The sequence below is a fragment of the Anabrus simplex genome, chromosome 1 (assembly GCF_040414725.1).
Source record: "Anabrus simplex isolate iqAnaSimp1 chromosome 1, ASM4041472v1, whole genome shotgun sequence".
Taxonomy (NCBI): Eukaryota; Metazoa; Arthropoda; class Insecta; order Orthoptera; family Tettigoniidae; genus Anabrus; species Anabrus simplex.
This window is the reverse complement of record NC_090265.1, coordinates 63,324,847-63,613,204: the sequence shown is the minus strand read 5'-3', so window position 1 is coordinate 63,613,204 and position 288,358 is coordinate 63,324,847. Positions and strand designations below refer to the sequence as shown.

The following is a 288,358-nucleotide window of genomic DNA, read 5'->3' as shown; positions in this document are numbered from 1 at the left end:
TATCTCCAAACAGATGACGACGTCTTCCGCCTCCTGAACAACGGCGTCTATATCCATCACATCTTCCATAGTGTGGAAGTCACTCCTGCGTACCTCATGGATCAGCTCATAGCCACTGATTTCACCCCGCCTGCAACTGTCACGCCACTACAGGAGACTTCCGACCATCCGTCCTCGCACTAAGTGGAGTCAACGGGAATCAGCGTCTAATCATTTAAGTGGAGTCTACGCTGTCCATCCAGCAAACATCACACCTCGTTTCTACATCGCCGATAACTACTACTTCCACCACCACCTCCACTACAACTTCAACCTTCACGTCCTCCACTATTCCCATCACTATAGTTACAACCAGTCATCCTGCATCTATAATGATTTCTTCCCTCCCTCACCCCCCAACACCCGAAGAACGTCAATCCCTGTACTTGCCTCCCGCCACATCCGCAGCACCGTCTTCGACACCATCGTCTTCCAACACCACCGAAGAAGCACCACCCTCATCGTAGTCATCACCGTCGCGCCACACCATGTATAGCTGTATGATCCGTTGAGTGGATCCTGCTCACTCTGAACAAGCCATCCTCCAAGAACTTCGAGCAGAAGGTGTACCCGTCCATCGAGTCTTCAGGATCAAGAACACCTCTGGTCCGACGTACATGGTCCGTACCCACGTTCCTACTGCCGCCGATGTTCAGTATCTCATCACCAATGGAGTCTACATCTTTGGCCATCGCTACAAAGTCGAGCCATCTCTTTCTCCACCCCAACCTGTTCTACATACCTCTAACAATGCCCGTCGTTGCACCCGGCCTCCCCCGCCTTATCGACCCCCTCCACCCGTCTACCCAACCCTCCCTCCAAACGGTTTCTTCCCCCCATCAGCCCCAACACTCGACATCTTGTGATTCCTAACTTCTTCCCTCTGTAACATCACTGCGACTCTGCACCTCCTCACCTTTCATTTGCAGCTTGGCACCCTTCTCTAAACATTTCACTCATCCCGCACATCCTCAAAACTGAGCCTCGTACCCCTCATTCAGTTTGCTAAATCGTTTCCCCCTCTTCTTCATCTAACACATCTGTCAGTTCTCCTCACCTCTCTAGGCCCGAGAGATCGCGTAACGATCTAGGGGGCCACCCCGCCCTTCAGGCGGGGAATGAAAACTTAGGGGGAAAAAAAACTCCATGGTATGCACTAGCCCACTAGCCATGCGTCTTAGTAGGTGTGCTAATTACCAAATGATGAGCAAAAGTTGGCATATTGGAGCAAAACACTGGCAACCAAGAATGACTTAGCTGGAAAATTTATAATGTCCAATGAAAATCCACAGCCTGTTTCCAGTTATTCGATTGAGTCAGGAATGAGATAAATGAAGCCCCATCTAGCAGCAAGTATAGGAAATGTGCCAGCTGCCGAAGCCTGTCGCACTCCTCTGGGCAATGATTAATGACTGACAGACGAAATGAAATTATATTGGGGAGCGTTGCTGCAATGAAAGATGACAGGGAAAACCAGAGTACCCGGAGAAAAACCTGTCCCGCCTCCGCTTTGTCCAGCAAAAATCTTACACAGAGTGACCGGGATTTGAAACACAGAACCCAGCGGTGAGATGTCGCCTAAGCCACGGAGGCATAATGTCCAATAACAGACCAATTACATTGGAATTATGAATTTTTCATTCAGGACAAACATTTCAGGTTTCCTATGGAAATCAATATGTATATAATTTACATCTCTGTCAAAATTCACTCAAAGATCATCAAAAGCTTACTATGATGTACTATTTTTTTTTTCTTTTTAATTTTGTTGTCCTCTCTCCCCACTATATCCTGCCCACCCCCAATACTTTGTTTTCTATAATTTTTTGCCCCCTCTTCTCCACTTCTAATTCACAAACACTGCTCTTGCAAGAAAAGAAACATAAAATAGGACAAACCTGAAGGCAGGTTAGTGTATGAAAATGGAGGGGGGGGAAATAAAAATAAGGGGTGATGAGGACTTGCCCAGCCAGTCTATGTAGTATAATAGAGGTCGTTACCCCTAGCGCTTGCCAGGAACACAATTCTAGGAGGAGACCTCAACTCTAAACACGAAGTTCGAATATCTATGTTAAATTTTTATAGTATAGTATAGTAGCATTCACTAACATGTTTTTCAGCATTGATATAGACTGAGAATAAGCTATGTATCTGTTAACAGGTTACTGAACCTCTTATTCTAATGAATACGATATTCCCACATATTTGCTGCCTAACAGAGCACTTTGAAACATCTCATAAAACCGTTGGACATAGTGCTGGAATTTAACATAGATATTCGAACTTGACACCAGAATGTCAGTGATTCTTGATAAACTCTTAGAATTGTATCCAATTTCAACCTCAGCAAATATAATTTTTGAAATATGTAGAAATCATGGGGCCAGGGAAAAAGCCCTCTAACCCCCAAAACTGTACCATATGTATATATCTTAACATTAAGTATTTTTAGAATAGTGGCATTCACGTTTATTTTAACGGCATTCTTGTTTAATTTTAATTTTAGTAGTATTTATTCTGTACAGTCGCTATTAAGCAGGTTCTTTAACAGCTGAAGATGACCTATTTACAGGTTGAAACTGGCACTGTCCTTTAATGTAAATAATATTGACACTAAGTAAAATAAAGTATTGATTAGGTGGAGAACTCATCCTTCGTACTTGTGTGCAACACAAAAATTTTCTCCAAATTCTTTGCCGTGTCAATGTGAATTTCAAAATGATTAGCGTGCTGGCCTTTGGTCACAGGGGTCTCTGGTTCGATTCTCGGCAGGGTCGGGAATTTTAACCATAATTGGTTAACTTCGCTGGCATCACGATGCGCAGGTCGCCTATGGGAGTCAAATTGAAAGAGTTACACCTGGCAAATCGAACATATCCTCCGACACTCCTGGCCATTTGATTTCAGAAAATATTTAGTGAGAAAAGGATCTGTTATCCTGTTTAGCATCTTCAGGGAAAGGACCCTCAGGGTGATCTGGATCTTGTCTATCAAAAAAACATTTTAATATCATTATCTGCATCTTACTCATAACCTGCACACTTGTTTGAATACTCCCTGATACTGACAGGCGATATGGGTCCGACTCGTTGGCTGAATGGTAGATTTACTGGCACGTAAATAAAGAGGGACCCGGGATCGATTCCCGGCCGGGTCGGGGATTTTAATCGCTTCTCATTACTTTTCCTGGCTCGGGGACTGGGTGTTTGTGATCGTCCCAACACTTTCCCCTTCATATTCACACAACACACTATACTACCAACCACCACACAAGCACGCAATAGTGATTACATCCCCCATATAGGGTTGGCGTCAGGAAGGGCATCCAGCCTTAAATAGGGCCAAATCCACATGTGCTACGCAGTTTTCACCCGCGATCCCACAGGTGTAGGAAAAGAAGAAGATTGACAGGCGATACGGCGATATTAATTTACGTCGATTTTTGTCACAGCCTTCTTCTTCTTCACTGTCACAAATGCTGTCAGTACTGTTATCTATTTCTATATCAATTTTCACTGTTTCACCAACACTAGAACTAGGAAGAGAAAAAATACTTATTTTCACTCATTTGTTCATTGCTTTTCCTAACTCTCGTTTCTTCTTTCTTTTTCGTGCGCCACTTAGATGTTCGCACTTCATTAACTGCCGGGCTGAGTGGCTCAGACGGTTGAGACGCTGGCCTTCTAAACCCAACTTAGTAGATTTGATCCTACCCCAGTCCGGTGGTATTTGAAGATGCTCAAATAAGCGGGACTAAATTCCGGCACCTCGGCGACACCGAAAACCGAAAAAGTAGTTAATGGGACGTAAAGCCAATACAGTTATTATTGTTATTATTATTATTATTATTATTATTATTATTATTATTATTATTATTATTATTATTATTATTATTATTATTATTATTATTATTATTATTATTATTGTACCGGGCGGTACACCTCCACGCCGCTAATTTAAAAGTTGCGCCAGTTGAAACTCCTCTGCTGGAGGAAGTCTGAACTTTATTGAGTGTATTAATTTTCAAGTTTCTCAGAAGATGTCACTACCTGGAAATTTTAGAGTTTTTGAACTGTGTCATTTTCGACGTATTTTGTTTTGCTTGTAGTAAGAAGTGTGAACTTTCTCTTCTAGAGGACACTACTGAAGATCAACAATAGTGCACCATAGTGCGGAGTGAAAGAACTGTGGGTTTTTTTTGGAGAAATTTTTATTTCAAAAGTTTGTTTCTTGTTAAATTTCTTTCTGTTACTGTTTAAGTTGGCTGTATACCCCTCTCCTTCCCCTTGTTTTGTACTTAACCAATCCCGAATTTCTTTTATTAATTTCTGACCAATCCGAGGTATCTTCCCCCAACTTGAATATGTTGCTGTATCCTACCCAATAAAGAGTTTGTGGGAGGGTGTTTTCATTCCCCTAACGCCTCGAACCTTCCGCGAGAGGATATAAACTGCTGATTTTAGGGTCTCCGGGCCACTTCTGTTCCATCTTTCAGTGTGTAAAGTACATAGCAGGGGGCGGGAAGCGCCTCTTTCTTCGGCGACAGTCAACAACCAGGTAATGGCCGATTAATTACTTCTTTTCTTGCTTGCTCAGCAGTTTAACTCTCGGGGCGGGTCCGAAGTTTTTCCGTTATGTAACCTTCCTTAAAAATGTAAAGAAACTGGTATCTATTCTATCTTTTAAACTACATATTGGGATAGAGAGTGCTTAACCCTCTCGAGCTCCCACTCATATTGTTTTGAGGTGAACTTATTTTCTCAACCGATTCTTCCTTAACATTATGTAAATTTGTTTCTTTTCTAAAGTCACCTCCGTAGTATGGGATTAGCCCTTGCATCAGTGGCCTAGAGCCAAATTAGGTTTTTAAAAACAAAGTGTATTAGGAGTGCAGATCGCCTCCTCTCAAATTGTTATTTTGGAGGTCATGTAATTACCCCTCTTCATTTAATAGACCTCAGTAGGTTGGGTATTTTACCCCTGTGTCTATGTCCAGTGAGGACAACTTGAAAGTGGAGTTTGGTGTGGCCTTTGAGAGGCTTAGAGTTGAGAGCGAGTGGCTCTTTTTTTTTGAAAATTGAGTGTTGTATGCCTCGTGGAGGCTTTTCAGTGTAATTTGGAGCAAATGTTCCTGAACATGAATGGGGTTTTCTGCCCCTCTGGTAAAACTTATTTTGAAGTAAGGTTGGGCTGATTGCCCACGAATTGTGAAGCAAGGGCGCTGAGCCCAAATCTAGTAAATATTGTACATACATTTTGTTGACTTGCTACTCTGTACCTGCAATGCTTGTTATTTCGTCATTTTAAAAAGAAAATATAACCTTGTTAAATTTTACATTAACTTTGATTCCGTAGTTTGAGACCCGTTCACGCCCGCACCTTCTTTCACCTCTACCTACCGCTAAAACACGGTAACAAGTGGTAGCAGAGCGTGGTTGAATGGGTCTCAATTCAGCCCCTTTTGACGGATAAACATTGTTTTGTTCCGAACTCTAACAATTTTCTCAGTTGCTGGAATTTTTTTTTGATATTTTCGAAATTGTTCTGTCATCATGCCCGGCCCTCGCGATGTTCTCCATCTTAACTATTTGCGCAAAGAGGAGTTAATCTATGAATTAACTATTAGAAATGTGCAATCTGGAGGCACGGTTGCAGTAGACACAAATAAGCTTAGAGAGTCCCTTGATTTGCCCATTTCCATCCCCACCTTGGGAGAGAAAGAAGTTGACGACTCTCTTTCCACGATCGTCGAGAATATTACTGGGCTAGCTTCTGTAGTTAGTTTTTTTGATGAAAATGATCCTTCTCCTAATCAAATTAAGCGTGTGCAAGCCAGGCTATATCATTTCTCAAATAGAGTTAACGATCTGTTGTCTCTAAAGTTGAATGACGTTCAGAAGAAGGAAGCTAGTACACTACTTGAAAATATTTCTGAATTATCTAGCAAGGTCACTCAATTGTTAACTGGGGAAGTTCCTCCCAAAATTGATCAACCCACCACGATGAATGTAGGTAGCGAGGAAGAGCCTCCTAAGGGAGAAGCAAATAGGAAAACCATTGCTGCTCAAACAATCTCTGCCCCATTGGACAACGAGTCTGAACGCCGTGCATCACTGAATAATGTACGTTCTGAATTAACTTCCTTGTCATTGAAACCTTTACCTACTATGTCACCAGGGTTTAGCAGCTTGCCTCATCCATTGGCAATGTTGCTCAGAGGTATCTGTAAGTTTTCCGTTAATACCACCAGTGACGTAATTTCATTTTTAAGATTTCTAGTTGAATTTCAGGATAATGCCCTTGTGTTTTCTCTTGCTCCATGTCAAATTTTGCAAATCATCTATCCTTATGCAATTGGTATTCTCTCTGACAAAATAGTAAGAGCCATAGCTGAACAGTCATCTATTGAAGATTTTCATGCACACTTGCTTGCAAATTTTATTCCCGCCCGCGCGAGGTCATCTCTGATTCAGAAGTACTATTATCGTGTACAGCGCTTGGATGAAAACTTGGCTGATTTCATACAGGACATTAAGTTTTATACTAGGGCGTTTGCCCTTCATTTTCCTGAAGATCAGATTGTACAGGCTATTGTAGAGGGAATTTCACCTTCCTATAGGTCATATTTGTGTTTCGCGGCGTGCCCGCAAACTTTCTCTGAACTTGAAGCATTGGCCGTCTCAGCGGAAGGAGTGAGATACGCAGATTCCTTGCGTGTCGCGAAAGAACCCCCACCTTCTTTTAGTAATACTCGGCCTCCACCTCGCCGACCTGTCAATTCCCGTAAATGTTATGCTTGCGGGTCGCCTGACCATCTTCGCAATAAGTGTCCACTGATCAAGTCGACTGGGACAAGGAATGGGGCTGGTTCAGCACAAGGCTGTTTTAAATGTGGGGCTTTCTCACATATCGCCAAGAATTGCCCGAACTCAAAAAGCACCCCCTCCTGCTCAACTTCTGGTGCAAATTCCACCAATGCCAATAGTAAAATGTGACTAGCGGCTTCGGCTGAGTCGACTAATTCTGCTTCCCAAGGCTCAGCCCCTGACAAAAAGGTTGTGAATTCAGGGAACGATCAGTCTTCAAATTCGTCTTTTGAATGCCCCAAAGAATGCCTTAGGATTGCGGCGGATACCCCCACACCTGTTCCTTTTCTTAAGATTGAGTTAAATAACGAGCCTATAACCGCTCTATTAGATTCAGGCAGTGTTTGTTCTATTATTTCGGACCTATGGTATTCAAAATTGAAGTCTGTTTGTAAATTACCTGACTATGATTCATCTCCTGTTCTATATGTTTCGGCTAATTCATCCCCATTAGAAATTCTAGGTTCTGTAAATGCCAAAATTCGTATTTTTAAATTTACATGGAAAATCAAACTGTTTGTGGCTAAGCACTTGTCTTGCCCCATCATTCTGGGAGCGGACTTCATTTCTCACACTGGTCTCGTGCTCGATCTCCAGAGTAAGTCGTGCACATTCAAGTTTGCGTCCAATTGTAAAATTCCCTTGTTAAAGTGTAATTCTGTATCATGTTCATCTATTTCGCCTACCCAGGATGAGATGTTGTTAGACCTTAGACATCTACCTGAGGAGCAGGCTGATAGTATTCGTAAATTATGTCAGTCGTTTCCAGAGGTGTTCTCTGATACTCTTGGTGTTACTGACCTTATTGAATACAAAATTGATGTCACGGATTCGATTCCTGTCCGTTTTCCACCATATAGGCTATCTCCACCTAAAATGAAGGCATTGAAAGAAATCATTGATCAGATGTTGAAGGATGGTATTATTAGGCCCTCTAAGTCGGCGTATTCGTCACCTATTTTTCTAGTCCCGAAACCCCAAGGAGGCTTCAGGCCTGTCATTGATTATAGGGCTCTCAATCGGAAGGTGGTGTTACAATCTGTGCCCCTTCCTGACCTTCATTCTTGTTTATCATGGTTTCGTAAGGCCAAGTTCTTTACTATCTTGGACTTGAATCAGGCCTATAATCAAATTCCCCTTGCCGAAGAGTCTAAACACCTTACAGCGTTTGCCACGGACTGGAACTTATACGAATACAACCGCGTGCCTTTCGGGCTCCCCACGGGAGCAGCTGTACTCACCAGGCTACTAGATAGGGTCTTCTCCGACATCAAATTTGAGTACTTATATCACTACTTGGATGATGTCGTCGTATTTTCAGAGACTTTTGAAGAACATCTAGATCATCTGCGAGAAGTTCTCGATCGCCTTCGTAAGGCTGGGTTAACTGTCAAGTTGTCCAAGGTCGCCTTTGCTAAGCCCTCTATGTCGTTCCTAGGGCATATTGTGTCACCTGATGGTGTAGCAGTCGATCATTCTAGAACACAGGCCATCCGTGATTTTAAACCTCCCAAGGACATTAAAGGTATCGCCAGGTTCATAGGTATGGTGAATTTCTTCAGGAAGTTTATTCCTAACTTCGCTAATAGAGCGGCGCCCTTCAACCTTCTTCGTAGGAAAGGCATCAAATTCGAGTGGGGACCTTCTCAACAAGCCGCTTTTGAAGACCTTAAATTAGCTCTCTGTAATGCCCCTGTACTTGCTATGCCTGATTTCTCGAAGAAATTCATCGTCCAAACCGACGCGTCGTCGTCAGCACTAGCTGCAGTCCTTCTTCAAGAGACTGAACTAGGGAGGCGACCCATCGCCTATGCATCTAGGACCTTGTCGGCTCAAGAAGCCAAGTATTCTATCTATGAGCTCGAAGGGTTGGCAGTCTTATTTGCCTTAGAGAAGTTCCGTCTCTATCTGGAACATGTCAAATTCGACCTGGAGACAGATAATCAAGCCTTAAGCTGGGTCTTAGGTAGGCCGCGTCGTACTGGTCGTATAGCCCGTTGGGCCATCCGTATTTCTGCCTTCCAATTCGATGTCAGGCATATCAGAGGTACCGAAAATGTTGTCGGTGATGGACTCAGCCGTATGTTTTCCAACGACGTCGAGGCCCATGAACCGGTCGATAGTTCATCACCTTCCGAGTCCATACTATCTGATGTTAATGCCATCTTAACAGATGTTCCCATGCTCTTTAGGGATATCGATAAATAGCAACGTGAAGATCCGACGCTGGCTCCGATAATGGAAACCCTTTCTTCTGGGGAACATGTCGTCCCTTATGTTCTGAGGAATGGTGTTCTATGTTGCCCCTCGAGGCATGATAAGATGATGAAAGTTGTCGTTGCAGCTGTTCTTGTACCTATGATCTTCAAGTATTATCATGAGACCCCATTAGGAGGGCATCTTGGAATCTTTAAAACTCGTGAAAAGATTCGTGAAATGTTCATCTGGAAAGGTATGGACGGTGAAATCCGTGAACTAGTGAAGGCTTGCAAACCCTGTTTGCTTAGTAAACCAACCATGTCCACCAAGGTAGGCCTTTTGTCTTCTCATCAAGCGTCGCGCCCCATGGAACGCCTGTATATTGATTATGTAGGACCCTTCCCCCAGTCTAAGGGAAATGCTAACAAGTTTATCTTTGTATGCGTAGATGGCTTTACTAGATTTTCCTGGTTATTTCCGACTAAGCTGGCTACCGCTCAGTCTACCATTACTTGCTTAAATTCTATTTTTGCCTCTTTTGGTCCGTGCCAATATATTGTGTCTGATAATGCTAAGGCGTTCACATCAAATCTTTTTCGTAAATTCTGTTTCGACTTGTCCATCTCTCATGTAACTACTTCTGCTTATTACCCTCAACCATCTCTGGCTGAACGGGTTAACCGTAATCTCAGGTCCGCGCTTAATGCCTATCATCATGAAGATCATTCCAGGTGGGATACGTCCCTGCATTGGTTAGCTTTTGCTTTGAATTCGGCGGTTCATGAATCACATAAATTTACTCCAGCCTCTTTGATGTTCAAGTTTGTTCCCAACACGCCGCTCTCTAACCTCTGGTCTCTGAGTGACATTCTACCCGAGATAATAGATCCGGACATCATTAAAGATCTTTGGAAGAAGGCTAAAGCCAATCTTAAAGTGTCTCATGAAAAGGTTAGGGAAAGGTATGATCGTGGACGGAGACCCACCCCTTTGAAGGTAGGTGACCAAGTGATGGTCAAGAACTTTGTTCCCGCGGGCAAGCTTGCCCCCAGATTTCATGGGCCTTGTATCATTCTCGATTTTCTTACGCCGGTTACGTTGTTATTAAGTAATCCAGCCACCGAGAGGATATTTAGGGTTCACCTGTCACAGGTGAAACCAGTGTAAATTTTGTGTCAACTTGCTTCATATAATTTGAAAGGAATATGAAGGTTATATTTTTTGAGTTTCATTTTTAAGGCTTTCTGCCCCTTCTATAAAATTTAGTTTCATATGTAAGTATTTTTGTAAACCCTCCCCGCACCGTTAAACTGCCATTCTGTCCTTACCACGGCCATTACCACGCTCCCGTCTCCTGCTATACACACTGTGGCTTGCTTATATTATATGCCATGGATATCTGCACGCCGCTGGCCCCTCAACCTCTCCACCAAGCCTGTGCCCTCAAAAAATGATGATGGTCCAACAATTCTGCCGCCTAGTTTTAATGTTTCAGTGCCCCCGCTGCCGCGTGGCGCCGTGCCGCGACTGGGCTAGAGGAAGGGCCCCCTCGACCCCAGCGAGGACGACATGTGCACGGCGAGCCGGAGCTCTCCTCCCGGCCAAGGCTGATGTGCGGCGCACGACCTGCTACTTGCCCGCAGCCTGTATATGTTCACCGCGGGCGCGGCGTGTTTCAACACCACTGCTCCCCTCATAGTGCGGGCGAGCGGTATCTCAGGGTACTTGAGGGGTCCGAGCGGCCTCCTTTGGACGCAAGCTGCAACGGCCGGTCTGGCCATCCAACTTAATCAACATCAACTACATGAACAGTTACTATAAGCAATGACTACACTTGGGAATTCAACAGCAATATTTGGTGGACATTGCAAAATTTTTCTTCACTTTCAAGTATTAAAAGTTTATCTTCTGAAATCCACTTCTACAACCATAAAGACTTTACTTCACCTGCAACAACAGAATTTTGAAACTGAATCAAACCACATTAAGAGAATCTTATAAATTTTTCGGCAATTAATCTCCATATCTACATCAAAACTTGGACCTTGTTTTTAAACAAATTTCATGTGTCACCCCTGGAGGAACTTTTGGGGGGGGAGGTCTGTACCGGGCGGTACACCTCCACGCCGCTAATTTAAAAGTTGCGCCAGTTGAAACTCCTCTGCTGGAGGAAGTCTGAACTTTATTGACGGTATTAATTTTCAAGTTTCTCAGAAGATGTCACTACCTGGAAATTTTAGAGTTTTTGAACTGTGTCATTTTCGACGTATTTTGTTTTGCTTGTAGTAAGAAGTGTGAACTTTCTCTTCTAGAGGACACTACTGAAGATCAACAATAGTGCACCATAGTGCGGAGTGAAAGAACTGTGGTTTTTTTTGGAGAAATTTTTATTTCAAAAGTTTGTTTCTTGTTAAATTTCTTTCTGTTACTGTTTAAGTTGGCTGTATACCCCTCTCCTTCCCCTTGTTTTGTACTTAACCAATCCCGAATTTCTTTTATTAATTTCTGACCAATCCGAGGTATCTTCCCCCAACTTGAATATGTTGCTGTATCCTACCCAATAAAGAGTTTGTGGGAGGGTGTTTTCATTCCCCTAACGCCTCGAACCTTCCGCGAGAGGATATAAACTGCTGATTTTAGGGTCTTCGGGCCACTTCTGTTCCATCTTTCAGTGTGTAAAGTACATAGCAGGGGGCGGGAAGCGCCTCTTTCTTCGGCGACAGTCAACAACCAGGTAATGGCCGATTAATTACTTCTTTTCTTGCTTGCTCAGCAGTTTAACTCTCGGGGCGGGTCCGAAGTTTTTCCGTTATGTAACCTTCCTTAAAAATGTAAAGAAACTGGTATCTATTCTATCTTTTAAACTACATATTGGGATAGAGAGTGCTCAACCCTCTCGAGCTCCCACTCATATTGTTTTGAGGTGAACTTATTTTCTCAACCGATTCTTCCTTAACATTATGTAAATTTGTTTCTTTTCTAAAGTCACCTCCGTAGTATGGGATTAGCCCTTGCATCAGTGGCCTAGAGCCAAATTAGGTTTTTAAAAACAAAGTGTATTAGGAGTGCAGATCGCCTCCTCTCAAATTGTTATTTTGGAGGTCATGTAATTACCCCTCTTCATTTAATAGACCTCAGTAGGTTGGGTATTTTACCCCTGTGTCTATGTCCAGTGAGGACAACTTGAAAGTGGAGTTTGGTGTGGCCTTTGAGAGGCTTAGAGTTGAGAGCGAGTGGCTCTTTTTTTTGAAAATTGAGTGTTGTATGCCTCGTGGAGGCTTTTCAGTGTAATTTGGAGCAAATGTTCCTGAACATGAATGGGGTTTTCTGCCCCTCTGGTAAAACTTATTTTGAAGTAAGGTTGGGCTGATTGCCCACGAATTGTGAAGCAAGGGCGCTGAGCCCAAATCTAGTAAATATTGTACATACATTTTGTTGACTTGCTACTCTGTACCTGCAATGCTTGTTATTTCGTCATTTTAAAAAGAAAATATAACCTTGTTAAATTTTACATTAACTTTGATTCCGTAGTTTGAGACCCGTTCACGCCCGCACCTTCTTTCACCTCTACCTACCGCTAAAACACGGTAACAATTATTATTATTAATACGGGGTTACCCGTGGAATGCAGAGGTGAAAGAAGGTGCGGGCTGGAATGGGTCTATCCACAATATGAAACCAAACTTAAAATTTAACCTAAGATTATATTTTCAATAGGCAACAAGATTTTACAAATTTTCACTAGGTGAAATAACAATGAAAAATCAGGTACAAGGCATAATTTTTTGCAAACTAAAGCACAAGTTCAAGGATCTTTACAAGTTCTGGGCTTCGAGCCCCAATTTTACAATCGTTTACCCAGGCACACATTCGTTCAAAGGACAGAAAACCCCTTCATACAAGGAGCATTAGTTCCAAAAACCATATCAGGCCTCCTAGAGGCACTTTTACCACATATAAAAGAGCTGACCCGCTCTCAATTTTTCACGCCTATTACAAGGCCATATCAAATTTTTACACTTAATTGCCCACAAGGCACAACTTACATCAAATGAAACGGGGGCATCTTGTACCCAACCTACTGGGTCTTAGTCGAAAAATAATAGGCTAAGTAAATGGCCCAAAACACAAGATGAACGGAGGCGTGTACTTGCACTCCTAAATGAAACCTTTTTAAAACCTAAGAGATACTAGGCCGAAGAAACAGGGGCTAATCCCAAACTATGTAGGCGACTCGTACACAGAATAAAACAAATATTTGAGAACTAAACTTTAGGCCTTGCCCTAAACTACCATTTCACTCAGCGTGAGTAAAATTATTTATGGCCTAGATTACAGAGATTTATTCCCCGACTTTGTATACCGATGTACGTTAAGATACCACTAATAACATAAATATTTGAGAATTAAATTTTAGACCTTCTCCTAAACTACCATTTCAGTCAGCGTGAATAAAATTATTTATGGCCTAGATTGTAGCGATTTATTTCCCAACTTTGCATACCGATTTTTATTAAATTCTCTTCAGCCGTTTTCTCGTGATACGTGTACATTCATTTCATCTCATTAACTCTTCTGTTGAGGTTGATGCCTGTAACGGCATCCGGTTGTAAAAACTCGCTACAGATGCATCTCACTTCAGTCTCGAACCCTTCGAGAAACGGCACAAGGGTTGGACATACATAAAAAAATACATCATATTTATCACCATTGAGTTTGGAGCTCTTCTGTATACTATCCTTCATCGTAACCGTCCACCTCTTTCTGGGCCTATATTATTATTATTATTATTATTATTATTATTATTATTATTATTATTATTATTATTATTCTCTTTCTCCAAATTATGTGTACCAACGTTGCTAGATGCTTCTATGTTAAAGTTTAACTGCGCATTTTCCCCATTCAGAAAATACATGAACATGAACCATGCTAAAGAAGAAAGTTATGCAATTCCCCAGCTATTTCCCGCCAATATTTAGTCAGGCTGTTATACTCGCTACGTAGCAGTAACAAATACAGTAGAGACAATAAGCGACACTTACAGATTTAACCTTGTTAAACTGGGAGACAATTCGACGGTGGCGCTCCTAGTGACTTGACCCGAAAAGTCGCGCTAAATTCAAATATCAATGGAAATGCATATACGAAAATGGATAAATAAATTACGTCTAGAAGGAAAGTATTATTGAGATATTAACTTCGAAGTTGCTAAAGCAATTATGGATAAATGAATGAAGAATTATTTAAAATGTTATTATTTAAAAACTGAAATTAGACATATAAACAAGATGTGAAATGGCTTGATCTTTCATTTATGCATTACTTTTTCGCTTTAGCATTCCTGCCTGAACTTTTACGGTTAGATTTGTCTTTTTTCTCATTTAAAAACATTGTATCGTCACATTAAGACACTTGCCAGTAAAAATATCGGCACATTCCTTACACACATGATGCAATGAATTAACATTGAAAAGCAACCCTTTAGAAAAACACCAACTCTCCAAAGTAGTCATAAGATACCCAGGTTCAACACTCTGCGACTGCACGATGAGGATTGTGATTTTCAGGATACCCTCAGGAAGAATACAGAGAAAGAAGGATGGCCTGCCTTACAAAAGGCCTTGCTGGATGCCGCTCAAGAAACTATGTCTGCCTAATCAACCATAGGCAAACACCCATGGTGGAGTTCAAAGTGTGATGAGGTTATAGAAGAAAGGCGTAAAGCCTGGACTAGGTGGAACCAACATAAAATTGAAGCCAATTATGAAGCCTTCCTCATACAAAGAAAAGCTACAGCTAACATCATCCGCATTGCCAAGAGAAATTACCTCAGGAGCCTAATGCAACAGGCTGAAAATAATTTTCAGAGAAACAACTCAAGAGACCTGTACAAAGGACTTGAGAAGCAAACGACCCAGTACACAACTCCTACCCTCATCCTCCACGGGCCAGATGGAAAACTTCAACTGAACAATAAAGACTGCACCAAAACTCTTGCAGATTATTTCCAGAAGCTACTAAACGCAGAGGAACCTAAAGAAAAGCTTATTTTCCACGAGCCTTCACACAGGAACCCTGATTCTCAACCACCTACGAGAGAAGAAATAAAGGACATCATTGCCAGTCTCAAGAACAACAAGGCTGCAGGTGAAGACGGCATAGTTGCCGAGATGTGGAAACATGCAGATGACCAGTCTTTGCAGAGCATCCATCAAATCATAAAGGACATATGGACAACAGAATCCCTACCCGAAGGATGGACGTCTGGCGTGATTCATCCCCTCCACAAGAAGGGAAGTAAGATAGACCTCAACAATTATAGAGGTATTTCCTTGTTACAAATTACCTACAAGATCCTCTCTGTAGCCCTGCTCAATAGAGTCACCACACAGCTAGACTCACAGTTAGGTGAATACCAAGCTGGTTTCCGTAAGATTAGATCTTGTCCAGAACAGATACACAATCTTAAGACAGTTCTCAATTACAAAAGCCGAGGTGGACATTCCTGGGTGGTGGTCCTAGTAGATTTTCAGAAAGCTTATGACTCTGTGGACAGAGACACCCTTTTCTCCATACTATGGGAACTTGGTCTTGGGAAGACCCTACGGTTGGTTCAAGCCACTCTGAGGAACACGACGTCCAAGGTCAGGTTCAGAGGTGAACTATCTGAAAGCTTTCCAATCAGAACAGGAGTTAGACAGGGTGATGGTCTCTCCTGCATTCTCTTCAACTGTGTCCTGGAAAAGATCATTAGAGAATGGAGAACGATGCTACCACCGGGAGCTGGACTGAAGCTGGGGTACAAGAGAGACAACCTCATTGTCCCGTGCCTAGCCTTTGCCGATGACCTCATTCTACTGTCAAACAACATAGAGGAGGCTACCTACAACTTACAGAGTCTTTATTGTGTAGCGGTTATGACTGGTCTGAAAATCAGCATCCAGAAGACTGAATTTATGACCAATTCAAGGAGGCCCCTTCTACAATTCCTCTCACAGACGCAACCATACGAAAAGTACTTGGGAGAATAGATCTCTGCAAATCAGAGCGAGAACCCAGCCATAGATGCCAGATGTACCAAGTTTGAAAGGGCTTATCACTCGTGTCGTAGTATCTATTCATATAAGTGCCTCCAAGTACCTCAAACTCAGACACTACAACTCGGTAGTCAAACCATCTGTTCTGTATGCTTCTGAGTGCCTTGTAATGGCTAGGAAGGGCTCACTCAGAAAGCTGGAGTTAAAAGAGAGGAAGATCCTGAGGAGGATATTAGGACCAATCAGAGAGGAAGGAGGCATTTACAGAATCCGCCATAATGATGAACTGTATGAACACCAGGAGGACATCGTCACGTGTATAAGGAAAAGGCGCCTGACCTTTTATGAACACTTGGCCCGTCTGGATTCCAAAAGACTCACCAACAGGATATTCACAGTAACAGGAAGAGGCAAGGCTTCTAAGAACAAATGGATCATGTCAGTGAAGTCAGATATGGAACAACTAGATATCCCACTGGGACAAACTCATGACCGACTACTGTTCCGTCAAGCCATCCGACACGGAGTTTTCCCAACGTCCCTTACAAGTAAGAAGACTACAGGAACTAAGTGGACCAAGGAGAGAAAGCTGGCTCATAGTCAGCAAATGAAGGTGTATTGGAAGAAGAAGAAAGCAACACCTTTACCCAAGAGTAGATACGAGCCCCGTGGTCCTCAGTAGGCCTAAACGACAAAGAAAGAAAAATTTAAAAGCCGGACAATTTTCCTCTTAACATGAAGCCTACTAACAGAAAAAAAATCTATAATCTATAAAATCCCGGCTATAATCTGAGAAGAGGGATAAAAGAAAGAAAAGTATGAAAATGTTGTCGATAGTGATGCTTTGAGGAATATTTACGTACAATTAGAGTAAAAATGTAACATACCCTTGGCCGTATAGTCGAGGATTTCTAAAGTCGCTGGCCTGGAAATGATCTGAACAGATCTTACAATTCTTATATAAGCGTAACGTTCCTTCTTTCTTGTACACCTTATCCAAATCACTTCTGTGACATTTCAAAACCCACAGATCACACCTACAACACATCGGTATTGAAGGTTAACTGCTGCACTATACAATAAAATATGCGTATTATATTTTAAGCCAGTTAAAATATGGGTCGAGCAGGTCAGAAAATTATGAAGTACTATAAAAATCTCTTTGTCAGTGGAAGAATATATATACAAACACAATATTACTTACATTTTCTTTGTCACGACGGAAGCGGAAAAAAAAGACGGCGTGTTCTTCTCTACTTCATAGTTACTGCAGCCAAACACAGCACATACCTTTCCCCTCATGTTGAGAGGAGATATCAAGGAATGACACACGCTACTATTTAATTACGTCAACTCACTGTAAACGCACAAATAACACCAAAAACTTCACACACAAATACACGTGTTCTTATGACAGAATCAGTAGTTCTCAGGTCTACCCGCTAGAGAGAGCTCTAATAGCTGTCCCTCGATATCTCGCTGAGTGTCGCGTATTGTCTCTACTGTATTTGGCAGTAATCGGAGATGAGTGGCAGCACGTCACAACAAACAATGGACAATATAATGTTATTGTTGATCAATGTTATGCGCTTTCGATATTGTTGGCCTTCACATTATTTTTCTTCCGACTCTGAAATACCACTCTTATCATAGTCGGTACGGTAAAACTGAATAAAACATAAATGATCGGAAATTGCATTCTCTATAACTTTTATGTAGTACTTTTCGATAGGACCAATAAGATAGGTATATAAAAATTAAATTTTAGGCGCCTTCCCCAAAACTACCATATCATCCCGGGTGAATAAAATTGTTTATAGCTTAGACTCTAGTTGCTTATTCCCTGGCTCTATATACCGATTTCTTTACATTCTGTTTACCTATTTTCTCGTGGCTCGGCGTTGATATGGACTAAGCAACAAAAATACAAATTCATGAATATCTGTGTTATCATAGCCGGTACGGTAAAAGTGTATCAGACATAAATGAACAGAAATTTAATTCTATAATAATATAAATATTTGAGAATTAAATTTTACGCCTTCCCCTAAACTATCATATCACTCAGCGTGAATAAAATGATTTATAGCCTAGATTGTAGTGGTTCATCCCCCGACTTCACATACCGATTTTCATTCAATTCTCTTCAGCCGTTTTCTTGTGATGCGTGTACATACATACAGACAGACAGACAAAAATTACGGAAAGGTAATAAGTGCATTTCCTTGTTACTGTGGACATGACCAGTACAGAAATACCATTCTTTTTACATTCTGAGCAATGTACAGACAAAACTCTTATTTTATATATATAGATTATTATTTTGCTATTTGCTTTACGTCGCACCGACACAGATAGTCTTATGGCGATGATGGGATAGGAAAGGCCTAGGAGTGACAAGGAAGCGGCCGTGGACTTCATTAAGGTATAGCCCAAGCATTCCCCTGGTGTGAAAATGGGAAACCACGGAAAACCATCCCCGGGGCTGCCAACAGTAGGGTTCGAACTCACTATCTCCCGGATGCAAGCTCACAGCTGCGCGACCCTAATCGCACGGCCAACTCGCCCAGTATTATAATTGTTATTATTATTATTATTATTATTATTATTATTATTATTATTATTATTATTATTAACTCTGATTTATTTCATTTTTCAATAACTGCAGAACTATAATGTGCAATTGATGCCGAAGTCTCAGTTATAATAATTTATTCGATTACAACACAGAAATATATACGAACAAAATTCAATCAAAAATTTCAAATCAAGTTCGAAAAATATCACACCGCACAACTGATAAGCAGATTTTCGTCATAATCTCGCGCAAAGAGAGCTCGGTTAAAACTGAGTTGGCTCGTTGACTGTCATTTAAATCAATCAATCAATCAATCAATCAATCAATCAATCAATCAATCAATCAATCAATCAATCAATCAATCAAAAGTGGTAATTTCATTCCCACCCCTCAGACGAGGAGCGGGCGGGCTTACAGCTATACTAGTAGCTCTTTGGCCATAGAGAGAAGAAAAGAGCGTTGTAAAAAAACAAAAAAAACAGAGGGGGTATGTCTTGTACATACCATGAGAGGACGAAAAATAGTGGACTGGCGCAGAGGCACCGCGACAATAAGCCGTGTCCCAGGGAAGACACACAAAGCACCCCGCGCAAGCAAAACCCCTACAAACATCAGAAGGATAGGGACAATAATTTATTTACGTATCTCGGGCGCGCATACGGAAAGTGAAGTGGTACATAGAATAAGATACAGAGTTGTATAATAGTAAGCTAGTACAGTGGGTTGTAGAGACAGTTTTCTTTCGGTGGGAAGGTTTAGTAAGGAGGACGAGGGTAATGTTGTAACAGGAGATAGTAGAGGGTGGTTGTGATGCTGGTAATGGAGGTGGCGGGGAGGCGAAGAAGGTCTAGTATTGGGAGGGGTGGGGGATAATGTATGGGTGGAGGAGCAGGGACGTAAACTGGTTGCGGGGGTGGGGTGGGTGGCGGGTCTGGTCGGGAGCGACGAGGTGAGGTGATGGGAGGGGGACGCACATTACGGGGTGGGGAGCGAGAATGTTCCACGCGGTGGTGCCGACGACGGAGGCGGACACCTGAGTTGATCAGTTGGTTGACGTCTTCATCTGAAGGGAGTTGGAGGCGAACCATGAACGTTGGGCCAGTATGGTTGTATATGCGGAACGCTCGCAGTGCCGGGACGCCCGTCTGGTGGAGTTCCTCCAGTAGATCTCGTTCTGTGATGGTGGGGTCGATGCCTCGAAGGACACAGCTCGGAGTTTGAAGCTGAGGAGGTGGTGTTGCAGCGGCGGTTGTCCCTTGTGTGGCAGGCTGTGCAGCGGGGCTGACCTCTATGTCATTGATGGGGGGTTGTTGGGAACTAGAGGAGATGGGTGTGGACGTAATGGGTGAAGAGAGGGTAGATGTGGTAATAAGCGTAGAAGAAAAGAAAGGATTGTGAGTCGATGTTGTGAGGGTAGCAGTAGTAATAGTAGGGGACGTAGGCGATAGAGAGATGGAAGGCAAAAGGAGCTGGTGGGATGTACGAGATAGTGGAGTGTGAACATAGGGAACACTGGAAGGATAAGAGGACAGTTGGTTTAAGATGTACGCGGGAGTAGGTACCACATCATAGAGTCGGCCGTTGATGGTTGCGCCGCGTTCTTCACAGGCACACATGTCGGAGCCATCTCGGAAGGTGACTACGATCTGCGGTGCAGGCCCAGAGGTGGAGTAATCCCGGAGGCCGATGACGTCGAGGATGGGAGAGCCGGTCTTGCGGAGTTGTATGAGTAGGTAGGACTCCTCGAGCGTGACGTCCACATCGGAGATGAGACAGGTGAGCATGATGGAGGGAGGCGACAGCCAACTAGGCGTCTGCCGATTTGATTATTATTGGGCCGACTGAGTTGCAGCAAAGGAGAGAGCCACCCAGCCGAAAAAATTATGAGGAGTCGGATCTGGATGACTGTCATTTACTGCTTAGTGAGATTTGATGTGAGAGAGTGACTGTTGATGAGGTAGTGGTGGTGGTGGTGGTGGTAGAAGTGATTATTGTTTTAAAAGGAAGTACAGCTGGGAAACCATCCTCTATTAACACTAATCAGAAAGAAAAAGTTGAAGGGATCCGACACTTCGAAACATGAAGGTATCGGCCAAAGAAAGACAAGAGCCACGAAGGGCGTGCAAGTGAAAGACTCCCTAGCCCTCGCAAACCTAATAGCGTCGGAGTCGGAAAAGAACAAGAGTTGACCAAGGAGGTCAGATAGGATAGATGAAAGTGAGGACGCCGGGACAAGTAAGTGGAAGCAATGCTAGGGTTCAGCTAAGGACCCCGTAGTCGGCAACCCACTAGTGATGGGATATTTGATTCCAGTCACGTTACTGAATCGATACGGTGATCCGATTCACGGCACATTAGACTATTAGAGTCACCGTTCCCATTACATCTGTGTAGTGTGTACTGATACGACAGTAACAACAGTATTCAGTGCTCGCTGCTGCTAGTTTTCATTCTATAAACTCCTTCCCTATACGTCATAAAGCTTTCAGATTCTGGTTTCTCCTGCAGCTACCTCTTCGCATCAAGTTTTGGTGTTACAAAGCCTTTCTGCCACAGTAACAACTCCATTAAACAAGTAGGCTATATAGAATTAGATGAAAAAATATCTGTACACATAATCATCAATGATCTGTCGCCAAGGGGGCAAATTCCTTATCAACTGTTCGCCTAGTCTTTCTTAAATTATTTCAAAGAACTGTATTCACGGTTTTCTGATTCAACGTCATTTTAGTTAAGTCATTGCGTCAGACGGTTCACTTATGGCTGGTTTCCACGTGGACAGTGTTTAGTACAGTAGTAAGTGGTAAGTTAGTACTTAACTCACGTAGGCTTGTTTAAACGTAAGACAGCGTTTAGTACAGTGGTGCATGACAGTATGTCACTCAAGACACGTGATTCAGTGGTTCCTGTGCCGTCAACTAGATCAGAGATAAGATGGACGGCCATCAACAACGTGTAAAACTTGTCAATGACATTCGCTGCGTGTTAGATAACATTTTAGAGGAAGTTGAGGATGGGGTGACCAACGTTAGGAGAAAGAGAATGGGAGCGAAAATGGATTACCAGAAGGAATAATGTCGGGGCAAGTACAATTCTCTTTAACCCTGGAACCGGCAATCGTCGCGATCGCGACTCATTTCCCTGTTACTCAACCGGCAGAGTCGCTATCGAGATGCATTACGCCAGCGCTGACTAATTTCGAGATAGCGCCCTGACATTCAACATCCTTATGTCATATCTTGCATCATGTTGAAGAGGAAACTCTACTCTATAAAACAGCACAATTCTGAAGTAGTTTAGTGTGACAGTGTGTGCGGTATACACGTGGAAAAACGAGGACGCTTTGCAGATTGTCATTCTGTTGTGCTTGCTGTGGTTGTCCGATGTGCATTTCCTTTCGTGGCGCAAAATTATTGAATTGTCAGGAAGTAGTTAAATTCGTAAATGTTTGTTTGATTTGGACGGCGAAAGTGATAGTGACGTATTTTTAGAAGGAATTGACGATGATTTTGACAATAATTCGTCAGGTAGTGGCGAGTTATATGAGCCTAGGCTAAGTGATTTTGACACTGATATTGACGATGATGTGGAACCCCATGAACCAGCTACTGATGATAATGATAATGACGGTAATGCAGTTGACCAAACAGAACTGAAGTGGACAAGAGTTTATCGTCCAGAGCCAGAAATAAAGTGGAAGGAAAGTTCAAGGTTCGAAACGCGGGTGTACGAATTTGCCCTCCGGGAAGCAGTCCTCCTCAAACATATTTCTATTTGTTTTTCTCCAATGCTATCTGGAATCATTAACTGACTGAAACTAACAAATACGCACAGGGATTCATTCCAAATAAAACGAATTCCGGAAATATGGGTCCGTATTCTCGTCTGCAAAGATGGGTTTAGGTTACACGATAAAAAAATCAAAAAAATCATTTCTCTAGTTATAAATATGGGTCTGAACCCTAATAACAATATTGAAAAATAGTGGTGCACTTCAAAATCACAAATATTTTCATATTTTTCTAAAGTCATGTCACTAAAACGTTTCGACTGGAAAGAAGTATTCTATAACCTGTTGGTAATGGTAATTTTTGATGCCTACATACTCTATAGTTTGAACAACGACAAACCCCTTGAACATGAGGAATTTATGGTTAGTATTGTCGAAGGTCTTGTAGATGAAGAAACTCTTCAAAACATTCCACCTGGACCTTCAGGAGAAATGGGACATCTACTGGTACGCCTCCCAGGGACGAAACTGCGGTTGTACCCTGTCTGTTCGACTGCAGAGAAAAGTCACGTACCCACATCTGGTGCCTAGGATGTAATTGTGGTGTCCATAAACAGTACTACCATAAATTAAAATATTTTTGGAGGCCTATGAAAGCAGGGAGAAAGAGGAGCCACCCCGAAGGTAGCGAGGATGAATCTGACTAAGTAGACTCACGTTTTGGTGCGATGTGCCTGTGTTATTTCAGTTCTATTTCACTTTACAATAATTCAATGCAGTGAAACCTTTCTACATATTTTTAATCAGCATAAAATTGTGCAAATTTTGTACATAATAAAATCTCCATATAATGTTACTTTTTACGTACACGCTGCCCAGAACTTTCGGATGATTTTGGAATACTTAGCGTGTGTTGAATACTTCGCCCATACTGGTTCAGGATACTAAATTAGTAAGTTATATTTCCTACTACAGTAATCTTCGTCCTTTTCTGAATGAAATGATATGTTATACATGAAAATAAATTGGAAACCAACATGTTTATGAATTTTTAAAACGTTGCTTGCAAAACTCGCCTAAATGCTTGCCGCTTGAAGGCAAACCGCTTGCCGGTTCCAGGGTTAAAGAATTAGGCGAGGAGGATCGACAGGAATATATGTTATCCTTGCGAATGTCAGAAATAACATTTAATGAGTTACTGCATAAAGTTGAACCAATGATACAAAAGACTGATACCATAATGGTAGTGCATTATCAGCAAAGCTGAAACTGCATATCGTGCTGTACATGCTCGCGACGGGAAATAATGTCCGAAACGTTAATCATTTCTTCAGAGTTTCCAAAGCCAGTATATCTTTAATGATTACGGAAGTATATTAAGCTATATATAGGCCTATACTGCTCTGAAAGATTTCATACAGGTGAGGAAAAATACAAATACATATTGGTTACAATATTATATATAAGCAATTGTTTAGCAAAACGACTATTATCAAAGACTTATTGCTTTTAAATTTCAGTGAATAGACATCAAAAACCTATCACAATAATTAGTATTGTTTCAATTCTGCAGTGACTTAAAAGCTTCTGTTCATCTAGCCATTGTTCTTGGCAATTAGAATGTACGATCAAAAGAAAAAAGGAGCTCACAACGATGATCAGTTCCGTAGCTTTACCCACAACTTATGGACTAGTGATGGGTAGCTCGTGAATGAGTCGTTCATAATGAACGCTTCACTCTTATGAAGTGTGAACTGACCACTCAATTTCAATGAACTGGTAGTTCAAACACTTGACAGTTATCACACTTCACGTCATTCACAGTTCAAAAACTTCATATCATTCACAACTCATTCGATTTGTCTGTCGCTCGCTCACTCTCTCTCTTCTCTACCTACGTCATTCATTTCCTCCTTAAATACTCCCAGTCCCATCCTACCTGTCAATTGTGTTATTACACCATTAAAGATATATAGCCTACAAAGACAATGACAATCCGACAGAGTGAGCACAGCAGACATGCAAATAAAATGCTTGCCTTGAGAATCTGGAAGTAAAAAGTGCGCTGAATCCACAACCGAAAGAGTATCTTCCTTGCAGTAGTGTTCATATCATACACAACACTTAATTAATTAAACAAAACTGCACTTGGGGAATAGACTAATTAAATAATAAATCAAAATGAACGGACTTCTAGGTAACCATCCTCTATTAAAACTAATCAGAGAGAAAAAAAAACTGAAGGGATCCGACACTTCGAAAAATGAAGGTATCGGCCAAAGGAAGACAAAGGCCACGAAGGGCGTGAAATGAAGGACTCCCTAGGCCTCGAGTGCTCTAATAAAGTCGGGGTCGGAAAAGAATACGAGTTGACCAAGCAAGGTCGGATAGGGTAGATGAAAGTGAGGAGCCTGGCACAAGTAAGTGGAAGCAATGCCAGGACTAAGCTAAGGGCCCCGTAGTCGCCAACCCACGCTACAAAATTCAGAGCCCCTGGGGCCCCTTCTAGTCGCCTCTTACGACAGACAGGCGGATACCGTGGGTGTTATTCTACCACCCCCGCTCACAGGAGGATGACTATATGAAAGATTCATCAAGGTAGATAAATAGATATTTGTGGCAGTGGTAGTCATATTCATTCTATTTCGGATTGAATTTTAAGAGGAAAAAATATTATGATATGTGGAATAACGCTGGTAACCCTGGTGTTTTTCACGTGGCAGATAAAGACACTGTTGAGTGCATCATGCGAATAAGATGACCCCAGATTAAATGTATTTCCTTCGTTATATCTTTATCTTTTCCCTGTCCTTATCAACCATCATCTAGATGTTGTAAGCTTCATCAGGCTTGATTACTTCATGAACTACTTCATGAACGAACTACTTCATTTGAACGGTTCACAGTAAAGAGTGTGAATGAGTGAAGTAGTTCATAGGAATGAACTGGTTCGACCCATCGCTATATGAACTTGACTAAATTGCGCCTGTTCGCACGTGGTAAGTTGCAAGTACAGTGCTCTCCCACTACTCCGATGGGTGCGCGCGCAGCTGGTGAGAAGTCTACTGGAAAGGAAAAATAGACTGGATTCTATTCCACTTGACTAAATTGTTACTTAATTGTTTACTTACTACTTACCACTAAAGTCACAGTTCACACGCTGCAAGCCCACGTACACCAGTGATCTCGATTATTCGATTATTGAAATCTTGTGCAATGATGTGACGTACGAACTGAGAAAATACTGAGCGGTCCTTCCCAATATCAAACAGATAATTTTTTGAGTGATCATGAGCATTACTCATAGTTATAGGGTGGGCTAGAGAGCTGAGTTGAATTAATGGTCGAATATCAATTAAGTTATAACACTAACATTTATTAAACTAATAAATAGAATAACCTAATAGCCTACCTACTTACTAGCTACTTTGGAATTGGGTTTTGAATACCTTTCTAACACTGCAAATAAATCCAACTATTATTTAAACCTCCCTGTAAGAAGAGGACAGTGAACGCAAGTGGATTATATTTTCAAATGAGCTGAGAGCGGGAGTCTGTTTTTTGCGTACGATTCTTTCTCGCTGCAACGGAAGTTAGGCTCCCCGCCGATGTCCAGTATGCCGCCCGATTCACCGTTTCAATCAATCAATCAATCAATCAATCAATCAATCAATCAATCAATCAATACTGATCTGCATTTAGGGCAGTCGCCCAGGTGGCAGATTCCCTATCTGTTGCTTTCCTAGCCTTTTCCGAAATGATTTCAAAGAAATTGGAAATTTATTGAACATCTCCCTTGGTAAGTTATTCCAATCCCTAACTCCCCTTCCTATAAATGAATATTTGCCCCAGTTTGTCCTCTTGAATTCCAACTTTATCTTCATATTGTGATCTTTCCTACTTTTATAAACGCCTTTCAAACTTATTCGTTTAGCAGCAGTTATTCTGTAAATGAAGGTGAACATGCATATACTTCCGTATGTCGATCGATATGTGTTCATTGAAGGCGATTTGTAACGATCTAGAAACGGTGTGTCTGCCATTGTAATTATTACTTTACAAATCGATAGTGACTGTCAGCATGAGGCCGTCTGCTATTGTAATCAGTACTCCCCAAATCGACTTCGACTGGCGGTAGGAATGGGGTCTTCCTCCAACTCCTGTGTACTATTGTAATGAATAATTTTCTTCTCGATTTGACTAGCAGAAGGCAAGGGAGTGTGCATTTTTTTCTAAACACCTTTACCCGATTCTGTTTGTCAGTAGGCAAGGGTGCCCCCTATTATAAACAAATTTGCCCATCTAAAATGTGACTGACGTTACGCATAGTGACCTATTATTATAATGGAAACTCGCCATCTAGGTGTGACTGGCAGTAAGCTGACTGGCATTAGGAAAATTGAACTGCCATTATAATGATAACAAGATACCTCAATTTCGACTGGCAGTATGGAAGGTGCCTGCCATTATAATAACAATTCCTCAACTCAGTTGTAATCTGTCTGAAAGTAGGAAATGGGGCCTGCCGCTAAATGAAAATTCTCAACTCTTTTGTGAACTGCAGTAGACGAGTGGACCTGCCGTTTTCATCACCACTCCGCAACTCGCACTTTACATTGGAAACATCGTCTGTGGAGCTCCCTATGCTGTTTCTCGGATAACGCCAAGAGACATGCACTTTAAAAAATCTTATTCACTTCATGTACAGTAATTTACTTCGATATCCGTATACAGTGTAGAATACCGTAGCGAAGCACGGGTACATTTGCTAGTCTATATAAATAAAATAACATGTCCTGACTGACTGACTGACTGGCTGACTGACTGACTGACTGATTCATCATCGCCAAGCCAAAACTGCTGGACATGAAGTAGTAAAATTTTGGGGATACATTTATATTACTTTTTTTTTTGCTAGTTGCTTTACGTCGCACCGACACAGATAGGTCTTATGGCGACGATGGGACAGGGAAGAGCAAGGAGTGGGAAGGAAGAGGCCGTGGCCTTAATGAAGGTACAGTCCCAGCATTTGCCTGGTGTGAAAATGGGAAACCACGGAAAACCACTTTCAGGGCTGCCGACAGTGGGGTTCGAACCTACTATCTCCCGAATACTGGATACTGGCCGCACTTAAGCGACTGCAGCTATCGAGCTAGGTCATTTATATTACAATGTACAGTAGGTGCTAACTAAGGGATAATTTTTGGATATTCCGTCACTAAGGGAGTGAAAAAGGGGGGATGAGTTTTTAAAATGAGTGTATCTATATCTTAAAAACTTAACCATTTAAAGACGTGAAAATTGGTATTTGGAATCTCCTTTAAAAATAAGAAAACACGTATTTATTTGTTTTCGTAAAATCCTCTTACGCAGTGGCGTATACTGAGGGCTACCAAGGCCATCGGTGAAACCCAACCCTCAATTGAGAACGATGGAAGTCTAAAGCACATTATAATGCAAGCATCTGACACATTGTTCCATTTTTCAAAACTTGAAAGCAGTGAGAAAACAAGTCGCACATATTTCTGAGAGCTAAGCATCGGAGACTGATATCGCAGGCCAGACTCTCGTCTCTCTCCCCTGGGCGAGCTGACTGTCGTAGCGGAAGGACGTACGTGCCTCCCGCTCCGTATCTCTCTCCTTGCCAGGTGCTCAGTACTTCTTAAGTGCTAACCAAACAGCTGTACTTATTAGTACGACTTCAAAGAGCTTTGTCTGAGCTGAGCACTTCTAAGTGCTCGCTTTTCACTTTCAGAAGTTTATTTTCAGGAGGACCAGGATGAAGAAGCTATTCATCACCGGGGTGCCGGACAACTACGACTACGAGGGAGCTCTAGAGGGAGTACTGGCTGCGCTCAGAAGAGTAACTGCCCCCGACCTTAGACTCCCGGCGCTGGTTGTGTTCAATCGGTGGGGGAAGCCCACCTACCAAGAGACGCTCTGCATTATCGAGACCCTCGAGAACATCGCGGAGTCCATCGGAGAGACTATCTACGAGGTCATCGGCGAGGTGATCCCTTTCCGGGCGGTCATCATCCGCCCTATGGACGCAAGCCGCTTCAAGGTCTACGAGGAGCAGGCGTCCCAACATTTCCAGATAGCCCGGCTACCAGGACTCAGGGAGCACCTGGACGTTTCAGGCTACCAGGAGGCAGTCACGCAGACGGAGCCGGGGACCGAGGACGACGACGGCGCTCCCGAGCGCCGCGACGGCGCAACCCCAGTTGGAAAGCTGTACTTTACGAAGTACACGCAGACCAACAAGGCCGCCAACCAGGATCGTCGACCACCCACCAAGGCGAAGTGGTAGCAGACGCAGGCCTACCAGGAAGGGCCTGTTACCCGGGCGCAAACGAGGAAAGCGCCCGTGATGGTGGAGAGCAGCACAGCAGTGGAGAGAGACGCCCCCTGGCGTTCTGAGGGTGCTGCCCAGGCCCAGCCTGCCTGCATGTCCGTCGAGTTGCAGACCTCGATGTGCGCCCCCCAGGACAGGGAACGCAGTCGGGTGTTAGCACCGACTGACGCCGCCGCCGCCAAGCAGGAGAAGGAAGAAGACGGCGACGCAGCGGAGCCACCAGCTACCCCAGGGTCACCAGGACGAGGCCTCTTCCCCCGCCGAGAAGCAACCCGCGGGAAGAAGAAGAAGACGACGCCGGACCAGGAAACAAAAGACGACGCCGGCCCACCAGGAGAGGGCCGCCCAGCCGCAACCCAGGACTGCTCCCAGGACAGCAGTCTACCGAGGAGCCAACCAGGAGAGGACCTCAGCGTGTAGCGGCAGTCAGGTGAGAGTAAAACGTCCCCCTCAGCAGCTCTTGCAGTGTTTCCGCTGCCTGAGGTGGGGCCACCGTCAGGTCAGCTGTGGGCTCCAAGTGAAGTCCAACCGCTGTGGTGGTAATCACCACTACACGGCCTGCGCAACACTTAAGGAGGCGCCGGTGTGCGCCAACTGCTCGGGGGCCACCCAGCCACCCATCGCAGTTGCCCCGTCTACCGGGCCATGGCGCGGGCAGAGAGGAAGGAGGCCCGGCGCCATGATCCACCCCCTTCCAGGAGGCCCCCGCCTCGGCGGGCTTGGCCTCATTCTCAGGGATCGGAGACTGGGTATGAGGGACCCCAAGGAGGTGGCACTGTTCGGCAGGCCCTAATGGTACTCGGCGAATGGCTCCGCAGCCGGCAAGGCCCGCGCTAGTCACAGCAGTGCCCAGACGGACTGATCCCCTGGCAGACGGAATGGCGAGGAATGGGTTTATGACTTGTACATGTTACCTGTTCCTAACTAACACTACCTCTGGACTTTTCCAGCCCACATCCTTGCATATGCTATCACAAGATGTCAGGTTTTACATGTAGGCTATTTCTCTTTTCTGCCTATGTGGTTTTTCCCTGACCCTTCAGTACCATACTTTAACACTATCCAACCAATACAAACCTTGCCTGGTAGCGTATCTGACATGGAAACAGGCAGATACTCATTGTATCACTTCGCACTCTTCCCTGCTATATCTTTCTTCTTAGAAATAATAGCATGTCGGAGGCCATGTAGATTGAGTCGATGGTCACGCGGGGGAGCGGGCTTCGGGGGCCCCCCAAAAAAATGGCTTGCTGCTGTACTGTATATCGGATAGGAGCCAGCACCTGGTGGGGGAAGGGGGCTAGGTGTGCTAGGCTTCGGTCCGTCAGTTCGCCACTATCAACCATGCGTATATATTTCCTCATCTCATACTTCCGACTTAATCATATCGATAACAGAGTGCTGGCATTTCACTCCCGTTTCCTTCTACATCCTTGTAGGAAGACACTGCAAGGCTGCTGTTGCAGGAGCATTATAGTTTTATTTTTATAGATACAAGTGCTAAAATGAAATGCAATCTTCCAGGTTCTCTTTTGTTGGTTGGAATCGAACCCGTGAGCATGGGTCAGACACCACCACTGATCTCCCTAGGAAGCTAATGAACCAGTGAACGATGGGTACGACCGCTGTAATAATAATAATTTATTTATTTATTTATTATCGTTCCGGCCTTCTATTGTGACCGTTCACCATCATGCCATGGAGATGTTAGGAGGTCTGGCTAATTATATATGCCGTTTTCCGCAACATCCTGTGACATGTAATGCAGTAGTTAGCATTCTGTATATCAAACCGGGGTATGATCCGCGACGCGCCAGTCCGGAAGGAGCATTTTTCCTACGCTGTTATGAGAAGAGGGCAACGCAGTATTGCTAACCTTGAAACCGCGCTCTCTTTCCGAGCGAGCGAGAAGAGAAAATAACGCTACGCACGGAGATGGAGATTTTTGGAGACCGGGCCGAATTAAGGTGTGTTAACTTTTCAAAAAATAAATGCCCACTAAAAATTCAACACCGCATTCATTAGTACCACTTCACCATAAATTACGAAAAAGAGGAAGAAGAAGAATACTTCTATATGAGATAATTTTTCTAAATTTATAAAACGGGCCCCATTCGAACCAATGTATTTTATGCTGACTGTCTATGCATATAAATACAATACTTTATTAATGGATCAATAATGACGCCTGTCATACAGTAGTACGCAAATCAAAGGCGACTACTGAAATCTGACAACATGTGGAAAAAAGTGGGAGATATTGCATGATGAAACATGACGCGTAATCTTCCAAAAGGACGCTTTGGAAATTATGAATAACCTACTGATCGCTTTGGTTTCATATATCTTCAGTAGAAAGTAGAGGTTATAAGCTTTAATTCGATTGTTATCACGTCGTTCAAAGACGTCGATTACCGGACTGTCATTTCCAACAGGGACATAATTCACCTCCCCCCTGACCATTTTGCCCGTAGGCTATAAATATATCCAGGACCCAGACACTGTATCTCATTCTCATCCGTGTACCGGCAGTGGTAACACGTTACCTCATTATCGTCTGTGTAGTGGCAACCCAACATATTAGAAGTGGAACTTGGATATCAGTTACTTGGATATCAGTGTACCAAGTGTTGTGCCATTGAAGAAATACATCAATGTGATTTAATATTTTTACGGAATAAGTCGTGTGTACGAGTTAATGTACATAATTGCCGAATAGAAGCCTTAATTTGGCATTTTAACATCACAATCGTCGAAGATAGTTAATTATGACTTATGGTGCAATCATCAACGGAGGGCAAACGCTTCAGGTTATTTAGCGTGGTGAGACAGTTAATTAATATATGCAGGGGCTAATTATTACCGCTCCCAAGCATTTAAGAACGAGTGACATTTAGCAAAAATTAAATAACTGTTCTTGACAAATTTAATATTCGCATCCTCCAGGGACATTCGTTGTGGTAGTCTGTGTGACGGTCAGGGAATGAACAGTGATTTTACAACTTATCACTACTTGCGTTAATCTGTTTGAACTTAAGAGTGGATCTTGTTACAAGTAGGCCCCCCTTTGAAAGTGCATAAAACAGTATTTGATAACTCATTCTCCATTTTTCTGTATGTTCGTGAGTGGTCGTCGAACCCAAGACTCGGAACCTACAAGAGTCGCGCCTGAGTGCCTGCAATCAGCTTTACAAGGATCGTCCCGAAATTCAACTGAGAAAACATCAGTTCGAGTCATGGATCGTCGTTTGAAGAAGAACCAAGGACTACTAGGAACAAGAATATTCATCATGTTCGTGTAAAGATCTAAGATGTACCCTAGATGACAGCAAGCCTTACTCACCAAGTGTTAAGTACATACTTTTATATACCCTAAACACGAGAGATGCATGCCAGTAATAATAATATTTGTAAATAGTAATAATAATATTTGTAAATATTATAATGTCATAATTAAATATTAAATATGTAGGGAACATTATGCGCGTATGACTGGGAAAGATTTATTACTATTAGTTAGGATTATCAAGTGATTTTTAAGATAATCATTGATATTTAACAAAAATTCATTTGCATGAATTATTATATAGACTTCAAAGTTCTTAGCTTATATGAACTATCTTTGGGAAGAACGGCAAGTTAGCTAGATTTATATTTCTTCGTCTGGTAAAGATCTTCAGAGTAGTTTGGATATAAATGATACGTTTGAGATTCGGGTATTTGTAATCCCGGATAATATTAGATAATCATTGGAGTTGATCCAAACCGAGGTGTAATTAATTTATAATATTATATATGAAATTGTGAGAATAAAATAACCTGAAATAATGGGGTTTTCTCTGTGAATTAAATGAACGGATTGAGATACGATGCCAAGTCATGAGAGGGCGAAGCTGTAACATGTTTTGTTGTTGGAGTGATAAGGAATAATAAATAATTATAGCTGTTGTGAGATATTAAATTGGGCTGAATATATAGCCAGATAACGAGTAATAAGAAATAATGGCTTTCAAGTGAGTGCATACTTGACAATAAGCCGAGATGATATGTAAGGAAAATGAAAGGAAGGGGTGACGGACGATTTATGGTATCCACAACCCAGGACTAGTCACAGCTGTTATTGTGATTGACAGGTATATGCTGGTCGACCGTAGGCCGAGCAAACTTTGCAGTCTCCAGCAAAACAATGTTAGTGGGCCAAGCTCTTTTCATTCACCAAAGTAGTCTCAATCCTATTCTAATTATACGTTGCGAGTAACACGGATAATTTCCGGATTTTTGTGAAGGATAGATCCCTTCTCATGCTAAGCATTAATTTAGCCTCTGATTGGAGTCCAAAAATTTTTACCTTGGAAGCCGAAGCCTGTTGGTTCGAATGATGCTGGAGCGAAGATTTAACCAGATATTATGGCTTGGTTAAGCCATATCTTCAAGATGTGTTGTGTAAATATATTTGATATTTTTATATATATGTTTCTGTGTGTTTTATTATTTCCCAAAGTGATATGGTGATGGGTTTGATTCCAGCTTTGACTGATTTTCTTAAAATATATAATATGTTAGGTAAACCCAGGATACGCACATATATGTTCAGCGTGTATGTTCATTGTAAGTGTTCAATGTAAATATACATTTGTCGTGGTCAAATGGATCACATGTTCGATACTCGGCAATGCAATCTCGTGTGTATAACAGATGTGCTTAAATTGTGTTAATTTTTTTTCTCTCTATCCAAATCATGACTAACAAATAGAGGATACCGGGTTCTTACCCAGGAGGCTCGAGTTCGATCTCCGGTACCGGAACCATATTTAATATCCATTTGTGACGAGAGTTTAACAAATAAAGGATACCATTTAATATCCATGTTTTTAAACAAATAAATAGACTCACACATCAGTGCATGTTGATCGAATGAATTGGTGTACGTCAAGAATTAATTATGCCTGTATAAATCTCAAGAAAGGAAGGCACGCAATGTATATAATTGTAATAGTTAACTGTTTCTTTTGTTCACATGTTGAGATAGAACATTATTTGTGTGGTTCACATCAGTATAAATAAAAATGTTTAGAATATATACTTGAACGGAGATTCTTCTCATTTAACAAATATTAGCATATTCCTCTCATATTATAGAACCCTACTTTCATTATTTTAGATAGTGCCTATTTTATTTCTTTATCGAACATTCCATTACCCATATTGCTCTACGAATTCAGCCGGTGATCTTATGAAAGTAGTTAGGATGAGACTTCAAGCCTGGTAAGTGACTTCTGGCGGTTCTCATCCAAATGTTCCATCTGTACATCTGTTTGTGAAACCAAGTTAAATAATACTGCCCTAATTGTACCCAGAGTAAGCCTCATTTGTTGCCCAACTAACGGGGCCAGTTTCATTTTCTTTCGCCCGATGTGCTCAAGGCTGGTTCATACTTAGTCTAGGTGACGATTAAAGCCCTAACGGTTGCACTATGGACCACGTTTTACAGTCTTTACGTTATTTTTCACCAGTCCTGACTTCACATTCTACCAGTACTTCTTCATCCTTGCACTGACTTCTTTCTTCTGTTCTTCTGTGTATGATCTCTTCTTCTTCTTCTTCTTCTTCACAAGTTCTTCCCCAGTCTCCTGGAAACCCTTGAACTCCTTCACTTTTTGTCTAAATTTGTTTCTGTCCAGTACGTCCTCTTTTTCTACTCCGATCCTGGCCAGGTCGGTCCTTATTTCCCGAAACCATTTTGGTTCCGTCTTCCTTAGGCTGAAGAAGCTGAAAATCCTTTTTGTCAGTTGGTTGGTGTCCATTCTCTGTAGATGTCCATAAAATTGAAGCCTTCGCTTTTTCATCAATACGACGACTTCCTCTGTCTTCTGGTATATTTCTTTGTTGGGTCTAAATCTCCTCTCCCCACCTTTCATTTTCGGGCCCAAGATCTTCCGGAGCATTTTCCTCTCTTTCTTTCTGATGTTCTCTAGATCTCCCTTACCAATCATGTCCAATGTTTCTGCTGCGTATAAGCATTCAGGTCTGATGACTGTGTCCAGATGTCTTAATTTGGCTCCATATGACAAAGCTTTCTTGTTGTAGGTGTCTCTAGTGAGCTGATACGCTGTTTCCATTTTTCTCGCTCGTTCTATCAGAGCTAGCTTCTCTGATCCATTCTCTTGAACTATTTCTCCAAGATACTTGAAGCTCTTTACTCTTTTGACTTTCCCCTCTTTCAACTTTAACATTTGGGGAGCCTCTTTGATGTTGGTCATAAATTCAGTCTTACTGTATGATATTTGCAGTCCAGTCATTTCTGCTATGCTATGGCGCTGTTCCACTCTTTTCTTTGCTATTTCTATGTCACTGGCAAAGACTGCGATATCATCAGCATATGCCAGGCAGTCTATCCGTATAGCACCTGCCCCTCTTCCAATACGGAATGCTTCTTTGTCTGGGATTCCTTCTTTCCACTTCCTTATCACCTTTTCCAAGACACAGTTAAAGAGAATTGGTGAGAGTCCATCCCCTTGTCTCACACCAGTCTTGACTTCAAAGGACTCCGATATTTCACCCATGAACTTGACCTTTGACTTGGTGTTGGTAAGTGTCTGTTTGATGATATTCCTTGTTTTACTGCCCACACCAAATTCTTCCAGTATTCCGAATAACGTCTCTCTATCTACCGAATCGTAGGCCTTCTTAAAATCCACGAAGACTACAACATATTTGCTTCGTCCCATCATCTTGTACTTTATGATGTTCTTGAGATTAAAAATCTGCTCAGCGCATGATCTGCCTTTCCGGAATCCAGCTTGGTACTCGCCCAATTCTTCATCGAGTCTTTCTTCAACCCTGGTTTGAAGGGCTTTAGACAGCATTTTATATGGGACCGAAAGCAGTGAAATTCCTCTATAATTATTGACATCCTTCTTGTTCCCTTTTTTGTGTAATGGATGTATTAAAGCAGTTAGCCAGTCTTCTGGAATTCTTTCCGTTTCCCAAATAATTTTAAATAAATGGGTCAATGATGAGATTAATTCTGCATTTCCCATTTTGAGCAGTTCTGCCACAATACCGTCTTCACCTGCTGCCTTGTTATTTTTTAGCTCCTGGATGATTTTGAATACCTCACGTTCGTGAGGTGGCTTTGAATCTGGCATTGTTACCTGCGGTCGTTTAATTGCCAGTCTTTCTTGTTGACCGTCGCAATTCAGTAATCTTTTGAAATATCTGGCGAGAATTTCACAGTTTTCCTTATTGTTCATTCCTAGTTTACCCTCTTCATCCTCAAAACATAGACCAGGTGATTGATATCCTTTTAACCGTGACTTAAAGGTCTGATAGAAATTTCTGGTGTTATTTTTCTGGAAATCTTCTGAGGTCTTCTTCAGCTGATCTGTTTCATATTGTCTTTTCGCTTGCCTGAAAGTTTGTGCTGTCAATTTTCTTTGATCTCTGAAGGCAATCAAGTCACAGTTCCTTCTGGTGGAACTCCATTTCTTCCATGCCTCAATTCTGAGCAAGAGTGCATCTTCACATGTTTCATTCCACCATTCACGTTTCTTTCGTTTCGCCAAGAGAATTGTTTTACTTGCAGCATGTTTAATATTGTCTCGAATGTCATCCCAGTTTACTGAATTAATTTTTTCCAGCTCTTTTTGGTATTGATGCTTCATTTCCTCACTAAGTTTTAATCTTCCCACATCGTATCTTGGTACTCTTTTCCCCTTTCGTCTTTTCCTGACTGGGAGAATTCTCATCTTTATTTTGGTTAAATAATGATCAGAATCAACTTGGGCACCTCGTAATACTTTCACGTTCATGATTTCTTTTTGCGTTTGTTTAGAGATCGCCACATGGTCAATTTGGAATTCACCCAGAATCGGATTGGGAGATCTCCACGTTTTTTGTTTTCTTGGCAAGTGTCTGAATTTAGTTGACATGAGTTGTAGATTAAAGGCTCGGCACAACTCAATAAGCCTCTCTCAATTCCTGTTTGTCCGCCTGTGTGCCGGATATTCCCCTACTATTTTTCTGAACTTTTCCTCTCTTCATATCTGAGCATTGAAGTCTCCCATTAATACCTTCGCATTTCTTTCGGGAATCCGGGAGATCTGATCTTCCAATTTCTCCCAAAAACTATCAACTTTGTCTGCTTTTTTGCGGTTGTCTTCATTGGTCGGGGCGTGGGCAATGATTAATGTGTACGTTTTGTTTCCACATCCTAAATGCAGAAATGATAGGCGTTCAGAGAAACTCTCGAAACCTACAACGGAGTCTATTAAACATTTGTCTACAATGAATGCTGTTCCGAATAGTGGGAGAGATTTAGTGTGGTCCACTATGATGGCTGGTTTTCCTTTAAATATCCTAAACTTTCCAGTATCGAGTAAGTCCTCGTCTCTGTATCTTGTTTCTTGAACAGCTAAAACTCTTATTTCCCTTTCTTCCATTGTCTTTGTTACTTCTTTCAATTTTCCGACCTTAAGTAGTGAGTTTACATTCAGAGTTCCTAGCCAGAACTTGCGTTTCATCTTGAGTCTGTGGTTCCCAGGGGACTCCGACTTCCCCTCGCGTTGTGGTGCAGGCTCTCCAGAACCCTTTGGCCTGCTTGCGCCACTTATCGTGGCGGTGGATTTCCCTTTTGGGCTACCACCTGGAGTAGTTTCATCAATGCACTGGTAGTCCATAACGCGTTAACTGTCTAATCATTAGACGTGGCGAAGCAAGAATTGCTTCGCAGATATAGAACTGAGATTGTAAGTCCCAGAGCTTCCATTAACAGCCGCCCCTAACATGGGATAACAGACGCTGACCAGCAAGCCGCCCGATGCGGGAAATAATAATAATAATAATAATAATAATAATAATAATAATAATAATAATAATAATAATAATAATGGTGAATGGCATCGGTGTAGGGTTGGTGGTGTCCTATTGAGGATAAAATGAATGTCGAAGTCGTCATAAACATTCAGTCCCCAAGCCAGGGGAATTAACAGTATGAGGACGTTGATTCTGAAAATTGATCCGGGTCCATCGGACCAAAGGCAAGCATTCTATCCATTTAGCCACGAAGCCGGACTTTAATTTGCTAAACCTTCGGCTACCATGTACACTGATCAGGGGTTGAGCATTGACAGCAGCAGAGGCTAGGGTAGCTTGTGAAACAGATTTCACAACACAACAGGCTTATACGTTGGCTATTGGCTGCAGCTCAAAACGCTGAAGGCTTGGTGTTCACTAAACCTACCATCGAAAAGGGGTAACCTAAGTCTACTGGTAGCCTACGTCTTGATCCCAGCATAAGCTACTGGTCAATCAATCAATCAATCAATCAATCAATCAATCAATCAATTGATCGATCTCCTAGGTGGGTGCAGTAAAATAACACCCACGATATCTCCTGTCTGTCAATCAATCAATCAATCAATCAATCATTCACCACTGATCTGCATTTAGGGTAGTCGTCCAGGTGGCACATCCCCTAGTCGTTTCTTAAATTAATTGCAAAGAGCTTGGAAATTTATTGAACATCTCCCTTAGTAAATTATTCCAATTCCTAACTCCTATTCCTGTAGACGAATATTTGCCCCAATTTCCTACTTTTAAACACACAACTCAAGCTTATTCTTCTACTTATATCATTCCACGCGAACTCTCCACTGACAGTTCGAAACATGCCGCTTATTCGAACATCTCGTCCCCTTACTTCCAAGTCTTCCCAGCCCGAAGTTTATGACATTTTCGTAATACTACTCCTTTGTCCGAAAACAACCAAAACAAATCGTGCTGCTTTCCTTTGAATCACTTCCAGTTCTCGTATCAAGTAATCCTGGTGAGGATCCCATACACTGGGGTCTTGCCAGAGACGTACACGGCCTGTCCTTACATCCTTACTATACCCCCTAAATACTCTCATAACCATGTAGAGAGATCTGTAACCTTTCTTGACAACTTCCTTAATATGATTTCCGCAATTTACCTTGCCCTGTACTATTCGTTAGTTTCTAGTCTAACAACCAGTAGTAACAACGTTAATATTACGGGGAATTACCTCCAGAAGACCAGAGATGAATGCTAGTTGAGATGTGATGCTCGCCATACCAGTTATTTCTCTTCTACCAGACGTAAAGTTTGTGGGAGAGCTTTAATATACTTTAACTTGCCTCGTGGGTGGGGGCAGTAGAATAACACCCACGATATCTCCTGCCTGCCGTAAGAGGTGACTAAAAGGGGCTCCAGGGACTCTTAACTAGGGAGCGTGGGTTGGCGACCACGGGGTCTTTAGCTGATCCCTGACATTGCTTGTGTTAGGCTCCTCAATTTCATCTGTCCTGCCCGACCTCAGTTGATCAACTCTTGTTTATTTCAGATCCCGACAGCATTAGGTTACGAGGCCTAGGGAGTCTTTCATTTTCCTGCCCGTAATGGACTTTGTTTTTCTTTGGCTGATACCTTCATTTTTCTAATTGTCGGATCCCCTCTACTCCCCCCTCCCCACTGATTAGTGTTATCAAAGGATGATTGCCCAGTTGTACGTGCACTTAAAACAATATTCATCACCACCCCTATGACAACAGTGGTGCGGCACCACATTCTCTATGCGGTCCGTCCTTAATGTTATAAGTGGTGGCTGCAGTAATTTCCTAATTTGAAGGGGGTATGCGAAGTAGCTCCTTTGGGAAGAGCTTTCGCATTACTGGCCATCCGCATGGTCGTTTGCAAGACTACCTTTTTTATTTATTTATTCTCTCTCGACCGCGCGTCAAAATTTCTTTTCTATTTTTATATCGTCTCCATTTTCTACCTTGAAAGCCTTGCAGGCGGCCATGGACCGGGGGTGACAGTGGCTCTTGAGCGGCGGTGGTCTAACGCCGGGGATGTCTTGGTATGACCGCGACAGAGTAACCAGTGCCGAAAGGAGATATGGGATTGCCTGGTGGGTTTAGGAAGGTTTCTCATAACTTCTCCTTTACGGAGGGGTGGAAGTAGCTGGCAGAAGACTAGCCTTTGCACCTCAAGTTATTCTGTACTCTTGTACTAAGCTATGTTCCTGCGTTAGTACTCGCTTGTCGGTCATTTGTCCAAACAGGTAGGTCACCACGGGCTGTGAGGCGGGGCGGAGCCTCACGGCACCCCCCCCCCCCAAAGACACATACTAGCACAGCTCTATTCTCTTTATCTCACCTAGAAAAAGGCAAACCTTGTTGAGCTGGGCTGATGAAACACGAGGATGAACGTCATGAAGTGGCTTCAGAAACTGGAAGCAGATTTCTGTCTTGCCAACATCGATGTTTTGATATAGAGGAACAAGAGCTTGGATAAGAATAGTGAGTATGTTGAATAGCAATGTGTACTACTAAGTATTATTTTTTGTGCCTGTAAAAATAAAGTTTCTCCGTGCAAGATATTGTTTCCTTATTTTTTTTAAAGGTACATTGTACTTATAACACATGGTACCTGCCATCGTTGAAGGGTCTGCCTTACAAAGGCTGCACCACTCTTAGTAATAAGCTGTACAAAATACACCCTGGGGTGTACAAAATTCCCTGTACTTGCGGGCAAGGTATACATTGACCAAACATTCCGGTTCCATTGGTACTCCTATCAAGGAACACCAACATAATATCCGTCTCAACCAGCCAGACAAATCAGCAATAGCTGAACACGCCCTATCTATGTCGCGTTCCAAGATGTTCGACTACTACTAACATGTCTTCATTCCTTCCTTGAAGAAGGAGGTGAGCCTCTTTGACGGTTCGCCGTCTCTCAGACCAGGAGATGCTTGGAGAAAGTGAGGGGGTAGGCGTTCGTTGCCTATACTAGGAACTGTCTCGGCATTCACCTTAGTGCAGGAGAATGGAAAACCACGGAAAACTGTTTTCAAGACAGCCGAAGGTGGGAACCAGTCCCTCTCCGTCTCCCGAATTCAGGGAGCCACGGTAGAGCCGTGGCCATCCTTCCTCGGCTCGGTTGGCCGGTCAGAGTGCAGAGCTGTCGGACCAAGGACTAGCGGTGGCCACGTGTGGCCCCAGACTCACCCTGCATCCGCCGACCCGATGTCGATGTTCGAGCTCTTACCCACACTAAACACTACAGGTCTGGGATTATTATGCGGGAAGCTGTGGAAATACGTATTTCAACAGAGACACTGTCACTTACGTAATACGTGGTTGCCAGCCATTAAGGATTTATATTATTACTATTATTATTTCTTTCCGATTATTTTTCAAATTCGTATTCTCCTCATCACGAGGTGGTTCACACTGCGCACAGGGAGCCATCTAGTGGCGAACGAGATTAACACTTACTATAGACAAGGTAAAGCATTCTTAAATTCAAGTGATTCAAACCTTCATTCATTTTTAGAGAAGGCTTGCTCGTGAACAGACGAGGTTATATTTTCAAGACGCAGAGCAAAGTTCTCTGTGAAAAAAAGAAAGCCCAAAAGCGTATTACGTATCTACATACAAACTACTATCATCTATGTAATATCATCATTCATTCTGCAAAATTTGAATCACCAGTATACTGTATTTCAAGGAAAATTGTGTTCGGTGGTTACTTACACTAATGCGTTTATTTCGTGTACATCACCCTTTAATTGGTCAGTTTCATTTGCAAATGGTCTGAAGGAATGCAGTTTATCAAGTTTCTATTGACTCACGGAAAAGTATAACTAGGCAACCATGATAAGCAAAATATGAAAAGTTCTAACAATGCTTAGAATGAATGTATTGTCCAAAGAAATACAAGCATCATAAAGGGCTTGAAAATGAAAGACTCCCCAGGCCTCGGAAACCTAATACCGTCGGGACAGAAAAAGAACAACAATTAACCAAGGGAGGTCGGATAAGAAATATGAAAGCGAGTAGCCTGACACAAATAACTGGAATCAATGTCAGGCTCAAAAGTGGTACAAAAATGAAAGCCTCTGGGACCCCTTTTAGTCGCCTTTTACGGCAGGGTAGAGATACCGTGAGTGTATTCTACCGGCCCCACCCACAGGGGGAAAGTAACATTATTATTGCTATTATTATTTCTGTTCTATTACTAAATTCATTAGTCAGCCCGTACCGTAGTTAGGTCTAGTTTTACGGCTGAATATCCTTCCTTACACCAGCGCTGTGTGGTTGGACGTTATCAGTATTACGTGTTTCTGTGGTGGATGGTAGTGTGATGTTTTTAGTGTGTATGAAGTGTTTGAAGATAATAATAATACCAGCGGTTCTCCGGCTATTTAAACTGCGCGCCTTCTCTACGACCATCTATGCCAACAGACTTGAACTTGGCAATTCCCAAAGAATTTCGTTTTCTACAGTTGGATGGCTCTAACATCGATTTGCTAGCTCACGCTCATGCACTAAAAATGAACCTAGAACTTATGAAATTTCATTTTTGTTATTAATAAACCTTTTTCTGAAGACTGTTCTTTTAATGTACCGAAGTTGTCAACACTTCAGCTGGTTCTTCCTCTACTGTAATCTAACTATCAGATGCTTGTAAATACGTTCTCTAGCCAATCAAAACCGGGGTTGTGTACAGGAATCCAGCCTATAAGCAAAGTGTGGTTCAATTTAATCGGGAAGCTTCCCCTTACGGAACTACATAAGCAGGGCATTTTAGGGCCGTCTTTTCTCAATTGCTCCAGTGCCTGGGAGTGTGATTTGACAGAGCCCTAGGAGGCAGGGGCGCGGCCTGCTTGAAGAATATCCAGCGATAACAAGGTGATGGCAGAATTTTCCTAAACATGTGATAGTGCCTGCGGGTAGTTTGAGGGAAAGGTTTTAGCCGTTTTCTTTTAATGTAATTTTGTAAACTGATGGTTTAAATGTAGGATTTTCGGCGAAGTCTGAGGACTCTGTTTCTATTCCCTACCGGGAAATATGTAATGTAAGGGAAAGAAGCGTGGTGAGCCTCTGCCGCCTCCCATTCAACCTTGCAATTGGGTGACTAATGTTTTCAAACTGTAAATTTTGTAAATTTCGTTTTGGCTTTAAAGGTTCCTCCTTTAGTCACCCTCTTGTAGTATGGGATTAGCCTCTGTATCTTTGGGCCGTAAGCCCACTTAGGTTTTTAGTAATTTCTATAAGGAGTGTTGGAGTTTCGCCTCATTGCCTTTTGTTAATGGCAAGTTATGTGCAACATTTTCTCTTTTACTCTTAAAGCCAAGTAGTATGGGTAAATATGCCCCTGTTTATCCTGTATTATCCATAAGGCAACTGTTCTTCGTTGCAGCTCAAAACGCTTAATAGTTTTGTCATTCACTAAACCAACCATAGTAAAGGGGTAACCTAAGTCTAGTGGTAGCCCACGTCTTGGACTCAGTATACGCCACTGCTCTTAAGGGGGGTGAAAAAAGATGAACAAGGGGTTGAATAACTTTTATGAGGATACTTATATCTCAAAAACTGAAAATGTTACAGTCATGAAAATTGGTATATGGAATCTCCTTTAAAAATAAAGAAACACGTGTTTTTTTTTTTGTGCGGAAAATCTACTTAAGGGGGCGTGAACAAGAGTGACAAAGGGGTGAATTTTTAAAATTAGTATATCTACAGTATATCTCAAAAACGTAACATGTTACAGACTTAAAACTGGTATTGGAATCTCCTATACAAGCAAAGGAACACGTATAATTTGTTTTCTGAAAATCCACTCAAGGGGTGAATTTTTAAAATGAGCATATCTACAGTATATCTCAAAAACTTAACATATTACAGACATGAAAATTGGTATTCTTAATATTCTTATTATGACTGAAAAAGGGGTTGATTTATTTTTATGAGGATACTTATATCTTCAAAACTGAATATGTTACATATATGAAACACGTGTTTTTTGTTTTCAAAAAATCCACTTAGAGGGGTGGGGTGGATGAAAAGGAGTGAAGGAAGTGTTGTTATGAGGATACTTATATATCATATGCTTCACACATGAAAATTTATATTTGGAATCTCCTTTAAAAGTAAAGAAGCGTGTATTCTTTTGTTTTCGGAAAATCCAATTTAGTGGGGGGAGGATTAAATGAATTGAGAAACGTGTTGAATTATTTGTGTGATGATACTAATATCTCAAAAACGAAGGATGTTAGGACGTGAAAATTGGCATTTCCTTCAAAATAAAGAAACACGTATTCTGTGTGTGTGTTGGGCGGGGGGGGGGGGAGGAAGGAATCAACTTAAGGGTGTGTAAAAGGAGTTGAATTATTTTTATGAGGATACAAATAAGTGGACTTAAAACAATACACTCCTGAGGGATTTTGACTTAGATGTGAGGAATGATGACATAAATATACATGTAACGTATATGAAATCGTTTGAATTACGAAGTTAAAATTTCAAATGATATCCTAGGTGTTAAATAACAGAAGGTTTGAAACAAATTTAACCCCTCAGAGAGTTAAATGGGGGTTAAGATCCGAAAACAAATATATTCATTCCTTTCTCCTGAACGGTTTAACGTACGAAGACAAAATTCCAAATAACGGTATATATTTTAAATCCTTGGTGTGAAATAGGAAATGTTTAAACGTTCCACCACTAAATTGTGAAATGACGTTAGCTCCGTGAAGGAAATTATTCATCCCTCAATAATCGTTTGACGTACAAAGTTGTAATTTTACGAGAAGGGTCTTCTTTTATGTCCTAGGTGTAAAATAAGTTATCGTGTACTTCAAAATATTTCTCCCCTAAGGGGTTTAGATGGTTGTTGACTCTCAAAAACACAACATACATTCTTCTGAAACCGTTTTAGGCACAAACTTATTTTTTATGAAGGGTGGCCTTCTATGTCCACGATGTTAATAAATATTTAAAAACATTCACCCCTTAAAAAAGTATTCCTTCCTCCATTAATGTTCGACGTACAAAATCAAAATTTCACAGACTGATCGTTTTTACATCCTAGATGTTAAATAAAACAGGGTTTAAAACATTCACATCCTTCCGAATGAGTTTCAAATGAGTGTTAGATCAGAAAAAAAAAATCATTTCCCCAAATCCGCTTGATGTACGAATTGAGGGCGTATTTTACAGGCTCAGCTGACAGTGGACTCTCCAAAATGTAAAACTGTGGATAATAACTTTCATTTAAAACCGTAACGAAGCACGGGTATCTTGCTAGTTCAATATATGAAACCCAGGCTTGTAATTGCATGGAGCTTAGAATTGATGCTGATGTGGTCAGAACATCTTAATGTTGTCAACAACTCATCAATAATATCGCAGGGAAATTAAAATTACCAATCTCCATTCCCTTACAGGGCGTGTGTGCTTGGGACCATCTGTCTCTGATAAGCCCTCCAAATATAATATAAACTCATACTCCACTTGTGTGAATGAGTCATCTACTCAAACGCCATTACGTAGCAAATGTATAGATTAATATATTGCATCACGCGCCCACACGATTACGCGAAGCGCTGTGTTAGTATTCACTTGACCCACCAAATTTATCAAGTCATAAATTAAACTACACCAGAATTATATATGTTTTGCAAGTAGTCTACGGGGCCCCCTTAAGCCCCGGGTCCTCCTGCATGGCAGGCCCTGCAGGCCCTAACGTTACGCCGCTGATGATATCTAATGTTGACGACATAAACATCCAGTCCCCGAGCAAGAGGAATTAACTATACGCAGCTCAAATCCTCAACCCGGTCTGGAAGCAAACCAGGCGTCCTCTGTACCGAAGGGCAGCTCGCTGTTCAGCCAAGGGACCGAATAATAATAATAATAATAATAATAATAATAATAATAATAATAATAATAATAATAATAATGTTATTTGCTTTACGTCCCACTAATTACTTTTACGGTTTTCGGAGACGCCGAGGTACCGGAATTTAGTCCCTCGGGAGTACTTTTACGTGCCGGTAAATCTGCCGACACGAGGCTGACGTACTTGAGCACCTTCAAATACCACCGGACTGAGCCAGTCAGCCCGGCAGTAATAATAATAATAATAATAATAATAATAATAATAATAATAATAATAATTGTTACGGAATTTTGGTGGACCAGGAGAGGTGAAAGAAGGTGCTGGGTGGAATAGGTCTCAATTACGAAATTAAAGTTAATTTAAAATTGAATAAAGGTTATATTTTCTTTTCAAGATCAAGAAATAACAAGTACAACAGGCACCCAGTACCATATCAACAAATTAAGAAAGTACAATTACAGTTTGTTACTGGATTTGGGCTTCGAGCCCCAGACTCACAATCCTTGAGCAATGAGCCCAACTTAACCTATATACAAGGTTCAACAGAGGGGCAGAAAACCCCAATCATGCCAAGGAGCACTTGCTCCCAATTACCCAGTAAAGCCTCCTCGAGGCACACAGAAAATCCACTTTTAAGAAAGAGCAAACCCGCTCTCAAAGTTCAAGCCTATTCAAAGGCCACACCAAACTCCACCTTCAATCTGCCCTCCAGGCAAACAAGAACAGGGGTAATAATACCCAACCTACTGAGGCCTAATCAGTAAAGAAACAGGTCAATTACATGGCCCAAAATTCTGAGTTGAATGGAGGCGTAACTTGCACTCCTAATACATTTTTAAAACCTATTTGGCACTAGACCTCTTATGCAAGGGCTAATCCCATACTACGCCGGTGACACGATAAGAAACTTATTTACATTACGAAGGAAGGAAAAATGTAAATGAAAACGTAGTCACCTCAGAACAATATGAGTGGGAGCTCGAGAGGGTTAGGCACTCTCTATCCCAATTTATAGTTAAAAAGCCAAAATTTACCAAGTGTCTATTACATTTTAAAGATAGGTTACATTAGAAAGGTTTCGAACCTGCCCCGCGGGTTAAACTGCTCAGCTAGCAAGAAATGAAGTTATAAAATGGCCATTACCTTATAGATGAACAGCTGCCCGAAGAAAGATGCGCTTCCCGCCCCCTGCTACATAATCACACAAGGGGAGATGTTACTGAAGTGGCCCCGAGACCAAAAAATCAGCAGTTTATATACCCTCGTGGAACATTCGAGACCTTTCATGAATGATAACAACCCGCCCATAAATTTTTATTGGTCGGCTAAAGATAACAAGCCAAAACTGAAGAAGACATCTAGGATTGGTGGAAAATTAGTTACAGAAATTACTCATTGGTCAAATTCAAAACTGGCGGAAAGAGAAGGGTTATACTGCCAACCCAAAAAATGACTGAAAGAAATTTAACAAAGAACAAACTTATGAATACCAAATTTCTTCAAAAAAAACGTTCCTTCACTTCGCACTAGGGTGCACAATTGTAGTTCTTATAAGTAGTGCCATCTAGAAGAGAATGTTCACACTCCTTACTACAGAGCAAACAAATACAAATCGAAACAGACATAGTTCAGAACACTTCAAAATTTACAGTAGAGACATCTTCTGAGAAACCTTAGAATTAATGTGGTTGTTAAAGTTCAGGCTTTCTCCAATAGAGGAGTTTCAACTGGCGCAATGTTTGAATTAGCGGCGTGGAGGTGTACCGCCCGGTATAATAATAATAATAATAATAATAATAATAATAATAATAATAATAATAATAATAATAATAATAATAATAATAATAGTTTACAGAAAATATGTATTTTAGAGCCGCGGAGGAAAAGGTTTTAGGTGAACAATACTGTAATAAAATATACCACAATAACAATGAGAACAAGAAGTTGTAGGGTAAACCGTTCGAATAATTGTTTTAAGACAGGACCAGTCCTCCTGGCGTTAATGATGTTAAATATCATATTTACCAGAATTACTCAGTTCCATATTTTTGGACGAATATTCTGGTAGTGTCAATTCTTTTTATTTGCCTTACGTCACACCGAATCAGACAAGTCTTAATTTATAGTGACGAAGGCATAGGCTAGGGCTAGGACTGGGAAGGAAGCGACTATGGCCTTAATTAAGGTGCAGCAGCCTGATGTGAAAATGGGAAATCACGGAAAAACCCTCTGTCGGGGCTGTCGACTGTGGGATTCGAACGCACTATCTCCTGAATGCAATCTAACAGCTACACGCCTCGAACCGCGTAGCGAACTCGCTCGCTGGTAGTGGTGATGTAGGACTGAAAGTCCTCGTATTACTCCGTATCGTTCGTTGGCAGAGGTGATGAGCTATGGCGCTGTCCAGCAATCGTCTTCAGTAATAGTTGTTCAATTTTATACCGTATAGCAGGGATTTCCAATTTGTAAGGGCTCGAGAGCCATTAGGCATGATCGCGGGCCCCACTTTAATAATAGGCCAATTTTCGTAAAATTCTTCAAATAGAACAGAGGTACTAGTATGGAATAATATATATAATAAAAATCTTCAGGACTATTCTGCCGTGATCCACTCCTCTCATTCCTGCCAGACGTTTCGACTACTGCTCAGTAGACTGAGCCACGGCTGAATAGCCTGGAAGATTTTTATTATATTAACTCCGGCCGTGAAAGCCTTCATACTTTGATGGAATAATACGCTTAAAACACTGTTTTACATTTCCACAAAAGAGTGAAATTAAAAATAAACACTTACACCCAGGACGATTGAATTTTGAATAAGAGCACCCAACGATGTCAATTCATTTGAATTAATATTTGACAAATGGCAAAAAGGAAAAAAATACAGATACACAGATACGTCTTATGGCGACGAGGGGACAGGAAAGGACTAGGAATGGGAAGTAAGCGGCCATGTCCTTAATTAAGGTACAGCCCCAGCATTTGCCTGGTGTGAAAATGGGAAACCACGGTAAACCATATTCAGGGCTGCCGACAGTGAGCTTCGAACCCACTATCTCCCGGATGCGAGCTCACAATTGTTCGCTCCTAACAGCACGGCCAACTCGCCCGGTGAAAAAACCTAAAGACACACTGAAATTAATAATGTAGTCAAAACAAAACTTAAAGAAGGACTATTTAGTGGGAGTAGTGTGGTCGATCAGCTGAATCTACCAATGACCGAACGTCTACCTCCAGCTCTGTTGTTGCTAATCTCAAAAGATGCGACAGGCAGACTTTTAATTAATTTCACAGAAGAAAAAAACACTTTAACATGTGTACGTGTTCCCAAATATTGAGGTACTTTTAGTCCAAATTGATTTAACTTGGGTATTTCTCGCTGCATAACAGTTTTTTAAAATGTGATCATTTTTCTTATCTGGTCTGTAGGAACGTATTGGCTTGCGATCCCTTTTCTTGTCTGGTCTGTAGGGACGTATTGACTTGTGATCCCTTTCCTTGTCTGGTCTGTAGGAACGTACTGACTTGTGATCCCTTTTCTTGTCTGGTCTGTAGGGACGTATTGGCTTGTGATCCCTTTTCTTGTCTGGTCTGTAGGAACGTACTGACTTGTGATCCCTTTTCTTGTCTGGTCTGTAGGGACGTATTGACTTGTGATCCCTTTCCTTGTCTGGTCTGTAGGAACGTATTGACTTGTGATCCCTTTCCTTGTCTGGTCTGTAGGAACGTATTGGCTTGTGATCCCTTTTCTTGTCTGGTCTGTAGGAACGTATTGACTTGTGATCTCTTTCCTTGTCTGGTATGTAGGAACGTATTGGCTTGTGATCCCTTTTCTTGTCTGGTCTGTAGGAACGTATTGGCTTGTGATCCCTTTTCTTGTCTGGTCTGTAGGAACGTATTGACTTGTGATCCCTTTCCTTGTCTGGTCTGTAGGAACGTATTGGCTTGTGATCCCTATTCTTGTCTGGTCTGTAGGAACGTATTGACTTGTGATCCCTTTCCTTGTCTGGTCTGTAGGAACGTATTGGCTTGTGATCCCTATTCTTGTCTGGTCTGTAGGGACGTATTGACTTGTGATCTCTTTCCTTGTCTGGTCTGTAGGAACGTACTGACTTGTGATCCCTTTTCTTGTCTGGTCTGTAGGGACGTATTGGCTTGCGATCCCTTTTCTTGTCTGGTCTGTAGGGACGTATTGACTTGTGATCCCTTTCCTTGTCTGGTCTGTAGGAACGTATTGACTTGTGATCCCTTTCCTTGTCTGGTCTGTAGGAACGTATTGGCTTGTGATCCCTTTTCTTGTCTGGTCTGTAGGAACGTATTGACTTGTGATCCCTTTCCTTGTCTGGTCTGTAGGAACGTATTGACTTGTGATCCCTTTCCTTGTCTGGTCTGTAGGAACGTATTGACTTGTGATCCCTTTCCTTGTCTGGTCTGTAGGAACGTATTGGCTTGTGATCCCTTTTCTTGTCTGGTCTGTAGGAACGTATTGACTTGTGATCCCTTTCCTTGTCTGGTCTGTAGGAACGTATTGGCTTGTGATCCCTATTCTTGTCTGGTCTGTAGGGACGTATTGACTTGTGATCCCTTTCCTTGTCTGGTCTGTAGGAACGTATTGACTTGTGATCCCTTTCCTTGTCTGGTCTGTAGGAACGTATTGGCTTGTGATCCCTATTCTTGTCTGGTCTGTAGGGACGTATTGACTTGTGATCCCTTTCCTTGTCTGGTCTGTAGGGACGTATTGACTTGTGATCCCTTTCCTTGTCTGGTCTGTAGGAACGTATTGGCTTGTGATCCCTTTTCTTGTCTGGTCTGTAGGAACGTATTGACTTGTGATCTCTTTCCTTGTCTGGTATGTAGGAACGTATTGGCTTGTGATCCCTTTTCTTGTCTGGTCTGTAGGAACGTATTGGCTTGTGATCCCTTTTCTTGTCTGCTCTGTAGGAACGTATTGACTTGTGATCCCTTTCCTTGTCTGGTCTGTAGGAACGTATTGGCTTGTACAATGGTCGTCTGACGAGCAGTCGCGTGGTTGCGAGGGGTAAACATGGCTGCCGCGCATGCGCCTATCTCAAGTCTCAAGGCTTGACAATAAACATCTGTTCCGTCCGCGGTTATTCTTGCAAAATGATGTGCTGTTCTGGTGCTTGAAAGTGGTAGTGCAGTTGTTCTTTAGTTACACATTTACTGTAAGCACTGCATATGACACAAGTTAATAGTGAACATGCATCTGTTTCAGAGTTCGCATTGTCTGTCACGACGAATGTTTGTAGCTTAGAGCAGTAGCGGCGACAAAGGGGGGTCTGTAGGAACGTATTGGCTTGTGATCCCTTTTCTTGTCTGGTCTGTAGGAACGTATTGGCTTGTGATCCCAACTGCCCCCCCCCCCACTTTGTAGATAAAACATTACATTTTTATTCCATTTTAGCCGGGTGAAACTAGTAATAATTATAGGATTATTATTCAAAAGCAATTTGTGCAAATTTTTAATTAACAAAATTATTGTCAAAAATACGCACAAAATGTCATTCGTAGTGGCTAACCGATTTGTACAGCGCCACAGCAAGTAGTGGAGACTCCGCAAATACTATGAGGAAGGGTAACAGGGATATATTTTTTGCCAAGGTCGTGGATACAGGTATGATTCACCTGCTTGCCGCGTGCATTCGTCAGTCTGGCTGTCTCTTTAACTTTGTGTGTTTGTTTCTTAGTGTGTAGTCAAATACTAAATTATTGTTTAGTTTTTTAATCACGCCGTACTTCTATTTAATTGTAATACGTGTGCAATATTGTTTCTTTGGTGAAAGTACAGTATTGAATCAAAATCTCAAAAAACTATTACTGCCGCACTTAAAGTTAGTAAACTATCAATCTTTCTGTCGAAATTCGCTCAAAGAGCATAAAATCTTACCATTTTGTAGCTTTTTCTGTTCAGTTTTGATGTGTATACCCCCCCCCCCCCGATATATCCCTCAACCCGGCTATTTTCTGTTGTCTGTATATTTTTGCCTCCCCCCCCCCCACTTCTAATCCCCAATCACCGCTACAGGCTTAGAATGTAGTATCTGTTACTCCTGCTGTACCTACAAGCTGCCGCGACTTCTCTAGAGACGCAGATGAGTAGATCGCACAGATCAGGTTGTTGATCTGGTTCTTGCTCCTCGATCGTAGCACCAAGATGACCCAAGTAAAGTTGTATATTGCTTTCCAGAATTTCAATTTCCTTGAATCGTGCGTTGAATTCTCCCATGATCTCTTGAATCTGTGAACTGAAATGTGAAAAATCTGTAGTTTCCTGGTCTTTCCCCATCACTACCTTGTAGACAGCAAGGACTGCTTAACATGGCAGACGACAGCGTGGAATTCCAGTCCGCTTTTATCTCCATTTTAAAGGAACATACAACTGTTTTCAAACTCACAGTTACCGGATAAGAAGCACAAGAAAACAAGTGCAATAAATGCAGTTCAGTGTGAACTACTCGCTAAATTTAACTTAAACACTTCCATCCAACAACTGTCTGATTGGCAGAATGGTCAGCACTGAGGCCTTCGGTTCAGAGGGTCCCGGCTGAGTCGGGGATTTTAATCGCCTCTGATTAATTCTTCTGGCTCGGAGACTGGGTGTTTGTGTTTGTCCCAACACTTTCCTCTTCATGTTCGCACAACACACTACGCTACCAACCATCACAGAAACACGCAATAGCGTTAGCTGATTACATCCTTCCATCTAGGGTTGCGTCAGAAAGAGTATCCGGCCGTAAAACAGGGCCAAATCCACATATGTGTGACACAATTCGCACCCGAGACCCCACAGAGGTGGGAAAAGCGGTACAAGGATAAGAAGAATTTCCATCCAACAACTGTTGGTAAAAAATTACAAAACATGAAAACAAGACTGAAATATAAAGTAGAATTAAGGCGTACGGGAAACAAATGCATATCGTTAAAATAATGGGAGAAGCGGCTGATGAATCTGATGCAGGGGGAGAATATCCCAACCATCGGCCGTCTGAAAGGTAAGAAATCATAGCCTGAATATTACATTAATACATTGAGGAAAATGGTAGGCCTATAACGTAAATAACAAACACAAATTATGTTGAAAATAATATATTGACAATTGAATGAAATTTTTAAGGAGCCAGATCTGCAGAACCGGATAAGTTGGCCGTGCGGTTGAGGGCGCGCAACAGTGAGCTTGCATTCGGGAAATAGTGGGTTCGATCCCCACTGTCAGCAGCCTTGGAGATGGTTTTCATTGGTTTCCCATTTTCACACTAGGCATATGCTGGGGTTGTACCTTAATTAAGGCCACGACCACTCCCTTCCTACTCCTACGCCATTCCTATCCCACCGTCGCCATAAGACCTATCTGTGTCGGCGTGACGTAAGCAGGTTGTAACATCTGCAGAAGTTATCATCCCTTCGACTTCCTACAGAGTCGTTATAACTCTGCAACTCCTCCAAATTCGGGAGTCATAGGAGTCAGGCCGTGATACATCTACACTGGTTGAATTCTTCCTTTCCATTGCAAGTGGCCTGTACATTAATGCTAGGGTCGCCTTTTCTGTAAATGTAGTCATTCCCATGAACATGTAGCTTCTGAATTTGTACATGAGTACAGTCTACAGTTGCGACAGCATAAGTGAAGCTCAAACGTTCTTGCCACTTAGCCCGTGCTTCCTGCATCCAAGCAACATTTGTTGGAATTTTATCTAATAATCTGCTTTCATTTCTGTTCATGTCAAAACCTGCGAAAATGTTTTTGACACAGTTCTCCGAGATGTCTTCACCATCTCCACTCTGAAACCCAGGGTCACCAACATAACGCAAGATGTTTTACATTTTTGCTTCATTTGTTAGTGCACCACCTCTTGTTTCTTTGGAGTGCCCAAGGAAATGCTCCGCTAACAATTCAGCATGCTCCTTGAAAATCCATAGCCTGTTTCCAGTCATCTGACCGGGTCAGAAATGGAATGAATGAAGCGGTGAGGATAGGAATCGTGCCGGCTGCCAAAGCCTGTCACACTCCCGTGGGGCAATGATTAATGCTTGACAGATGGAATGTAATGATATTGGAGAGTGTTGCTGGAATGAAAGATGACAGGAAAAACTGGAGTACCCGGAGAAAAACCTGTCCCACCTCCGCTTTGTCCAGCACAAATCACACATGGAGTGGCCGAGATTTGAACCACGGAGCCCAAAGGTGAAAGGCCTGCGCGCTGCCGTCTGAGCCATGGAGGCTCTTCAGCATCTCCTTGCTGGACCTTTATAACACTCTGTAATCAAGTTGAGATGATTCTCTGCGAAGTTTTTATAATTTTCTTTTCCGATTAACCACCACCATTACCTCTGCCATGCAATCGAACTTGACACTATCATTTGGAGTCACCTACTGAGTTAGCTCAAGGAAACATGAGCAGGCGCTTACCAGAAAGAGTGCCTGCTTTATCTTTATTCACCAGAAATCTGGAGCGCCCACTCTGTGACTCGAGCGACTGGAGTGTGTGCTCAAGGTCACAGGTCTGCTGTGAGTGACTGCTTCCGACAGGCGGTTTTTATTCACCTCATTGCGAGTGCCTGCTCTACATTCGCCAGTAAAGAGTGCGTGCTCATTTTTATTCACACCACCCAATGTGTCAAATCACTGGCACTGACGTTTGTGAGAGCTCATTTCCCTCAAAGTTTGCATTTAATTTTTTACATCAAAAATGATCTATTCAGATGAAGTGAATACTTAAAAAGAGGAAATGATATTAAAGAATTAATTAGTTCTGACTTGGGTCTATAAATGGTAGTGTATAAAAATTAACACATTTTTGAACGAGCTATGAAATATGTGCCGGCCCCGTGGTGTAGGGGTAGCGTGCCTACCTCTCGCCCGGAGAACCCGGGTTCGATTCCCGGCCAGGTCAGGGATTTTTCTCTCGACCTGAGGGCTGGTTCGAGGTCCACTCAGCCTACGTGATTAGAATTGAGGAGCTATCTGACGGTGAGATGGTGGCCCCGGTTTCGAAAGCCCAGAATAACGGCCGAGAGGATGCGTCGTGCTGACCACACGACCCCTCGTAATCTGCAGGCCTTCGGGCTGAGCAGCGGTCTTTGGGCAGCCAAAGGCCCTTTCAAGGGCGTTAAGTGCCGTGGGGTTTGGTTTTTTTTTATGAAATATGTGTTGTACATTTTCTTCACATTTCTTAAATATATAGATTTTTAAAGCTCTCGTGGGTCGCAAAATATGATTTCGCATGCGGCCCGCGATTTTTAAACCTCTGGCGTATAGCCTAGCTTCAAAATGCCGTGATTCAGGGAAACCGTGCTCCGTAGGATTAATAGTAAATAATGTTATGATTTCTTCGTCCTACCAACTACTTTTACTGTTTTCGAAGACGCCGATATGCCGCTGTTTTATCCCACGGTAGTTCTTTTATGTGCCGATAAATCTACCGACACAGCGCTGATGTATCTGAGCACCAAAGAGAATGGGTAAGAGGCGACTCTCAAGGTTACTTTTCACTTCTGTACACAACGGCTGCCGCAAAGACTGCCGGGAGCTGCCGCATGTTAGCGCTTCTGGCCGTCGTAGGGTAAACTAAAATAACCGGGCGGGCGATTTAAATCGTTTAGCGAGTAGAGTCCCCAGGTTCTAATCCTCCCTCCACTCTTAAATATATATTAATTTCTTTCTCTTACCTTTTTCCAAAATACTTCATTCTGAACAATGATACACCTGGAGGTTGGCCTGTGCTTTATTATTATTATTATTATTATTATTATTATTATTATTATTATTATTATTATTATTATTATTATTATTATTATTATTATTATTATTATTATTATTATTATTTATGTTTGCTGGAGAAAAGAAGATTACCAGCCTGTGTTGCTTATTATAATTTTATTTTTACTAATTCACAAAGCCATGGAAGGAAGGAAGGAAGGAAGGAAGGAAGGGATTAACCAGAAGAAGAAATCGACACTAACATCACCTCGTACCTCAGTCCCCTTTAACACTATCTAAGCCAACTTCAACAGTCAACAGTATCAATATATGCCACTTATGCAGGAAATGAAATATAAATACAATGTAAGAACGCCATACACAGGAATCAAAATTATTTAAGGAGGGAATTTGTAGGATTCAAAGGTAAATTGAAATTAAACATGATATTTTGATTTATGGAGCTATATTCTACCTACAGTACTATCCACAGTATTACAGGTATAAAAATTGCGTAGAAATTAGCAATTTTTTTGTGATCATAGTACAGTATATCATATTTTTTCTTTTCTTTTTTCTTTCCTTGCTATTTGCTTTACGTCGCATGGACACAGATAGGTCTTATGGCGACGATCGGACAGGAAAGGCCTAGGAATGGGAAGGAAGCGGCCGTGGCCTTAATTAAGGTACAGCCCCAGCATTTGCCTGGTGTGAAAATGGGAAACCACGGAAAGCCATCTTCAGGGCTGCCGACAGTGGGATTCGAACCCACTATCTCCCGGATACGAGCTCACAGCTGCGCGCCCCTAACCGCACGGCCAACTCGCCCGGTATATCGTAATTTCATTAAGTTACATTCAGTAGTGTGATCATGGTATATCATAATTTCATTAAGTTACATTCAGTAGTATTAATCATCAGTTAATATTCATCAGCCAGAAAACAATACATACAACACAAAATCATTCATTTATGAAAGAAAGACTGAAACTGACAAGTTACAACATAATAAATAAATACTTTTCTCTCTTTTGCAGTCTAAGGTTGCACTGACACGTCAAAAGCTTTTGGCAACACCATTTGTATTTTCTCAAGGAACTTACTGTATGGCACATCTTTCAGTCTGTCAAATGAGGCACGTAGGGCCACACACTGAGGAATATTGAGATTTGTACTTCTTTTTTATCTGCTAGAGGATGGCAAGTCTCTGGCAGAGTAGTATTTGAAGAAACCAAGACATGATAGCACGTACTCTGTTCCTACATATTGCATCAAAACACAATATATCATTCAATCAATCATCTGCATTTAGATGATAAACAATGTCAAGCTACTAAATTCCTTGTATTTACAGTACTTAAAAATGTTCTATTTCATGTGACAGTAAGATTTATCTAAATGCCTCTGCTATGCGGAAAAGGATAGTAACATGAATGTTTGTGGGCTTAAAAGACAAGAGAGCGTTAAGTTACAAATTCTGTGATTGTTGCCCTCTTACAACATGCAGAAAGTACAGTACAAATAATGCTTCCTTTCAGTCCATCCGCAGGGGAGGAGTTCCAATAAATTGAAAGAAATATGTAGCATCAGGATCTACGTACAACAATATGGCAGCTGATCCAGCACAAAACAATCCCAAACCACGTCACAAGATAGCTCAACCTATTAAGATCTTTGTCCAAGGAATTGGTCGTTAATTTATGAACAGTACTAGCAAATGTACCCGTGCTTCGCTACGGTATTCTGCATTGTATACGAATATTGAATTAAATACTGTACATGCAGTAAATAAGATTGTTTTAAAATAGCATGTCTCTTAGCGTTATCCGAGAAACAGCATGGAGAGGTCCCCATACGTTGTTTCCAATGTAAAGTGCGTGTTACGGATTTGTGATGATAACGGCAGGCTCACTTGCCTACTGCCATTCACAATCGAGTTGGGAAATTTACATTATAATTGCAGGCCTCATTGCCTACTGCGCGGTCACAATCGATTTGGGGAGTTTCCGTTACAATGGCAGCCCCCCTTTCCTACTTCCAGACATATTACAAATTGAGGAGTTTTTATTATGATGGCAGGAAACTTCCCTACAACCAGTCAAAATTGAGTTGTGCAGTTATCATTATAATGACAGGCCCCTTTTCCAACTGCCAGCCAGCTTACTGCCAGTCACACCAAGTTGGTGAGTTTCCATCAAAATAGCAGGCCAGTATGCCTAATGCCTGTCACATTTTAGATGGGTACATCTGTTTATAACTGCGGGAACGCTTGCCTACAGCCAAACACAATCGGGTAAGGGGGGTTTTGAACAAAACTGCATGCTCCCTTGCCTTCTGCAAGTCAAATAGAGAAGTGAATTATTCATTACAATGGTAGGCCTGCCTTATTAATGCCAGTTACACAGGAATTGGAGAAGGACCCCATTCCTACTGTAACGGTTCAAATCCCGTTACAAGATGATATCTGTATTATTATTATTATTATTATTATTATTATTATTATTATTATTATTATTATGTCCTTATTATTATTATTTTATCTGTGAGATTACTATTATTGTAATTATCATTCTGATTCAGTTTAATTTTGCAATGCTTGTCGCTTGCAGGATTGTACTTAGATGTATGCATATATACGTATGTGTAGAATAACACTCAAGTCATGTACAGTGAGAATTGTTTTATATATATATATATATATATATATATATATATATATATATATATATATATATATCAGATGTTGAGTGTGACATCCTTACATTGTGCAATATTGCTGGCATTTCTGCCAAGTCATCGCCACGTCATGGCTACGTCATCGTATTTAGTTAGCACTGAGCTCACTTTCTTTGAGAAACCCAGCGAGCTGGCGGCGGTTTCACAACTGTATGTAATATTTGCCGCGTTGTGGGAGTATGTCATTGTTATTTCTGGAGATTACGTAGCTGTGTCAACAAACGTCTATAAAAGGTGGATGCATATTGTAGCGTCAGTCATTAGTTAAACGGAAGCTGAACAGTGAAGAAGTCTACGAGATGAAGAGGCCTCAGTCGGTCAGTCAACGAGTGAGAACGAGAGATGGAGAAGACTCAGTGAGCCATTAATCATTGGTCATTGAGAGAGTGAGGCCAAAGGTTGGTCGGTCACTTAGTTGAAGACACGGACGCAAGGGCTTACCATGGAGTCAGAGAGGGCAACCCTGGACCTGCCATGAGGAGATACCACATTGACTTACAAAGAAGTCAGATGATATGGAGAAGAAGCAGTTACAAGGATGTATCACTAAGTTAGGCGTGACACGTCTACAGTAAACACCAGATCAAAGGATTACGTCGTAATTACACTCAAAGTGTTGAAGGTACAGTCAAGTGAATCAGTGAGGGAAATATTCCGTATAAATTGTTAAATGTCCGGTCAAGAAGAATTCAAATTCATGCCTAGTTTCTTTCAGTTGCAATGTCATAATTTCATATTCTCATCTGTTTTATCGCAACAAGACTCACTATTTTTTATATATTATTTAAAGAATATATTTTGTTCTATCAAACGAATTCATAGTTTTATTTCAATGACAGTAAAATATCTTAACCTCAAAATTAATGGGGAAACCGAACGCCAATCTCCTTTTCCCAGAACTTATATGGTATGTTGTCAAAAGTAAGCTTATTACCCCAGACCCTAGAGACAGTCAAGATTCTCATTCTATTATTGCTGCACTGAGAGGTAGCTGGCGCCCTTCAAATAACGTATGTGTAAGTAAGCAGGTAACAAGTAAGTGTGAGTACAAGGTTCGACGATTGTGTATTTTATTTAATGAATGTTAATTTTCATAATTTTCATTTTAAATGCAGATATTCTGATTTTTAATATAAATTCAGATTAATATGTTTCAAAAGTTAGTCAGAGAGTTAGGAGCATATTACACTACTGCCAGTCAAAGTCGGTGTAGGGAGTACTGATTACAATAGCAGACACACCCTTTCTCGATCCCTACAAAATCGACATCAGTGAATATATATAGTTCGACATACGAAAGTATCTGCTTGTTTACAATATTGCAGACCTTCATTTACAGATTAACTGCTGCTAAACGGTACATCATATCGAGAAAGGATTGTACCATAAGACGCCGGATTTAGCGGCCTAAATTGCTGGTCTTATGATCATCTATTCATGGGTCAGATTGAGTTAGAAACGTGGAATAGGGTAAAATGTATGTAAGATTATCTCACATTGCATTGCTTTTCGGATAATTAAGTGACAGCTACATACATAGCATTTGGCTCACATATGGCTACTGGGTGGACCAATTTTCGTGTAGAGTTTGATGATTCTATCTTTCCTATAAATGATGGAAGGTACGAATTATGTATGTGAAAAGTCCAAATTTACGTAACATCGAGAAATAGAGAAAAATCAAACGTAAAAGGGATAGAAATACGACAAAAAGTCGTAAGACCAAGGTTGTAGATCACTCCAAATTGAACGGGGATTGTGCCATCCGTTATGTGATAATACTTCCCGAAGGTCTGCACCATCATTAAAATTGCCTCCATATTTCGATATTCTTCGGGATAAAAAGGGAAAAATTTAACCCTCCGTTACACGCGCCGCGGAGTGAGAGTCCGCACTTTATTATTCTTTGGTATCATAGGCCGAAAATGCAAGGCAGAACGGGCTACCTTCTTGTAGCTTCCTTCTGCAACAATACAAAGCCCGTGACGGTGTGAGAATGTCTGAGTAATCGCCGAGCTGTCGATTATATTGTCAACTGCAGAATTGCGGAGTCTGAGTCCGCAGGCGTGTATTGGTGAGTTGTTAATCTTACTCACTCTTTTGGTAAGTCATTCATTCTTCCGTTACTATTTATTATAAACTTATATAATTTTACTACTACACATGTAGTAGTGGGCTCATTTTGATATATTTCCTACTTGTGATTATTTACAGTGGGATAAACACAATATTACAAAATGAGCTATGAATAATTATTTTGCATCCTATTTCCAAGGAGTTGGTGCGATTTATTCCGAGAGTTACGGATCAAATCGAGCAGTGGTTGGACGACTAAAAGTTGGTGCAATCGATGATAGTGATCGAGACGTCGTAAACAATAGTGATCGTAATTCTCAGAGCAAACAGTCCACGTGTGAAGAGGACGTGACTGAAAGTGAGCAGCATGAAATGTATGTTGGAAAGGACGGGACCCAGTGGAATCATCGGCCTGTAATGAACCGTAATGGAAGGGTCAGGCGACCTGAACGTAATCTTATAAAACACTTGCCTGAAGTAGTAGGAGTTGCCATAAATACTGAGACGCCAGTTGAAGCTCTGCAATCGTTCTTTACTGACGAAATGCTACAAGAAATCGTAACATGCACAAATCGCTATATATACCCTTGTGTCATACAAGTCAAGAAAAGACAAAGTTGTATTGGTTCCATCTACTTTCCATGAAAACCATTCTATTGATGGCGATTAAGGTGGATCAAAACCCTCAATGATTACCTTCTATAATGACATGAAGTGAAGATAAGGTGGATGAAATGAAATGCATTTACTCCGTGGCAAGAACATCACGACGTCGTGACGTCTTCCGTGCGATAAACATCAATTAATAGGATGTAACGATTACAATTTTATTCCAAGAAGTAAATTAATAACCAATTATTGTTAATTTAAAATTAGTTTTGCTAAGTCCTGTGATTTGCAGTTGATAACTTCTAATTTATCCTAAAGGACTGAAATGTTCTTGTAAATGTAGGCTATATATAAATTTATCAATATAAATAAAATCGAAATAAAGTAATTATGATGTAAGACAGATTTACAGATGAGAGAAATCAGGAATTCTTGGAAAAAGAATTGAAATGAAAAGAATGGAAGCTTACAAACAATCGCGGACTGTCAGTCCGCGCGCGTGTATTGGTGTTACAACAGAGCGCGCGTTTAAAGGAGGGTTAAAGATCTTGGAAGTTTTCCGTTCGTTACAGGCTAAAACGTATAATTTTGCCAAATTTCAATATCCTTCTTCGACTGGCAGATTATGCCGCAATCTGGGTTTTCGGTGAGGAGTGTAAAAAAAAGGACTTTCAAGAAACTAAACCAAAAAATATGCAGATGGTCGTTATTACCCCTTCAACGTGTAGCTGTACGAAAATTTCGCCAAAATAGTCAATGTACAGGCACACAGTAGTTACGATTTTATTTACATAGATAGATAAGGAACCTGCTCCACGTACAACACCTTTTGGGCTATATCCGCTGGACTTAACCTGAAAAACGGACCGTTCATGATATCTCCCTTATTAACCCTCCTGTCGAAAAAATGCACATGAAAAAAGTTTTAGAGATGGAATTCCATCACATTTGGTCAATTTCCAGTCAGATTGTTCTTGTACTGTATATATTGTGTAAGAGTAAAATCACCATTTCGGTTCCCTATAAACCGCCAGTCTACTCCGGGAACATGAAATGTTATTGACGATTAACACTTACCGTTGGACAGGTGGATGTTAATGTAAAGTTTGACTCAAATATCTTCAGTAGTTTTCAAGTTGTAAAAAATACGCTTTACACGCACCCGCTCTTGAGTTAAGTCCGGTGGGACTTGTACCGGAAAACGGTCCGTTAATGGTATCTCCCTTATTAATCCTCGTATTGAAATGATGCACATGAGGAAAAAGGCTTAGAAATTAATTTCCATTAAGGCAGGTAAATTTACATTAAGTTTGGTTGTGTATATTTTGTGGGAATGCAAAATCACGGTTTCGGTTTCGTATAATCCCCCAGTCAATTCAGGGATTTAGAAACAATATTTGCCCTAAAACCTACCAAAGGACAGGTGGATTCTAAATATCAAGTTTGGTGGAAATATATCCGGTTGTTTCCATGTTATAGACAAACAGACAAACAAACAAACAGACAGACACCAAAACTGAATATATGCAGATGGTCATTATTACACCTGAAACGGATAACTGTACGGAAATTTCGCTAAAATTGTCAATGTACAGACACACTCTAGAAGTGCAGACCTTTATTTCGATAGTTACTGCTTTGAAACTGTACGACGTATCTGCAAACGGACTTCACCATCAGACGCCCCTTTCAGTTCTCTACATGGTTGGTCCTATGACATCTTCTCGTATCTTCTATATTTATGGGTTAGATTGAGAGTCATTGAATGGGGTGAAATTTTGTACAGTTTTCACATACTACTTTATATCTTTGATACTCATGTGACAGCTAGAATCATAAAATTTGGCTAAACCAGGGCTATGGTCATGTCAATGTGCGTGCCGAATGTCATGATTCTACCTTTCCTATAAGTGTGCCAAATGATAACATATACGTGTAAAAGTACAAAATCAACTTGAAATCGAGAAATACAGCTGTATTTAACGTATTAGGGATAGAAATACGACGAAAAGTCTTAGGACAAAAGTTGTAGATCTCTCCAAAATGAAACGCCATTTGCTTTCCGACTCGTGATACGACTTACTGATTAGCCACAAATTACCCCGAAGCGAAGGTCTGCACCGTCGTTAAAACTGCATCCATATTTCGGAATTTTCCTGGGCTAAAAGTTATACATTTGCATAGCTTAGAATATTTCCTCAAAGAAAAGAGTGTCCAGCATTCGGGATTAGCACTCGCATACATACGTGGTAATTAAGGAAGAAAATAATACAGTTTAGTAAGTTGAAATTAATAGAAAATGGATTATAACTGAGGATATCCGGATGACGACAAATATGTAAATACCAAGTGAATGTATTGGAAAATCAAATGCTCCTCAATAAATTATGCCGGTGTGAGTTATGGATATAAGAAAGCGGTAATCGGAGAGAAATTTAAGCGTAGGGATTCTTAGGTAATCAGATAAGAAGATGAATATTTGTGTTATTACTTAAGCTATTCGAGGACGGTTATAACCTCCAATGATATTCCGCCAATATCCCGCAGAATGGCCGATTGACGACTTTCTTGCTTTCTGCACAAGGAACAACCACGAATTTAAAGGGATGATGAGGAAAATGGCAACACGTTACTTCCCTGCTGGCAAGCAGTCAGAGACGTTGCCATGGTAACCCATATATTCGTTGTCGGTCTGTCGGTCACTCAATGCAGAGCATGGTATCGACAGAAAATAGTAAATTTCTCCGTCATTTGAAGAGTAAGGTAAATTATGAACATAACGAAACTTGTTTATAATGAAGAGACCTTTCACATACGGTCCACAGAGTTTACAGAAAATCAATATTATAAGAGAAAATGGAGGAAAACCGTTGTGGTTTTCCTGTAAAACCCCCGTCTTTTCAAAGATTTTAAAATGATATGCATATCAAAACCTTCCCCGGGATGAGTATACTCTAAATATGAAGTTTGGTTGAGATCTATCCAGCCGTTTCGACGTGATGGTGGAACAGACAAACAAACAAACAGACACGAAAAGTAAAAACCACCGATTCGGTCTTGAGTTGACCTAAAACGGATAAATATTTGAAAATTTGGCAAAACAAAAGTAATTACAGACAGCGGACCCCCTACAACTTTATTTATAAGACTAGCAAATGTACCCGTGCTTCGCTACGGTATTCTACATTGTATACGGATATCGACGTAAATACTGTGCGTGCAGTAAATAAGATTGTTTTAAAATTGCATGTCTCTTAGCCTTATCCGAGAAATAGCATGGGGAGGTCCCCATACGTTGTTTCCAATGTAAAGTGAGGGTTGCGGAGTTGTGATGATAACGGCAGGCTCACTTGCCAACCGCCATTCACAATCGAGTTGACAAGTTTACATTATAATTGCAGGCCCCATTGCCTACTGCGCGGTCACAATCTATTTGGGAAGTTTTAGATACAATGGCAGACCAATTTCCTATTTTCAGACAGATTACAGTTGAGGAGGTTTTATTATAATAGCAGGCAACTTCCCTACCAACAGTCAAAATTGAGTTGTGCAGTTATCATTATAATGACAGGGCCTTTTTACTGCTGCCAGCCAGCTTACTGCCAGTCACACAGAATTAGTGAGTTTCCATGAAAATAGCAGGCCACTATGCCTAATGCTAGTCAAATTTTAGATTGGAACATTTGTTTATAATGGCGGGCAAACACAATAGGGTAGGGGACTTTCGAACAAAACTGCATGATCCCTTGCCTTCTGCAAGACAAATCATTAAAATGAAGGCCCTCCTTACTAATGCCAGTTACACAGGAGTTGGAGAAGGACCCCATTCCTACTGCCAGCAGTCAAAGTGGGTGTAGGGAGTACTGATTACAATAGCAGACACACCCTTTCTCGATCGCTACAAATCGACATCAATGAATATAATTATATAGATGGACATACGAAAGTATATGCATGTTTACAATATTGCAGACCTTCATTTACAGATTAACTGCTGCTAAACAGTACGTCATATTGACAAAGGATTGTACCGTAAGGCGCAGTATTTAGCGATCTAAATGGTTGGTCCTATGATATTTTCTCGCATAACATCTATTCATGGGTCAGATTGAGTCAGAAACGTTGAATAGGTTGAAATTTGAGTAAGATTATCTTACATTGCATTACTTTTCGGATAATTATGTGGCATAGCATTTGGCTCACATATGGGTACTGGGTGGGCCAATGTTCGTGTAGAGTTTGATCATACTATCTTCCTGTAAGTGATTGAAAGTATGAATTATATAGGTAAAGAGTCCAAATTTACTTAAAATCGAGAAATAGAGACGAATCTAACGTAATCTAACGTAATCTAACGTATAAGCGATACAGATACGACAAAAAGTCACAAGACCAAGGTTGAAGACCACTCCTAATTCAACGAAGATTGTGCCATCCATTATGTGATAGGACTTCCCGTTTATCCCACGAAATACCTCGAAACGAAGGTCTGTACCATCATTAAAATTGCTACCATTTTTCGATATTCTTCGGGGATAAGAAATGAAAAAATTAAAGATCTGTGAATTTTTTCGTTCGTTACAGGCTGAAACGTATAATTTTGCCAAATTTCAATTTTCTTGCTTGTCTGGCAGATTACGCTGCAATCTGGATTTTGGGTGAGGGGGTAAAAATTATGACTTTCAGGAAATTAAACCCAAAAATATGCAGACGATTATTATTACCCCTCAAACGGGTATCTGTACGAAAATTTCACCAAAATAGTCAATGTACAGGCACACACAGTCGTTACGATTTAATTTATATAGATAGATAAGGAATCTGCTCCACGTACAACACATTTTGGCTACGTCCGCTGGACTTAACCTGCAAAACCAACCGTTCATGATATCTCACTTATTAATCCTCCTGTCGAAAAATTCACATGAGAACAAAAGTTTTAGAAATGGATTTCCATTAAGGATTGTAGATTTCGATTAATTTCGGATGTGCATATTTTGAGGAAGTGCAAAATCATGGTTCCGGTTTCGGATAAACCCCCAGTAAATTTAGGTACCTGGCCCTAAAACCTACACAAGGACAGGTGGATTCTAAATATCAAGTTTGGTAGAAATATATTCAGTAGTTTTCAAGTTATAAAAACTCATACAATCAAACCGACAAACAGACACCAAAGTTAAGAAATATGCAGATGGTCATTATTACAACTGAAACGGATAACTGTACGGAAATTCCGCCAAAATAGCCAATGTATAGACAGACGGTCATTGCGATTATATTTATATAGATGACAGACAAGCATGGGCACGTTTGAAAGTGCAAACCTTTATTTCGAGATTTACTGCTCCTAAACGGTACATCATACCAACAAACGGTTTGCACCCTCAGACGTCCCTTTTATCGCTCTACATGTCTGGTGTCAAAACATTTTCTCGTACCTCACATATTTATGGGTTCGATTGAGTTACGATATTTGAATGGGATGAAATTTGGGTACATTTTCATCATTTTACATTATTTTTCACATACTTATGTGGAGGCTAGAATCATGAAATTGGGTTCGCATATAGCCATTGGTCGTGTCAATGTGCGTGCCAAATTCGATGACTCTACCTTTCCTATAAGTGTGTCAAACTAAGTAATACACGTGAAAAAAGCACAAAATTTACGAACCATCGAATTATCCAGCCAAATCTACCCTATAAGGGAGAGATAGAGAGAGAGAGACGACAAAATATCACAGCACCAAAGTTGTGGATCACTCGAAATTGAACGGAGATCGTGCCGTCCGTTTTGTGATAGGACTTACCGTTTAGCCGCGAAATACTTCGAAACGAAGGTCTGCACCGTCATTAAATTGCCTATATTTCGATATTATTCGGCATAAAAAAGTGAAATATTTAAAGATCTTGGAAGTTTTCCATAGGTTACCGGCTAAAACGTATAAATTTGCTTAATTTCAATTTTTCAGCTCGTGTGGCAGATTGTGAGGCAATCTTGATTTTGGGCGAGGGGGGGGGGGGAATTTGGGACTTCCAGGAAACTATAGCTAAAAAATATGCAGGTGGTCATTATTACCACTTAAACGGAAAGCTGTACGAAAATTTCGCCAAAATAGTCAATGCACAGACACATGGGGGTTACGATATGATTTATCTAGATAGATAAGGAATCTGCTCCACGTATAACACCTTTTGGGCTATGTCCGCTAGACTTAGCCTGAAAACCGACCTTTCATGTTATCTCCCTTATTACCGGGCGAGTTGGCCGTGCGCGTAGAGGCGCGCGGCTGTGAGCTTGTATCCGGGAGATAGTAGGTTCGAATCCCACTATCGGCAGCCCTGAAGATGGTTTTCCGTGGTTTCCCATTTTCACACCAGGCAAATGCTGGGGCTGTACCTTAATTAAGGCCACGGCCGCTTCCTTCCAACTCCTTGGCCTTTCCTATCCCATCGTCGCCATAAGACCTATCTGAGTCGGTGCGACGTAAAGCCCCTAGCAAAAAAAAACCTCCCTTATTAATCCTCCCGTTGAAAAATGCACATGAGAAAAAGAAATTAGAATTGGATTTCTAAACAGTTTGATCGATTTCCAGTCAGGTTGGTCTTGTACTTTATATATTGTGGGAGAGTAAAAATCACCATTTCGGTCCCCTATAAAACCCCAGTCCATTCCGGGAATTTGAAATGGTATAAACCTTAAAACCTACCCTTGGAGGGGTGGATGCTAAATATAAAGTTTAGTTCAAATATCTCAGTAGTTTTCAAGTTGTAAGAAATACGCTTTACGCGCACCCGCTCTTGCATTAAGTCCGGTGGGACTTGTACCGAAAAACGATCCGTTAATGATATCTCCCTTATTAAATCCTGTTATCGAAATGATGCACATGAGAAAATAGGTTTAGAAATTAATTTCCATTAAGGCAGGTAGATTTCCATTAAGTTTGGTTGTGTAGCCCATATTTTGAGGGAGTGCAAAATCACGGCTTCGGTTTCGTATAAACCCCCAATTAGTTCAGGGATTTAGAAACAATTTTTGCCCTAAAACATACCCAAGGACAGGTGGATTCTAAATATGAAGTTTGGTGGAAATATATCCAGTAGTTTTCAAGTTATAGAAAGACAAACAGACAGACAAACAAACAAACAAACTAACTAACTAACTAACTGACACCAAGGAAACCTACCCTTGGACAGATGGATGCTATATATAAAGTTTGGTTCAAATATCTTCGGTAGTTTTCAAGTTGTAAGAAAAACGCTTTACACGCACCCGCTCTTGCGTTAAGTCCGCTGGGATTTGTACCGAAAAACGGTCCGTTAATGATATCTCCCTTATTAAATCCTGTTATCGAAATGATGCACATGAGAAAAAAAGGTTTAGAAATTAATTTTCCTTAAGTCAGGTAGATTTCCATTAAGTTCGGTTGTGTACACTTTGAGGGAGTGCAAAATCACTGTTTCGATTTCGTAAAAATCCCCACTCAGTTCAGGGATTTAGAAACGATATTTGCGCTAAAACCTACCCAAGGACAGGTGGATTCTAAATATGAAGTTTGGTGGAAATATATTCAGTAGTTTTCAAGTTATAGAAGGACAGACAAACAGACAAACAGACACCAAAGCTAAAAATTATGCAGATGGTCATTATCACACCTGAAACGGATAACTGTACGGAAATTTCGCCAAAATAATCAATGTACAGACACACGGTCGTTACGATTTTATTTATATAGATAGATATAGATTATATAGATTATGAACAATATGCTGCTACCTTCCGTCATTACCGTGTGCAAGGGGCTTTGCTGTGACCGAGACGAAACGCCAATCAAAGGCAGTGGAAACTCGCTTCAAATACCGTGCCATTTGCACCTAATGTATATCGAAGGCAGAAATCTGTGTCAGTGATTGTAGAGTAGGCTGATCCGTGGTCCGACAGCACTGGACTCCGACCGGCCAACCGAGCAGAGGAGGGGTGGCCATGGCTCTATACCTCTGCATTTGGGACACAGAAAGGGGCTGTTCCCCTACCACTGGCTGTCCTGAGAATGGTTTTCCTTTCGCCCGCAGTAAGGCAAATGATGGGACAGTTCCTAGTATATGCCATGGCCACCAAACGTCTCGCCTTCACTACACATCTCCTTGCCTAAGATGATGATGCTTGTTGTTTATAGGGGCCTAATATCTAGCTCATCGGCCCCTAATGGTATGAAATGAGACGAAGTGTAATGACAATTTAAAAGTCCAAAATCATCCACTGATCAGGATTCAATACACAATGACGAAGAATGAATGGATGGATGTGAATTTAGAACAATCAGTGGATCCGACCCGTAATGCCCCACATTCCCAGAAACTAGCGTTAAGCAGTAATATTACTGATCAAGGGACTGCTTCTAAAGCACAATCCTGAATCGATGATGCTTGTAGTATAAAGGGGGTCCAAAAAACAGGTCATCGGCCCCTCATAATGGTACTTATCGCTAGGAGAGTAGAACCATGGTATTTGTCATGTTGCGATACTAATCAAAAGTAGCGTAGACTCACGGTATTCCACACATTATGGTACGACTCACAGGTAATGTAATTCGCACATGTAACACGCACCTATTTCGTTTCTCACATTGCGACACCATTTACAGGCAACGCAAACCTATCGTGTTCCTCACCTAGGTGTACAGGGACTCGTCCTATCCCGTGGTGTTAATTTTTCGTCATTTCTGTCAGGAGACAATGGCTAAACAGAATTCAATGACAATTGGTATTTTACGTCGGAGAATGAACCACTACAATGAAAGCTATACATAATTTTATTCACCCTGAATGACATGGTAGTTTAGAGGAAGGAGCCTGTAATTTAATTTTTAAACATCTATGTTATTGGTCTTATCGAAAAGTACTACATAACAAAAGTTATAAAGAATGCAATTTCTGATCATTTATGTCTTATTCAGTTTTATCGTACCAACTATGATAAGAGTGGCGGTGGTGGTGATTATTTGTTTCAAGAAGAAGTAAAACTAGGTAACCATCCTCTATATATTAGTAATCGGAGAGAAGAAATGGAAAGGAGTCGACACTACGAAAATGAAGGTATCGGCCTAAGAAATACCAGAGCTATGAAGGGCGTGAAAATAAGACTCCCTAGGCCTCCATACGTAATAGAGTCGGGGTCAGAAAAGAACAGGTGGTGACCGGGGTATATTGTATAGGATAGATGAAAGGATTTTTTTTTTGCTAGCGGCTTTACGTCGCACCGACACAGATAGGTCTTATAGCGACGATGGGATAGGAAAGGCCTAGGAGCTGGAAGGAAGCGGCCGTGGCCTTAATTAAGGTACAGCCCCAGCATTTGCCTGGTGTGAAAATGGGAAACCACGGAAAACCATCGTCATGGCTGCCGATAGTGGGATTCGAACCTACTATCTCCCGGATGCAAGCTCATAGCCGCGCGCTAGATGAAAGTGAGAAGCCTGGCACAAGTAAGCGGAAACAATGCCAGGATTCGCCTAATGGCTCCGTGGTCGCCTACCCAAGCTCCCAAGTTCAGAGCCCCCATAGGACCCTTTCTAGTCGCCTCTTACATCAGGCTGGATATGCCGTGGGTGTTATTCTACTGCCCCCACCCACAAGGCAAGATAACTATGACAAGGAAAGTTTGTACAACTGTTACATCACATCAAATGAATGAGTTATCAAAATCACAAAATTCACAAATATTAATTTAGATACTTGGATATTGAATACATACCAGTACATACATCTGTAGAGGACGTGCATGCAAACTGCAAATAAGAGAGGAGAGAGCATAACATATCTCCTGTGTTCTGGTGAGAAATTGTTTCCAAAATACAAAATTTTCAGTGAAACCTTCTTTGGTAGAAACGGATGCTTAACCAAAACTATGACTTCTTTAAAAAATTCATCCACACAATTGGGTGGTGTGAATAAAAATGAGCACGCACTCTTTACTCGCGAATTTAGAGCAGGCACTCGCAATGAGGTGAATAAAAACCGCCTGTCGGAAGCAATCACTCACAGCAGACCTGTGACCTTGAGCACACACTCCAGTCGCTCGAGTAGCAGAGTGGGCGCTCCAGATTTCTGGTGAATAAAGATAAAGCAGGCACTCTTTCCGGTAAGCGTCTGCTCATGTTTCCTTGAGCTAACTCAGTAGGTGACTCCAAATTATAGTGTCAAGTTCAATAGCATGGCAGAGGTAATGCTGGTGATTAATCGGAAAAGAACATTATATAAACTTCGCAGATAATCATCTCAAATTGATTACAGTGTTATAAAGGTTCAGTAAGAAGCATGCTGAACAGCCTCCGTGGCTCAGACGGCAGAGCTCCGGCGTTTCACCTTTGGGTTCCGTGGTTCAAATCTCGACCACTCCATGTGGGATTTGTGCTGGGCAAAGCGGAGGCGGGACAGGTTTTTCTCCTGGTACTCGAGTTTTTCCTGTCATATTTCATTCCAGCAGCACTCTCCAATATCATTATATTTAATTTGTCAGTCATTAATCATTGCCCCAGAGGAGTGCGACAGTCTTTGGCAGCCGGCACAATTCCTACCCTCACCGCTTCATTCATTCCATTTCTGACCCGGTCAGATGACTGGAAAAAGGCTGTGGATTTTCAAGGAGCATACTAAATGATTAGCGGAGCATCTTATGTTGATGACTCTGGGTTTCAGAGTGGAGTTGGTGAAGACATCTCGGAGAACTGTGTCAATAACATTTTCGCAGGTTTTGACATGAACAGAAATGAAAGCAGATTATTAGATAAAATTCCAACAAATGTTGCTTAGATGCAGGAAGCACGGGCTAAGTGGCAAGAACGTTTGAGTTTCACTTATGCTGTCGCAACTGTAGACTGTACTCATGTACAAATTCAGAAGCCACACGTTCATGGGAATGACTACATTTACAGAAAAGGTGTCCCTAGCATTAATGTACAGGCCACTTGCAATGGAAAGGAAGAATTCAACCAGTGTAGATGTATCACGACCTGACTGTCTATGACTCCCGAATTTGGAGAAACTCCGATGTTTGCAGAGTTATGACGCCTCTGTAGGAAGTCGAAGGGAAGACAACTTCTGCAGAACTTGCAACTTGCTTACGTCACGCCGACACAGATAGGTCTTATGGCGTCGATGGGATATGAATGGCGTAGGAGTAGGAAGGGAGCGGACGTGGCCTTAATTAAGGTACAACCCCAGCATTTGCCTAGTGTGAAAATGGGAAACCAATGAAAACCATCTTCAAGGCTGCTGACAGTGGGGAATCGAACCCACTATCTCCCGGATGCAAGCTCACAGCTACGCGCCCTTAACCGCACGGCCAACTCATCTGGTCCTGCAGATCTGGCTCCTTAAAAATTTCATTCAATTGTCAATATATTATTTTCAACATAATTTACGTTTGTTATTTACGTTATAGGCCTACCATTTTCCTCAATGTAATAATGTCGTAATATTCATGCTACCTTTCAGACGGCCGATGGTTGGGATATTCTCCCGCTGCATCAGATTCATCAGCCGCTTCTCCCATTATTTTAACGATATGCATTTGTTTCCCGTACGCCTTAATTCTACTTTATATTTCAGTCTTGTTTTTATGTTTTGTAATTTTTTACCAACAGTTGGACGGAAAATCTTCTTCTCCTTCTACCGCTTTTTCCACCTCTGTGGGGTCCTGGGTCGAATTGTGTCGCACATGTGCATTTGGCCCTGTTTTATGACCGGATGCTCTTCCTGACGCCAACCTTAGATGGAGGGATGTAATCAGTAATCACTATTGCGTGTTTCTGTGATGGTTGGTAGCGTAGTGTGTTGTGCGAATATGAAGAGGAAAGTCTTGGGACAAACACAAACACCCAGTCTCCGGGCCAGAAGAATTAATCAGAGGCAATTGAAATCCCCGACCCAGCCGGGACCCTCTGAACCGAAGACCTCAATGCTGACCATTTAGCCAATCAGACAGTTGTTGGACGGAAATGTTTAAGTTAAATTTAGCGAGTAGTTCACACTGAACTGCATTTATGACACTTGTTTTCTTGTGCTTCTTATCCGGTAACTGTGACCTGAAAACATAATTGTATATTCCTTTAAAATGGAGATCAAAGCGGACTGGAATTCCACACCGTCGTCTGACATGTTAAGCATTGAACTACCCGGAAGTCATCGAAGTGTGATCACAGTCGAAGGTGTTATATAACATGGCACGTGCACGACCTTGATCAGTGACACTGAGTGGCAGACACTCGAGTGTACGCTGTGCTTCCGCTCTATATTTTTATTCACCGCAAATGCGGAGTGGAAGCTTATCAGCAGGGAGACACTCAGGCACTCAGCGAGCACACGCTCACTCGCTTAGACTCATTTTTATTCACACCACCCTATAATATAACACTACACTTCCAGTTCAGTATGTATGTATGTATGTATGTATGTATGTATGTATGTATGTATGTATGTATGTATGTATGTATGTATGTTGGGTATTCAGCCCAAAGGCTGGTTTGATCCTCTACAGCTCCACCAACAGCTGTCATAGATGGCCTAGGTGTCACTGAAGAGGCATACTAGGGAAATGAGGAGTGAGGTAGTTTCCCGTTGCTTTCCTCACCGAGTCAGAAGTTGCTATTACATATCAGTCTGCCATGCCCACTGAAATGAATGCACCAACTCACCCTATGAGCGATATTTTCACACCATTCATAACAGGGACTGGCTGCATAAGGAGCGGTGTTACTAGTATCACTCATAAATCGGTCACTTTCATATTGTCAAAGCCAAGGATGAGACTGAGACAGGTCAATGAAAGTAACAAATTTATTCTAGCCCATACCAGAAGACATAGTGCACTGTAAACACTACATCTTGCCAGCAAAGGCATTCCAGTTCAGTATTTGATCATTATCACACAATTCTACAGAAATGATAACCTCATATAACGGAACAGACCATGAGGACAGTAAACCACATTTTTTTTTTTTTTTTTTTTTTGCTTTACGTCGCACCGACACAGATAGGTCTTATGGTGACAATAGGACACGGAAGGGTTAGGAGTGGGAAGGAAGCGGCCTTGGCCTTAATTAAGGTACAGCCCCAGCATTTGCCTGGTGTGAAAATGGGAAACCACGGAAAACCATTTTCAGGGCTGCCGACAGTGGGGTTCGAACCTACTATCTCCCGAATACTGGATACTGGCCGCACTTAAGCGACTGCAGCTATCGAGCTCGGTACCACATGTTTTAAAGGTTCATTACAGTTTTTCACTTCCCGTTTAGCAGATATGCTTAATACTGTACTTAATCTCCTTATAATAACCTTAATAGTAATAATTGTTACGGATTTTTCCGTGGTAGGTAGAGGTGAAAGAAGGTGCGGGTGTGAATAGGTCTCCAGCTACGAAAGCAAAATTAATTTAAAATTTAACAAGGTTATATTTTCTTTTCAAAAACAAAGAAATAACAAGCATGGCAGGTACAAAGTAGCAAATCAAAAAGGGTAGTTACAATATTTACAGGGATTGGGCTTCGCGCCCTGATTTTACACTGCTTGGGCAATCAGCTCAGTTTTACCCCAAACACGAGTTTTAACAGAGGGGCAGAAAACCCCATTCATACCTAGGAGCCCTTGCTCCAAATTACACAGAAAAGCCTCCACGAGGCATACAACACTCACTTTTCAAAAGAGCCACTCGCTCTCAAAATTTAAGCCTCTCCCAGGCCACACCAAACTCCACCTTCAAGTTGTCCTCACTGGACATAGACACAGGGGTAAAATACCCAACCTACTGAGGTCTATTAAAAAAAGGGCAATTACATGACCTCTAAAATAACAATGTGAGAGGAGGCGATCTTGCACTCCTAATACACTTGTTTTTAAAAACCTAATCTGGCCCTAGGCCACTAATGCAAGGGCTAATCCCATACTACCGAGGTGACTTTAGAAAAGAGCAATTTGTTTTACATTAACGAAGGATAGGTTGAGAAAATAAGTTCACCTCAAGACAATGTGAGTGGGAGCTCGAGAGGGTTAGCACTCTCTATCCCAATATGCAGCTTAAAAGAGAATAGAAGAAAAGATCGTTACATTTTAGGAAAAGGTTACATGGAGGAACGCTTCGCACCCGCCCCGAGAGTTAAACTGCTGAGCTAGCAAAGAAAGAATTTATTAATCGGCCATTACCTTATTGATGACCGCTGCCGAAGAAAGAGGCGCTTCCCGCCTCCTGCTATGTACTTTATACACTGAAAGATGGAACAGAAGTGGCCCGGAGACCCTAAAATCAGCAGTTTATATCCTCTCGCGGAAGGTTCTAGGCGTTAGGGGAATGAAAACACCCTCCCACAAACTTTTTATTGGCTCGGGTACAGAAACATATCCAAGTTGGGGGAAGATACATCGGATTGGTCGGAAATAACTCAAAGAAATTCAGGATTGGTTAAATGCAAACAAGGGGAAAGAGAGGGGTATACAGCCAACTTAAACAATAACTGAAAAAAAATTTAGCAAAGACCAAACATTTGAAATAAAAATTTCTCCAACAAAATAGTTCTTTGACTCCGCACTAGGTTGCACTATTGTTGATCTTCAGTAGTGTCCTCTAGAAGAGAAAGTTCACACTTCTTACTTCAAGCGAAACAAAACCACATCAAAAATGACACAGTTCAAAAACTCAAAATTTTCCACGTGGTGACATCTTCTGAGAAAGTAGAGAATTAATAGCGTAGATAAAGTTCAGACTTCCTCCAGCAGAGGAGTTTCAACTGGCGCACATTTTAAATTAGCGGAGTGGAGGTGTACCGCCCGGTACAGACCTCCCCCCACCCCCAAAAGTTCCTCCCGGGGTGACACATGAAATTGTTTGAAAACAAGGTCCAAGTTTTGATGTAGATATGGAGATTAATTGCCAAAAAAAATTTATAAGATTTTCTTAGTTTGGTTTGATTTGGTTTCAAAATTTTGTTGTTGCAGATGAAGAATAGTTTTTAAGTTTGTAGAAGTAGAATTCTGAGGATAAACTTTTAATACTTAAAAGTGATGAAAAATTTTGCAATGTCCACCAAATATTGCTGTTGAATTCCCGAGTGTAGTCATTGCTTATCGTAACTGTCCATGTAGTTGAGGTTGATGAAGTTGGATGGCCAGACCGGCCGTTGCAGCTTGCGTCCAAAGGAGGCCGCTCGGACCCCTCAAGTACCCTGAGATACCGCTCGCCCGCACTATGAGGGGAGCAGAGGTGTTGAAACACGCCGCGCCCGCGGTGAACATATACAGGCTGCGGGCAAGTAGCAGGTCGTGCGCCGCACATCAGCCTTGGCCGGGAGGAGAGCTCCGGCTCGCCGTGCACATGTCGTCCTCGCTGGGGCCGAGGGGGCCCGTCCTCGAACCCAGCCGCGGCACAGCGCCGCGCGGCTGCGGGGGCACTGAAACATTAAAGCTAGGCGGCAGAATTGTGTTGTACCATCATGTTTCTTTTGAGGGCACAGGCATGTAGAGAGATTGAGGGGCCAGCGGCGTGCAGATATCCATGGCATTTCATCTAAGCCAGCCACTGTGCGTAGTGGAGCAGGAGACGGGAGCGTGGTAATGGCCGTGGCAAGGGCAGGATGGCAGTTTAACAACTCGGGGGAGGTTTCACAGAAATGCTTACATATAAAATAAAATAGAAGGAGCAGAATGCCTTAAGAGTGGAACTCAAAAAAAAAATATAACCTTCATATTCCTATCAAATTATATGAAGCAAGATGACACAAAATTTACACCGATTTCACCTGGGACAGGTGAACCCTAAATATCCTCTCGGTGGCTGGATTGCTTACTAACAATGTAACCGGCGTAAGAAAATCGAGAATGATGCATGGCCCATGAAATCTGGGGGCAAGCTTGCCCGCGGGAACAAAATTCTTGACCATCACCTGGTCACCTACCTTCAAAGTGGTGGGTCTCCGTCCACGATCATACTTTTCCCTAACCTTTTCATGAGATACCTTAAGATTGGCTTTAGCCTTCTTCCAAAGATCTTTAATATTATCCGGATCTATTGTCTCGGGTAGAATGTCACTCAGAGACCAGAGGTTAGAGAGTGGCGAGTTGGGAACAAACTTGAACATCAAAGAAGCTGGAGTGAACTTATGAGATTCATGAACCGCCGAATTCAAGGCAAAAGCTAACCAATGCAGGGACGTGTCCCACCTGGAATGATCTTCATGATGATAGGCAATAAGTGCGGACCTGAGATTACGATTAACCCGTTCAGCCAGAGATGGTTGAGGGTAATAAGCAGAAGTAGTTACATGAGAGATGGATAAGTCAAAACAGAATTTACGAAATAAGTTAGATGTAAAAGCCTTAGCATTATCAGATACAATATATTGGCACGGACCAAAAGAAACAAAAATAGAATTTAGGCAAGTAATGGTAGACTGAGCGGTAGCCAGCTTAGTCGGAAATAACCAAGAAAATCTGGTAAAACCATCTACACATACAAAGATGAACTTGTTGCCATTACCCTTTGACTGGGGGAAGGGTCCTACATAATCAATGTACAGGCGTTCCATGGGGCGCGACGCTTGATGGGAAGACAAAAGGCCTACCTTGGTGGACATGGTCGGTTTACTAAGCAAACAGGATTTACAAGCCTTTACTAGTTCACGGATTTCACCGTCCATACCTTTCCAGATGAACATTTCACGAATCTTTTCACGGGTTTTAAAGATTCCAAGATGCCCTCCTAATGGGGTCTCATGATAATACTTGAAGATCATAGGTACAAGAACCGCTGGAACAACAACTTTCATCATCTTATCATGCCTCGAAGGGCAACATAGAACACCATTCCTCAGAACATAAGGGACAACATGTTCCCCAGAAGAAAGGGTTTCCATTATCGGAGCCAGCGTCGGATCTTCACGTTGGTATTTCTCGATATCCCTAAAGAGCATGGGAGCATCTGTTAGGATGGCATTAACCTTAGATAGTATGGACTCGGAAGGTGATGAACTGTCGACCGGTTCGTGGGTCTCGACGTCGTTAGAAAACATACGGCTGAGTCCATCAGCAACAACATTTTCGGTACCTCTGATATGTCTAACATCAAACTGGAAGGCAGAAATACGGATGGCCCAGCGGGCTATACGACCAGTACGACGCGGCCTACCTAAGACCCAGCTTAAGGCTTGATTATCTGTCTCCAGGTCGAATTTGACATGTTCCAGATAGAGACGGAACTTCTCTAAGGCGAATAAGACTGCCAAACCTTCGAGCTCATAGATGGAATACTTGGCTTCTTGAGCCGACAATGTCCTAGACGCATAGGCGATGGGTCGCCTCCCTAGTTCAGTCTCTTGAAGAAGGACTGCAGCTACCGCTGACGACGATGCGTCGGTTTGGACAATGAATTTCTTCGAGAAATCAGGCATAGCAAGTACAGGGGCATTACAAAGAGCTAATTTAAGGTCTTCAAAAGCGGCTTGTTGAGAAGGTCCCCACTCGAATTTGATGCCTTTCCTACGAAGAAGGTTTAAGGGCGCCGCTCTATTAGCGAAGTTAGGAATAAACTTCCTGAAGAAATTCACCATACCAATGAACCTGGCGATACCTTTAATGTCCTTGGGAGGTTTGAAATCGCGGATGGCCTGTGTTCTAGAATGATCGACTGCTACACCATCAGGTGACACAATATGCCCTAGGAAAGACATAGAGGGCTTAGCAAAGGCAACCTTGGACAACTTAACAGTTAACCCAGCCTTACGAAGGCGATCGAGAACCTCTCGCAGATGATCTAGATGTTCTTCAAAAGTCTCTGAAAATACGACGACATCATCCAAGTAGGGATATAAGTACTCAAATTTGATGTCGGAGAAGACCCTATCTAGTAGCCTAGTGAGTACAGCTGCTCCGGTGGGGAGCCCGAAAGGCACGCGGTTGTATTCGTATAAATTCCAGTCCGTGGCAAACGCTGTAAGATGTTTAGACTCTTCGGCAAGGGGAATTTGATTATAGGCCTGATTCAAGTCCAAGATAGTAAAGAACTTGGCCTTACGAAACCATGAAAAACAAGAATGAAGGTCGGGAAGGGGCACAGATTGTAACACCACCTTCCGATTGAGAGCCCTGTAATCAATGACAGGCCTGAAGCCTCCTTGGGGTTTCGGGACTAAAAAAATAGGCGAAGAATACGCTGACTTAGAGGGCCTAATAATACCGTCCTTAAACATCTGATCGATGATTTCTTTTAGAGCCTTCATTTTAGGTGGAGATAGCCTATAAGGTGGAAAACGGACAGGAATCGAATCCGTGACCTCAATTTTGTATTCAATAAGGTCAGTAACACCAAGAGTATCAGAGAACACCTCGGGAAACGACTGACACAATTTGCGAATACTATCAGCCTGCTCCTCAGGTAGATGTCTAAGGTCTAACAACATCTCATCCTGGGTAGGCGAAATAGAAGAACATGATGCAGAATTACACTTTAATAGAGGGATATTACAATTAGAGGCAAATTTGAAAGTGCAAGACCTACTCTGAAGATCGAGCACAAGACCAGTGTGGGAAATAAAGTCCGCTCCCAATATAATGGGGCAAGACAAGTGCTTGGCCACAAACAATTTAACTTTCCAAGTGAATTTAAAAATACGAATTTTGACATATAAGGAACCGAGAATTTCTAATGGAGAGGAATTAGCCGCAACGTATTGGATCGCCGACAAACAATAGTTAGGAAGCTTGCAAACAGATTTCAATTTTGAATACCAATCAGCCGAAATAATAGAACAAACACTACCTGAATCTAAGAGAGCTGTTATAGGCTCGTTATTTAACTCAATTTTGAGAAAGGGGACCGATGCGGGGGAATCCGCCGCAATCCTAAGACACTCTTTGGGACCTCCAAAAGATGAATTTGAAAATTGCTCGTTCCCTGAATTTACAACCTGTTTACCCGGGGCTGAGTCTCGGGAAGATGGATTAGTCGACTCAGCCGAAGCCACTAGTCACTTTTTGTTATTGGCATAGGTGGAATTTGCACCAGAAGTTGAGCAGGAGGGGGTGCTATTCGAATTGGGACAATTCTTGGCGATATGTGAGAAAGCCCCACATTTAAAACAGCCTTGTGATGACCCGGCTCCATTCCTTGTCCCACTTGACTTGATCAGTGGACACTTGTTGCGCAGATGGTCAGGCGACCCGCAAGCATAACATTTACGGGGATTGACTGGTCGGCGAGGTGGAGGCCGAGTATTACTAAAGGAAGGCGGGGGTTCTTTCGCGACACGCAAAGAATCGGCGTATCTAACTCCTTCCGCTGAGACGGCCAATGCTTCAAGTTCAGAGAAAGTTTGCGGGCACGCCGCGAAACACAAATATGACCTGTAGGGTGGTGAAATCCCTTCCACAATAGCTTGTACAATCTGATCCTCAGGGAAATGAAGAGCAAACACCCTAGTATAAAACTTAATGTCCTGTATGAAATAAGCCAAGTTTTCATCCAAGCGTTGTACACGGTAATAGTACTTCTGAATAAGGGAGGACCTGGCCCTAGCCGGGATGAAGTTAGCTAGCAAATGGGCATGGAAATCCTCAATAGATGATTGCTCGGCAATGGCTCTTACGATTTTATCTGAGAGAATACCAATAGCATACGGATAGATAATTTGCAAAATTTGACATGGAGAAAGAGAAAACACAAGGGCATGATCCTGAAATTCAACAAGAAATCTTAAAAAAGAAATTACATCACTGGTGGTATTAACGGAAAACTTAGAGATTCCTCTTAGCAACATTGCCAATGGATGAGGCAAGCTGCTAAACCCGGGTGACATAGTAGGTAAAGGTTTCAATGGCAAAGAAGTTAATTCAGAACGGATGTTACTCAATGATGCACGACGTTCAGATTCGTTGTCCAATGGGGCAGGGATAGTTTGAGCAGCAACGGTTATCCTATTCACTTCTCCCTTGGGGGGCGCTTCCTCACTACCTGCATTCACTGTGGTGGGTAGATCGCTTTTGGGAGGAACCTCCCCGGTTAACAATTGAGTGACCTTGCTAGATAATTCAGACATATTTTCAAGCAGCGTACTAGCTTCCTTCTTCTGAACGTCATTCAACTTTAGAGACAACAGATCGTTAACCCTATTCGAAAAATGATATAGCCTAGCTTGCACACGCTTAATTTGATTAGGAGAAGGATCATTTTCATCAAAAAAACTAACTACAGAAGCTAGCCCAGTGATATTCTCCGTGATCGTGGAAAGAGAGTCGTCAATTTCTTTCTCTCCCAAATTGGGGATGGAAATGGGCAAATCTAGGGACTCTCTAAGCTTGTTTGTGTCTACTGCAACCGTGCCTCCAGATTGTACATTTCTAATAGTCAATTCATAGATCAACTCCTCCTTGCGCAAATAGTTAAGATGGAGAACATCGCGAGGGCCGGGCATGGTGACAGAACAATTTTGAAAAACTCAAAAGATTCCAGCAACTGGGAAAATAGTTAGAGTTCGGAACAAAACAATGTTTAGCCGTCAAAAGGGGCTAAATTGAGACCCATTCAACCACACTCTGCTACCACTTGTTACGGATTTTTCCGTGGTAGGTAGAGGTGAAAGAAGGTGCGGGTGTGAATAGGTCTCCAGCTACGAAAGCAAAATTAATTTAAAATTTAACAAGGTTATATTTTCTTTTCAAAAACAAAGAAATAACAAGCATGGCAGGTACAAAGTAGCAAATCAAAAAGGGTAGTTACAATATTTACAGGGATTGGGCTTCGCGCCCTGATTTTACACTGCTTGGGCAATCAGCTCAGTTTTGCCCCAAACACGAGTTTTAACAGAGGGGCAGAAAACCCCATTCATACCTAGGAGCCCTTGCTCCAAATTACACAGAAAAGCCTCCACGAGGCATACAACACTCACTTTTCAAAAGAGCCACTCGCTCTCAAAATTTAAGCCTCTCCCAGGCCACACCAAACTCCACCTTCAAGTTGTCCTCACTGGACATAGACACAGGGGTAAAATACCCAACCTACTGAGGTCTATTAAAAAAAGGGCAATTACATGACCTCTAAAATAACAATGTGAGAGGAGGCGATCTTGCACTCCTAATACACTTGTTTTTAAAAACCTAATCTGGCCCTAGGCCACTAATGCAAGGGCTAATCCCATACTACCGAGGTGACTTTAGAAAAGAGCAATTTGTTTTACATTAACGAAGGATAGGTTGAGAAAATAAGTTCACCTCAAGACAATGTGAGTGGGAGCTCGAGAGGGTTAGCACTCTCTATCCCAATATGCAGCTTAAAAGAGAATAGAAGAAAAGATCGTTACATTTTAGGAAAAGGTTACATGGAGGAACGCTTCGCACCCGCCCCGAGAGTTAAACTGCTGAGCTAGCAAAGAAAGAATTTATTAATCGGCCATTACCTTATTGATGACCGCTGCCGAAGAAAGAGGCGCTTCCCGCCTCCTGCTATGTACTTTATACACTGAAAGATGGAACAGAAGTGGCCCGGAGACCCTAAAATCAGCAGTTTATATCCTCTCGCGGAAGGTTCTAGGCGTTAGGGGAATGAAAACACCCTCCCACAAACTTTTTATTGGCTCGGGTACAGAAACATATCCAAGTTGAGGGAAGATACATCGGATTGGTCGGAAATAACTCAAAGAAATTCAGGATTGGTTAAATGCAAACAAGGGGAAAGAGAGGGGTATACAGCCAACTTAAACAATAACTGAAAAATTTTTTAGCAAAGACCAAACATTTGAAATAAAAATTTCTCCAACAAAATAGTTCTTTGACTCCGCACTAGGTTGCACTATTGTTGATCTTCAGTAGTGTCCTCTAGAAGAGAAAGTTCACACTTCTTACTTCAAGCGAAACAAAACCACATCAAAAATGACACAGTTCAAAAACTCAAAATTTTCCACGTGGTGACATCTTCTGAGAAAGTAGAGAATTAATAGCGTAGATAAAGTTCAGACTTCCTCCAGCAGAGGAGTTTCAACTGGCGCACATTTTAAATTAGCGGAGTGGAGGTGTACCGCCCGGCACAATAATAATATTAATGATGATAATAATAATACAAGTCCCATGAAGTTTAAATAAATTGTTCGATTATACAACAACTGTACGGCAGGAATTTATAACAGTCATTATGAATGCAACTAAGACAAATGGAGTCTGAAACATACAGATGTTTGGCATATTTTGAATTACAAAACTCAACATGAACTGAATATACAGTACTTGTTTTCCACCTTTATGAACAGTTATAATGATGTTATGGGCTTCGTTATGATGTCTATGAGTTTTATAGAGCACTGTTTCACGGCAACGATGGAATAGGCCTGAGAACGAAGCAACTGTGGTCTTAATTAAGGCACGGTCTTAGTATCTGCCTGCCTATTGTGAAGAAGGGAAACCACCTTCAAGATTGCTGACAGAGGGGTTCGAACCCACCACTGCCCAAGCGCAACTTCATACAAACACAGTAGCGGCGATGGGGAATTAGAAGTGCGGGGGCAAAAAAGAACACCATACAGACAACAAACAGCACCCGGCTTTGTGGGATATAGCGGGGGGGGGGGGGGGGAGGGAGGGGGAGGATGCCGTATATAGGCCCTACATCAAAACTAACATAAAGGCTACAAAAACGGTAAGTTTTTTAATGCTCTCTCAGCGAACTTCGACAGAGAGGTAACGATTGACAGCTTACCAACTTAAGTGCGGTAATAATAGTTTTCTGACATGTTGATTGAGTACTGTACTGTACAATAAAACTTTCACGAAAGGAACAATATTTCACATTTGTTACAATTAAAAAGAAATACGGCGTGATTATACAATTAAAATAATTTATTTGTCTACACATTAAAAAACTGTCGGACACTAAAGAGACTGCCAGAATGACGAATGTGCGCGGCAAGTGGGTAAACCATACCTCAGTGTCCATGACTCTATTAAAAAAATATATACCCCCGCTACCCTTCCTCACAGCACAAGCTAAGTCTCCACTACTTGCTGTGGTGCTATACAAATCGGTAAATGAAATGAAATGTCGTATGGCTTTTAGTGCCGGGATATCCCAGGACGGGTTCGGCTCGCCAGGTGCAGGTCTTTCTATTTGACTCCCGTAGGCGACCTGCGCGTCGTGATGAGGATTAAATGATGATGAAGACAACACATACACCCAGCCCCCGTGCCATTGGAATTAACCAATTGTTAAAATCCCCGACCCGGCCGGGAATCGAATCGACGGTCAACCGTCTGAGCCGTCTGAGCCACTTAGCCTGGATGAAAAAAAAAATCACCATCAGAATGTTGGCCGGCAGGGTAGGAAAGTTGGTGGTAGACAGTTTCTAATCACTAGATTGCATGCCAAAAGTTGGGATTCAAATCCAAACCTTTTCGCAGTGTTCAAATGGAGTGAGGGGATATGATGCTGTTGATGGTGATTCGGCCGTCCGATAGAGACGTAAAGCATTGAGCAGACCCCTTGGTATTATTCGAGAGAAGTAGGCTACGTGCCGAAACCTGGTTTCATCTCTCCCTACTTCATTATCATAATCCCACATCCAGACGCGCAGGCCGCCAAGGGCGTCAGGTAGAAAGACCTGCACCAGGAAAGCCGAACACGTCCTCGGACACTCCTGATATTAATAGGACACGATAAATAAGTAGGCCTAAGTCGTAAATAGGCCTAATTTCAGAGAATTAGGATCCTTTTTATTGCTAGTGGCATTAGGTCACACAGACACAGACAGGTCTTAAGGCGCCGATGGGTTAGGAAAGGGCTAGGAATGGGAAGGAAGTGGCCCTGGTCTTAATTAAAGTACAGCCCCAGCATTTGCCTGGTGTGAAAATGGGAAAACACGGAAAACCATCTTCAGGGCTGCCGACAGTGGGATTCGAACCCACTATCTCCTGGATGCAAGCTCAGGGTCGCGCGCCTCTAACCGCATGGCCAACTCGCCCGGTAAAAACGTAAACGCATCACCATGTTTCGTGTTGTAAAACGAGTTTCCCCCAGAAGTGTTATGTAAAGTAGGGGCAGTAGCTGCTTATAGGGTTACGTGCCAGATGCGACCGTGCCGGATGCGACCCGGCCATTATCGTGCCAATAGCGACCGAGCGGATATGCGTCGTGCCGCATGCGACCCATCAATCACTTACAACTTATCTGCATTAAGGGCTGTCACCAAGTGGCAGATTGTTTATCAGTAGCTAACTTGGTCTTTTCTAAAATAAAGGTCTGACACCGTTGTAGCAGGTTCGAGTGCCGTTGGACGAAAGAAAAATATAATAATGTTGCTGGATTTACGTCCCAGTAACTACTTTTATGGCTTAAGGAGACGCCGAGGTGCCGGAGTTTAGTCCCGCAGGACTTATTTAACGTGCCAGTAAATCCATCGACACAAAGCTGACGTATTTGAGCACCTTCAAATACCACCAGACTGAGCCAGTATCGAACCTGCCAAGTTGGAGTCGGAAGACCAGCATCTCAACCGTCTGAGCCGTCGAGCCACTTAGCCAGGATGAAAAAAAAAAAAGCTGGTGTATACAATTTGTAATCACTAGATTGCGTACCAAAAGCCTGGATTCAAATCCAAACCTCTTCGCAGTGTTCAAATGAAGTGAGGGAATATGATGCTGTTGATGGTGATTCGGCCGTCGGATGGGGACGTAAAGCATTGAGCAGACCCCTTGGTATTATTCGAAAGGAGTAGGCTACGTGCCGACACCGGGTTTCATCTTTCCCTACTTCATTATCCTAATCTCACATCCAGACGCGCAGGCCTCCCATGTGCGTCAGGTAGAAAGACCCGCACCAGGCAAGCCGGACACGTCCTCGGACACTCCCGGCACTAATAGGACACGATAAATAAGTAGGCCTAAGTCGTAAATAATTTCAGAGAATTAGGATCCTTTTTATAGCTAGTGGCATTACGTCGCATCGACACAGACAGGTCTTAAGGCGACGATGGGATAGGAAAGGGCTAGGAGTGGGAAGGAAGCGGCCGTGGCCTTAATTAAGGTACAGCCCCAGCATTTGCCTGATGTGAAAATGGTAAACCACGGAAAACCATCTTCAGGGCTGCCGACAGTGGGATTCGAACCCACTATCTCCCGGATGGAAGCTCACAGCCGCGCGCCTCTAACCGCATGGCCAACTCGCCCGGTGGGGAAAGACGTAAACGCATCACTATATTTCGTGTTGTAAAACGAGTTTCCCCCAGAAGTGTTATGTAAAGTAGGGGCAGTAGCTGCTTATAAGACTTTTTAAATTACATTGCACTTCGTTTAGCTTACCTTATCTTGGGTGATGACACAACTTATCAAATGACAATTTGCTTGTCAACGCCGGTCGCATCCTGTCAACGCCGGTCGCGTCCGGCACGGTTACAGATTATGCGGTCGCTAGTGGCACGGGTCGCATGCGGCACGGTCGCATCTGGCACGCCACCGCTTATAGGACTTATTGAAATGGCATTGCACCTTATCTTGGGTGATGACACAACTTATCAAATGACAATTTGCTTGTCAACGCCGGTCGCATCCGGCACGGTTACAGATTATGCGGTCGCTAGTGGCACGGGTCGCATGAGGCACGGTCGCATCTGGCACGCCACCGTCTAAGTAGCCGGAGCTTACACCACTCCCATACTTCTTGTGGAGGGTATGTTTCCGACAGGTGGCCAATAGTGTAATATTCAAACGGAATTACTCAATCAGTCACTACTGATCTGCATTTAGGGCAGTCGCCCAGTGGCAGATTCCCTATCTGTTGTTTTCCTAGCCTTTTCTTAAATGATTTCAAAGAAATTGGAAATTTATTGAACATCTCCCTTGGTAAGTTATTCCAATCCCTAACTGCCCTTCCTATAAACGAATATTTGCCCCAATTTGAGGCAACTTTATCTTCATATTGTGATCTTTCCTACTTTTAAAAACACCACTCAAACGTTCCCATGTTCGGTTTATCATTCTTTTTATAACAACGGAATTTAAACAAAAATATCTGGGGGCGGGGGTAATTTACTTACTGGGGAAAATATAATGGCGAATGGCTTTTAGTGCCGGGAGTGTCCAAGGACAAGTTCGGCTCACCAGGTGCAGGTCTTTCGATTTGACTTCCGTAGGTGACCTGCGCGTCGTGATAAGGATGAAATGATGATGAAGACGACACATACACCCAGCCCCCGTGCCAGCGAAATTAACCAGTGTTGGTTAAAATTCCCGACCCTGTCGGGAATCGAACCCGGGACCCCTGTGACTAAAGGCCAGCACGCTAACCATTTAGCCATGGAACTTACTGGGGAATGATTGTCTCACTCCTCCGCCGGGTACTGCGTAAAATAAACACTAGTAGTTAAACCCTATGATCCTACTCCCACCCCCCATTTATTTCTAATTTCGCACACCCACCCTACTTGCGTTGCTTAGTCCATATCAATGCCGAACATCGCTAGCACGAAAATAATGTTCAACCGTGTTAACAGGCGATGGTGGTGGTTTTTGTTGTGATTGTATTAAGGTGAAAACCGCGTGGTCAACAGCCCATATCGACAAGGGAAATTGTGATGATGACTACCGTATCAAAATGAGAACAAAATCGTGAAGGAACGAACTCTTGAAAAGTAAGACAAGAGAGAGTCATAAAAGGAGGAAGAAATGAAAACCTACATCCTGTTTTCCAGTCAATGATCGGGTCAGGAATGGAATGAATGAAGCCCCATCTAGCGGCGAGGATAGGACTTGTGCCGGCTGCCGAGGCCTGTCGCACTCCTCTGGGGCAATGATGAATGACTGACAGATGAAATGAAATGATATTGAAGAGTGTTACTGGAATGAAAGATGACAGGGAAAATCGGAGTACCCGGAGAAAAAACTGTCCCGCCTCCGCTTTGTTTAGCAAAAGTCTTACATAGAGTGACCGGAATTTGAACCACGGAACCCAGCGATGACAGCCCGACGCGCTGCCGCCTGAGCCACGGATGCTACGATAGTAGGAACAATGGTCCCCAAATACCTATGCTATAAGTGGTCCTATTGATAAATGTTACTAATGAATATAATTATGAATTGCCGATAATTTATGTCTAACCGGCTATGATAACAGAGATGAGATGTCCTAATACAGTATCACAGAGTCGGGAGACAACATTGTCCTTCCTGAAGTCCGACGAGACACTGCATGGCAATGTGCGGTCATTTGCACTTCGCAGTTTCACTGTGGCCAAGAGTAAAATCTTAGTGGAAAGGCTGGATATCGTTGGGTGGCGTTCTTGTTCTAGATATTTCACAACCATTCAGACCTTACACAGAGAACTCCCGTCTGGAATTAAAGAAAAGAACAAAATAAACAGAAACTGGCAATAAACAATAAACTAAACGTTCAGAGACATAATTGTAGAATTAACATATCTGTAATTCACTCGTATCAGTGTCCATGTAATAACAAGTCATTCATGCACCTCTATTGTGTTTTGAAACTACAACCCCACCATCGGCCGATCCTGGCTACTCTACTGCGTCTGAAAATGTCTGATTAGGCCTACATGCTTAATATCTGGAAAAATATGAATGGAGGACTGTATCTCCATTCCGTTATAGGAAGTATGTGGGTGGGGCGTTCAGTATCTGGTAAGCCTTCCGAAAATAAATATGAACTCATGCTCCACACGTGTGAATGAGTCATACAATCAAATACCATTGCTGAGCAACGTTGTTGCCAACGGCTTGAGTTAAAAATCTCGCCAAAATAAATCAGTCAAATGCCTTTCCAGAAACCGATAGAAAATTCGCCAAAATATACAATTATATTTATAGTTCTCCATCATCATCATCATCATCATCTGTTTACCCTCCAGGTTCGGCTTTTCCCTCGGACTCGGCGAGGGATCCTACCTCTACCGCCTCAAGGGCAGTGTCCTGGAGCTTCAGACTCTTGGTCGGGGGATACAACTGGGGAGAATTACCAGTACCTCGCCCAGGCGGCCTCACCTGCTAAGCTGAACAGGGGCCTTGTGGAGGGATGGGAAGATTGGAAGGGATAGGCAAGGAGGAGGGAAGGAAGCGGCCGTGGCCTTAAGTTAGGTACCATCCCGGCATTCGCCTGGAGGAGAAGTGGGAAACCACGGAAAACCACTTCCAGGATGGCTGAGGTGGGAATCGAACCCACCTCTACTCAGTTGACCTCACGAGGCTGAGTGGACCCCGTTCCAGCCCTCGTACCACTTTTCAAATTTCGTGGCAGAGCCGGGAATCGAACCCGGACCTCCGGGGGTGGCAGCTAATCACGCTAACCACTACACCACAGAGGCGGACTATAGTTCTCCAACTGAAGCAAAAAGTGCTGTGAGATAAAGACACATAGTTAATCACACACCAACACTATAACCGAAATAAATCGTAGCAAATAAATAGCCTACTACCGACGCAAAGCATACAGATAGGCTACATCATACGTATCGGTATCATAAACTATTATTTTCTCTCTCAGTCCAAATCATCTTCACTATAACTTATTGAATCACCTTCCTTTATTGAAAATAATACATCAACACACCCACACGCAATAAAAATGATGACAATCTGAATATTATTATAATTCATTTTATATGCCGTACCGGTATATTTATATATCAATTATAAAATATCAACTGAACACTAAAAAAGTCTAGATTTCCCGCTTACCGCTGATGGATACATTTTTAGTCACTATCTTTGAAATTATGTTGCTAAAGAATCCAAAAAGACTCCAGATCTAGAGTTGGCAACACTGTTAAAGAGACTCCAATTTCTTCAGGGTTTTCAAAATACTGCCCCATATATTGAAGATGTCTCTCTCTCCTCTAAACTTATTAACTTTCCAGCGTTAATGCATTTCTTAAATAACTTCCGCAATCTTATTTTATGTGCGTAATCTAAGTATTAGATAATTGTGAAAAAGTTATCACGTGTCATGCTTGCTAGCGTGTGAATCCCCGAGTTCTATCAGCGGCACTCACTGCAACGCCCGCCTTCATTGGCCGATAGATACACAATACACACATACATACATTCACAGTTTACTCTTCTTAGTCATTGGTCGCTTAGCATCATTCGCCACTGGTACTCTGTGTTTTACAGTTCATTCTGGTGAGTATGAATGAGTGCAGTTCTTTGTTTAATTTAGTTAAGTATATGTCACAATCAGTGGCGAATATAGAATATATTTGGGGGGGGGGGGGGCCAAGATTGACGTAAGGTTAGATTAAGTAATTTTTAAGAGGTCAGACGATTTAAAACACTTTAGAACGGAAAAAGGAAACATTGATTTGGGTTGATACATACAGTACATACATACATACATACATACATACATACATACATACATACATACATACATACATATATACATACATACATACATACATACATACATACATACATACATACATACATACATACATACATACATACATACATACATACATACAGTACACCAATGGTTACAAAACGAAGTCCAGGTTTCTTGGGACACTTGCAAACTTATCAAGAACTTCTTCATCACTAACTATAATGTCTCTGTGGATAGAGAGTAAAGCAAGCCCGTTAAGCCTACTTTCAGATGTGCTGTTCCTTAAGTAAGTCTTCAGTCTCCTTAGGCTAGAGAAAGTTCTTTCTACGGTTGCGATAGAAACAGGAAGAACGGCGAGTAATTTGAGAAGGGTATAAATGTTGGGGAAGAAAGTCTTGTCACATTTTTCTAGAGAACTTACAGCAATTTTGGGAAGATTTGAAGGATTTTCCTGACTCCACTTTTCTTTCCACAACATAAACTCACTTTGCACAATCTCTTTATGTGACAGATCTTCTTCGTAGAAGCTAAAAGCAGCCTCCAGTGAACCGAAATCTGTTACGATACACAATTGTGGAAGGATGTTTTGTAAGGATGCAACTATTTCCTTGTGAGATTCAAAGCATTATTTTAGTGAGTTACAAAAATCGTCCAGGTATGGCACATAAACTGCTAACTGTTGGCTCGGAATCTCAACAACGATCGAAAATTCCCATCATTTTGGTCCGGTTCTTCAAGGCTTATACACTTTTTCGGGGGGGGGCCAGGCCCCCTGGGCCCCCCCCTTATATACGCCCCTGTGTCACATGAAGAATAGTACGGCCCGTCGACACCTTAAAAGGTATGTAAAAGTAACGGGGAACTTTTAAACTTAACAATCACGGAGAAAATGAGCATTTTCAAATAAACGGTTGGAAGAAATTGACGTTTAACGCTTACCGGAATCGCATGTACGGTATACTGTGACAGAATATTAAATGCCAGCAGAGTGAAATTTTGAGGCACAAGAACACTGTAGGGCATATTCAAAATGAAAAGAAACGGAAAGGTATGACTACGGTATGTTAACTCGACTATCCCCTCCTCCCCCAATGGCACTACAACCCTTGAAGGGCCTTGGGCTACCAAGCGACCGCTGCTCAGCCCGAAGGCCTGCAGACTACGAAGTGTCATGAGGTCAGCATGACGAATTATCTCGGCCGTTATTCTTGGCTTTCTAGACCGGGACCGCTATCTCACCGTCAGACAGCTCCTCAGTTCTAATCACGTAGGCTGAGTGGACCTCGAACCAGCCTTCAGGTCCAGGTAAAAATCCCTGACCTGGCCGGGAATCGAACCCGGGGCCTCCGGGTAAGAAGCAGACATGTTACCCCTACACCACGGGGCCGGCAACTCGACTATTTCCTTCAATTAAATTATGATCAGTGAGCCGTTGCTGAGAACCCATTTAGGCCCAATGTTATGTTAGCGCAACATTTTATTTTAAGGTCTCAGTGAAATTTAATTTTAAGCATCGATATAATGAAGGAACATCCTAGAAATATTGTTGATCCAGTTGTCCACGCTAAATACATGTAATGGCGTTTTTCTGAATTTTTTAAGATTGAAAAAATCACAACATGTAACCAGATTGAGTTATGAATTCTTTTTTTCAGAAATAGAATACATTAGTTATTTTGTGTCTGTTTTTATAAATTCTAATTTTATAGACATACTTGTAAGACAATAGGTCTTTTTCACACAATGAATCTATCACGTGAAGCCTATTTTTGAAATTTACTGTAATGTTGCATTTACGCAACTTTGGGATTAACAAGGATGTATTCCTGATTCATAGACTGCTTACTTGACTGTACTTGCAACTCTGTTCCTTCATTGTTGAAGTGTGCGTTTGTAGTGCAGTGAGGAGCATGAAACTGTAATTGTAATAATAATAATAATGTTATTTGTTTTACGTCCCACTAACTACTTTTACGGTCTTCGGAGACGCCGAGGTGCCGGAATTTAGTCCCGCAGGAGTTCTTTTACGTGCCAGTAAATCTACCGACACGAGTTTGTCGTATTTGAGCACCTTCAAATACCACCGGACTCAGCTAGGATCGAACCTGCCAAATTGGGGTTAGAAGGCCAGCGCCTTAACCGTCTGAGCCACTCAGCCCGGCAAACTGTAATTGTGTGCTGATAAAAGAAACAATATCGCAAGAAAAGTACCGTATGCTAAACTATATTAAAAATGAATGATTTTAAGTAGGACTTTTCCTGTTTGCTGTGGAATTATAAATAAATAAACAAAATTCTTATGAGCAATCATCTGTTCAGAATTTTGTTAAGGATTATATTCTGAGGTTACACTTTAGTACGTGATAGCATTCACAAAGTTCGCCGCATCTTTTGCACCTGCAGTCTGGACTTGGCTCATGGGAACTCGCTTTAACCCTCGAAGTGGCGGTCATTTATCCTGTAGTGGCAGCGATATTTTACCGGTGTTGCAGACTCTTATAAATTGTGTTAAAAATCGTTGACGTGTTATACATACATAAACAGCACACCCTTTTATCCTCAAAAATGCAAGGAATAAGATGATGATGATACTAAAGCTGTTATTTATCATCCAAAAAGTGTAAGACTAAAAAAATATTGAATTTGTTTACATTATATATTTCTGCAAAAGTTTTGCTATATATAATATGTTTATATTTAGGTAAATTAAAAAAATGACATATACAAAAGGAGTACCAGCTCATAGTAAATAGTTGCATACCGGTATATAGTTTATAATACGGTACTGTTCCTAGCTGGAAAAAATATACAGCAATGTATACGGTACAACAATTGTATTCTACCACTTGTAAATTTCACTCAATCACTTGGGTGGGTCTTTCTTTTTACTCCACGATTGTCAGGCCTCCAGAAGTGCACAAGTTTATGATAACACACCTGGTGAAAACCATCGTTACATCCTGGGCACCAGAATGTAGACTTCTTCTTCTTTTCTTGCAAGCACACAACACATAGGCGATTGTTATACTGTGGCAATTTTTCGAGAGCATGAGAGGGGCCTCCTGCATGACCTGTTGGCCTTACAACTGGAATAGGGAACTGTTCATTTAACAATCCCCTAACTATACTGACCATGAAGTCTCGTCGTGCTAAAGGCTTATCAGTGTTCTTTATGTACAGGATGTATGCATCAAATAATGTCATACGGTATCTAGAAAATTTGAGAAAATTTGCCTCCAGTACATTCTGGTCGGTCTGGAACAGGTGGCATGGTAAATGCAATTATCTTTATTATTTACACCTCCCATGAAGATATTGTACTTGTGAATCAGTAGTGGTTTCAACCCTTCGAATTCTTACAACATTGTCCTCAGCATGACATCCAGTTGTAAGACAATAAACTGGTTTTCTTCTCTTTATAAGCAACCAGTAGAACGTCACCTTGCCTAAAGTAGACGGTTTGCCTAGGTTCAAGTTTTGTACCTAAAACAATGTGAGACATCCCTTTGAAGATTTATTCACTGTTCCTGTGAGGAAATGATTCAGTATTGCTGACATGAGTGCATATGACACTTCAGATTGATATCAGAAGGAAAACTGGCGACTAAATATAGCTGGCTCAGCTGAGACATACGTGTCAACGTGTGGCCGGCCGCTGAGTATGTAGCAACTAGCACAAGACAGCGGGATTTTGACGCTACTTTGGCAACGATTTACACTAGATTAGTGCAACATGCTATTTTACAAACTATTTCATTATTATGACCGAACATTTCCCCTTCGATTGATTTGTAATAAGCACATTTCGATAAATAATAATTCGATTACTGAAATAAAATAAAGAGCATGTCAAAACGCCTGATATCAGGCGTTGTCACTGGGCAAACGGATAAAACGCCTGATATCAGGTGTTTGCCACTTGGAGGGTTAATACACAGACGTTGGTGAAACCCATGGACTGAGAGTCTGGTCACAACGTGTCTCAACTCAGCCTCCCTGAGTCCAGTTGCGGTTGATCATTGCATCACATTGGTAAAAGTCCCACCATATGCTGTCACTTTTTTGTTGAAGCTTTTGTAGGAGTTCCTTATACGCTGGGGTGGCCGGGAGCAGTAGTTTCAAACGCAACTCTTCCACAAAGAATAATTCCCTCAGCAGTTGGTATACGAGGCGTGATGGAGTGTATTTTGATAGGCAAAGCACTTTCTTTAAATAGAATGCTTTCACCTTCTCTATACTATGTAATTGCCTTTTTCCAAGATATATCCATATATTTTCTAATCCATGGGTGGCTACAGGACTAACCTTACGATGAAATAACTCTATGGCACATGAAAATGACGTATCACTCAAAGATCTGATGTCGTTAATGGATTTTATGGCAACATGCTGCTGTGGAATTATGTATAACATATTTCGTATTTATATTAGGATTTCATTGTTTTCCAACGTGTCACATCTACCAGAAAAAACTAACTGTGGCGGAACTCGTAGCTATCTTAGTAGAATAAGAATAATAATAATAATAAGATGATGATGACTTGGTGAATGCAGTTAACCCTCGAAGTGGTGGTCATTTATCCTGTAGTGGCAGCAATATTTTACCGGTGTTACAGACTCTTAGTATAAATTGTGTTAAAAATCGTTGACATGTTATATATTAATAAACAGCACACCCTTTTATCCTCAAAAGTACAAGGAATAAGATGATTATACTAAAGCTGTTATTTATCATCCACAAAGTGTAAGACCAAAAATATATTGAATTTGTTTATATTGTTTATTTTTTGCAAAAGTTTTGCTATATATAATATGTTTATATTTAGATAAATTTTAAAAAATGACATATACAAAATGAGCACCAGTTCATAGTAAATAGTTGCGTACCGGTACATAGTTTATAATACTGTTCATAGCTGGAAAAATTGTACTGCAATGTATACAACAATTGTATGCTACCACTTGTACATTTCACTCAGAGTCACTTGGGTGTTTTTTTTTTTTTTTTTTTTTTTTTTTTTTACTCCAGATGTGCACTAGTTTATGATAATACCCCTGGTGAATACCACCATTACATCCTGGACACCAGAATTTAGACTTCTTCTTCTTTTCTTGCAAGCACGCAACACATAGGCGATTGTTATTCTGTGGGAACTTTTTGAGGGCATGAGAGGGGCCTCCTGCATGACCTGTTGGCCTCACAACTGGAATTGGGAACTGTTCATTTTGCAATCCCCTAACTATACTGACCATGAAGTCTCATCTTGCTAAAGGCTTATCAGTGTTCTTTATGTACAGGATGTATGCATCAAATAATGTCGTATCTAGAAGATTTGAAAACAATAGCTTCCAGTACCTTTTGGTGGGTCTGTAACAAGAGGCATGGAAAATGCACTTATCTTTATTATCTACACCTCCCATGAAGGTATTGTACTTATGAATCAGTTGTGGTTTCAACCCTTCATTTCCCTTTCGACTCCTTACAACATTGTCCTCAGTGTGACATCCTGTTATAAGACAATAAACTGGTTTCCGTGTTTTCGTCTCTTTATAAGCAACTAGTAGAACGTCAGCTTCCCTAAAGTAAACGGTTTACCTAGGTTTAAATTTTGTACCAAAAACAATCTGAGAGAGTCCCTTTGAAGATTTATTCACTGTTCCTGTGAGGAAATGATTCAGTATTGTTGACATGAATGCATATCAACACTTCAGATTGATATCAGAAGGAAAACTGGCGACTAAATATAGCTGGCTCAACTGAGACATACGTGTGGCCGGCTGCTGAGTATGTAGCAGCTAGCACAAGACAGCGGGATTATGACGCTACTTTGGCAACAATTTACACTAGTTTAGTGCAAGATGCTATTATACAAACTATTTCATGATTATGACTGAACATTTCTCCTTCAATTGATTCGTAATTATCACATTTCGATAAATAATCATTCGATTATCGGAATAAAATAAAGAGCCTGTCAAAACGCCTGATATCAAGCGTTGCCACTGGGCAAATGCACAAAACGCCTGATATTAGGCATTTGCCACTTGGAGGGTTAACATTGACGCTGTCTATATTTCACCTGGTGTCGATGAAGTAACGGATGAAGAAAACTTTGTCTTGTGCAAGAGGAACAATTATGTGATGTGGCTGGTACCTTTAAAATACATGTAAGTACTGAACAAGAACTGGAGTATGAACCTGGAAGGTCAGCTGTAAAGAAACCTAAAAAGCAAGCAGAAAGAAGGAGCAGCTCCCAAACTGGAGAAAAGTTGCTCCTGTCTATACTTCTTCACCAACCTCAGAAGAATAGGCTAAAATTGAAGAAATAAAAATCAATGTAGGTGGTAAGACACCTTATGAAGTATTTTCACTGTACTTCGATTCACAAGTTCTGCAAATGATGAAGCAGCTACTATAGAGTTGTTACTGACTGCGTCAAAAACTTTGCACCACACTGCTTCATACTGGAGCAACTTCAACATTTGAGCAGAATCAGATATACAATCATCTGCATAACAATGGCATTGCCAATTACAGAATTCGAGTTAGGGGTAAAAAGTGGCGGTGGCCTAAATGCAATATTCATCTTCATTCAAACTGTTTCCAACAGTTTCACTCTCACTAAATGAAGATGCCTACTAGGCCCAAAGTTGCATAAATGCAACATTATGCTGAACCTAAACTATTTGTAAATACTTCTTGTTCCCACATTTTCCGGGCGAGTTGGCCGTGCGCGTAGAGGCGTGCAGCTGTGAGCTTGCATCCGGGAGATAGTAGGTTCGAATCCCACTCGGCAGCCCTGAATATGGTTTTCCGTGGTTTCCCATTTTCACACCAGGCAAATGCTGGGGCTGTACCTTAATTAAGGCCACGGCCGATTCCTTCCAACTCCTAGGCCTTTCCTATCCCATCGTCGCCATAAGACCTATCTGTGTCGGTGCGACGTAAAGCCCCTAGCAAAAAAAATGTTCCCACATTTTCTGGTCTCTCTAATCTAATTTCATGAGAAATATACAATAATATTCCAAAAAACTATGTTTTTTCAGTGTTTGGTCCTTACGGGTTAAGATTTGCCTCGTTAGTAAGGCGTTGACATGGGAAAGGTAGTATATGCCAAAAATGACATTTTTCAGGGGAAGCAAAAAGCTTTTTGTGATCACTGTTACTCAATGTATTACAAAAATACTTCCAAATTGATGAAATCCCCTCCGTCATTATATTGTAAACTCAATATTAAGAACTAGATATATATTTTTTTAAATGCTATTTGTTTGGGGCGTTGACTTAGAATGATCTTTTGCCCCTACTTGCACCATATGTGAGGAACCTGTGCGAATTTTGTAAATGGCGTAAGTGTAAAGTGTTGAATGTGAGCAAAGGAACGTAACGGACGACACAAACACCCAGTCCCCATTTACTATTAAAAACCCCTGACCCTGCCGGGATTCGAACCCGGGGCCGCCGGGTGACAGGCGGACGTGTTGCCCTCTGCACCGCGGGGCCGGACAAGAACTAGATATAGTGCAGTGGGTAAACGATTTATTCACAAATGATTCAGATACCTAGAAAATTCAGCACATTCAAAACTCGTACATGAAATTCTTTGTGTTAGGCACAAATTTCCTTGCAAAATGCATGATACCATACCTTTTATTCTGGAAACTGAATTTATCATTGATACCGGTAATACGTCCTTTTTTTTCCCCCCCTTCTTCTTGCAAGGGGTTGCAAACTTTGAAGGTTAGTGATGGCTCTGACTGACTGATGCCTTTTGAATAGGCTATATTATGTTCTTACCACAGTTCTATTTTATTAAACAATTGTCTCATATTAATCACTATAAAATCTTCTCTTGAAATTCTAATCCAGCTGACAGTGCTTATTTTAAGAGCATCCATGCTAAAAAATGTATCAGATTTGGTGCTCCATTTTTCATCATAATTATATCACTGGGCTTGTAAACTTCAGCACTGTAAATCATTTCAGTTACTTCTTCTGGAACCATGGTCTTACAGTGCTTTTTTTTTTTTCCTCTCTCTCTCTCTTTTCGGTGATACCATATTCCCCATCACAGGGTATGTAGGAGTATCCAGAAACCAGGAATTTTAATTCCACAGAATCAAAATAGTCTTTTGCAATGACATGACACAAATCATAACGCACAGACGTCGCTGCCTGGGTGGGAGGGGCGGTGGGGCAGGAGGCGGTCATAGTCGCCCTTCTCACCTGGCTGTTGAACCCCCGGCTCCAACTCTACATTCTGCACTTGCTGATTATTGGGCTACATTTGACTCTACTGGCGACGAAGAACAAGAATTTCAGCATCATCAGCCACTGTCTCACTTTGCTGAAACAGTGTGGGATATCCCTCGGGACTCTGCCCCTTGGGATGTCCTCGATGATGACGTTTTCAATGGCCAGGACCGCCCGGACTTGGGCAAAGATCGTGTGGACGAAGATGAGCCGTTAACACCATTTGGTTCTTATTCTGCCTTCAGTGGTGGTTCGTACATTAAGGGCTATTGGGCGCCGCCCCGTCACCCTTTCAAAAATATTTCACTCTGTAACTGATTACATAAAGAGATGTACAAATGTAGCAAAGTCAAACTTATGTGGTGTGATATTCAGTTATACAATGTTCTCTTTATTACTTCGCCTGTAAACATTTTGCTTTTCCATTTTTAAGAAAATGGCAAAGGCTGTCAGACTGTGGCTGCTGTCCGGCAAACACGATATTTTGTCCTTAGTCGTAAGCGCTCGGACTGTGGCAGCAGAGCCCTGAGTAGGTCCCCAGACTTTGCAAATATGCGGGGTGTGCGAGCAGCCTGGAAGGACGATGTGGGCTTGTCAGGGGAAGGAAGAGGTGAGGCGGGTATGATCTGTCCAGCAGAGCCCTCAGTAGGTCCCAAGAATTCACAAGTGCTTGGGGTGCGGGAGCAGCCTGGAAGGACGATGTGGGCTTGTCAGGGGAAGGAAGAGGTGAGGCGGGTATGATCTGTCCGGCAGAGCCCTCAGTAGGTCCCAAGAATTAACAAGTGCTTGGGGTGCAGGAGCAGCCTGGAAGGATGATGTGGGCTTGTCAGGGGAAGGAAGAGGTGAGGCGGGTATGATCTGTCCGGCAGAGCCCTCAGTAGGTCCCAAGAATTAACAAGTGCGTGGGGTGCGGGAGGAGCTTCGAAGGGACATGGACTTGTCAGGGGAAGGAAGAGTGCTGGCGGGTGTATGCGCTGAACAGCGGAGCCCTCACCACTATCATGATGATGATGATGATGCTTATTGTTTAAAGGGGCCTAACATCTAAGGTCATCGGCCCCAAGCAACATCATCAACCACTTTACAATGTAACTAGGCTTCCCCCCCTCCAACGTCTTATATTAATTCCAAAACATTTTACAAAACAATGAATTCCATTATACTGACTATTTAAACAATTCAGTTCTATAAAGAAGCTAAAATAAAAATTCAAAATGTAACCGTAACGTGATGGCACTATTTGTAGGATGGTCAAATTGTTAAATACGTTGTCATGCTTTGAAATTTGAGCAAGGAGAAATTCGAGAGTACTCTATTTATTTGTTTTCATGAATGTTGTCATTATCACGTGCAATTGTGATCAGTGAAACAGTGCAGTGCCATAGTAGTCGGGATTGCATTGCCTGTTAGGCTGTTGATTAATGTGTGCATAAATGCCATTGTAGTGTAGTTAATTAATGTTGTGGGTCCCAGATTTCTATTCAGCCAATGTCATCGGATTGTTATTCATGTAAAAGTATTGTGGGGCTGGTCAGAGAAAATTGGACCAATTGAGGAGGGGAAGGAAATGTCAGCATAGCCCTGCCAGAGTAAAATGTCACGAACTGCCACTGTCTGCCTTGTGCAGTTATCGCACCATATATGTACATTTCTTTTGGCAGTGATACAGGAAGAAAGAACTTAAAGCGTGCAACATGCAGCCTTGTCCCACCACATCCGGCAATGCCCGTACGTCACATGTACATGAAAGTTTGCCCTGCGTCACCAATGGGGAGGCACAAGTTATAATTTGAAAGTTGGCAACAGTAAATCACTTTGAAATATGTTAATGTAGGGGTGAAAATAACTTTCTACATGTCTACACTAGGGGCTGCCTGGCCGAGGCGGTAAAGGTGTGTTCGGTTCACCCGGAAGGACGTAGGTTCGATTCCCCGTCAGGAAGTTGAAAAATTTAAGAAATGAGATTTTCACTTCTGGAGGTGCACATGATCCTGAGGGTCACTCAGCCTACACCAAAAATGAGTACCAGGTTAATTCCTTGGGACAAAGGCAGCTGGGCGTAGAGCCAACCACTACCCCATCAAGTGCCGAGGTTACGGATAGTGGAAGCCTTTACCTTCCACCCCTCCAAGGGCCTTCATGACTTGTATGGAGATGACTTTGCTTTGATTTGCTTTTTACATGTCTACACTCAAAGTGGATGGTGTACATGAGGGCATACGTGACATAGTGTTGTCACAGTTGAGAGCTTTTGTAGTTTCAGCTTTACCTGATTCTATTGTGCAGTTTGCTTTAATCTGTAGCAGGTCACAATTCATGCAAGTATCAGCACAAGGGCAATAAAATGACAACCTAGGATACTGTCTATTAAAAATTTGCTGGTAAACTATGTGATCAATGTTTTTATGAGGATGTAATTTGAATGCCCTGTACGGTACCTTCTGTGAATGTTTACACTTTTGCTACCTGAGCAGCTTACCTCTGCTGTGGCCCAGCCATGTTTAAAAAGCAGCATAACTGACTGCTGAGTTCTACATTAGTGCACATTAAAGAAATCATTATTGAAAAATATATTTACAAAAGACATGTTTTTATGGCAAAAATTCAGAACAACTTACATTTTCCAGCGCACGCATCTAGGCGCGATTACACTGTCATTTGTTTCTCTCTCTTTCACGTCTTGCAAAGGGCTTGATCGTGCGGTGAACAGAGCTGCCAACTGTTCATATAAGGAACTAGTCGTAGTGCAGCAGTGCTACTTTTGAATTTACGAATCTCGGGACAAAGCCATTAGTCTGGATTGGTTAGGCCGTTGGTCTGGATCAAACAAGGGGGGTTCTGAAGTGTAAGCCCCCAGGTTAGAAGCCGCTTTGTGGCCCTAGGCCTCTAGTATCCCGCGTGACACCTCCATTGGTCTGGATTGGTCGGGGTAGGTTAGTGACAAAGCCATTGGTCTGGATTGGTTAGACCATTGGTCAGTGACAAGGCCATTGGTCTGGATCAAGCAAAGGGGGTCTGGGGGTGTAAGCACCCAAGTTAGAAGCCGCGAAGCGACCCTAGGTCTCTTAGTATACGGCGTGACACCTCAGTTGGTCTGGATTGGTTAGGGTAGGTTAGTGACAAAGCCATTCATCTGGGTTGGTTAGATCATTGGTCTGGATCGAGCAAAGGGGATCTGGGAAGCATAAGCCCCCAAGTTAGAAGCCACGAAGTGGCCCTAGGCCTCCAGTATCCTGCGTGACACCTCCATTGGTCTGGGCAGTTGTGTATTTCTTGTGCATGGGTCGGTAACGGAATTAATTTTACTTCATTGCTGGGAGTGACGTCATATCCCATTGTGTCTCACCCAATGGAAATGCTGGTACGTAGTTAGGTGATGGACTATGGCATGTGATAAATTCTATTAGGTTATAAAAGCAAAATTACTTCTGGGGGACGGCGGGTTGGTTTCTTAACTGTCGCACTGAACACATCTTTCCACTACAAGATATTCCACTTGAGATTTCCAACATATTACATCCTTATCATGCTATAAAAGTAATGTAATTCTTACTGAATTTCTACCGACAGATGTTGTGCAAGGTACATATCTGATTGGTCTGATTACATTGTTAACATTCAAAGGAGAAATGGATCATACAGTGATTGAGAGTCAAGTTAAAGGCAGGTTTCCTTAACCTGTTGTTTACCCTCTGACAATGGACACACGTGCAAGTGTGCAGAAGATCATTATAAGACATATCACGGCTATCAGACAAACATGTTTATACTTTGATCGAAAAGTTGAAAAAGGGCGAAAACATTTTCAAAAATCACGGGACAAAAAACCTAAACTTACATGTTCACAAGGTAAAATACTTTCATGCTGATAAGGAACTTGACATATCTCATATTTTCTGCAGAAAAAAGCCACTATTCCCGGCACCAATCTTCAAAGAAACATTACTTGAACCCTGACCTTAACACCTTTGTTCCCGCAGAGGAGTATGGTCATTTAAGCATGCAGTCTTCTGTGGCTCATAGAGGAGTAAAGTCGTTTAGCACTCTTCAGTGTGGTGTGCTCCGATATGCTTGATTTTTTGGAGATTAGAAAAGTTCTACCTTGTAGTTTCTTTTTCTTCCAGTAGATGACTCGAGTGTCCTTTTTTGTTGACACTGTACAACCCGGCCTGTGTATCCTTTTACTCATTGTTTACAAGCCAATTTAGGCACTTCTCAAACTGAGTGAAATAGCTAGTGACAGGGCTTATGTAGTAGACAAATCTTCAAGCAAGAGTAAATTTTATAGTAATAGAGTGATTCCGGAAGAAGAAATGTGTGATATTTTGCACAATAACAATTGAGGCGATGATCTGATAACTTTAGATAGTAAAATTCAGTGAGATCAGTGGTGCGCCGACTTGGTGGGGGGGAGGCGTTTTCTGCCCCCCTCCCCCCCAAATGATCTTAGTAGGGCAGAGTGCCAAACCCCCCCCCTCCACCAAATTCTTCTCCTAAATGGTAAGCCCCCTTAAAACGTGAAGTTTGGTAGTCTTCGGAGGCTGCTAAGGCGTTAAATATGGCGAAGGTGGTAATTGTTTTATATCAAGAAATGAGATTAGAATCCCCCAAAAGTAATTTTGCTTTTATAACCTAATAGAATTTATCACACGCCATAGTCCATCACCTAACGACGTACCAGCATTTCCATTGGGTCTGAATTTTTGCCCAGCTGTCTCCAGAAATCAGTGTGGAGTTTACTCTTGAATGAAACTGCAGCATTTGCAACAACATTTACCAGGTGTATGCATAAGTTTTTGCCTTTTTCTTTTTTAGGTAAAGAAAACCTGTAATTTTCAAGGGAAATTCATTTTTTGTTTATTCAAAATATTGGCCATCGGCTTCTACACACTTCGCCCATCTTTCGGGTAAGTTATGAATACCATGCCAGAAAAACTGCTTGTCTTTTGTGGCAAAACTTCCTCAAAATTTGCCGTCTGCGAGCACATGCCCCATTGATGCGACGATGTGATAGTCAGTAGGTGCCAGGTCGGGGCAGTATGGCGGGTATGGAAGGATGTCCCATCCAAGCGATTTCAAGGTGTCTTTCACTGGTTTTGCTGTGTGAGACGGCGCATTGTCGTGTAACAAAATCACTTTACCATGTATTCTGGCCCATTCAGGTCGTCTTTCGATCAATGCGCGATTTAAATTAATCATTTGTTGGAGATAGCGTTGTGCATTAACTGTTTCAACGGGCTCTAAGATTTCATAATACACAATACTGCTCTGGTCCCACCAGAAATTAAGCATGGTTTTCTTGACGAAGCGATTTGGCCTTGGTGTTGCAGAAGTGCCAACTATTACGGATTGTCCGTAATTATTATGGATTTCACCTCACTGTTACGGCATTACGGTCAAAGGGGGAATTATTATGGAAAAGTGGCATTATAACAAAAAAATTCTATGAAAGGAAGGGAAGAAGGAAAATCGAGAATTACTGCTGAGTCCTCCTCGTATCAGTACTTGAGAGTTGGCAACGATACTCATTTGATCATCACTTCCTTTTGCTAAGCGTAAGCGTTGTGAAATTCTTTGTGAAGGGACCTATCTGTGTCGGTGCGACGTAAACCCCCTAGCAAAAAAAAAAAATCTTTGTGAAGGAAGGAGCTCTACTGTGCTCTTCTCTAAGTAATGTTCTAAATAACGTATTTGCAGCATTAATTGTACTTGACAGAAACTCTCCCACTGGAAGAGTTATCAGTGTTGATATGAAAAACGGGACCATTGAGATTGACATTAAGCGCAAAATGGATCACGGTTCAAAGGACAAAAATGTCATCACAAGGGAAAGGATGCTTCAAAAGAAACCTACACTGAAAAGCAGCTGCTGGGTACGAAACAAGCTACAAAGAATGTTTTATGACAGAACTAACTGGTAATGTGCAAATTGAATTGTTTAATATGAAATACGTTAGAATTGATTGCTGTCAGGAACGGCAAACGAGGTGTTGTTATCAAGAAGGGGAGTAGCCTGCTGTGGATTTAACTGAACTTTTTTCTGAAAGTGGGTTTAGGGGGTGTGGGGATTACTGATAACCCTCTCCAAAGGTTGATACCTCTTGTGTTGAAGGACTGGCTTCGCCAGGTGGCAGCCACAGTTTTATCCACTTCGGCTTTTCAAAATAAATCCAGTTTTCATCACCTGTACAATTCAGTACAGAAATGATTATCTTTTGTGGCATTAAAGCAGAATTTCACAAGCAACTTTTGTGATTTTCTATTTGCCGTTCATTCAAATCATGTGGGACATATTTACCAAGTTTATTATCTTCCCCATTGCTCGTTAACATCTGCTGATTGTTTCTTGTGACACATTTAATGCTTGTGCCAATTGCTGTTGAGTTTCAGTTGGGTCATCACCCAGTAACGCCTGCAATTGCTCGTCTTTGCACTTTTGTGATCTACCAGAGCGCGCACTGTCTTTCCCATTGAAATCACCATGTTTAAGTTGTCAAAACCATGTCTCACATGTTCTAATAGATGGAGTGTGTTCACCATATGTTTCTACCAGCAAACAATGACTTTCCACAGCCTTTTTCTTTTGAGTAAATAAGAAAAGCAATGCACATGTTCTTTTTCAGGCACAAACTCGACATGATCACCGAACGATACAACGCAGACTCTAGTGTTTGGCGGACTCAACTTCCGTGTGTTGGTAGGTTAATGTCGGACGAACAAACTGACGTATGTGTCAAATTCATATGCTGCGTACTGTTCGCTGGTGCCATCTCTTAACCATCATCATCCTAAACCATCTCCAGTTTCCCGGGTGTGGTATATGAGCCTCCTCCATCTCATCCTTTCCTTGTACCATTCCTCCTCCACCAACTTGTCCCAATCATGACCTCTCAGCAGTACATCGTTCTTAAATAAATCTATCCATTTCCTTCGTGGCCTTCCCACGGTTCGTCTTCCTTCTACTTTTCTGTCAAATTCCTTCCTTGCAGTTCTTTTAACTGGCATCCTCTACATGTGACCAAAACCACTTCAGTCTTGATATTTGAATCTTATTGAGGAGAGAATCATCTGTTCCTACTTCTTCTCTAATTTTCTCATTCATAATCTTGTCTTTCCTGGTTTTCTGGATCATGGTGCATAGGAATTTCATTTCATCTGCTTGGAGTTTGGAATTATCTCTATTGGTCATTGTTGTGGTTTCGAGACGGTATGTAAGAATTGGTATATAATAGGACTTGTACAATGTCATTTTTGTTTTCATAGGTATTTGCTTATCCCACAGCAGGTGTCTTACCTGGTGGTAAATTGTGTTGCCTTACTGATTTGATTGTTCACCTCATGTTTCGCTAGGTTGTCATTTGATAGAACGCTACCCAAGTATCTGAAAACTGGAATGCTGTCCAGTTGGGCTTCATTTAACATGACTATTGGTTCTGCTCCTTCCCAGTACACTTTCATCACCACCGTCTTGGTCTTGTGCCGTGACTCTTCCGGCAGGACAACCCAAAGGAGAGCGGGCCAGGGATCTGGATTAATAAACGTAAGGTCCAACCCAGAGGTATAATGTCAAGACAAAGTTTCGAACAGCTTGACTAGAACATTTATTTTACACATAATTAAAAACAAACCTATTCGGAAGCGTTTGAGTTCTAACATGGTTAAGAGGAGGGTTTTGACCCATTTCCATCATTCATCCTAGGTAAAACTGAAAGGTAACCCCCTGCTCCTACAAGAGGGCTAACGTGAACACAAACTGTGCGCCTTGGTACTAAATAAATGACGAACATACCACAACTGGGATGCAATGTATATACAGTTCAGTAACTACAAAAGGTTAAGAAAAATCCTCTAAAGGTGAACGTAAAATTAACATCCCATACGGGCACTATTACAAACATAAACCATCGCTTCCCGAACTATACGCCCAGAACATTCTGGTACCTTCATATCATTTCCGTGAGCTCTTTCCTTATGATACAACAAACATAGAATATAAGGGCTAGAACACTTCAAGTTAATTTCTCAATAATACCTCGGCACCAAGCCTTCTGTTATCAGTTTACAACTTCTTAGTTCCTCCCATCATCCTACCAACATGTAGAAAACCTGAAGATCTTACCTCCCATGCCCCCCTCACGGTCCTTGGTTCAATGTATGAGAAGTGCTCTGCACCAAGAGCAGCAGGCGAGTAAGTCCGTCCACCGCTCGGCGAGCCGCACAGCTCGCTGGGAGGGGAAGGACTCAAGTCCAACGTCAGCACACCCCCTCTCTTGGAGAAGCCGGGAGGGGGTAACCGCACGCGAAAGGCATGACAGAAGATCGAGATACCAAAAGAAATGCAAGAAAGGAGGGACACTCCAGGACGGAACCAAGTCCTTGCCCATGGAGCCATAAGTGAGGAACAGGGAGCGAACACATTTATTACAACATCTCAATGGCCAAGATAGACAGAAACACGCACAATTAATTTCAAGAAATTTCAATGAGCTCACTAGGAGCGCTGCGCATATATCAAGTTCATTAAGGCGGGGGAAGATAAAACTCACGGTTCAGTCTTATTGATGTTTAAACCATATTTCTTAAACTCCTCATTCCAGCTTTGCATTCTCTCTCCCAATTCCTCTTTGGAGTTACTCCAGATCGCAACATCATCTGCAAATGTGAAGGCTTTGATATCTCCATGTTCTTTCCTTTTAATAGATTTCATTACTACATCCATCACAATGATAAATAGAAGTGACAATGAGCTCCCCTTCTGCACTCCTCTCTTTGTTTCAAACCAGTCCAACAGACCACGTCCTACTTGAATAAAACTTCTATTCCCACTATACAACATTTTTGCTTTGTCTATGAGGCTGTTTCCCACTTGAAGTTCTTTCATGCGTTGCCAAATTTGTTCCCTTGGTACACTGTCATAGGCTTTCTCAATGTCCAAAAATATTAGAAATAAAGGTTTTTTCTTAGCAAAACTGGAAAAGACTGATGCATGCAGCTGGTACATGTTGCCTGGCAAAGAAGAAAACTGGTTGGGTTATGTTATTGATCAATGGGTTTGTTTGGATCCATGTCATCAGTATACACTGACTGACAGTGACAATGCAACACCAAGGAGGAGTGGTTCGAAAGGGATGAAAGTTGGGGAAAAAACAGAGACGGCATGGACGAATAATTGATGTTTATTTCAAACCGATATGCAGGTTACACAATGCGCACGGCATTGACTCAGTAGGATGTAGGACCACCGCGAACGGCGATGCACGCAGAAACATGTCGAGGTACAGAGTCAATAAGAGTGCGGATGGTGTCCTGAGGGATGGTTCTCCATTCTCTGTCAACCATTTGCCACAGTTGGTCATCCGTACGAGGCTGGGGCAGAGTTTGCAAACGGCGTCCAATGAGATCCCACACGTGTTCGATTGGTGAGAGATCCGGAGAGTACGCTGGCCACGGAAGCATCTGTACACCTCGTAGAGCCTGTTGGGAGATGCGAGCAGTGTGTGGGCGGGCATTATCCTGCTGAAACAGAGCATTGGGCAGCCCCTGAAGGTACGGGAGTGCCACCGGCCGCAGCACATGCTGCACGTAGCGGTTAGCGGTGGGCATTTAACGTGCCTTGAATACGCACTAGAGGTGACGTGGAATCATACGCAATAGCGCCCCAAACCATGATGCCGCGTTGTCTAGCGGTAGGGCGCTCCACAGTTACTGCCGGATTTGACCTTTCTCCACGCCGACGCCACACTCGTCTGCGGTGACTATCACTGACAGAACAGAAGCGTGACTCATCGGAGAACACGACGTTCCGCCATTCCCTCATCCAAGTCGCTCTAGCCCGGCACCATGCCAGGCGTGCACGTCTATGCTGTGGAGTCAATGGTAGTCTTCTGAGCGGACGCCGGGAGTGCAGGCCTCCTTCAACCAATCGATGGGAAATTGTTCTGGTCGATATTGGAACAGCCAGGGTGTCTTGCACATGCTGAAGAATGGCGGTTGACGTGGCGTGCGGGGCTGCCACCGCTTGGCGGCGGATGCGCCGATCCTCGCGTGCTGACGTCACTTGGGCTGCGCCTGGACCCCTCGCACGTGCCACATGTCCCTGCGCCAACCATCTTCGCCACAGGCGCTGCACCGTGGACACATCCCTATGGGTATCGGCTGCGATTTGACGAAGCGACCAACCTGCCCTTCTCAGCCCGATCACCATACCCCTCGTAAAGTCGTCTGTCTGCTGGAAATGCCTCCATTGATGGCGGCCTGGCATTCTTAACTATACACGTGTCCTGTGGCACACGACAACACGTTCTACAATGACTGTCGGCTGAGAAATCACAGTACGAAGTGGGCCATTCGCCAACGCCGTGTCCCATTTATCGTTCGCTACGTGCGCAGCACAGCGGCGCATTTCACATCATGAACATACCTCAGTGACGTCAGTCTACCCTGCAATTGGCATAAAGTTCTGACCACTCCTTCTTGGTGTTGCATTTGCTCTGTCAGTCAGTGTATTTTAAGAAGTGTCATTATTTTAACTTACCATTTTAAAAGGGACGGTTTTTGGGGGCATGTAGATTTGCACAATTCTTACACCATCGCTTCCGATCACCGCAAGTGGAAACATTTTTAGTGCGAAGAAAAGTTACCATGTTCTCTCCACCAAGAGCTGGGTAATTGCCACAGGAGTGGTCTAGCAGGAATGTTTTCAAGCTGTTTCAGTTACAAATGGACTAACAACTTTCTCTGTGGTGTTGACCATGGTTCTTACTATTTTTTCCATGGGGGGAAAAAAAATTGACATTTACTACCTTTTCCGTGGTGACGTCTCAGTAGTTGTGTATAATATAATTTCAGTTTCATTTCTATGGAACATTATGGTTGGGGTTGGGTACCATAAAACATGCTCACATGTCGGACATTACTTCCAGATTCCAACTTCCAACATTTTTTGTAGGAATAGCAGCGCAGAAGTAATACTTTGTGGTGATTTTAACATAGATTTCACTGAAGAAAACCTTCTGTCAACATCACAACTACTCCATATTCTTCAAAGCTGTAATCTAAAACACTTAATTTTTACACCCATCTGGGTAACTGCCACCTCAGCTACAATGATAGACAACATTTGTATTGATGTAGCAGTTGAGGCTTTCATGGCTGGTGTTACACATCACGTCAGCGTGATGGTACTTCGGTGTCCCTGTACTCAGCCAATAGGGCCCTACTCGCTAACGGGTACAGCCATAAAGATATCCAGCAAGCACTCCATCCCAGACGTCCAACAACCAAGAACAAAGAAGAGGAGCGGCTGGCAGCTAAAGCCTTTCTGCCTTATATTGAGAAAATAACTGACGGAATAGGGAGGCTACTGGAGTCCCTTGGGGTGAAAATCCAGGAACGGCTTAGGTCTGCCAAAGATAAACGCCATCCCCTCTCCACAGCAGGTGTCTACAAGATCCCGTGCAGGTGCGGCCAGGTATACATAGGCACTACCAAATGCAGCATTGCCACATGACTGAACGAGCATAACAGACATAGCCGGGTGGGACAAGTAGATAGATCATCCGTCGCTGAACACTCGCTGCTAGCAGACCATGACATACAGTACAGCGACACCGAAGTACTGTCAACTACTGTGTCTTATCATGTCTGGCTGCAGAGGGAAACCATTAAAATCCTGAAGCACACCAACAGCTTCAACTGTAGGGAGGAATCTGAATGGGTAAAAAAAGCCTGGTTTCCAGCCCTGAAAGCTTTAAATCCTGGAGGACACGATAGCTGCGGCAGACCGAAAAAAGCAACGGGTGATCAGTTGCCTGTCTCCGCCAAGGCAGGTCGATGTACACCGGGCTCCCTAACGCTTCAACCATTGGCCGAAGAACAGCCTATGGCAGATCAATAAACGAGCAGTATATAATGAGGTGGAAATTACAACAGCACTTCATTCCACTGAGAGCTTCGCTACTATCGAAGTCAGTCGGAACCCTTGACAATAAAGTCAAATAAATATGAAAGTTTGTTAGTTCCACCTTTTCAATACATAAAAAGAACTAAACAAAAAAGAATTTAAACTGTAGGGACATGTTTCGCTCTTCAATCAAGAGCATCATCAGCCTATATCTCAAACTGAAAGGTAAATAATCGGGTACCTAATTAAACTACTGATTTTCAAATAAATATGAAAGTTTATTAGTTCCATCTTTTCAATACATAAAAAGAATTTTAAAAAATGAATTAAAACTGTAGGGACATGTTTCGCTCTTCAATCTAGAGCATCATCAGCCTATATCTCAAACTGAAAGGTAAATAATCGGGTACCTAATTAAACTACTGATTTTAACTTTCAGGTTGAGATATTTGTTTAATAAATGGGTTGCCTGGTTTGCTTTTACATTACATGTTATGATTCTCATATTTTGGTCCGTATTGAAATGTACAATAAAATCAAATAAATATGAAAGTTTATTAGTTCCATCTTTTCAATACATAAAAAGAATTTTAAACAATGAATTAAAACTGTAGGGACATGTTTCGCTCTTCAGTCTAGAGCATCATCAGCCTATATCTCAAACTGAAAGGTAAATAATCAGGTACCAGGTTGAGATATTTGTTTAATAAACAGGTCCCTACAGTTTTAATTATTTTAAAAAAAATGGATCAATTTGAAATAAGGAACCGTAGTCCAGAAACAATCGAGTCAAAAGTTATTAATAATTCAAGTTGTTTATTATTTTTATCATATACTTAGGACTAACACATTATGTTTACTTTAAATCAGTACCTGTTTCGTTTCGATTGGAGACATCTTCAGGTGAAATAAATTTACAACAGACAAATTTAAAACACAAAGAACACTTTAAAATGTTATTTAAAATATTGTTTGTCACTGGTTTTGCTTTTTCCTAATGCCTATACTATCTTCTTCTTCCAATAGAAATTAAATGTTCTCTTCTTGTTGACATTGCAATGATGAAATGTTTCATCCTATTTAATATTTAAAGTCTTCTTATGTGTAGACTGCTGCTGTTTATAGTGTTGTTATTCTAAAAGGGACTCTTTTGGTTGAAAGGGGAAACTCCTCTCTACCGCAGTTGAAGTTTGATATTGATGTTACAGTATCTTATCTGCCAATATGATGATATATTTGTTAAGGAGTCTAAAAGGATAAAAGAAAAAGGAAGGGTTTACTTTGATGTGAAGAAACCTTGCTATTGTAGCATAGAAATGTTAAAAATATGTGTAATAGGCCTAAATACTGACCTTTCCTGCCCGTCCCTCCAAAGGAGCAAATCTACAATACCAATATTTTGGATTCCCTATGGGAGTTGGCATCTGTGTCATCTGATGGCCGGGCGAGGATCGGTTTTTGGTGGTGAGGCAGGGTCTCTCACGGTGCATTGGTGCTGCCGATGGCTACAGTTGGCCTGTGCAGTAGCCTCCACAGTGTGCACTAGCCATCCGTCTTGGTAGGTGTGCTAGGTATCAACTGATGAGCCCAGCCTAGCACACAGGGGCGAAACGCTGGCAGCCAGGAATGAGTTGGCTGGAAGGTTTGTAATGTGCAGGAGCGGACTATTTATGTTGGTACTGTATTTGCCTTTAGATCTTGTCATGTGTAGCTGGTGGCTGACTGCTCACATCGAGTAACTGACCTCAAAATGCTCCTTAAAGAAATTAGCCAGTATCAGCAAAAAATGGAGTTCCCATAGCCGCAACAACTGTCTGTTCATAAAATCGCCCATCCCAGAAGAAGTCACTGTAAGTCATGCAGTGGTGAAATAGCTTAGACATGATCGAGTCAAACGGCATTTTAGTGAATATGGACTCCACATCAAAACTCATCACTAGTGCATTGGGCTGAACAGTTATGGTTGTCAGTTTTTTAATGAAATATAGTGTGTCCCTAAAATATGATTCAGTACATCCTGTACAGGGCTGAAGAAATTTGAGACATATTTTGCATACGTAGGAGAATCTATCGTACTGAGGGGAACATTCTCTTTATGGATTTTTGGTAGTCCATACAATCTTGGCAGCAAAGCATCCCCTGGAGTTGAATCTGAAAGTGATGACCGCCTTAAGAGCTTCACAGTGGTATTGGACACTGTAACATCCAGAGTGGTACTGGGTAGACGAGAACGATGGAAAATATTCTCTATATTTATGTTGGTTAGGCACTCGAGAATTTACGAGAAGGTATTTTTTGTGGTAGGAGTTGAAATAACCATGTGCTTGCTTGCTTGCTAGCTTGCTTGTCACTTTGATCGGTGGATGCAGAGTGGGTCTCGGCCCACAAATGGCCACGGCTGGTCGGTGGTCCAACAACTTTGCACTCCGACTGGCCAACCAAGCAGAGGAGGGTGCCTCTACGTCTCTGCATTCAGGAGATGGTTATGGCTGGCCCCAACCGTCAGCTGTCCTGAGAATGGTTTTCCGTGGTTTTTCATTCTCCTACACTAAGGCGAATGCCGGGACACTTCCTAGTATAGGCCACGGCCACCAACTCCCTCACCTTCTCCATGCATCTCCTTCAATGTCACAAATCTCCCGGACTGAGAGACGGTGTTACCGTCTAAGAGGCCTGCCTCCCCTGCAGAGGAGGAATGAAAACATTTTAGTAGCAGTAGTTGTCACTTCCCACTCGAAAGGCTAGCGCCCAGTGAACCAGTGATGAACGAGAGGACCACTTACAATACAGTAGACCTGGAAATTCAGACCGTCATTATTAGAAATGTCTTCATCATGGACAGACGAGCTTTTCTTCTGAAGACGCTAGACAAAGTCTCCATTAAATGTAAGGAATTTCTCCTTGTTTTCTTCACACAGCAAAAGCCTAAGTTACTATAAAGTTTAATTTTATGGTATTTTTGTCAAATTGTGAAACAGTGGTTACATGTAAGAAAGGGCCCAGAGCCCTAACTTCATCAACAATAAAGACAATATCTATCTACTCGGAGAGCTCATGTCTTTTCCCCAATTTATAATACCTCGTGCATATGATGGCTATTGATACAGCTTTTTTCTTTCTGTGTTTCAGTTGTTCTGTCTTTGGGTTGATTCAATGTTACATGTCAAATGATAGTTTGCCACTTTTCTTTTGTTGCAGATGACTGAAAGGAAATCTGCTTGGTTGGTGCTCACCTTCATGGCCTTGCTGTCAGGCTGTGATGGTGCACGAATTCTCGGTATCATTCCAATGCCTGGCGAGAGTGATCACATTGTGCTCTCTTCCCTAATGAGTGAGCTTGCATCCAGACAACATGAAGTGACAGTAATTAACTATTTCCCTCAAAAGAAGCCAATACCAAATTACACAAATATTCCAATAGGCGTAGTGTTGTTTGATGAAATACGTAAGTTAGCTCATCAAAAGTTCTGATTTAAGTCTGTCACCTAGATGGCAGATTTTCTGTCAGTTGTTTACGTATACTTTTCTTAAATCTTTTCAAAGAACTTGAAACTTAATCAAACTTGATAAATTATTCCATTCCCTTACTCCTCGCCCTGTTGTCTTTTGAATTGTCAGTCTGTAGACTGGTTTGATGCAGCTTCCCATTCCACCCTATCCTTTTCATTTCTATATAACTTCTACATCCTACATCTTCTCTAATCTGCTTGTCTTATTCATACCTTGGTCTATCCCTCAGTGTTCTCTCTAGGACCATTTTAATGGACGCTCCGCCCTGTTGGTTTTTACAGACTGCCCGGCTGACATAAGCTAGAAATATGTTTTAGTTAAATAATATGAATACATATTTGAGTCATTGGGTGCTCCTAATTAAAATGTAAATACCGTAAAACTGTTTATTTAAATTGTAAATCTTCATTATTGTCAGCATAATTGCGTCAATTACATCAAAGTTGAAATGTTTAGCTAGACTCTCACGCAGTGTCGTGTGCGAGCAGTGTCTGGAATCGCATCCAATCACTTGATTCCACATGACGTCACAAACCAGTATGGCACTCCGGAGCAACCAAGTTGTAAGCTCCAGTGTTGTAGCTTTAGTATATTTATTTTCCCATCAAATCAAACGCATATACACAAAGTTCATATTAATTCATTCATGATTATGAACGAGCAGTGGAACACTAGAAATTCAAAATACCCTGTTATGTCTTGTTCATAATAATAACTAGACCTGGGATTTTAGGCTCTAAAAAAAGTTTTAGGCACCTAAAATAGGCTTTTAAAAGAGAAAATAGGCACTTAAAAATTTGCTTTTAAAATGTGTGGATAGGCAGGAAATAGACTTTAAAATATTACAATATATACTTAAGCTGTAATGTGATACCTTTTTACTCTAACAAACATGGTATCCCTATTCTTAACCGAAATAACTGCAAAATTAAGACGGAATAGAAAAGGCATTTATCAAAAACAATATAAAAAAGTCATGTCAAAAAAAAATTATGGATTATATGATATATCATTATCAGTACTGATCTAAAACCTTAATACTAAAATCACTGTACACAATTACAGCACTATAGGCATCCAATAACAGTGTAAACACGAATAGAGTATGTGTTTATTACTTGTGAAGAACATTCCTACAGTACTTTCATTCGTAGTTCGCTTTACAGTACATAGCAATAATCTTCTCCAAATTTTCCACAGTCAGGATGTGTCCTTTGTCTGTTAAAATCATTTTGAAAGCAGAAAAAGAGCACTCCACACTCACAGATGTTAGAGGGGCATAGGAAAATTTACCTACATTTTCCAATTCAATTTCACTTGGCAAGTCTACCTTTTCCCCATCCTTTTCAGCACTGAACAACGTGTGTTCTTCTGCAGTACACTAGACCACTTGTCTCTTATTTTATCCCCTACCTTGCCCCTAGCACTTTGTATGTTATTCTCAGCTTCTCAGCTTCCTCAATTACAGAAAATTGCTGTTTGAGACGGTTTCCTTTTTCCTCCATTTTTGTAATGGTGACTGGAAGAAATGAAAAATTTGCCTGAATATATGCAATGTATCTCTGAACACTGGAACAGTCATTTAACAGCTCTTTGACAGACGACACACATGCAGAGTTGTCCGTTAAAGGCAAATTGTCTTATCAGAGTCATGATTTCCTCAACATATTCTGCATAATACAGGGCAGGTTCCATCCAGGAACCCCAACGGGCCTTGCCTCCGTGACCCCTGCCCACTGTAGCTTCTCAGTTGTCCTCACGATGCTGGGTCAACACCGTTCCAGACCTCATAGATTTCTAAATTACTGCCGGTACTGGAAATCGAACCCAGGTCACCTGGACTAGGTCTCTACAATTAATTAGAGGAGCCAATATCAAAACCTTAGGTTTAGATTAATATGAAATTTAAGATATATGCACATACCTGTTTATTGCAGTACTGGCAGAAAATAATCTTGCCATCAAAAGTCATCCCTGGAAATTGTACAAGCCATTGTTGTTTAAGCGCACACTTAGATGATTTCGTTTTAGGCTTGATGAACTATATTCAATTAAACAGATGACTTAACACAGTATGTCCCTTCTTACTACCTGCTCCTTGTTCTTCCTAGATAGTCCTCCCCCTCACCCCATCACTCGACACAGTACGTCCTTTACTACCTGCTCGTTCTTCTGAGCTAATCCTCCACCTCCACTCTTCACTCGGCTTTCCTTTGGTAACAGTTGTCTGGGAAGAGCACATTTCTGTGAAAAACCCACCCTCTGCTGTTCTTCTCATTCCAGGGATGTCCATTGTGTGATTGTAAAAATTTCATAAGTTGAATTTTATTTTAAATATAGAAAGTAGGCATTTTTAGGCACTAAAATAGTGAAAATAGGCATTTTAGGCACTAACATAGTAAAATAGGCTCTAAAGGTCCAAATAGGCATTTTAGGGCACTATAAAACTATTATTTATCATGAAACATCAACATATTTTGAAAAAATCATGTTATTTTCTAAGGAATGAAATAGGCATTTGCCTTAAAAACCCAGGTCTAATAATAACACTAAAATATTTAGCTGTCTGATGTCATTGTTAATGCCCTCTTTGGATCAGTAAGAGAGATGATTGTTGGAATTTTGAAGGGCAGAACAAATTCCATTCAACATTCCATGTCATACGATGTTGGCATGTGAAAGATCTTTAGTAACACATTTGGTGTTTACCCAACAAAAAGTCCGACTCGTTGGCTAAATGGTCAGCATACTGGCCTTCGGTTCAGAGGGTCCCGGGTTCGATTCCCGGCCGGGTCGGGGATTTTAACCTTAATTGGTTGATTCCAATGGCCCGGGGGCTGGGTGTTTGTGCTGTCCCCAACATCCCTGCAACTCACACACCACACATAACACTATCCTCCACCACAACAACACGCAGTTACCTACACACGGCAGATGCCGCCCACTCTCATCGGAGGGTCTGCCTTACAAGGGCTGCACTCTGCTAGAAATAGCCACACGAAATTATTATTATTATACCCAACAAAAATCATTAAAACGCTATCGTAGATGCCCAGCTTATTCAGCTCGATCCTTTACTTCAATAGGAACACTATGTTGCAATTAGTTATCGGAAATTTGTAATTAGGACGTAGTTACTTACTCCGCAATTTTGGGGTTTGCACCGATGGATAACAGTAACATGCTTCGGGACACATGGTGACCCGAACCGCAAGGAATGTGTCAAAGGCACCAAGAAGACTGAAATTAATACACTACAACCTCGTTAAGACATTTCTGCAGGGAACAAGGTAAAAGAACGTGTTAAGTGAGAAAACATATTACTGAATACACAAATAAAACTATCCAACAGAGATATGACATGACGGCATTTTATTTTGTGTATCCGTGAGTACAATGAAAACTATTATTTATCATTTCCAAAGATGAGAGGACAATATTAAAAGGTGTGAAAAACAGGAAAGAACAAATATGAATACCTTTTCTGCTAGGGATTATAGAATAACAAAAGTGCATTGAATGGTGTGAAAAACACCAGACAACAAAAATATGAAAACATTTTGCACTGGGGCCAATAAAAATATCAAAGTATTATTGCAGATCACACTCTTTCTAAAAACAAATATTAGTAGAAGCCTTCTATTTTGGAGCAGTGGGTTATTAAACATTATTTTCTGGTCACACTCTTAGACAATGAATTGGAGGTTACACCTGGCCATGTGTGACTGCAATTTTGATCGCCATTTTGAAACCGACAAAACTTCAATTCGATCAATATGAATGATCTAGTCAAAACTCGAAGGTGCGAGTTTAATCATTTGCATTACCTGTGCGAGTTTCAGTCCACTTTCTGATAGATTTTAATTTTGTCCTCATTAGTAAAGAATTTCATGACTTTTTCCTAATCCACAAATAGGCTGTCACAAGACAAATATGCAGCACGCTAGACAACATCACATGATTATGTTCCTAATCCAGATGTAGGCTATCAGGCAACAAATATTCACTACCCTTCACTGTACCACTCAACACAAAATCAATTTCTAATTTTTTTTTTTTTTTTTTTTTTTTGCTAGTTGCTTTACGTCGCACCCACACAGATAGGTCTTATGGCGACGATAGGACTGGAAAGGGCTAGGAGTGGGAAGGAAGCGGCCGTGGCCTTAATTAAGGTACAGCCCCAGCATTTGCTTGGTGTGAAAATGGGAAACCACGGAAAACCATTTTCAGGGCTGCCGACAGTGGGGTTTGAACCCACTATCTCCCGAATACTGGATACTGGCCGCACTTTAGCGACTACAGCTATCGAGCTTGGTTTTCTTATTTCTGAATGGAATGTAAAATACAAACACAAACAGGCTCCCTGTGTTATTCAGCATCTTGCTGCTAACCGGCAAGCAAAATTGAACATTCCTGAGGTTAACGGCTCGCCCCATGAAGGTGCAACTTATCCTATGAAGTTCAAGATTTCACGGCCTTTTCCTGTCATCACGCAACAGTAGCGAGGGCTATTTCTTACACGAGTTGGAAATCACATTCCTTTCACAAGGAATGACAAATAACATTTTCAGAGCTATGATAAATGTGATCGTGACTCTGCGTCCTGTCCCCGCTTGATGACTGCTCCAGAGCCAACTGCCCCCTCGCCTTATATAGCCGATTGGCCTGGCGCGTTAATGGGGGAGTTAGCACTGGCGCAGCCTCGCCGGGACAAGAGGCTAGAGCCGTGAAGTCCCCCAGAGAGGGGTGACCCCACCCATGCTATTTAATGAAATTCAATTATACAACAGTAGAACGTCCGCAAATATTATATACAAATATCACAAAGAAGGTAAAGGGAATCATAGACAAAGTTATACATAAAGAAATACCGATGCACTGTCCTACTCTGTCTTGTCGGGTGCTTTTTTCTTTCTGGGGCTGCGTCGGAGGACTAACTTGCGGGCCTTGGGTTTCTTCCGGCATCGAGACAGGGTGATGGGTGTTTCTCTCTCCGATGGCGTAGGTTTTGGCAGCGGGCTCCTCCGGATCCGCAGGAGATGACCTGGTGGAGGTGTGATGATGGACGCGTCTACTATGGAGTGGCTGCTAGTGCTTGAGATGCTGCCGCCCCTCTTCCTCTTCCACCGCGACTCCCGCGACCTCTCCCCCTTGCTGACCGACCGACGTGGTAGAGGCTGGAACTGAAATCCTGCTGGGAGCTCGGCGATTTCGTCTCCCGTGGCCTGGTCGAGTTGTATCGCTGAATTCCAGCCCCTCAAGTGGGCAATGTATAGGAGGTTTGCTCTGTTGAAGGCATACTTCCTCTGGGCGTGGTCGAGGGAGTACCACGCCGAAAGAAGCCACAGCGTCGTGCTGACGTCGTGATGGTCCCTGCCTGAGGGGAGCGTATGTAGCATTTACTCGAGGGCCGATGCGATATGATACACTCGATGGTTTGGTCTCGAGGCCTTTGCAATAGTTGTGTGGTCGTAAATTCCGAAAGGGCAGCTCCTGTTCTTCCTGCAGATCATCCCCACTTGTGTCGTCCGGATCTTGCTCTGGCGGCTGGTGCTTGGCGTATGATGCTCCTTGGATCTGGCTATGTGCTTCACCACCTTATAGGACAATGTTGTTTGCTTGTGCTGGCGGCTGTCTGACATTCTCCGATGGTCTGGCGGGATTTCAGTGTGGGGGTTGCCCGAGGTTCACACCGTGGTCTGGACTACTTAGTTGGCTCTGCCTCCTGTCCCCGCTTGACAACCACTCCAGAGCCAACTGCCCCCTCGCCTTATATAGCTGATTGGCTTGGCGCGTTGAAAATCGGGACTTTGAATTTACGATGTGCTAAGAGGGAAACCATGTTAATGAGGAACGCACTATCAAGGTTACATTGTATCTACTTTCTGGATTCTATTGAAACCCAAAACATGTAGGAACTAAAGTAATAATAATAATGAAAATCCACAGCCTGTTTCCAGTCATTTGACCAGGTCAGGAATGGAATGAATGAAGCCCCCATCTATCAGCGAGGATAGGAATTGTGTCGGTTTCCAAAGCCTGTCGCACTCCTCTGGGGCAATGATTAATGAATGACAGATGAAATGAAATGAAATGATATGGGAGAGTGTTGTTGGAATGAAATATGACAAGGAAAACCGGAGTACCTGGAGAAAAACCTGTCCCGCCTCCGCTTTATCCAGCACAAATCTCACATGGAGTGACCGGGATTTGAACCACGGAACCCAGAGGTGAGAGGCCAGCGTGCTGCCGCCTGAGCCACGGAGGCTTAGTAATTATAATAATAATAATAATAATAATAATAAATTAAATTTTAAACACAGTAAAGGAAAACTTAAGGTTCAGGCAAAAGCATCGGAGCACAAAACGTAAACAAACAGTTAGGAAACATGATGACTACAGAATGGATGTGGAAAGCGGTAAGGAACCCTGAGAGGAAATGGAACATAGCCTTTTGCAAAGAAAGAAAACATAGAGGGTAATTGCCCTTGGATTACACACATTTATTTTAAAAGGAAACAAATAAAAAATTCAACATGAAAAGAAACAAATCAAAACCTCAAAATAGAAAGATCTTTACAAGGAAATTCAGGATTTAACCGTGTCTGCAGACATGCACAGTGCACTCAAAGAAATTTAATCACTTAATCCAAAAAAAAAAGTACTAGACCTTAGCTAAAAAGCTAAGCCATTTTGACAAATTTAATGATGACCGTGAATCTTGAGTATAAACTCCTGCGCAAGAAAAGGAAATTATTACATTTAAATAAAGTTGAAAACCAAAATAAACATAGAAACAGTGTTTACCCTGAGACCGGGTTTCCCACGAGGGGACCAAGATAGGAGCACGCCCGCTTACTAACATGGTCAGATGATCAAAGACTCAGATCCTACCTCGCTCCTACAGAAGGAGCGGTGTAAGATCGAGAAACAGGAGATGGTGCAACCACCAAAAAGAACCAATCAGAAAACAGGATTTACCCACAACTTTCACATTCACCAGTTACATTAACTCTTATTTTCTCCAATCAAAAGTCTCTTCGTTCTTGCCGACAAATGTTCGAGAAAAGTATTCGTTTATGCAATAGGAAGCACGCTTCCAGAACTGCGCGTGTAGGTACACGCCGTTTCGCAAATTTTGACAAAAAAAATTTCACAGATAAATGATAATTTTGATACATCACATAAAAAAAGTTTCTAAAACAAAAATCTTCCAAGTCCAAAGGTCCAAACATAATAAAATCTTTTCTTCTTCTTTTACGACTGCATAGGATCACTTTAGTTAGTCCATTATTCAGGTCTCTTTGAAGGGATTGTTCGAGCTTTGCGGTCCTCCCAGTATTTCTTCAGACGCTCCGATCTTCGTGCCCTTTCCTCGGTTGAAAATGCGTGTTGCTGGTTTGTTTCATGTAAGAGTAATGCGGAGGTTTGTAATCTTGAGTTTTGTATTCAATTTTATCTTATTTGTGGTGTCTTCTGTTGTAAGGCCTGTTTCCTTCAGATCCTCTCTTACTTCTCTGATCCATTTACATCCTGTTGTGGTATTTTTTGAGATGAGATTGTGTAGTACTAGATGTTTCAGGAGTCTCGAATATTGCATCCTCAAGATATGTCCAAAGAATCCCAGTCTCTTGCGCATAGTATCTGTAATGGGTTCTAGCTCTTTGTACATGACTTTGTTAGGTATTATCTGCCACTGTCCTTCTTTCTGGTATTTTTTGTTGATGCATGTTCTTCCAATCCTCCTTTCAATTTTCTGAAGTCTGTCAGTCTTTGATTGTTTATTCAGGTGAAAAAGTGTTTCTGCTGCGTACGTAGCTTCCGGTTTTGTAACTGTGTTGTAGCATTTTATTTGTGCATTTATTGATAATTCCCACTGCCGTCTTAATACTGCCACAGTACTTACTTACTTACTTACTTACTTACTTACTTACTTACTTACTGGTCAGCATTACAGTCCATGTAGGTCCTTGGCCTCCTTAATCACCTGCCTCCATTTGTTTGCTTTACCTGTAGTATGTCTTAAGGTATCCGTAACATTTATCTTTTTACAAGGTAGGGAAGTTAACCCTACGCCCAACCCCCAAACTAGAGGACCAGGGTATCACTCTTAGTCTGGATCATCACCTTAGACCTGTCTGGCTTGGGTGGCCCTACCAGGAGCATGTCCTCCCGCCGGCATAGCCCTAAGGATCATTTGAACACGCAAGCCTCCAGACACCGGGCAAAATGTATTTTGCTTTCGTCAAGGTGGTGATACCTTCGGGAGGAGTACTGCCACAGTTCTAAGCGGTAATAGGGAAAATTCGTGACGCGATAAGTGAGGTATTTTTATATAGATTTAATATGATGAAACTTGGGACTTCGAATTTACGATATGCTAAGGGGAAAACATGTAAATGAGGAACGCACTAATGAGGTTTCATTGTATCTGCTTTCTGGATTCTATTGAAACCCAAAACATGTAGGAACCTCAGTCACCAGTGTAACTCTACAATCCACCACACTTCCACTGTCGGAGACAGGCCAGCCTACTGTACCCAGCCTCCTGAAGTTTTGTAATTCAAATCTCAATTGTAAGGATGTGTAGGGATTTCAAAATGGTTTAAGATCACATTCAGTGATAAGTAAATGAAGAAATACTACTTATGAACATATTTTGCAGGATGAATGCTTTTCAAAAATTGAAACAGATGTCTGCTTCATTGTGACAGGTTATAGTGGTATTTGTGATGGCTGGGTTTCAACTGTGCATGGGTCAGTTATAATGTCAATTCATGTCTGCTCCAACATTTCCATTTAAACTGATAGTATAACTGACACAAAGTTATCTTCGATATGATTGTGAGTTGATAAACGATTGTGAGTCTTCTTCTCTTGCTACTGCTTTTTCCACACCTGTGGGGTCGTGGGTAAGAACCGCACATGTGGATTTGGCCCTGTTTTACGGCCTGATGCCCTTCCCGACACCAACACTATATGGAGGGATGTTATCACTATTGCGTGTTTGTCTGAATATGGTGAGGAGAGTGTTGGGACGGGCACATACACCCAGTCCCCGAGCCAGCAGAATTAACCAGAAGCGATTAAAATCTCCGAACTGACCGGGAATCAAACCCGGGACCCTTTGAACCGAAGGCCAGTACACTGACCGGTCAGCCAATGAGTCAGACTGATATATGATTGTGAATACCAGTAGAAATTGAAGAGGCAGAATTTGAATGGGCTCTCCTACTTGGAGTGGGATGCTTTATAGCCAGAGTGTTTTTTAATTTAGTGATTGTAGACTTAAAACAGCTTTTAATCACAAATAGATACCACACAAAGTGAATTTATTCTCAGTGTAAGTTACTGAAAAATATGTCCATATATAACTTGTGTTTGGTCTTTTATTCGTTGCTTGTTGGGATGGAAAAGTGTTCCACAGAATAACACAACAAAAACATGTTAGGAAGAGCACTATGGCTGTTATCTCAACAGGACACTCATTGCAATTGAACAGTGTTTCATGGCTGTTACCTCAGAAGAATACTCTCAATGAGATGATGTTCCAAGTTCATGGGAAACAAGCAGGTAACTTTATAACAGATGGTCATGCGATGCTAAACAAAATATTTCAGTACCTTCAGATATTGGAGTCTTCCTTGACATCTTCATCCTTACTCGAGTTATCCAGCTGGAGTGCCTGGTATATAGCATTGTGATTCTGCGATACATATGGTAGAAGAAACATCATATCCTTGTATTTAGCTTTATTAATTTTTCTTCCTGTAGGATAGGAATTTTTCACAGAATATGTGCCTTTTTCTTGAATTGTCATGAATTCTTTTCTTTGAGTAAATACTACTGCTTTCTTGCTGACTTATCAGTTCAAATAAAAACACTTTGTGCATTATATTCAGCAGTTTTATAGATCACACAGAATATACATCATCTTTTTTGGTTTAGGCCTATGTAATTTACACGAACCACCTTGTCTGTTTTATCACTGATGTCATCTTAATCCTGTAGCCTCCGTGGCTCAGGCGTCAGACTCTCGCTGCTGGGTTCCGTGGTTTAAATCCTGGTCACTCCATGTGAGATTTGTGCTGGACATAGCGGAGGCGGGACAGGTTTTTCTCCGGGTACTCCGATTTTCCCTGTCATTTTTCATTCCAGCAACACAGTCCACTATCATTTCATTTCATCTCTCAGTCATTAATCATTGCCCCTGAGGAGTGTGACAGGCTTCGGCAGCCGGCACAATTCCTATCCTCGCCGCTAGATGGGGGCTTCCTTCATTCCATCCCTGACCTGGTCACTGACTGGAAAACAGGTTGTAGTTTTTCATTTCTCATCCTCTAATCCTAAGTTTCTACACAATTAAGCCCTTTTCCTTCTCCACTTGTCGTCATTTTTAACACGTTTTAGATAACAGGCGCAGCTTGCATAGCCGACAGGCAGCGTACTTCGTGAATGTTTCCATCTACTTGGCATAGCTCACTGTCTCACCGTTTAAACATGAGATGGGTAATTCGCATAAAGTGAGTTTTTTAAAAAAAGGAGGGAAGAAGCCTACGGATGTGTTTAATATTATGCACACTGAAAGATGAATGCATACCCTACACGAGAGTACCAATAACTGTTACCAAATTCTCAGCATAGTCCACTCTCACTCACTGCCTCAAATGTAATGATTTCATTACCTCTTCTCAAGTAAGTAACCTTGAAATGACTCAAGAACCGTCTGTGATACACACGTGCAACAAAACTGAGCAAGCTTTACACTGATTGATTGCTTAGATCCTTAGCTTCAATATGGTATATAACATTTTGTGCATCGATTGAGACAAAATGTAATTACGAGAAGGAACAGCCGTGATGTCGCAACCAACTCAAAGCCGTGTGTTAATAAATGGACCTGCTTTACTGGTACGGCTGAAAGCTGGTCAGTGGCTTATCGCTGCTGTACATGACAGCGCAGTTTCCTAGCAAACTGTTTAGATTAACTAATGAAAATATACATGAACATATTTATAGGATAGTTCATTCTAAATCTTCTTCTTATTCTTTTTTCTAGTAAGACTGACAGTTCAGGCAATTTTGCTTTTATTGGGGAGAACATAGGCCAAAATACACAAAAATATAACTTCCTGGAAAACTGTTGTTGGGAAGAAAATCATATCATTCATGAAATGGCAATATGTCGTAACCCTCAATTGGGTTGTAACATTTTGTCACTGGATAAAAATATCACCTGATATACAACATTTTATTTTCCATGAAAATAAAATAAAAAAATATTTCTTAAAGGGTTTACAAATCCCACAAGCCTGAAAATGACAAAATACCAATTTTGCTTAAATTGGGAGTTACAACATACTGCCGTTTCGTGGATGATGTTTGGTTTTTTTTTTTTTTTTTTGGTAGGAAATTGCTCACTTGGTGGGCTCTTTTTCTAACAGCACTAACCATGTGAGTAGCATATTCACTTTCCAGGGTCCCAGTCATACATTTTCCTTTGACTTGCTTCATATTTTCCTTCCCTGCATGGTCCTCTTGAGACATTATGATACTAAGTTGCCTCCCCTATTTTACCACAGGTCATACTCTAATTGTGTGTAAAATTTAACATGTTTGTGGCCGCTTGGATATGGGTAACCGTTACTGCGGTACCCTAGTACTTTTTTTGCTTAACAGAGTTTATTTCTGTGTCCTTATCCATTTTAGATTATCACTGAATTATTTCAGTAATATTTCTGTGTATGAGAGCCATGACGCACACAGTGCATCTGCGGCACTATCGATGAGCTTATTGCCTGCAGTGCCATTTGACACAGCGTATGTATCATGACAGATAAAGAAGTGGAATCGGGGAAAGAATGTTTTATCAGTCGTTGATATTCAATAACTTTCCTACGACAGAAAAATAAGTTGTTGAACAATTCTGGCAAAACTTCTGCATGGTAAAATCCGTGTTATTGCTGTGTGAACAATCGCTGTACAGTGCACCTAGTCAATACAGTAGCGTATGATAGTTTGCTGCAACATACACAGTAAGATATGGCATTGTTTGGAGTCAATTACTTCTGTCTCTTGTGGAATTCCATGAAGTATTGCTCAAGACACAAACCTGGGTGTCCTAGACACACACGACAGTAAAGCATGCAGTCCTGAGCTGCTCTATAGAAGTGGTAACTAACAATTAACCTGATGCCCAGTTGGAGCATATGATTAACAACAGCTTAACAATTCCCAGATAAGAGATCCGCTTGTTTACATGCACACTAGCAGAAATACGAGCTTTAATATTTGGTGTGGAGTGGGATGCATGTGTGTTGTCATTGGCACCAAGTGAAAGTGGGGTCATGATGCACGTGTCGTCATCAGCCGCAAAGGTGTTTTAACTAAGATGCATCGAGTCATTCAAATGTGGTATTTCACAAACATTCAAACATATTTCCCACATTCCCACTATTATTAGGGATTTGTAGGAAACCCTGGATTTCCCTAACCCTCAAAAACTCTACTGCTTCTTTTGAACTAATGTTAGCTTCTGTTAGTGTATAACACTATTATTGTTTAATGTTTTGTGGGTTACAAAATGTAATATTTTATTCTTTGTATGTTACAGATGGCAGGACCAACATATTAATTCCACTCATAGGAAGGCTTATGAATTTGTGGGAATTGGGTAGCTTGATCAGTGATAAAGTTCTTCAACATCCAAATGTACAGGAAGTAATTCACTCCAAAAATCAGCATTTTGATTTAGTGATCTTAGATGCTTTTATTTATGAAGCATTTTTAGGATTTGCACACAGATTTAAAGCTCCTGTTATACTTCTATGTCCATTTGGGGGAACACATTGGATGCACAATATGGTTGGTAATCCCAGCCCATTTTCTTACATTCCTGATACATTTGTAAATTTCAATGACCATATGACTCTCCCACTACGTGTCTACAATACTTTGGTAAGAGTTATTGGGATACTAGGCCGAGAATTGTATTACTTACCACGGCAGGATGCTATCATGAGGAAGTATTTTAATAACTCAGAACCTATGCCATACGTACGGGAACTGGAAAGACGAACTTCTCTTCTGCTTCTTAACTCACATTTGAGTCTCAGTTATCCAAGACCAATGGTACCTAATGCAGTCCAAGTTGGAGGAATGCACATCAAGCCACCTAAGAGACTACCAGAGGTAAGATAATATTTTTTATCATGTAAATCAGTTTAAAAATGGAAGGAAATATGTACACATGACAAAGTTTAGAGAAAAACACAAAAAAAAATCTGGCATTTATTTATTTATTTATTTATTTATTTATTTATTTATTTATTTATTTATTTATTTATTAGCAGGTGCCCGCGGCTTCGCCCACGTTTATTAATTCAACCGTGTTAGATTTTTCTAAACCATTTAATTAAATGCAAAATCAAAATTATATTAATATACTGCACCTTTTAATTTGGTTTACGACCTTTTCCGGTACGTCTGTCTTATGTTGTTGCGCCACGATGGGCGACCAATTTAATGCACCGTTTGGTTTATTAATGTTCCCGCGGTGACTTCCTCTATAATGCCGCGTTGGAGCATTAATTAAATATACACCTGTTTAAACATTGCTCCGGCTACGAAATTCACAACCTCGGGTTAAGAATCATACCTAGACTCTGTATTATATCATTTACGGTTAATTTACATGAAAACTGGGATATCATGTATGAACACGAGCAATAACAATATGGTGCATATTCGTTTCTCAGGGTAAACTACTTTCATTGTCTTCCTATATACTCTAGATAAGTCGTAGATTCCGTTGAAGAGTTGCTATATGCTCAATCAGTCATTCAGTTTCCATACATTTAAGTAAGTGCCTGATCAACGCTTAGTATTCGGCATAAACAAATTCAATTGATCCATATATTATCTTATTACTACGTACTATAAGTTACTTTAAGAATATAAACGCAATAGTAATACTATATCTAGTTTATTAGCATGCTAATATATTATAAAGTGGAATATCAATGCATCTATCGACAATAAAGAAAGAAAATCGTATGAAATTACAAAGATCATTCTTAAATTCTTGACTTCTGAGATAAACATAGCTGAAAAATCTTTAAATTACCATTATATTTGTTTATCTTTACGTTAACCTTCAATAATATATCATATTTTCAGTATTCAAGTTGATTTATGGGGAAAGGTCGGGACCAAAACTTTATTCGTCAAGGGGGAGTGGAATATCTTCCTGTTATTACTGTTTGGGATTGTCTTTGGGGCATCATTTTGGTTTTCATCTTTCTTTTCGGTCTATTTGTCTGAATTTACTTGGATACATGTTTGGATACTTGTTTGGATTCTCACTTCTGACTCATCACGTCACGAGATAAGCATTACTTTGTTTAAATCTGGGTTCAAAAACACCAATGCAGTTACTAACATTCCTATCATAGCCAAAATTGAGTAAATTAAAACTGTACACCACCATATGTACATAATAAACCAAATATTCTTACTACAGAGTGCCATAGATATAATAGTAAGTCAGTCTAACCTGCGAAAATCGTGCCACGAACTCCTAATCACATTGCAAGTGATAAAATTCATTGTTGTCCGTATTGAAGATACCGAATGTAGGATGCTAAAAGGTTTGTCTTTTCCACCTATTCAATACATATAAATTTTATAAATTAGGAATTTATTATTGATTCCACTTGAGACATGTTTCGCCCTTCATTGAGGGCATCATCAGTCAAAATATCACCTCAAGGTAAAAAATCAGGTAACTGGTTAGTAGTTTACATGTACAAATTAATACATATTATTAATACAATTACAAAAATTAAGTATGGGAAATAGTTGTACAAAAGTGATGGTTGAACATAAAGGTTTATAGATGAAAAGTCAGCACCAATGCCTAAAATAAACATAGTAGAGTTCGGCAGTGGTGCTCTGGAGAAACAGTTGATGCAATCATAGGAAAATAAAAAGTTTAAAAATATTTACATTATAACAAAGGGAGAAAAGGTGTAGTGTTCGGTGTCAATGTTTGTAACCAAAAATTAATGTCAAAGGTTGGTAACTATACAGTATTTACATTGTTCAATTGAACAGTTGAGATAAAGTTTTAAAAATATTTACATTATAACAATCAGCGTAAATGTTTGTAATAAAAACTAATGTCAATAGTTGGTAACTATATAGTAATTACATTATCTAATTGAATAGTTGAGAATTTACAATTATATACATAATTACACAAGAGCAGCTGGTGTGCAAGGATAAAAAATTTTCAGTACCAAGTGCGTCCTGATGTTTTAGAGGTTGGAAGAAGGAATTAGCATTGACATTTCAGAAATATGTAGAGCAGTTTATTTTAGTTAAAATCACCGGGGGTAGGGAAATATTTCATAGCCAAACGAGGTTTTATAGGCATCAAGCTGAAAGTTTTCCAGTTGCAGCGCCGAGATCGGTACGGAGACTGGTCAGTGTGGATGGAGATTCATGGGTATTCGGTGCGTTTGAACGGCAACAATGGTGACAGTTATTAGTGGGTAATTGCTAATTAGGAAAATGTTGCGGGTTGAAACTTTATTTTGACTGATGATGCCCTCAATGAAGGGCGAAACATGTCTCAAGTGGAATCAATAATAAATTCCTAATTTATAAAATTTATATGTATTGAATAGGTGGAAAAGACAAACCTTTTAGCATCCTACATCCTAATCACATGCCAATGTATTTACTTATTCTCAAATATCTCTTCGCTGTGCCAAGATTTTGTCAAAGAAAACCGTTCTTCATATTAGCGTTGACGCACTGAACTTCAAATATATATATATGCGAGACTCCATTTTATTCTTGTATATTTATATTACGTAACGTATAACGAACAAGTAACCTATCAATACCTTCAGCTTGAAAATCACTACGCAACATATTATGTTTGGCTGAAGTCATACACTCAAATCAACATGGCCTGAATCCTTCACTTGCAGTGCTAATCCTAATTTAACACAGGAATTCGCAATTCAATCATCTATCTCTTACTCATGCAACGAACAGTAAACATATCTCCTCATTCTAACTACATCTTGCCACATTAATATTCCATTTCCTTTATATATACCTCCATATTTAAAAACATATTCATTTAACTCCATTTAAATAACCTCCGTGTTACGGTAGAATTACTTAATAGCCTGACTATTCTTTCACACACTGCAACTCCGTAATATTTCAACATTTCCTTACAATACAATTATCGTACTGGCCATGACTGCAACTCATATTGACCTCAAATATTAGGTTACGTCTCGTATCTCGCATGCATTTTCTACAACCACAACTGGTTTAACGTTTCACGGTCTACTCGTATAAATTAGCACTACACATGCACATGTGCTCAATCTGACCTTGTTTCCATTAACCTAAAATTATCTCATAAGCACCATAGTTATACTGCATAAATTGGCACATATCATCGGTTAATAATTGGCATTTATACTCTAGTATTCGTTCATTGGCACTAAATCTCTTACTTCTAGCACTCCTGCACACATACGAAATATTTTTCATCAACTAATTTCAAATTCAATACGATGCAACTCATAATACTTATCTCGTAACGGGATTTTGCTGCTGGATTTCTCCTGGTCTAGGACATCTTGGAACAGGCAGCCCTTGCAGTCCAAAGATTACGTCATCTGCGGCTCCGGCTGGGAATCTTGGCTTGAGCTATTTCATCTTGAGCGATCAATTCCATCTGTTTAAGCTGACTCCATCTTGTCACCAGTTCTCATGAAATGATAAAACAACAAATACATGGTAGAATGCATATTTCACTGGTGATCAGTAGGTTATTCAATACGTAAATTGCCTTGTGATTCTCGTATTGTTCGTAAATATCTTTCTTAATTTGGTAATTTCTTTAATTCGGCCTACTTTTTGTTAATTCTTTAGCTTAAACAGATATTGTTTCCCACTTGGAAACAATAAATTACGCCTTCCTTAGCATAAATTTTGCCGCTATAATATTGATTTCGGCAATGTTCGACTCGGCTGTAGTCTCTTTTTTCTTCTGACTTTGGCTGTTGCAATACTAAATATTCTCCTTCAAATCTTCGTTTCTTCTGCCGATATTTTGCAGAAAAAGTCTTCAACGACGTCTGTATATTACTGCTTCAATATTCAACGCTGCGCCAATCCTTTTCTTCTCCTTCAGTAGGTTGTGCAGATCCTCTTCAACTCGTAACTTTTCTCAAGGTAGTCAAGAATCGATTCCATTCAAATTTTTTTTATGGTCCATCATTATTTAATCTTGAGACTCTTTTCTTTGCGACCGGCCGATATCGATTTACTATATCTCTACTCTGTGCATTTGCACATTGCCTGAAGCTATTGTACGCCATATTTGTCCACTGATTCCATGACATTTACGGCCGCTAATGTAACGTAATGGTACAATACGTTGTTTTCACTTTTAATATTTATCATTTTCTATTATTTTAATATTTTACCCCCTTTCAACCCCTGCCCGTAGGGTTGTCTTACCCTACAGATTTCTTTCCCAAACAGTAAATCATATAAGTATCATGTTTGTTTAAGAGCTATGCTGGAATAACCATACATACATCCATGACCTTGGTCATTTTGGACATCCCTCCTGGTTGATGTATGTGACAGCCCTCAGACGATCGGGACATGTAATTCTGATATGTATGTAGACAAAGTGACTTATAATTCAATGGAAATTACCTCATGTACATAATAAAATACACATAAAGTATATGCAAAAACTTATTTCCACCTTCTCAATACATATACAATATTATATAGTAGGAAGGATCCACCTTTCAATACTCCGTTGTTAAGTTGAACCAAATAGAAGTTACAACCTGTTCAGTTGGGACCGGTTTCAACACATTAGAAGTGTCATCATCAGCCAATTAGCAAAGCAGTGCAAAAATTAAGTCATAAGATCTAAAAATAACTAGCACAATGATCACAACACAAAGATCACAGTCAAAAGAGTAAAAAGAACACCACAATCTCGTGCTGAAACAAATCTAGTTGAAGTTCATAAGCAGGTCTAGTACAATCCTGTTATGCTGCATTCACATATGAAGACGTATGAAGACGTATTTGAGATCGATAACGAGTTAAAGGATTTGTTCTAATATGCAGACTTGAAGGATAACTCGTTATGAAACTTAACTTGTGATATGCAGTTATCTATAGTTGTTGCTAGGCAGGTCTTGTAGGCATTTGTTTCTCCGGCCGAAGAGTAAAAGGTGACGTAATTGAAGTCTTAGGAAAACGGTGTAGGACTTAATTTTGACAATTTGAAGCGGATATATAAATTAGAAAATAATTTAAATCTTTAAAAATAATAACACCAAATAAAATATATTAAAAAAATAGGAAGAAATTTTAAAAGAAATTACAATGTGAAGCTCAACTCGAAACAGCTTGTCGTGGTGATTGCTAAATGAATGGGAGATGATAAATAGAGAAAAGGGTGGGGAATAATTAGGGTGGGAGGGAAAGGAAAATGGTGGGGGTATCTAAGGAGGATCATGGGGGTGTTGTGGAAGGGGGAAGTGGCATGAGAGGGTATTGTGTAAATTGTGAAAGATTAATTGCTTACTTGTTGACTTCAGGTTATATAAAATGGAGATGAGAAAATCGAAAAGGGCATTGGGCTTCTCAGAAATATCATTTAGGTTAAGATTTGGATTGAAAAACTGGTCGAGGTGTATAAAACAGTTTTCAGTGATGTCTAGGAGAGGGCCTTTATTTAGAGTGTTGAGAATTTCAATATCCTGGTCTATTGTAGTGAAAATATGTTTTGTGTCATGTATGTGTTGTCCCACTGCCGAAAATCTGTTGTATTTTATTGCATTAACGTGTTCAAAGTACCTAATTTTGAAGTTATGACCAGTTTGACCTATGTAAGAAGAGTTACAGTTGTTGCACTTAAAACGGTATACGCCTGATTTAGAAAAGACACTTGTTTTATTTAAGGAGTTGGAGTTATGTAATAATTCAAGGTTTCTATTATTAGTTTGAAAAGAAATCATATCAATCATGCAGTGTTTAGAATTATATTACAATATTTTGAGGTACTAGTTTCGGTCCTGTAAGGACCATCATCAGCGAAGCCAAGACAAGTGTAAATTATATTGCTAAAACAGATTGATGCGGTGAAATGAAATATGAAATCATGGCTTAAAAATGGGGTGAAAATGATATATATCTAAAAATAGAAACAGTTGTATGTGACAAAATCATTTAAAAAATGACAATAAAATCTTTAAAAACGTAGTATCAACTATTATCTCAAATAGAATAAACAGCTTTAGTTGACGGAGTTGCACATTTAAAATGGTTGAATCGGATATAAACAAAGTCCGGAGTTTCTGTTAGGTTCTAGAAGATGTGGATCAACATTAGCGCAGAGGGAATATTTTTGTTAAAAAAGTCCAGAGCAAAGCGAAGAGAAAATATATTTTTGTTTGTTTTAATGTTGTCAACCTTATGTTAATTTTAAGGACACTTCCTCCAAAGCATTACTTTGTCAATTTATGTATTTTTCATCTAAAGAGTGTTATGTGGCTGAAGATGTTGATAATATACTAAACATGTACCACTTTTAACCATTAAATTGCCTTAGGCAATCATTGTATCGACTAGGTGGAAAATAAATAAATACTTAGTTGTGAATCTAGGCTCTTTTCTATCACCTCAGCACGTGCTGTCTTTGCGTCTTTGCACATCCAGGCCAATCTTTGTCATGAGAACAGTGGCCCCAACACACTCCCTTCAAGAGGCTCTTTTCTATCGCTGCGGCACATACTGCCCGCACGGCAAGAAGAAAGTATAGCCATATCAAACCAACAGTTGGCAGCATTATCGTTCCTCTTGGCGCTTCCTCTCATGCTACCAGTGTGACAGTGAACTGGCGTGCGCCACCTAGCGGTGGCTCATGTTACTAAACCTTGAGTACCGCTTACTATAGTTTCGCCCTATTTTCTACTGATACTTTCTCGTTTACGTTCCAAGTAATAATCTCCCCAAGTTACTTGGATTTATTTACAATCTTAATTTGTTTGTTATTATTCAGTGTGATAGTTGGTGTTTCAACCCTGAAGGATGGCAGGATTTCCGTCTTATCAAATGAGATTTGTAGTCCGACGTGCTGCTATTTTTTTTGAGTTCTTCAATTTGGTGCTTAGCCTCTTCCACACTATTTGCAGGCAGTGCAAGGTCATCTGCAAATGCCAGGCAATTGAGTTTGATATTTTTGCCAATCTTGATGTTTGGTTGGCATTTCTTAGTACACACTCACATAATTTTCCCCATTGTGCAGTTAAATATTAACGATAAGAGGCCGTCACCCTGTCGAAGTCCAGTCCGGATTTCAAATGATTCAGACAACTTCCCTTTGAATGTAAGTTTTGATTTAGTGTTCTTAATGGTAATTCCAATAAGGTTGATAAGTTTCTTGTGTAATCCAAATTCCTTGATGATTTTAAGTAATGACTCACAATACGCTTCCTTGAAGTCAACAAAAGTGATGACTAACATTTTTGTTTCTCACTGTTTGATGTTACGTGATCTACTTAAGACTAATGATTTGATCTGGACAGCTTCTTCCAGGTCGAAATCCTCCCTGATATTCTCAGAGTTCTTGGTTGAGTTGTTCATGATTGTTAGGAAAATTCTAGACAGGATCATATATGTGACATCAAGTAAAGAAATCCACCAGTAATTATTTGGATCCGATCTATCACCCTTTTTGTGTATTGGATGAATAATAGCTGTGTTCCATTCTTCTGGCAGTTTTTCTTAATTCCAGATGTTTATAAAGTGTTTGTGGAGATTTTGAAATATTTGTTTATCGTATAATTTCAAATACCACCCGCCACCGAATAAGACCCACACCCTTATTTTGAAATTTTTTTTTTTTTCAAGTGGAAGTCAAAATTATTTACAGTCTTTACTAACACACATGAAATGATTAGAAACAAATAAAAGTAAACAAACATTTCCAGAATGATATCCAACGAGTTCATTCATCATCATCAGTACCAACTTCGGAACTTTCATCACCATCACCTTCCCACAAAATATCGTCATTGCTGCCATCCATAGCATTAGAAATGCTACATTTCCTGAAGCTCTTCTGTATGAGGTCTCCAGGGATACGATTCCATGCCGTCAAAATCCACGACCTCAGCAGCTGAACTTCCGGGCACTGAATGCGACCAGTTGGTGTCAGTGTGTGATTATCAGCCACCATCCATTCTGTGTAGAGCAGTTTCAAGGCTGCTTTAAATGGACGGTTCACGCAGACATCCAGAGGCAGTAGCATAGACGTCATCCCATCCGTAATGACTGCTAGGTCGGTTTTCCCATCCTTGATATGTTTCTTCACAGTGTCTGTTGTGTGGCCACGGTAACTGTCAAGAACAAGCAAGCTCTTCTGTCCCAGTAATGCACCAGGGCGACGTTGCCAGACACCATTTAAGCAGTCTTCCACAAGTGAACTGTCCATCCAGCCGAAGTTCTGAGACCTGATGATAATACCAGCGGGTAGATTTTTAGGAAGCGTCTTTTCGCTTGAGAACAATGTATGGCGGCAATTTGGTTCCGTCGGCAAGAATACACAACATTACCGTATACTGTTGTTTTTCATTACCACCTGTTCTAATGGTAACACTTTTCGCACTCTTAACATTCACAGTCCTGTCCACTGGCATTTCAAAATAGACTGGCGTCTGATCTGCATTGCCAGTATGGGAAAGCAAATATGCATTTTCCTTCCACAACCGAGTTATGTGACACTGAAACGACAACAACTTGTCATCATAGACACCAGGAAGACGCTGTGAAATTGAGGTTCGTCCTCGTACGCTCAACCCATTTCTTTTATAAAAATTACAAACCCATCCTCAGCTTGCCTTAAACCCTTCTGATGAAAGTTCCTTTGCGATCTCTAATACCTTTAGCTGATACATTTCGGTTGACACACCATAGCCCAATTCCCGCCTTTCTATCACATATTTATTTAAAAAATTTCAATTTCTGGAAACTGTACACTCAGTCCACGAAAAGCTCTACTATCACCACTACATGTTAATAGCACAGTTTTCTTCTTTCTCCAATCGCGAATATATGACTCGTCAATATCATATTTCCTACTGGCGGCACAATTTCCAATAATTTCGGCTTCCCGAACTACTTTCACTTTCTCACTCGCAGTAAAAGATCACAAACGCTTCGTGGAATTCATGTTGATACTCCGAGAAAATCAGTGAGACTGACGCCAATTCTGAAGTAGCATATACTGAGAGCAGAGAGAGCATTGTTGCCAAGCCGCGCCGGCGGCAATGCCCGATTTACGCGCGTTCAGAAAGATAAATTTCCCAAAATTCATGTTGATACTCCGAGAAAGTGCGTGAGACTGACGCCAATTCTGAAATAGCATATACTGAGAGCAGAGAGAGCATTGTTGCCAAGCCGCGCCGGTGGCAATGCCCGATTTACGCGCGTTCAGAAAGATAAATTTCCCAAAATTTTAAATAAGACCCGTACCCAATTTTGGAAGCAATATTTTCGAGAAAAAAAAACAGTGGGGGTGGTATTCAAGATTATACGGTATTGGCGTTGTTCCACAGCTCTGCAACCACTTGATTCTCTCCTGTTGCCTTGTAGTTCTTGAACCAACCAATCGCTTTGATTACTTCATTGAAATTTGGTGGTATAATCTTTTCTAGGCTTGTTTTATTTTTTGGATAAGGATCACATTCTAAGTATTCTTTTGGTTCCTCAACATTTAGTAATTCTTTGAAGTGATCGGCTAGAATTTTGGTATTCACTTGATTATTGTGTGCTAGTTTCCCTTGTTTATTTTTCATCATGAGTGTGGGTGGAGTATACTTTGATTGATACTATCTAAATGTCTTGTAATAGTCCCTTGTCTCGTGTTGTTTGAATGACTCATCTATGATGTTTAGGTTTTCTTTTTGATGGTCTCTTCTGATTCTTCTAATTTCTGTTAGTTCTTGAGATTTTTCAGTTTTCTTTTGTTGTTCATTTAGCCGTGCTTTGTGCCTTTTCTGTATTGCCATATCACATTCCTCATTGCACCAGGTGTGTTTCTTTCTCCTTCTAATAGGAGCAATTTCTTTGGCAATGTTTTTCAGTTTATCAATAATCGTTTCCAGTTTGTCGCTTAGATTTGTTTTGGATCTCTCTAAATACAACGCATTATTTAATAAGTAGCTGGGGTCATATTTCCTCCTAGTGGATTTTGGTGGTTTGTATTTCTTTCTTGGGGTTAACTTGATTTTTATCTTTGAAATATAGTGGTCTGAATTGATGTCCACCCCACGAAGGACTTTGACATTATAGATTTCTTTGTGGTACTTTCTATCCATTGCTACATGCTGAAACTCCCTCATTTTAACATTAGACTATTTCCAGGTCATTAACTTGTACGGTTTTCTCTTAAATCTTGTAGTTTCAAAAATAAACCCATGGTCTAAGCAAAGTTCAATTAGTCTTAGACCATGCTTGTTTTTAAATTTATGAGCTGGCCATTTACCTACCATTGTGCGGTACTTTCTTGTCCAATTTTCGCATTGAAATCTCCAAGCATTATTTTAATATGGTTGTCAGGGATATTTGATATCAGTTGGTCAAGCTCTTCCCAGAATATTTCAGTTTCTTATTTATTTTTTATGTTTTTTGTCATTTGTTGGGACATGGACATTAATCAATGTATATATTTTGTTCTCTACTTTACTCATGAAGGTTGCCGTTCTTGGGGAGTTTGATGAGCAAGTCCTCCACTGAATCTAATATGCTGGTATGGACTAGGAATCCCATTCAAAATTGGGGGGCATTCTTCATTACTCTTTTTCCTCAAGGTCCTTTGTAAAGACGATATTCTCCTTGTCAGGGATTGAGACGCCCTCTATGTCCTCTATCAGTGTAGCATTCTATGACAGAGACTACAGAGAGTTGTCTATCTGTAAAACCAGAGAGTTTGTACCTACTAACAATAATAAAGGGATTTGTTTATAACTTGTAAACGGTCGTTACTCGCGAGGAACAAAATATAATACTGGTGCCGAAGGGAGAGGATGGTTGGCACTACAAAACGATGCCTGAGGAAGGTGTTAGGCAAGGCGTTGATAACCGAGGAAAGGCTTAACACCATTCTAGTAAATATTGAAGCCGCCATCAACTCACGACCCATCTCTCAGAATGAAGATGAAACAGAAGCTCTGACTCCCGCCCATTTCTTGACCGGACAAAGATTAACGGCCATACCAACTGGACCAGAACCACCATTAAGGACAAACCTGACAAAGGAGTTAGCAGTACGACGAAAGATCTCAGACGACTTCTGGAAGCGCTGGACTAAGGAATACCTCATGGAGCTGAGGAGCTTTCACGAAGTTCGACGTCCTCGAGGTAACAGACCACATCTGAGAGTTGGAGACGTAGCACTCCTTCAAGAAGACAACCAACCACGACACATGTGGAAGAAGGCCCGCATAGTGGAAATCCGAGCTGGAAGAGACGGAGTGATCAGAACTGTGATCCTTAAGGATTCAAAGGGGACTGTGATAACTCGTCCAGTGCAGCTGGTCATCCCCCTGGAGATAGACCAGGGTGGGGAGGATGTCAGGGATTGAGACGCCCTCTATGTCCTCTATCAGTGTAGCATTCTATGACAGAGACTACAGAGAGTTGTCTATCTGTAAAACCAGAGAGTTTGTACCTACTAACAATAATAAAGGGATTTGTTTATAACTTGTAAACGGTCGTTACTCGCGAGGAACAAAATATAATACTCCTGATTCAAGTGGGTTCTGATCTATGTTCTGAAGTTCCTGAAGGGCAATTATTAGAATCCTGTGTTGAACCATTACATCTGTTAAGTGTTTCAACTTTCCAATTTTCATTATCAAATTTTGTCCAAGCCGGTGGATTCTTTGATTAGAAGACTCTCCATGTTTGGTTGATTGCCTGATCATTGATAAACTTTCTGACCGTGGTCAGGATTTACAATTCCAGATGTGATCTGGAAAGGTGATTGATGAAACTATTTTTCACTTCTTTTTTCACCCCCCCATTAAGTGCCTCCTCCGAAAACAAAAAGGTACATGTTCCTGTATTTTTAAAGGACTTTCCAAATACCAAGTTTCTTGTCTCTAACATTTTGAGTTTTTGACATATAATGTAGATATACCGATACTCATTTTAAAATCTTCTTATCATAGAAAAATAGTTAACTCAGTTTGTCCTTAACGTATCACATAATTCACATCATATAAGTCTTCGTAGATTGTAACTTGTTAAACGAAATTAATCTTTCATAACACAAAATTGTCTCTCACATATTCAAGAACTAGCCTCCTGATGTTTAAGTATTAAGTTATTAAAAATTTAAAATATTGAAAACATAACATTTTGATATTAAGATTGAAATGATAAGATATCATGACGTTGTGAACAAAATGTTTTGATATTAAGAACAATTGCTTTAATCTGTCGTCATAAATTAGACGTATACAGAATAAGATCAGTTTCAATCATGTGTAGCATCCACTGGCTACATACGAGCACCATATAATATTTTCTAAATTAATATAATCGTCAATATATATACATTCAATATCTACTCTGGAATTAAGTGAGATTGCTCTAAATAGACACGGTAGTTTCATTGTCAGATTGCTATTATAGTTGTTATCCCATAAAATTCAATTATTCTAGTATATATACAGGGCGAGTTGGCCGTGCAGTTAGAGCGCACGGCTTTGAGCTTGCATCCGGGAGATAGTGGGTTTGAATCCCACTGTCAGCAGCCCTGAAGATGGTTTTCCATGGTTTCCCATTTTCACACCAGGCAAATGCTGGGGCTGTACCTTAATTAAGGCCACGGCCACTTCCTTCCAAGCCGTGCGCGTAGAGGCGCGCGGCTGTGAGCTTGCATCCGGGAGATATTAGGTTCGAATCCCACTGTCGGCAGCCCTGAAAATGGTTTTCCATGGTTTCCCATTTTCACACCAGGCAAATGCTGGGGCTGTACCTTAATTAAGGCCACGGCCGCTTCCTTCCAACTCCTAGGCCTTTCCTATCCCATCGTCGCCATAAGACCTATCTGTGTCGGTGCGACGTAAAGCCCCTAGCAAAAAAAAAAAAATTCCTTCCAACTCCTAGGCATTTCCTATCCCCATCGTCGCCATAAGCCCTATCTGTGTTGGTCCGACATAAAGCCACTAGCATTCTAGTATAGGTTAGTAAGGAATACCATGGATGAAAATTCTTAGTCCCCCATTAGTCATAGAATATTATTAAGAAGACGTTATGACTGTACATTCAACAACAACCTGTTATATTAGCTACAATCAGCTTAAAACCACATAAATAACATGTATTTATCATTGAAATTGCCATATGATTGATGATCATCGGTTATTGGATTTATTTTTGATGACCAATACCTGTCATTAGCTCGTAAGTTCAATACCAAGTTGCCATTTGCCATGCGATATGAATTATTTATTTTGTAAACATCACTATTACCACACAATCTACCGGGCGAGTTGGCTGTGCGCGTAGAGGCGCGCGGCTGTGAGCTTGCATCCGGGAGATAGTAGGTTCGAATCCCGCTATCGGCAGCCCTGAAAATGGTTTTCCGTGGTTTCCCATTTTCACACCAGGCAAATGCTGGGGCTGTACCTTAATTAAGGCCACGGCCGCTTCCTTCCAACTCCTAGACCTTTCCTATCCCATCGTCGCCATAAGACCTATCTGTGTCGGTGCGACGTAAAGCCCCTAGCAAAAAAAAAAAAAAAAAACCACACAATCTACCATTGATCCACATCTGCATTACTTAACTACTCTTATTCATTCATATATGAAAATCCTTCCTCATATCTCCTTGCATTTATCACAATTCATCGATTCTTTCCTTCATTTAACATTATTCCATCATTCTACATTTCCTTCCCCATATTTTTTTTTAATTTGTTTATACGGCACCATATGTCAGTATTACTTATTTAATTCAACGTAACACACAATTCAATTCACATCTCATGTAATCAAAAATATCATTTCACGGATCAACAACTATCTTTCATTTCTACCTGTATGTATATTATTTATCCATATGCATCCGTATTTAACCTGTTCTGATTTATTACTGACAATAAATGATCAATCTTTATGAACTTGATATCATACGACTCAATATTATTATGTAACAGATTCTATTCTCATAAAAAATTACTATCAATGGCAAGGTATATCATAATTAACTGAATATCGCTAACGTAACACTTCACTGTTATATGGTCACTTCTCTATCTAAAGATGTACTTTACTCATGCTGAAGACTATCACCTTCATAAAATCAAAAAATCAAAATCTCTTTATTTGCAAATGAGGTGTCTACCTCGGTGGCAAATGGTACACTAAAATACATTATTGTCAAGCACTAAATTTTAAATTAACAAGAGACGAAGAAAATTTTCCTAGAATACAATATTATACAATTTACGCTAATAATTTGTTCTATTAAACACACACATCATCCTTAATAAATTTACATTGTTTACAAAATTCTACTTATAATATCTTACAAACATAGTCAACTCATATACAGTGTGTGAAATTACTTCTAATAATAATATACAACTGGTATAAGATTAAAATTAACATTGAATTTATTTACATATTTATATTTTACCTATTTTGGAACCTAAGTAGCATAACGACCTGCTGCGTCTTAACCAGAGCCCCTTTTGCCACCACTTTTCAGAGTTCCTGAAGGGCCTTCACAGCTACCGTAGCGGTCCCAGGACCCTCGAAGTCCCCACGGTACTTCACCTCTACAGGCAGTTCCCTACTTGGGCTGTCCAAACTCCATAGACCAGGGGATGGAATTAATTTAATCACACACATTTTTTATTTACAATAACCTGCACTGGTCGAATGCCCTGTAACATTTCATTTATTTTCTCTGTTGTTGTTTATTCTCTTCTTGAATATCTGTACAGATTTTGGAAAAGGATCAAACACTACCCCTGGTAAACTGTTCCACTCCTTCACGCCCTTCCCAATGAATGAAAATTTACCCCAATCGCTTCTGCTAAAATTCCTTCTAATCTTGTAGGCTACTTGTGGTCAGTTCTACCAGTATAATTATTTTCCAACTGAAGCCTCTCATGGATATCTCTCCATGCTTCTTCTCCTGTATAGGCTCTATATAATCCTGTAAGTCTAGTTTTCTCCCTTCTCTTACTTAAAGTTTCCCAACAAGTTGCTTTAACATTTCTGATACACTACTCTTTCTCCTGAAATCCCCTGTTACAAACCTTGCTGCTTTCCTCTGCACACCATCTAGTTCTTTTATTAGGTATTCTTGGTGAGGATCCCAAACACTGTTTGCATATTACAATAATGGACGAACCATACTTAAGTAACTTTTTTCTTTTAATTCTTTGTTGCATCCTTTAAGTAGCCTCATTATGACATGCAACGATCTGTATGCTTTCCCAACAATGTCATCAACATGACCCTTCCAGTGCAAATTACTTTCAAATCTCACACCTAAATATTTGCACTTGCCATCTTTAGGGATAACTACCTCATCCAAAGTATATTCAAATTCAGTTTTAAAGCTCCTGTTTGTAAATGTTGTAACAGTTGATTTGCCTCCATTAATCTTCATATTATTTTCTTCAACCCATTCTTGGATACTCTCAAGGTCCTTTGTAATTCTGAGCAATCCTCAATGTTATTTATTTCCCTTTAAACAATTATGTCATCTGCATACAATCTTATTTTCGATGTTATATTGTTCCCTAAATCATTTGCGTGTATTAAGAAAAGTAACGGACCGATTATACTACCCTGTGCAATTCCCTTCCAAACTTTCTCTTCCTATGATATATTATTTCCTACTTTGACTTTCTGAACCCTTGAATTTAGAAATGTTCTTATCCAACGTATAACCCTTACGTCCAATCCTATTCCCTCCAATTTCTTTAATAATATTCCATGTTCCACTCTATCAAAGGCTTTGGAAAGATCTATAGCTATGCAATCTAACTGGCCTCCTGAATCCAACTGATCTGATATGTCCTGCTGATATCCCACCAGTTGTGCCTCGCAAGAAAATTTCTTTCTAAATCCATACTGGCTCCTCATGAACCAATTTTTATCATCACATATCCCTCTGATGTACTTTGCTATTAAACTCTCCAGTATTTTACAAACTATACTGGTCAGGCTGATTGGTCTGTAGTTCTCTGGTTTCCTTTTATCACCCTTTCCTTTATAAATTGGTATTATTATAGATTCCTTCCATTCCTTTGGTATTACACTATTATTTATGACATAGTCAAATACGTCACTTTTGGATCACTCGCGTGGAAATACACAATATTGAATCATATCATGCAGACATAATGACCTATTCCTTTCCAAATAAAATATTCATCAACTACATTCTACAAAGAAAAAACATAAAAATCATTTGATAACATTTTGAGAACTTGTCTTATTCTGTATTCATTTGCCGGGATTGATGTTTGTTCTGCTACATCGTCAGCTGCACTGGTCCTCCTTTGGTTATGGGCTCAGTCATCTGGGATTTCCTTTGCGGGAAATGAGCTCTCATCTGCCGGGGATGTCGGCTGGTCTCCTTCGGTCGTCAACCCCATTCTCGATTTACAGGTCCATTACATTGGATTCTTGCGCATCCAGGAAACACAGATTCAAAGATAATATTAATAACAACATTTTGTCAGATGCAAAGCCTTCTTGTACTACTGTCTTGTTTTATATTTGCTAATATAACGTCTATGCGTAAGTTATTATACAGACTACCAAAATGTCTGATGTGACTTTATCTCGTTTAATTCAATGATATTTTATCTTATACGATTGCGTATCGTAAGATATGCTTCCAAACGAAATCTTTGCTTTATTTATACAAGTCTGGTCCATTTAAAGTCCTTGTCGAGATATTTGTAGATGTTAAAGTTGGCAATGTTTGTTCCTTTACTCTTTGGGTTTTGTGTATTCTATGATCTGGTGTTAAACTTTTTTGATTGTGAATAAAAGTTGTTTATGAGTACTGAAAACTGAATTAGTTGTTACAAAAATAATGTGTACTTACGACCTAATCTACATATGGCGAGCACGACAGGACATAACGTAGACTTTGTTGAATTATAATTTGATAGCGAATATAACTGTGTCTGTGTATCCAGTATATCGTATCCCGTTGTTTACATTCGTACATGGTAATCATGGCGTCTACACAAGTAACTAAGAAACGAGCTGTTATTCACACATTGTTCACGAAAACTTGCAATGCTATAGACGAACTAGTGACGCAGAGGGATGCAGATTTACAATTAATAAGTGCGCATTTACTAGTGCTCGAAGAGAGAAGAAACGAGTTATCGGAACTGGACAGTCAGATTTGTGAAAACATCTGTGCTGAAACAAAGGAAGAGGAGATTGAAGAAGTGCTGATGGCAGAAATGGAGAAAGCAGAGGAGTATACCTTACGTTACCACAGCATTAAAGGTAAGGCATCTGATTAGATCACAATGAATAGTGCTGCCCGTACTTCATCTAGTTGTGTTGGTGATCGTTCGGGAAACGAAATATCTCTTCGTCTACTGAAATTGGAATTAAATAAGTATGACGGGGAAATAGCCGGTTGGATATCATTCTGGTCACAGTTCTCACAAATTGACGAGAATCAGTCGTTAAGTAGGGAGGTGGTGGTGGTGATTATTGTTTAAGAGGAAGTACAACTAGGCAACCATCCTCTATATAACACTAATCAGAGAGAAAAATGGAAGGGGTCCGACACTTCGAAAAATGAAGGTATCGGCCAAAGGAAGACAAGGGCCACGAAGGGCGTGAAAATGAAAGACTCCCTAGCCCTCGCAAACCTAATAGCATCGGGGTCGGAAAAGAACAAGAGTTGACCAAGGGAGGTCGGATAGGATAGATGAAAGTGAGGAGCCTGGCACAAGTAAGTGGAAGAAATGCCAGGACTCAGCTGAGGGCCCCGTGGTCGCCAACCCACGCTCCATAGTTCAGTATTTGATTCAAGCTACGAAAGAAAATTCACAAGCACGCACGATTGTTATGAGTTTTCCTCCCTCAGGTGAAAATTACGGAAGGGCCATTCAAGCACTTAAGGACAGATTTGGGCGTAATGACCTCCTTATCGAGTATTATGTTCGGGAGCTACTAAGTTTGGTTTTGGAAAAGAAGACAGTCAAGATCAGCATTTTGTATAACAAGCTAGAAACTCAGTTGCAGGCACTAGAGGCATTAAATGTCTTCTCGGATAATTATGCCGCATTATTGTTTCTGCTAATAGAATAGTGTCTGCCCACAGACATATTGAAGGTGTGGCAACGTTCCAATGAACCCAATAGGACACTGCAGGAGCAAATGGATAACTTAATGTTGTTTTTGAAAAGAGAAGTAGAAGGGGAGGAGAGAGTCGCAGTGGCAAATAATCAGTCCCTTTCCTATAGCCAGGCGAAGAATCCGGGGAAATCACATGATAAAGACAAAGTTCATTTTGCCTCTGCAATCGATCTTGCTAGAAATGTGTATTTTGTAAAGGGGTGAATCGTTATTCAACACTATGCCTCCATGCACAAAAAATGTCACTTGAAGATAGAAAAGGGGTTCTGTTTAAAGTTAAGCGCTGTTTTTCTTGTACCAAAGCAGGCCATTCTGCACAGCAATGTCGAGCACGGTGTGTTGTTTGTCGTGGACGGCATGTGCCATTATTATGCCCATCTGTTGAGAAGTACCAAGTGGAAGAGAAAGAATGTATTGAGGGTAGGCATCCTGAGAGCAAACGAGAAGAGGTTTCCTTGTTCAATACTTCATCTGTTGATAACAATTTGACAATTAGCTCCCAAACAGAGGTCTATCTACAGACCCTGCTAGTTTATGTAATGAATGGTGACAAAATCAGGAAGGCCAGGGTACTGATGGACAGTGGATCCCAACGTTCGTACATTTCTAGTAAGTTTGGCCGAAGAAATGAACTACTTTCCAATTGGGGAAGAAAACATTATCCACTCTCTCTTTGGTGGTAAGCCAACAGGAGTAGTCAAGCACAGATGCTATAAAGTGCACTTACTCAGCTTATGTAATGACTTTGCATGCAACTTCATAGCGTTAGACCAGAGAACAATTACAGCTGCGGTTTCTTCAGTAGAATTCAGGGAGGAAGTGAGGGAAGAGTTACTGAGAGAACACATTCTGATGTACAGAGATTCTAGGGCTCTGATTGACATCTTGATAGGTTCTGACTTCGCAGGAAAGTTGTGGACGGGCAAAATGAAGACTCTACCTTCTGGACTGGTAGCCATTGAAACCCGTTTAGGATGGACGATAACGGGCAAGAAGAAGGAAGTATGCACCCTAGGAAAAAACGATCTAGGCAAGCATGCAAGTATTGCGAATACAGTCACTGCACTCAGTATTACTCAACTACCTGTATCTAATCTATGGAAAATGGAGACCATTGGGATCACCGATCCAGTAGAGAATGCAACAAAGGAGGAGAAGATGTCAGCACTCAAATATTTCAAAAATACGGTTAATTTTGTAGATGGCAGGTATGAGGTACATCTTCCATGGAGGAGAGATGCTTCAGACCTTCCAACCAATAGAGAGATTGCAGAAGGCAGATATGTCCCAAAAATTAAAAGCAAAGCGTGGACTCTACGAAGAATATGATACCATCTTACAAGACTGGGTGAAAGAAGGCATTGTCAAAGGTGCAATGGATCTATCTACAGGACACTACCTTCCTCACCGCCCGGTATTGAAGGAAACTAGTGCAACTACGAAAGTGCGTCCCGTGTTTGATGCGTCGGTGAAAGAAAGAGGTTTCCCATCACTGAACGACTGCCTTGAAGAAGGACCGAACCTCGTTGAAATCATACCAGAATTGCTCTTGAGGTTTCGACAATGGAGCACTATGCTAGCCTGGATTCTTGGCAATGAAGACAAGACTGTGTTTGTTAGGAATTGAGTGAAGGAGATAAGGGAACTCACTGATGTATGAAGCTGGAGACACATACCAGGCGATTTGAACCCCGCAGACCTATCCTCAAGAGGATGTACTGCCCCCATTATTGCCTAGCTAAGCCCAGCCAGTGAGCGAGAGATCCCGAGGTAGACTGTTCGTTCATGGCTATCATTTTCTAGAGGCATTTAAGGGAAGGGGTTGATGACCAGACAAAGATAATAAATTTTAAAAACAACACTCTGACATTTATTGACATAAGCATATCACAAAAGAAAATATCCTTGGTGGTTTATTTTATAATGAACTTTCATAATATTCTTTTCTTCCGCAGTTTGAGAAACACACGTATTTCTTGATGTTCAGCCTTATTATTCTGGAACGAAAATCAAAGAAAAATTAGGCTTCTGCTGCCTTTTAAAATTAAATATCTGGCTGAAAGAATTCAAAACTTTAAGAAAATAGTGTTTTACAAAATAATTAGACAGCTGTCTCGCTTATAGTTCCATAACAAAAGTAGTTAAAGGTTTCATGAATTAACAGTAGTATCATCACGTGGTTTAAGCTGAATTCTAATAAATTTTAATGTTTAAAGTACATGACATTTGTTAATTACACCAGTATAGGCTTTAATAAAAATCAAAATTAATCTCAAGATTTCATAATTAATTAATTGTTATTATTATTATTATTATTATTATTATTATTATTATTAATCTCTAGCCTTGTTTGAATAACATGTTCTTTACCATCACACGATCGTGTTTCTAATTAATGTATCTCACTGCATTATCCACATGACAATTATCATTTACATTTTAAATAATTATTCTCCAATTAATTATTGTGACTCATTATCACCAGAATTCAAGATAACTATGCCGTTTGTGAACATTTAATTCTGACATTTGCATGGCATTCACATTTCAAATTAATTTTAAAATGTTTCAAAATTTGAATATAAATCTGTTGGAAAATTTTGTTATCCACGTATGAGCTAATTAAACAATAATTTACTTTCCAAATCGTTTGCCTTTGTGAAAATAACGAGATGATCTTTCCTTTTAAATCACCCTAATCAACAAAATAAAATCCTTTCCTAGTCTTCCTCGACTTAAACTTATTAAACTTTCCCTTAAGGGCGCAAAAATAACTTCTCAAGGTGGCGCACAACGATGAGCGTAATCTGCGTCGCCACAAGTACACGACCAGATTAAATCAAATGGAACAATCAAGATACAAGGAAACTACTCATATTTACACACACACATTCATACTGGGAAACACGTATTTTTATATACATTATTTACATCGAATCCTGTCCTTATAAGTTTATTCTTAATTTTTAAGCATGGTCACGTCAACATTCAGTAGAAGATAAATTCGTGCACTGAAATTACTCTTTCATCAATAGTGACTAGTGATCGAAGTTAAGCATATCACTTGGGTTGGAATATTCTTCTCACAACGATGGAGATTCATCTAAATTTTGGAAATATAATTGAAGATTCCAATAAAATCCATAATCACTACCATCACACGGGTTCCAAGTCGCAGCTACCGCGTTCGTGAGCCTCAATCGCATTATTATTATTCCCTATCCGTGAAATACACACGCAACACGTGCTCCACTTACAATAAGTTCCCTTGTGCTCCCAATGACACAAGAGCAAGTCAATTATCACAATAAGTTATCCAATTGCTCAATTACATAATAAATATCCCGCAGGATTTGCCATATTCAGACACTTCATGAACAGAGCACATTAAATCTCACATATAAGGAATCTAATTTATGGCTCACGAGCGTTTAATTCTCTTTTTACCCGATCTTTAGTTAATTTTATTATTACTCAAGTGATTATTACATCTATCAATCCTCATGAAATATAAAATTAGATGACTCGATCCTAAAGAAAATAAGTGATCATAAAAAGACACTAGGTTCGACCCTATCTCACAAGTTGTACACGTAAATTCAAGTCCGATTAATTTCAATGTTACAAAGAAATAAGGTTTATCACGTTGTCAGTGATTTTTAGATACCTAGCTCATATGCATGGGAAATCATTCAAAGACAAACTACACATCTACTCTAATAGGTTCAAAATTTTATTCACACACATGACACTCGTCTACCACGACACCTCAAGAAATGGAAAAATGAAATGTTTCTAACTACAACAAACTAATAGATCTACGATTTAAAGAAGAAAGACCTCTAGTTTTACAAAAGATGAGACAGAAATAAAATTGTTAAATGGTACTCAAGTTTTAGATGAGGTTCGATCCCAGGTGGTAGTCAATCATTCCAGCATTTCCCCGGTCAGTCATCTTCTTCTGACCAGATACGCCTCACATTTTAGAAATCCATGGAGACACGGCAATAGACGTCCCACGATGAAGTTGAAGTGTAGATTGTTGAAGAATTACTCATCTTGACACACAGCGACCTTCAGGATGACTTCTGTTGCGTTCCGGACGTGTAAGCTGTAACTGAGATGGCAAACGTTAAAATATGCACAAACACATGCAGAATTCTGAATATTCTCCTAGATAGTCACACTTAACTTGGTTCTTAAGTTGAATTTTACTCCATAGGAGTTAGTTAGCTATTCCACTAAATTGTGGCAGAATGGGCATCTGCTTATACTGCAAAGTTATTTTCCCACGTGGTCGTAACGTAGCATCGCACAGCAGAAAGTCGAACATCCAAGAGCAGCAGCATAGCAGCATAGAACAGCATAGAGAGTGATTTACTCGGAACAAGGCTTTTTATATCCTTGGCTTGGGAGGCGTGTACTCTACGAAGATGGTAATTGGTTGTTAGGTCACTTGTAATTGGCTCTGACTGTTCTGGAAACTGGCTGTCAGTCGTTCGCGCGTGGCAGGACAGTACATGGACTCGTCACTTGATTTACCTTGGCCTTGTCGAGGCTGGATTAATGCATCGCCCCTCTGAATGAAGAAAAAAAACTGGTTCGGAGCTCACTGACTACTTCCCAAATGACAAATTACAGCTCCCGGCCAAGAATAAAACTTTTAATATTAACTCGTTGGAAATATTCTCAAGATCGCCAAATTTGACGGGGACAGTACCGTCGCGCAATTGCTCGAATCCAAATGGTGGAAAGGGCCTAAGTGGCTTGCTGAAGGAGAAGAAAACTGGCCTGAATCTCAGATAAGCTATGGAGTGGCAAACGAATATAATCTTATTGCAGTCACTCACAATACTACGTGGCTGTATCACCGGTTCAGCAAATATGAAAATATTGTGCGGATGGTGGGATGGATCTTCAGATTTCTCAACAACTGTCGACGCACTGAAATTAAAAGAATACTGAAAACTGAATTAGTTGTTACAAAAATAATGTGTATTTACGACCTAATCTGCTGTCTCCTCTTCTCCCTTCAAACGCTCAAGATGATTTCTATTATATATTTTATCTGTTTTCAGTCTTCCGTATTAAATAAAACTTGTATAATACATGTGGAAGTGTATCTTTGATATCCCTTCGGTTTTCTTCCGATAAATTTGTCGTTTTACTTCCAAAATAACTTCTTTCTTATTGAAATCAAATCTGTTCTTTTTCTCACCTGTCTTCTCAAAATCAGTTCTCTCTTGTTCTCTGTGTTGATGCTAACAATTTTGGCAGATACATTTTGTCTTGTTCACAGCCACTGTGATTCGAATTGTGCTTGTACCATATGATTTTAATTTTTCTGACGATTAAAATAGGTATTTTTTAACTTTATTCGCAGTAAATCATAACATCTTAACTCCGTGTATTGGCAATCAGGACAATGGAACGGCACAATATCTATAGTATATCTCAGAAATGTAACATGTTACAGATGTGAAAACTGGTACTTGGAATCTCCTGTAAAAGTAAAGCAACACAGATAATTTGTTTTCCAAAAATCCTCTTAAGGGGAACTGGAAAAGGGGGTGGATTTTTAAAATTAGCATATGTCAAAGACTTATGATGGGAAAATTGGTATTTTTAATCTCTTTAAAAAATAAAGAAACATTTTTTTAACTTGAGAGGTGGGGGTAAAAAGGACTGAAAAAGGGGTTGAATTCCTTTTATTAGGATAATGATATCTCAAAAAAGTGAAGACGTTACAGATGTAAAAATTGATATTTGGAGTCTCCTTTAAAAGTAAAGAAATACATATTCTTTTGTTTTTGGAAAATCCACTCAGGAGGATGAAAAATGAAAAATGAGTTGAATTATTTGTATGAGGATACTTACAGTATAAGTTATCAAAAAGATGCTAAAGATGTTACAGATGTGTAAATTGGCATTCGGAATCTCCTTTAAAAATAACGAAACATTCATTTTGGGGGAAAATCAATTTGGAGGGGAGGGGGGGTTAAAAGTAGTTGAATTAATTTATATGAGGATACATTTATCTCAAACTGAAGATGTTACTGTCATGATAATTGGTATTTGGAAGCTACTTCATAAATAAAGAAACACTTTTTTTTTTCTTTTGGAAAATTCAATTGAGGGGGGAGGGTGAAAGGTAGTGAAAAGTTGATTTTTTAAAAATGGTGATACTAATATCTCAAAAACTGAAGCTTGAAAATTTGTGTTTGGAATCTCCTTTAAAAATAAAGAAAGACTTTTTGTGGGGGGGGGGGGGGGGTGAAGAAGGAATTGAATTCTTTTTATGAGGATACTTATATTTCAAAAACTGAAGATGTTGCAGACTTGAAAATTTGTATTTGGAATCTTCTTTCAAAATGCAGAAACACATATTCTTTTGTTTTTGGAAAATGCACTTACGGGGGAAGGGGTGAAAGAATTTAAAAATTAGTAAAAATGTTTGTATGTGGATACTTAAAAAAAACTAAAGATGTAACAGACGTGAAAATTGGTATTTGGAATCTCCTTTAAAAATAAAGAAACATATTCTTTTGTTTTTGGAAAATCCACTTAAGGGGATGAAGGAATTGAATAATTTTTATGTAGCTTGATACCATTATCCCTTCCTCTGCGAACCACGTGACCTTGCCGCGGTGGGGAGGCTTGCGTGTCCCAATGATGCAGATAGCCGAGCCGCAGGTGCAACCATATCGGATGGGTATCTGTTGAGAGACCAGACTAACGAATGGTTCATCGAAAGGGGGGTAGCAGCCTTTCGGTAGTTGCAAGGGTGGCAGTCTAGATGATTGACTGATACGGCCTTGTAATAATACTCAACATGGCTTAGCTGTGTTGATACTGCTACACGGCTGAAAGCAACGGGAAACTACAGCCGTAACTACCTCCTGAGGACATGCAGCTCTCTCTGTATGAATGATATACTGATGATGGCTTCCTCCCGGGTAAAATATTCCGGAGGTAAACTAGTTGTACCATTATACTTAACCGCGAGAATGGATATTTAACGCAGTAAAAATTTTGTAGTAGGACGCCGCTTGTGAGGGCATGATGCTATATAGAGCGCGGAAATCGAGAAGGTGATTTCCCGAGGCAAGGCGTGGTCATGTGTGACGAAGAAAGAATATGTGAGGAAGAGAGAAAGAGAGATGGGATTTTGTCTGGGGGAGAGACCTGCCATCTTAACAGAGATTTTTAGCGGGAGCAGACAGGCCCACCACATTACGGAAATTGTGTCGTAATTCCCGTAATTGAAGGCTTCTCAGGAAAATAAAAAGATGGAAATGATGGCCAGAATTTTACTAAGCTATAGATACCTCTAGGTTTATTAACATAGAATTAGATCAATAAATAGGTACCAAGCAGAACCACCGTGGGAAGCTCTGTAGTGGTCACATCCCAGACTCAAGTTGTTTCTCAGGACTTTCCCTGGCGTCCTTTGGTGTGTTGCCTCATATAAAAGCTGAGTGATATGGGGGGAGATCATCCAGTTGGCGATCATATTGCTGCCAGCACGCGTCGCACGTCTGCCTAGATTGCGCCAGAAACCCTTTGTTCAGAACAAAGACAGTGTGTAATTATTACAGTGCGATAACTTTGATCCAGTGGATCGGTGACTTACAGAGTTACAGGTGGTGGATTTATAGGTGGCGCAATGTTCAGATACCTATCAGTGAGATCGCCTGTGGTTAATTGTATCAGCAACAAAAGAACGCCGTACTTATAGACTCTGATAATAGCGGTAGGGGTGAAGCTCCCGAGGTGCCGAGGAAGTGTGGACAATAGGCTAAGGAGGTCTATATTTATCCTCTGATAGACTGTTGAATCCAAATTAAGCGGGCTTAAAAACACAATAACCGAGTGGATAGTCTCTAGAGCAGAAAATAGTTTGTGGCATAGTGCACAAGTTAGCGAGTATTCAGTTATACGAGAATAGAGGACGAGGAATGTATGTGGCAAAGTGTTAGCGCTGTATGTTAGCTCAACCTACATGAAGTCCAGAATGTTGCGTTGTGTTTAAAGTGAATATTTCATTGTAGTAAGAAGTCGAGATATTCCGAGGGAAGTGAGGTGCAAGAACTCCAGAACATGGCTTCGAAGACGCTACCTTGAACGAGGCATCCCTCAAGAAGAAGACAGCACCATGAACCAGCGGGGCAGGAAGACCGGACTCCAAGAATCGACCCTGGCTGAGACCTCTACCATGATGGGCTAAATCATGATAGCCTACCCGGAGGGAGAGAGGAGGAGATCAACAGTGAGATAAGTGGACCATGAGATACTAGACATATGGTAGAGTTAAGGTGTCACGCAGAGATAGTAGAATTAAACGTGTAAATATTAATATAGGATTTGATTGTGGCCCATCAGGCTGCATATTAAGATAGTTTGGATATATCTAAAGGATAAGTGTAGATAGATTTTCTTTCCTTTATGTAAAGCAGACAATGAGGTAATTTTTGTTATCGCGGCGAGAGGTAGTGTGCCTAGTGATACGTATTTGTTTGAGTACGATAGACCGGATATTTTCCTTTGGGTCGGTCGTTAAACACATTTTACTTGTAGGATTAGGATAACTATGTGTAATTCCCATTATATTCCAAGGGAAGGGCAGACATATCTGCGTGATGTTAGGGGTGCATGCTAATCGTATTTCTATCTTAGGCATGGCTCTATTTATGCAACTTAAATGAACGTGATCTGTAACGCTGGAGGAGACATTAGTATTATTGGACTCTGTGCGACTCTGCCAGACAGGGCTTGAACCACAGACCTTAGATGACTGTGACCTCGTCGTAAATTTGATGATATTGGATTTATCGGGGTGTAGTACGATCGTAGACTTTTGATGTTATAATTGGGGCCCGTGCTTGTTTGTCCGTGAAATCGGATACATAGTGTTAGATGTATTTCCTCACTTATTTTGTGGCTATTTTGCTTTGTCAAGCGTAGATAAATAAAAGCCCCTTTGTGAAGTTAGCTCTGGCAGCACGAGAACCAGTGATACTGGGTCACAGCCGGTCGGTGTGTTTACAAATTTTTTGCGTAGGGCGAGTCCCTCATGGCTAGACGAAGCACGTCAATGCACGGCTTGCACTCTGGGGGTAGCACAGCCATCTTAGTGAAGGCCGCGGGAAGGTCATCTTTTCTTTGAGACAGAGATGTTTTCTGGGGACACTGTTACCTCATTCATTCTAACGTTCATCTCCTTTCCTTTATTTTTTGTTGTTTCTGCATTTCTTATGGTTGCATATTTACCCTTAAGTTATCTTGCACGATATAATTATTGTTAGAGTCCATTCTGTTGACACAAAGTTCTGCCTGGTGGACGTGGGTTCACGTCCGTGTAAATAGGAAATTGAGGGCGCTAGAGTAGGTTATCTGAGATTATTTTTTATTACTTATTGTGCTGCTAATTTTTGTGTATATAAATATCCCGGTATGGGAGGAAACTTTCATAATAGTGGTAATCTCTGCGGGTATCCTTGATTCTACCATCATATCATTTTATGTCGCAGGCATAGGGATGCGGTTTCCATGTGGGGGAACACATCCGGTCTTTTTTGGTTCACAGATCGACAAACTTCAGCATAACGTCATCATCCAGATGGTATTTTCTTTGTTTTCCTTTTAAATTGTAGATGTGAGCCTTTGGGCACTTATTTGGGCACTCCAGGTGCAATCATTGTAAATAATTTGAGTTATGAATACAAACTTATGCTCAAAATTCTGATCACAGCGAAAGTGTTCCTCATTTCGTAGTTTAATGTAATTGTATGAGTTCCCCATGATCCTCTCGTCATAAGAACCCAACTAGCGACCACTTCTGCCGACTGCAGCTGAGCTGGTGCCCGTATGCAAGAGAAGATGAGCAGGTAGGTATGATCCTGCAGTATTGATGTGCCCTGTAGGGTAAATAGTCCCCCATTCGGATCTCCGGGTGGGGACTACACAAGAGGGGGCGATCATCAGGAAGATGGATACTGACATTCTGCGAGTCGGAGCGTGGAATGTTAGAAGTTTGAATCGTTGTGGTAGGTTAGAGAATCTGAAAAGGGAGATGGATAGGCTAAAGTTAGATGTAGTTGGTATAAGTGAAGTACGTTGGCAGAAAGATCAGGATTTTTGGTCAGGCGACTATCGAATAATCAACACGAAATCAAACAGGGGAAATGCAGGAGTTGGTTTAATAATGAATAAGAGAATAGGGCAGCGGGTAAGCTACTACGACCAGCATAGTGAAAGAATTATTGTCGTCAAGATAGACACCAAACCAATGCCCACCACAATAGTGCACGTCTATTTGCCTACTAGTTCAGCGGATGATGAAGAAATCGAAAGAATATATGAGGAGATCGATTTAATACAATATGTAAAAGGTGATGAGAATCTAATTGTGATGGGAGACTGGAATGCAGTGGTAGGCCAAGGAAGAGAAGGTAGTACAGTAGGAGAATTTGGATTGGGACAAAGGAACGAAAGAGGAAGTCGGCTGGTTGAATTCTGCACTGATCATAATTTAGTCCTTACCAATACTTGGTTCAAACACCACAAACGACGGTTGTATATGTGGACGAGACCTGGGGACACTGGAAGGTATCAAATAGACTTCATTATGATTAGGCAGATATTCAGAAATCAGATGTTGGATTGCAAAACTTTCCCAGGAGCAGACGTGGACTCTGACCACAACTTGTTGGTCATGAAATGCCATCTGAAGTTGAAGAAATTGAAGAAAGGAAAGAATGCAAAAAGATGGGATCTAGACAAGTTGAAAGAAAAGAGTGTGAGGGATTGTTTCAAGGAACATGTTGCACAAGGAGGAAGAGTGGAGAGTCATGAAAAATGAAGTCAGTAGGGCTGCTGAAGAAATGTTAGGAAGGAAGAAAAGATCAACTAAGAATCAGTGGATAACTCAGGAGATACTAGACCTGATTGATGAACGACGAAAATGCAAGAATGCTAGAAATGAAGAGGACAGAAAAGAATACAGGCGACTAAAGAATCAAGTGGATAGAAAGTGCAAGGTAGCTAAGGAAGAATGGCTGAAGGAGAAGTGCAAGGATGTCGAAGGCTGTATGGTCCTGGGAAAGGTAGATGCTGCATACAGGAAAATCAAGGAAACCTTTGGAGAAAGGAAATCTAGGTGCATGAATATTAAGAGCTCAGATGGAAAGCCACTTCTAGGGAAAGAAGACAAAGTAGAAAGATGGCAGGAGCATATCCAACAGTTGTATCAAGGTAAAGATGTAGATAATTTGGTTCTGGAACATGAAGAGGCTGTTGATGCTGATGAAAAGGGAGACCCAATTTTGAGGTCAGAGTTTGACAGAGCTGTGAGTGACCTAAATAGGAATAAGGCACCTGGAATTGATGATATTCCCTCTGAATTACTGACTGCCTTAGGAGAAACCAGCATGGCAAGGTTATTTCATTTAGTGTGCAAGATGTATGAGACAGGAGAAGTCCCATCCGATTTTCGGCAGAATGTTGTTATACCTATTCCGAAGAAAGCCGGTGCTGACAGGTGTGAAAACCACCGCACCATTAGTTTAGTATCTCATGCCTGCAAAATTTTAACACGTATTATTTACAGAAGAATGGAAAAACAAGTGGAAGCTGAGTTGGGAGAAGAACAATTTGGCTTCAGAAGAAATGTAGGAACATGTGAAGCAATCCTGACTTTACGTCTGATCTTAGAGGATCGAATCAAGAAGGACAAGCCCACGTACATGGTATTCGTAGATCTAGAAAAGGCATTTGATAATGTTGATTGGACCAAGCTTTTTATGATTCTGAAGATGATAGGGATCAGATACCGAGAACGAAGAATTATCTACAATCTGTATAAAAATCAGTCAGCAGTGATAAGAATCGAGGGCTTTGAAAAAGAAGCAGCAATCCAGAAAGGAGTGAGCCAAGGTTGCAGTTTGTCCCCTCTCCTTTTCAATGTTTACATAGAACAGGCAGTAAGGGAAATCAAAGAGAAATTTGGAAAGGGAATCACAGTCCAAGGAGAGGAAATCAAAACCTTGAGATTTGCCGATGATATTGTTATTTTATCTGAAACTGCAGAAGATCTCGAGAAGTTGCTGAATGGTATGGATGAAGTCTTGGGTAAGGAGTACAAGATGAAAATAAAAAAGTCCATAACAAAAGTAATGGAGTGCAGTCGAATGAAGGCAGGTGATGTAGGAAATATTAGATCAGGAAACGAAGTCTTAAAGGAAGTAGATGAATATTGTTACTTGGGTAGTAAAATAACTAACGATGGCAGAAGTAAGGAGGACATAAAATGCAGACTAGCACAAGCAAGGAAGAGCTTTCTTAAGAAAAGAAATTTGCTCACTTCAGACATTGATATCGAAATTAGAAAGATGTTTTTGAAGACTTTTGTGTGGAGCGTGGCATTGTATGGAAGTGAAACATGGACGATAACTAGCTCAGAAAGAAAGAGAATAGAAGCTTTTGAAATGTGGTGTTACAGAAGAATGCTGAAGGTGAGATGGATAGATCGAATCACGAATGAAGAGATACTGAATCGAATTGGTGAGAGGAGATCGATTTGGCTAAATTTGACGAGAAGAAGAGATAGAATGATAGGACACATCTTAAGACACCCAGGACTTGTTCAGTTAGTTTTTGAAGGAAGTGTAGGTGGTAAGAACGGTAGGGGTAGACCAAGGTATGAATATGACAAGCAGATTAGAGCAGATGTAGGATGCAATAGTTACGTAGAAATGAAAAGGTTAGCACAGGATAGGGTGGCATGGAGAGCTGCATCAAACCAGTCTATGGACTGATGACTCAAACAACAACACCATTATCCATATTACCATTGAACAAAACATAATTTATAAATCAAGTGGCTCATCTAGACAGATGACGAATGCCAAATCCCAGATCAACTCAGGAACGTTTGGTTTCTGTAGGAGAGAAAACATAGCTCGGCACCAACCGCAGCAGTTTTGATGTGTCATTTGGTTTCTATTTTGGATGTGTTGTCGGACTTCATCAATATTTTAAATTGAGACATACCAGATTATTTTCTTTATTATTGGTTGTATGTGAGCATATGTTTTCCAATTCGATCGTGGCTGAAGATGGCCCAAAAATGTGGGGTTGAAAATAGTCCCAGTTATATAGGACACTATACAAGCTAATCGTATTGAATAGGTGGACCATTCTCTATCCTTTGTTAGTGATCAATTGTCAATAAGGACCGAAATTCATAACTTATGATAGCGGATTGTCGTTATGCGCGATTTTTTGTAAAAGTCGGGAAAACTCCACACACACATTGGTATGTAACGGCAACCAGTTTGTTCAAAAGTTGCATTTTTGCAGATTTCCATACTACAAATTACCTGTTAGTTATTTTTCTAATTCCAAGACATTGTGAATGCGTATGTTCAATTTCATTCTGAAAAATTGGAGTGGTATCACTAGTGGCTTCAGTGGCAAAAGTTTCACTTTTCTTATTCAAACGGCATCACCTAACCTAACTTACCTTATATATCATGAAGCCATAATTTAAGCGCCAGTAGGGTAATGATAACCTATTCGCTATAAATTTACTTGGGATTAGCCTTTCTGAAATTTAACCAGATGCAAGAAAATACAGTGAAACCTCATCCGTGTGTTCCTATTTAAGACAATTTCTCACTTAGCATGTCGTAAATTCGACGTCCCAATTCACAATTAAAATGAATGAACTCGTGCAATGGTTCCACCTTTTCAATACATGTAAACATAGTAATGTAAGGTTACATCACTAGGTAATCATAAACGATACTGGTTGTGACCCAAATTCCGTGTCATCAGCCAATCACTTAAAAACAAGAAAAAACAATGCAAAGATAAATAACCAGTAATGTGTAGTTTTTTCACCAGATGTAAGTTCGTGGGGAGCAGTGTAACACATATGACTGGCACCATGTTTTAAAATATTTTATAATCTTGAAGAGAAGAATAAATATCTCGAGGAAACAATCTAGTAATCATTACTAGACATAAGTTCATGTGGAGCAGTATAACACCTATGAATATAGTACAGGGTGGCGCACGATAAGTCACCCGATTGAATTTTGATCCTACAAGTATACTATTGGGGCAATAGCTTTCAAATTGTGCGCTCAACGTTGTGCAGTTCATGGAAATTACTTCAGATGTCGTTACGAGTTCATCGCTTCCATTTTGAGTCCACCTTTTCAGTTTGCCGCGATGGCGGACAAATAAGGACGGTTGACCGTCGCACAAAAGACGAAGATTGTGTTACTTTTCGCGGCGACGAACACTGTTACATTGACACAGAGAAGGTTTCGTGCTCATTTCGGCACGCGGTGGGCTGGGAGCCCGTACCGTACGTTTGCCGCAAAACATTGAAGCAGTTCGAGTGGCTTTGACTCGTCGTCCGCGTAAATCAACAAGAAGAGCCAGTGCCGAGTTGGGAATTTCTCGCCGATCTGTACAAAGAACTATTCAATCCGTGCTTCGCTTTTATCGATACAAGATGACTGTGGCGCATAAGCTTACTGCGAGAGATAAGGGGCGAAGACTACAGTTTGCAAGGTGGGCAATCAAGAAAGACCAAGAGGCAGTGCTACACAACACATGGTTTTCGGACGAAGCTTATTTTTACGTGAACGGTGTTGTGAACAAACAGAACGTTTGATTTTGGGCATGTGAACTTCCGCGAATAATCCACATGAAAGACACCTACGGGGACAAAGTGTGCGTGTGGGTCGCGATGTCAAGCCATGGAATCATTTGTCCGTTTTTCTTCGATGCTACAGTAACCGGTGAACGCTATTTAGACAGGCTGCGAAACCAGACCTTTCCTCAAGTCATGGCCACAGGTCTTCCATTGCAGACACAATGGTTAATGCAGGATGGAGCACGCCAACGTTCTGCTTGATTTCCTACACGAAAGACTTGGCCTTAGGGAATTGTCAAACTGATTTCCAGAACGTTATGAAGGAGGAGGAATGTGGCCGCCTCACAGCCCGGACATTAACTCATGTGACTTGTTATTTTGGAGGTTCCTTAAAGAGAAGGTGTACCACAGAACACCCGAAAATGCAGTGCAAGGTAGGGCCATCATTGTGGAGTTATGCCGCGCCATTCCAGAAGATCTGTGTCACAGAGTCGTCATAAGTGCACGTGTGCGACTTGAAGAAGTTGTAAAACAAAACGGCAGTCATATTGAACATGTGATTCATTAGGTTGTATTTCCAAGCTTTATTCTTTACTTCTACATCAATAAATTACAAATCTTGTCAACGACAAATGTGTTATTCATGAAACAAATCAGGTGACTTGTCGTGCACCACCCTGTACTATCTTTTAAAAGTTTTTACCGGTAAATCTTGAAGAGGAGGGTGACAGGTGGATGCGTTGCCCCCTACACCGTGGGGGCGGACAAAGCAATCATTTACTTCAGCCCTTATATCTAATGAGTTAACTACTGCCATCGGCCACGATATTTACGCATTTATTAAGGAAGCGTGTTCTCTTTCATTTTAGTTTGTGTTTTGAGAACACCAGTTGACAAGTATTAGTAACCGACTCCAACATCGCCTACAACTTTGAATGTCGATTGGAGCTCGCTAGTGCACACGGCGAGAATATTATGGCGATGATCAGTCGCATTCGACATAATCACTTGAGTGCAAAAATATTGATAATGGAAAAAATAACGCACGCTTACCATCGCCCGTAATAACAGATGTGTCAGTGATGGGCTTCTCGCTGTAACTGCAAGATAATACACAGTGGAATATAGGAATTTTGAAGAGACAGAATAAAAGCTGTAGTTACAGCAGAGTTCTCGCTATATACCATAATTGCTATAGCAGGCTTCTACTGTATATTCTATATGAGATGAAATTTGCCAGCTATTTTACTATAGTCTGTAAATTAAACAAGCTGACACAATTTTTAACTTTTTTGATTAATTGCCTAGATATGTACATTCTTCACATAATGTGTAAAAATAAAAATTATTAAATTAATGTTGTAATGGTCCACCATTTCAATACTATAATATGCAATATATTTGAATTACATTACTAAACTAGGGACTACAGTAGTTTTGGCCTTGGCTGGCCATCTTCAGCCTGAATATAATACATCTAACAACTAAACAAATGTACAAACACAATTGACATTAAAATCTGGGATGAACTAAGAGTGAAATTTGAAAAATAAATTAGGTTCTAAATTCTTAGCATCTGGAGTATGCTCACCATCCAGACTCTTTCCTGCATTAATACTCATAGAATTGTTAGTTCCATCACTGCTAATCATTACTATTTCAATTGGAAAATGGGAACTGGTAAATGTTGATTCTGTAGTCAGATCATCAATCACCAAATCTAATTGAGTGGTGTTAGCAGTATGCAAGCCACTGGACGCCACTGTAAATAACCACCATCTTGCGCAGAACTGCTAGATGGTGTTTCCACATCAACCAACATAAATAAAATGAAATGTTCCCGTAGTGCCTGTTAAAATCATGCTGAAATGCTGTTGACATTGTCAGGATGGCACATCAAGATATGGTAAAAACTGACACATTCTTAATTTGTGGCTGGTATAAATTCACAATTCATTGCGGTGTCCATGAAGTTAACCTGAATAAATGATAGATAAAATTAATGAATTGAAGGAGAGGGCGTGTTAGTCAAATGGCATAGGTTATGTGAGACTTTCCTCTTGTTGCGGCATGTGGTGTGTGGCCTATATTAGGGCAAGGAGAGAGGGGGTGGGGCAAGGGGAGAGGTCAGGAAAAGAGGGAGGCAGAGGGGAAGGAGGGGGGAATTAAGGCGGGGCCGAAGGATGTGGGAAAAGAGATGGCTGCTGAGGAAAGGTGCTGTGAATATTATGAAAAACTGAATGATGACTTGTTGGTTTGAGGTTTCAAAAACTGGGAATTAGAAGGTCAAATAGGATATTTGGCTTTTCTGAAATGTCATTTAGATTATGATTCGGGTTAAATTATTGATATATATGTATGAAGCAGCTTTCAGTGATGTTAACATGGGGTTCCTTTGTTGATGATTTTGAGAATTTCCATATCTTGTTTTATGTCTGTGAATTTGTGATTACAGTCATGCATATGCTATCCTACAGCTGAAAATTTATTGTACTTCAGGGTATTGACGTGTTCCGAGTACCTTATATTAAAATTCCTCCCAGTCTGTCTGACATTAGAAGAATTAAAACTGTTGCAAATAATCCTGTATACTCCTGATTTTGAAAAACTATTGAACTTGTTTATGGATGTGGCATTATGTAAGACTTGTGCATTCCTATTGTTGGTTTTGAAAACTACTTTTACATCGTGTTTTTTTAAGATGTTGGTGACTTTGTAAATTTGTTTGTTGAACGTAAAGGTAGAAAGGGAGGGGGTTGTTTTGTTTATCTTTTTTCAAAGTGGTAGAGGGGCGATATTTATATATATTGATTATTTTTTCAATAAAGAAACAGCTGTATCCATTAGATTTAGCTATATTATGAATGGTGTTCAACTCATTTTTAAGGTCTCTCTTAGACATTGGAACACTGAAGGCTCGGTACACCATGCTGTTGTACGTTGCTCATTTGTAAATTTGGGGGTGTGAAGAATCTTGGACTGTAGTGACTGTTTGGGCACCTGATAATAGTTAAGTCTAAAAAATTAAATTTCCGTTCAGTTTCGGATTCAAGTGTGAATTTTGTATGCAGGTCAATGTTATTTATATTAATGAGGGTCGTAGCAGCAGCAGCATCTGTGCTGCTCTCATCCATAATTAATATGGTGTCATCTACATATCTTGCCCAGAAAAGGATGTTGTCAAAGTTGTTGTTATTATTATTATTATTATTATTATTATTATTATTATTATTATTATTATTATTATTATTATTATTATTATTATTATTATTATTATTATATTATTATTATTATTATTATCAATTTTGGTGTGTTCCAAAAAATCCAAGTAAATCTCAGCTAAGAGACCTGAGGCTGGCGATCCCATAGCCTTCTTGTTGATAAATAACATTATCAAAAGTGAAATAATTGTTGCTTGTAACTAATTTAAGCATAGACATAAAATCCTGTATTTCTAATATACTTAGGCCGCTGTATTTGCTTAAATTGTTTTGAATGATGGGGTATACCTTGGAGATTTGTATGCTAGGATACATGTTTACAATATCGAATGAGTGGAAAGAATAACTGGATTGAATGTTAAACTTTTTTAAATTATCGATTAATTCTTTAGTGTTTTTAACAGATTTGTTCAACAAAAAATGATGGTTGTTTCTTTAAAATCTTTGAATGAATTTTGATGCTTAATATAATAATATTAATATAATAATAGTTAATGATAGGGTGAATGGGGACACCAGTTTTGTGTATCTTGGGGAAGGCTTTGGCAGTGGGTAAACCTGGGTTCATTTAATTAATTTAGTTTTTCTTGATCTGTCAATAGATATGAAGTATTCTTGAGGGTCTGCTTAAGTTGATGTTGGGTCCTTCATTACTGCAGAGAATGAGCTATCTTTAAAAAATTGATTTGTTTTGCTTACATATTTGTTTTTGTCCATTATGACGGTGTGTTACCTTTATCTGCTTTCATAATTATAAGATCATTATCATTGATTTTATTTTTGAGAGCATGTATTTGCTTTAGGATGAGAATCGAATCCTTGTAGCTATTGTCGTCATGAGTAGTAAGGGGTGAATTACAGGAGTTGATATTCTTTTGGGGTTAAGAATGGAGTTTAATTTTCTTTTTACTTCAATTCGTACTTCGTCTTGTTTATCTACTGACAATTTGCTAATGGCTAATTCTGCTTCTACTGTTGTAGTGGTGGCTGTGCTCAGAGTGTTAAAGTTAGGCCAATTGTGTTTAGGGCCGGTGGCTAAGATGGGTTTCATCTTTATTCAATGGTACTTTGGACAAATTTATGATTGGAGAGTGAAATTGGCTGGGCATTTTAAGCCTAGTGTTTTTGTTGGTTTATTTAGTATAGTTGTTGAGTTTAGAGTTCATTAATGTATGCAACTTTTCCTCTTGGGTTTATTGTTTCTTTGATAATACAATAATACATTAAATAATCTACTGTCAACTTGGGCTTGAAATAGGTTCCAGTGAGCATCTGAAAGTAAACTTGTAGTTTCGAGGTGAGTCTCATATATAATCTATAGTTAAAAAAGGACTTCTTCTCGTACAAAACTTTTATCTCCTCTCTCAGTCAAATCTTATTTGTTCTAGTTTGGTAAGGGTTATTCTGCCCGAAGGCAGGTCCGAACCTCCGCAGAGGAGTTCCTTAGCCGGAGTTTACGTGTGGTAGGGTGGCCAGTTCCTTTCCGCTCCTCCATTCCCTTATCCCCCTCCCAACAGTGCGTGGCAACCCATCCAATTCCTGACCACGCCCAATGTTGCTTAACTTTGGAGATCTCACGGGATCCGGTGTTTCAACACGGCAACGGCCGTTGGCTTGTTCTAGTTTGGGTTTTAGTAATTTGAAGAGAAGAACGATGATTCTTAAACTTGCTTTTAAGAAATTTGGGTGTCAAATTGTGAGCGATACACTGTATGAAGTTTATAGTATTGAAAAGGTGGACCATTACGACATTAATTTAATTATCAAAACCATGAAGTTTATAGTATTTTAAAGGTGGACCATTGCGTCATTAATTTAATAATTACTATTATCAAAACCATGAAGTTTATAGTATTAAAAAGGTGGAGCATTATGACATTAATTTAATAATTATTATTGTGATCAGAATTCAATATGGATCAAAACCATGAAGTTTATATCCTATGTGTAAAAATATGTCATATTATTGAGATATGTATAGTGATGGTGGTGGTGATTATTGATTTAAAAGGAAGTACAACTAGGCAACCATCTTCTATATTAACACTATATTAACAGACAGAAAAAATGGAAGGGATCCGACACATCTAAAAATGAAGGTATCGGCCAAAGAAAGACAAGAACCACGAAGCTCATGAAAATTAAATGCTCCGTAGGCCTCGAGTGGTCTAATACCATCGGGGTCTGAAAAGAACAAGAGTTGACCAAGGGAAGACGGATACGATAGATGAAGGTGAGGAGTCTGGCACAAGTAAGTGGTAGCAATGCCAAGACTCAGCTGAGGGCCCCATGGTCACCAACCCATGCTCCCAAGTTAAGAACCCTTGTGTAACGACCACTCACCTAGTTACGGCTGCCGTTATCAAGAACTCCACATGTTTTGCACTACTCGCCGCTATCAACAGTCAAGTACATTCGCTACAGCCTCGCTTTGCGCCCGACTGCTGCACAGCTCATCGCACACTGATCTGCCATTGGGTTACGTCACTTACTGCGTCACTATCTGATTTTTCTAGTACCCATGTGCGCTTCTTTCACACTTAATAATACAGCATAATAGTGTCATACTGAAATTAATGATATGTGTTCAGAGACTAAGTTTCACACAGGCAATGTGGTAATAAATTAAGTTCCACAAGAACGAATGTAAGTTAAATCGAGAGTCTCTATATGCGCACAGATTCTATGTTCAACTCAACTGTATAAATTCGTCCTCCGATCCCTCGGTCTTCAGTCCAGCGCTGATGCCGAGTGAGGTTGGAGGGTCGTCCAAGGGGTTCCCAGTATTCTGCTGGGAAACACTGTTTATTTTCTACTGCATTGGGTGAGCAACAGAGTGCTTTACTTATTATTATAATTATTGTTTGCCTAATGGATTTTGGCAGCCAGGGCCTTAACCCTTATACGCTCAGCGAGCCGATCTATCGGCTCGGGTGGTATTGCTTAAAACACTCAGCGTGCCGATCTATCAGCTTTGTGTTCGGACGGCTGTATAAGTACCTTAATGGACCCCCAGATGTCAGGAAAAGACATTAATAGTAGCTTTTGGATTTAGTTTACACTTTTCTCGAGAGATACAGACACTAAGCTCACTTGTTTGGAACAAATGAAGTTATCAAACCGCGTATGTTCACCGCATGACGAGTTGAAGTGTGCTGCTTGCCAGTACAGTCTCATTTAAGCTTCAAAATACGTGTTTTCCTTCGTTTTATTGTTTCCATTTTAATAATAGATTATTGTTAATTATATTTTGTTTATATTCTACATTTATCAGTGTTCTCAAGTGAATTTTAGTTTAACATTTCGTGTTATTAGATTTTCGTGCCACGAGTAGGCCTAATTTTTTTACATGGCTGGGCCAAGTTCTAGGCTAAATAATTCCGATGTTTTAGATTATTTAGATGCTTTAGACGATGACGGTGACGTTATAGCCGATATTGATTCGTATTTCAGTCCGACTCATTGGCTGAATGATCAGCGTTGAGGTATTCGGTTCAGAGGGCCCGGTTTTGATTCGCGGCCAGGTCGGCAATTTTAATCGCCATTGATTAATTCTTCTGACCCGGGGCCTGTGTGTTTGTGTTTGTCCCAACACTTTCTTCTTCATATTCAGACAACACACTACACTACAAACTACCACGGTAACACGCGATAGTGATTACTTCCCCCCATATAGCGTTGGCGTCAGCAAGGGCATCCGGCCATAAACCACCAGCCAAATCCACATGTGTGACACAGTTCGCACCCGCGACCCCACAGGTGTGGAAAAAGCTGTAGATAAAGAAGAAGTGATTCGGATTTTACAGGTACTGATGATAGGAGAATGTTTTCCAAAACACAAATGCTCACTCCGGAAGGTACGTGTACAGTTCTTTACGTCAGGTGCTATAACTCATGACTAAATAACAATACAAAAAACAAAATTATATCATGTTATACAGAATTAAATGCTCTTATTTTCAGAATGACTGAACAACAATATCACTAAAGAACATATTACTTTTTTAGTATTTAAAAACAGATTTATAATTTTTGTAATATATTTTCAAATTTCAAAATTTATTTTGAAGTAAAATATGCCATGAACAATTTTGGGATATTTTTTTCCTAAAACGATATTAAATAGTGTACTACTGTAATTTTTTTCAATTTTGTAACTGGGGATTTCTTTATACGGCAATTTTTTACATTTTAACATGCATAATCATGAAAAATGGCCTGAGTGTTTTGGGCTTGACCGGTGAAAATAGCCTGAGAGCAAAAGGGTTAAACTTACCTTTGTTTCTATGGTCAGTTTTTAGTTTTACATGAGTGTTTCTTTTCAACAAAATATGCCCTCCAATTAATCAATAGACGCAAGAGTTTCTGAATGATTGAACACGAGGCCTGGACCCAACAACCTTTCCTATGAACTGACTTTATACTCTGCATCTCGAAGTGCTTAGGCGACTCCCACTGTTGTGATCCCGTACTCGCCCCTCCCTACTGCCTTCCTTCTCGTCTTGCTTATATTCCAAACTGCATTCATTTATTCCCTTACGCTGAGGCTTATAGTTTGCTACGTCCTTTTGAATTGCCTCATTTAATACAACATTTTGTAAATGGTCTAGGGGTTTCTTGTAAATGCATTATTCAGAATGATCAGTTAATTGATGTACTATGTTACGGAATGCTAAGTTGTGTTCTGGGTTATCTTTCAAGTAGAAAGAATATATGGTCTTGGTTAAACTTTATTATTATTCTTCTTGTTCCTCCCACTGACCTCTCATTGGTCCCAGCCTCTTTCTTATTGGATAGCCTGCCCATGAATCTTAATTAATTATTACATCATATGATTTGCTGTCTTCTATGGATTGCTGCATATTGAAACATGTTTTATTCCATATACACTCACTATTGTAACACTTGGGACCCAAAGTTACACATTTCAAGTTCCTAAGTAATAAACAGAAATAAACATTTTAAAAGTTATAAATTTTCAGTTGCCTACAAGTAAAGGAATGGAATATAATTACTAGAGCCTGGATTTCCATGCAAATGCATATTTTTAAATAAGCTGGTTACACTTCGCAAACTTTGCAAAGATTTAATGACTTAATGAATCCAAATAACCATTCTTTTTCCCTGCATGTTTGTATGTTTTGGCCTTTATAAGAGAAAATTCATGCATAATGCATATTTTGAAGATGTTGGATTTAATAGTGAATATTTGGACGTTTATATTGCATAATATGAATTTTCTTCTGACTTTGGTGCATATGATAGTGCCTTTTATGAATGTTGGTTTGCAGAATTAGGGACCGTTTTTCAATTTTATACAGTATGTCTGTTATTGAGAGATGGAGAGAATGTATTCCTAGCATCCTATCTGACAACCAAAGTTAGTACAAACGGAAAAGATCCTATAAACCATTTAATGAAGAACTTTTTTATCTGTTGCTTGAGTAAACATTGATGTAAGCTGGAAGGTCCCACGTCTATCTCTGTAATTCTTAGGAATAAGATCTCCCAGTTATAAACTGAACCATAAGTTGTGCATTACTGAATTATGGCTCATTGTTTTGTCTCTGTTAGATGAACAAAACAAAACTTGTATCACACTTCTGTGTGCGTTGCTGTGATAGCACCATACAAACCTTGGTTTTGCACTGAGCCTTCTTGCGTTGTTATCCTGAAATTCCCTACCCGGAACTCTCACTCGTCACACGTATTTGTTATCACAGTGGACAATCATAAGCAGTTATTGAAGACTTCATCTGCAATCATCGCACGGAGAAGTATCTGCGGCAGCTGGAGTTAAACTGAACAAAGTGATCCGTTTAAATTCTGATTTTGAATTCATCAAGCTTATATAAGATGTATTGTGGTGAAAATGCAAAGACGTATAATTTGACCTCACTTTGTCCCAAATGTCCTCAATTAAGTATGCACCTATCACTTCTTGTGATAAAGAAAGATCATTTTCTGTGCTTAAGAATGTGCTGACAGATAAATGGATGAGCTTAAATTAAGACAATTTGGAGAAATTAGTTCTTGTACAATGTTTCAAAAGGAACTGAATTTTGATAGTGCATATTTTCCAGTTTATTGTGCATGTTTTGCCATATGATAGTGCATGAATGCATGCATATTTTGAGATTTTATAGTGCATGCAAATCTGGGCTCTAGTAATAACATAAGAAACTGGGCCTTAGTTATTATAATGCCCCATGAAGACACATTTATGAATTTAAAATATGATCTTGATATCATCATCAGTGTCCCACTCCAGTTACCCAGGTGTGGTTAACACGCCACCTCCACTCCTTTCTGTCCTTCCACTTTTCCTGCTCCATTACTTCCACCACATCCAATCCAGCTTCTATAATGTCCTTCCAAATCTGATCCATCAACATTCTTCACAGTCTTCCAACTGGTCTCTTTCCCTTAACTTACCTTTCCAAGTCCCTTCTTGCTACTTGTTCCTTTCCCATTCTTTTTACATGTCTGAACCATCTCAGTCTTGCTTTCCATATCTTCTGTACTAACGGTTCTATATTTAGGTCTTCTCTGATTTGAATATTTTGAATTCTATCTCTTGTCTTTTTAACCACTGTTCTTAAAATTTTCATTTCTACTGCTTGGATCTTACTATCTTGTCTATTAGTTACCAGTGTTTCTAGTCCATATGTTACAATGGTTATGAAGTACTGTTTATATAATGTTAATTTTGTTCTCTTGGGTACTTTGTCATCCCATAAAAGCTCTCTGACCGAGCTTGATAGCTACAGTTGCCTAAGTGTGGCCAGTATCGAGTATTCGGGACAGTGGGTTCGAACCCCACTGTCGGCAGCCCTGAAAATGGTTTTCCATGGTTTCCCATTTTCACACCAGGCAAATGCTGGGGCTGTACCTTAATTGAGGCCTCTGCTGCTTCCTTCCCACTCCTAAACTTTCCTGTCCCGTCATCGCCATAAGACCTATCTGTGTCGGTGCAATGTAAAGAAAAAAAAAAAAAAAGCTCTCTGACTTGATGTTAAAATGTTGTAACTTTACACCAAAACTGTAAAATGTTTGATTACAGGTCCTTCGTCAATATTTGGACGATAGCCCTCATGGTGTGATCTACTCTGATTTGTGTAGTTCCAAACTGCCAGATGAGATAAGGAAAGCATTGCTGGATGTATTTTCAAAGATGAAGCAGGAAGTATTGTGGAAATGTGATGAACAACTTGATGACTTGATGATTTCTCAGTCAGACATTTTAGGTTTGTATACCAAAAATTTAGTCCTTCAGAAATCACTACTACCATCATCATCATCACTTATCCAGATTCACATGAGTTTGGGCAAAAAATTATTCACCATTTTAATCTATTTTTCACCATTCCTCATCCATCACTAGAGCCCTGCATGGATGTGGATGTATGTATGTATGTTGGGTAATCAGCCCGAAGGCTGGTTTGATCCTCTGCAGCTTCGCCAACAGCTGTCATAAATAGCCTAGGCGTCACTGAAGAGACGTACTAGGGAAACGAGGAGTGAGGTAGTTTCCCGTTGCTTTCCTCACCGAGCCAGCAGTTGCTCTTACATATCAGTCTGCCAAGCCCACTGAAATGTATGCACCAACTGACCCTATGAGCGATATTTTCACACCATTCATAACAGGGACTGGCTGCATAAGGAATGGTATTACTAGCATCACTCATACCTCAGTCACTTTCATATTGTCAAAGCCAAGGATGAGACTTTGACAGGTCAATGAAAGTAACAAATTTGATATAGCCCATACCAGACGACATAGTGCACTGTAAACACTACATCTCGCCAGCAGATATCAGCAAAGTTAGTGTCTTGGCGGATGCAAATTGTATGGCGGTGTGGATAATTTTGCGATAATTTCTAAATGATGAAGTTGTACATTTTCACTCAGGTGGTTAGGTGCCCCCTGAGAGTGGTATGGGAGAATGGTGATATATAAAGAGCCTTGTGACCATAAACCTGTAAATCTGACCTAAGCCTAACTGGCCTCTGCCCACAATTAATGGAAGGAAGAAACTCAGGTCATTATTAATCAGTAGCTGTTGCAAGAGAAAATCCCTCATATACCTATGACTGTGGCAGATCTGGTGCCAGGTATCAGGCCACTTGTATTATGTTAACAGATCTATCCATTTCAATATCTTGGGTGTATTATACTGTAGTTAAATATTTACAATATTCAAGGATAACCCTTAGCGAATGAAGGAGGAAAGGGAACCAGGGTAGAGTGTTATCCAGGAATTAGGATAAGGCAGATGTTGAGGAAAGTAGAAGAGAAGGAGGAAGGAAAGGAGAAGGTGGTAGTGTTTCATGTTGGTACCAACCACGTAAGGCAAGCTGGCATAAGTACTGCACCGTTTGGTTTATTAATGTTCCCTCGGTGACTTCCTCTATTGCGCTGCGTTGGAGCATTAATTAAATATACACCTGTTTAAACATTGCTCCGGCTACGAAATTCACAACATAGGGTCAAGAATCATACCTAGACTCTGTATTATATCATTTATGGATAATTTACATGAAAACGGGAATATCATGTATGAACACTAGCAATAACAATAAAGTGCATATTCGTTTCTCAGGGTAAATTAATTCCATTGTATTCCCATATACTCTAGATAAGTCGCAGGTTCCGTTGAAGAGTAGCTATATGCTCAATCAGTCATTCAGTTTCCATACATTTAAGTAAGTGCCTGATCAACGCTTAGTATTCGGCATAAACAAATTCAATTGATCCATATATTATCTTATTACTACGTACTATAAGTTACTTTAAGAATATAAACGCAATAGTAATACTATATCTAGTTTATTAGCATGCTAATATATTATAAAGTGGAATATCAATGCATCTATCGGCAATAAAGAAAAGAAAGTCGTACGAAATCACAAAATCATTCTTAAATTCTTGACTTCTGAGATAAACATAGTTGAAAATCTTTAAATTACCATTATGTTTGTTTACATTTACATTAACCTTCAATAATATATCATATTTTTAGTATTTAAGTTGATTTATGGGGAAAGGTCGGGACCAAAACTTTATTCATCAAGGGGGAGTGGAATATCTTCCTGTTATTACTGTTTGGGATTGTCTTTGGGGCATTACTTGGGTTTTCATCTTTCCTTTCGGTCTATTTGTCTGAATTTACTTGGATACATGTTTGGATACTTGTTTGGATTCTCACTTCTGACTCGTCACATCACGAGATAAGTATTACTTTGTTTAAATCTGGGTTCAAAAACACCAATACAGTTATTAACATTCCTCTCATAGCCAAAATTGAGTAAATTAAAACTATACACCATCATATGTACATAATAAACCAAATATCCTTACTACAGAGTGCCATAGATGTAATAGTATATCAGTCTAACCTGCGAAAATCGTGCCACGAATTCCTAATCATATGCCAATGTATTTACTTATATTTTCAAATATCTCTTCGCTGTGCCAAGATTTTGTCAAAGAAAACCGTTCTTCATATTAGCGTTGATGCTCTGAACTTCAAATATATATATATGCGAGACTTTATTCTTGTATATTTATATTACGTAACGTATAATAAACAAGTAACCTATCAATACTTTCAGCTTGAAAGTCACTACGAAACATATTATGTTTGGCTCAAGTCATACACTCAACTTAACATGGCCTGAATCCTTCACTTGCAGTGCTAATTCTAATATAAATATTATATGTAACACAGGAATTCGCAATTCAATCAGCTATACTTGTAAAAACAATAATAATGATATGGTAATAATTGGGGGAGATCTAAATTTGCCTGAAGTTGAATGGAAAGGAGCTGCAAGTGAAGCCCATGAACAGAAACTGGCAAATAAGTTAATTTGGGAGGGAGGATTTACACAAGTAGTACAAGAACCGACTCGTCTCAATAACTTACTAGATGTATTCTTGGTTAAACCATGGGAAATTGTTGATAAAACTGAGGTAATTGAAGGAATAGGAGACCATAAGGCTGTAATAATGGATGTAGGACTCGTACCAAAAAGGCTTAATAAGAGGGTTACACAAGACAAGAAATTGTACAGAAAAACTAAAGTTGATGAATTTAGGACTTACCTTAAATCACAATTCAGTTGTTGGATAAGTGAAGGGAGTAACGTGGATACACTTTGGGCTAAATTTAAAGGAATTATTTGGGAAGGAGAGAAGAGATTTGTACCTGTTAAGAAGGGTAAAATGACCTCAGACCCTGTTTATTATACAAGGGAAATAAGAAAATTAAAAAGAAAATGTAGAATAGTATACAGGAAAATCAAAGAAGGTAGGGAGAGTAGAGAAACTAGAAAACAGCTAATGAGGGAACTGAATAGAGTGAAAAAGGAAGCAAAAGAGAATTATATGAATGGCATACTTCAGGAGGGTAATGACCACAAAGGGAAATGGAAAAAGCTGTATTCATATATCAGGAATCAAAAAGGAAAAGGAATCCAAATTCCTACAATGGTGGGAGAAGGGGGTGAACACTATTTAACAGATACTGAGAAAGCAAACCTATTTAGTAGGGAATTTAGAGATTCAGTAGATGATTGTCAAGAGTTGGAAACCGAAACAGAAGATAGAGAGGGAGAGAGACAGAGGGAAACAAGAAGCTTCTCATTCACAAACGAAGATATTTTCAGAGAAATCCAACTGCTTCAGCAAGAAAAAACCGGCAGGAAGTGATCAAATTACTGGGGAGGTATTAAAGACAATGGGGTGGTACATAGTGCCTTATTTAAAATTTCTCTTTGACTATGTCATAAATAATAGTGTAATTTATTTATTTATTTATTGTGAACATAACAGGTCATTAGTCCCAATTACAATGTTCACGACAATTGTTACTTACATGTTAAAAATACATATTAAGAACAAAAACCACTACCTAGTTAGAGTAATCCTAAAACTTAATTATTCTGACACACAAGTCACATTACTAAAATAAATAAAAAATAAAAAAGAATAATTATGGTTAATATAACTAATAATACATTACATTACTAATACATTCTAATTAAAATCAGTATAATATTTAAAACAATTATTTTAACAGGATTTCCACTTGGAATGTAATACATTTAAAAAACAAGGTTTACAACATTTATACTAGTTTATACTATTTTTCCTTTTTTTTAATCTTCATAATCTATTAAATTATGTTCAGAAGTACAGTGTTACGTGTCGAAATGAATGTAGCTTCAGCCATACTAAAAATATCAACATAAGGATGAATATTGTTGTAGAGCCTCATTGCTCTGTTAATTGGGGAGTTCTTATGTATTTCGGTCTTAGCCTTTGATAGAAAGAATATATTTCTAGGACGACTTAGTTTATGTGGCACATAAAATGTTATTGATTTCAATATGTTTGAGTCATCAATTACAGAATTAATTATTTTATACAGGAAAGTCAAATCTTTGCAACTTCGTCTGTGGCGCAAGCTATTCACACCATGTTCCTTCAGCATACCTGAGTAATTTATGAACGTTGGGTAATTTCCTGTGATTTTATAAGTCATGAATTTTAAAAGCTTGTTTTGAGTACTCTCGATAAGATTGATATTTTTTGTGGTCACTGGGTTCCAAACAACTGAGCCATACTCAAGTCTGGACCTTACAAATGAGTTAAACAAGGGTGATAAAAGGAAACCAGAGAACTACAGACCAATCAGCCTGACCAGTATAGTTTGTAAAATTCTGGAGAGTTTAATATCGAAGTACATCAGAGGGATATGTGATGATAAAAATTGGTTCATGAGGAGCCAGTATGGATTTAGAAAGAAATTTTCTTGTGAGGCACAACTGGTGGGATTTCAGCAGGACATATCAGATCAGTTGGATTCAGGAGGTCAGTTAGATTGCATAGCCATAGATCTTTCCAAAGCCTTTGATAGAGTGGAACATGGAATATTATTAAAGAAATTGGAGGGAATAGGATTGGACGTAAGGGTTACACGTTGGATAAAAGCATTTCTAAATTCAAGGGTTCAGAAAGTCAAAGTAGGAAATAATGTATCTCAGGAAGAGAAAGTTTGGAAGAGAATTGCACAGGGTAGTATAATCGGTCCGTTACTTTTCTTAATATACGCAAATGATTTAGGGAACAATATAACATCAAAAATAAGATTGTATGCAGATGACATAATTGTTTATAGAGAAATAAACAACATTGAGGATTGTTCAGAATTACAAAGGGACCTTGAAAGTATCCAACAATGGGTTGAAGAAAATAATATGAAGGTTAATGGAGGCAAATCAACTGTTACAACTTTTACAAACAGGAGCTTTAAAACTGAATTTGAATATACTTTGGATGAGGTAGTTATCCCTAAAGATGGCAAGTGCAAATACTTAGGTGTGAGATTTGAAAGTAATTTGCACTGGAAGGGTCATATTGATGACATTGTTGGGAAAGCATACAGATCATTACATGTCATAATGAGGCTACTTAAAGGATGCAACAAAGAATTAAAAGAAAAAAGTTACTTAAGTATGGTTCGTCCATTATTGGAATATGCAAACAGTGTTTGGGATCCTCACCAAGAATACCTAATTAAAGAAATAGATAGTGTGCAGAGGAAAGCAGCAAGATTTGTAACAGGGGATTTCAGGAGAAAGAGTAGTGTATCAGAAATGTTAAAGGAACTTGGGTGGGAAACTTTAAGTAAGAGAAGGGAGAAAACTAGACTTATAGGATTATATAGAGCCTATACAGGAGAAGAAGCATGGGGAGATATCCGTGAGAGGCTTCAGTTGGAAAATAATTATATCGGCAGGACTGACCACAAATATAAAATTAGAAGGAATTTTAGCAGAAGCGATTGGGGTAAATTTTCATTCATTGGGAAGGGTGTGAAGGAGTGGAACAGTTTACCAGGGGTGGTGTTTGATCCTTTTCCAAAATCTGTACAGATATTCAAGAAGAGAATAAACAGCAACACAGAAAATAAATGAAGTGTTAGAGGGCATTCGACCAGTGCAGGTTATTGTAAATTAAAAAAATGTGTGTGAATAAATTAATTCCATCCCCTGGTCTAAGGAGTTTGGACAGCCAAAGTAGGGGACTGCCTGTAGGGGTTAAGTACAGTGGGGACTTCGAGGGCCCTGGGACCGCTACGGTAGCTGTGAAGGCCCTTCAGGAACTCTGAAAAGTGGTGGCAAAAGGGGCTCTGGTTAAGACGCAGCAGGTCGTTATGCTACTTAGGATCCAGAATGGGTAAAAAAAAAAAAAAAAAATAGTAAATAAATAAATGCAATGTAAATATTAATGTTATACCAGTTGTATAGTATCATTTGAAGTAATTCCACATACTGTATATCAGTTGACTATATTTGTAAGTAGTACAGGAGATATTATAAGTAGAATTTTGTAAACAATATAAATTTATTAAGGATGAGCTGTGTGTTTAATAGAAAACATTGTTAGCGTAAATTGTATAATATTGTATTATAGGAAAAATTTTCTTCTCTTGTTAATTTTATATTTAGTGCTTGACAATAATGTATTTTAGTGTACCATTTGCCACCGAGGTAGACACCTCATTTGCAAATAAAGAGATTTTGATTTGATTTGATTACTCATGCAACGAACAGAAAACGTATCTCCTCATACTAACAACATCTTGCCATACTATTATTCCATTTCCTTTATATACCTCCATATTTAAAAAACATATTCATTTAACTCCATTTAAATAACCTCTGTGTTACGGTAGAAATACTTAATAGCCTGAATATTCTTTCACACACTGCAACTCCGTAATATTTCAACAATTCCTTACAATACAATTATCGTACTGGCCATGTCTGCAACTCATATTGACCTCAAATATTAGGTTATGTCTCGTATCTCGCATGCATTTTCTATAACCACATCTGGTTTAACGTTTCACGGTCTGCTCGTATAGATTAGCACTACACATGCATATGCGCTCAATCTGATCTTGTTTCCATTAACCTAAAATTATCTCATAAGTACCATAGTTATACTGCAGAAAATGGCACATATCATCGGTTAATAATTGGCTTTTATACTCTAGTATCTGTTCATTGGCACTAAATCTCTTACTTTTAGCACTCCTGCACTCATACGAAATATTTTTCATCAACTAATTTCAAATTCAATACGATACAACTCATAATACTTATCTCGTAACGGGATTTTGCTGCTGGATTTCTCCCGGTCTAGGATATCTTGGAACAGGCAGCCCTTGCAGTCCAAAGGTTATGTCATCTGCGGCTCCGGCTGGGAATCTTGGCTTGAGCTATTTTCATCTTGAGCGATCAGTCCATCTGTTTAGGCTGACTCCATCTTGTCACCAGTTCTCATGAAAAGATAAAATAACAAATACATGGTAGAATGCATATTTCACTGGTGATCAGTAGGTTATTCAATACGTATTAATTGCCTTGTGATTCTCGTATTTGTCGTAAATATCTTTCTTAATTCGATAATTTCTTTAACTCGGCCTACTTTTGTTAATTCTTTAGCCTAAACAGATATTGTTTCCCACTTGGAAATAATAAATTATGCCTTCCTTAGCATAAATTTGCCGCTATAATATTGATTTCGGCAATGTTCGACTCGGCTGTAGTCTCTTTTTGCTTCTGAATTTGGCTGTTGCAATAATAAATATTCTTCTTCAAATCTTCGTTTTTCCTGCCGATATTTTGCAGATAAAGTCTTCAACGACGTCTGTATATTATTACTTTAATATTTAACGTTGCACTAATCTTTTTCTTCTCCTTCAGTAGGTTGTGCTGATCCTCTTCAACTCGTAACTTTTCTCAAGGTAGTCAAGAATCGGTTCCATTCAAATTTTTTTATAGTCCATCATCATTATTTAATCTTGAGACTCTTTTCTTTGCGACCGGTCGATATCGATTTACTATATCTCTACTCTGTGCATTTGCACATTGCCTGAAGCTATTGTACGCCATATTTGTCCACTGTTTCCATGACATTTACGGCCGCTAATGTAATGTAATGGTACAGTACCAACCTAGTTGGGGATGTATGGGATCTGGAAATTGCAGCACAGGTGCAGTTTAAGGAAGCGGAGATTGTTATCAGTGGAATACTGTGTAGGAGGGATACTGACTGGAGGGTGATTAGGGATTTAAATAAAACTATGGAGTGGGTATCTGGGAAAGTGGGAGTGAAATTTCTAGACCCTAATGGGCGGGTAGGAGATGGGGATCTGCGCTCAGATGGCCTTCACTTAAACTGCAGTGGTATGTATAAGTTACAAAATTTGTTTAGATGGGTAATAGGGAGATACATTCAGGAAACGGGGTTAGGGTACAGAGATCTGGAAGTCAAGTAGGGATGACATAAAAATGTTTGTGTTGAACTGTAGAAGTATTGTAAAGAAAGGAATAGAATTAAGTAATTTAATAGATATATACTTACCAAATGTTGTAATAGGAGCTGAGAAATGATGTAATGGATGCAGAAATATTCTCAAGGAACTGGAGTGTGTATTGTAGGATAGGAATGGTAGGAGGGGAGTATTCATTCTGGTGAAAGAAGAATTTGTAAGCTATGAGAAAGTTGGCAAACATAAAATTCTAGGTGTAAGGCTCATCTCTTAAGATAATAGGCAACTTGATGTCTTTGGAGTGTACAGACCGGGAAAGGGTAGCGCTGACACTGATTCAGAATTATTTGAGAAAATAATCCCGGTGGAAAGGAATGTGATTGTAAAGGGTGATCTCAATTTACAAAATGTCAATTGGGAAGGTAATACGAATGACAGGAAGCATGACCAACAAATGGCAAATAAGTTATTATGGGAAAGGCAGCCGATTCAGAAAGTGATGGAATCAACTAGAGGGAAGAATATTTTGGATGTGGTGCTGGTAAAACCAGATGAGCTCTGCAGAGAAACCGAAGTAATGGATGGTATTAATTATCATGAAGCCGTTTGTTGTCGTAGTGGTAAAGACCCACTTTATGATAACAGACAATTAAAGAGCCTAAGGAGGAGGTGCACACTGGAAAGAAATAGAGTTAGAAATGGATGTGGAAGTAAGGAGAAATTGAATCTAGCAAAGAAGTCAGCTAAGGATAACATGATGGCAAGCATCATTGGCGGTCATAAAAATTTTAGTGAAAAATGGAAGGGTATGTGTAGGTACTTTAAGGCAGAAACAGGTTCCAAGAAGGACATTCCTGGAATCTATATACACTAGAGTCCCACTAATCTGAACCCTGTTAATCCAAAAGTCTGGTTAATCCAAACTGAAATATTCAATTTAAAAAACTCTCTCCTTATTGAAATGAAAGAACACATTATAGAATGAAGATTTACTTGCATTTTATTAGTCATATTTTACTAGAATAACTTAATGTAAACATAATTACACAACATAAACCATCAATCACTGGCCATTTATCTTTACAAAGTCTGTTAGTTTCTTTTGCCGTAGTGATTGGAACCTACTTGAAGATGCAGTGTTAAACCAGCATCTCGTAATCATCACATCACTGGGCGTAGCAGCGGAGTGTTGCTCGACATAGCGTACGGCAAGTTCTAGGGCAGCTGCGGCATCTGAATGTGACACTGGTTGTTCATTGTGGTCTTCTTCATCGTCACACTGTTTCTAATCAACTCCAGATTCTTTCTCCACCATAGCTACAATTTCTTGGTCTGTTTGTAATTGATGACAGTCAACTTCCATCCACTCGCTAATGTCAATTCCAATGGCTTCCTCACACCCAGGAAGTTTTTGAACGATTTCAACGAGATTGACATTTGTAGACGCTTCTGCTGGACTCTCGATGAATGCGAGACTCGGCCACAATTACTTCCACGTTTCCCTCCATGACCTTTTCACTGACACTCTCACGTTCTGCAGCGCTACCACTGAGAGAGTGACAGAACTGTTAAATAAACATCATAAACAGGTCTTCACATCCCCGGCACAATGCAAAAGTGTAACCTGTACCTATTGTAGCAGTTTCAGGAGACAAGTTTTAACCTAGTTTTAGTCATTTTCTCCTCTACGGGTTCTTAACTACCACACTGTAATTTTATACAGTATTTTATTAATGTAATTCCTAAAGAATGGACATTTCAAATTACGGTTTGTACTGTACTGTATTGTAGAAACTATTTTCCTCAGGCGGTTGAAGTGCTGGCGTTTTGACCCCAACTTGGCAGGTTCGATCCTGGCTCAGTCCGGTGGTATTTGAAGGTGCTCAAATACGTCAGCCTCATGTAACTAGATTTACTGGCAAGTAGAAGAACTCCTGCGGGAGAAAATCCCGGCACCTAGGCGTCTCCGGAAACCATAAAATTAGTTAGCAGGACGTGAAAACAATAACATTATTATTAGAAAATATTTTCCGGTTAATCCGAACAGACTTCGGTCCCAATTAGTTTGGATTAACAAGACTCTACTATTTATAAATTAAGAGTTTTGTCTGTACATTGCTTAGAATTTGAAAAGATTGTTATTTCTGTATCGGTCATGTCCATAGTAACAAGGAAATGCATTTTTTACTTTTCCGTAATCTCTGTCTGTCTCTGTCTGTCTGTCTGTCTGTCTGTCTGTCTGTCTGTATGTATGTATGTATGTATGTACACGCATTACGAGGAAACGGCTGAAGAGAATTCAATGAAAATTGGTATGTGAAGTCGGGAGAAGAGCCACTATATTCTAGGCTATAAATCATTTTACTCACGCTGAGTGAAATGGTAGTTTAGGGGAAGGCCTAAAATTTAATTCTCAAATAGTTATATTATTAGTGGTCCTATCGATAAATACTACTGTACATATCTAAAGTTATATAGAATTAAAGTTATATAGAATACATTGTTACTGTACTCGCTATGATAACACAGATATTCATGTATTTGTATTTTTGTTGCCAAGTCCATTACGCCGAGCCATAAGAAAATGCGTTAACAGAATTTAATGAAAGTTGGTATATAGAGTCGGGGAATAAGAAACTACAGTCTAAGTTATAAACAATTTTATTCGCCCTGTATGAAATTGTAGTTTAGGGGAAGGCGCCTAAAATTTAATTTTTAAATACCTATGTTATTGGTCCTATCGAAAAGTACTACATAACAGAATTTATAGAGAATACAATTTTCGACCATTCATGTTTTATTCAATTTTACCGTACCGACTATGATAAGAGTGTTATTTCAGAGTCAGAAGAAAACTAAATGTATGTGAAGGCCTACAATATTGAAAGCACATAACATTGATCAACAATAACATTACATTGGCCATTGTTTGTAGTGATGTTCTTTGCCTCTTATGCTGCCGCTCAACTCCAATAGATGAGATTACTGTTGCGTACCGAGAATAACAGCCTGACTGAATATTGGGGGGAAATAGCTGGGGAGTTAGAAAACTTTCTTCTTTAGCATGTCATTCCTCTGGTTCATACATTTTCTGATACCATACTGCTGGTACATAACTGGTTCATCATAGTATTCCAGCTATTCGATCCCTACTCTGACGAGCAGTTTTGAATGAGCAGTGTGCACTCTTAAGGCAGAGGCTCAATTAGTAGTAGTAGTAGTAGTAGTAGTAGTATGACCTGGTGTTGAATTACAATTTAGGCATATTCCAAATTATAGCACCACAATTCACTAAATAACTCAAAATTCAACCCTGAAAAGAGCCGTTTCTTAAAAAGAGCTTCTTCCTCTTCACTTTTATTAAATTCAACATTCATTTCATTCAAAATTAGCAGTGAAGAGGGGGTTTCTCATCTGGCTTGGAGGAAAAAATTGCCTCCAAGTCAGATATTTTTCTGTCGCCAGTGTAGTGAATTGAGATTTTCCGACTCATCAGGTACTCCTAGGAAACAGAGTTGTAAAAGGGCATAGTTTTTGCCCTGGGACTCTCCACTATTCGAACCCCCGCCCCGAAGAAAGAATAAGAGTGTTCACGGATCATGACTGTCTGCGGCCTGGTCATTCCAGCTCTGGAACTTTGAACTGTTAGGTCGGCAGCATAGTACTGTTCTTTAAAAGTGAGAAAATGTGTGGTTTTTCATTTGGTCAAGTGTTTAATGTGAAATCATTGCTTTTATTTGCGCCATTCCTACTGACGTCATTGTAATGACCTATGTTCATTTCAGTTGGGAAAACCACTAAGACAGTCTTTCTGAGGATGTAGAAAGGTAGATGGAGAGTGAGTGTCTGCCATTATAATGCAATTCCTCAACCTTATTGTAACTGATGGTAGGCAAGCGAGCCTACCATTACAATGAAAATTCCCTAACACAGTCTACATATGAGAAAAGACGTTTGGGTGATTTCTCCATTGCGTGTCTAGGGTAACGTTAAGAGCTATGCAATTTGATACAGTCTTGCTCTCAACGTGTACCTAACCTACAATTCTGTATACAATGTACAATTCCGTAGTGAAGCATGGGTACATCAGCTAGTCATTAATGAACAAGGGGAGTGTGTATGCGAGGATCTTCAAAAGGCAGAAGTATTCAGTCAGCAGTATGTAAAGATTGTTGTTTACAAGGATAATGTCACTGAGCAAGTGGCCATGCGTTTAGGGTCACGCAGCTGTGAGCTTACATTCAGAAGATAGTGGGTTCGAACCCCACTGTCAGCAGCCCTGAAGATGGTTTTCCGTGGTTTCCCATTTTCACACCAGGCAAATGCTGGGGCTGTACTTTAATGAAGGCCACAGCCGCTACCTTCCCAATCTCCCACTCTTCCGTCGCTGAAAACCTTTGATGTGTTAGTGCGACGTTAAACAAATAGCAAAAAAAAAAAAAATTATGTCCAGATGAGGAGGTGACTAACACTATAAAAGTATTAAAATTTACGTATGATAACAATGATATTTACAATAAGATACAAAAGTTGAAAACTAGAAATGCAGCTGGAATTGATGAAGTTTGGGGGGATATACTAAAGACAAGTGTAGTCCAAAGTAGGCCCATTCAAACCATGAAGAAAAATATAGAAAGGACAGGGAAGATAACTACCAATAGAAATCCTTAATGGCTGGCAACCACGTATTACTTAATTGATAGCCAGTGTCCCTGTTGACATTTTTAGGATTTTTACGTTTCCACAGCTTTGCAAGTTACTAATCTCATGTTTCAAACCGTATTGAAATCTGTTATTGTAAATTTCCAGAGCTTCCCGTTTAATCGTCTGGCTGGTTGAGACAGATATTTCTTTGGTGTTTGTTGATGGATCTACTGATATGTGTGACTGGGTGTTGGTATGTATAAATGGTTTAATGCTGTCAGCTGGCTCACTTTCTATTAATTAGTATCATTAGGCCCTACTGTTCTATCATTATACAGTACTATATTGCAGGGATTGGAAACACATCGATCACGAGAACAGATTTAGCAGATCACGATTTTTAAGGTGAGAAAAAATGCTCCCAGAAAGGATTTAATTTCCATGCAGGCACCAGGATTGTATTCTACATTTTGACTTCCACTTGCTCGCGTATGAGCAAGTAAGTTCTGCACCGAGCAAGTTGCCCTTATTTTATTTTACTATCTCTTACCCACTAATTTTTCCATTTTCCCCCACTCATTTTTGCTATCACAACTCCATGATCTCCATCAAATGCTTCTCCTAGTAATGCTGCTACATCCATTAACTGTCTGTGATTTGTCCTTTCCACCAGAAAGTAATCAATCACTGATTTTATACTTTCTGTCACCCCAAATATATCTTGTGATTTTCCTGCTGTTTCTCTTCTGTAACCATATGTTGTTCAAATCATTCCATTTCTCTCACAAAATTCAACTAGTTTCTCTCCTTCATTCCTTTTCCCGTATCCATATGGTCCGACTACTTCCTCTCCTTGCCTTTTGTTTCCCACCTGTACATTTAATTCTCCATTATAATAATTTCCACATCAGTTATCTCCTTTTCTATTTTCTCTAGGAATTCCTTAAATATACTCCTCTTTGTTCCCTGTCTGTGGTGTATACACTTGTATGAAGTTCTTCACTTCATTCTTCATTCTCAGTCTAATTTTCATCATCCTGCCAGGATGTAAAGGAGAGGGCATATAAGTCTCTGGTAAGACCCCAACTAGAGTATGATTCCAGTGTATGGGACCCTCACCAGGATTACTTGATTCAAGAACTGGAAAAAATCCAAAGAAAAGCAGCTCGATTCGTTCTGGGTGATTTCCGACAAAAGAGTAGCGTTACAAAAATGTTGCGAAGTTTGGGCTGGGAAGACTTAGGAGAAAGGAGACGATCTGCTCGATTAAATGGTATGTTCCAAGCTGTCAGAGGAGAGATGGCGTGGGAGGACATCAGTAGACGAATAAGTTTGAGTGGTGTCTTTAAAAGTAGGAAAGATCACAATATGAAGATAAAGTTGGAATTCAAGAGGACAAATTGAGGCAAATATTCATTTATAGGAAGGGGAGTTAGGGATTGGAATAACTTACCAAGGGAAATGTTCAATAATTTTCCAATTTCTTTGCGATCATTTAAGAAAAGGCTAGGAAAACAACAGATAGGGAATCTGCCACCCGGGCGACTGCACTAAATGCAGATCAGGATTAATTGATTGATTGATTGATTGATTGATTGATTGATTGATTGATTGATTGATTGATTGATTGATTGATGTATGCTACCATATCCACAAACTCCTCCAGCTGTTATGAAATTATTAGACCTTCTCCATTTTCTGCCAACGGCCGTAGCCATGTTGAAACACCTGATCCCGTGAGATCTCCGAAGTTAAGCAACATTAGGCATGGTCAGGAGTTGGATGGGTTGCCACGCGCTGTTGGTGGGGGGTAAGGGAATGGAGGAGCGGAAAGGAACTGGCCACCCTACCGCACGTAAACTCGGGCTCAGGAACACCTCTGCGGAGGTTCGGACCTGCCTTTGGGCAGAACAACCCTTACCTTACCTCCATTTTCTGCCTCTCAGCCACCACTCCAGTATAGCATATATCTTTTCCTCATTCTCTTCTTACCTTTCCCCTTCCATTTAATTTTGCTCAACCCCTTCATTTCTATACCATATTTCTTCATAAAATCTACCACTTCTGCTGCCTTTTCTGTCAGTCATAATGTTGAATATACCCACCTTCATGATGTTGGCTATTGGTCGCCCATTATTCACAGTTCCTCCAATACCTAAGAAACTGCATGCCACTTGCAAGGTTTCGACCAAATCTTTTCCGAGGCAAGTTCAGAAGTACCATATTGCATATAGGCTATTATTACCATGGCGTCACCACTCTCAGAGGCATTTCACACCTACTGCCTGGTGTAACTTTAGGCTACTCCTCAGGAGTACAGGCACCTTTTGCAACCACTTCACTGAAGTACGTTGCTGACAGGGAAAGTTCTTTCGTTTTATCTGCCATTGGAACTGGGGTCCTCTTCCACTGTTTAAACAGTTGCCCATGTTCTCCTTTCTGGTGAATTTATGTATCATTTCCTACACAAAGGCTTCACTTGGCCTCCAAAGGGAGGATTCCTCTGCCAGTAGCTGCAGGTCTCCCCTTTGGGTATCAAGTTTGGTAATGGCTGCTTGATCTTCGGTCAGACATTCGCATGCAGTCCTGTCTACTCTCACATATGGTAGCAGGATGATCCTGACCTGACAATTAGACATACATAAATACATGATCAAACTATAATACTTATAACTAGGGGGCGGATTTCTATGACCAGTCATATTTTTTCCCTTAACGTTATATCTTATAGCAGGGCCTCTCAAACGCCCAAACTCTCACGCGTGCAGAGCGAGGTGCATAGGCTCTGTGCACTGTGCATCGGTACGCTTCGCCTCAACTCGGCTTGACTCGGATGGTGTAGTGTGCTGAGAGCGACGAAGCGTTTGGTGGAAGACGACTTGTTTATCAGTGAAATAGACAAGCGCACGACAACAACATATTAATGGAGCAACCTGTTTCGAAAAAAGCAAAGAGTTCCGAAAGTCCATTTCAATCGAACTGGGAACTTTCGTATTTTTTGTTTGTTTGTTTGTCGTGACGATAACGCCAAATGCTTAATCTGTGGGACGATAATTACGTGCGTTAGAAAATCATCTATTGAAAGACACTACAACAGACTACATTCGGAAAATTATTGTGAAATTATAGGAGACGTCAGAGAGAAAGAATTAAGGAAGTTGAAACAGCTTGAAGAGCATTCTGTATCCACAAATGGGTTTTGTTCCAGTACTGTAGCATTTTCATTTTGGTTACGGGTTCTGCATTTTTTTAAATTATGTTTACATTCCTCTCAAACATGTATGTGTATTTCTAATTCACTTTTTATTTTTTTTAATAACACTGGTAACCTTGTCCCATACAACTGTGCGTCTCCGCTCACCACACGTAAACATTTCGCAGTGGGGGAGAAACAGCAGTGAAGGTGAGGAACGCGGAGACAGGCCGAACGGGGAGACAGGTGTAGGGAGAGAGGAGTGGGGGGTCTGCACTCTGGTCAACCAAGCGAAGTCGTCTTTTGCACCGTGCACAGTGCATGCACCACGCGCATGCACCCTGAGAGGCCCTGTCTTATAGTCTTGTATTTTCAACATGTTTCCAAGCATGATAATCAAAATTAAACAGGTTTTATTGGGCATATAAATGCATATTTAGGCTTTCTTAAGTTTTATGACATATTTTTAACAAAATATCATTATAACGGCATATTTTGGTAATTTTCATTTTAATTTCGTATTATAAAAATCAGAATAAGCTCTAAAAAATTTTTTCAGGATAGACTGGAATATACTACTGAAGAACCATTATAAAGTAGTGTATGGAATGTTTCTAACAGGTAGGAGCTGTTGTTTGCTAGCTGGGTCAATTCCTGGAAACCGGGCAATCGTTTACATGGAAGCAGAGGTAATTCTGCAGTTATTTGTCATTGTTCTTATCTCTCCCCTTCCCCTTCCCTCTTCCACCTTCAACACACTGAATGACCTTGGTCATTAGGGAGCTTCAGTCATTCAGTTCCTTTCAATATGCCTAAAACAAAAGTCTCAATTTGTGGAAAGTTGCGAAGTTTTGTTCGCGAGTTCGGTGAAAACATATTCAGTACGGATGGAGTGATATTATTCTGTAAATTGTGTGAGGTAAAAGTTACTGCCGAAAAACGCTTCTCTGTGCAACAACACAGTAATACTGTAAAACATAAGAATTGTGTAACTAGATATTCTGTACTCGAAAATAGGCAACGTCTGCTATTCGAAACCCCGACATCAAGTTCTCAGAGTTCACAATTTTCACAAGATCTCTGCAAGATGATGGTTTTGTCTAATATCCCTTTAAAGAAACTTAACAGCCGAAGCGTCAGACAGTTTCTTGAAAAATATACAAAGCATCCTGTTCCCAACGAATCTACTCTCAGGAAGGACTATCTGACCCCTTGTTATGAAGAGATGTTGGATATAATAAGGTGTGGCGTGGGAGACAGTAAGATATGGGTTTCAATAGACGACACCACAGATGTGAATGGAAGATATGACACGCTGAAGGAAGACCGGCCTGGAGATACATTCCTCCTGACATGTGAAGTGCTAGAGAAGACAAACCATTCCACCATTGAAGTTCTCTTCGACAATTCAATGAATCTGTTGTGGCCAAACGGGGCAAAGAGAGAGCACATTTTTCTATTTGTAACTGACGCTGCTCCGTATATGGTGAAGGCAGCCAAGGGACTTAAAATGCTATACCCGAAAATGATACATGTGACATGTCTTGCACATGCCTTGCAAAGGGCAGCCGAAGAAGTTAGAAGTAGCTGCCCTGAAGTTGATAAATTAATGGAAATTCTAAGTTCCCATGGAGGGAATTAGATTCTTTTCCACCAATAGAGCATATCAAAAATCAGATCAAAAATTAGAATTAGAATTTCCATTTGGAATTGCTAGGCGGGCATTAATTCCATTGTGGAGTTTTATCTCCCGTATGCAGTTATCAGACTGTGCTTCATAAATAAGCTTCTGATAAGTTCACCTGCATACACCCCAGCGTCAGTGGGTAGGGTCTGACACATCCCACTCTGAAGAGTCTAGTGTCAGACCTAAGACGAAACGCTGGTTAATAGAGCAAACGCCGGAAAAGCCATCCATCTAATTTTTGATCTGATAAATTAATATCGAACTGTAAGAAAGTGTTTGTCAAAGCTCTGCTTCGCGTTGAGAAATTTCAAGAAGAAGCACCTTCACTACCCCTACCTCTCAAGCCAGTTATAACGCGATGGGGGACTTGGCTTCATGCCGCAGTGTACTGTTGCAACAACTTAGATGTCGTGGAGAAGATTGTGAAGTCTTTTGATCCTGCAGAATTGTCCTCCATAAAAACCACTCGAGATTTATTTTCAAGCACTACATTAAAAGCGGACCTGGCTTACATAAAGTCCAATTTTAATTCTTTATCTGGAGCAATCACGCAACTGGAAGTTTCAGGTGCAGGACTAAGTGATGCACTGGATGTTTAAAGTGCATTGAACAGGAATGAAAACATGCGAAAGGAACAATAACATCTAGGGTGTGTAGAAAATTAGAAATGTACTGGAAAAATAGCGGACTTGTGTACCTGCGTGGAATAAGTGACATTCTTTGTGCAGATTTCCAGGAATTTTCTCCAAGTGGTGTATGCTCCCGTTAACATCATGTGATGTCGAAAGAAGTTTTTCTCGCTATAAGACGATACTCAGCGACAACAGGAGGGGATTCTCATTCAACAATCTTAAGATGCATGTGGTCATAAATTGCAACAATTCTGATAATGGAGAATAGATCAGGTATGAAAGTTTCATTCAAATAACATATGTTTTGTGTATAAATTAAAACTGATTGAATATTGAACAGTGAAATTAACTGTAGTGTTTATGTCTTCCACAGAGTCCGTCCTTGCCTAGGAGTATGCAGTATAACCTTAACGAGTTCATGAAAAATTCATCCTTTTAGTTGATTTTGGGTTAAAGATTTCGAAGAATTAAACATTTTTTAAACTCTAAATTAATTGCAACCTGTAGCAATCGTAATAAAAGTGCTTCTATGTAATGTAGATGCTATTCATTAAGTCATGTTTTGAATTTTATAGGTCATATTTTTATGTTTTTTAGGTCATAAGTGCATACATATTTCATAAATTTTTAGGTCATAGAAATCCCCCCCTACTTATAACATTAGATATATTCCTAATCTATAGGTGGGCGAGAAGTCCCTGTACCCCCTGTAACTGTTTACTATCAAATGTTATTTAGGTTCTGTTACTTATGTATTAAGTGTCCAATATGTCTGTATGTTCCGTATCACGCTGTAAATACAGTTTTATATGCCTACATGTTCTTCTTAACATATTTCTTTGCATGTCCAGTTTCAGAGTGTGAAATGCATCCTCAACAGCATTAAGCAGTTCTTCGTTCAAAGTATAACGGCATGCAGATCCATGCACCTTAATGACTGCCCATAATGAGTTGTCAGGTGTGGTGAGGTCAGGACTTCTTGGTGGCCATTTCAAGGGAACTGGTGTTGCTAGTGAACCATGACCTATCCACCGACCTGGGAAATGTTTGTTTAGGAGCTTGTGCACTGCAAGAGTCTTTAATTTTCATGGCCTTCGTGGCCGTTCTCTTACTCTTGTTTATTTCTTTCTGTTTGTTAATGTTTCTCCCTCTTTCTCTGTCAATTTCCCAACAACTTGTTGAGGATGTATTGCAATCCATGTCGTGCATGTGGATTTGGTCCAGTTTTAAGTGCAGATTCATCCCTGACATCAGTCGTGTGCTTTTCTTTTTTTTTCCCTAGTGTTCGCACTAACTCAGGTGAGTTTTTGGTAACGATGGGATAGGAAAGCACTATGACTGGGAAGTCAGTGGTCATAACTAGGGAGGGGATTTTAAGGTGGAAAGTATGGTCAGAAAAGGGGGGGAAGAAAGGTTATGAAAATACATACAAAAAGGTGCCAAAAAAAAAAGGTGTTGATGAAATCATGTTATTAAGGTTTAAAACTGTTACATGAACTTTCCTTATCCCATTTGCTGGGTTCTAATAATTAATAAACTTGTTATATTGGATTGCACACATTTCAATGTTTTTGACCGTACGTCGCTGGAGATTTGAGCTCAAGACCCACACCCTAAATTTGAGATGGCAAAATACGGAAAAAAAAGAATAAAAAATCAAATTACTTACATACCTATTTCATTTTCTTCAAATATACCACAAATATAAATTCAAACAGTTTTCAATTAATAAAATTGTCACAAAAATCGTAAATAAAATTGATCCAATACTTGGATCATTCACAATTCACCATCGTCATCTGAAGTTTCACCATAGGAACTTTCATTGCTGGCATCTTTCCACAAATAGTCATCCTCACTACCATCCACTGAATTTGAAATTCCGCATTTCTTAAATCTTTTAGACACTAGATCGTTGGGAATGCACACCCATGCGGTCTTGATCCAGCTGCATATTAGTCCCACTTCAGGCCTCTTCACTCACCCAGTTTGTGTTAACGATCGCCATCAGACATCCATTTGGTGTACAACTGTTTCCCTGCAGTTTTGAAAGGCCAGTTCATGCACACATCCAATGGCTGTAGAATAGAAGTGAGTCCTCCAGGAATTGACGCAAGATTGGTTTTTCCTTTCCTCATCATATCTTTTACGGCATCAGTTGTATGTACTCGGTAACTGTCCAACGCAAGCATGTTTTGTTTCTGTAACAAAGCTCCCAGGCGACGTTGCCAAATGCACTTCACCCAGTCCTCAACTAATGCACTGTCCATCCAGCCGGACTCGTGTTCTAACAATAACACTGGACGGGAAGTTTCCTTTTGGAAGCGTTTTCCTTTTCAGAACCACATGTGGATGGAGTTTGGTTCCATCCGCTAACACGCACAACATTACCGTGCATCATTGCTTTTCGTTACCACCTGTTCTGATGGTTACACTTTTAGAACCCTTCGTATCCACTGTATTTTCCAACGGCATTTCAAAATAGACAGGTGTCTGGTCAGCATTCCCGATTTGCGACAGCAAATAAGAATTTTGCTTCCTCAAATGAATAATGTGACACTGAAAGGCCATTAATTTTTCTTCATATGCCCCAGGGAGACTGTGAAATAGACGTACATCTCCGAATGCACAATCCCTTTCTCCGATAAAAGTTTCGGATCCATCCGCAGCTTGCAGTAAAACTCTGTGTTGAGTTCTTTTGAGATCTCTTAGTGCTTTCAATTGACACATTTCACTAGAAACACTATATACTAACTCAACTTATTTCACAAATTTGTGGAGTCGTTCTTCAATTTCCGGAAACACTTCACTCTGCCCGTGGAACACACTGTGATTGCCATTACGTTTTAGAAGTTTTTCCTTCTTCTTCCACCAATCACAAATACATGATTCATCAATATCGTACTTTCTGCCAATGGCATGATTTCCGTATATTTCAGCTTTGCTTACAGCTTTAAGTTTCTCACACACAGTAAATGACCGCAGACGCCATTTTGAATCCATCGCTTACTATCGAGACAGCACTTTCATGGGACAAATACGGAACTTGAATCTGAGCGAGGTAGACTTCCGTAACCAACTTGTGTTTGCACTTCTATTTCATCCTTGTCCCATATCACTATATCATCTGCAAACAACATGGCTTTTGTTGCCTAATCTCTGTTTAATGTTCTTACGAATTTCATCCATGACTATGATGAATAGTATGGGGGATAGTACACTTCTCTGTCGGAGACCAGTTTCAACTTTAAACCATTTTGTTTTTCCAGTACTAGTCTTCACACTACTAACACAGTTTTTGTACATAGCTTTTATCATTTGCACTTCCACTCTGTTAACTTGTTTTTTCCTTAATGTGTACCATACAAACTGTGTGGACACACTGTCATAAACTTTCTCAATGTCAATAAATGTCATCACTATGTCTTTTCCAAGCTCCCATCTTTTCTCCCCACGAACCTGCTATGTTGGCGTAGCAGGGGGAGAAGTGATACTCCCACGTGGCGCGTCCCAGGTGGCGGATAAGGGGGGTCCTAACCAGCTTGTCGGCGGACTTGAGGGAAATAAAATACCTCTCGCGGACCAAACACGCTACCCCCTGCGGGTGGGGGACGCCCATGTAGAATACACCCGCGGTATACCCTGCCTGTCGTAAGAGGCGACTAAAAGGGGCAACCAAGGGCTGATTGAATTAGAACCATGAAACTAATTTTGAATCATACTATCACACGGGGAACACCATAGGTTGCCTGTACTTGCGAGTAGTACCGCGAAATTAGGTACGAAATAGGTTTGTGATTAGTAGCAGTAAGAAGCTTGGCCTTGTGGATTCCAGTACCTGTGCGTCGTACCCATGTGAGCAACACCGCGGGTCTGGGCCTAGCCTGTGAGTTGTACCACTATATGAGCAGCACCGTGGGTCTGCGTTGCCTGTGATTAGTACCCACTATGTGAGGAACACCACAGGAATACCGGCGCCCGTGTTTAGTACACCGAGGTGGGGAACCTTCTCGGTTTGCGTTGGCTATGAGTTGCGCCATTGTGTGAGACACACCATAGGTCTGCGTTACTTGTACGTATTGCAATACTTGTGAGTAGTACCATCTTGTGTGGAACACCGTGAGTCTTCGCTACTTTTGATTAGTACCTCCAACATGACACATACCATGGTTCTATTTTACTCGCGACATGTACCATTCTGTGGGGCCTTAGACATGGATTTTGCACCCCATTTAGACACCAAGCATCATTGTGCTTTATAAGTGGTTCCTTGGTCGGTAATAATATCATTTTCGATCTGTTTTGAGTCTGATCCACAATTTTTTTGTTTGTTTGTTGTTGTTTTTTGGGGGGTTTATGTCCATCCATTCATTCTTCATGACATATTTTATTTTGATTTTGGTCAGTGGATGCATTTGAAATTTTTGTTATTTCATTTCGTACTATTAGGGGCCGATGACCTTCGATGTTAGGCCCCTTAAAACAACAAGCATCATCATCATCATCATCATCATCATCATCATCATCATCATCATCATCTTTTCTCCATCATATGTCTTAATGTAAAGATCAGGTCAGGTCTATGTCAATATTAAAGGTGTTAAACCATACATTTTATCATAGTGTATTAATGGGCTCGGTATAGCATATGTCCAGCTGTCAGAAGGTGAAGGAATGCTGTCTGTAAACAGTTAGCTCATGTTTAATACATAGCACAAATCAAACTGGGCTGTCCCAAACTGGCAAATATATTGCGTATTAATACATTACATTTTCTTGAGAAGTACTAGTTCAAATTTCAAAATAATCATGGTGCTGAATTTGAAAGCTATGTAGGTTTAATGCTAGGCATAGAAAACAGTGTAGTTTTGTTGTTAAAAAACTATGTAAGTAGTTACAGAAGATACTGACACAATGAAAAAGGCACCTTAAGTCCGATTGTGAACCCCTTGGTACCAATACTAAAAGTGGAAACAGAATGTCAGTATGAACTGTCCACGAGTTATTTGAGATGGACAACTTAGCTGAATAACCCTGTATCTCAAGAGGCAGAATAAACCCCATTCAAGTATTTGGTCCAGAATTAGAATTCTTGGAAGAGTTGGGAATTGAATATGAGGCCTCCAAGCATAGGAGAGCCATACTACCACTACAGCATAATGCTGACATTTTGTCCCGTGCTTAATTCTACATGTTTTTCAGATTTTCTTCAAGTTTTTCCATTTTCTTAGTGATTCATCTCTTTATACAATTATTGTCTTTTTAGGTTTGTGTATGACTTAAATCCTTCAATTAACTTTTAATTGGCGCTTTCTTTCTCATGGTATCTCAAAATATAGGCTTTTTTTATTAATTACATGGTAAATTTGATAAGATTGTGAAATTATGAAGAGTAATAAACTTAAATTGTGTTTTAGCACATCCAAATATTAAATTGCTCATCACTCATGGTGATTTCCTGAGTATTATGGAGGCAGTATACTATGGTTTGCCATTTCTGAAAATTCCTGTATGTGAAGATCATGAGCCAAATTTGTTGAGGGCTGAATTATCAGGCTGTGGAATCAGACTTGATGTTTGTAACCTGACATCAGAATCACTGGAGTGGGGTCTCAGCACAATCTTGAATAACCCAAGGTAAGTGTGTGCAACTACTGCATCTTAACTACCCTATATTTCTCAGTTTACCAAGCTCAAGGGCTGCAGTCACTTAAGTGTGGCTAGTATCCAGTATTCGGTAGATAGTGGGTTCGAACCATATTGTCGGCAGCCCTGAAGATGCCTTTCTGTGGTTTCCCATTTTCATATTTGGCAAATGCTTGGGCTGTTACCTTAATTAAGGCCAAGGACGCTTCCTTCCCACTTCTAGCCTTCTCCTGTCTCATCATTGCCAGAAGACATGCCTGTGTCAGTGCAATATAGAGCAGACTGTATTTTTAGTTTCATAGAACTGGCTGATTTCAACTGAGGAATTCACAGATTTTATGAAATGAACAGCCTTTGAGCTTCATCACTAACACTATGTGTTGCTCAGTCTAAACCCTGAAAACATTTTTTCTATAAGTTTTCTCTTGTTTGTACAGTTCCACTTCAGGAAGTACTAATTCATTACTTTATCTATCATGCTATATCCAAAGACTGGCTTTTGTTATGACTGACCATAGTTCTGTTAAATAGGAATGAACAAGAAGTCATCACCTAATTTTGAAAATGAAGATAGAGGATTTTTACCCTTCAAAAATGAAGGTGCATATAGAGAAGTGATCATAAGAAGGAAATAAGTTTCATAACTTAACACATTGGTGACGGGCCCCAAGAATTCTCGTTGTTTCTCGGCCGACCATATGTGACGGACTACGAGAATTCTTGTTTTTATGGGTCTCGTGTTTCCTTGATCACTGCTACAATGTGGTGGTGAAATTATAAGTTTTAAATGGTGTAGTCATGGAATAAATAGTATAAGGCAACTATTGCTCCATCATCTTGTTTTCTTTATTAAACCTTCATAACAAAATAATATTGGAAGTGTCGAGCTATTCCTTGGAGCTTCAGTGCAACTGTCAGTATGGTGCGGCACATGCAGTTGCTAGCAGTGATGAATTATGTGCAGACCTGTTATCAGATATACCTACGGTTATCAGATGTAACTACAGAGAGTGAATTAGGTATTTCTAATTATGTGAGTGTTTCTGACAGTGCTTTTGGTCCTTCTGTGTCAAATCATGGACAACAATCTCATGTGTTGGAATACAGCAGAGACTCAAATACACACAATTCGAGTATAGGCAGCACTTGTAGTAGGTATAGACACAGTCAGCGGCTTCTCAAAAAATAATCCAGTTCAAAATTTAAAAATTTGGGGTCAATATCTAGAATCAAATGTCTGACAAAAGGTGATTCTCAGAGGTATGACACATGATTATTATTTATTAATTTTATTCTTGGCATTATTACTAAAGAATACTTTATTACTCGCTCAACTGCCATTGACGGTTATGAATGGGATGACCTGTATCCACCCAGCTTTTACGTTTGAGGAGAAGAGCTTATTCTGTACAATAATATGATATAGATTCATGTCCAGCTCCTTGGCTGCAAAGTCAGCATAGTGGCCTTCGGTTCAAAAGATTCCAGGTTCACTTCCCGGCCAGGTTGGGAATTTCAGCCTTCGCTCTGGGACTGCATATTGTTATACTTAAGTAACATTTCATGTTGGTGGCTTTGTTGAATATCCATATGTATTGCACTGTGACCATTGCATATGACAGCGATATGAAAATGCTCAGAGACAGTATGATACGGTTACCATAGGTAGTACCTAGTTAACTACGTAATGCCATATCAAGGCCCATTTTACAAAGATAGTAGCAAAATATAAAAATTATAATAGAAAGCTAGGAAAGGAGTGGAAGCATGAATAAAGAAAGCTGGCAAGTAGAGGTACAGTGTGGATGGTACAGAAATATAAATTTGGTGTAAAAAGTGATTTTCATAAACGCTCGTGTAGGAAAAGGGGTGGGGAGAAACAAATCCAGGAAACAAGGGTGGGAGAGATCCCAAATAGGAAGAAGAAGATTATAATAGCTCAGGTACACTGGCAGAAAAAAATATCCAAACACCATGAAATAAGGAATGTAGAATACAGAAATGTTAGCAATACACTTGTCAAAATAACATTTAATTTATTAAAGGTACAAAAGTACATGTTAATATCTGTGTGAGAGAAGCCGTCGAGTATGTGCCATGCTGGTCCATAAATAACCAGTGTAATTGCCTCGCCTAACTTTTGAATGCAGGCATGCGAATGTGCATGCACTGTGTCGTACAGGTGCCAGATCAGCTTGTGGGATGGAGTTCTATGCCTGTTGCACTTGGTTGGTCAATACAGGGATGGTTAATGACGTTGGAGTTGTCATCCAATGATGTCCCATATATGCTCAATTGGGGACAGATCGGGGGATTGAACAGGCCATGGCAACATGCCGATACTTTGTAGAGCATGTTGGGTTACAACAGCAGCATGGGGGCATGCATTATCCTGTTGGAAAACACCCCCGGGAATGCTGTTCATGAATGGCAGCACAACAGATCGAATCACCAGACGGATGTACACATCTGCAGTCAGGGTGTGTGGGATAACCACAAGAGTGCTCCTGCTGTCATAGGAAATTGCTCCCCAGACCAGTACTCCAGTGTAGGTCCAGTGTTTCGATGCCACAGACAGGTGGAATGCAGACGCTCACCTGACCTCCTTCAAACCAACACACGGCCATCACTGGCACCATGGTAGAACCAGCTTTTATCGGAAAACACAACAGACCTCCATTCCATCCTCCAATGAGCTCTTGATGAGTAAGCTGTTGATACTAGCCTCTTTGTCATTGTAAATGCATTCTTGACCCATCTACAGTCACTCCTTCCAATCTCACAGGTAACTAATGCTCTCACACAGTACATCCCGTATTTAAAGCAAACCAGATGTGCATTGTCATGGGGCTGCTACTAGCATCACGCTAATGCGATTTGCAGGAAATATGAATCGGCGTCATCTTTCAGATGTCTAAATATGCCTACCAACGTTCTGCTCAAGGCTTAACATCTCCATCTGACAGACAGACAGATTAATGTTGACGGGAAAGTGTTAAGATTATTCTGCTCACACTTGTTTCAGCTGAACTGAATGTAAAGAAGATTCTTCCAGTGCTAGTATTTTAAGTGTTTCACCTGGTCTTTTGTGAAGTACATTCTTAAAATTGGAAAAAAAAAACTTTGTGAACTTACACAAGATTTCTGATTGTGATGAGTGTTTAATATCCAATTTACTTGTCTTGCACTGAATATTAACAACATGCTTGCTTCATAAATGTTACCTATCTATAATTTATGTCTTGCCTTAACTTTATTGATTTTGACTGATGATGGACTCTAGCAAGACTGAAACTAGTTTAAACAAATATATGTAACTTTTTTAAGGTTACAAGAAACAGTATAGAATAGGTGGAAACATTTAACTTTTGTTTTACATTTTATTGTTTTATACCAAAAGTCATGTGATCGCCATTTATTGTTTTAACAATTATTTTTTTAAATTTAGAAATACTGCCTTCAACAATGGTAGCAATTAAGACTCAAAATACAATAATAAATTTGTTAAAGAATAATGTAGAATACACACATACAATTTTTAGTATTTTAGTAAATGAAAATTATAAGAGATATGTGGGTGCAGTTACAGTCAGGTCAGGAGTGATCCTGATACCGTATCCGACAGTAGACGGTACTACCTGCGACTGTCTGGCCAAGGGTTGGGCGGCCGACACCAAACCCGACAAACTAGGGGAAGACCAACAGCTACGGGTGGAGGAGTTTTCCCCTAGAAGGTTTGATGAGACCCTTGTGTAGGAAATGACACATAAATTCATCAGCTGTTGCCTTGCAGTGAGGTAAGGGACTGCCAAAGGCTAAGGGAGAATACCCCTGACAGAAAATCCCCAGCAGTGTTAGGCTTAGCAAGTCAACTGAAGGGTTATATCGATTGCTTTCAACTACAAAACGAGCCTCGGAACGCAAAGAAAATACCGGATAGACACGTCTTCTCAAACATCTGCAACGTATGATGACCGTAAGGCTGATGTTCAAGTATGATGTTCTGAGAAGAAGCCCAAAAGAAAGAGTCCTAAACACAGAATTGGAACATTAAATATCCTGACCCTGACTGGCAGAAGCGAGGAGCTGATAGATATGATGGAAAGGAGGAACCTCTGTATTCTTGGCCTGAGTGAGGCAAAGTGGAAGGGAAGAGGAACAAAAAAGCTAAGAAAAGGATACAAACTACATTGGAATGGAAATAAAACAGAAGCCAAAAATGGTGTAGGTTTTATATTAAGAGAGGACATTGATGTCATCAGTGAGGTAATATATGTTAATGAAAGAATTATTAAGTTGAACATCTCTCTTAACAAGAGTGTGCTGACAGTAGTCCAGGTGTATGCCCCACAGACTGGCTGTAACGAAGAGGAAAAAGAACAATTCCAAACTGATTTAGAAGAAGCTATAGAAAGAGAGGAAAATATCATAATAATGGGAGATCTAAATGCTCAAGTTGGATCAGACAGGCGTGGATATGAAAATGTACTAGGTCCACATGGTTATGGAGACAGGAACCCAGAAGGAGAAAGTCTTCTAGATCTATGTGTAAGGAATGGCTTGAGAATAAACAACAGTTGGTTTCAGAAGCAGCTAAGTCATAAACTAACAAGATACAGTTGGAATGGAGATACTAAAACTCTGATAGATTATTTTATATCTGACAATGAAGCAGGAAAGACCATATGTGATGTCAGAGTTACACCAAGTGAAAGCCTGGACAGTGACCACAGACTTCTCCTCGCAACAATAAAGCACATTGAAATTTATAGACCTCAGAAATACAGGAAACCAAAAATTAAGACATGGGAGCTAAAGAAGACAGAGAAACAAGTTGAATACACAAAAAAAGTGACCAATAAATTACCATCAGATGCATTACAAGAAGGCAACATCGAGTGGACTAGATTCAAAGAAAGCATTGTCGGAGCTGCATTAGAAGTTTGTGGTAAAACTAATAGCAAAATGAAGGGAAAAGAAACTCCTTGGTGGAACGATCGGGTGAAGATTGCTGTGAAAGTGAAAAATGAAACCAGGAAAGCCAGAGACAAAGAAATGCAAAAAGGAAGTCAAAGGAACGAATCTAGAGTAAACGAACTGCAGCAGAAATACAGAGATCAGAAGTTACAAGTAAAGAAAATTGTGGCCGAAGAAAACAGAAAGCTTGGACTGATTTCACAGATAAACTAGAGCAAGACAGCAAAGCTAATTCTAAACTACTTTACCGAACAATACGAAATATAAGAAGAGACAATGAATACATAACAGCAATAGAGGAACCAGATGGTAACATAGTTAGGGAGGAGACAGAAATAAGGAAGATCATGAAATCCTATTTTGATAATTTATACAACAGTACTGGGAAAGACTCCAATGATGTAACCACGCAGGTCAGTTTAAGCTGCAATGATGAGCCTGACCAAGAGAGTCCGCCAACATGGAAGGAAGTAGAGACGGCCCTTAATAGTATGCCCAAAGAAAGATCTACAGGATTTGATGAAGTCAGTGCAGATATGATCAAAGCAACTGGTGCAATAGGAATACAGTGGCTACATAGAGTAATTAATGCAATATGGAAGGATAGGAAAGTCCCAGATGATTGGAAAAAGGGAATAATAATACCTCTCTTCAAAAAAGGAAGCCGGAAGAAATGTAGCAATTATAGAGGGATCACTTTATTGTCTCATGGTTTGAAAATATTTGAGAAAATACTTGAAAAAAGGCTAAGGAAAATAATAGAACCACAACTACAGGAAGAACAATATGGATTCAGAGAACACCGATCAACTACCGATCTCATATTTGCACTTAGAATACTGTTAGAAAAGCATTGGGAGAAGGGCAAAGACTTAACACTAGTGTTTTTGGATCTTGAAAAAGCATTTGATAGTGTTCCAAGGAAGACTATATGGGAATGTTTAAGAAAGAAGAATGTACCCAAAGGGCTTATCCAGAAAGTTAAAATGCTTTACGAAGACTGCTGCAGTTGCGTACAGGTAGGAAACGGTAATTCTGATTGGTTCCAAACCACTAAAGGAGTGCAACAAGGCAGTACCCTTTCACCATTACTTTTTATCACTGTCATGGATGAAGTCATGAAAGAAATTAAGCAGAAGAACAATATGGACATCAATGCATTTGCATTTGCAGATGATGTAGTAATTTGGGGAAATACAGAGAAGGAAGTCCAAGAGAGGCTGAACACCTGGAATGAACATTTGAAAGCACACGGATTAACAATAAATAAATCGAAAACTGTTACTATGTCTGTCAACAGGCAGAAGAAGAAAGGAAAAATAATGCTGGAAGGTACACAACTGGAAACAGTAGACCAATATAAATATCTTGGGCGCATCATTTCAAGTGATAACAGAATACAGCATGAGATTAACAACCGCATTCAAAAATCAGCTCAGTTTTACCATCAAGTTCGGAACCTCCTCTGGAGCGAACAAGTTCCCTTAAGATCAAAGCAGATTCTATTCCAATCATACTTCACCCCCATAATAACATATGGCCTAGAAACCTGCACAACAACCCAACAAGTGGACAGCAAACTACAAGCCGCAGAAATGAAGTTCCTACGAACTATGGTACAGAAGACAAAAAGGGACAGGGTAAGGAATGAAAGAATAAGAGAGCAAGCTGGTGTGTACCCATCCCCGAATGAAAAAGTGACAAGGGCCCGTTTGAAATGGTTTGGCCAATATATAACCAATATATAAGTAATAATAATAACAACGTAAACGTTTCCACCTTTTCAATACTAAAATATATTCATACTAAAATATATTCACAAAATTATAAATTACACGGTACTAGTTTCGACCCATCTAGGGGTCATCATCAGCCATATTGGAGCAAAGATCACTTTTGGCAAAATCCTAAGAAAATGTTATTTTTGCCTAAGAAAATGTTATTTTAAAGAATAACAAGTGAAATGAGATGTTATTATGGTAATAGTTAATAATACAAGGAATATACATACTAAGAGGTTTTTAACAAAGAATAAAGTATAAATGGGGTGTTGTAAAAATTATAATCATGGAAATCAGTAAGTTCTTGTATTGAAATGACATATATAAAATTATATATGGCTTAGGAAGAGGGCTTAACCCTCGAAGTGGCGGTCATTTATCCTGTAATGGCAGCGATATTTTACCGGTGTTGCAGACTCTTAGTATAAATTGTGTTAAAAATCGTTGACTTGTTATACATACATAAACAGCACACCCTTTTATCCTCAAAAGTACAAGGAATAAGATGATGATGATACTAAAGCTGTTATTTATCATCCACAAAGTGTAAGACCAAAAATATGTTGAATTTGTTTATATTATTTATTTTTGCAAAAGTTTTGCTATATATAAAATGTTTATATTTAGGTAAATTTTAAAAAATGACATATAAAAAAGAAGCACCAGTTCATAGTAAATAGGTGCATACCAGTATATAGTTCATAATACTGTTCTTAGCTGGAAAAATTATATAACAATGTATACAACGATTGTATGCTACCACTTGTAGGCCTACATTTCACTCAGAGTCACTTGGGTGGGTCTTTCTTTTTACTCCATGATTGTGAGGCCTCCAGAAGTGCACTAGTTTATAACACCCCTGGTGAATACCACCATTACATCCTCGACACCAGAATGTAGACTTCTTCTCCTTCTTCTTTTCTTTCAAGCACACAACACATAGGCGATTGTTATTCTGTGGCAATATTTCGAGAGCATGAGAGGGGCCTCCTGCATGACCTGTTGGCCTCACAGCTGGAATTGGGAACTGTTCATTTAGCAATCCCCTAACTATAGTGGTCATGAAGTCTCATCTTGCTAAAGGCTTATCAGTGTTCTTTATGTACAGGACGTATGTGTCAAATAATGTTATATCTAGAAGATTTGAAAAAAAAAACTGCTTCCAGTACCTTCTAGTGGGTCTGGAACAAGTGGCATGGAAAATGCACTTACCTTTATTATCTACACCTCCCATGAAGTTATTGTACTTATGAATCAGTAGTGATTTCAACCCCTCATTTTCCTCAGTGTAACATCCCGTTGTGAGACAATAGACTGGTTTCCTTGTTTTCGTCTCTTTATAAGCAACCAGTAGAACGTCACCTTGCCTAAAGTAAACGATTTGCCTAGGTTCAAGTTTTGTACCTAAAACAATCTGAGACAGTCCCTTTGAAGATTTATTCACTGTTCCTGTGAGGAAATGATTCATTATTGCTGAGATGAGTGCATATCAACACTTCAGATTGATATCAGAAGGAAAACTGGCGACTAAATATAGCTGGCTCAGCCGAGACATTCGAGTGGCCGGCCGCTGAGTATGTAGCAGCTAGCACAAGACAGCGGAATTATGACGTTACTTTGGCAACGATTTACACTAGATTAGTGTAAGATGTTATTATACAAACTATTTCATGATTATGGCCGGACATTTCTCCTTCAATTGATTCGTAATTAGCACATTTCGATTAATAATAATAAGATTATCGAAATAAAATAAAGAGCATGTCAAAACGCCTGATATCAGGCGTTGCCACTGGGCAAATGCATAAAACGCCTGATATCAGGCGCTTGCCACTTGGAGGGTTAAGGTGGGGCTGAAGGGTGCGGGAGAAAGTGTAATTGTCTTGGAAAAGTACCTTTGATTAAATTTAGGATTGAGTTTAGGTTGGCTGCATTATTGTTTCTGAGGAAAGTGATAAATAGATCGAAGAGTATGTTGGGTTTCTCTGAGATTTCATTGAGATTGTGACTGGCATTAAAGTATTGGTCTAGGTGTATGTAGTAATTTTCCATTATGTTGAGTAAAGGGCCCTTGTTTGCTAATACGAAAATGTCCATGTCTTGTTCAATATTGGTGAAATTATGGTTATAATCTTGCATGTGTTGGCCGATGGCTGAAAACCTGTTGTATTTTATTGCGTTAGTGTGCTCGTGGTATCCGATAATGAAGTTTCTCCCGGTTTACCCGATGTAGGTTTTTTTACAGGTGGTACATTTGATCCTATAAACTCCTGATTTTAAAAAACTGCTGGTCTTGTTGATGTGTGAAGTATTGTATAAAATGTTCATGTTCTTATTGTTGGTTTTGAAGGCTATTTTAAGGCCTTGTTTCTTAAAGATGTTGGTTAACTTGTAGATATCATTGTTGAACGTGAAGGTGGAAAATGTTAGAGGTTTGGTTATTTCTTTTTTGAGGGTAGTTTTTGGGCGATGTTTGTGTTTATTGATTATCCTTTCTATAAAATGATTGCTGAAGCCGTTGAATTTTACGATTCCGCGGATTGTGTTGAGTTCGTTTTTTAGATCTTTATTGGACATAGGTATGCTGAAGGCTCGGTGAACTAGGCTGTTGTATGTGGCTCGTTTGTGGGACTGGGGGTGCACTGAATCTTGGCGAATGGTGGAGGCTGTTTGAGTGGGTTTTCTGAAAATTTTATAACTGAAAGAATCTGAGTTTCTAGTGATGGTTAAATCTAGAAAGTTGATTTTTTGATTTGATTCGGATTCTAGTGTGAATTTGATATGAGGATCAATATTGTTGAGTCTTAAGAGGGTGGTGGGTGCGTTAATTGATTTCTCATTCATGATTAAAAAGACATCGTCAACATATCTGGCCCAAAAGAGAATGTTTTCGAATTCGTTGTCAATTTTGGTGTATTCGAGGAAGTCCAGGTATATTTCTGCTAAGATACCTGAGGCCGGTGACCCCATTGCCAAACCATTTTGTTGATATATGACATTGTCAAAAGTGAAGAAGTTATTGTCGATGATAAGTTTTAATATTGTGATAAAGTCTTGTATCTCTAGTTTGCTTAAGTGGCTGTTTTTGTTTAAATTGTTTATAATTATCGGAATTAATTTTGATACTTGTATGCTTGGGTACATGTTTACAATATCGAAAGAGTGGATGGAGTGATCCGGTTGCAAATTGAACTTGTTTAGTTTTTCTACTAGCTCAGATGTGTTTTTAATAGACTTTTTGGATAAGAATTGATAATTTTTTCTTAAGAAACATTGGATGAATTGTGATATTTTGTATAAGGGGCTCGGTCTATAGTTGATAATTGGCCGGATGGGAATTCCGGTTTTGTGAATTTTGGGAAGAGCTTTAGCAGTGGGGAGTCCTGGGTTCATATGTATGAGTTTGGATTTTTCCTGTTCGGTAAATAAAAATGAAGTGTTTTTAAGAGTTTGTTTAAGTAGTTTTTGAATTTTTTGGTTGGGGTCTTTTTTGATTATGGAAAATGAGCTGTCTGTGAAAAAGTTTTTTGTTTTTTCAATATATACTTTTTTATCCATGATAACTGTTGCATTGCCTTTGTCACCTTTGGTTACGATGAGTTCGTTGTCTTTAATTTTCTTCTTGAGGGCGTATATGCGCTTTTGTTCAGCAATTTTTTCTCTATTATTGAGGTTATTTGCGGGGTTGGTTAAATTGGGGAGGATATCAGTCACTTTCCTTTTAACATCGGTTCTAACCTCATTTTGCGTGTCTTCCGGCATTTTGCTGATGGCTAGCTCTGATTCTGTGATCATAGTAGCGGCTATGTTAAGGCTGTTCAAGTTTGGCCAGTTGTGTTTCGATCCTTTGGATAAAGTTAAGTGTTCACTTTCACGTAAGGGCGTGTTAGATAGATTTACAACAGCTGGATGAAACATTTTCTTAGGATTTCGCCAAAAGTGATCTTTGCTCCAATACGGCTGATAATGACCCCTAGATGGGTCGAAACTAGTACCGTGTAATTTATAATTTTGTGAATATATTTTAGTATTGAAAAGGTGGAAACGTTTACGTTGTTATTATTATTACTTATATATTATTCTCAGTTCAATACGGACCAAAAACATGAAATTCATAACCATTAATGGTTTGGCCATGTCAAACGAATGGACGATGGAAGGACAGCAAAACAATGGCTACACACAGTCGTGGCCGGAAAACGACCAGTAGGAAGACCTAGGAAGAGGTGGCTGGACCAAGTGAAAGAGGACATAGGAACAAGAGGAATCAGCTGGGATGTCGTCTTGAGAGAAGAGTGGTACATGGACAGACAGAAGTGGAGAGTGCTCGTAAACCACACCCGGGCAACTGGAGTGGAAAACTGATGATGATGATGATGTGGGCGCAGTGACCAGTATAGCAAAGAAGTTTATTCCTAGAGATTTTTTTTTTTTTTTGCTTTACGTCGCTCCAACACAGCCTAGAGATTTTAGGAAGGAGTGTATTCCTGGATGGAATGAAGTCCGCGAAAAAAACTGGTGACCATGAAATATCAAATGAACTACTGCACAGTCTTAATGCCTCAAGAAGACAGAAATGGGTTGAAATCGTCGAGAATATCGACTTCAAACACTCCAGCAGGAAAGCTTGGTCCCTTCTTCGAAAACTGGGAGGTGGAAACAAAATATTCCGTGATAACAGCACCATCAGTCCAGGTACTATAGCCTCACATGTGGTGTCAATATCAAAAGCACCTAAGTAAAGAGATCACACCATCAAGATTAAACGAGAGCTTAAAGTCTTAAGAGCAAAGTGTCCGGAGGATAATGCAGTATCTTGTCCATTTACATCAGAGAACATTTCAAAGGCACTAAAAGATGTTAAACAAGGTAAAGCTCCAGGCTATGATGGTATCCACCCAGAATTCCTGCTCCATTGTGAATAAATATGCAATAGTATGGCTTGCACACTTATTCTCTGATATCCTGCAAACAGGGAACATACCTCCTGCACTTAAAAGAACAAAGGTTATCACCATATTGAAACCAGGCAAACCAAATTACCTAAAGCTACAGACCTATTGCACTACTCAGCACAGTGTATAAGCTACTGGAAAGACTTGTGTACGACAGGATAAGCTCCATAATTCTTGGAACAAGTACCTATGTAACAAGTTGGATTTCGACCAAATCGCAGTTGTGTCGACAAGTACTATCACTGACCACCCACAATGAAGCCGGATTCCAGAAAAGACTTAAGAAATCAGTTGCATTCATCTGCTTATGACACTGTCTGGAGGCATGGCATGATATATAAACTCCTACGCACAATACCTTGTAGAAGACTAGCCAGACTTGTGGATAACATGTTAATGAATTGCAGATTCCAAGTAATTTTGGGAAACACCATCAGTAATAAGAAGAAACTAGACAATGGGCTGCCTCAAGGCTCTGTCTTGGCCCCAATTCTCTTCAGCCTCTATATCTCCAACATGCCTGCAACCATTTCAAGAAAGTTTGGCTATGCAGATGACTGGGCAATTGCTATTCAGGACAAACAGATCTAAAATACAGAACATACCCTAACTACTCATTTATGCGTTCTTGAAGAATACTTCCGAAAATGGAGGCTGAAGCCAAACCCAAACAAAACTACAGTGACATGTTTCGACTTATGCAATAAGCTAGCTAATCGTGAACTAGAAGTATACCTGGGTAAAAATCGCTTGACCCACACCAATGAATCAAACTATGTGGGGATCACATTAGATAGAACCCTCTCCTTCAAGAAACACCTGAAGAAAACAGCTGAAAAACTGAAGTCTAGAAACAACATACTTCAAAAACTGTGTGGCACTACATGGGATTCATCAGCCGACACTTTACGCACCACCGCCCTCAGTTTGGTCTACTCAACAGCTGAGTACTGCTCTCCAGTGTGGCTCAATAGCAGCTATACCAAACTTGTCGATGCCCAATGAATCAGGTAATGAGAATTGTATCTGGCACAATAAGATCAACACCTACATTCTGGTTACCAGCACTGAGTTACATTCCACCAGCAGAAATCAAACGTAAACGCCTTATTCCGGGAGTATAAGATAAAATGCAAATGACCAGTTACCAATACAGCAGGACATCATTGCTGCTGAAGCCAGATATTTACGTTCGCGGAACCCCTCCATCCAGACAACAAGACACCTGGTAAACAATAATTTCAACCTCTTGAAAACCGGGAAGGATGAATTGGTAAAAAACATTCCATGTCAGATGCAAGACATCACAAGCACCACAACACCACCAAGTGGCTTTCACCTACCCTGGAAAACGCGGTCAACGCTGAACAGGATAAGAACAAACCATGGCAGATGTGCAGATCTTCTCTACAAGTGGGGACATATACCTTCGCCAGAATGCAGTTGTGGTGCTCCCAGACAGATCATACGGCACATAGTGAAGGACTGTCCAACGTATTACTATAGTGGCAACTTCAATGACTTTGTGGAAGCAGGTCCAGCTGTAACAAACTTTATTAACAACTTGAAAGTCAAACTGTAAATAATGTAAATACGTATTTTATTTGTGACTAATATTGATATGTACAGCCAAATGCTAAATAATAGATCTGCTACCCTGTTGGCCAGCATTGTGATGGTGAATTTTTTTTCCACCAATAGAATTGGTGTTTTTCACATTAGTCTTTATCTCTGTAGTATTGTGTAGTTTACATTTTAGCATAGCATAAGTTAGTACAATACAGATTTAATAGTTCAGTGTATAAAAATAGCTGTAGTTTTATTTCCTTCTGTATATTGGTTAGTGTACTTAGTTCGTGTCTGTTTACCATGTCTACATCAAGATTGTGACAGTAAGTGTCCTAACACTGATGGGAAAGATAGAAGAACTGGTTGACTTCATGAAAGAAAAAGATATAGCCATACTTTGACTGTGTGAGACCAAGAAGAGGGAGAGATTCCTGTTAAAGAAGGATACAGGCTGTATTACAACAGAGAACCTGAAGCAAAAAATGGAATGGCCATCATACTTAGAAAAGTGAGATTCCTGTTAAAGAAGGATACAGGCTGTATTACAGCAGAGAACCTGAAGCAAAAAATGGAATGGCCATCATACTTAGAAAAGAAATCCAAGAATATGTGGAATCTACAAAATGCGTCAGCCATAGGATGATGGTGATGAGACTTCAGTTTGAAAATGGCATGAAGGATCTATTTCAGTTGTGTGTCCCACAAATGGGTTGCAGAGATGAACATCTAGAGGAATTTTTAGAAGAATAGGAGAGAGAGATAGAAGATAAGGAGGTGCTATTGATGGGAAATCTAAATGCACAAGTTGGAATGGAAAGACAGGGAAAGAAGATGTTGTAGAACTCTTTGGATATGGAAATGTAAATGCAGAAGGCGCTGGTGAATATTTGTATGCGGAACCAAATGATTGTTTGGAAACACCTGGTTTAGGAAGAAGAACAGTCAGAAGATTACAAGGTATGGTTGAGGAGACAGACGAACAAAGACCATGATTGATTATATAATCATCGAGATAGAACAGCCGAAGAACCTTTTAGATGTTACAGTCATGCCTGAAGAAGCCCTTGGTGGAGATCATAGAGTGGTGATAGAAAAATTGAAAATGGGAAAGATTGAAAAATCCCCATTAAGAAGAGAGAAAAGAATTAAAGTATGGAAGTTGAAGGTGAAAAGCATACAAGAAGAATTTCAAAGGGAAATAATACCCTTGGTACCCAGGACAGAGATGGGGAATGTTGAAGATGAATGGAAATGATTTAAGGAAGCACTGGTTGAATGTGCAGAAAAGGTATGTGGTAGAACATCAGGAAATTTGAAAGACAAAGAAACACACTGGTGGAATGATAGGGTAAAGATTAAAGTGAAGGAAAAGAAAATAGGATGGAAAGCAAGGAAAACATCTAAGACTGAAGAAAGTAGAAGAAAATATGTGGAGGCAAAGAATTTGGCCAAGAAAGTAGTGGAGGAAGGAAACAGGAAGAGCTGGGCGTTATTCACACAGAAATTGAGAGATGATATGCAGGGCAGGAAGAAATTATTGTATGGTATCTTAAGAAACAAAAATAGAGATCAATTAAACACCAGATTTGTGAAGAATGAAGGTGGCATAATATTAATAAATCCAGAAGAAATAAGAAATAGATGGAGAGAGTAGTTTCAGAAGTTGCTGAACAGGAGAACTAATGACAGTCATTCAATGGACCACCAGGAAAGGCAATTAGTTGATGAAGAAATGGATAAAGAAATTACAATTAATGAAATTGAAATGGCAGTAAGAAAGATGAAGAATGGAAAAACTGCTGGAATAGATAAATTATAGCAACATATACTGGCATTATAAATTTACTCATTCGAAACAAATATTTCAGGTTCCCTATGAGAATCAACGTCTATAACATGTCTCAATGTACTTCAGGAAAGACAAGTGGCAAGAAATTGAGAGGTGTGGGACAAAGCACTTCCTTGAGAAGCCAGACCCGTGAAATTGTGTCCAGCGCGCAAGTACTTTGAGAAAGAAAAGTAGAATGGTGCTACATTGCTTCTTTTAGCACAAGCTGTACAGAGAAATGCCAACACTCTCAAAGTAAATACACAGTAGCGGTAGCTGGAAAGGAGAAATTCCACACTGAGGAACAATCTCCTGGAACCTCTTAAGTTTGAAATGCCGGGTAAGAAAATAAATTGGGCCAAATGAGTGACGAACTTGGACAGTTTCCAGCAAGATGCCATTCATTGTCATATTTATGACTACTACTGCAGAAAAGACTACCCTACTCTTGCGAAACTACTTTAGTCTCTGAGTGAAAGAAAACTATTTAAGGGGGGACCCTACTGAGTTCTTAAGCCAAAATGGTCCTTGGGGCATCTGGTGATAGAACTTTTTTTCATGTATGACCCTTTTTAAACGTTCTGCTGGAGTATTTAAAAATCCCTTCGAAAAGCCATGTCCACTTTCTCAATAAATACCTTCAGAATGTCATTGTATTTCATATTTTTGCTTTTGAATTCCAGTTGATTCCTGGCGTAGTGGTGTGTGTTATCATCGGTGGACAGTTTCCATAGTTATGTACACAGGGACATTAGAAACAATCAAATTAACCCATGCCTCATTTTGAACGACAAATCATGTCGGGCAGAAAATGACCATCCCATGTACCTTGTATTTTTGTTCACGTTTGGTTCAAAGTTCAGCTTGAGTTCAGTGTGTTAGATTTACTAATAAATTACTGGAATTAATCCCTTAACACTTGTATATGATGTGGCTTACCATAATTTAATATATGAACAATTTTTAGTGAAAATTATTCGAATCTTTCAACATTCAAAGATCGATAATTACCGCTAGGGGTACGTACTTTTATATTAAGGGCTTAGTAAGTAGAGTAGAAAGTTACAAATTGTTGCTGAGGAGAGAAAAGGGGCCTAGAAAAGAGAAAAATACGGTGCTGGAAATTTCTGGTGGCTGCTGTAATCTATATATATATATATATAATAAGAGTTTTGTCTGTACATTGCTCAGAATTTGAACAGAATGGTATTTCTGTATTGGTCGTGTCCATAGTAGCAAGGAAATGCACTTTTTAATTTTCCGTAATTTCTGTCGGTCTGTCTGTCTGTATGTATGTACAAGCATCACGAGGAAAAGGCTAAAGAGAAATTAATGAAAACTGGTATGTAGTGTCCGGGAATAAGTCGCTACAATCTAGGCTATAAGTTACCTAATTCATACTGGTAGTTTAGGGGATGGCCTAAAATTTAATTCTCAAACATTTATGTTATTAGTGGCCCTATCTTACTGAAAATCAGTATGCAAAGTCAGGAAATAAGTCGCTACAATCTAGATCATAAATAATCTTATTCACCTAGAAAGAAATGGTAGTTTAGGGGAAGGCCTAAATTTAATTGTCAAATTTTTATGTTATTAGTGGTACTATTTTTATGAAAATCGGTATGCGAAGTCGGGGAATAAGTCATTACAATCTAGGCTATAAATCATTTTATTCACGCTAAGTGGAATGGTATTTTAGTGGAAAGCCTAAAATTTAATTCTCAAATATTTGTGTTATTAGTGGTCCTATCAACAAATACTACATTACTAAAGTTATACAGTATTAAATTTCCGATCATTTATGTCTTACACATTTTTACCATACCGGCTATGATAACAGAGATATTCATGAATTTGTATTTTTGTTGCTAAGTCCATATCAGCACCAAGCCACGAGAACATGGGTAAACAGAATGTAATAAAAATTGTTATGTAAAGTTGGGGAATAAGAAACTAATATCACACGCCCTAATATCACAGAGTCGAAAGAAAACTAAATGTGAAGGCCTACAATACAGAAAGCTCATAACATTGAACAACAATAACATTACATTGACCATTGTTTGTTGTGATGTGCTTTGTGCACCACCATCTCAATCTTTATATACTGCCTGCTCTGTGCTGCGAGAATTGCGTTTACAGCTACATTACAGATGGCAGCACTTACTGCACCCAGAACATATGTTAGTTGAATGAGTATTCATCGCTAAGATCAATATTAAAAAAAGTTCTGGTGGTGATTATTGTTTTAAGAGGAAGTACAACTGGTCAACCATCCTCTATATAACACTAATCACAGGAAAAATGGGAGGGGTCCAACACTTCGAAAAATGAAGGTATCGGCCAAAGGAAGACGAGGGCCACGAAGGGCGTGAAAAAGAAAGCCTCCCTAGGCCTCCATACATAATACTGTCAGGGTCAGAAAAGAACAAGTGTTGACCAAGGGAGGTCGGATAGGATAGACGAATGTGAGGAGCCTGGCACAAGTAAGTGGAAGAAATGCCAGGACTCAGCTAAGGGCCCCGTGGTCACCAACCCATGCTCCAAAGTTCAGAGCCCTTGGGGCCCCTTTTAGTCGCCTCTTACAACAGGCATAAGATACCGTGGGTGTTATTCTACTGCTCACACCCACAGGGGTAATCAATATAAAATGAGAAATACTTCTTAACATGCTACTAGTTGAGAAGGTAATATAAATACTGAAGCTAACATTTCACTTTTGAGTCTGAAATATATGAAAAATCTTACTAGTTTTGTAGAAAGTTAGCTTTTTCTCAAAACGTTAATTTTTTTAGTATTAAAAACATAAATGCAACAGTTTTTGCCTGATTGTTTTCAAACCCTGAGTATGCCTATTGTGCCATGTGAGATGCATAACATTTGGTACACTATCCATTTTGAAAAATAATAATATCTGATAGAGATATTCTGAGAAAAATATGACAGTTTGAGAATTTATAAAAAGAATGCAAAAGGGTGAGAGAAAAAATACTCTAATAACATCAGTAGGCCTAATGTATTTTTTGAAATAATAATACAAACAGTTAATAACACAATCCTAAGAACTATCACAAAAATGTTTCAATGTCAAAACTCAAACAAATGGTACACATGGGATGTTTTGAAATTTTTCAAAATATTTTTATAAAATGTGTTATAAATCTGAAACTATGTTGCCAAACTGTTCCAGATTTTATAATAATCTTAGTTTTGGCAACATAAATGAACTCACAAAATATTGTGAACATCAGATGAAAATTCCAAGACTTTCAAAACTTAATAGTGTCCTCCCCCTTTTTTTTTTTTTTTTTTTTTTACAATTTGTTTTACGTTGCACCGACACAGATAGGTCTTATGGCAACAATGAGATAGGAAAGGGCTAGGAGTGGGAAGGAAATGGCCATGGCCTTAATTAAGGTACAGTCCCAGCATTTGTCCGGTGTGAAAATGGGAAAGCATGGTAAAACCATCTTCAGGTCTGCCAACAGTGGGGTTTGAACCCACTATCTCCCAGATCCAAGCTCACAGCTGCGCGATCCTAACCACATGGCCAACTCATCCAGTGCCCCCCGCTTAAGGGAACCAAGAGTTCACTAAATATTGTGGTAAAGGAATTGGGATTCTGCTACAATAAATTAAATGTCTGGCAAGTATTAATGGAGAGAAGTGATATCGTGATGTGGCGCTGCCAGTTTTTAAGGGAGGTTATGATTGAAAATTTTCATTTAATTGTGTGGCTCGATGAAACATGGATCAATGCTAACCACAGCATAGGAAAAGGCCGGACAGATGATTCTGTAAAAGGTACAATGGCAGTGCCCATGGGGGGGAAGAATTCTTGTGCCGCACGCTGGTACCTCAAATTGATTTGTACCTCTTTATATGTACTGATGTCTAATAAGACTGGCAGTTACCATGAAGAGATGAATAATGTTAATTTTCAGAACTGGCTTGAATACATGTTACTGAATAACCTGTCTGATAATTGTACAACAATAATAATGGACAATGCTCCCTATCATTCTGCAATTCAGGACAAAGTTCCGACAATGGCAGCAGCAGAAGTTGATTCTTGCTGAGTGGTTAATGAGACATAATATTACTGTGCGGGACGACATGATGAAAGGTGAACTGTTGCAACTTGTGAAAGAAAACAAGCCAGAATTTCCCATGTATATTGTAGACGAAATTGCAAGATGTCTTGGACACAGTTATTCAACTTCCACCTTATCATTGCCATTTCAATGCAATAGAGAAAATTTGGGTTCAGATTAAGGGTTATGTAGTAACAAGAAATAAGCAGTTCACTGTTCCCAAGGTAGGAAACCTGTTAACCAAAGTTGTGGCGAATGTTTACGCTGATAGGAAAGTTGTGGTTAAACACATGTAGGAAAATGGAGATGTAGTGGAGAACTGCATTGAAATTTTAATAATATCATTGGGAGCTGGTGGTAGTGACATTGATTCATTTGCATAGGCGTTCCGAGCTGTCAGCGGAGAGATGGCGTGGAATGACATTAGTAGACGAATAGGTTTGAATGGCGTCTATAAAAGTAGGAAAGATCACAATATGAAGATAAAGTTGGAATTCAAGAGGACAAACTGGGGCAAATATTCATTTATAGGAAGGGGAGTTAGGGATTGGAATAACTTACCAAGGGAGATGTTCAATAAATTTCCAATTTCTTTGAAATCATTTCGGAAAAGGCTAGGAAAGCAACAGATAGGGAATCTGCCACCTGGGCGACTGCCCTAAATGCAGATCAGTATTGATTGATTGATTGATTGATTGATTGATTGATTGATTGATTGATTGATTGATTGATTGATTGATCCTAAGCATCATTGACTTCTGCAGTGAAATTTCAGGGAGACCCAGTCTTGTGATTTTCCTTCAATATGGTTTTATCCCATCAATGTAGTAGTAGTAGTAGTAGTAGTAGTAGTAATACTCAGATTTATAGATATATTTTGTTACTTATCTGTAGAAGTGCTAGTAATATTTACTAATTATGTGTTAGCTTATTGTTAAATTACCCATTCTAGGAGATTGAACATCATAATTAATTAAACAAAAATAGTAGGTTATTAAGAATGTTGAAGAGTGTAATTTCAAAGTTTTAATGCTGAAATTTATTTACAGTTACCGAGAAAATGCAGAGAGATTATCAAAGTTATTCAGGGACCAACCAGAAACTCCAATGGAAAGAGCTGTTTACTGGGTTGAATACGTTATCAGGCACAAAGGAGCACCACATTTACATTCTGCAACTCTAGATTTGTATTGGTTCCAGTACTTCCTCCTTGATGTGATACTTGTATTACTTGGAGTTGTAGTATTGTTTACAATGTTAACTTACTTCTGCACTAATGCTTTGCTCAGAATACTTAACAGAAACATCAAAAAAGAAACTAACTATTTCAAATACAAAAAGGAAAATTAAATGTTCATTACCTGTAAGAAAACTAATGAAATAAAACAGGAAAAGTTTTTAAAACCTTTAAGATTATATCCATTTTGAAAAATAAATAATAATGATAATAATAATAATAATAATAATAATAATAATAATAATAATGTCCCGTAACGTAGGTCAATCCCGAACACTATGAAAAGGGCAGCAAAGAGGGCAACTAGCTGGTACACAAATAAGCTAGTTGAAAAGTTCAAACAGGAAGCGTAACTAGGGTCACCCAAAACAGACAAAATTACAAGACAAGAACAGAAAACTTACCATTAAAGGACAAAGAAGTGTTACCAAGAACTCGTGCTAAGAAATTCATACCTGGTATCAGTTACTTCAAGAAAGAAGAACACATTCTTAGGAAATTTAAAACAAAGGATTTATTTAGTTAAATAAATTTTTAGAATGTTAGGAAAAGGAATCAACAACGCAGGAACAATAAATAGGGAAAAGTACTTAAATTAGGAAACTAAGTTAAACTTGATTTAAAATCTACGGTGATCGATCACTAGAAAATTGAAAAACAAACAAAACTTTTAATTAAGCGAGGCCTCAACATTCCAGAGAAAATGACAGTTTCAAATTAGTATCAGATCACAATGTACCAATTTTTTTTTTTTTTTTTAAACTTCTCTGAACCACAGAGTTCTGACCAAGGGATAAATAGTAGAAATTTAGAAAAATAAACACAACACTTAATACCCGGAAGAAATGGAAGTGACCGGATATTAAAAAATTAAAATCACCCCAACGCGATCACAAGCACACAAGGTAAGGAAAAATTAAACGGAATTAAATATCATCACATAAAGACGAAGAACTTGGCCAAACATCCAACAGCATCAACGATCAGGGACCAATCTCTCCCTTTTAAAAAAACTTAACAATCATCAACAAAAACCGTTGGCAAGGTAACCAACAAACTCCAAGAAAAAAAAAGATGGTAACAGGTAACCACGGAAACAAAAGTCCGCAAAACAAGGGAAAAGAAAGAAAAGACGAAGAACAAGGAACACAAGCAAAATTAAGAATCGGAGAAAAATAAATTAATCCCGTCCGCTTGGTCAGAACTCACATGGTTAAAACAAACTTACTTGGGGTGTTAGATACGGTAGCAATACTGTAAAACATTTCAAGACGTACCAAAGATATTTCACATTAGCATAAGGTACTCAACTTCCCCCAATACATCTTAATTTTCATCATTAATAACACGAAAAGTTACATTACGAAAAGATGATAATAATAATAATTTTATATTATTTTTTTAAAGAAGCTTCGAGATCTTGCTTTCCCAGAAATTTAGAGTTCACAAACGTCACCAAACAGATACTAAAATTGTCCGAAGTTGAAGAGGATAACATACTTAAAAATGCTGAAAATCTTCACCGAAGCAATGACGCCATCGCCATTTTTAAAGATTACTTACAGGCTGAAGAGGCCAAGCCAACAAATGCGTTAAGCATACAGACTAGAGAAGAATATCCCGCGTTGGTTGAAACAGAAACACATAATGAGGGCAAGGGAGAAACCCTCTTACTCCTTCCTTCAAGTTACATCCATTGCGAACGCCACAAACTTCTCACAGATGAGACACGCCAAATCCTCGTCCATCTCAAACCACAGTCCAGACAATAATGTGGCCAGCTCGCCAAAACAAGAATCGACAAGGCAGAGTTCATTCGGCGGTGAGCTCTAATTGGTTAATGGGCGGAGTCTCGTAGTTCTAGCTCACAGTTCAGATGTCAGTACGTACGAGGAGCTCAGACTTGAGCGCCTACACAGATTAGTAGCGGAAAAGTGAACCTTGATATACCACGAAACAGAATTGAAAACGACCCCACCAGGGTAGAGTAAATCTTGACACAATTTCCATGCCCTAGGCTACTTCGAAAATGTAGTTAGGAAGAGGAATAACACAATGACATGTCCATGTCAGCCTCTCCTCCCGAAGCTTCGCTATAAACTCTCATATTCGCTGCACGGTGGTCTGAAGCAATCTAATTTTTTTTGGTGTCACAGTCCAAATCGAAATGACCACAAGCACATGTCCAATTAGTAAACATCCAATTAGATAGAATAATGCCAAGAGGTAGATTGAAACTTAGTCCCACTTTAAATTCCGTTCAACACCATTACTCATCATCAACACGGAGTTTGCCATTTTTCACCACCTTCGGACCTTCCGCAAAACCTTCTTTTAAGAAATAAACACCACAGTTTCAGTTTTTTGAAGGGAAAGAAAGACCATAAGTTCCAAGAAGTACACTATACATATAGTTTTGAATCAAGTCACATCTTCAAACTTAGTTAGTTTACAATAGGTTATGATTTTGATTGTAATTCCATTCACGGTGATGATGACACGCGCCGGGTATTACCAACCTTAAGGTACATGAAAGTTTATACACAATGCATCCATAGGTTTTCTTTACAATAATTAAACTTGAACTAGCAATTACTCTTCTGTACATTCCACATTTCAACTCAAAATTACAGTACCGTAGTTAGTACCAGTACACTGGTTCTAGGATTTAAGAATTGCAGCATCTTACATCCTTCGAAAACGAGATAAAACTCCCTACAACACGAAGATACCCCAAACAAACCGGAAAAGGAAAGGAAGAGAGAACCTCAAGATTGGTGAAAGTTTTCATTAAAATAAATAAAGACCAAACATAAATCACATATAGTAAGCGTTAATTAGGGAAATTGCCAATAAACTTAGGTCTAGAGTGTACCACCATACCAAATTACACAAGAACACCAATTAGGCAGACTAGACTACCTATGAACAAAATGATCTACCAGCACAACATCACCAAGGAAACCCTACATAAAAGATAGGTACAGGCAATGGTAAGCTTAATCCACCATACACCAAAGGTGGATCTCAAATGTCAAGAATACAGTACTTACCTCAATAAACTAAAGGTTCAAAACCCTAAACTAAAACGTTGAAAATGGATAAGAAGAAAGGACGTAACGTCACCAAGGTTTCCCACCAATACAGGGAGCTACCAGAAGGATAACCAATTCACGGGCTCCACCGGAGACCCTTAACACAATAAGATAAATCCCCAAAATTCCAAGGTTCAATACCCCAATAAACAGTTTTACATAAACACACTCAAGACGGACAAGGTAAGTAAGAATAATCTTAAAAACAACAGACTGAGTTCCACAGATCCATGAGCCAATGGTTCATTAATTTTTAAGAACCCACCATAATTCAACCCAATAAATTAATTAGACATTTAAGAAAGGCAGAATTTAGATTACAGATCATTGACCTCGCATAATCCAACAAGAAGAGACTTTTCTAAAAAGGGCACATCAAGCAGAGCAACTACCGACCAGAGCACAAGCACTGTGAAGCCATGAACGAGTTAGTGGTAGCTGTCTTCCAAGCAAAGGAAACCTTATGTAAAATGAGTTGGAGACCTCTAGTACTATCAGGTGTAGGGAGCGCAACAGTTAGTCATCGACAATCTTTCCACAAAGGCACACTAAGCGAGGAACAAACAAATACAAAGGGAATCACTGTTCAAGGATTGATGGACAAGGTTTCAGGAGGACATGACTTGGGGTCACATAACTAACCCACATAGCAAGAGGAAAAACTAAAACACCTTCCACAATAGTACACCCAATCAAACAGAAAAGGTATTAAAATACCTCAATTAGATGACTACAGGAGACATGACGAAGTAATAAACCAACCTCTTACACACCAAATAGTCCCAAAAGGGGCCAGAAAATAAATAGGCAGCATGACTCCAAAAGCGATAGCACTAGGTAGGCAATAACACGCTTAATTAACCAGAACGCAGAACAAGTAGCGGATAAATTAACAACTTATATGAATTTCAAAAATTTAACTGAAGGAAAAAAACACCATAGGAGACAGGTTAAACAGAATAGTTCTCTACAATATCATAGTTATGATTAAGAATGACAACAGAAAAATAGGCCATGCGGGAGGTCACAGTTTTTACATACCAACACCACAACATACTACACGAGTTGCAGAAAAGAACTACATAATTAATTTCCATCTTCCCCAGAACACGATGGTACAATCAGAGGTGCCAAAACACCCACCAAAGCGTAATAACACAACTAATATGGACTCTGATAAATCCCACAGAACCCATGGTATCCCACGCCAAGAGTCAAAACAACCAAGTCACTCCACACCAACCTGCCACACAGGTAACTGAACAAATACATGGTGCAACAACTCAACAACACCTAATCTAGGACTAGTAAACCAAGCACTAAGGCAAAAGAAGATAACTTCTCAGGTTTTTAGTCCACGCACGAATTTCACTACTCCAAATAATATCAACAGATGGAAGATGGACACTGACAACACCTCAACATAGAATCTACAACTCGTACAGAAGAAAGAAGTAAACAAGATGGCACTAGATTCAAGAAAAAAATTTCAGTAGTATAGCGATATAGTAGTGTGCAAAATTAAATACCACAAGGCTGAAATTTAAATAGTGGACAACCAAATACCTCTAAATGGTGGAAGAGCAACTCATCTACAAGGTAAAATTTCAAGGAAAGGGTTAATAATTTCAACGTTAGGAATGTAATAAAACGAGTAAAGAACACACGAAAATTACTTAAGATTACCATACTGTCAACAGTCACTTGAACAATCACGAAGGGGGGTTACACAACCATTAGAAATGAAATGGCACAGCAACCTGTAATCAGGGATTGAAAAACCGTAAAGATGCAGGATCCATGCACGAAGCAAACGGCCTACCAACTCGAATACAGATTTACAGACCACCTAAATGATTAACAACCACCCAAGGTTTTGACCAGACCAGGTACAGTAGCGACAGATCAGGAACAGGTAGCAGAGTTAAACTCCCAGTTCCAAACCCACAGTACGTAGAGATAGTATTTATCGAAACCGACAGTAGTTTCCAAATAAAATAGAACACCAAATTTCCAAACCAAAATTTTGCTACAAGGGGAGAAAGAAACCAGAGCAAGAATAATTTTTAAGAAATGAAAAAGAATACGTTTACCAGATCGGGAGCGAGTCCAAAAAATGAACAAAATAAGTCCAACGTTTACATCAAGGTTCCAGTTAGGTAAAACACAATTTCCTAATATCATACTTTTTTATTAAAATTTTAGAAACAAACACCCAAAATAAATCAAATGGAGCAACCAGAAGTCGAGAAACCTACCCAATGGACATGCTGCACAAGGGTGTTAAATACCAATCAACGGAACACGGTCGTAAAATACTTCCTATACAACAGCATGAGAAGCAGAAAGAACGAAAGTTTAAACCAAGAAAAGGAAAGATATATGGTGTACAGGTTATATATATATCTTGGTAACAACCTCCAAGAAACGGTCATGTGATAAATTCCACACACTACCAAACCACAATGTTCACACCAGAAACAATACCAGTACTAAACAAATAGAAACATATCAAACCTCGCTTTTAAAATCACAGAAGCATGTACGACAATGAAGACTCTAGAAAGAATTAAATTACACTTAAACAGAAAGATGATATTTTACTTTCAATTAGCTCACAGAAATGTAGTTCTCAGCTGTATGTCTCTTTCGGTACCTTAGAACTTCACAAAGCAGAAACCCAAAGGAAGGGAATTAGGAACCAGTACTGTACATTAACCAGGTTTAACTTGTGACAGATGGACTCTCCTAATCCTTTTAGCAACCGGATCGCTCACTAACATTGATACCGGGGACAGAAATTGCAATACGGTGCAAGGACCTTGATACCTGGGTGCCAGTTTGGCGGAAAACTTATTAACAGCTTTACTGACTGGGTAGCATTTTATGAAGACTGTATCACCAACCTTTACCTTAGTTGTTTTCCTACCCAAATTGTACCTTTTCTTGGTCTTCTCAAATGAAACAGACAGATTTTTCTTCGCTTCGTCCCAAATCTTCTGGACATCAAGTGGTTTAGATAGATCAGGCAAAAGGTCATCGATGCCTAGTACATTTGACATTGGGGAGTATGGAGTGTAGGAAAACATAAGGGACATGGGTGTTTTCCCATGAGACTCATGGATGGCAGAGTTAAATGCATGAGCCAGCCAATGTAAACAGGAGTCCCATTTCAAATCAAATCAAAATCTCTTTATTTGCAAATGAGGTGTCTACCTCGGTGGCAAATGGTACACTAAAATACATTATTGTCAAGCACTAAATTTTAAATTAACAGGAGACGAAGAAAATTTTTCTACAGTACAATATTATACAATTTACGCTAATAATTTTTTCCATTAAACACACACATCATCCTTAATAAATTTATATTGTTTACAAAATTCTACTTATAATATCTTACGAACATAGTCAACTCATATACAGTACGGTATGTGAAATTACTTCTAATAATACTATACAACTGGTATAAGATTAAAATTAACACTGAATTTCTTTACATATTTATATTTTACCCATTTTGGAACCTAAGTAGCATAACGACCTGCTGCGTCTTAACCAGAGCCCCTTTTGCCACCACTTTTCAGAGTTCCTGAAGGGCCTTCACAGCTACCGTAGCGGTCCCAGGGCCCTCGAAGTCCCCACTGTACTTCACCCCTACAGGCAGTCCCCTACTTGGGCTGTCCAAACTCCTTAGACCAGGGGATGGAATTAATTTAATCACACACATTTATTATTTACAATATCCTGCACTGGTCGAATGCCCTCTAACATTTAATTTATTATCTCTGTTGTTGTTTATTCTCTTCTTGAATATCTGTACAGATTTTGGAAAAGGATCAAACACTACCCCTGGTAAACTGTTCCACTCCTTCACACCCTTCCCAATGAAAGAAAATTTACCCCAATCGCTTCTGCTAAAATTCCTTCTAATTTTGTACTTGTGGTCAGTTCTACCAATATAATTATTTTCCAACCGAAGCCTCTCACGGATATCTCCCCATGCTTCTTCTCCTGTATAGGCTCTATATAATCCTATAAGTCTAGTTTTCTCCCTTCTCTTACTTAAAGTTTCCCACCCAAGTTCCTTTAACATTTCTGATACACTACTCTTTCTCCTGAAAACCCCTGTTACAAACCTTGCTGCTTTCCTCTGCACACCATCTAGTTCTTTTATTAAGCTGGTTATGGTGATGGTAGGCTATCAATGCAGACTTCAAATTTCTATTTACCCTCTCAGCATAGGATGGATTAGGATAATATGGGGTAGTAGTGACATGAGAGATGCTCAACTCGAAAAGGTATTTTTTGAACAGATGACTAGTAAACCCACTAGCGTTATCAGAGACAAGGAACTTGGGAGGACCAAAGGAAGCAAAGATATAATTTAGACAGTTAATAGTGGACCGAGAAGTGGTAGACCTAGTTGGAATAAGCCAAGTGAACCGTGAGAACGCATCGACACACACGAAAATGTGCGTGTTCCCCAAAGAAGATCGGACCATAGGTCCCACGTAGTCGATGAACAGACGTTCCATGGGGCGTGAAGCTTGTGAGGACGACAACAAACCCACACGGTTGTTTAGACTGGGTTTACTTATGGCACAAACCTTGCAAGATTTAATCATGCTTCTGATGTCACTGTCCATTCTTTTCCAGATGAAAAATTCCCTAATTTTCTGCCTAGTTTTGAACATTCCTAAATGACCTCCAATGGGACAGTGGTGGTAATACTTGAAGATGACAGGTACCAGTACCTTGGGAACAACAATTTTGAAACAATGGTCTCCTCATCCCTTACAACATAGAACACCTTTGATAAGAGAATAAGGTTTTACAAGAGTCCCATTACAAATTTTGTTTATGATTTCATTCAATTCATGGTCAGATTTCTGGAGATCTTCGATTTCATGGTAAAGCAAAGGTAGCTCAGAAAGAATGGCATTGACTTTAATCACATTACCATCATCAAAATTCTCAACATTAGATTTTACCTCAGGACAAGGTTCCCCATCAAACATTCTGCTGAGACTATCAGCGGTGACGTTATCTGTACCCCTAATATGTTTGACTTGAAAATTGAAGGCAGAAATCCTAAGTGCCCAACGGGTGATTCTCCCAGTTCTTTTGGGTCGGTTCAAAACCCACGACAACGCCTGATTATCCGTCTCCAGGTCAAAATTTACATGTTCAACAAAGGGCCGAAATTTTTCGAGAGCGAATAGGACAGCAAGGCATTCCAACTCGTAAATCGAGTATTTGCTCTCAAGATCATTGAGGGTTCGGGAGGCATACGCAACAGGTCTTCGACCATCCTCGTACTCTTGCAAGAGTACTCCGGCAATAGCTCTTCCAGATGCGTCGGTCTGAACAATGAAGCGTTTAGAAAAGTCAGGTATTGCCAAAACAGGGGCGTTCGAGAGAGCGAACTTCAATTTCTCAAAAGCTGCTTGTTGGAGAGGACCCCAGACAAACTTAACATCTTTTCGCCTTAAATGGTTGAGAGGAGCAGCAACCTCAGCGAAGTTAGGAATAAATTTCCTGAAAAAGTTAACCATTCCTACAAAACGGGCAATGCCTTTGACATTTTTAGGAGGTTGAAAATCACGAATTGCCTGGGTCCTGGATTGATCAACCGAGATTCCACTCGAAGACACAATGTGTCCAAGAAAGGACATACTTGGCTGGGCGAAGGTTACCTTAGAAAGCTTAACAGTCAAGCCAGCTTTCCTCAAGCGCTCAAGGACTTCCTGTACATGAATCACATGTTCATCAAAGGTTTTAGAATACACAACGCAATCGTCGAGATAGTGAAAAACACATTTAAATTTAATGTCAGAGAAGATAGTATCCAGCAATCGTGTCAAAATTCCAGCACCAGAGTTCAGACCGAAGGGTAATCTGACAAATTCATACAAATTCCAGTCAGTGATGAAGGCAGTTAGTGGAATGGACCTCTTGGATAAAGGAATTTGATAGTAGGCCTGGTTAAGGTCCAGTACTGTAAAAAACTTTGCCCCAGAAAACCACCCAAAGCATGTGTGCAGATCAGGTAACGGGATAGACTGAAGGACCACCTTCTGGTTTAATTTTCTATAGTCCAAAACAGCCCGAAAGCCCCCAGAGGACTTGGGTACAAGGAAAACAGGAGAGGCATATGGGGAGCTAGAATGTTGTATAACCCCTTCTGCTAGAAGTTTTTCAATAATCTTCTTCAATTCCAGCATACGTGGAGGAGAGAGTCTATATGGAGGGGATCTCACAGGTTTGGTATCAGTTAGTTCGATATCATAGTCCATAACATCAGTTACCCCTAGTTTACTAGTGAACACTTCAGGGAATTTGCTGCAAAGAGCACGAATTTCATCAGCTTGTTCCTTACTCAAATGATTAAGTTTTAATTCCTTAACATTGCTAATTTCATCAGGGACTGACTCGGAAACACAATTCGCATTCAAATTGCCCTTAGAACCATCAGTCAAATTAAATTTATTAGCAGGGGAAAACTTAAAGAAAAATTTCCTGTCTTGAAGGTCGAGAACAAGTCCAGTTTTGGACAAAAACCCAGTTCCTAGAATCAAATTACACAAAAGGTTAGGAACCACCAGGCATGACACTTTCCAGGTGAAATTTCCAATTCTCAATTTCACCCTAGCAGTCCCTAGAATTTCTACATCATTACCATTAGCAGTAACACACTTTACATCAGAAGGTTGTAAGGTCGGTAACTTACAAGCATATTTCATTTTGGAATACCAATCAGAATTGATTAAATTTACAACGCTCCCAGAGTCAATCAAAGCCATCAATGGTTCATTGTTCACTTCAACACTGGTGAAGGTTCCTTCAGAGACAACATTCCCACAAATTTTGTTACAGTTACGAGGACAAATAACCTCATCAGAGTCCCCTACATTCTTAAAAGGTTGAAACTTACGGGACCGGTTTTTAGGTTTTAGTCATTTATGGCGTCTTTGAAATGAATTGGGGCAAAAAAATTTAGTGTGCTGCTTAGAGCCACAAAGATAACAACAAACATCATGTCCATTACTCTTAGACGGGCACGAATTCCTTAGATGTTCCGTAGAACCACACACAAAACATTTTTTTGTTTTCATGTTACAGGGTACTTTAGCATAACCAGTACACTTAGAATTGATAATAGGAGGGGGAAGGTGTACAGGCCTGGACGCGTCTCCGTGCTTTACATCTTCAGCGAAGGTACACGCAGTCTCGAGTTCAATGAAATTAGTGGGACACTTCACAAGGGAAAGGTAAGATCGATAAGCAGGAGATATACCTTTTAATATACAAGTTACCATTTCTTCCTCAGGAACCAAAATTCGAAACACTTTACAATAGAACTTTACATCAACAATGTACGTTAGCAAATTTTCGTGAAGGTACTGAGTTCGGAAACAATACTGAGGGATGAGACTCTGAAGGGCTAAGGAGGGGATAAATTTGTTAAGAATTAGTTCATGAAATTCATCAATTTTACACTTCTGAGAGATAGCCTCGGAAATTTCCTTCTTTAGAATACCCTCGGAGTGGGAAAATAAGGCCCTATGCATGCCTAGTTCATCAACAGAGTATACACTAGCGGACTCCTTCATTTCTACAAGGAACCTTAAAAATCTAAGGCACTCCTCGATTGAGTTTACGGAGAAATTCTTTACACCGTGAAACAGCTCTTTCAAGGAATTATGCGATGTCCCACTTAATCGTGATAAAATAGACTCAAGGACAGGAGAAGTTACGCAGCATGCACCTTGAATAGGAGGAGATAAATTTTGACTTACACTTTCATTATTACTAATAGGATTAGTCCTATCCGTAACCAACAAGTTCTCCATCTCCCTACTTGCAATTATTAAATCAAGTTCAGTAGAAATACTGGACGCTAAAGTCAAAAGTCGGGTGCATTCGCTAATGAATTCCCCCTCAGGTTTCAAAGTAAGGAGATCTTGGATACGCCCCGAGTGGTGGGACACTCTAGCCTTGAGTCTACTAACCTGAGACTTCGTCGGTGGCGTTTCAGTAAATTCTTTAAGAATTATGGAAATTTCATTTAAAGCACAATTAATTAAATGTAAAAACTCACCAATCTTGGAGATATCTATTTTAGATAGGTTAAGAGGCACCTGGAGATGAGCTGAAAGTAAGGCGGCACACTCAGAGACAGTACCCACTGGTTCTAAACCTCGGACCGCAAGCTCATACTGCAACTCCGACTTACGCAGGTGATGAGGGTGAATAACCGGACGGGCCATGACGATAGACAATATGAAACAAAACAATTCAAAGTTGGAATAAGATGGTTGCAATTCTTTTACAAAGGAAATTATACCAGTTTAATACTATGTCCTTCTTTCAATAAATATGAACTTGATACCAGGTAAATTAAAAAAAACAAAAGGATACAAACAACCTCCGGGTATGTACGAGCCACAGGTGCATGAATCAAAAAACGCAGCTCTGATACCAAAATACTGTCCCGTAACGTAGGTCAATCCCGAACACTACGATAAGGGCAGCAAAGGGGGCAACTAGCTGGTACACAAATAAGCTAGTTGAAAAGTTCAAACAGGAAGCGTAACTAGGGTCACCCAAAACAGACAAAATTACAAGACAAGAACAGAAAACTTACCATTAAAGGACAAAGAAGTGTTACCAAGAACTCGTGCTAAGAAATTCATACCTGGTATCAGTTACTTCAAGAAAGAAGAACACATTCTTAGGAAATTTAAAACAAAGGATTTATTTAAATAAATTTTTAGAATGTTAGGAAAAGGAATCAACAACGCAGGAACAATAAATAGGGAAAAGTACTTAAATTAGGAAACTAAGTTAAACTTGATTTAAAATCTACGGTGATCGATCACTAGAAAATTGAAAAACAAACAAAACTTTTAATTAAGCGAGGCCTCAACATTCCAGAGAAAATGACAGTTTCAAATTAGTATCAGATCACAATGTACCAATAATAATAATAATAATAATAATAATAATATCTGGCAGAGATATCCTGAGAAAAATATGACAGTTTGAGAATTTATAAAAAGAATGCAAAAGGGTGAGAGAAAAAATACTCTAATAACATCAGTTGTGTATTTTTTGAAATAATATATATGTGGCTTTAATCCATTTTGCATATTTATTTCTTTATTTTAATACAATGAGCCATGAAACCTACATCCATTGAATGGTAACATCCTCTAAACTCGGGCATAAAATAACTGTTCAGAGTTGTGTTCAACATGAGGCTTCACTCTGTCACAGATATTACAGAGTACTTCTCTAACACATGGGTTAAGTAAGGCGTCATTCTTTGCAAATGCATTTCCCCATGATAATTTTTTATATTCTGATATATGTTTTGAAGTGTACCACTGTGCGGTTAATCCACTATATGCAAGAACATATCAAAAATTCAACTTTACAGACAACACTTGCAGTTCAGTCTTCCAGTATCAACAGGTAAGCATAATACATCTGTGTTATAATTAAATTTAATAATAATAAACACTTTATTAATCATCATAATTAATAAAGATACAGCACACAAATTGTCTATGGTATAAACAAAGTTTGTCATATGTACTGTCACCTCTCACTATTACAGAAGTTCACAATGGATAATCCCCGGTTTTTGCATGTGATTACATGATATCGACTGCAATGCTCACTGCACAACTTGCAAACACAGGTTTTGTCAGGGTCGTGGAAGTACTCAGTATTGCACAGTTTATGGTGATACCCGTGAACCGCCATCAAGTTAACGAAATGTCGCATGTCTTAATTAGTCTTTGTCCATGTAAAAAAAAATTAAGTATTACACATTTTTAAATTTTGAAAAAAAATTTGCTCAGAGCCACAAAAAGAAGAAAGTGTATCCACTTGGGAAGAGTTAAAAGAGTTCATATAAATACGTGCTCCATTTGTATTAGTTTCCATGTAAAGTCAACCTAACTTCTTTGGAACTTATTTACGAGGTATGCTACATGGGTTATTTCTGCTGTGGTGAGTGTTGGATATATTCTAGGGTTGTTTCAATTTGTTCTTGTGGCAACATTCAGCTCAGTGGCTAACTGGTGGGCTTGCTGGTCTTTTGTCCAAAGGGTTCCAGGTTCAATTTCCAACCAGGTCTGACTAACCTTCATTGGTTAAGTCCTCTGACTCGGGAACTGGGTGTGCGTATGTGCGTCTTCAACATTAAGACTTCATCCTAGTACTAGATGTACAGGTCACCTATGGATATCGACTCAAAAGACCTGCACCAGGCCTGTCCGGAGGCCAAACACCATTAACCCTTCAAGCCGGTATTAAAAATTGGCCAAGCTTTACCCTACAGTGGTAATCAATTTTAGAAAAAGTATCGCAATTTTACATGCTGTAACAAACATTGATATAACTTCTGAAGGACTTGTCCGAAAATTCAAAGTAAGTGGATATGCAGTTCATATCATGTAGATTTAAAATCTACATACAAACAAAGTGGCACCTTGCATGCAAAGTAAAATAAATGTCTAATTACCTTCTTAGAAATCAACAAGAGAAGACATTTCAAGATTAGTTCAAATCTCTCCAGTTTTATGGTCTGAGGGAAAACTGAGGCTTCAAGAAAGGGATCTCTACTAAAAAGTGATTTGAGCGCTGGCTTCTGAATTATACTCGTAAACATAAATAAGTCAAGAATTACGTAGATTTCTTCCCTTGTCATTTCTTTCCACTGTCTCATTCGGGACCTTATATTCAAGGGATTGCATTCCTGCATATTTTTTCTGCACAGGTGTTGATCTCTCTTACAATAACGTCCACTATCAAAATACAAGAAAAATGTTACACTAGTTGGGCCATACTTACCCACGGAAGGGATTTTTGTTGAAGAAAATTCGAATCAACAGGTGCCCTTGACCACTCAGGTGAGCATTCACTGATATTACTATCATTATTTACATCACACGTAATTTCTTGCTGTGCATAATCATTATCACTAACATTTTCATTATCGTTCAAATCATTCTCAATCCTCCTTTCACCTAATATGCATTCGATAGCTGCCCTAGACAAATACAGACCACGCGAAGATGCTGCCATGTTGTTTATGCTGATCAACATTGATGATATAGATGTTGATTCCCATAGGGAATCTGAAATATTTGTCCAATAACGGACCATTTATATTGGTATTATATTGATCAACATTGATGAAACAAATTCTTTTTACACCAACACAATGCTATATAGCACAGAAAAATACCCGTGCTAAAAGTTCATGTTGGCAACCAACAGATGGCACGCAGAGGTATATCTCCAACATCACTAGCCTAGTCCATACAGGTATACGTCAAACCGTCCCTAGCTTACGTTTTGTAGGTCCGTACACGTATACGTAGAACTGGCTTGAACGGTTAATATATCTGGGTAATGAGCACGTGATTTATTTATTTATTTATTCAGCATATGATGCTTCAGTTGACAATCATTTGAAATATATTTTACATATAAGTGTTATTAGAAAAATATAAATATATTTAAATACATGGATATAAAGTATTTACAGACTAACTAGGAGATACACACACACAATTGCAGGTTCTGAGATTTCATCACAAGCTGACGTCAAGTCCTTCCAGCCAAGTGAGTGCCGTAGGGGTTACTTGATGTAGCTCCTCCGTAGGCCCAGTGAATGCTTGTAGAGGACATTCTTTCACGATGTGGCTGATGGTTTGCACTTCAGCACCACAGTTGCAGGAAGGAGACTCCAACCACCCCCATTGGTGTAGTGCAAAAGCAGTTCTTCCAATGCCGCAGCGTATCCTGTTTAATGTAGTCCAGATGGTGCGTGGGAGGTTGAACCCAGGAGGTTTTGCTGTTGGGTCATCAATGTTGATTAGACCATGTGGGTGTAATCTGGCCCATTTTTGCTTCCATGCTTCGTCAGATCTAAAAGGTATGTCAGTTCCCTGGCCGTCTTCCAGGCAGGTTTCTGGGATTTCAGTCTCCCAACAGCGTTTTCTTCTGTATCCTGGTGGATGGGAAGTGAGCTGTTCATCATCACCTTAGTCCATAATCTGACAAGGGCATTTTGTCGTCTGATGTGAGGAGGTTGAATGTGGCTCAGTACGGGTAACCACTGTACAGGAGTGGAGTGCAAGGTGCCAGATATGATTCTCATTGTGTGGCGCAGCTGGACATCGACCAAACGAGTATGGGAACTATTCAGCTGAAGAATATACAAGTGCTAAAGCAGTTGTTCGCAGTGAATTCGCATCTGCACCCCATGATGTTCCAGCTAGTCTACCCAGAAGGTTGTTACAACTTTTCAGTTTAGCTGCCAGTTTCTGAAGGTAATGGCAGTAGGTTAGAGATCTATCTAAAGTTACACCAAAGCTTTTGGGGGTAGTATTACACCGCAGTGTGTGATTTCTGAACTCGATTGTCGATTGGTAGTTTGCATTCCTGTTACTGAGGTGAAACGTAGCTACTTCTGTCTTTAGAGGGCTAAGTGTCAATCTTCACTTTGTGAAATAACCATCCATCTTCTCAAGGTCCTGGGATAGGATTTCTTCAGCTTCACTGAAGTCTGCTCTTTGTATGGTGAGGTTGATGTCATCTGCATAGATGAACTTGAGAGATGTGGTTTCTGGAAGGTCGTGTATGTACAAGTTGAAGAGAATTGGAGACAGCATCGAACCCTGTGGCAAACCATTGTTGAGTTTGTGGGAACGACTGCGGACATGTTCTGTATGAACCTGGAAAAATCTATTTCCCAGCATGTTTTTTATTAGAGTGAAGATCTTGAGACATGGTATTGCTCTGCTGAGTTTCAGGAGGAGGCCTTCTTTCCAGACTGTGCCATAGCCAGCAGTAAGATCAAGGAACACAGAGAGAGACTTTTCTTCTTCCTCTCAAATCCATTTTCTATAAAGGAAGTCAAAGCGAGCAGCTGATCGCTGTAGTCACGACCATGACGAAAACCAGCTTGCTCAATCGGAATGAGGCATTCAATCATAGGAGCTATCCTGTTAAGAATCAGTCTTTCCAGAAGCTTGTAAGTTACGCTTAGTAGGGCTATTGATCTGTAGCTTTGGGGTAATTTGGGATCCTTGCCTGGTTTCAAGATAGCGATAATTTTAGTTTTCCTAAACAGGGGAGGCAGTCGGCCAGACTGCGTAACATTACTAAAGAAAGAGGCAAGCCAGCGCTTGGTTACTGGACTACAGTTCTTTAAAAGTTCTGGGAATATGCCATCAAGTCCGGCAGCTTTACCACTACGAAGGGAGTTGAGACCATTTTGTATCTCTTCTGAGGAAAATGGACTTGAATATTGGTCATTTGGTTGGATTTCTTGTTTTCTCTGCCATGGTTCCGCCTTAACTTGCTTTGTGAATTTCTTATTCCCCGGAGCTCGTGATACAGAGACCAGGTGGTTTGCTATAGTTTCCACATTAATGGAGGTCTGCATCCTCAGTGGTGTGGAAGTTGGATCTAGTTTACGGATCAGTGACCACGCCTTTCTACTAGAGTGTGTGAAGTTGAGATCTTGTACTGCTGTTATCCACTTCTCTCTTCTAGCATTATCTAGAGATTTCAGAAGTTCAGTTGCTTTCTCCTGACTGTTTTCTCCTAAGTATTCAGCAGACAAGCGACTTGTTTCCTCGTTCCATCCAGGTATGTAATCCTTCCGATAGCCACAAGGAATGGTTCTTTCTGCAGCTGATTTTATTAGCCCAACAAACCTCCAGTAATTTTCTGGCGTTGGAGCTATCCACCTAATGTTGGCATCTGTGTGCAAAGCATATGTCTTCCAGTCAGCTTTCTGGAAGTTCCATCTAGGTATGGGTACAGACCTAATAACAGAGATCTGAAGACTAACTCTATAGATTATGGGTCTGTGTTGGCTCCAAGGGAAATTGTTCGGTACCTGTCTGTGTATTGAGGTAGTTGTCATAAGGTTATGGGAGGCAAAACAGAGATCTGGCGAATAGTCTTTTTTCCAACGACCGTGGAAAGTTCCTTTGTCCTTAGCATCGTACACTAGCTTAAGATCTCTTGCATCCATCCATTCAAATAGCCTGACTCCATTTTAATCGCATTCATCGTATCTCCATAGCGTGTGGTGGCTGTTGAAGTCTCCAAGAATGATGCTGTTTTCTGGAGGTACCAATATTCTGTGCTCTGGCCAGCTGACGCTAGGTGGTTTATATACGTTAGTAATGACGACATTATCTACCTTTATAGATGAGGAAAAGAATGCTTCGTTTGTAACATGTTCCATTGCTTCACAGTTTGCTATATCGTTCTTGATAAAGGTGGCTATGCCATACTTAGGATCATTCACTGCTGCCGCTAGTTGGTATCCTAGAATTTTACCCCTATGTTTCAATTGTTGGTCATCTTCAGTGTGAGTTTCCTGGAGTACTACCACATCCATGGAGAGTTCATGAAGGATCTTGGATAAATATTCACTTTTTGCCTTACTGATGCCTTCTATGTTAAGTTGGTAGATGGTTAATAGAGATCCGAAGATTCGGGTGTGTGAATGTGAATGTGAATGTGAATGGGAGTCCTCAGAAGGACTATTATTTAAGTTCGTTGCTCGATTGTCATAGCCGCGAGGCCCTGTAGGGCAGTACGGCGGCATCTTGCTGTTGTTGCTCGATAGCACCACCTGGAGGACACGTGTAGGGTACTTTAAGGTTAAAACCTACGGACGTTGAGCAACGCTGTCCCCCAGCAGGTGATAATGAACTACGAGTTGGATGTATTCAAATTAGGAAACGGCAGACAATTTGATGTATGTAACACGCATTTTTGTAATATGTAAGAAGCACATCTCTAAGGAACAGTTCTTAGTGGATCAATAGTAGAGTAGAGTACCAGCCTCTGGTTACCAAAATAACAGTTCAAACCTAGCAGAGGAAGCTGGATTGTTGAAGAACAGAGAAAAGTCCATTTGGCACTCTTTACTTACTATATTGGCATGTGAAAGATCTCCAGTGATACATTTGGTGTTTACCCAATAAAATTTATTAAAACTTGACTCAAAATTGCCCAAAAGGAAAACCTGTCTGTGTTATCTGATAAAAGAGTAATACAGAAATTTGGAAATTGGCATGTAGGCAGCTGAAATGGTATTGAATCAAAATGCTTGGATACAGTAGCTGAAGTCATTATTATTTTTACTATTGGGTCTTGGGTGTCTATGAAAGTCATAATTTTATCCTGGTCTGCCGTTACAAACTTACGTTAAACACATTTCCAGATTTTGTGAATACAATGACAATTTTTATTAAGTCATATATACCTCTTATAAATGTATATTTCACAATATTCTATCTTCTTCTTCTTCTTCTTCTTCTACTTCTTAAGACTTCATCTACATCACGGTGTTGAGGTTTGATAGAGAGATCGCCACCATTTCCTGTCCCTTGCTTGGGTCTTGGCTTCCTTCCAGTTGAACTCTAGAAGTCTTGGAAGTTTTGCTCCCACTTTATTCGACGATAACACCGTTGTTGTTTGCCATTCATGAGTTCCGATGCACTGTCATCCTAAAAATCATTTACTGCAAACCAAAATGCTTTTTCTACAATAGAGTTACACAACTTAGCAAAGGTTTTAGATGTATGCAAAGTAACATTACTGTACATTTTAAAAAACTATTCGAAATTTCAGAACCATCCACGGAAGACTGCAAATTAGATCTGGTTTTCCACTCCCATACAGAAACACTTCATTTGAACAGAGACATTTAAATTTTTTTGGACCTTGTATTTATAACACCTTATGCCCCACTGGGTTATAAATGTCAGAAACAAACCTGGAGAAAACAGATTTTGAATATCTAGCTCCTACAGATTTATTTATTTATTTATCTATACAAATAAAATAACATGTCCTGACTGACCCATTCATCATCGCCGAGCCAAAACTATTGGACATAAAGAAATGAAATTTTGAGGATTCATTTATATCACATTGTAGGTGCTCACTAGGGGAGGATTTTTTGATATTCCATCACTAAGGGGATGAAGAGGGGGTAAATGTTTAAAGTGAGTGTATCTATATCTCAAAACTGTAAAAGTTTACAGATGTAAAAATTGGTATTTAGAATCTCCTTTAAAAATAAAGAAACCCATATTTTTTGTTTGTGGAAAATCCCACTAGAAGGGGTTGAATGCCTTCATTGAGGATACTTATGTCTCAGAAACTGATGATAGCACAGACCTGAAAATTGGTATTTGGAATCCCCTTTAAAAATAAAGAAACTCGTATTATTATTTTGTTTTTTTGTTTTTGGTTGTGTCAGTGCGTAGGGCCACTAGCAAAAAAAAAAATTTTAATGAGCATGTCTACAGTATATATTAAAAACTTAACATGTTACAGAAGTGAAAAATGGTATACAATATTTTATCTCTATTAAAAATAAAGAAACTTATTTTTTTGTTTTCAGACAAATCACCAGGTTTGAGTGGCGTCTTTAAAAGTAGGAAAGATCACAATATGAAGGTAATGTTGGAATTCAAGAGAACAAATTGGGGCAAATATTCTTTTGTAGAAAGGGGAGTTAGGGATTGGAATGACTTACCAAGGGAGATGTTCAATAAATTTCGAATGTCATTGATATCATTTAAGAAAAGGCTAGGAAACATGTTGCATTTAAAGATTCTGTAAATAGTAATTTAGTAACACAAAACAGTTTTCAAGTGTTAGAATGTAATGATCATGAGGCATGACTCAGCTGCAGTGTCGAAAAGACAAAAAAAATCCTGTCGGCGACCGGTACATAAACAAGCCCATACAGTAATAGTGGGAGACTCGATGATAAGAAATGTTGGACCCGAAGTTGAAGAGGGAATTGCGTACTGCTATCCAGGCATACAAGTGGGTCAACTTGCTGAACATGTAAACAGTGACAGTATTAAAGAAAATCCTGAAGCCCTGATAGTTCATATTGGCACAAATGACCATAATTTCTCAACACCTAGTGACATAATGGCCGAAACTGATAGGCTTATTACTGCGATAAAAAGGAGGTTTCCAGCAGTAAAGCTTTGTCTCAGTGGCGTTTTATATCAGCATGTTAGTTACTTGTAATATGATGTTGATTATCGCTATATAGATGCTGTAAACTCCACTCTTGACTGGTTATGCCGTAATGGAGATGTCCTTTTTGTTGATGGTAGTAGTTGGCTTAGAGGTAGTGATTTTAGAAAAGATGGGCTACAACTTAACAGAAAATGAACCTCTAAGTTTGGTAAACTTCTCAATAGAATATCTAGTAGAATGCTCTCGGGAAACTAATTAAGAAAATGAGGGGGGATATTAATCCTAATGGCAAAAACTTAAGTGATACAGAAAATGATTTAGAAAGTATAACTTATATCAGGAATACAATACACAATGTAGATAGGGAATCATTTCACAGAGATCAGATACACTATACTAAGAAAGCACCAAGGTTAGTTGAACACTTTAGAGGATACTATCAAAATGTAAATGGACTTCGAAGCAAACTAACTGAACTTAAAATTTCTTCATGTTTAGCTGACTATGACTTCATGGTATTAACCGAAACAAACTTAAATGATGAAATTAGTGATGTGGAACTCGGACTCGAAACGTATTCAATTTTCAGATGTGATAGGTCTTCTTTAACGAGTATGAAGGCATCCCATGGGGGGGGGTAATGATCTGTATTAGCAAGAGGTTTAAACCTACTCTGATACCGTGCATTAACACATTTGAACAGTTGTTTGTGTCCCTGACTTTTAACACCACAAAATTAATCATAGGTGCTGTATACATTCCACCCAAGTCTCCTGTCCAAAAATATTTCGAACATTGCAGTGCTGTTGAAAAAATTATGTCAAATCTTGACAACCATTTATTGCTCATTGTTGGTGACTACAATCTACCACATCTTAATTGGATAGTAAATGAAGAAACATCTTCTGGCCTTATGTCAGTAGGTAACCACACTATGCAGTCCAGTTTAGTTATAGGCACTTTTTCTTATCTCTGTTTAAATCAGTTTAATGCTATCCCAAATTTTCTGAATCACTTTCTTGATTTGGTTTTCAGTAACTCAAGTTCCATTGAAGTAAAATCTGGTAATGAAAACATTGTCCCCCTTGATAGACACCACCCAGCATTAGAGATTTCTTTACCTATAAATGAGCTATACAAGTCCTTGCCTGCTGATAGTTTTTATTTTGACTTTTTAAATGGTGACTATAATGGACTAAATTATTATCTGTCACAGTTCAGCTGGAAGGTGATATTTCAAAATGTATCAATTGATAAAGCAGTAGAAACCTTCTATTCAGTACTACATTATGGCATGGAACTTTACATCCCTATATGGAATTTTAAGACTCCCAAATTCCCAAAGTGGTTTAATCATAAATTGAAGTCCCTGATTATTGAAAAGAAGAAAGCACACAAGCAATACAAAATATCAGGTCTTCAATACTGATTATCAGCATTTCTCAAAATTAAGAAATGAATGCAAGTCTGAATCTAAATCTTGCTATACAATGTATGTCTCTAACTGTGAACGAAGTATTACTTCCAATCCACAGAAATTCTGGCAATATCTAAGTTCTAAAAGGTCATGTAATAATATTCCTTCAACAATGCATCTTAATGAAGTTACAGCAGATACTGGAGAAAATATTGTCAATCTTTTTGCTAACCAGTTTTCATCTGTTTATTCTTCTTATCAGAATAGTAGTAGTATGTCATATGATTATCCTTTCTCTGTAAATCTATCAGTTATAAACATTCGTCAGGCAGAAATTTACAACAAACTGATATCTCTGGAATTAAACAAAACTGTAGGACCTAATGGTGCTTCAACTTACCTGCTCAAGTACTGTTCATTTATTTTATGTGAAGCACTCTTTTATCTGTTCAACTTATCATTAAACCACGGTGTTTTTCCAGTGGAATGGAAGAAAGGATTTGTTAGTCCAGTTTTCAAAAATCATGATAAAACTGACATAAAACAATATAGACCAGTTATAATTACTTCTCATATTTCCAAAATTTTTGACTCAATAATTCTTGACAAAATCACACCTCTCTTTAGAAACATCATCATTGATGAGCAACATAGATTCTTTTCAGGACGGTCAACCTGTAGCAATCTTCTTTTATTCTATCAGTTCCTCTTGGATGCAATAGAGAACCACTCCCAAGTGGACTGCATTTATACAGACTTCTCAAAAGCTTTTGACATTGTCAACCACGATATCTTGCTGCAAAAACTAACAGGCTACGGAATTGATGGGCCTCTCCTCTATGGTTTGAATCGTGTCTTAAAAATCGCCTGCAGATTGTTAAAATAAGGAATCATTTTTCTGCACCAATTATTGTTACCAGTTCCTCAAGGGTCTCACCTTGCACCCTTACGTTTTACTCTCTACATAAATTGCATTAAAAATACACTTAAGAATTCTGAATTGCTTTTGTTTGCTGACGATGCAAATTAATTGTCCACTTGATTGTTCAAGAAGATTTACATCATCTGAAAAAGTACTGTATTCAAAATGGGTGGAAACTTAATCATGAGAAATATAAAATAATATCATTTCTTAAAAACAAGAAGAAAATATCATTTCAGTACAAATTTAGTAATAACAACATTCTAACTCCTGTTTCACAAGTTAATGACCTTGGTGTTTTATTCAGTTATAACCTATCGTTTAATGAACATATTGAAAATATTTGTAAGAAAGCATTTCAAAGATTGGGTTGCATTACTAGATATTCTAGAGAATTTTCAAACTAGCTACCTATTGATTGCTGTATGTGTCTATGGTACGCCCTATACTAGAATACTGTACACCTGTTTGGAACCCTTCTCATCAGACCTCTATCCATAGATTAGATTCAGTACAACATAAATTTCTTCGTTTATATTCATTTAGAGCAGGATTCTCATATGATAATGTTGATTATACATCCCTACAACAGTCCTTAAATCTGCATAGCCTGTCACAACGCCGTGAATTATTGGATACACTCTTCATTTTTAAATTGCTTCATTCCTTAGTGAATCATCCACAACTCCTTGCAAAAATTAACGTACATGTACCAGACAGACGCACAAGGTTCAAGAATACATTGTCTACAAATTGGCATAGAACTACTACACATTCAATGGGCCAATTGAACGAATGTCAAGATCTCTAAACAAAGTGGATATTGATATATTTAACTGCTCATTGTCAAAATTTAGAAATCACTGACATAATCTCCAGAATTGACTATTACTTTCCTGTGATTACTTGTAATATAACCTGTGTATATATTTGTACATATTTTTCTACTTATACTCCATTGAACTTTGTTTTTAGTGTGTTTTGTTTTGTTTATTCTTCTCTACTGTTATGTAAAACGGTATTACCGTTAATAAAGTATTATTATTATTATCTGCCACCTGGGCGACTGCCCTAAATGCAAATCAGTATTGATTGATTGATTGATTGAATTGTGTGAGGACACTTACATCTAATAAAAAAACTAAAGTTGTTACAGATGTGAAAATTGGTATTTGATCTCCTTTAAAAACAAAGAAAAATGCATTTTGGGGGGAAAATTATCTTGAGGGGCAGGAGTGAAAAGGAGTTGAATTCCTTTTATGAGGACACATATCTCAAAAACTGAAGATGTTACAGTCATAATAATTGGTATTTAGAACACCCTTTGCTAATAAAGAAATGAGTATTTTTTTCCCAGAAAATTCACGTTGGGGGGGGGGGGGGGAGTGTGAAAAGAAGTGAAAAAAGTTCATTCTTTTTATGTGGATACTTATATCTCAAAACTGAAGGTAACAGGTGTGAACATTAGTATTTGAAATCTCTTTTAAACATAAAGAAATGCATTCTTCTGGGTGGGGGAGAGGGGGGGGAGTCAACTTAAAGGCAGTGGGGTGAAAAAAAGTTGAGACCAATTGAGATTACTGTTCATAAAAATCATTTATTTATTTATTTTATTTATTTATTTATTTATTTATTTATTTATTTATTTATTTATTTATTTATTTATTTATTTATTTATTTATTTATTTATTTATTTATTGTTTGATCTGTTTGCTTGTTATATTTCCACTTAGTTAACAAGCGAGTTCATAAAATGGTAATGTTGGCTTTAAGGGGTGTATTGGGGCTACGATTGCTTATATTTAAAAAACATTTTTGCAGCAGAGTTAACGAACATGTTTACCGCATGCCACTGGGCTAGATATATATTATTTTTATTGTTTTGCGAAGAGTTTGCAGGGACCCTTAAAGGCCCGGGCCCGTCTGCAATGCAAGCCCTAATGATACGCCCCTGATAGCATCTATTATCACAATACAAGGCACGCATAGAATAATCGTATGTACTGTAGCCTATATCCATTAATCACTTTTCTACATATCGATGATGCCGTGGCGTAATGAAGAATACTTGTAAAAACGAAGTAGTAAACAGATTACCCAAAAATTAGCAGATTCACACAAAAAAAGGGAGGAAGGACATTTCGATTTTTTTAAATAATCCACCCGGACCCCTGACAATGATCTAAAAAAAAGAGGATGTCCGGTAATCCTACTCTGAGAGGCCCTTTGCAGTTTCATATTATTTCTCATTATCGCTAATCTTGACCCGATATAAAAGAAAGCCAAGTATCGTGCTAACATACCAAAAATACTGACAGATGTACAAAGCCTTTAAACCCCTGCCGAAACGATCTCCATAGCAACTCTCTTCGTCTATGGAGCTACTTACTGATTCTTGGACTTTCACATGCCTCCCAGTCCAGGGTGCGAAATTGCGGGAAGGAGGGGGAAAGGGAGGAATCCCCCCCACCGACGATTTTATCTCAAAGGTCCCCCCGCGCCCCCCACTAAAATTTTCCAGGGAGATTTTTTATAATAAAATAATGAGGAAAATGTAGAACACAAATACATTATTACTGAAATTAACGATTTTTTACTGTGCATATTTTGATAAAAACATCAGCAATATTTCAAATGACTGCGAGACCTTGAGCAATAAAACAACGCAGCAGTGGCAACTCCGCACTTGCAACCTATTGTTCATGTTTCACTCTGGCAAGTCCATCCGAAACCTAGGAAAAAATGTAAATTACTCGAAGCTCTCCACCCTTGTCACTGCTCTAAGTAGCTCGAGCTTACACTACTCTCGTACTACTTGGAGAGGGTGTGTTTCCGATAGTAGCCAATAGGACAATATTCACTTAAGGCGTGTATAAAGCGGTAAGTTCGTTCAGTCAGCACTTAGCTCTGGTAGAGGAAGGGTCCACTAATAAAATCGCACCTTGTCTGGCCTTTCTTAAGAAAGGGACAGTCTCTCATAAACTTCTCAACTGATTGAAATAACTTTCTAATGTATATCATTCTTGTTGTAACAATAAAATTCAAAGGAAAAGCTCTAAAATTTACATTTTTCTGAGGCAGGGAGTAATTTACTTACAGGGGAATTTTATACCCCCTCCCCGTCACCGAAGTCCCAGTCTCATCCATGGCTGTGACAATATGGAAGCTGCTGGGGTATGGGTGGTGCTGAGTAATGACATTACGAGCACGACTAGTGTATCTGAGTGGTATGAAAGGTGTTGCTCATAGGGTCAGTCGTGCTGCAATGGCACTTTCTGACCCAGTGAGGAAAGCAATGGCAAACTACCTCACTCCTCGTCTTGCCTAGTACGCCTCATTTTGGTGCTGCCATTGGTTTTTGCGGTTTCCTTATAACCGCATAACTTTTGGTGGTGCTATTTGAGGATCCAACCAGCCTCTGGGCTGATGACCTAACAGACAGACCCCGCCGGATAGTGCCTGAAATAAACACTAGTATTTAAGTCCTATGTTCCTTCTCCCCACCACCATTTCTTTCTGATTTCGCACCCTGTCCACCCACTGATACTTACCTTATTTTTCACTTATCGGAAATAGGTACCGCATAAAACAAAAATTCGCCGTAAGGGATACATAGATTTTTATGCTTTAGACCCCTTGTGAAGCACCCTGTCCTGGTGAAATTTTTGGACAACTTATAAGTACTAAGACCCTAGTCGAACTTTTTGAAACTGTAATATCAAGTTGCATTAAATTCCACCCATCTTTTTTCCCTTGATGCTGTAACAGACACAGACAAATATTACTGTATCGGAAAGAGATAAGTTTCATTAAATTCCACCATCCATTTTTCTTCTGATGCTGTAACAGACAAAGACAAACATTAGGCTACTGTATCGGAATGAGATAAGTTTCATTAAAAATCCACCATCCATTTTCTCTTGATGCTGTAATAGACACAGACAAATAACTGAACTCGACATACTGTAGTCACTACAATGACGTCAGTATTCTTGTCAGAATACAATATTAACCAATTGGAATGTCGCGGTCAAAAGCAATGCTATCATATGAAATGCTCGATCAAATGAACATACGGCACAATTTCTCACCTGGAATGGTCAGGCCGCACATCACAACAAACAATAGTCAATGCAATGTTATCTATATAAAAAAAGCAAAAGCAGAGTCACCTCCGTACAGGCCATGAAGGCCCTTCGAGGAATGGAAGGTAAAAGATTCCACCATTGTTAACCTCGGCACGTGATGGGGTAGAGTGGTTAGCTCTACGCCCGGCCACCTTTGCCCCCAGGAATTAATCTGGTACTCATTTTTGGTGTAGGCTGAGTGAACCTCAGGGCCATATGCCCCTCCAGAAGTGGAAATCTCGTTTCTTAAATTTTACAACTTCCTGACAGGGATTCGAACCCACGTCCTTGCGGGCGAACCGAGCACGGCTTTACCGCCTCGGCCAGGCAGCCCCTAATGTTATAGGAGTATAAAATAAGAGTTTTGTCTGTACATTGCTCAGAATTTAAAAAGAATGGCATTTCTGTATCGGACAAGTCCACAGTAAAATGCACTTTTTAACTTTCCGTCATGTCTGTCTGTCTGTCTATCTGTCTGTACACGCATCACGAGAAATCGGCTGAAGGGAATTTAATGAAAATCGGTATGTAAAGTCAGGGAATGAGCCTCTACAATCTAGGCTATAAATCATGTCATTCATCATCATCAACTGTTTACCCTCCAGGTTCGGTTTTTCCCTCGGACTCAGCGAGGGATCCCACCTCTACCACCTCAAGGGCAGTGTCCTGGAGCTTCAGACTCTTGGTCGGGGGATACAACTGGGGAGAGTGACCAGTACCTCGCCCAGGCGGCCTCACCTGCTATGCTGAACAGGGGCCTTGCAGGGGATGGGGAAGATTGGAAGGGATGGACAAGGAAGAGGGAAGGAAGCGGCCGTGGCCTTACGTTAGGTACCATCCCAGCATTTGCCTGGAGAAGTGGGAAACCACGGAAAACCACTTGCAGGATGGCTGAGGTGGGAATCGAACCCACCTCTACTCATTTGACCTGCCGAGGCTGAGTGGACCCCGTTCCAGCCCTCGTACCACTTTTCAAATTTCGTGGCAGAGCCGGGAATCGAACCCGGACCTCCGGGGGTGGCAGCTAATCACGCTAACCACTACACCACAGAGGCGCATGTCATTCATGCTGAGTGAAATGGCAGTTTAGGGGAAGGCCTTAAATTCAATTCTCAAATATTTATGTTATTAGTGCTCCTATCGATAAGTATTACATTTCCAATCTTATACATTTTTACCGTACCGGCTGTGATAATAGAGATATTTCAATGTTTGTTGTTAAGTCCAAATGAACGCTCAGCCACGCGAGCAAATGGGTAAATAGAATTTAATGAACATCGGTATGTACAGTCGGAGAATAAGAAACTACAGTCTAGGCTATAAATAATTTTATTCACTCTGGATAAAATGGTAGTTTAGGGAAAGGAGCCTAAAATTTATTTTTTAAATACCTACCCATGTTATTGGTGCTATCGAAAAGTACTACATAACAAAAGTTATAGAGGATACAATTTCCGATCATTAATGTTTTATTGTTTTACCGTACCGGTACCAATTATGATAAGAGTGGTATTTCAGAGTCGGAAGGAAACTAAATATGAAGGCCTACAATGTCGAAAGCTCATAAAATTGATCAACAATAACAGTACATTGACCATTGTTTGTTGTGACGTTCTTTATCTCTTATGCTGCCGCTCATCTCCGATAGATGGGGCTACTTCTGCGTACCGAGTATAACTGCCTGTCTGAATATTGGCGGGAAATAACCGGGGAGTTAGATAACTTTCTTCTTTAGCATGCCTTTCCTCTTGGATCATTAATTTTCTGATACTACTGGTACGTAACACACTGGTTCATCATAGTATTCCACCAATTCGATCCCTGCTCTGATGCGCTGATTTGAATGAGCAGTATGTAAACTTAACGGAATGCGACAGGGGCAACACTGGTCGTGGTCAGCACTTGGATGGATGACCATCCAGTACTACCAGTTACCGATACACGTAAACTGTTGTGCTAGTCATTTTCACAGAATGGGACTAGTTTTTCCTGGCCACATACACATTAACATACATAAATACACACATACTTAACTTACACACTTAATGCCACAAACACAATTATAATGATGTACCCAAACACATACATGTTTAAAATCTCACATATACTGATTAAAAACAGAATTATAAAGATGCACAAAAACGCTAACGATAGTTAAGCAACATTGGGTGTGGTCATCCACTGGTTGGGTGGTCAAACGTCCGCACTCTCACCTACAGATCGACAGAGGAGCGCGGAATAGCGCACTGGTATCGGTACGTCACAAACCACCTATCTCATCCAGGAGATAGGTGAAACATACATCTCCCGGGACTGTCTGCGGCCTGGTCATTCCAGATCTGGAACTTTGGACCGTTAGATCGGCAGCATAGTACTGTTCGTTAAAAGAGGTGAAATGTGCAGTATTTAATTTGATGGAGTATTTCATATGATAACATTGCTTTAAAGCGCGAATTCCTACTGACGTCATTGTAATGACCTATGTTGACTTCAGTTGTGGACAACCACTAAGACAGTCTTTCTGAGAATGTAAAAAAGGCAGGTGGAGCGTCACTGTCTGTCATTATAACGAAAATTCCCCAACTAGATTGTGACTGATGGTAGACAAGAGGGCTTACCATTACAACGAAAATTCCCTAACCCGATCTTTACATGAGAAAAGACGTTTGGTCTTCCCCATCGCGTTTCTGGGGTAACGGTAAGAGCTATGCACTTTAATAAAATCTTATTCACAGTGTGTACACCACCTAATCTAGAATTCTGTTTGCCGGACTGAGTGGCAGATTCCATCCTGGCTCAGTCTGGTGGTATCTGAAGGTGCTCAAATAGGTCAGCCTCGTGTCGGTAGATTTACTGGCACGTAAAAGAACTGCGGGACTAAATACCGGCACCTCGGCGTCTCCGAAAACCGTAAAAGTAGTTAGTGGGACGTAAAGCAAAATAACATTATTATTATTATTATTATTATTATTATTATTATTATTATTATTATTATTATTATTATTATTATTATTATTATGTATACAATGTAGAATTCCGTAGCGGAGCACGGGTACATCAGCTGGTTGTTGATAAACGTTATGAGCTTTTGATATTTTAGGTCTTCACATTCAGTTTTCTTCCGACTCTTAGATATTAAAAAAGTGAGAGGAAGGCGCGCTCAAGTGAGCATTTGTACATAGTTATAGGGTTATAGCTTCTTTATGATCATCGTTATTAAATAAAACGCCAACTCTGTAATGCTTCCTCCGTCAGAAACTGCTCTCCCTAGTCCTTCAACACGGATTTTACCAATATTTTACTCGGGAATAAAACGTTTATACATTTTTCTCATACTCGAAGACACATGAGAAATTGCTAATATTCTTACTGTATAAAGCTGGATTTCAAACCACTGTGATTCACTTGCGCCAAGGTTAAATACCGTACTTCACGACCTGCGACAAGTTGTTCATTTCCTCAATAAAACTATATAGAAGGCCTATGTTTTGCGCAGATTTTCAAACCGTTGTCATCCTCACGTACGGCGAAGGAATCATTGTTAGTTTCATATTTATGTTCCCGTTATCTGAATAGCACCCTGCAGTACTCAATCTCTGTGTTTAGGAATCCGCCGACAAGGGATCTATGAAGGTTCGCTACCCAGCAGTAAACGGGAGTGGCCAATCCCACAATAAAACTGTGTGTACATCGTGTCCATACCCAGTCTTAACAACCGACAACATGAACACAGCAGTTCTGTTTATTACTCAGGTAAAGGAAAGGTTCTCAAAGTTGGGTGACAATAGACTGTATGGCGTATAGGCTACGATGTTTTGCACAAGGACTGAATACAGTATTTTGTTCAAAGTGCCGCGGCAACCCGACTGCGAGGAGCAAGATTTTAGAGAGTTAGGGGTTATATAATTACGAATTTTCTTCTACGACTTCTTGCGCCATCACTTAACAGGATTGACCAGGAAGTCTCAGTTCGTTACCCGTGGGTTGTTTGTCCCGTATATTTCAGTCCTTGGGGTATGCAGTGTTTTGATATGATGGTATTGCATTTGTGCTGACGTTTGTATTTGCCTACCGCAAAATATACCGCCGAAATACGCACAGAGCTACAGGAAAGAGGAGTGTAAGGGTTGGCCTCAGAGAGTATTTACCTCGCGATAAGACTAGAGAGTGTATGTACAAGAGAGCCAGAGATCCTTGGTGTTTGGATCATCAGTCCATATAGACTGGTGTGATGCAGCGCTCCATGTCACGCCGCGTTAAGTTGCTTTCTGACCCCAGCGTGGCAGGTTCGATCCTGGCTCAGTCCGGTGGTATACTGCACGTAAAAGAACTCCTGCGGGATTAAATTCAGGCACTTCGGCGTCTCCGAAAACAGTAAAAGCAGTTAGTGGAACGTAAAACCTATTATTATTATTATTATTATTATTATTATTATTATTATTATTATTATTATTATTATTAATAATATTAATAATAATTAATAATAATAATATTAATGCCACCCTATCTAGTGCTATTTTCTTTCAAATCAATCACCATTGATCTGAATTTACGGCAGTCGCCCAGGTGGCAGATTCCTTATCTATTGTTTTCCTAGCCATTTCCTAAATGGTTGCAAAGAATTTGGAAATTTATTGAACATATCTCTTGGTAAATTATTCCAATCCTTAACTCCCCTACCTACAAACCAGTATTTGCCCCAATTTGTTCTCTTGAATTACATCTTTATCTTCATGTTCTAATCTTTTCTACTTTTAAAAACACCACACGAACTTATTCGCCGACTAAAGTCATTCTACGCCATCTCTCCACTGATAGCTCGGAACATACCACTTAGTCGAGCAGCTCGTCTCCTTTCTCCCAAGTCTTCCAAGTCTTTGTACGTAACCGCAACATCCTACATCTACTCTACTTGGTTATAATTTTGTTTTGATCGACCCCTACCGTCCTTACAGCCTACTCTCCCCTCAAAAATTGAAGGAACAAGTGCTGGGTGTCTTAAGGTGTGTCCCATCATTCTCTCTCTCTCTCTCTCTCTCTCTCTCTCTCTCTCCCTCCTGGTCAAATTTCGCCAAATTATTCTCCTCTCACAAATTCGATTCAGTATCCGCTCATTTGTGATTCGATCTACCAATCTCACATTCAGCATTCTGTAACACCATATTTCAAAAGATTCCATTCTCTTCCTTTCTGAGCTAGTTATTGTCCAAGGTTCACTTTCGTACAATGCCACGCTCCAGACGAAAGTCTTCAAAAACATTTTTCTAATTCCTATGTCAATGTTCCAAGTGAGTAATTTTCTTTCCTTAAAAAAGGCCTTCCTTGCTTGTGCTAGTCTGCATTTTATGTCCTTCTTATCCGGTTTTCCTCTTATCCTACATTTATCCCACATCAAGACTCAGACTGAAGATCTGTCACCGAGCTCGATAGCTGCAGTCGCTTAAGTGCGGCCAGTATCCAGTATTCGGGAGATAGTGGGGTTCGAACCCCACTGTCGGCAGCCCTGAAGATGGTTTCCCATTTTCACACCAGGCAAATGCTGGGGCTGTACCTTCATTAAGGCCACGGCCGCTTCCTTCCAACTCCTAGGTCTTTCCTATCCCATCGTCGCCGTAAGACCTATTTGTGTCGGTGCGACGTAAAGGCTAAGAAAACAACATATAGGGAATCTGCCACCTGGGTGAGTGCCCTAAATCCAGATCAGTATTGATTGATTGATTGATCGATCCACGGCAGTTTAACATGATATAGGTTCACCAGAAAATCGACGTCTCCTTTCTTCCACACCCTGTCATAACATCAAAACTCCAAATAACCTTCCAACAACGCGATCCGCTGTGCGCTAGGAAAAACAAAAACACAGCCGCGCCCGACCTTGTACTCTGCACAGCGCAACAACTGCACTCTTTAAATCTATCATCACTGATCTGCACTTAGGACTGTCGCCCGGGCGGCAGATTTTTTACCAATTATTTACTTGGTCTTTTCTTACATGATAAATTATTGATACATTATTCCAATCCCTAATCCTTCTTCCTATATTTGCCCCAACTTGTCATGAATTCTAATTTTATCCTCAAGCTTATTCATCTACTGTTATTCCACGCCAGCTCTCCACTGACAATTCGGAACATACCACTTTGTCGAGCTGGTTATGTGCCGGAAGCAACCAATTGTATTCTTAAAGGGTTTCTACCTCGACTTCGGAGTCCCTGGTATAGCGTAATTAGGTTCTGAAACAACATTATTTAGATATGATCTGCCAGAGCCCCATGTTAGTCTAGAGATTTCTCCAGGTTCCAGATACTACCACGACGAGGTTTGGGGTTGGGCTTTGAATAGCTGCCACTGTTTTTCTTTACGTTTTATGTTGAAACTTTCTCAGCAAAACTGCTTTTTCAACAAAGATTTACAATACCTAGCCACTTTAAAACACGCTCAACAAAACTACTTTGTCAGCAAAGATTTACAACCTCACTAGCCACTTTCTATTTTGAAAATTGTTCAGCAGAACTGCTTTCTCAAGAAATATTTACAACATCTAGCCAATCTTTTAGATCTTTTTTTATTCTTTACAGACCGGGCGAGTTGGCCGTGTGGTTAGGGCCGCTCACATGTGAGATAGTGGGTTCGAATCCCACTGTCGGCAGCCCTGAAGATGGCTTTCCGTGGTTTCCCATTTTTACACCAGGCAAATTCTGGAGCTGTACCTTAATTGAGGCCATGGCCGCTTCCTTCCCATTCCTAGGCCTTCCCTATCCCATCGTCGCAAAGCTGCTTTGTCAATAAAGTTTTACAATAGCTATCCTATTTACAGTTTTAAAAATGTGAAGTTAAAATAATACAACTGTAGAATAATAGTTTCATTGCTGCAATCCATTCTAATTTACATTTGTATCAAACTCCATCATGCTCAAAGCGAGTGAGAATGTTATTAATCCGTGCGTCCAGTTTAGTGTATTTTTCCTTCTCTTCGTACCAACCCCTAGTTCATGTGACATGAGTGTAAATTACTCTCCATCGCCGTTTCTTTCAATCTGAACTAAAAGAAAGACATTCGCTTTCCTCCTTCCTATGGAGGCGTAATCAGTAGCGGCGTTTGGGAATAAGAACCAATTTATATACAATTTATTTTACGTCGCGCCGATACAGATAGGTCTTATGGCGACGATGGGACAGGAAAGGCCTGGGAGTGGGAAGGAAGCGGCCGTGGCCTTAATTAAGGTACAGCCCCGGCATTTGCCTGGAGTGAAAATGGGAAACCACGGAAAACCATCTCCAGGGCTGCCGACAGTGGGGTTCGAACCTACTATCTCCCGAATACTGGATACTGGGCGCACTTAAGCGACTGCAGCTATCGAGCTCGGTGGAATAAGAACCAGGGGGCCACAAAAATGTAGCCTATAAATAACAAAAAATACCCGGGTCTGGGGATATCGCGGGACTGAGGGGTTGACGTCAAAATTGAAAAAAAGATTAGCCATAAAATGATAAGGTTTTGATGCTCTCTCTCTCTGAGCGAATTTCGATAGAGACTAAGGTTGACAGTCTACCAACATAAGTGCAGTGATAACATTACTATACAGTGGAAACTCGATATCTCGAGTCACCTCGGGAGGTAAATTTTATTTCGAGTTATCGAAATTTAGAAATATAGAGAATACCGTTTTCGAGCATGTATAGCACATATAATTGAATCATATGTATATCTGGGCTTGTACTGAATACATTATTTTTAACGGTATTTAAAAATATACGAACAAATTCTATTTTACGACATCACTTTAATTATAACCCTTATTATAGTAACTTTTTAGAAGACAGGATACAGTAGTGAAACAAGAAGCATACCTCGGTATTTTGCTTCAAGGGAGGAAATGTTTGCTTCGAGAAATCGAGAAATTCGTGTAACCACATTTCGAGTAATACAGAAATAAATATACGTGAAGAATAGGACAAACGGTCGGGAAAGATGTTACTTCGAGATACTGAAAATTCGAGTAATGGTGGTTCGAGATATCGAGGCTCGACTGTACAATATAAAACTTTCACCAAAGAAGCAATAATTACGCATGTGTCACAACTAAATAGAAGTACGGCGTGATTATACAATTAAAAAGTCATTTATGCTTGATTACACAGTAACAGACACATTGAGTGAGTGAGCTTGACAGACTGACGAATGCGCACGACAAGCGGGTGTCCATGACAAAAATATACACCCCATACGTTCGTCGCAGAACGTTTTACACATTACTGCTTGGGTCTCCACTATTTGCTGTGGCGCTGTACAATTCGGTTAGCCGCCTCGAACGACATTTTGCTCGTATTTCCAATAAGTATTTTTCTTAAATAAATTAAAGAGAAGAATTAGCTGAAAAGACAACAGGGTTTACCGAGCCTGATACCTGCAGGCGCTTAAGTGCGGCCAGTATCCAGTATTCGGGAGATAGTAGGTTCGAACCCCACTGTCGGCAGCCCTGAAGATGGTTTTCCGTGGTTTCCCATTTTCACACCAGGCACATGCTGGGGATGTACCTTAATTAAGGCCACGGCCGCTTCCTTCCCACTCCCAGCCCTTTCCTGGCGCATCGTCGCCGTAAGACTATCTGTGTCGGTGCGACGTAAAGCAAATAGAAAAAAAAGGACAACAGGGTTTGCACTTTTTTATAAATCCTAGTTTCAAGCGGCTGAAGTAGAATACAAATGTAATTATTTTTCTCCACGGATGTTCTTATTAACAGGCAAAAATCTCGACACCCTCCTGTTAGAACAGCCAGAAACCTAGCAGACGCTAACTTTAACCTGCTTTAGGCCTGGAACCAAGTATGGATATCCAGTGCTCCATCAGAATATCACCATCTGCCATGGCTGAAAAACAAACCAGAGGGTTTTGATCTTCCACGGAAGACCTGGACAACCATCAACAGGATTCGCACTGGCCATGGAATACTTAATTCGGTAGCGTGCAATTGTGGTGCTGTGAAGGGAATAGTTCGGCACATTGTGGAGCAGTGTCCTGTCACTGCCTACCAGGGAAACCCTAGAGACATTTTTTCTGCTTTCACCTTTGTGTTGACTATGTAAATAACCTGAACCTGTAACTACTTCAAACTGTAAATAATAAGTATTGCTGCTGCATTTATATGTAATGTGATGTGTTAGCCATACGCTAAATAAATAAATAAATAAATAAATAAATAAATAAATAAATAAATAAATAAATAAATAAATAAATAAATAAATAAATAAATTTTTCTCCACAATGTGGGGGGGGGGGGCAATTGCACCCCTGGCTCGGAGGTTGCGACACCGCGCGTGGTTCAGTAGGTTTGTTGGGACCGCCGACCTTATTTAGGTCCTTTGTTCCAAAACAAGTGGTGGTGACCATTGTCTGGTACAGCTTTCTTGAGGAGCGACGATTCCTCCTGTAGTAAGCCGTGGCGAAGTTTCAATTTCTCCATACGACTGGAGCATTTGTGCTCTAGCTTCCAGTATTTCGCGAAGGTATGGACAGGTGCGAGTGGGAGAATTTGAAATGTGGTGGTGGCGAGATGAGATTTGCGGACGAGGGGTGTGAAGGTATTAGCATTGGAGGCGTTAGAGATGTAGAGAAGTTGGTAGGCGTGCGACGGAGTTGTTGGTGGTGGCGTGCCAGATGCGACCCGTGCCACTAGCGACCGGCGTTGATAACGTAGAATTAATTTAACAAGCAATGCCATCATCCAAGATAAAGTAAGCTAATTTAGAACAAGAAAAGGTTACAAATTAGGCCAAACACTTATAGCACTGCTTCCCAGGTTGGGAATGACATTTTTCTTTGTTCAAATAGAGAACTATTATAACCACAAACCGTGCACAACATTTAATTATGTACACTAAATTAGTCGTCGGTAAAAAAAAAAAATAATAATAATAATAAATAAATAAATAAATGGCTAATGACGTTTAGTGCCGGGAGTGTCCGAGGACATGTTCGGCTCGCCAGATGCATGTCTTTTGATTTGACTCCTGTAGGCGACCTGCGCGTCGTGATGAGGATAAGATGCTGGAGACGACACATAATCCCAGCCCCTGTGCCAGCGGAATTAACCAATGATGGTTAACATTCCTGAACCTGCCGGGAATCGAACCCCTGTGACACACTAATCATTTAACCATGGAACCGGAGTCGTCGGTAAATACAGCCGATATAAATCTTTACGGAGAACAATCCCAACGACTGCGTGAAATGTTTATAAATAATAATTAACTATGTACATTTTATGACGAAAGTTCAAATAAACATGCATACATTATATCACACACGAAGGTAATATCTAAAACCAACACAAGAACTCGTCGTTGGAAACTAAATCACTGTAATGTATAGTTTGGAATGCCATTAATAGAGATATTCCTCCCCAAGAGAAAACATAGATGGGTCATAAATTATGCAAGATGCAGTCGCTTAAGTGCGGCCAGTATCCAGTAATCGGGAGATAGTGGGTTCGAGCCCCACTGTCGGCAGCCCTGAAGATGGTTTTCCGTGGTTTCCCATTTTCACACCAGGCAAATGCCGGGGCTGTACCTTAGTTAAGACCACGGCCGCTTACTTCCACTTCCTAGGCCTCTCCTATTCCATCGTCGCCATAAGACCTATCTGTCTCGGTGCGACGTAAAGCAAAATAGCAAAAAAAAAAAAAAAAAAAATATGCAAGAGATATATAAGGCCAAAACCCTAAGAATGCTGGGGGGAAATGTACAATCAGGTAATTCTATTCTGAATACTACAAAAACACAAGTTATATTCCAACGAAGATTATGTTTGTATATAATAATAATAATAATAATAATAATAATAATAATAATAATAATAATAATAATAATAATTTGGCTTTACGTCCCACTAACTCATTTTACGATTTTCGGAGACGCCGAGATGCTGGAATTTAGGCCCGCATGAGTTATTTTACATGCCAGTAAATCTACCGACACGAGGCTGACGTATTTGAGTACCTTCAAATACCACCGAACTGAGCCAGAATCGAACCTGCCAAGTTGCGGCCAGAAGGCCAGCGCTTCAACCGCCTGAGCCACTCAGCCCGGTAATTATATTTGTTTTACAGCTACCTTATCTATAAACACTGTTCTTGGGGATGATGAAGTTCAGTCCCTGGAAATGACAGAGCAGCATCTTCCTAAGTTGCTTTTGAAAAATTTCCTTTGGGAAACTGGTAGTGTTTTACAACACGACATATGGTGATGCGTTTACATTTTTTCCTACAACATGCCCATATATAGAAATGCGTTTCCTTGTCTGGGAGAAGTTACCAAACAAGTTATCTCAGTGCGTTACGGCTATTTCGGGAGACGGCTGCGTTCGAATCCCCCGTCGGCCATCCTCGAAAAAATGTTCATTTCCAGCCAAACGCCGGGAAGGTACCTTTCGCATGCCCCCGACCACTTCTCTCCCACTCCTAGCCCGTACAATTACACCCACAGACAACCCCCTCACACAGTAGTACATATAGCTCACTCCCATGGGGTGCACCGTACTCAAGATGGCTCTGCCCCGACAGACGCTGCCCGCAACAGCACTGCCGCGGCTGCACTACGACCTGCCCAAGCTGGCCCTGCCCCGGCAGACGCTGCCACCACCAGCACTGCCGCCGCTGCCGCCACCCAACTTAGCACTGCCCCGGCGCACGCTGCCCCCAACAGCACCGCCGCAGCCCGTGCCCCAAGTACTCAAAGCCAGTCTGGGAACCAAAACGCCTCCACTAGGACGACGCGGATCAGGATTCCTCCCGTCTATATCAGAGGCAACTTGAATGTCAGTCAACTTAGGGCTGCGCTTAGAGATAATCAAATTATCTATAAAATGAAGGTACTCTTTGACGGAGTCCGGATTCAGACCCAAACTGTACAAGATTACGAGACCCTGAAGAGCCTAATTGCTCGTTTCAATGGACAGTACCACACTCGCCCCTTATTGGAGAGGCGTTACCATAAAGTCGTGATACGTGGCCTCCACACTAGCGAAGACCCACAATGCATCACGGACGAACTCACGTCCATGGGCTTTGACATAATAGCGGTGTCTCAACTCACTTCCAACCGCACCCGAAATAAACTACCTATTTTCCTCGTCACATACTGTGGCAGCCCCTCTGAGGATAGAAATATTTTTGATGTAAAGTTTCTACTCGATACTATTGTGAAGATTGAAAAGTACAAAAGCCCAGATGGTCCTACCCAGTGTTACCGTTGTCAACGTTTCGGCCACACCTCAGGCGGCTGCCACTGCGCATCTAAATGCGTCATATGTGGCGGGGATCATAGCTCCCAGAACTGCCCCCGTAAAGGCGACGCTACCCACAAGCCCCGCTGTGCCAACTGCAATGAGCAGCACACAGCTAGCTACCGGGGCTGCCCTGTTTATCTTCGCCTCATGGCCCAACAACAGAATAGATTGCCCTCATCCAGGAAAAGCCCTGCAGGTCCCGCCCCCATAACCCGCCCCGCCAAGCTTCGCGCAAACGTTACATTTGCTAACGCTGCCAATCCCTCTGGGCCAGCGGTTCAACCGTCTGTTCCCCCCTCCCCCGCCCCGCCCGCTCTTACGAGCGACAACTTTCCCGACCTCCCACAAACCTCATCTACCCCCCCCCCCCCCCCAGCAAGCCCCCACCCCCCTGAATTCCACTTCACAAGCCTCCGACCTCATGGAGCTTTTCAAAATTCTGAAAGACCCTTCGTTCCGAGAAATCATCAATCTAATCAAAACCACTCTCCTGAAGCTCAAGCAAGCCCCCACCCCCGCTGATAAGATCGAAATTATTATGTCTGCTATTCTTTCTTTCTGTGATTAATGGCCCACACCAGCGGACAAACACGACCTAAACAGTTGAGAGTTCTCTTCTGGAACGCAGAGGGGATCCAGAGGGATACCTACGAGCTCTCGGAATACCTCGCAGAAGAGAGTATAGATATTGTCCTCGTCTGCGAGACCTGGCTTAAACCTGGATTGTCGGCTCATATCAATAACTATATTAATTACAGAGATGACAGGCCCAACCGTCGCCGCGGCGGTACCAGTATTTATGTGAGGCATAACCTCACCCACCACAGAATTCCCACCCCCAACAATCTCACTAGTCTCGAAGCCACGACAATCCAGGTTTACACCCGGAAGGGACCTCTCAACTTAACGGCGTGTTACATTTCACCCGATGCCACGTTCGACTCGCAAGACTTGGACCATATTATCGACTGGAACGTGCCGACTGTTCTGGCTGGGGACTTTAATGCCAAGAACCCCCGCTGGAACAGCCGCTTAACCACCCCCAGAGGCAAACTTCTCGCCCGTTACTGTGATCATCACCATATTACAACCCACGGCCCTGACAGACCCACCTTCTTCTCACACAACCCCAACATCCGGCCGGACACACTGGACATTGCTATTTCCTATAAAGTACGTCAATTTCTAGAATTAAACACCCTTGATCTCTTTGATTCGGACCATAAACCTGTGCTTATGACCATAGACTCCTCTCCTGAATACACCCCCATCCATATTCCTATTTACAGCCGCAAAATCAATTGGACCGTCTTCCGCACCCATCTTACTGATCATTTAAATGGCAATCCCAGTGTGAAAGGCCCTGATGATATAGACAATCTAGCACTTCTGATTTCCACCACTATTGTCAATGCTGCCCAGGCTGCAGCTGAGGGCCCCAGCGTGGTCCACCATAGGAAGGATACGCTCCCCTCGGCAATCCTGGCGCAGATCAAATTTAAGAATAGAATAAGAAGACTGTGGCGTCTAACCAGGGACCCTGGTCTTAAGAGAAGATGGAACCATTCCAAAAGAAATTTGCAAATATTAATACAAAATCACAGACGTGATACGTGGCGCTCCAGGCTTGCGAGTTTGAGCGTGGCAGACAACTCCCTCCATAGGTTGGCTCGCAGATTCACGAAAAATAGGACTGGCATACCCGCCCTCCACGGCAGAAATGGAATGGCCTACACTGACCAAGACAAGGCCGACGCCCTGGCGGATACATTCGAAAGCGCATGCACCCCCAACGTCGAGCCTTGCGACGACAATTTCGTAGAGACCGTCGAAAATGACAACGAACTTCACGCCACTGACGAGACTGACCTCCCCCCTGACTTTAAGTTTATATCGCCTTCCGAACTGTTCGCCGCCATAAAACGACTTAAGAACAGGAAATCCCCTGGCCTTGATAGCGTGTCAGCGTCTTTCCTTAAGAACCTTCCCAGAAAGGCGCTGACATGTCTAACCAAGCTTTTTAACGCGATTTTCCGTTTCGGCCATTTCCCTACGTGCTGGAAGACAGCGAAAGTCATCATGTTGCCAAAACCACAGAAAGACAAAACTTTTCCGCAAAATTATCGACCTATTTCCCTCCTCAGCATTATTTCTAAACTATTCGAAGTACTGTTCTTAAGCAGACTTAATACTATTATTGACGACAAGAAACTTATGAACGAGGAACAGTTCGGCTTCAGGCGAGGCCATTCCACTGTCCGTCAATTAACTCGCCTAACCGAAGAAATCACCAAAGGCTATAATGACCGTCGCCACACCGGAGTCTGTTTTCTAGATATTTCCCGTGCGTTTGACAAAGTTTGGCACGATGGACTCATCTACAAACTAAGGACTTTAGGCTTCCCTCCTTACGTTCTACGATTACTGACGAGCTACCTAGCTGACCGAAAATTTCAGGTCCAGGTCGGCGCTGCGCTGTCGAGCCCTCGCACTATTGAGGCGGGCGTTCCGCAGGGCAGCGTGATCTCACCAGTGATTTTCAACCTTTTTATGACCGACATGCCAAAACCTACGCACGGGAAATTATACTTATATGCTGACGACACAGCTATTTCCTCTGTCTCGTGGCAGGCATCTAAAGCAAAAGACTATCTCCAAGACGCGCTCTCCACTTTAGAGCCTTGGCTCGAAAAGTGGAGAATCAAAGTCAATGTAGACAAAAGTAGTGCTACACTATTCACTAAACGCCGTCCTGACCCCCCACAGCCCCTGATGTTTTTTGGCGAAGTCATCAGGTGGACCAATAAAACCAAATACCTAGGTGTCACCCTAGACAGAGGACTTACCTTCGCGGACCACATTAAATCTATAGTTGCGCAAGCCAAAGTGCGCCTTTTTCAAATTATCCCCATGATTAAAGCCGATAACGGGCTTACAATAGAAAACAGGCTCCTATTATATAAATCAATGGTTAGGCCTATCCTAGAGTATGCCAGTCCTATTTGGGGAGGCGCAGCCAAGACACACCTGGAAGCAGTGCAGCGAGTACAAAACCGTGCCCTGCGCTCCTTATCGGGTGCCCAATGGTTTGAAAGGAACACCGATCTGCATGATAGATACCAGCTAACCACCATCCTTGGCAGGATCTATCATGCAGCCACTAAATTCTACAATAAGCTCCATATGAGCACTAACCCTCTTATCTCCAACCTGGGGAATTACGACACCGTGGGGCTGCGATACCGCAGACCTAAAGATATCTTAAACAAACCACATTAGGTTAGGCGCTGTCGTGGTCCCACGGTCATCCAACATAATGTAAGTCAACATCATCCTACCCCTCGGGGTACAGGCCATACCCTGGTCAATTAGATCCCTTATCAACAATCCACACACCGTCACAACAATGCAGTTCCAGTCTAATCTCACCAAGAAATAGCACTCAAGGCCTCTAATTGGTCGACGGGCTAAAAACATCATTGGTCCCTCGGGACCTCTGATGAGGTGGCTTCTCTACCGGGAAAAGGAGGTACAGATCTAACGAGCCTAACATGTCCTCGGACCTCCCGGCACTAAAAGTTTTGCGATCAAAAATAAAATTTGGAAACGTTTAATGTAATTATAAGAAATGGTAGCATTTATTCAGATATTTTGAAGTTTCGTGAGATCGTGTTACAAAATCAAACCACATTCCAGCATATACTGCATGGAAGGTAACTGATGCACCAAATTAACAGAGTACATAGATCTTGGAGAAAGGATCACAGTGCCGTAATTTTCAGGTCTCATGCTTGTACCGTTACGCTAGGACTTGGGAGATAGGAGACGAGTTGCTCGAATAAGCGGTATGTTCCGAGCTGTCGGTGGACAGGTGGCGTGGAATGACATTGGTAGACGAATACGTTTGAGTGGTGCTTTTAAAAGTAGGAAAGATCACACAATCAATCAATCAATCACTACTGATCTGCATTTAGGGCAGTCGCCCAGGTGGCAGATTCCCTATCTGTTGTTTTCCTAGCCTTTTCTTAAATGATTGCAAATAAATAGGAAATTTATTGAACATCTCCCTTGGTAAGTTATTCCAATCCCTAACTCCCCTTCCTATAAACGAATATTTGCCCCAATTTGTCCTCTTGAATTCCAACTTTATCTTCATATTGTGATCTTTCCTACTTTTAAAGACACCATCCAAACTTATTCGTCTACTGATGTCCTCCCACGCTATCTCTCCACTGACAGCTCGGAACATACCACTTAGTCGAACAGCTCGTCTCCTTTCTCCCAAGTCTTCCCAGCCCAAACTTTGCAACATTTTTGTAACGCTACTCTTTTGTCGGAAATCGCCCAGAACAAATCGAGCTGCTTTTCTTTGAATTTTTTCCAGTTCCTGAATCAAGTAATCCTGGTGAGGGTCCCATACACTGGAACCATACTCAAGTTGAGGTCTCACCAGAGACAAATATGCTTTCTCCTTTACATCCTTACTACAACCCCTAAATACTCTCATAACCATGTGCAGAGATATGTGCCCTTTATTTACAATCATATTTATGTGATTACCCCAATGAAGATCTTTCCTTATATATTTATACCTAGGTATTTACAATGATCCCCAAAGGGAACTTTTACCCCATCAACGCAGTAATTAAAACTGAGAGGACTTTTCCTATTTGTGAAACTCAAAGTTGAATTCAAGAGGACAAATTGAGGCAAATAGTCGTTTATAAGAAACTGAGTGCGCCTTTGCTGGAGAGATGTAGTGTTTACAGTGCACTATATCTTCTGGTATGGGCTAGAATCAATTTGTTACTTTCATTGACCTGTCTCAGTCTCATTCTTGGCGTCGACAATATGAAAGTGACCGAGGTATAAGCGATGCTATTATAGTAATGCCATTCCTTATGCAGCCAGTCCCTGTTATGAATGATGTGAAAATATCGCTCGTAGGATCGGTTGGTGCATGCAGTTCAGTGTGCTTGGCAGACTGCTTTGTAATAGCAACTGCTGGCTCGGTGAGGAAAGCAACGGGAAACGACCTCACTCCTCATTTCCTAGTATGCCTCTTCAGTGACGCCTAGGATATCTATGACGGCTGTTGGCAGAGCTGTGGAGGATCAAACTAGTCTTCGGGTTGATTACCCAACATACATACACAAGAAACTGAGTTAGGGATTGGAATAGTTTACCAAGGGAAATGTTCGATTAATTGCCAAATTCTCTGAAATAATATAAGAACAGACTAGGTAAACAACCGATAGGCAATCTGTCACTTCAGCGATTCCCTATTTTTTTTGCTATTTGTTTTACCTCGCACCGACACAGAAAGGTCTTATAGCGACGATGGGATAGGAGAGGCCTAGGAATGGGAAGGAAGCGGTACAGCCCCAGCATTTGCCTGGTGTGAAAATGGGAAACCGCGGAAAACCATCTTCAGGGCTGCCGACAGTGGGGTTCGAACCGCGATTCCCTAAATACAGATCAGAGGTGACTGACTGACTGATTGACAGATTGGTCGCATGCGGCACGATATCAACGTGGTCGCATCCGGCACGTAACCGTTGTGGGGGCATACAGTGCTTAAGGTGGGGGGGAGTGGTTTTGGGTTGGGGAGGTGGATTATGTTGTAGTGGTGAGGAAGGTGAGGAGACATTTTAGAAGCTCTATGGAGGAGGGGGTGGATTGTAGTTGGTGGTTGAGGATGTACGTGGGAGGGGGTTATGCTTTAGGCTTAGTAGCGACGGTGATTGTTGGTTGGATGGTTGAGGGTGGCGTAGGTGTTTATTCGCGACGTAGTAGGCTTTGATTGCTTTTTCGAGAAATGGGCATCCAGGGTAGGAAGCGGCGTGATTACCCTTACAGTTTGCGCATTTGGACTGTTCGCGAGGGACTGGGCAGGTGGTGTGGTGATAGTGGTCGCCCCATCTGTTACAGCGGATCTCGTTGGTGCAGGTAGCAAGCAGCAGTATGATGCAATTGGATTTTCCCCCCTCCACAGCATTGTTGGTCCAGTATCACTGACGGTGAACGTTCCATATCTTTCTAGAAGGCATCGTTGGATTATCTGCCCACTGCTCCACCATATAGGCCAAGAACTGTGTAAATTTGTCTTTTCCTCCTGGGGCGTTATCATGGTAATCCAAGCGTCATCCAAGTGAACTGAGGGAATATGTACTGACTCAGCACATTGTCGCCGGTCACGTGGTGTAGGGGTAGCGTGCCTGCCTCTTACCCGGAGGCACCGGGTTCGATTCCCGGCTAGGTCAGGGATTTTTATCTGGACCTAAGGGCCGGTTCGGGGTCCAGTCAGCCTACGTTGTTAGAATTGAGGAGCTATCTGACGTTGAGATAGCGGCCCCGGTCTAGAAAGCCAAGAATACTACTTGCTTTACGTCGCACCGACACAGATAGGTCTTATGCCGACGATGGGATAGGAAAGGCCTAGGAGTTGGAAGGAAGTGGCCGTGGCCTTAATTAAGGTACAAGGTGAAAATGGGAAACCACGGAAAACCATCTTAACGGCTGCCGACAGGGGGATTCGAACCCACTATCTCCCGGATGCAAGCTCACAGCCGCGGGCCCCTAACCGCTCGGCCAACTTGCCCGGTAAAGCCAAGAATAACGGCCGAGAGGATTCGTCGTGCTGACCACACGACACCTCGTAATCTGCAGACCTTCGGGCCGAGCAACGGTCGCTTGGTAGGCCAAGGCCCTTCAAGGGCTGTAGTGCCATGGGATTTGGTTTGGTTCAGCACATTGTCGGCTTGAGTTCCTCACCTCGTTTCCTAAATAATCTACTCGAAGACTTAAGGATTGGACTTGCCACCAGTAACACTGGCTGAAATAAGGGGAGCATCCTGAGACAGTTGCCTGTGGTAGCACGCGTTGAATAGCTAATAATAATAATAATAATAATAATAACAGTAGAATTCGTCATTACTTAACAGTGATCAAGCCTGAAGCTCTTTATGCTTCAGAGACGCTCAATTTACATCATAAAAGTTTTAAGGAACAATTAGCGATTAAAGAAAGGAAAATCACGATAAAAATCTTAGGGCCAAGAATTAAAAATGGAATACATTACCCCAAACCAAACTCGGAAATATATTTCAAAATTTCTAAACTTCCTGATACAATGCCAAGGGCCGTAGTCGTGTTGAAACACCGGATCCCGTGAGATTTCCGAAGTTAAGCAACATTGGGCGTGGTCAAGATTTATATGGGTTACCACGCGCTGTTGGTGGGGGTAAGGGAATGGAGGAGCGGAACGGAACTGGCCACCCTACCGTACGTAAACTCCGGCTCAGGCACACCTCTGTGGAGGTTCGGATCTGCCTTCGGGCAGATTACACCCTTACCTTACCTTGCAGCGACGAATTCATTTTTTAAGCCATTTGGAAAGAACGAATAACAATAGACTTACTTGTCACAGGTGTAGAATGTGTTACAAAATATTACACTGTACAGGTTAGTTCGTTACAAATAAAACATTATCACCATACCTCATATCATACAGTAAGTATTACGAAAGGTTTACAAATAAAGTCTTCAATAAACACTTTCCACTTTCCAACACATTCTACACCTGTGACATTACTTATCGAATATACATTTTTTTAAACTTTTTTTTTTTTTGCAAATCAAACTACGAGTAAAAATGGTATAAGCAAGTAGAGAAAGATCTTACTGAATTAAGATAACCAATTCTGCAGGATAGGAATATAATCAGGAAAGTTGTTCACGCAAGTTGATTTGAGAAAAATGAAAAGAAACCAACACGACGAACTTGGTCGGAGGAACAGAAAACGCAGCAATTAATGAAAACGAAGAACTATTGAGCATGGAGGAAAGCTCAACAAATGTTGATTCCACGTTCGCGAAGAAGAAGAAGAAGAAGAAGAAGAAGAAGAAGAAGAATAATCGTTTCGTGTGGCTATTTCTAGCCTGGTGCAGCCCTTGTAAGGCCGACTCTCCTACGAGGGTGGGCGATATTTGCCGTGTAAAGGAAACTGTGTGTTATATAGTAGTGGAGGATAGTGTTGTACGTGGTGTGTGAGTAGCAGGGATATTGGGGACAGAACCAAGGAGTCGAAGCTGATTCCTGCACTTCAGAATCAACTTTTACTACGGAAGAGTTCCATAAAGGACTTAATTCAAGGAATAGCCATAAGTATTTGAAAAAAGGTATTGTCAGTCCTGTCTGGTAATTGGGCATAAAGAGCTGCGCAGACGTACGTTTCATTATCAGTGCTCGCTATGTGCACGTGGATGTTTGCAGCCGCCAGAATGATTTGGGACGGCTGTTAAAGCTGCCATCAAAGAAACAAGTGGAAGTCTTGCTGTCGTAAGGGCCTCACTGAAGTTTCATCGCCGAAAATCATGATTTTCTCGTTTTGCTCAAAGTAGAAAACTCAATCCACTCGATAGTATCAACAAATGTTCATTTACTCGGTTTCAAAACACTTCCTCTATCTCGACATAACATAGCATTCCTGGCTCTTGCCTGGAGGCCCCGGGTACGATTCCCGGCCAGGTCAGGGATTTTTACCTGGATCTGAGGGCTGGTTCGAGGTCCACTCAGCCTACGTGATTACAATTGAGGAGCTATCTGATGGTGAGATGGCGGCTCCGGACCAGAAAGCCAAGAATAACGGTCTAGAGGAGTCGTCGTGCTGACCACACGATACCTCGTAATCTGCAGGCCTTCGGGCTGAGCAACGATCGCTTGGTAGGCCTGGCCCTCGGGACTGTTGGTCTATGGGGTTTGGTTTAGTTTTACCGATACGGACACTTCTTCTCTTGCTCTTTGTCTTTGCAGTTGGGTCCTGTTATATTTACTTCTGCCTCAGCCACGTCTGGCGCACAGGAGTGTTCGTTGCTACTGTCCTGTAGAATCTCATGATCTTTCCCCGACACTTGATTTGCTCTTGTTTGATACACAGCCATGTTATAGAATGCTCACTTCATCTGTCAATCCTGTTTGAAAGTTACAAATATACGATAGTCTTGTTTTATAAAAATAATAGCTATAATCACAACAATTCCCTTTAAAATTCTATATGAAAGCAACGGGAAACTACTTCACTCCTCATTTCCCTAGTACGCCTCTTCAGTGATGCCTAAGTTATTTCTGACAGCTTTTGGCGAAGCTGTGGAGGATCAAACTAGCCCTCGGGCTTAATACCCAACATACATACATGTTAATTTATCCAAGAAAATCAGCATTAAATAAAATAAAATAAGTAGCATTTTGGTTAAATATAAAGTTCCATTGCTGAGAAGGAATATACTGATGCTATATTTAATTTAATTATCTTAAAATACAAAATATAGTACGTGCAAGTATAAGGTCCATATCGTCGTTGCGCCTCGAAATAGCGCTATGTAACAATGTTGGAAGAGAGCCTCCGTGGCTCAGACGACAGCGCGCCGGGCGTGGAATGACATTAGTAGACGAATAAGTTTGAGTGGTGTATTTTAAAGTAGGAATGATCACAATGTGAAGATAACGTTGGAATTCAAGAGGACAAATTGAGGCAAATATCCGTTTATAGAAAGGTGAGTTAGGGATTCGAATAACTTACAAAGGAGATGTTCAATAAATTTCCAATTTATTTGCAAACATGTAAGAAAAGGTTAGGAAAACAAAAGATAGGGAATCTGCCACCTGGACGACTGCCCTAAATGCAGATTAGTTGTGACTGACTGATATTGATTGATACATGACAGAACCTTTCTGGTCAGAGTTCTAAGCTGAATACCACACAGCGGTTTTCCTAGGCATGCTAAATATGGTTCCCTTGTTTGAGATGACAAGAGGCGCGTCCATAATGGAACACTACTAAGTGAAAACTATGCTATCCAAATGACCTCATTGTTGTGGAATACCCTTTCGCTGGTCTCATATTGGTGCATGTCCACGTTATGGTATTCCCTAAAGCTATGTTTACAGTTTGCTGGTCGCATCCGGCACGGTTATGGCGGAATTTCACCTACCGAGTGTTGGGCAGAATTACTCACTTTGTTGATATGTGGAAGAGGCAGTGGACGAGTCAGTTCAATGAGCTTAGTTTAAAGGGTACGGTAAACATGGTTCCGCGGCGGAAGAAAATGAGAAAAGTGAAGATAATATTTAAACACTACTGCAACTTGATCATAACTGCCATAATAGACAAAATAGAAGATGAAATTAGCAACAAAAAAACTATTATGGAAAAGACCGTGGCTGCTAACAAGAGATAATAGAGGAGGAGGAACTTCTAAAGCGAAACGCTGAGGTGAGTGGGCAGGTGGTGGGGGTAGTAGCGACGATCAGTGGGGGGGAGGGGGGGGGGCTCTATTTTGTCGAGGTTGAAACAAGGAATTATAGGAACTATTTAAAAAAGTAATTTGTATAAGCCCTGTTGTCTATCAGCAAATTCTTTCCTTTATTTTCATTCATTATTAACGAAATTACTGGCGATAATAACGCACTATGTCCAAGGACAGGTTCGGCTCGCCAGGTGCAGGTCTTTTGATTTGACATCTGTAGGCGACCTGCGCGTCGTGATGAGGGTGAAATGCTGACGAAGACGACACATACACCCAGCCCCCATGCCAGCGAAGTTAACCGATGATGTTTAAAATGTCCGACCCCGTCGGGAATCGAACCCGGGACCGCTGTGACCAAAGGCCAGCACGCTAACCATTTAGCCATGGAGCCGGACTGAGCGTCCTGTGAGGAAAAAATAACAGCGATATATTTTTCTTGTACCAAGGTCATGGACATTCGTCAGTCGGGCAGTCTCTTTAGTGTCGGTTAGTTTCGTAGTGTGTAGTCAAATACTAAACGACTTTTAATTGTATAATCACGCCGTACTTCTGTTTAATTGTAATACGTGTGTAATATTGTTCCTTTAGAGAAAGTCTTATTGTATAGTCATCATCATCATCTGTTTACCCTCCAGGTTCGGTTTTTCCCTCGGACTTAGCGAGGGATCCCACCTCTACCGCCTCAAGGGCAGTGTTCTGGAGCTTCAGACTCTTGGTCGGGGATACAACTGGGGAGTATGACCAGTACCTCGCCCAGGCGGCCTCACCTGCTATGCTGAACAGGGGCCTTGTGGAGGGATGGGAAGATTGGATGGGACAGGCAAGGAAGAGGGAAGGAAGCGGCCGTGGCCTTAAGTTAGGTACCATCCCGGCATTCTCCTGGAGGAGAAGTGGGAAACCACGGAAAACCACTTCGAGGATGGCTGAGGTGGGAATCGAACCCACCTCTACTCAGTTGACCTCCCGAGGCTGAGTGGACCCCGTTCCAGCCCTCGTACCACTTTTCAAATTTCGTGGCAGAGCCGGGAATTGAACCCGGGCCTCCGGGGCTGGCAGCTAATCACGCTAACCACTACACCACAGAGGCGGGCCTTATTGTATAGTACTGAACCAAAATGCCTTTGCTGGCAGGACCTAGTGTTTACAGTGCACTATGTCTTTTGGTATAGGCTAGAGCAATTTTGTTACTTTCATAGATCTGTCTCTGTCTTGTCCTTGGCTTTGACAATATGAAAGTGACTGAGGTATGAGCGATGCTAGTAATGCCAATCCTTATGCAGCCAGTCCCTGCTATGAATGGTGTGAAAATGTTGCTCGTAGGGTCAGTTGATGTATGCATTTCAGTGGGCTTGGCACTGATATATAATAGCAACTTCTGGCTCGGTGAGGAAAGCAACGGGAAACTACCTCACTCCTAATTTCCCTAGTACGCCTCTTCAGTGATGCCTAAGCCATCTATGACAGCTGATGGCAGAGCTGTTGAGGATCCCACCAGCGTTAGCGCTGACGGACTGAACAAACAAACTGAACCAAAATCTCTTCTTCTTTAACTCCAGGGTTGGTTTTTCCCTCGGACTCAGCGAGGGATCCCACCTCTACCGCCTCAAGGGCAGTGTGGTGCTTCAGACTCTGGGTCGGGGATACAACTGGGTAGGAGGACCACATGACCTCACCTGCTATGCTGAACAGGGGCCTTGCGGGGGGATGGGAAGATTGGAAGTGATAGACAAGGAAGAGGGAAGGAAGCGGCCATGGCCTTAAGTTAGGTACCATTCCGGCATTTGCTTGGAGGAGAAGTGGGAAACCACGGAAAACCACTTCCAGGATGGCTGAGGTGGGAATCGAACCCACCTCTACTCATTTGACCTCCCGAGGCTGAGTGGACACCGTTCCAGCCCTTGTACCTCTTTTTCAAATTTCGTGGCAGCACCGGGAATCGAACCCGGGCTTCCGGGGGAGGTAGCTAATCACACTAACCACTACACCACAGAGGCGGACGAATCAAAATCTCAGAAATCTATTATTAATGCACTACATTTGGTGAACTGTCAACCTTTACCTCTTTGTCGAAATAACGCTAAGGAGCATCCAAAAAATTACCATTTTGTAGCCATTTTTTTTCAGTTTTCATATACATATCACCCCCTCCCGTTTGCTATATCCCTAAGAAACACGGGTACTTTTTGTTTTCTGTACAATTTTACCCCCCCCCCTACACTTTAATTTCCAATGGCCGCTACTGTGCAGCAGGCGAGTTGGCCGTGCGGCTAGGGGGCGCGCGGCTGTGAGCTTGCATCCGGGAGATAGTAGGTTCGAATCCCACTGTCGGCAGCCCTGAAAATGGTTTTCCGTGGTTTCCTATTTTCACACCAGGCAAATGGTGGGGCTGTATTAATACCTTAATTAAGGCCACGGCCGCTTCCTTCCAACTCTTAGGCCTTTCCTATCCTATCCTCGCCATAAGACCTATCTGTGTCGGTGCGAAGGTAAGCCACTAGCAAAAAAAAAAAAAAAAAGTAGTCATTTGCCCGAGTGTTTGGGGCACGTTTCTATCCACTGTCTCGCCCTAATTACTCGCTCGCTGCTACGCCGATTACTGACTATACTTACCACATCAGCCGAGCACTCGGCCAAATACAGCTGTCTCGGCCCAGTACTCGATAGGTGTAATTCCAGCTTTACAGATTATGGGATCGCTAGTGGCACGGTCCCATCCGGCAAGACACCGTCGAACATCTCGTCTCTTTACTTCCTTACTCCCAAGTCTTCCCAGCCCAAAGTTTGCATCATTTACCTAACACTACTCGTTTTCTTTTTTTGCTTTTCCGAAATCACCCAGAACAAATTGTGCTGCTTTTCTTGGGACTTTTCCAGTTCTCGTATCTGTGGGTCCAATACACTGGAACCATACGCTTATTCGGGTCTTACGAGAGACTTACACGCCCTCACCACAACACCACAGGCTGCACCTGTTCTGTTACGTCTGAGAATGGTGCACAATCAGGTTTATCAGCTTTATCAGCTTATTCCGTCAGGTACGTGAGCTTCGATTTTTCTTCAAAGTTAGGGTGCGCTGGCTTTTTTTTTTTTTTTTTTTTTTTTGCTATTTACTTTACGTAGCACCTGACACAGGTAGGTCTTATGGCAACGAATGGGAAGGAAGCGGCCGTGGCCTTAGTTAAGGTACAGGGCCGATGACCTTAGATGTTAGGCCCCTTTAAACAACAAGCATCATCATCATCATAAGTTAAGGTACAGCCCCAGCATTTGCCTGGTCTGAAAATGGGAAACCATGGAAAAACATCTTCAAGCCTGCCGACAGTGGGGTTCGAACCCACAATCTCCCGGGTGCAAGCTCACAGCTGCGCGTCTCTAACCGCACGGTTAACTCACCCGGTACGCTGGCTTTATGAACGGTCTGTACAAGAAGTATCTACATCACGCCAGTGCACACTCTTTCACCAGTGTGTCTCGGCCAATTGGGAAGAGGTAAATCTAAAGGAGCCAGTGTGTGCGTAACAATGGCATCGAACAAGAGAATTGCGTTTCATTAGTGTTGGAGGAGAGATGAAGTACAGCGTTTCCGTTTGCTTGCAATATGTAGTTGAAACAACAGTTTACGGTAGGAAATGTAGGAAACGATTGAAGTTATTTAGTGACACAAACTGGAAAGGGCTGTAAATGGGACATGGTAGACCAATCATCATCATGCTCCTATAATAGACCAAAGGAATCAGACTCTGATGAATGTACTGTACTTAGTGCAAAAAGTTAGTACGTACCCATATCATAGTTCCATTATTTGTCTTTTCGTTTTTCTTGGTACCTGTGGCGTCGACTTTGGGAAGGGGTGACAAGGCGTTTTTTGCCGCCGCAAAATGATCTTAGTGGGAGGTTTTTTTTAAAGTTGCTTTACGTCGCACCGACACAGATAGGTCTTATGGCGACGATGGGACAGGGAAGGACTAGGAGTGGGAAGGAAGCGGCCGTGGCCTTAATTAAGGTACAGCCCCGGCATTTGCCTGGTGTGAAAATGGGGAACCACGGAAAACCATTTTCAGGGCTGCCGACAGTGGGGTTCGAACCTTCTATCTCCTGAATACTGGATACTGGCCGCACTTAAGCGGCTGCAGCTATCGAGCTCGGTACGTGGAGTTTGGTAGTCTTCGGAGGCTCCTAAGGCGTTAAATCTGGAGAAGGTGGTAGATGGTTTGTTGTGATTAGAAAGCGGGCATTCCTTCATAGAACTACATTTCCCAATGGAGGCTGTTCAGGCGGTACATCTGGTAGAGCTTTTTCACATTTCGTACCATGATATGCGCAATATAGGGTAATAGTAGCCTACAGTTATTAAGAAAATGTATTTATGAAGCAAGCTCTAACTTCTGATCTTTTTTATAGCTTCGTATATAAAACATTGCCGGCCCCGTGATGTAGGGGTAGCGTGCCTGCCTCTTACCCGGAGGCCCCGGGTTCGAATCCCGACCAGGCCAGGGATTTTTACTTGGATCTGAGGGCTGCTTCGAGGTCCACTCAGCCTACGTGATTGCAGTTGAAGAGCTATCTGACGGTGAGATGGTGGCCCCCAGTCTAGAAAGCCAAGAATAACGGCCGAGGGAATTCGTCGTACTGACCACAGCCTTCGGGCTGAGCAGCGGGTGCTTGGTATGCCATGGTCCTTCGGGGCTGTTGCGCCATGGGTAGGGGGGGGGGGGTATATAAAACATTCCTTCAAAATATGTATTGACGAATCAAGTTTTATTTTTCTGTTTACTTGTGAATATTATTGAAAAATCTGTGCAGAAGATTCGTTCAAATAGGTATTTGAGAAACAAGTTCTATTATTATTCTGTTCGTGAATATTGTTATTATAAGGAATGTTCGCATTTATAGTTGTTCCTCGCTTCACATGCATGTTCCCCCTGTGGGTGGAGGTGGTAGAATAACACCCACGGTATCCCCTGCCTGTCGTAAGAGGCGACTAAAAGGGGCCTCAGGGGCTCTGAAATTAGGAGCGTGGGTTGGCGACCACGGGGCCCTTAGCTGAGTCCTCGCAATGCTTCCACTTACCTGTGCCAAGCTCCTCAATTTCATCTATCATATCCAACCTCCCTTGGTCAACTCTTGTTCTTTCCCGACCCCGACGCTATTAGGTTTCCGAGGCCTAGGGAGTCTTTCTCATTTTCACGGCCTTCGTTGCCCTAGTATTCTTTGGCCGATACCTTCATTTTTCGAAGTGTCGGATCCCTTCTATTTTTTCTCTCTGATTACTGTTATATAGAGGATGGTTGCCTAGTTGTACTTCCTTTTAAAACAATAATCACCACCACTTCCACCATCACATACCTGTGTTCATGGTAATCATGCCCCCCACCCCCACCCAATAATTACCCGAAGTCGACGCGCCTGCCTGGTACGAAATAGATAACTTTCTCTCATTAAAGTTCAGTACAATATTACAACAGATAAAATTTTCATTTCTTAGGCACAACTTAATTTCCCTTCGATAATAACGGACTTTTCTCGAAACTTGGAGAGACCTCTGTCCCTCGTGGTAGTCCATCACATCACGAATCTTAAACTTCCACATCGGCCAATCAGCCTTACAGCTCAACAATATGCGTTACTAAATTCATTATTTGCTTTAAATAGTAAACATGTACTTTCAATTATGCTGAATATCGTCGTGCTCTATTGTACATCAATATGGCATTTAATGACTGAGACGCTAAATTGGACTGAACAAGTGACAAATACATGCCGTAAAATTCAAAAATGTCCGCCTCTGTGGTGTAGTGGTTAGTGTGATTAGCTGCCACCCCCGGAGCCCGGGTTCAATTCCCGGCTCTGCCACGAAATTTGAAAAGTAAGTTAGTACGAGGGCGGGAACGGGGTCCATTCAGCCTCGGGAGGTCAACTGAGTAGAGGTGGATTCGATTCCCACCTCAGCCATCCTCGAAGTGGTTTTCCGTGGTTTCCCACTTCTCCAGACAAATGCCGGAATGGTACCTAACTTAAGGCCACGGTCGTTTCCTTCCCTCTTCCTTGCCTGTACTTTCCAATCTTCCCATCCCTCCACAAGGCCCCTGTTCAGCATAACAGGTGAGGCCGCCTGGGCGACATACTGGTCATTCTCCCCAGTTGTATCCCCCGACCCGAAGTCTGGCGCTCCAGGACGCTGCCCTTGAGGCGGTAGAGGTGGGATCCCTCGCTGAGTCCGAGGGAAAAACCGACCCTGGAGGGAAAACATTAAGAAAGAAAGAAAGAAAGAAAGAAAGAAAGAAAGAAAGAAAGACAAATTCAATAATACCTGTTCTTTTCAAACGCTGCTCTATTATATTTCCAAAATATCCTAAAATACTACTGGTACAATCACTAATCTTGTCTGTTGTAGACTTCTGCTACGCTATACTTATGGACATATCTTTAGACAATAATAATATGATACCAAATAAGCCTTTATGAAATAAGCACACCTAACAAAACATTAGTCACCTTACTCCTCCTTGAAAGAGTTACAAAATTCTTGCACAGTTTTGTTTCGATATGTGTGCCATTCCCTTCAGCTTGCAGTAAGCCACGCTTATGAGGCGACATTACCACGTAATTTAGATTATTTAATCAAAGAAAAAACTGCTTTTCATATTCAACTACAATGCAAATTGCGTATAGAGAAATCTCTAAAATAATAAATTATGGCATTGAATCATTGAAACTTCCCCAACTGAGCAACACTCTCTGGATTTCTAGAGAGCCCGCTGTTAGTCACATTTTAAACCAGTACAACGAACTAATATTTTTCATCATCATCATCATCATCATCTGTTTACCCTCCAGGTTCGGCTTTTCCCTCGGACTCAGCGAGGGATCCCACCTCTACCGCCTCAAGGGCAGTGTCCTGGAGCTTCAGACTCTTGGTCGGGGGATACAACTGGGGAGTATGACCAGTACTTCGCCCAGGAGGCCTCACCTGCTATGGTGAACAGGGGCCTTGTAGGGGGATGGGAAGATTGGAAGGGATAGGCAAGGATGAGGGAAGGAAGCGGCCGTGGCCTTAAGTTAGGTACCATCCCGGCATTCGCCTGGAGGTGAAGTGGGAAACCACGGAAAACCACTTCGAGGATGGCTGAGGTGGGAATCGAACCCACCTCTACTCAGTTGACCTCCCGAGGCTGAGTGGACCCCGTTCCAGCCCTCGTACCACTTTTCAAATTTCGTGGCAGAGCCGGGAATCGAACCAGGACCTCCGGGGGTGGCAGCTAATCACGCTAACCACTATACCACAGAGGCGGCCACTAATATTTTTACTTGTCAAAACAGAGAGAAAATTGCTAAACTGCTCAAATGCTTTCTGCCACGTACAGCGACCCACAAGATGTAATGTGTCTTTCTTATCTGAAACCAATTTTGGTGGAAATTCAGAAAACCAATAAAGCCGTTGAGGAAAAGAATACTGATCCAACTAAGTTATTTTTTAATTTCTTTTTTTTTTTTGCTAGGGGCTTTACGTCGCACCGACACAGATAGGTCTTATGGCGACGATGGGATAGGAAAGGCCTAGGAGTTGGAAGGAAGCGGCCGTGGCCTTAATTAAGGTACAGCCCCAGCATTTGCCTGGTGTGAAAATGGGAAACCACGGAAAACCATCTTCAGGGCTGCCGATAGTGGGATTCGAACCTACTATCTCCCGGATGCAAGCTCACAGCTGCGCGCCTCTACGCGCACGGCCAACTCGCCCGGTCCAACTAAGTTAATAAATGTTCTAACTCAATTGCAAGAGTCATTGAGTGGGTGTGTCTTGATTCCTACAGCAAGAATTTACCCATTAGTCACCTCAATTGAAAATTATTTGGACCCAAAATGATACGTTCTTTCTGATTTTGAGTAAGCTCTAAATGAAAATAGACACAATATCATAAATGACATTGAGTTTAACATTTGTTAAAGATGAACAAATTTTACTGTAAATTTACTATGAACTGGGGATCATAGTGGCTACAACTGAATATGGCACACCAGCAGAAACTGAATCAAGGCAGTTATCAATGCTGGAGGCGGCGTTACACAGTATTAGAACAATATCTCCAGGGGATGACTAACTTTTTGTCTGGTGAGCTTATCGCGTCATTACAGCAGCTCGCGTTCTTCATTATTCTATGGCCGTCAAACACACACATTTAGAGAAAGTATAATTTTTTTTAAAGATATTTAGAGCAATTCCGTTGTAAATGTAATTTTACTCACCTATAACGCAAGCGGAAAACAATAGTAGCACTGTGTTATGGGCAGCCATTTCAGATTTCGTGCAAAACCCTCCTCTCTCATGCCTGGTATCATATGAGTGGCAAAAGAAGGAAAATAATAAGGATTTAGCTAACCCAGACTCATCCCCACCTACACAAGAGGAAATACACCGACACATACATCATCATCATCATCATCTGTTTACCCTCCAGGTTTGGCTTTTCCCTCGGACTCAGCGAGGGATCCCACCTCTACCGCCTCAAGGGCAGTGTCCTGGAGCTTCAGACTCTTGGTCAGGGGATACAACTGGGGAGTATGACCAGTACCCCGCCCAGGCGGCCTCACCTGCTATGGTGAACAGGGGCCTTGTAGGGGGATGGGAAGATTGGAAGGGATAGGCAAGGATGAGGGAAGGAAGCGGCCGTGGCCTTAAGTTAGGTACCATCCCGGCATTCGCCTGGAGGTGAAGTGGGAAACCACGGAAAACCACTTCGAGGATGGCTGAGGTGGGAATCGAACCCACCTCTACTCAGTTGACCTCCCGAGGCTGAGTGGACCCCGTTCCAGCCCTCGTACCACTTTTCAAATTTCGTGGCAGAGCCGGGAATCGAACCCGGACCTCCGGGGGTGGCAGCTAATCGCGCTAACCACTACACCACAGAGGCGGCGTCCGACACATACAACGACTGAAAAACAACAAGGCATCCGGAGACGACGGCATCATAGCAGAGCTTCTTAAACATCTAGGAAAGAATTATCTCCAAGAACTCTCACAAATCATACAAGAAATTTGGACAACGGAAAAACTACCAGAAAATTGGACAAACACCCTCCTCGTTCCACTTCACAAAAAAGGTGACCGAACAGATGTGAACAATTACAGGGGAATTTCCCTGGTGCAAGTCACATACAAAATCCTCTCTGCAGTCCTCCTCCAAAGAACACAGGAACAACTAGAACCACTCATAGGCGAATACCAAGCGGGCTTCAGGCCCCACAGATCCTGTGCAGAGCAGATACTCAATCTGAAAACCATCTTGAAACTACGACACACAAGAAAACAACCCACAATCTGCACCTTCGTGGACTTCCAGAAAGCATACGACTCCATTGACCGGCAATCTCTCTTCCAAACACTGAGTGAGTACGGACTGGACAACAAGACTCAAAAAATCATCAGACTAACTCTCACCAACACAACCTCCCAAGTAAAATTCATGGGAAATATATCTGAAAAATTTCAGATAAAAACCGGTGTCCGACAAGGAGATGGACTTTCCCCACTACTCTTTAACATAGCCCTGGACAAAATCATGAGAGAATGGGAACAAGCTCTAAAAGCTCAAGGAAATTGGCAACCATTAAGTATGACAAGAAGACATGTAAAAATCTCCTGTCTCGCTTTGGCAGATGAACTCGCGGTCCTTGCAACAAACGAACAACAGGCAATCAGCCAAATCGAAACTCTCAAGAAATGCTCAGAAAAATTCGGCCTACAAATCTCCTTCTCAAAAACCAAGGTCATGTGCAACCACTGCAGCCTCCAGAATTTGAACACGAAATTTGGCACAATCGAAAAAGTAACTGAGTTCCGATATCTCGGAGAAATTATAGTACCAACAGGAAAAGAACAGAAGGCCCTCGAGGTCCGCATCCAGAAAATGAAGAGAGCCCTCGGCCGAACGCAAAACATTTACAACAAAAAATGCCTTTCAATCTTCACCAAAATTCGACATTACAACACTGTGATCAAACCTGAAATACTATACGCGAGTGAAACACTGGATCTCCACAGGAAAACAGTACTCGAAGACATCCTGAAAGAGGAACGTAAAATCATCAGAAAAATTCTCGGCCCAAAACTGACTGACGAAGGATATAGACTGCAATCTCATACAAAAACCGAGGAGTTCTCAAACCTTGCGGCCGACATCAGAAAAAGACGCCTGAAATTTTACGGACACATCAAACGCCTTCCAGAAAACAGACTGACAAGAATCTTACTTGAGGCAACAGAAAACATCAAAACAAATAGGTGGACAACGGAAATCCGCCAAGACCTGGAAAAATCAGGAATCAAAGTGGCCGACATCGCTAACCGAACCTGCTACAGAACGAAAATCAACAAGTGGGAAGTAGAGTCAGAGAGAAACCACAAGAAGAAGACAGGAGCTAAGTGGACAGAAGAACGAAGAACCACGATGAGAGAAAAACTGAAGGCTGCCTGGCAAAGAAGGAAATGTACAACTTCTAAGTGAGCTTTGCGTGATCAGTTTTCTGGTCTTTTTCGCATCTAAATAATAATAATAATAATAATAATAATAATAATAATAATAATAATAATAATAATAATAATAATAATAATAATAATGTATATATATATAATTTTTTTACAATTGACTTTACGTCGCACCGGGACAGATAGGTCTCATGGTGACGACAGGGTAGGAAAGTGCTAGTAGTGGGAAGGAAGTGGTCGTTGCCTTAATTAAGGTACAGCCCCAACACATGCCTGGTGTGGAAATGGGAAACTACGGAAAAACATCTTGAGGGTTGGCGACAGTGGGGTTCGAACCCACTCTCTCCCGAATGCAAGCTCACAGCGGTGCTCCCCTAACAGCACGGCCAACTCCCTCGATGATGATGATGATAATAATAATAATAATAATAATAATAATAATAATAATAATAATAATAATAATAATAATAATTGTACCGGGCGGTACACCTCCACGCCGCTAATTCAAATTTTGCGCCAGTTGAAACTCCCCTACTGGAGGAAGTCTGAACTTTATTTAAGGTGTTAATTTTCAAGTTTCTCAGAAGATGTCTCTACTTGGAAATTTTGTAGTTTCTGAACTGGGTCGTTTTCGACGTATGTTTGTTTTTCCGGTAGTAAGAAGTGTGAACTTTCTCTTCTAGAGGACACTACTGAAGAACTACAATGGTGCAACCTAGTGCGAAGTGAAAGAACTGTTTTTGGAGAAATTTTTATTTCAAAAGTTTGTTTCTTGTTAAATTTCTTTCTGTTATTGTTGAAGTTGGCTGTATAACCCTTTCTTTTCCCTTGTTTTGAATTTAGCCAATCCCGAATTTCCGTAATTAATTTATAACCAATCAGGTGTATCTTCTCCAAAGGGGATATGTTGCTTAACCCTAGTCAATAAAGTTTTTGTGGGAGGGTGTTCTCATTCCTCAAACGCCTCGAACTTTCCGCGGGAGTATATAAACTGCTGATTTTAGGGTCTCCGGGCCACTTCAGTACCATCTTTCAGTGTGTAAAGTACATAGCAGGGGGCGGGAAGCGCCTCTTTCTTCGGGCAGCAGTTCAACAACCAGGTAATGGCCGTTTAATAACTTCTTTTCTTGCTAGCTCAGCAGTTTAACTCTCGGGGCGGGTTCGAAGCGTTTCCACCATGTAACTTTTCCCTAAAATGTAACGACTCTTAGCATCTATTCTCTTTTAAAGTTACATATTGGGATAGAGAGTGCTTAACCCTCTCGAGCTCCCACTCATATTGTTTTGAGGTGAACTTATTTCTCACAACCGATTCGTCCTTAATGTAATGTAAATTGTTCTTTTCTAAAGTCACCTCTGTAGTATGGGATTAGCCCTTGCATTAGCGGCCTAGAGCCAGATTAGGTTTTAAACAAAATGTACTAGGAGTGCAAATCGCCTCCTCTCAAATTGTTATTTTAGAGGTCATGTAATTAACCTTTTTCTCACTTAATAGGCCTCAGTAGGTTGGGTATTTTACCCCTGTGTCTATGTCCTTAGAGGACAACTTGAAGGTGGAGTTTGGTGTGGCCTTTGATAGGCTTAAAGTTGAGAGCGAGTGGCTCTTTCTCGAAAATTGAGTGTTGTATGCCTCGAGGAGGCTTTTCTGTGTAATTTAGAGCAAGTGCTCCTGAGCATGAATGGGGTTTTCTGCCCCTCTGTTAAATCTTGTTTTGGGGTAAAGTTGGGCTAGTTGCCCAAGAATTGTGAGTTCGGGGCTCGAAGCTCAAATCCTGTAAATACTGTAATTGTACTTTTGTTGCCTTGCTACTCTGTACCTGCCATTCGTGTTATTTCTGAATTTTGAAAAGAAAATATAACCTTGTTAAATTTTAAATTAACTTTAATTTCGTAGCCTGAGACCTGTTCACCCCCGCACCTTCTTTCACCTCTGCTGTTCCACCAAACCACGGTAACAAGTGGTAGCAGAGCGTGGTTGAATGGGTCTCAATTTAGCCCCTTTTGACGGCTAAACATTGCTTTGATTACAACTCTAACAATTTTCTCAGTTGCTGGAATTTTTTTGATTTTTCCTTTTTCGAAATTGTTCTGTCATCATGCCCGGCCCTCGCGATGTTCTCCATCTTAACTATTTGCGCAAGGAGGAGTTGATCTATGAGTTAACTATTAGAAATGTGCAATCTGGAGGCACGGTTGCGGTAGACACAAATAAGCTTAGAGAGTCCCTTGATTTGCCCATTTCCATCCCCACTTTGGGAGAGAAAGAAATTGACGACTCTCTTTCCACGATCACTGATAATACTACTGAGCTAGCATCTGTAGTTAGTTTTTTTGAAGAAAATGATCCTTCTCCTAATCAAATTAAGCGTGTTCAAGCCAGGCTATTTCATTTTTCAAATAGAGTTAACGATCTGTTGTCTCTGAAGTTGAATGACGTTCAGAGGAAGGAAGCTAGTATGGTTCTCGAAAATCTTCTGAATTGTCCAGTAAAGTTACCCAATTGTTAACTGGGGAAGTTCCTCCCAAAACTGATCAACCCGTCACGGTGAATGTAGGTAGCGAGGAAGAGCCTCCTAAGGGAGATGTCAATAGGAAAACCGTTGCAGCCCAAACAACCTCTGCCCCATTGGACAACGAGTCTGAACGCCGAACCTCGTTGAATAATGTACGTTCTGAATTAACGTCTTTGCCACTTAAACCTTTACCTACTATGTCACCTGGGTTCAGCAGCTTGCCTCATCCATTAGCAATGTTGCTCAGAGGTATCTCTAAGTTTTCTGTTAATACCACCAGTGAAGTTATTTCTTTTTTAAGGTTTTTAGTTGAGTTCCAGGATCATGCCCTTGTTTGTTCTCTTTCTCCATGTCAGATTTTGCAAATCATCTATCCCTATGCAATTGGTATTCTCTCAGACAAAATAGTAAGAGCCATTGCCGAGCAATCATCTATCGAGGACTTCCACGCCCACTTGCTAGCTAACTTCATCCCGGCTAGGGCAAGGTCCTCCCTTATTCAGAAGTACTATTATCGTGTACAGCGCTTGGATGAAAACTTGGCAGACTTCATCCAAGATATTAAGTTCTATACTAGGGTATTTGCTCTTCACTTTCCGGAGGATCAGATTGTACAAGCTATTGTGGAAGGTATCTCACCATCCTATAGGTCATACTTGTGTTTCGCGGCGTGCCCGCAAACCTTCTCCGAACTTGAAGCATTGGCAGTCTCAGCGGAAGGAGTTAGATACGCCGATTCCTTGCGTGTCGCGAGAGAACCCCCACCTTCTTTTGGTAATCCTCGGCCTCCACCTCGCCGACCAGTCACACCTCGTAAATGCTATGCTTGCGGGTCGCCCGACCATCTTCGGAACAAGTGCCCATTGATCAAATCTAGTAGGGCAAATAATGGAGCTGGCTCATCACAAGGCTGTTTTAAATATGGGGCTTTCTCACATATCGCCAAGAATTGCCCAAATTCAAATAGCACCCCCTCCTGCTCAACTTCTAGTGCAACTTCCACCAATGCCAATAATATAAAGTGACTAGTGGCTTCGGCTGAGTCGAATCCATCTTCCCGAGGCTCAGCCCCTGGTAAACAGGTCGAAAATTCAGGGACAACTCAGTCTTCAAATTCATCTTTTGAATGCCCCAAAGAGTGTCTTAGGATTACGGCGGATACCCCCGCACCTGTTCCTTTTCTTAAGATTGAGTTAAATAACGAACCTATAACAGCTCTATTAGATTCAGGCAGTGTTTGTTCGATTATTTCGGCTGAATGGTATTCAAAATTGAAATCTGTCTGTAAGCTTCCCGACCATTGTTTGTCTTCGGTCCAATATGTTTCAGCTAATTCATCTCCATTAGAAATTCTCGGTTCTTTACATGTCAAAATTCGTATTTTTAAATTTACATGGAAAATTAAATTGTTTGTGGCCAAGCACTTGTCTTGCCCCATTATATTGGGAGCTGACTTTATTTCTCACACCGGTCTTGTGCTCGATCTTCAGAGTAGGTCGTGCACTTTCAAATTTGCGTCTAATTGTAAAATTCCATTATTGAAATGTAATTCTGCATCATGTTCATCGATTTCGCCTACCCAGGATGAGATGTTGTTAGACCTTAGACATCTACCTGAGGAGGAGGCTGATAGTATTCGTAAGCTGTATCAGTCGTTTCCAGAGGTGTTCTCTGATACTCTTGGTGTTACTGACCTTATTGAATACAAAATTGAGGTCACGGATTCGATTCCAGTCCGTTTTCCACCATATAGGCTATCTCCACCTAAAATGAAGGCTCTGAAAGAAATCATCGATCAGATGTTGAAGGATGGTATTATTAGGCCCTCTAAGTCGGCGTATTCTTCACCTATTTTTCTAGTCCCGAAACCCCAACGTGGCTTCAGGCCTGTCATTGATTATAGGGCTCTCAATCGGAAGGTGGTGTTGCAATCTGTGCCCCTTCCTGACCTTCATTCTTGCTTTTCATGGTTTCGTAAGGCCACGTTCTTTACTATCTTGGACCTGAATCAGGCCTATAATCAAATTCCCCTAGCGGAAGAGTCTAAACACCTTACAGCGTTTGCCACGGATTGGAATTTGTACGAATACAACCGCGTGCCTTTCGGGCTCCCCACGGGAGCAGCTGTACTCACTAGACTGCTAGATAGAGTCTTCTCCGACATCAAATTTGAGTACTTGTATCACTACCTGGATGATGTCGTATTTTCGGAGACCTTTGAAGAACATCTAGATCATCTGCGAGAAGTTCTCAGTCGCCTTCGTAAGGCTGGGTTAACTGTTAAGTTGTCCAAGGTTGCCTTCGCTAAGCCCACCATGTCATTTCTAGGGCATATTGTGTCACCTGATGGCGTTGCAGTCGATCATTCTAGAACACAGGCCATCCGTGATTTTAAACCTCCCAAGGACATCAAAGGTATCGCCAGGTTCATTGGCATGGTGAATTTCTTCAGGAAGTTTATTCCTAACTTCGCTAATAGAGCGGCGCCCTTGAACCTTCTTCGTAGGAAAGGCATCAAATTCGTGTGGGGACCTTCTCAACAAGCCGCTTTTGAAGATCTTAAATTAGCTCTCTGTAATGCCCCTGTACTTGCTATGCCTGATTTCTCAAAGAAATTCATCGTCCAAACCGACGCGTCGTCGTCGGCGGTAGCTGCAGTCCTTCTTCAAGAGACTGAACTAGGGAGGCGACCCATCGCCTATGCATCTAGGACTCTATCGGCTCAAGAAGCCAAGTATTCTATCTATGAGCTCGAAGGTTTGGCAGTCTTATTTGCCTTAGAAAAGTTCCGTCTCTATCTGGAACATGTCAAATTCGACCTGGAGACAGATAATCAAGCCTTAAGCTGGGTCTTACGTAGGCCGCGTCGTACTGGTCGTATAGCCCGTTGGGCCATCCGTATTTCTGCCTTCCAATTCGATGTCAGGCATATCAGAGGTACCGAAAATGTTGTGGCTGACGGACTCAGCCGTATGTTTTCCAACGACGTTGAGACCCATGAACCGGTCGACAGTTCATCACCTCCCGATTCCTTACTATTTGATGTTAATGCCATCTTAACAGATGCTCCCATGCTCTTTATGGATATCGAGAAATACCAACGTGAAGATCCGACGCTGGCTCCGATAATGGAAACCCTCTCTTCTGGGGAACATGTCGTCCCTTATGTACTGAGGAATGGTGTTTTATGTTGCCCATCGAGGCATGATAAGATGATGAAAGTTGTTGTTCCAGCTGTTCTTGTACCTATGATCTTCAAGTACTATCATGAGACCCCATTAGGCGGGCATCTTGGAATCTTTAAAACTCGTGAGAAGATTCGTGAAAGGTTCATCTGGAAAGGTATGGACGGTGAAATCCGTGAACTAGTTAAGGCTTGTAAATCCTGTTTGCTTAGTAAACCAACCATGTCCACCAAGGTAGGCCTGTTGTCTTCTCATCAAGCGTCGCGCCCCATGGAACGCCTGTATATTGATTATGTAGGACCCTTCCCTCAGTCAAAGGGAAATGCCAACAAGTTCATCTTTGTATGTGTAGATGGTTTTACAAGATTTTCCTGGTTATTTCCGACTAAGCTGGCTACCGCTCAGTCCACCATTACTTGTCTAAATTCTATCTTTGCTTCTTTTGGTCCGTGTCAATATATTGTGTCTGATAATGCTAAGGCTTTCACATCAAATCTTTTTCGTAAATTCTGTTTTGACCTGTCCATTTCTCATGTAACTACTTCTGCTTATTACCCTCAACCATCTCTGGCTGAACGGGTTAATCGTAATCTCAGGTCCGCGCTTATTGCCTATCATCATGATGATCATTCCAGGTGGGACACGTCCCTGCATTGGTTAGCTTTTGCTTTGAATTCGGCGGTTCATGAATCTCACAAGTTTACTCCAGCTTCTTTGATGTTCAAGTTTGTTCCCAACACGTTGCTCTCTAACCTCTGGTCTCTGAGTGACATTCTACCTGAGACAAAAGACCCAGATAACATTAAATATCTTTGGAAGAAAGCTAAAGCCAGTCTTAAGGTGTCTCATGAAAAGGTTAGGGAAAGATATGATCGTGGACGGAGACCCACCAATTTGAAGATAGGTGACCAGGTAATGGTCAAAAATTTTGTTCCCGCGGGCAAGCTTGTCCCCAGATTTCATGGGCCGTGCATTATTCTCGATTTTCTTACGCCGGTCACATTATTATTAAGCAATCCAGCCACCGAGAGGATATTTAGGGTTCGCCTGTCGCAGGTGAAACCTGTATAATTTCTGTGCTAACTTGCTTCATATAATCTTGAAAGGAATATGAAGGTTATATTTTTTTTTGAGGTTTTCACTTTTAAGGCCTTCTGCCCCTTCTATAATATTTTGTTTTATATGTAAGCATTTTTGTAAAACCTTCCCCGAACCGTTAAACTGCCATCCTGTCGTTGCCACGGCCATTACCACGCTCCCGTCTCCTGCTCCACTACACACAGTGGCTTGTACATGAAATGAATTTCTCCACGCCGCTGGCCCCTCAACCTCACCACAATGAATGTACCCTACTATCATTCTGGTCCAACAAAAAATTCTGCCGTCGAGCTTTAATGTTTCAGTGCCCCCGCAGCCGCGCGGCGCCGTGCCGCGACTGGGATAGAGGAAGGGCCCCCTCTACTCCAGCGAGGTCGACATGTGCACGGCGAGCCGGAGCCCTCCTCCCGGCCAAGGCTGATGTGCGGCGCACAACCTGCTACTTGCCCGCAGCCTGTATATGTTCACCGCGGGCGCGGCGTGCTTCAACACCACTACTCCTCCCATAGTGCGGGCGAGCGGTATCTCAGGGTACTTGAGAGGTCCGAGCGGCCTCCTCTGAACTCAAGCAGCGGCGGCTGGTCTGGCCGTCAAACTGATCAACGTTTAAAGTACATATCCAGCTATATGGACATTCCAGTTCAACATTACTACCTTTTTTTTGGATTTCCTGCAATATCTGGTGGACTTAGTAAATTTTTCATCAACCTTAAAAAAATAAAATTTTCCTTCTGAATTCAACTTCTACAAACATAAAGACATTACTTCAACAGTTACTACAAGAATTTTGAAACTGGATCAAGCCAAATTTAGTAAATTTTTATAAATGCTTCTGCAATTAATGTCTATATCAAGATCATAACTTGGAACTTATTTTAAACAAAGTTTATGTTCTTCTGTGTTACCCCTTGGAGGAACTTTTTGGGGGGGAGGTCTGTACCGGGCGGTACACCTCCACGCCGCTAATTCAAATTTTGCGCCAGTTGAAACTCCCCTACTGGAGGAAGTCTGAACTTTATTTAAGGTGTTAATTTTCAAGTTTCTCAGAAGATGTCACTACTTGGAAATTTTGTAGTTTCTGAACTGGGTCGTTTTCGACGTATGTTTGTTTTTCCGGTAGTAAGAAGTGTGAACTTTCTCTTCTAGAGGACACTACTGAAGAACTACAATGGTGCACCCTAGTGCGAAGTGAAAGAACTGTTTTTTGGAGAAATTTTCATTTCAAAAGTTTGTTTCTTGTTAAATTTCTTTCTGTTATTGTTTAAGTTGGCTGTATAACCCTTTCTTTCCCCTTGTTTTGAATTTAGCCAATCCCGAATTTCCGTAATTAATTTATAACCAATCAGGTGTATCTTCTCCAAAGGGGATATGTTGCTTAACCCTAGCCAATAAAGTTTTTGTGGGAGGGTGTTCTCATTCCTCAAACGCCTCGAACTTTCCGCGGGAGTATATAAACTGCTGATTTTAGGGTCTCCGGGCCACTTCAGTACCATCTTTCAGTGTGTAAAGTACATAGCAGGGGCGGGAAGCGCCTCTTTCTTCGGGCAGCAGTTCAGCAACCAGGTAATGGCCGTTTAATAACTTCTTTTCTTGCTAGCTCAGCAGTTTAACTCTCGGGGCGGGTCCGAAGCGTTTCCACCATGTAACTTTTCCCTAAAATGTAACGACTCTTAGCATCTATTCTCTTTTAAAGTTACATATTGGGATAGAGAGTGCTTAACCCTCTCGAGCTCCCACTCATATTGTTTTGAGGTGAACTTATTTCTCACAACCGATTCTTCCTTAATGTAATGTAAATTGTTCTTTTCTAAAGTCACCTCTGTAGTATGGGATTAGCCCTTGCATTAGCGGCCTAGAGCCAGATTAAGTTTTAAACAAAATGTACTAGGAGTGCAGATCGCCTCCTCTCAAATTGTTATTTTAGAGGTCATGTAATTAACCTTTTTCTCACTTAATAGGCCTCAGTAGGTTGGGTATTTTACCCCTGTGTCTATGTCCTTAGAGGACAACTTGAAGGTGGAGTTTGGTGTGGCCTTTGATAGGCTTAAAGTTGAGAGCGAGTGGCTCGTTCTCGAAAATTGAGTGTTGTATGCCTCGAGGAGGCTTTTCTGTGTAATTTAGAGCAAGTGCTCCTGGGCATGAATGGGGTGTTCTGCCCCTCTGTTAAATCTTGTTTTGGGGTAAAGTTGGGCTAGTTGCCCAAGAATTGTGAGTTCGGGGCTCGAAGCTCAAATCCTGTAAATACTGTAATTGTACTTTTGTTGCCTTGCTACTCTGTACCTGCCATTCGTGTTATTTCTGAATTTTGAAAAGAAAATATAACCTTGTTAAATTTTAAATTAACTTTAATTTCGTAGCCTGAGACCTGTTCACCCCCGCACCTTCTTTCACCTCTGCTGTTCCACCAAACCACGGTAACAATAATAATAATAATAAAACAACAAAAGAGCGATACCATACAAAGCGAAACTTGGACACTACAGCACAGTGGTAAAGCCAGAGAGTCTACGCTTCAGAGAGCCTGACAATGAATAAAAAGGGGGAGCTTCAAGATCTCGAAGAAAAGGAGAGGAGAATCTTAAGGAAAATTTTAGGACCACAGAAAAATGCTGATGGGGAGTGAAGGAATAGAAAAAAATGATCTCTACAAATACACCGAAAAAATCACTGTCACCATGCGAAAGCGAAGGCTAAAATTCTATGGGTATCTACCTAGAAAGAATGGATGAGAAACGGCTAAGAAAATATTCAAGTACATCACTGGACTGAAAGCTTCGACGAAGTGGGTAGAAGAGGTAAAAAGAGATGCAATGGAAGGTGGACGTACAATAGGTATGATTCACAACAGAAAATAATACAACAGAAAATAATTTAGAAGCCGAGTGGACAGCATCAAAACATTCCAGGAGAAACCACCAAAATGTAGACCCAAATTGGTCATATCTGAGAAAGAAAGGAAGATTAGATATGAAAGGATGAAGAGGTTCTGGGAGGAGATGAAGAACAGAAAGCCTTTGGTTCAATGCGGTCCCTAAGCGGCCAAATTCGGAAATAATAATAATAATAATAATAATAATAATAATAATAATAATAATAATAATAATAATAATAATAATAATTGAAGTAAACAATAAGCCCTAAAAATATCTGGTTCCTTTGGCTGATTGGTCAGCATAGTACCCTTCGGTTCAGAGAGCCCGGGGTTCAATTACCAGCCGGGCTGGGGATTTTAACCGGTGTGCTTAATTCTTCTAGTACGAAGGCCGTGTCTTTTGTGTTGTCTTGATACACGTCTTCATTTACATGCAGCACATTACACTACTTCCATCAGTTTACTTGATTTGAGGTAATATTATTCCTGACAAGATCATAGCACATAGACAACTATCTGTTCCTACAATAGAATTTCCCATCATGATGCTGGATATCGTCGTTGGGCCTGCAAACACCTCTATGTGAAATATTTCAGCTTGGAACTTTGGCCGGTAAGATTTTTTCATCTAAGCTTCTATATTGTATGAGTAACTCCAAGAATTCTCGCTCGTATGATATAGGCTATGTGCTGCGGGTCAGTATTCCTCTCACAACATTATCACATAGCGGTTTTCGTAGGCGCAACGATGATAATTATGTTGTATATTCACTCAAAATCTCAGGCGCCAGCGCGTCGGCCTCTCACCGTTGGGTTCCGTAGTTCATGTCGCGTAGCGAGCCGTGACACTTTAATCAATTTTGATACTGTTGCCGAAAATGGTTACTTGGGTTCGGACCTGAGCCTTAACTCGAGTCCAAAGAGGATGTTAAATTCGAAGTCGTAGAGAAGATAGATTATTTAAGGCTGCCAAGTGTAGGCTACCTAACGTAGTCGCAGTTCTTCAGACACATGGATAAGCTTTAAATAAGAAGTCGAAGAATTGAAGTTTCAAAGTAGATAGGTTTATTAAAGATGTGAAGTAAAGTCCTCCATTGCACAGCTACAAGTACATAGCAGATATTATGATGGTGCACTGACAAATCATATACATTTCCTTAAGTTTAAATACTCTCTCAAAGGAGAATTACTGGCCTCTGGCCTGTCCTAATGACCTGTTTATTTTAGATATCATTACAGTATATTGTGAAGTTCCTTTTAGAAAGGAAGGACCGCAATGACCATTGCTCATTATGATAAGTGAACTAACCACTTAGGGTCGTTATGCTAACATCCGATAGTGCCTGTCGGCTACTAACCAGTACAAATATAAATACATTCCAATACAGAGTTGAGTACATTTGACATAGATAATTATATTTACTTCATTTACTTCCTCTGTGAAAGGAAGGCTGACTCAAGTCATAACAGATAAGAGGTAACGAAATGGAGCCTGGTGAATGTCAGAATATTTCGAAGTAATTATACTTGAGTGGAAATGCTACTTGTGTGATTATGCCACATTCAAATCGCGGTCACTCCATGTGAGATTTGTGCTGGACAAAGCGTAGGCGGGAGAGGTTTTTCTCCGGGTACTCCGGTTTACCCTGTCATCTTTCATTTCAGCAACACTCTCCAATATCATTTCATTTCATCTGTCATTCATTAATCATTGCCCCAGAGGAGTGCGACAGGCTTCGGCAGCCGGCACAATTCCTATCCTCACCGCAAGATACGGGCGTCATTCATTCCATCCCTAACCCGGTCACTGACTGGAAAACAGGTTGTAGGTTTTCATTCACCCGAAAACTGTCGCTTTTAGAGATTTTACAAACACAAGGGTGGACGTCCTCATTCAGGATGGCCTCCTCTCTATGCCATAGCACACTGTTCAGCACCTGAATGATGTTGATGATTAAACTCATCACTGTAGTTACCTTCTGTTTTCACTGAAAACAACACGGGTCACTCGCTTACAGTGACTATGTTAATGTAGTCACTTTCACACTCGCCCAGCAGCTGACTGGCTAGACCAAGACGTACGTGAACAGATGACTAATAGAGATAGGGAATATGAAATCTACCGTAAAGAAAGTTCAACTGAAATTTCCGAGTCTTACAAAAGACAAAGTAGCAAAAATGATTTTTAATCCTAAGATTCACTTCGCGGAATCTCAGCTAAAAACCAACGACGCAGCTAAGTTGTGGAGGTCAGTTCTAGGTTTCGGTGGCTCCTGAAAGCAACGAAAAAATAGATATTGAGTAGCTCAGCACCGACAGTACTTTGCGGCAAAACCAAGTCCTATATAAGAACGAAGTAAAAATAATGAATGAAATTAAATATGATCACAAACCAAATACTGAACAAGTGTATTTCTCTCATATCTCACTTGCTACAATGAAGCAAACATTCCTGTCTAGTATGTTTCGGATGTTTAGGACTCAAAAATCGATAAATACACCCTTAAAAATACTGAGGATTTAAGCCCGCTACAGTCCACCACTCTATCAACTGAGCTACCAGAGGAGACTTTAAAAATACAGAAATATAATTTTAAAAACGCACAGTATGACGTAATATATTTACATGCTTTCTAATAATGTGTTAATAATGTAGTAAAATATAATTTCTTGAATACTGGTAAAACATGTTTTCCTCAATTTTTTATCGTATAACTTTGCAAGCGATGCGCAGAAAACAGCACATTCTTCAACTTTGCTCACCGTGAAATATGCGGCGCATTTCGTATGTTTCTGGAAAAGAGAAATAAAAATGCCCTAAGTTTAAAAAAATATATATGTCGCACTGTTGCAGAAAGTAATTTTGGAAAGCCTTTGTCTGGAGCGTGGCACTCTATAGAAGTGAAACTTGGGGTATTGGTGCAGCAGGAAAGAGGAGAGAATAGTATAATTTGAAATACGGTGTTACGGGAGTATGATATGATGAAGATTGGGCGGGAAGATTGAGCAGCGAATGAAGAGGTACGGTATTAAGACAAGTGGGATTGATTGATTGATTGATTGATTGATTGATTGATTGATTGATTGATTGATTGATTGATTGATTGATTGATTGATTGATTGATTGATTGATTGGGCACATACTAAAGTATCCAGGAATAGCAAGCTTAGTTATGGGAGCGAGGGTTGAGGGAAAGAACTGTAGAGGAAGGTCATTGTTAATGCTAAACAGATTGAGTCGGATATAGGGTGTGGTAGCTACGCAGAGATAAAACGACTAGCTTAGGACCAGGGTTGCCACCGGGAAAAAAAAATTCGTACTAAATTTTCCCGTGAAAAGGCACTAGATTATGGAAAAAAGTACTAAATCACTTTTTTACAATGGAATAGGATTATTCATAAAGGCAGTATAGAAAAAGTATACTTATCAAATATACATCTTTATTAAATGAGAAAATCGTAATTATCAGAAGTTATCGGTTTTGATAACTATGATGGGATGCAGCAATGTTGCAGTTTCAATACCCACCATCCTAACACTTACAGTTCCAAAATGACTACGAGATGAGAGTCATTTATTTATGTTTAGAATGTGAACACTATGAATATTCTCACGCATTTCTATTCAACATTTACACACACATATTTTGTCTTCATACACTACCCAAAAGTTGGCTGTCTTTTAGAGTATATGTACATGCATTTCACATTTTTATCTTCAATTAATCCTTAGAAAATATTGCCAAAGCAATTAACTGTTTTGAAATGTGAAAATTTTGGGCAGACAAGAGTGCTTTAGAAGGAGCCCATTCTCACCCGCTACAGAATAGTAGTTTGTTTCTCAATCCGGCCTTATTAACAGAAAAAGCAAGGGAAAACCTGTTCTGTTTCAGCAGGAGAATCTGGTAAACAGAGCTGCCTTCACAAAATTCGTCAAATTTGAAAAGATGTAGTCGCCTACAGAATTTTTCAGTTCGATTAAAGAGTTCCAAAATTCCATAAATTCTTAGCTCTCTTTCAGCGATTCTGTGGACTTGTTTGTAAAGAAGGAAGCCATACTTTCCAGTGTCGACTCAGTTAAATGTAACTTAAAAGCCGTTCAGTCTGTCGAACACACAAGTTCAATATAAATAGGGCCTATTGTTTAATAGTGTATTTTTTTTTTTTTTTTTTTTGCAGGTATGTTATAGTGTAATATTTATATTGAGCATGTATGTTCGGCAGACTGAAAAGCTTTTAATTTCTGTGGACTTTGCTACGGTACCGACCATTTCCTATCTAACTTCATAAGCACTTTCTGTAATTACATTAGGGAAATATATAGCTAATGGGATTATACTGATGAAATTG

At 40.5% G+C, this 288,358-nt stretch overlaps 1 protein-coding gene across 1 annotated transcript; it reads left to right on the top strand.

The window, feature by feature from the left end:
* The first annotated feature begins 89,712 nt into the window (after positions 1 to 89,712).
* Positions 89,713 to 214,803, top strand: LOC136884095 (UDP-glucosyltransferase 2-like). Its single transcript, XM_067156129.2, has 6 exons — positions 89,713 to 89,806; positions 113,363 to 113,609; positions 126,288 to 126,865; positions 170,118 to 170,301; positions 193,978 to 194,197; positions 214,460 to 214,803. Exons 2-6 carry the CDS (start codon positions 113,363 to 113,365, stop codon positions 214,758 to 214,760), a joined length of 1,530 nt encoding a protein of 509 aa, XP_067012230.2. The 5' UTR covers positions 89,713 to 89,806; the 3' UTR covers positions 214,761 to 214,803.
* The last annotated feature ends 73,555 nt before the right edge of the window (positions 214,804 to 288,358 follow it).

Excerpts from the sequence above, each read along its gene's own strand:
- LOC136884095 (XM_067156129.2), top strand. The coding sequence starts at position 113,363 with ATGACTGAAAGGAAATCTGCTTGGTTGGTGCTCACCTTCATGGCCTTG. Across the intron at positions 170,302-193,977 it reads TTCTCAGTCAGACATTTTAG|CACATCCAAATATTAAATTG; the intron begins GTTTGTATACCA and ends ATTGTGTTTTAG. Across the intron at positions 194,198-214,459 it reads ACAATCTTGAATAACCCAAG|TTACCGAGAAAATGCAGAGA; the intron begins GTAAGTGTGTGC and ends ATTTATTTACAG.